General features: G+C 39.5%; 9 protein-coding genes and 1 long non-coding RNA gene across 16 annotated transcripts; 5 read left to right on the top strand and 5 right to left on the bottom strand.

The window, feature by feature from the left end:
* Positions 1-34,644: 34,644 nt before the first annotated feature.
* Positions 34,645-47,635, bottom strand: trmt11 (tRNA methyltransferase 11). Of its 2 annotated transcripts, none has more exons than XM_075466592.1 (13): positions 47,537-47,635; positions 46,939-47,004; positions 46,732-46,805; positions 46,533-46,614; positions 46,308-46,400; positions 46,085-46,219; positions 45,853-46,009; positions 45,669-45,749; positions 45,331-45,495; positions 44,773-44,845; positions 44,369-44,503; positions 37,147-37,267; positions 34,645-34,959 (listed from the first exon to the last, which is right to left on the bottom strand). In XM_075466592.1, the coding sequence occupies exons 1-13, from the start codon at positions 47,612-47,614 to the stop codon at positions 34,819-34,821; spliced, it is 1,401 nt and encodes a 466-aa protein (XP_075322707.1). In that variant the 5' UTR covers positions 47,615-47,635; the 3' UTR covers positions 34,645-34,818. The 2 variants fall into 2 exon arrangements, with proteins under 2 accessions (XP_075322707.1, XP_075322708.1); XM_075466593.1 differs by lacking the exon at positions 47,537-47,635 and adding an exon at positions 47,449-47,519.
* A 904-nt stretch (positions 47,636-48,539) lies between these two features.
* On the top strand, positions 48,540-49,831 carry LOC142379775 (actin-binding Rho-activating protein). The gene has a single exon (XM_075465036.1). It carries the CDS (start codon positions 48,610-48,612, stop codon positions 49,147-49,149), a length of 540 nt encoding a protein of 179 aa, XP_075321151.1. The 5' UTR covers positions 48,540-48,609; the 3' UTR covers positions 49,150-49,831.
* Positions 49,649-53,653, bottom strand: hint3 (histidine triad nucleotide binding protein 3). 3 transcript variants are annotated; one of them, XR_012769794.1, is made up of 5 exons: positions 53,318-53,653; positions 52,840-52,957; positions 52,535-52,604; positions 51,957-52,368; positions 49,649-51,807 (listed from the first exon to the last, which is right to left on the bottom strand). XR_012769794.1 is itself a non-coding variant. In XM_075465038.1 (5 exons), exons 1-5 carry the CDS (start codon positions 53,462-53,464, stop codon positions 51,795-51,797), a joined length of 465 nt encoding a protein of 154 aa, XP_075321153.1. In that variant the 5' UTR covers positions 53,465-53,653; the 3' UTR covers positions 49,650-51,794. The 3 variants fall into 3 exon arrangements, 2 of the variants coding, with proteins under 2 accessions (XP_075321153.1, XP_075321152.1); XM_075465038.1 differs by having other exon boundaries at positions 49,650-51,807; positions 52,252-52,368; XM_075465037.1 differs by having other exon boundaries at positions 49,650-51,807; positions 52,242-52,368; positions 53,318-53,652.
* Positions 53,654-56,237: 2,584 nt separating this feature from the next.
* Positions 56,238-58,721, bottom strand: LOC142380695 (nuclear receptor coactivator 7-like). The gene is made up of 6 exons (XM_075466591.1): positions 58,622-58,721; positions 58,126-58,275; positions 57,888-58,040; positions 57,696-57,791; positions 57,493-57,566; positions 56,238-57,308 (listed from the first exon to the last, which is right to left on the bottom strand). Exons 1-6 carry the CDS (start codon positions 58,688-58,690, stop codon positions 57,170-57,172), a joined length of 681 nt encoding a protein of 226 aa, XP_075322706.1. The 5' UTR covers positions 58,691-58,721; the 3' UTR covers positions 56,238-57,169.
* A 29,430-nt stretch (positions 58,722-88,151) lies between these two features.
* On the top strand, positions 88,152-90,815 carry LOC142380693 (nuclear receptor coactivator 7-like). Its single transcript, XM_075466590.1, has 6 exons — positions 88,152-88,263; positions 88,608-88,757; positions 88,843-88,995; positions 89,092-89,187; positions 89,317-89,390; positions 89,575-90,815. The coding sequence occupies exons 1-6, from the start codon at positions 88,195-88,197 to the stop codon at positions 89,711-89,713; spliced, it is 681 nt and encodes a 226-aa protein (XP_075322705.1). The 5' UTR covers positions 88,152-88,194; the 3' UTR covers positions 89,714-90,815.
* Positions 90,816-98,425: 7,610 nt separating this feature from the next.
* LOC142380568 (zymogen granule membrane protein 16-like) lies at positions 98,426-100,658 on the top strand. The gene is made up of 5 exons (XM_075466479.1): positions 98,426-98,504; positions 98,934-99,060; positions 99,124-99,184; positions 100,331-100,420; positions 100,509-100,658. The coding sequence occupies exons 1-5, from the start codon at positions 98,426-98,428 to the stop codon at positions 100,653-100,655; spliced, it is 504 nt and encodes a 167-aa protein (XP_075322594.1). The 3' UTR covers positions 100,656-100,658.
* Positions 99,976-149,253, bottom strand: cmtm8b (CKLF-like MARVEL transmembrane domain containing 8b). The gene is made up of 5 exons (XM_075465035.1): positions 149,177-149,253; positions 104,832-105,029; positions 103,479-103,652; positions 103,205-103,324; positions 99,976-102,674 (listed from the first exon to the last, which is right to left on the bottom strand). The coding sequence occupies exons 1-5, from the start codon at positions 149,183-149,185 to the stop codon at positions 102,588-102,590; spliced, it is 588 nt and encodes a 195-aa protein (XP_075321150.1). The 5' UTR covers positions 149,186-149,253; the 3' UTR covers positions 99,976-102,587.
* Positions 149,254-149,546: 293 nt separating this feature from the next.
* Positions 149,547-179,956, top strand: LOC142380692 (uncharacterized). Its single transcript, XR_012769862.1, has 6 exons — positions 149,547-149,617; positions 149,977-150,115; positions 155,647-155,706; positions 155,812-155,873; positions 168,528-168,640; positions 178,156-179,956. It is a non-coding gene; the product is annotated as an uncharacterized LOC142380692 (long non-coding RNA).
* A 1,716-nt stretch (positions 179,957-181,672) lies between these two features.
* Positions 181,673-195,315, top strand: ctnnb1 (catenin (cadherin-associated protein), beta 1). Of its 3 annotated transcripts, none has more exons than XM_075465033.1 (17): positions 181,673-181,839; positions 188,439-188,489; positions 188,985-189,212; positions 189,320-189,573; positions 189,684-189,922; positions 190,195-190,396; positions 190,505-190,649; positions 190,757-190,860; positions 191,075-191,209; positions 191,408-191,611; positions 191,873-192,031; positions 192,293-192,412; positions 192,597-192,747; positions 192,929-193,050; positions 193,152-193,212; positions 193,939-194,189; positions 194,490-195,315. In XM_075465033.1, the coding sequence occupies exons 2-16, from the start codon at positions 188,477-188,479 to the stop codon at positions 194,151-194,153; spliced, it is 2,352 nt and encodes a 783-aa protein (XP_075321148.1). In that variant the 5' UTR covers positions 181,673-181,839; positions 188,439-188,476; the 3' UTR covers positions 194,154-194,189; positions 194,490-195,315. The 3 variants fall into 3 exon arrangements, with proteins under 3 accessions (XP_075321148.1, XP_075321147.1, XP_075321149.1); XM_075465032.1 differs by having other exon boundaries at positions 191,048-191,209; XM_075465034.1 differs by lacking the exon at positions 193,939-194,189 and having other exon boundaries at positions 191,048-191,209.
* A 1,091-nt stretch (positions 195,316-196,406) lies between these two features.
* On the bottom strand, positions 196,407-281,709 carry ulk4 (unc-51 like kinase 4). Of its 2 annotated transcripts, none has more exons than XM_075466588.1 (37): positions 281,658-281,709; positions 280,838-280,978; positions 280,568-280,667; positions 280,178-280,317; positions 279,938-280,091; positions 279,305-279,406; positions 278,943-279,026; positions 278,764-278,839; positions 277,165-277,311; positions 276,696-277,033; positions 276,300-276,357; positions 275,928-275,994; positions 275,747-275,839; positions 275,419-275,479; positions 275,107-275,321; positions 273,182-273,228; positions 272,933-273,011; positions 267,836-267,943; positions 259,811-259,894; positions 242,102-242,263; positions 241,557-241,742; positions 239,952-240,079; positions 231,720-231,853; positions 230,969-231,090; positions 230,164-230,220; positions 229,193-229,244; positions 228,607-228,701; positions 226,042-226,093; positions 225,303-225,498; positions 224,960-225,052; positions 220,111-220,159; positions 216,525-216,624; positions 210,459-210,625; positions 208,963-209,064; positions 205,414-205,608; positions 201,114-201,202; positions 196,407-196,665 (listed from the first exon to the last, which is right to left on the bottom strand). In XM_075466588.1, exons 2-37 carry the CDS (start codon positions 280,973-280,975, stop codon positions 196,605-196,607), a joined length of 4,131 nt encoding a protein of 1,376 aa, XP_075322703.1. In that variant the 5' UTR covers positions 280,976-280,978; positions 281,658-281,709; the 3' UTR covers positions 196,407-196,604. The 2 variants fall into 2 exon arrangements, with proteins under 2 accessions (XP_075322703.1, XP_075322704.1); XM_075466589.1 differs by having other exon boundaries at positions 259,811-259,891.
* Positions 281,710-288,358: the final 6,649 nt, after the last annotated feature.

Raw genomic sequence — 288,358 nt, 5'->3', positions numbered from 1 at the left:
TGAAACTGACAGATAAGGCTTCTATTGAAACTAAATCAGTGCAAAAAATTCTTTCTTGTTATCTTTCTTGGAATTAGTCGACAGATTGGGATCCCACAGTCTAATACAATATAATGAGAAGATGTTTTTTTTAGAGGACAAACAGCAGCAACTAAAGTCAGAGGGGGAGCTTTGCGGGTTCAAGTTTGCTGTAGGTGCATTGTGTGTAAAGTCTGACATCACTTCATATAGTGTGAATAAAAAACAACAAGGCATCCCTCTGCTCTGAACATCAGTAGTCATTCTAGATTCAGATGTTAGCATCCAAAGCCGATGACAAAATCTATAACTGCTGGAGTTGTGCTGAGAAAATGATGATGTGAAGTATTATACATAAAACAGTTTATAATTGTTACATAAAACTGGATTGATTTATTTATTACAATATAACTACATACATAGGGTACAAACACCTTTTCAAATTTCCAGAGCTTTCCATTAGTTTTCAGTCCCATAAAACTTCAGTCACCACCTCTTCACAGTCTTGAAAACGCTCTTTAAAAGTGTACAATTTAAAGACATGCTATGCAACTTTTTCATGGTCATAAAATTGCTTGGCAATCATCAGTTTGCTTGGCTGACCCGTTCCGATGAAAACGGTGACATTTCCATCTCCATCTGGTGGCCCTAGCCCGAAACAGCGCTTGCAACTTTGCCTGTGGCGCCGCGTGCTTTGTTTAGCTCTGGAAGTCTCGCGACACACGAAAGCCGAGAACTACTGCTTCGCGGCAGGTCGCAAAGGGCTCTGAGCCGAGCCAGGTAGCCTGATAGACACACCCCCTCTCCATTAGCTGTCGACGGCTAAATTGAATGCGGTTAAGGCTAAAATCGTTACATTTTCCATGTCAAAACTTGTGAAAACGATGTTTGGTTAGCAGCCATTGAGCTAACCACCGTTTTCATCAGTGGATGTAGCTGCTAGTATATAGACAAATGTTGAGCAGTTGCTGTGTGCAGGTTAGCAGTGATGTCGGTGTATAACTTGTCGTTTTCATTACAATAATTTTGAATGCGGCTTGCTGGAGTTGAAGGTATTTGAGTTGTAACTGTAAAGGTGAACATACTGTTATGTATTGTTCATGCCTCACAAACTATATCTAAAATAACAATTCTCTGTTTCTGAAGCGGCACTAGGACTAGACATGTCCGTTCGTGTTTCTTTCAGTGGATGTTGCTATAAGGACTTTTGTAGAAATACATTTGTACAAATACACAGTCTTCCTACGCCAAGTAGTAGGTCTTGGTGTAATGAAATTAGGCTATGTTACGATCGCTTCCAGAATGATCTTTTTAGGACTGTTATTATTACTATTTGGATGTGTGTGTGTGACTGTGTTCACTTTCTCATGCGGACCCAGGACAAATAAACCGTAAATTGCCTCTGGTGGGTTTACGACAGTCTGGCTAGACTGTCGCCTATTTTCTACGGAGCTCCCCCTACAGCTTTGAGGTGTGTATTGCATGGTAAACAAACCCCGTATTACTTAGCCCTGCTTTAAGGACAAGTGGCTTCAGCACATGTCAGACATCCATTTGTGTTAGAATTAGAGTCTGGCTCGGGCCGGATTTTTCTGTCCGAGCCCGGCCCTCAACCAACAGAAAAGTTCTCAAATCCGACCCGAGCCCGAGATTAATTAAAATATTTGTGTCCGAGCCCGCCGGAAGCCCGAGACCAGTGACCAACGCAAGACGGCGCACCCTAATCAGTAAATACACATTGGTGACAGCGCACCATTATCCATCAGTTCTCCAGAAGCTATTTTTCTTTTAATGTCCTCCATAGCGCTTCCAGCCAACTGAGCTCGGCTGCACTGATCGCACGTGTTTAATGTAAAGTTGTTCGAATGTTCGATATGCGTGCGTGCGCACCGAGCATGCACAGACCACAGATGCACACAGATGCATGCTGCACGGCATGAGGCACGAATAGCCTACCAACATTTTCATTTATGCACATTCAATTATTTATGTTTATCACAAAAACTGACGTTTGCAATGAACTGAAACCTGTCCTCTGGCTGTTTATAATTTTCACGATGTCTGCTTGCTTTCGAGCCCGACCCGAGTCCGACAAGACATTCTAATTTTTTGTCCGAGTCCGGCCCGGCCCGTCGGGTTCCGACCGGGCCCGTCGGGCTTCGGTCGGGTTGCCATACTCCAGTTAGAATCCCTCCCTTTAGTTCACTCATTTCTACAAGTAACTTTGAAACTTAAAATTTTAAAGGAAATATATTTTTCTGAATTAATACATTATCTTTGGGAAAATTAGCATATAGTAAGGCTAATGGATTAACACTAATTAAAGTTTTGTTCCTATGCGAGGTGGGTAAAAAAGAAAAAAGATAACAAACTTATCAATTTGCATTTTTTAATGTTATAGGAATTTGTCAGATTGGGATACATCACCTAGTCGTGGCCTAATTTACTTATATGTTGAGCTCAAACCACCAATGTCCTGACAATTCTGAAAGAATTTGGGCGAGCTAGCTTTACAGTTTATTTTGACTTTGAGTTTAGCAGCTTGCTTAATTTCCCAGTTAGTGGAGGAACGCTGCCTCAAATCTTTCATTTCAATTACAGCACAATTTTCTTTGTTTCAGAGAGATACCAGCTTTATAAATCATTCTATAACAGTACGTATTTCCTCCTACTTTTCAATCCTACTGTCACTGAGATGTCTGGCTGTCTGTCTGTCACTCACTGAAGTTACTGAGATTATCAAACTACACAGTGATCGGAGAAATTGATCATATTGAGTTCTGTAGAGGTGTAAAGTTACGCAGTTTATGCTGTGAGCCCTGAAGACACCACAGTTGAACACAAGCTGTCACAGAAAATCAGGATTTTAAACCTGAAAAAAATGTTATTAGTGAAATAAATAGAGGATACGTGAAGTTAAGCATCAAATCATGACAAAATGATGCCAAACCCTGGAAAGCCCCGACCCAATTTATCCCATTTATTTACCTAATTTACCACCCTGAGTGATCTCTCATTAACCTGGATGTGACCGATAACCAGAGTGAGGCAAGACTGAATGTGAGGAACCCTGAAAAGTACAATGACCCTCATTTCTGGAAGCTTGTCCATTTACTACTCAGCACTTCCTTACTGGTTGTCAGCATGGGATTGTTAAGATTAGAGCGTTGAGGTTTAGATGATCATCTATCTGTCCACTACTGTTAGTTTATGCCTTAAGTGCATGGGGGAAGGCAGGCTGACAGTTTCACGGCTTCCTCACAGAATGTGGCTAAATGTTTTCAAGTTCAATCAACCATCAAACGTGGCTAAAGCCATGCCAATGCAGAGGGAAAACAGCAGAATGAGCCCAAAGCCGCTGCAACCGCCCTGAGAGCTCTGCACTTATAAACACAGGACAGGCCTCAGCCCCGACAGAAGCCTTTTTTGTGACATTTGCTCATTTACAATCTTTTTACTTGCACACTTAACACTTATTTTTCTGAGCCCCTCAGACAACTCTTCTAAAACTCAAATTTCATTAAATACATACTGTACCTCTGACAATTACACATAATAAACAGAAATACTGTGACGATAGCACTGAAATGAGCTTAGGAGTGATGGATAAACTACATGGAAAATATTGAAGGTTTTTACAAAATTGTGCAAAATCAAAACCCTTGTCAGGGAAAGGAGTCACGGTAATTTCTCAAAACAAATAAAAAACTTCATACTGCGTTTGCTCAACATCACAATCACGAATAATATTTTGTTTTTTCCTTGTTTTGAAAATTACATACCTTCCAACAGAGCTGCGACTTAAGATGTTGAATGTGCAAAAACCTTTAAAAATAGAGATGCCCTGCTCATGTGGAAAAGCAGATTTTGACCATGCTTTAGTTTATACAGTAATACAAAGTAAATTATGTCTGATTATACTGTGTGTGGGTGAGACTAATGGCCATAAATGTGTCGCATTTGTGAACAGAAGCATGCTCAGTTCCGAACACAAAAGTTTTCAACACTTTTATAAGAAACCCCATGACCCCATATGTGTAAGAACTAGAAGCATATAAATGGCAATTAAATCATGGAAAAAATATCAAACCTAAGGCACATGAGTCCACATCTAGCCAGTGTTAAGGAAAGAGAGTGGGAAAATGTAAAAGAACACACTCTTTCTCTCTTTTCCCCCTCTCCTTTATTGCTGGATTAGACCCCTTTAAAGCTCTCCATCTTGCAGACAAGGTCTCCATTTTACCTGCAACATGGGTCTCTACTTCAAGGCCTATAAAGTCTAGCCAGCTGGCCTTAGACAAATGAATTTAACTCATTACCATACAGAAAGGAAGACGGACAGAGAAAGCGAGGTGGGCAGACCTGCACATGTGGGAAAAAGAGAGAAACGAGCAGAGAGTTAAGAAGGTTTGGTATGCTACAGATAACCAAATGTCCTTGTTTTACCAAGCTGGTCAGTAACAGATAATCTGCCGGTCAGAAACCCTCAACCCTAGAGACTGGGAATTTTGTCACGAGTTAAATCATAGTTTTCTCTCGGTTCGACCCCCTGAGACTATGTTTTAAACAATTGGGACTCCAAAGAGAGACTATTTTATTTCATTTAATTTTTGAGCCAATGTTTTATAGTTTCAAATTGTCCCCACTGTCTGCCCCCGTTCTCTGAAATATAAGGAGCAGTTTCAGCAATGAAGCAATGCAGTGTCCATACACTCTACATCGTCTGTGGTAATGTCAGTCAGCAGACGGTGAAAGTTCTCAGGCCAGTCAGGCCAGAGCTGTTGTTTTAAACGTTTACTTGTCCACGGTGGAAAAAGTATTGAGTGAATTTACGTAAACAACAGTCCAAAAACGCACTCAGCAGTTCTTGAGTGAATACTGTACCCCGCAACTCTTACACTAACATTTATCTGATTATGTTAGCATAAATGATTTACAGAAAAACATGATTTAGCTGTTATAAAATCATTTTTCTCACAATGAAGCTCAACATATCATCACCCATTTCTGTGTATTGATACAAATGAAGTATATACCCATCCCAATGTTTTCTTTGTGCAAACTTGTAACTGAACACTATAATTCACACATTTAAAGAGGTGGAACTGAAATGTCGGTATTGAATAACATGAAAAATTATTTAAACACTTATCATAGTTTGCAAATCGGGTGAAAAAAAACCTTATCACTACATATACATCAACAATGCTTACTCATCAAGAAAGGCTCCATAAATTTGGAGTTCAAAATATTTTTTTGTACGGTATAGAAAACTAAAGCTGCCAGACAAATTATGCAAGGAAAAAATGCAATCATTTCCTCTGAAAAAGAGGACTGGAGGAAAGTATATAGAAACCCTTTGTATAATTTTTTTCTTTCAGTCTTGTCGCTTTGTTTGCCCCAAAAATTTCAATCTAAGGGATCCGTTTGAAGTAATAATTCTGGGGACCATGCTCTCCAGTTACCTCCAGCTTATCTGGGTTCATGATTTTATGCTCCATACTCTGTGTCAATCATCATATTCCACTGCATTACATTCTACCTACAGTAATTAACAACATCACAAAGCTGATAGAGATGTAGAGATATGTTGTTGTCATTCTTTCCCCTCGATTTAAACGGGTCTCTCAAGTCACAGTTGTTGTGCCATGACTGAGTGACCCCTAACCACCAGAGCCAAAGGGTTCCAGGAAGACAGAGGTGTGTACTGCCAGACAACTGGACACACATCCACATATACATGCAGAACAAAACCCACATTTACCACATTAGAAATAAATATAATTGATCTCGTGACCTGAGTCATAGTTGCCCCTGCTTCATACAGACAATATGTACAAAGCACAAAAACGCAAACTAACCAACCTCACTACAGGCCCCTCTTTGGACCAAACTCTCATTCCTTTCCCAACGGGATGATCAAATAGCTGCAGTGGTGTAGGGAAAAGAAAAAAAAACATTTCAGATTCTGTTTTACAAAAAAGAAGAATTAGCAGAGCACCTGTTTATTACTGTCATTATTACTCTCATTAGCCAGCTATCTGATAACAGAGTGTGGGTTAAGTGGACCTGGTGTGTCTTAATATAGCACACAAACTACAGCAATGGCAAATAACCATAAAACCACATATGTATCACTTTAAATCCACCTCACCCTGTACCATTAAAAACTAATTAAAGACTTCAAACAGCCTTCATTACAGAAGTGGTCATCTGCTTTAGTGTAGGAGAAAACAGTAAGGTCTCTATAAACAGTTGTGGTCTGGACTCTTGGGGTCTTACTTGTGTTCTACAGTATTAATGTGGTCAAAGTTAGTCACTATGATTGTATTGTACTCTGGGGCTTTATATGTGTGTGTAGGCACTGTTCTATGTGACTTTAATGTGTTTTTGTTGCTGTAAGCACAGGGATACACAGCCGGATGGATTCAATGATTCAATCCAGTTTTTCCAGAACACTGGACGTCAGTGAGACCAGGACTGTAACACACTGAACATAAGCTGTCCTACAGGGCATCCTCGTAAACCTTTTTTAAATCTTTATGTCAGCTCCCAGGTCTGAAAAACAGTGGAAAAAAGTGGATGAGAAAGAAAAACCGGAGCGATTCATCCTTGTTACAAATTCTAACTCACACAGCCACAGATGTTGCAGGAATCTCAGATAGACGTGCACCTGAAAATAAACTAAAACAGGCCACACCGCTACAGAATTTTTCTGTGCTGCAGCTACGTGAGGGAGGAAAAACACATGTTAGGTACCACTATTATTCCCTCACACCGTTTAAAAAAAAAAGCATGAGGTATGTGAAACATCTGCTAAGCATTTGCAAAATTAAAAATAAATTAATAAATAGTAATGGATGTCTGGTGCTCAGCCAGAATGTTGAGTCCAGTTTAATGGCACATGGCTTCATGGTTTATATTAATTTACCCTGGGTTTTGGTGTTTGGCAGCCGGCTGAAATGAAAGCGACTGGCCCAGGGCAAAATACATGATATTTACTAATAAAAAAATACATATTGAAGCTGGAGATTTTTTCCACCTCACTTTTTCCGTACTGAATTGCAGGGCTTGAACTGCAAATGTGTCCGTGCCTTGCAAGAGGTTAATCTAAGTGTGACTATAATCTTCCGGCTACACATACCTACAGTGGATGATAAGAAGCCTGATAAGGCATTAATGTTCTTGCGGAAAAATAACTGAGGCATTAAAACTCAAACTTGCAACACCGTTGTTTAGAGGCTCTGATATTAAATCTTGGTACCTGTAATGTTTTATTATTAAGATAGTTTATATATTTGTACACTTTAAAAGTAGTATATGAGAGAACATTTAGTAATGTTGATTCCTTTATTCCTTTAAAAAAAATTCCTTTATTTTCCTTTATTGATTTTAAAGCGGTTAAAGGGGAACTCCGGGGCATTTGAAGCGCGTTTCCATTGCTAGAGGTTGTCAAATACTGATAGTAGGACACAGAGAGGTGCAAATCTGCGCTCCCTGTGTGGATATCGCGCTGTTCGCACAGCGTGTCATGCGAGGCTAATACGTGGTGGCTAAGGGGCAACTGCTAACCCTTCCACGTAAAACAACAACTTGCACACAGCAGAAACGTCACACCACTTTATAAACCATCCGACAATAAAGTCACAAGCCTTACCATCAAAACCATATGCATGGTTCTCACATTACTGGCATGGGGCCGTTACAAAACAACTTTATAAACAGCATGTAACTCACCGGCTGGTTGTAGGCTCGCGCATGTGAAAGCCCAAAAGAGTCGATGGACGATAATCCCATATACAAAACAATTATATTCTCTAGAAAAACTTCAAGTATTTAAAACGTTACAACAATATTACTGGGCATGTATTGTTGTAATGTTTTAAATACTTGAACGCAGTTTTTCTAGAGAAAATAATTGTTTTGTATATGGGATTATCGTCCATCGACTCTTTTGGGCTTTCACATGCGCGAGCCTACAACCAGCCGGTGAGTTACATGCTGTTTATAAAGTTGTTTTGTAACGTCCCCATGCCAGTAATGTGAGAACCATGCATATGGTTTTGATGGTAAGGCTTGTGACTTTATTGTCGGATGGTTTATAAAGTGGTGTGACGTTTCTGCAGTGTGCAAGTTGTTGTTTTACGTGGAAGGGTTAGCAGTTGCCCCTTAGCCACCACGTATTAGCCTCGCATGACACGCTGTGCGACCGCGCGATCTCCACACAGGGAGCGCAGATTTGCACCTCTCTGTGTCCTACTATCAGTATTTGACAACCTCTAGCAATGGAAACGCGCTTCAAATGCCCCGGAGTTCCCCTTTAAAGATATCTGATGCTTGAGAATACAGGGATTAAACATATCTCAAATTCACACAACAGTTTCCATATGTCATTGCTTTTGATGCAGATGCCTCTTTTAAGCAGTCAAATAAAGAACCTCAGCTTTAAGGGCATTTATACACCAGAGATAACATCCCATATCTTACTCCTGCTAAAAGGTTACGAAAGTGCAGGAAATGTTTCTCAGTTTGGCAGAGAAAGAAGCAGCTTGGTAACAGCTGCTGTTCGTGTTTTATCAGTAACGTAAATCAAACTGTGCCGCAAAGCTTTAACAGTAGGTTCTGATGCCGAAAAATAAAAAAGAATGAGAAAAGATCAAAAACACTCAGAGAGACTTGTATGTCCTTAATGGATAGTTAAAGTTTAATTCATTTGCAGTGAACGTGCTTGGAAAGACCACAGAGACTATTTTAAACTCATTTTGTAGATAACCACAATAACAAAACGGTATTTTTGATAATTAGCAAGTCATTTGCTGGCCTCAACATATTTTTCTACTTCCTGCTTCGCACTGATGGTGGCTTTAGGCTCTAAAAGGCGATCAAAGCCTCTTCATACACCATTAACCAGGAAGTGCTGCCATAACGACAGGCGGTTGCCAGTTTTGACACCCTTCCTGAATTTTCCTGAATTTTGCACTAACCCAGAATAACTCCTTTCACTTCAGACACACCCAGTCACTTCATAAATATTAAGGCCCGCTTTTCTGAATGAATACCTGAACTACAACTTACAATTTATAAACATTTTATTGTGCCTTTTTTCAATTTGGACTGTATACAGTTTTGCTGATATTAGTTGTTAAATGTTTACAGATTTTTTACAGTTTGACTTGTACATGCTTCCGCTCGGAAATGTCATCATGGTATCAATTTCCACAGCTATGCGGATGACACGCAGCTGTACAAATCCATGTCTCCTGATGACACAGGTCCAATTGATGCCTTTAAAATGTATTTTAGACATCAATTCCTGAATGGCAGAAAACGTTTTACAGCCCAACCAGGACAAGACTGAGGTTTTAATTATCGATCCTAAGGCTCTTAGTGAGAAACTTTTATCAAAACTGCAAACACTGTCTTTAAATCCATCCAGTCAGGTAAAGAATCTGGGCGTTATCTTTGACTCTGACCTCAACTTTATTCCACATATTAAACATGTAACAAAAAGAGGATTTTATCACTTAAAGAACATAGCCAGAGTCCGCCCCTTTCTCTCTCATGCTAACAGAGACACTGATGCATGCTTTTATTTCCAGTCGTATTGACCACTCTAACGCCCTGCTTTCTGGTCTTACAAAAAGAACATCTTAGGTTTACAACTTTTACAGAACTCAGCAGCACGTCTGCTGACAAAACCAGAAAGCGGGCACATATTACACCGGTTTTAAAATCACTGCATTGGTTCCCTGTGTGTTTTAGGATTGATTTTAAGTTCCTTTTGATGTTTTTAAATGTCTTAGGGGTCTTGGACTTTCTTATCTTTCAGAATTGCTTTTACCATATGAACCCTTGCGCACCCTGAGATCATCCGTCACTGGCCTTTTAAGAATACCCAAAGCTATAGAACACGAACTATGCCCCCCATAGTTCAGCACAATGGCCCCCGTCTGTGGAATAGCCAGCTGGAGGACAGTATCGTATAAAGCCTAATGTCGTATTTATACATTCATTTAATTATTTTAGTCAATTTATATTTTTAGCCCTTTTATTATTTTATTTATTTATTTATTTATTTTATGTTCTAATTCCATATTCCCAGTGTTTCCTCGGTGGGGGCCGTCTGCGCTGAGGGCTGTGATCGGCTCTGGCTGGGATGTCTCTGACTCGTGGTAAACATCGGCTTGGCCAGGTGGGGGGTCTGCGGCAGTGCTCCACTGCTGTGGGCCCCTTGCTGGCCTTTAGCTTGCGACTGGGTGGAGGTGTCCTGGTCGTGGGTTGTGAGCAGCACCCAGTGCAGATAGCCTCCTGTGATGGCGTTTCCTGACCTGGCTCCTCTGTATTCAGCCCCACGTTTCTAAGTTTATCTTATTTTTTATTTTTTTTTTTGTGTGTGTGCATGTGTTTATTTTATGTGTCCTTAACCCCTTCTGTAAAGCACTTTGTAAAATGATTTAGAAAAGTGATGCTATCACTGTGATTATTACAATTCTATCTTTATCATTATTATCACTGATATTATCATTATTGCACAAAAAAGCCAATTGTCAAGGAATAAGAGGACATCTATCAACTACTGGACTGCAACCTGCTTCAAAAGACCTGTAGAGTTGATTGCTAAGAAACACAAAACAGGTGTATGCACATACACACACACAAAGAGAAAAAAGGAAATCGTCCCCAGATTTTTACAGAATGTGTTAAGGTTTTTTTTTTTGGTCCTGCTGAATATCAACACAACCCCTTCACACCACAGCACATGTGCAGAGGCGTGTGGGCATTGCTTCAACCACCATTTGCATATGGCATGGTCAACCAGTGTTGATGTACAAAAAACTGAATGATGGTCTAAGCTGGTGGAGAATAACACACAAGACTGACAGGGCTAACCTGTGAAAATGCTCTTTATTTTGTCAAGTGGTCACATTGTATTTGGATTGTATCCGCTTTATTATTCCAATATTCTTTTCCTAACAGGAAGCCAAAATGCTCCACTTGTTTTTTCTATTCATCTTACCGTTAGATTTCCTTGATGGTTTCTCACATATCACTTTGAAACCTACAGTATATTAAATTTAAGACTAAGTTTAAGTTTTGGACAATTTAACGTACTGTATAGCCTTTGATCTTTTTAGGGCTGGTATAATCTATTGATTTTATCACACAGAATTAAGTCAAAGAAATCAAGATGCAGGAATGCATATGCTTTCTTGCTCTAGCTTTCACTAAGTAGGGTGCAAGCACTATACCTTGGAATGTACCTGTATGGAGGCAAGAAATATACCCTTAAATTCACAGACCATGTCAGTTCACATCCATGTTGTCACTGAGTAAAGGGTGGTGTGCACCCTTGACAGATCTTGCATCCATCACAGAGAGTTAACCTTGGGTCTCACCAGTTAACCTAACATGCATAAAGAATGTGGAAGCCAGTGTACCCAGGAAAAAACAATGCAAAGGTGAGGCGTAAATGTGAACTTTACACTAAGAGACAGCAGCTGGGATTAGAATGTGGAACTTTCTGCTGTGAGGCAACAGTGCTGACCACAACACCATTATGCAGCAATTTAACAAATAAAAAACAAATGGCAACTAAAGAACACAAAGATTGCCAAGGTAGATACGCTCAAAATGCTCATAAAAAAATCGGGAAAATTAAAATGGAGAGGAACTATGATAGTAAGTGAAAGCATTTATCTTTTATATTGATTGAATATGATAAAAGTTACCTAAACCTTAGGTTTATTTAAGATATAACAATATATGCCTTGTATTCCCTAAAAGATTATTTATGTACTTTGCCCACATTTATCTGATTACTTTTGACAGATCTCGGTTTACTTTGCCGGTTTACACTGATTTTTCCTATACTCCGAAGATAAGGACAAGTTAAAGTTAAATATATTAGTATGAGTCAAGACAGGCTTTACATTGGTACATAGATAACATAATGTACCTTGTATGTTAAATTACGCCAATAATTAAACCATTTTTCTTTTTTTTCTCTACGTTTTCATCTGTACACTTCAAATTTGGTTTTGTACAGCTTTATGCCCAGAGGCTAAATCCTATCTATCCGAGTTGAAGGAGCTTTGTGTCACTTTTTATTGTTCCTGCTCCTAACAGTCTGTAAGGTTGACAATGAATTAAGAAGCCATCAAAATGAAGTTTTTCAAACTATATCACATTGCAGTTAAGAAATATCTTAGGTCAAAGTTAAACTTGTTTCTCTTTGAATTGAATGGTTGCTCTGGCAGTTTTAATTGTAGATTTTTTCTTTTTTTCCAGAGCCATCTTCTGCTTTGCCTGCACTGTTAATTGATGCTGTTATATTTGCATTATAATATTTTTTGGTCCCCTATTCTGTTTTTAAGTTAATAATTGTTGGCTGCTGATTTCTCATGTCTACATTTTCATCAGTGGACTTGCTGTGCAGTTGATAGCTGGATTTTTTGACTGAAAGTCCCAAAGTGGTGCTGTCAACCACTTAAATAATATATTTGACTTGGCTGCCTCTTGGCCTGGTTATGTTTGGAAAAGCTGTATTCCTGTTTCCAGTCTCCGGTGCCGATGTAAGCTAATCATCGCTTTCCAATCCAGCTTTAATTCAATCGGACACAAAATTGGAATTTGTGTTTTCATCTGTTTCTCACAATTCAGAGTAATAAGGCATAACTCACACAAGCTTCCTAGCCACTCATAAAGGCAACGGAACTGTTTGCTTTCCACATTAGAGTGAATTTTGTAAAAAGCAATAGCAACAGCTATTTTTCTTCAGATGAACAGCATCCATGCAAGAATAAATCCCCCTTTACTACCAGAATGCAACAACAACACAGCTGCAACAGCAAAAAATCCAGCCAATCCATTCCTTTGGTGTCAGGGTCTGGGGGTGTCAAGAGAGCTGACCCCCAACACACAGCAAATAAAACTGATTTACTGCTGCTTCGCTGGCTGCGCCGCACTTTATAAAACTGTCCGAAGCAAAGTTATGACCCCAGGTATCACATGCATAGACACGCTAACAGGCCCATGTAAACACTCACTGGAACACACAAATTCATACATACAGTACCTGAACACATACACTGAAAGATGGAAATTCTCACACAAGAGGACTCCTTTCTATACATGTAAGCAGATACGTTTACTCAGACATAGATTTAGTGAATAACAAACATGCCTTTTAAGGGATGGAATAAGATACTCATACAATAACATCATCATGGACATTTTTAAACACATTTTTTTGTGTTTTACATTACATGTTGTCCTCACTGCTGACAGATGAAGGTTTTCTGCCTTTCAATACGGTCTCCGTATTTCTAAGATGATTTGAAAGTACTTAAACAATGCCAGTGAAAGATAAAGGAAAGCATGGCACGAGAGGGAGCAAAACAGTGAAAGAAGATGTGGAGAAAGACAGAGAATGACAGAACAAAGTTGGGAGGAGAACCATAATCCATTTAATGTTTACATGGAAGTGTGTTAGTTTTGTCTGTGTGCTCCTGTGCCATGATCCAAAGACGTTGAACAACACAGAGGTTCACTTTTCAGACAGGATAAGAGAGCAGCGAGACATAGGTGAGCTTTATGTCGTTTCCATGTTTCTGGGTCACTGACACGGTGAGAAGTGTACGCAAAGGATAAAATTGTTCTTCTTGGTGAGGATAGACAAATTTAAACATGTACATGTAAGAATGAAAGATGATTTATCTCCCCCTTTGTTCGCATGAGCAATGTTAACCGGGGTTTTAGAGCTCAAAAGTGTTGCACATGTTTTGAGTTTGTAAGCCGGTGCTCACAAATGATTCCAGAAATTGAATCTTTGTGTATGAGAGACTATAAGAACACACAGACACAATAAAACAATAAAGTCATTGTTTATGGATGTTCGTTACAAAATAGAACAAAAATAAATAGTGAGTTAATCTTTTTTTTGCACAATCAGGATAGTCCCTGTTGGCTGTAGGTCCTGTGGATAACACTCCCAAGTACACACATACATGCTCTAAATCTAAATACACTGTGGAGGTGTAAATCTTTAGTGTTTTAGGATTTGCCAGTTTTCCAAGAGGAACAGCAGAGCCATAAACTCATGAATTTAAATCACCCACCACTGCCACACACTCCCTTCACCCAGTTCATCCCTCCAAACTGCGGCTGCGTGGATTGCTGACACTAAGCAGATGTGCTATGCTTTATCTTGTCATAACGCAGAGCTACTAAAGGAAAGTCTAAATGTAGAATTCTCTACCACTTGATACCTCATTACTTGCAGGATTGTGAGCACTGAAAATCAAATAATCTGATGACAAAATAGCAGAGGCTTGACACCGAACAGAGGCTTATTGTAGGTGGGTTTAACTATAAGAAATAAAAAACTAAGCTTGCTTTTTTTGTAAACAAAATCCCACTATCAGAACAGACTCATGCAGTAACATGAGCATAGATTCCCCTTCGGTCATATAATTAAACATGTTATGTAAGTGACTTAAGTTAGTAACAGATTAGGCTGTTTAAACACTGAATGGAATTCTTGGACTACTTATGCAAGCACATATCAGTTAAACTAGACCTAGACCTTTCAGCATCTTGAAATAATGATTGATCATGATAAAGTGAGAGTGTTGAGACTAAGCAGATGTGCTTTGTTTTATCTGGTCATGATACACTGTTACACTAAAGTCTGTTTTTTAGGACCTTGTCTGCGGGCCTGATGCCCTCCTTTGTGGCCAGTGATGGCACTAACAGGTCTGTGATTAACAACAGCTGTCAGAGCAACACAGGGGATGACAGGACCCATTAATAACTATTAACTCTTTTTGCTAAAGCTACTTGGATAGAACTGGAATGCTTGATAATGCACAAATAAAAGTATGTATCAAGTTTACAGGGTCTTTTTTGTGTGTAGTTGCAGTTGATTTGATCTTTTCTTTATGCCCCTGCTAAGCCATAGTGGAGCTTACCGAATCCAAAGAAAACTGATCTCGTCACATTAATACACTATGCATAGAAGCAGCACCATAGTGTTTTAGCTTTATAAAGCGTGTGTCTTTTTGATCTGATTGATCTCATTAAGTCTAAATCTGTTTTAGCAGGATGATTTACAGTATTAATGTGCGGCTGTGAAGTGAAGCTCAACATTACAAGCAAGATGAGACGGACAGCATGTCAGCTATGAGGAAAATGTTGACACAAGCCTTGTTCACATTTCCATGTTCCGGACTGACAGTTTCAGTCAACACACACAGGATCAGAGGTGTCAATAAATAGCAACTGCTGCTTTATTTCTAATTACAAAGACATTATATGACATCCCTGCCTCTCGCCCGATGACCGCAGGGATAGGCTCCAGCCCCTCACGACCCGAGTGACGGATTCAGTGGGTATAGAAAATGAATGGATGGATGGATGGATTATATGACATGTGACATTGTCTGTCTGTCATTGTCTCTGTCCTCTGAACCCTAACACCTTCATGTGGTGTGGTCCAGCCACGGGATTTCAACTGTACAGTCTCAAAGGTGGAAGGAGGAGGCCGGATCGAGTTCTGTCACCCAGTGATGAGAGGTGATCCCAGGATTAAAACTCTGTTAGTTCAGCCTGGTAACTTGAGACAGACTGGGGCTGACCAAAATACAGCAACAAGAAATGGAGAGAGGCTGGAAGTAGGACAGGAGGGAGAGGGGTGAAAAGTACAAAAGCAAAGGGAAGAAGAGTGAACTGCATCAATGCCGTAATGTGTATCTTGTTTACAAGGGTACAAGTATTATAGTTGTTATTTCCAAGTCTTTAAAGTTACATCCCGTTGGGCTGCTCTCTTGAGATTGAAATGTAAAATATCAAGCACTCACTCGTTATGCTGCGGTGAAAGAGTCAGCCAGTTGGAACAGCTTTTAAAAGGACCCTCTGAGGACTCTTAAGGCTATTCCCTCAGAAGTCGCATGCAGTCAACAAGGTGTTTGTCTTGTTTTTTTCTGTGTTTCACTTTTTGTAAAATGGTATTCCACATGTTATTCTTATGTTAAGCTAACATGGTCTGTATTTTCTTTTTGATAATTCATGTTCAGTTTTCATGGTGAAAGAAACCAGCAGCAAGAGACCCACTTGAGTCTGTCTCTGCTTCAAGGAAATGACAAACTGGTTGGTTTGATTTTGTCTCAACTTTGGCTGGAGTCAGTTTTTCCAACAGAATATCCAATATTTTCTTAGAGAAACTAATGTATTAGTTAATTAATTCAAACTTTACTCTGAAAGGATTTGTCTGAAATTGCTGCAATTGCCTGTTTTTACCCCTGTATTGATCATTTACCTTTCTTTCAGTGAATTCAGCCTTAGAAAATATCCAAAGTGCAGGTGACATCTGTCAAAAGACAATCGGAAAAGAATATATAGAAAGGGACAGTTATTCATCCATTTTGCCACAGAGTACAGTAAAGTCAGAGAAATATAATTTGCTTTTATGCAATGAGTCTGAAGCTGCATGTAAAGAATCCTCGTCATATATGTATTTGTCAAATGTTGGCATTTGAGTTTCAAGTCAGCGGTAATGATGGTTCCCAGGACAAACAGGCTTTAACTTTGGTTATAGAGTACAAACTGTCCCACACAGACTACAAGTAGAGAGATTACGGTTCAAAGACACCCTCATTACAGAGCAAAGCAAGAAATAAAAACAGAGAATAACCACAAAATCCAATTAGTCTACTGCATTTTTTTTTAGAAAATTAAAGTCTTTTTCCCTACAAGAATGACTTTATGTTTAATCCCTGTCTCTTCATGTCAAAACAAAGCCTTTTATGCAGCTTTCAAGGCAATATATGAGCATGTTACTAAAACCATATGCAAGGTAAGAAACCTGGCAGAGGAGGAACTCTTAATATTCAAACAGCATCTCAAATGGTTCAAAACATCATAGATTCACCTTGCGATCCCATCAAACTTCATCTGGGCTTTGTTGATCCCCATAAGTATGACGTGCTAATCCCCTTGACTATAATAACTTTTTGCTCTTCAGTTTTACTAGACTCAGTTGACATTAACAAACTCTCTGACTGGCCACATATAACCAGACACATAACAAAATTAAACACCAAAGAATCAACATCAAAAACTGCCATGTGAACAAAGACAATGCACTGTTGTGTTTACTGAGGTATGGCACAGTAGTGATGCATTGATCCATTGCTGTACATGCGCCATCACCTTTGAAAAATGATACCTTTGTAATGAAGGGCTTTTTGAGGTGATGCAACTTTTCAGCTCAAGAAAGAAAAAAAGAATAAATAGTAGACAGGCTGAAACTTTTGACCAAGATAAGTGATTTCCCCCCTCAGAATACAATCGAGTCTTGGTGCTGTATGACATTGACAATCAGGCCAAAAGAGGAGAGACAGACAAACTAGCCTGTATAAGACCTCTTCTATCCACAGGTGCAGGACCTATTCTGTTTCAGACAGAAGTCATTGTCACCCCCTCTGAGGGATGGAGGGGTGACGGGTGGGATGAAGCGAGTGGAGGATAGAATCCTTCAATGCCCATTTGGTTTGACAATGGGTTGCTTCTGCCTGGCTGAACGGTTGGTTTGTGTGTGAAAGGGGGAAGGGGTTAGGAGTGTGTGAGAGAGGGAGATAAAAGAGCACAAAGAGGAAGAGTTGTTACCTCTTAGAGGTTGTATCTCACACACACACACACGCACACATACAAATCATCTCTCAGCTGTACTCTGACCTTGTATTGACCTGAGCCAGTATCTGGTTCACCTGTCCACGGGGGATCTCCTCATCCTACTGTCTGCTCATCACTCTCTGTCCAACTATTATGCCTCAGTGGCAGCTGACTGCACTGTGAACTCCTGTTCATTGCTGTTCATAACAAAAGTACAACAGCTTACATTTAGAAGAATAGATGCGTTGGTATTTGCAGATTTAAAACGCAACAAAAATATGTCCCGCTCAAATGTGTGCCTCCGCCCCCATCCTCCCCGTGTGTTTACAACATACAGTACAACGTACAGTATAAACTAGTAAAAAAACCCAATATGTTGAATTCTTGAATGAAAAGCAAGGGCAGAGGCGAATGTTTTTAGGCACTCAAATTCAAACACAAATCCAATGTAAACAGATATTTAATCTTGTGAAAATGTCCAAGTACAAGTGTATAAAACATATAATGCACTAAAAGAGCGATGCTCTCCTCTCCCTTATGACATAAACATGTTTGCACAGGCAATAGCTGCTGTTGCTGTAGGTCATTGTGACCTATGCCAGAAAGTTGAGAGAATCTACAAAGTTCCATGTTATTTTTACATCAATACTACCTTCTTGATTCTAAAACAGCATTCATACAGAACGTGCTTGCCAGGTGCTTACATTGGTAATAACATGTATATGTCAGGACTGACTATCTTTTATGAACAGGATGTAAACGTCCTAATACCACAATTTGTCTGTACTGACAAATTTTGCTTTCTTTTTTACATAAAAAAACCTCTTTAGCTGTGATAAACATCTAATAATTTCCAAAAATATTGATATTATTTCTTTCCTTTTTAAGTGGGTCATTCACATGTGTTGCCTTTTATTCAGTCTATTCCCTTCCATGCCTCCCTTCTAGAGGCCCCCGTGAGAAGGTTTTGCTTTCTGTGGTGATTATGTGACAGGACCTATAAATTTGTGATTCTGGAAATAATTTTAAAAAAAGAAAGAAAGAAAGAAAGAAAGCACAAGGTCCTTGTAGCAGAAACTGTGTACTATATATGAAATACAATCTAAAGAACCATGGTAAAATTACACAAATGAACACAGAGTCTCTTTAATGTGTTAGACGGAACTCTGCAACAATAAAACATCAAGTGTGAAAGGGTTGTGTGTGAATAAGAAAATATAAATAAAAAAATAGAGGCATAAATAGTCTAGTTATGTTATGTGCAGAGAAAAAAAAAAATTGTCTCGAGGCAAATGCATCGTTGAGAGGGCTGAGTAATGGTGAGAAGAGAGCTCTACCTTTACCCCTACATGATGCATGACACCCATCCATCCACCTTCGTAACAAGAGCGCATCAGAGCAACAGCCAACAAAGGCGGTTGGAGTAGTTAGAGCTGTGCTCTCACCACAATAAAAGGTCCTGGAGAGTATGTCCTCATGTGTGCATGATTGTGTGTATTTTGAGACAGAGACATCCATGGTTTGGTCTACTTAGCCTGTATCCTATCATCAAAGAACACAGGTGAGAGCAGCATTGTGGATCCCGAGTTCTCATGTTACCCTTTCAGCTCATGGAGGGCACATCAAAGAGGGGTGCTTGAGGAGTGCAAAACACAGGCACACACACAGAAGCATGAAAAAGGAATGCAAGGACATGATGCATGTGCACACATACATTACATGCCGAACAACATTGGCCAGGAGAATGCATACACCCACGTAAGTATGTCCGTATGTGATATTAGGATGAATTACATTACTCATCCCCTTTTCTCCCAAGCTCCACTTTGAGTATCTTGGTCGAAATGTGTCTATTTGTCAATAATCTCTGAATTGCTGCCTGGTTAGGCTTCTATGGCTTAAGGGTAAGGTATTCCAACCTACCGTATGTCCTCTGATAGAGGTTGAGGCCTTTATTTACTACAACAGCTTAGGGTGCCTGATACTTTATAAGAGGTGGGTCAATTGTCATTGTTATTAGTATGACATGAACATTTTTTTCCACGATGCCTTTTTTAAATGTCTCATGAATTCTAGACCAGTGAACTAAATATTTGTGCCATTTCCACATTCATGTGTTCATATGCTTGTCAGCCAGTAATCTACTCATTCTTATGGAATTCTATACTCAGGACAAGTGTGCAAAGCATCACCGTAATTTTTTTCTCCTTCAAAATTTGTCTCAAATACTTTGAAAATGTTTAAATTTTGTGGTGGATTGTGGAGAAAGACCAAGCTTTCTGATAGAAAGTTGAATAAATAAAGTAGCGAACAGGCTAACAAATTCTCACCTAGCTATGACTACACCCTCAGGATTTCCTGCTCCATATAGCACCTTCTGAATTTAATTCAAACACCCAAATATGTGCATATATATCATTATGTAATAGTTTACCCAGCTGACTTGGTTAGATTTAGAATTAAGGAATGACTAATGCTTAATTTAGTACAACATGTTTTAAAAGTATGATTATTTCATTAAACTGAATATATAAAAATGGTATAGAGTGAATTTTTTCATTTTTTAGGAGGCACTTGGAAAGGAACATTTTCCTTTTACCCTCTCCCTCCCTGGCCAGTGCTGGCCTGAATTAAAAGCCATCCTTTATTTGTTCTTTCCAGCTCCACCCCAGCCATTATAAGAAATACGGCTTTTAATTGAGTCTGAGTTTCCATTATGGTAATAAATAGTTGTTGAGTACATAGTAATAGTAATAGTAAATGAGTACAGTTAGGTATCAAAAAATACTTGGTTAGGATTACGGTAATGGCATGGCTTGTATTAAAACAGGCAATATTAATAACATACTAAATAGAAAGTAAGTTTGAGATGCAAACGTATCCTCCCACTTAAATGTGTTACTTTAAAAGTTGTGTTGAGTGGCTTAAATTATTTTTATATGTGTGTGTGTGTGTGTGTGTGTGTGTGTGTGTGTGTGTGTGTGTGTGTGTGTGTGTGTGTGTGTGTGTGTGTGTGCGCGCGTGCATTCGTGCGTGCGTGTGTGTGTTTTATTATCATCGATACAATTTAATACAAACATACAATGTAAAGTCTTTGCAGATCTACTTGATGTAAGCTTAAGTTTATGACAGGCTCCATAAACCATTGTAAGAAAATTTTATCAGTGAAGTTTACTGCCACTGGTATCAGCTGAAATTAAAGAAAACCCATAAAGGATTGTGTGCCTTACACTTGCGTCCACAATTTATTTTCCTCAGTACTAAAAGTCCAAAAGCCTTTTCATCAAACTTCACTCCGAGTTGCTGCATGCTGCACTTACAGTGTTTGTTACAGACATGAAAGTTTGACATTACTACCTCCACACATGCACAAATGTTAGGGCTAAAAATCATGGTGTTAATGCATTTGCAAATGGTAAACCTGTTTCATTTGATACATTGAATGAATGTTGAATTACTATTTTGCAAATCATAGGGTTTTCGTTGTCAATCAGTGTGCCCTATCAAAATTTCTGCAAATGAGAGTGACAGAAAGAAATGCAGAGCAGTCATGTTGTTTTAATCATCCTGCCATAATGCCTACTTGCCTGAGGTTCCAACTAAAGCAAAAGAAAACTGATGAAAATGAGAAATTATGATAATGATTGATTGCACGTTATTATTTTTATTTTTTTTACTTTAGTTTAAACTAATTTAGTTTTTTATATACTGAAGTCTGTCACGGGTAAACATAAACAGGACTGAAATCTGCTGAGGTGGAATTTTTGCAACTCTTAAAGAGAACCTGATGCTCGCCTGTTTTGAATATCCAAGCTAATAGAGTTAAAGGTCCATGTAGGACAAAAACAGTTCTACATATCTATTTGCCTTAACCTAACACAGTGTAAGCCGCTTTTATTTGAATTACCTGTTTTTCCATACCTCTCGCTATGTCCTATCCTTCACATTTGCCACCTGTTACCCCTTAGTTTTCTCACTAAAATACTTTACACAACTGTGCTATATAGTTTAAGATAAAGCTCAAGCAAAGATTAAATCAAAATCAAATCAAATCAAATTTATTTGTATAGCACATTTCATGTACAAACAATTTAAAGTGCCTTCTGCATAGGCCTATTTGTGATCTGAATAGGCTACTGTGGTAAACATTTCAACATTATAGTTGTTTCCTGGCATGCCTATTGATGCCAGTTATTCTTTCAAAGGTGACAATGAGATTGTTTGAGCTTTTTATTTTTTCATTTTTTACCAGGCAGGCATTGTGAAGGATGAAAAATATTTTAGCAAGCATAGGAAGCATTCCCATTAAACATGATGAGGTCTGTTGACTTGGGTCATCTCACAACTAGAAGTAGAATGCTATGAAAATTTGAAAGGACTTGGCTTTCAGTGTTGTTAGAAAATAGCAGTCTTGGCTCTTGGAATTTGTCAATTCCAGCTTGGTGTGGATATGCTGGCTCATTCAGCACCTAGCTTGGCTAGCTCACCAGATTACAGCTGAGCTAGCATGGCTAGCTTTGGGCTCCTACAACTCTCTAGAGTTCCCAACTTGCTCGGTCAAGAGCGAGCTGGAAGGCTGCTCAGCCAGAAACTCTGGAGGTAATCAAGGAAGCTTTCTGGATCTTTAGAGCCATGGGGATTCCTTGACTGGGAGCCGCTCATTCGACTGAGAGCTGTCTTAGCTGGCTTGGCAGGCTCGCTGCTCCAGAGGACCCTATTGCGCTCTTGAATTCCCAGCCTGATGCTCTGGAAAGCTAGCTTGGCAAGGTCCTGGCTTGTTTGCTTGAGAGCTAGTTTGGTTAACTCTCGAGTTCAAGGCCAAGCAATTTCTTGGCAGGTTTATTCCCGAGCTTGTGGCTCTTGAGCTATCAACTAAGCAAAACTAAGGGGCACTTTACACGGAAACGAAAACGGGTTAAAAACGCCAAACCTTTTTGCGGATGCACTATATTGTTTAGAGATGGTAACGGCGTTTTGGGGGCATGAAAACGCAAAAAAGTGAAACCGCCCTCCAGAGTGGAATTCTTGAAAACGCTCCAGTGTCGCGCCACTATGTAAAGGATGAAAAACGCAAAACTGCGTTTCTCGTCACATAGAAATGACGTGACAAGCATAATAAAGCACCAGAAAACCGTGGGAAACACATCAGTAGGCTATCAACATGTCCGTCCCTGCGGACTTTCAACTCGCCTTAGGCGCGATAATTGACGTTCAAGAGTAATTTCATTATTAAGCATTTCATTACTACTTCGCGCGCTTGGAGTGAACAGGTAGAAGAGAAGTAGAAAGACTTGGTCTTGGTAGTGTTGCCACCTAGCCATCTGGCGTGTTTACTGCATCAATAATATGAAACGTCACACACTTTTGCGTTTCCGTATGCACGCAGATTTTCACCCTAAAACGCTCGTCTAAATGCAGATTTAAAAGTGAAAACGAAACGCCACTTTTGCGTTTTGGTTTCAGATCGTTTCCGTGTAAAGGTAGCCTAAGTCAGCTAGTTTTTGACCAACTCTGAGCTCCCACAGCTCGCTTGGCAAGCTGATCCTTGTCTCCTCGTTTTCCTTGCTTCTTTTCTCCACCTTGCTTGTGCTAACTTGTCCTCATGGCTTAGGCTACTAGTTGTTTCATTGGTTTCTAACCATGCATGCAAATTAACTACACCGCCTCATCCAGGTTAGTTGTCAGAATTGGTTGCTGAAAATAGTCTGTGAAGAACATACCTTTATACATACAGGCATGTTCTTGATACCTGTATGAACCAAAATGAGCTTTCACTGGCACATGTGCTGTTAGACCATGCCTTTCTGAGGATGTAGGAAGATACCATAGCATAGGCTTATTTTGCTCACGGTGTGTCTTGTAAATGCATAGAAAGACACCTTAACAAGTTGAAAAGGTTCAAAACCTAATTTCTAAATGGAGGAAGACTTTAAAACAAGTTGTTCGTAAGGTCTATGTCCTGAGAATTTACCTCAAGCATGATTCTTAGTGTTGTGTTTCTGGAATGTATCAGTTAAGTTTTCCGTTTGTCAAGACACTAAAACACCAGAAAAGGCAAACTGATTCATTATGGACAAAGGTGATGAAACATGTGAATATGCTTAATATTGGTTATCAACTCTTTTATCTCAACATGAGCGTTATTTCCTTTCTGAAGTTACAACACCAGCTTTTTCTGCTTCTCAATGTTCTTTCCACCAGACATCTGCTTTCTGCTGGGAATACAGTCTCAACATTTGTTTGGTGACATCTTAATACTGGAAAAATGTACCTCAGTACATGGAAAATGGCAGTTGGTGCATGGCGATGCCAGTTTTGCAAGGGCATTCAGCTATTAAGAGCCGATCTAACAAAGGTGTGTTTGGTTCTGCTTGCAGACTCATGAAAGCAAAGAGCATCTATGCTCCCTCCTTGCGTCCAAGATTTAATTCATTCCTTATAATGTAACATTTCCCCCCCACCACCACCACCTTGGGGAGTGCTGGCAGCAAATGAGACGTCACCTTCTAGCCTCCAACATGGCATGTCTGTTTTTTATTACAGGTTGAAGGTTTTCTTTTTCTTCATCTTTCCCCTCCAAAGCTTTCATTACACAAATGGTTCTTTTTTGGACATAAGTATATGATGATAAATGACTGTTGGAAGCGCACACTGTGTTATACAGCAGGCACATGTACCCTTTGATGAAAAATAGAAGGAAAGAGGTCTGAGCCTTGTAAGGTGGAGGGGTGATTGAGCCCTTTTTTCTTAGGCAAAAACAAAGGGTCTCTACAGAGAATTTCAATCAGTCCTCTAACGGTAAATTAGTCAGTTTATTTGATTGAAAAAGAGCAGGTTTAAAGAAAAAAAAAGAGAAAAGAAAACATCAATTCTTATGAAGTCAGAGGAATTTCTCACCCAATTCCCTCTTATATGGGAAAACGTTTTGCATGTTGGAGGTCAAAATGTGTCGATGTTTGTAGGTTTAAACTGCAGAGCAGATCTGCTCTGATATAGCTTTGCTTTCCTGGCAAATTGAAATCTGTTATAACTTCAGGCAGCAATGTAGAATGGCTTAATAAACAGCATTCGTTATGCCCTTTAAGTTACGCTAGTATTATTCTACTTCTAAGAAAGCCTTTGTGTTGACCGCTTGGAGCATGGTAGCTGCTTTTTACACAGATGCTGCCTGTTCCCAAATTATTTGAACCATGCTGGGAAATGCCACTGGTGGAAACACCCACAAACACCTGCCAGTCATACTCACCATGGCTGCAGACTGGCAAGCTTCCAAACATCCCTTTTAACTGACAAAGCAATCTGGAAAGTTCTGATGAGGTGTTAAGTGTCTAATAAATGGTGAGATAAAACTCCTTAAGTTAGGACAAGACTGCCTCCATACCCTTTAAAAGAAATCTCTTTATCATTTGCCAAGAAATTTATTAAAATGGTAGCGCAGAGCCAGAAGACCTGTTTCAGTTTCAGTGTTTTTTTAAGTGGCCAAACCAAGTATCAGTAGTCAAGTTTTGCTATTTGCTCGCTCAGGACTTCGGCAAAATACACTTCAGCAAAAAGCGCAGCTGAAAACAAAGCCAATCACCTCCCTTACAAATACAATCTGTACATACCGAGCATTTATTCACATAAAACATTCTCCTAACCTTTCAAAAAGTTGTGTGAGGCAGCAGCTCATTCTTGGTTTGAGATGCGGCAGACTTGCTGATAGGTGGCGATCATACTTATGTGATTTATGATGATGATGTGGACTAGTGAGAGAAGAAAAGGAGCAGTGTTTTTTCTTCCTTTGTTGTGGATTTGCAACACACTGAGGGAAAATGAAACAAAAGGTCATAGTAGGACCCTCTTCCAGCAATGTTTGCACAATAAAGAATAATTAAGGTGCATAGATAATATATAGGAATTAGAGACAATATCAAAACTAAAATTCTTCATTCTTGACATTTATTTTATAGTGTGTGATGTTTTTTATATCTCAAAGATTTGAGATTTATACGTGGAAAATTCTGGGCCAGAAAGAACACGGATGTTCCGCTTTGTTTCAAATCAAATTCAAACAAACCATAACAATGGTTTGAGACTATCGATACTGGCAGTCACTGAATCGCTGCATGATTCTGGCAGGTAGAAAGTACAAAGTATCAGAGAGCAGAGTGCACATTTCATCAGGGTCAGTCAGGAGGGAAAATGCAAGCTAATACTAAATAGTATCATGGGGGCTTTCCAGAACATCTCTCTAACTGTTTGTCAAATCAGTCACACACACATACACACACAGGGGCTTGCATACACTACCTTGGGTGTGCAGACACTAACACACACTAACATGTTCCTGCATGCACACGCTGAAGCTTACACAAACACAAACACCCGTTTTATTTATTTGGATTCATAAAACCTCAAAATGTTCAACAATTCCTATGCAAGAATGAAATATAAAAAAGCAACAACAAACTTTTCATCTAGCAATATCCAAACACACAGTAAACACGCAGTAAGACCAAGTTCCCACCACTTTCGCATGCACATTATAGATTGTAATATGCAACCTACACTAACATCAAAGCTCATCTTTTGTTTTTCACATGAACAAGTAATTTCCACATGTTGTACCAAAGTGTATCGATTCAGAAACAAGAGAGAAGAAAGGAATGGAGGGAAAAAAAGAAAACTTGTGCATTTCACATGTTCTGGATATCCCAACATCCTGGCAGCCGAAAAAGCAAACTTTTGTGCCACCAGCAAGGTCCTGTACAGACTGCACATTGTTTATGGGTTTAAGGGAAAGAATGGTAGCACACCAACATTGTAAGAAAGAACAAAAATAAACAGCCTTTTATGTTGACTCTTAGAGCATGCTGAGCTTTAGTGTTAATCTTCTCATAAAACTTAAAACTATTAAAACTACTTCCTGCGCTACAAAGCCTGTTTTTGCTCATAGAAAATGTAAGAACCTAAACACATTTTATAACGATACATCAATTGGAAATATCAAACTTTAACAGATCATTTAAACTTGAAACACTAATTGCAAAAAGACAAATTAGACACATTTTTGCAGCATTGCTGTCTTTCTCTCTGCATTTCTATATCAAAAAAGTCGTTACAGCTCTGGGCAGCTCTAAATGCAACGTGGACGAGAGTCTGTGTTGGTCCTGGCCAGCGCCAAGCCTGAAAGCTGTAACAACAAGAAAGAGCACTAACTCAAATCTACAGGGTTTATTTGGTTTGAGTTCCACACTGTCAGATACTGGCTTTGGACACACTGCAGAGCAGAGAAAAAAATATTTTATTCACGCTCTTTCAAATGTGGGCCTACTGATTTGTCAAATCAGGATAGCTAAATGGAAAAAAGTATATGTAATTGATGGTTATGAAGATATCGGTTGTGACCATTCTTTAAACAACGATGTACAGAAACTAAACAAACATGAAGAAATGGTGTGTGAATAAACTTAGTACACTCCATGACTCAACAGCATGTAGAACCATCTTTAGCTGCAGTAACTAGAGGTCTCGGTCAGTCTCTTACATCGTTGTGGAGGAATTTTGGACCCTTCTTCTTCTTCTTCTTCTTCTTCTTCTTCTTCTTCTTCTTCTTCTTCTTCTTCTTCTTCTTCTTCTTCTTCTTCTTCTTCTTCTTCTTCTTCTTCTTCTTCTTCTTCTTCTTCTTCTTCTTCTTCTTCTTCTTCTTCTTCTTCTTCTTCTTCTTCTTCTTCAGCTCTCACAAGTCCCACAACAGCATTTCAATCAGGTTGAGGTCTGGACTTTGACTGGACCATTGAAACATCTTGATTCTTTTCTTTTTCAGCCAATCTGTTGTAGATTTGCTGCTGTGCTTTAGATCGTTGTCCTGTTGCATGACCTAATTTTGGCCATGCTTTAGGAGACAGACAGATGGCCTCTGATTTAACTCCAGAATACTTCAGTATATAGAGGAGTTCATGGTTGACTTCAGTGATTATAGAGTCCAGGTCCTGTGGCTGGAAAATAATCCCAAATCATCACCCCTCCACCATCGTGCTTGACACTTGGTATAAGATGTTTGCGCTGATATGCTGTGTTTGTCTCGGCTTTTCTTGCATTTTCTCTTTGCATTGCAGGGACTGACCTTGGCATTGTGTTAACATACACATGAATAATCCAGGCCAGTGAACTGTCAACTTTTACTTTTAGAGAGGTGCCCACACTTGCTGATGATCCGTTAATCAAGTGCATTTGATTAGCAGCACCTGGCTGCTATTAACCCTCTTAATACCTATGGATGCAGTAAGGATGAACTTAGTTTTTCACACAAGTAAAGTGTTAAGCAACATATTGTTTATTTAAGGCTCTGTTTTCTTAATTCTAAGACCTGGTATGTACCAGAATATAGCATCATGTTTTGACCCTTACAACCTCAGATTGGGCACTTTCTTTTTCATATGACTGTAGCATCATAAAGTTTGTCAGTACTATGCTGCATTGTGGAACTGCCACTGGTAAAGTTTTGTTTCAGTCTAGACAGAGAAATTTTCCACTCCATTTTGCAAGAGTTTGACAATAAAACTGAAATTTGCACACTGTAAATGTTCAGTGAATAAAAATCTGTGTCCTTATATTTTCCCTTTATTGTTTTGGCTATCTGCTATTTCCTGTCGTGTTGTCAAAAAAAAAAAAAAAGATAATAATAATATATTTTATTTATAAAGCACTTTACATCAATTTAATGACCTCAGAGTGCTACATTTTAAAACTAGCATTTAAAAAAACTGTAAAATAATTTTAAGATTTTTCAGGCAAACTAAAAAGGTGAGTTTTCAGGCCTTTTTTAAAAGAATCCACAGTCTGTGGTGCCCTTAGATGGTCAGGGAGAGCATTCCACAGACTGGGTGCAGCTGAGCTGAAGGCCCGGTCGCCCATAGTCCTGAGCCTTGTCCTCTGGAGCTGCTTTCTCTTTCAGACTTTCTGTATTACGCTCTTAACTCGACGTTTCACAACTGAGGCTTTCTGTCATTAATCTGTTGGCCCTGTTCAACAATGGAAAACACTTAGCAAGGAATTCTGTCTTATCATCAGACTGTCATTTGTCAAATAGTAACTACTTTTACTTGTACCTTGATAAATATTGTCATCCACTTCCAGTTCATCTCTCCCGACTGAAATAAGGCTCAAGACTGATACAGAACAATGCAAGAGGACAAAGTTAGAGCGAAAGAAAACACAGCTAAAGTAAGACTAAGCAAAACAGTCATAGAGACAAGCAGAGATTTGCTGACTCAAATATAAAGACCCCATGACTGTCAGGCATGCAGTTTGGCTCAGCCTGCCTTAAGTGGGCTCACCTGTGCAGAGAGGACAGGTGTGAGTGTGTTAGCAGCCAGGAGGCACCTCACAAATCCACCCAGCAGTGATAGGGGTGCGATAGTCTCCGCATCTCCCAGAAGAGAAAACATTTGAGCAACATGCGTGTATCCGTGCCCTGACTAGCGCACACCCCCATGGATAACACATTCCACTTAGCTAAACAGCCATGAGAGCTGTGGGTGTGATCAGCAAAGTATCTGTGCAGCTAGGGATGCTAGCAGACACACAACTGCCTGTTTTACACAAACACGCACACATACAGTACCCCTACACCTCAATCAGACCCTCCCAAGAGGCACTGAGGCGCATCGCTGAAATTCAAATCCTGCATAGACAGGACCCTTCACTGCTGAGAAGCAGAGCAGCTCATCCTTAAAGATGTAATTTCTCAGGGAGAGGGGTGATCTAGGGGATGCAGAGACCATGCAAAGTGGGCTCAAGGTGGAAGAGATAAAGATGGGACTTCAGGAAAAAAGAGTGGAGCAATAGACATCTGGTGCTACTTTTCAATGACTGATAGCTATACTGTAATCTTATTGAAACTGCATTTAATACTGCAACTTAATGTGTTCTAGAAAAAGTTAAGAAGTTCAGCCCCTTTCAAAATGGCTACACTTGTATCATGTAAACCAGATCATTTGAAAATGACCTCTCTATCTTTGTTTTCAGCTCATATGCACAGATATTTCTTTTGGCAGCTCCAATTTCCTCTTACTTTTCAAAAGTTCCTCATTAGTGTCAGTTTGAGGGTGTATGTCTTTATTTATTCTATGGCAGATTTGTTTCCTGTCCAGGTTGTTTCCATGCTTTGAGCCCTATGCATTTTGGGATTGGTTCGTGGTACCCCTAGGTTTCAATAGAAAATGTAGAACTGCATAAAAAAGCTCTCATAATATATCCTCATTGATGTCTTACATTAGACTCACTCGGAAACATTAGTGCTTTATGATCCTTGCAAGAATGGAATAGGAAATGTGTCACAACCACCATATGTGCCATCTTGGCAGTGTTTGCGTGTGTACCCACTTGGCAGTTAAGACTCATTAAAAAAGGGCGTGAGGAAGCCATCAAGTGGTTTTTTTACATTAATGAAGAACAGCACTGACAACCACAAGAACCAATTCAAACACACAAACAATATAAACACAAAATGAAGCCCATATGCACACATACAAATACTGGTTGTCTTTGGTTTATTGCTCCTTGTTTCTCTTGGTTACAAACACTCTTTCTGGTCGTATTAAGTGTGATGACCCCATGAACACATTTAAGTGCACATACACACAGACAAACACGTACAAAAACAGCAATGTGTGTGTGAAACTTTGGGGACACATGCTTAAGAAAACAACAAGCTGCATACACAAACTGGTATTTTTGTTGCTTTATTTAAAGGAAAGCCAGAGCAGTTGTAACATACCCTCTGTTACTCTGTGGTATAGCATTGCATGGTCAAAAATAAATAGACAAATGTAGTCACTAAAAGTGGGCTGTGGATAGGTGAAGGAAGGGTGAGGAAGTTGTGTGACAAGAAGTTCAGTCACCCCCTTTACTTCCTGGGCCAACAACCCTTACCACTTCCAGGCGAGTGTCTTAAAGAGGATGTTGTGTGTTCAGAGCTGCTCTGCACTTTCTCAACCACAGCTATATCACTTCAAAAGCTGAGCCTCTGAACTGTTTGTTTACAAGCCGCACAGCACTGATTGTATGGCAAACCGTTGTATGCTGGAATATAGTGCAGCACATGCAGGAACTGCGGCCATTGCTTTAGGGGAGACTTAAAATGATTTCTCTGCTCTAGGCTGTCATCTAGTGGCACTAAATTTAATAAGCCAAAAAAAAAGCGACTGTACTCGACTTGCAGTATCATTCATACAGGTATCTGTGAAACCTTTAAACACAGGATTTTCTACTGTCCACTCTTCATTGGCCGCCTCTTTTTCATGTCTCGTTTTCTTCTTGTACTTCATTTTGAGCATGGTTTGAGTTTCACACAGCTGTGTGAGATGGGGACTCCTGGTGATTTGTAGCACTATAATGGCTCTTCTCTGCTGCACTTTTCCTCCCAGACATTGAGATAACAGTTCTCACCTTACCTAGATTATCAGCTACAGAGGCTGAGCAGGGCTTCCACGGGTGAATAAGGGCACAGAGTTGACCTGAGGGCGGGAAGGTAAGGCAAGAAAGGGTGGAGAACTTGCAGGTGTCCAAACTCCCCTTACTACAGACAGGTGCACAGCATCTGGGTCGCATGTGTCTGTACGGGTGTATGTTCGTCTGCAAACCTTGGATACCACTGACTACCAGCTGTGCTCTGTAAAGTTTCTCCCTCTCACCCTCACACACTTATCACTCCTGCCTCCTGAAGCATCAACCTGCAAAAGCTTCACATAAGATTCAACAGCTGTCCTGAAATGTACACTCATACACATACACTCTAGGCACACCACACCCTTCGGCCAAACTACATGCAAGTGTTAGCTGGTGTTACAGGTTAATAGGTCACTGAATATTTGCCGAGTATCAATGGCAAACAGATGTGTGCAGCATATTTCCATCACATCTAGTAATGACATCAATATAACGACACCTCATCCTTTGACCACAGGGTTAATAAAGACCGGAAAATAAGGGGAAACAGCTAATCCTGACATAAAAAAATCTACCTCCCTGCATCACTTACTCTTTAAAAACTATCTGGGTTAAAAAGAAAGAAAAAAGACACAGTAAGTCACTTTTAAACTGAGTTTATTGTTGAATGAGAAATTGTCTGAGTAAGGTGCACGCATATATTAATTGACCCCCAATTTAATTTGAAACTTATTCACATGTTTATGTAGCCTATTTTATGATTTGTCATACTAAAAAAATGTGTTCCTTTTGTAAGATGAATGTTATGTATGCAGGACATCGCAGGATTTACCAGTAAAATTATGTCTCAATCCATTTTTTTTCAACATAATTTCCTACTGCAACCAAAAAAAACTACAAATAGGCTCCATTTTTTTTTTTTTCAATAAAGCTCCAAATTTTGCAGCAAACATGCATTATCGATCTTGTGAATGATAAAATCCACAGTGTATGACTCGATAAAATAAACATAAAGCTGAATGTTTTGTAATCTGTTTGGTTTAATAACCGAGTTGGACAGGAAGGTTGGATTCTGCTGGGGATCCAAGTTCAACACAACAGCAGCTTCTAAGTTGGCAAATCTTGGCCCCTTCCACAGCAAAAATGTTGGAGCTTTTGGGGATTTATAACTTTTATACTCACACTGTATCCACCATCCAAATAATAATTTCTAATGTGAGGCATACAATTGGAAGTAGAACATCTTAATTCAGTCTTGAGCTGGCAAGCTTTATGCTTCTCTTGCTTAGTTTGCTTTTACACTGTTGCTTTATACAAACGCAATTCATCTCCTCAGGGTAAGTGAGGAGTGTCTTTTTTTTTTTTTTTTTTTAAATGTTCCCCTCTCAATCAGATTTGAACAACTTAAAATAAAAACAGATAAACAGGATAAGGCTGTTCCTATCAAGGTGGCACCCCTGACGCAACATACAACACGGCATGACATACCCCCACATTCTCTTTATTTATGCTCATTATTGGTGCCAGTTGAGTTCTTTTACGGCCCTCTGACAGTGTGTACATGCTGTTTGATTTCCTTCAATTTCAGAGCCACTAGATTGTTTTAACGCGCTACGCATTATGATTGTTTTCATCTACTTCTGGGTACTACTTGAAGCATGGCAGATGATTTAATATAAAGATTTTAATTAGCTTCCGACTTAAGATTTCGGTTGTGTCGGTTTGCTGAGACATATGGGACACCAGCTGACTCTGCAGATTGAGGGTCAATTTCAGAATGATGGGAGTTTAATCAGGAGTCATCGTTCCAAAACAGTGGCTGCCTCCTCCTACATGGAGTTCCCCTTTGAGGAAAAGAGAGGAGGAAAGGATAAAGGTGAATCATATGAAGGGGAGAAGAAGCAAACTGGTGGAGGTAAAGCGTAGAGGGATACAGTATTGGAGACAAAGGGGAAAACTGAGAAACTGAGGAGGAATTGAATCACTGTTATGAATCCCACAAAGCAGGATAGAAGATTACGCATAAAGAAAAAAAGACAGTAAAGAAGGACCGATCTCTGTAATTATCGTGCAAACCGATGGTTGAAGTCTGACTATTATTTACAAGTTATCCCTCAAACCACTTTATTATCACTGAGCGACATCAGGAAACTGCTTTGCTGCAGTTAGCGTCCAAAACAAAACAAAACCAGATCTCAAGTACAAGTACACACAAGTATAAACACATTCACAAGCAGAATTTCCTCAACGTCTGGACAGCATTACGTGGTGTGTAGAGGATCCCCCCTCCCACACACACCCCCCATCTCCCTAATTATAGTCTGCATCATTGGAGACCGAGTGCTCTTGAGAATAGGTTTTGTCACTGTATGGTGGCAACACAAACACACACAGCTCTACTCAAACACAGTAACAGAAAGCAGATGCATTAAAACTACTATCTTCGACATACGGCGCATAGTTTTTCTGCTGTGGCAAACATGGCGCCGAGTCCTCTGAGCAGGAAAATACCAAGTGCAAGAAGTAGTAAGTCAAGGAAAGTGAGGACTTTGTCTCGTGGAATTATTTGATTGTGCATGATGACGATGATGGATAACAAAAGGGTACGGTGGGAACTGTAAACAACACGCACTGCAAACGATGCTGAGCAGGGGTATCATGTGAGGGCGGCCCAACTGATAAACAGCAACGGTACTTTAAGGCCCGCTACGTTTCTCTCTAGAGATGAATAATGAGCCTGGCTGCATGCAAACTATGGTTAGAAAACAACAAAAGCTGCTGACTAACTGTAGTGGTGTGGAGAGGTTGGGGACACCCTTTCATTTGGGCCCTTGTCTACACAGGAAGGTCTGACTCTTTCACCTAAACATGCTCCCTCAATCAGAATAAAGCAGGACCGTGGCTGTAATTTGTACTGTAAAACATTTTGATTATGTTTTTGTTTTTTGTTTTTTAAAGGCTCCCCCACAGATGGGAAGGCTGAAGTCCACTTCTGGCAGATTAATACACCATTCAAGAATCGTGTAAAGGGCGGTGCATTCCGTGACAGAAAAACAATTAAAGAATGCCTGTTAGAAGTTAGATTTTCTAGAAAACTGCCCAAAAATGGCAAATGAAAAAAGAAAGAGCAAGAGTATCAAGTTGCCAAAATGAAGATATAGCTAAGGCAGCATGATTGAACCTGAAGTGGAAATAAAGACTAACTCACTGAATGAGAAATGTTCACATCTAGGCAGCCTCAAACAAAGTGCAGCATTACATTTTATTGTAGTTTTTTTTGCTTGTTTGAATTGACCTTAGACACACAAATATATGCTGTTAAGCGCAAAAAGTGTTTTTACGTTTCCAAAAAAGACAGAAAATCTCAGTATCTGCTATATCAGCTTTCATCATACTTTTGATACTTTTTGTCTTTTGACCCAACGTTAAACAGAGCACTAAATCAATAAAATATCATGTAATAACATTGATCACAAGGTGTAAAAGTCATTTGAGACTAATAATCATGAAGCAGCAAAAGGACAGTTTTAATCCATTTATTGGCAAAGAAATAAAAACACGAGATCTTCGTTAAAAAAAAACTGTCTTCCTTTTGAGTGTACTGACAGTAATTTACAATCTAAGATGTTTCTTCTTTTCTATTTGGAAATGCCAGAGATTTGCTGATCTTCATCTTGGAGGGGGGCGCTGATTCGTTCACTTTCCACTGCTATCAGGTTTTGAGTCCTCTTTGATGCACCTTTTGTTCAGTCCACAGAAATACTTTTCCCTGAAGGCGTTGTGTCCCTGGTAGGGGCTGAAGCGGGCGTCTGATAGATGAGCCAGGCTGTCCAATTCCTACGCAAAATAAAATAAATATAGGTTACTGTACTGTAAATGTTTCACCCAAATTAATGAAAGTGCTACCTTTTTCCTCACAGACAGTCTGACACACTATTAAAAAAAAAAAAATTCCGATACAGATGGCTATTGATATTTTAGAAAGGTGCTCTTTCCTGTAAATGAAGCAATGATTGCCACCTGAAGTATGCAAACGTCACAAGGTTTGCATACTTTTTCCATGTTTACATTATAAGACCATGACTTGCTTTATTAATAATTTATATAAACTGTTATAAATTCTTCATAATAAACTGTTTGTCTTGGCTGTAAAGGAGCCGTTGATCAACAGAGGTATGAAGGGAGGAAGAGAGACGATGAGAAGAGGAATAATGAGGTGAGTTGAGCTGGAAGTGATGACTCCAATGCTGGGCCTGTAAAGTGTCTGCACCACCTCTCTTTTGCTTGCTGATGCTGCCAAGCAACCTGGAAACATTTTCCATGATCATTCTAAGAGAAAAACCTCATCATGACCCTCAATTAAAGAGCACATCTTATCCTCAGTTCATAGATTCACAAAGCTGTTTCGGCAGTCAACAACATTATGATTTAACATGAATTACATAACATTAATCATTTACCCCCATACTTTAGAATGTTTTTACATGTTTCATAGAGGCGTAGTTTATTGGTAACTACAGAATAATGTCAACAACAGGTATGTACACCCTCTGACATGAGATTTTCACCATGAACACCCTTGTGGATTCTTGTATACTCTCAATTTAGAACATGTGTGCTGTAGCTCGCGGAAGCGACTCCAGCCACAAAAATAAAATGGCTCGCAGCAAAGCAGCTGCTCATTCTCTGTTTAGAAGCACGCACAAACAAATCCAACAGTCGAAATTACACATTTGTGTTACTCGTTTTACGAGTAACGTTGAATGTTTGAGCTGCCAACATGGCATTTAGGGCAGAGCAGAAGCGATGTTTCCAGTAGCAGAGAATAACACGTGACTTTGCCAACTTTATGCAAGGACAGCAAATCTATATGACACGCTCAAGGGAAGTGCAAAACCAAAAAGGGATAATAGGTCTACTTGGAAATGGATGAAGGAACGTGGCAACAAAACTGACAAATGAAAACAGCGGCTATTATCACTAATTTCGACGACAGATCATTTGGTTCTTGTTAAAAAGCAAACATTTACAGCAATGAGACCAACTCCATCATGGTCAAAATACAGAAACAGCGTGGACACACACACATCAAAGTCATACCAGCATATTTATAAAAAAAAAAAAAAAAAAAAAACAACATCAAGCTGTGAACCCTCATTAAAGAGTGCAGATAGGTGCACACTTTGGCCTATTTGGAAATAAAAACTGCAACCTTAGATAGATACCAATCAGATAAGATCACACAACTGTGTGTTTGTGTGTGTGTGTGTGTGAGAGAATGTGTGTGAGTTATACAAGGCACTTTATGGGAGCAATTTGGGGTTTTGAAGTGAAATGGATGTCAGATCCAAAGATGGATAGTTTTCCTTATGATGTGTGATTAAGCCATTTACGGTTCCAGTATGAAAGAAATGAGCCAATCACAGCCAGATGGCGAGGACTTAAGCCATACAGACAGACAGATACCAACACTTCCAGTGGGATGACATGTAAAGCCATTCACACATACTACATACATTAATACGCTGTTGCATATACAGAACATTACTGTGAAGTGGAAGATGAATGCATTGAAGAACAGTCAGGCAGGCACAGGCGTGTTTTACCTACATTCATCTGTGATGCTGTTTCAGGCTCACGCACAGAAATACATCTAACGTTCTGTGGCACACGGGTTGGTACTGCGCAGGCATGTGGTGTCTTATAACCGCAATACAATTTAAAACAATAATATAGATGTGTTTCTGCACAGTAACCAGATGAATGACGAGCCCAAAGGAAAAGCTAATCTTCAGGAAAGACGATGCAACGAAACCGTGGAATAACACAACAAAGAAAATAAAGCACATTTGTGTACTAATCTCATCATTCAAAGCATGTCACAGATTATTCTGCAAAAAAAAGTCTTACACTGTGACTGAGAAATTTTTTACATAATAAACGATAGTTTTTCTTCTTTTTCCGCTGTTTTTAGCTGATAAACTTCCTCCCACAAAACAACCAGATAATATAATACAAACACACCTCTGGCTCTTTGATCTTCTCCATGGTGATTAAGCGACGTGAGGTGTGGCTGGACAGTGTCTGCTCGCAGTTGCTGATGAGCTGGAGACATGGATGAAGAGGAACCATCTCCTCACAGTACCTGGGAACAGGACACACACACACACACACACATCCAGTTGTTGATAAGACTCCAAAAGGAAAAGAGCAGAGAGTAGATCAATTCCCCTCATCTCAGCATACAACATTTTGCGTAAAAAACTGAATGAGAACAAATGAGAAAGTTAGTTTGTGACAGCGATACACTCCAGATTTCATCTGGGGGCCATTAAAAGGCTGCCAGGATACAGACACAGACTGATTCTGTCAAAATAACAATCTAACTTTGCCAGCTCTCTTTGCAGCCAACTCTAATGTCTTTCTTTTCTCTGTGAATGTCTCTCTGTGTTTCTTAAATAAACACTAAACATTCTAGCAGTGCAGTCAAACCCTGGCTAGTAAAGCTTAGGTAGCTCCTTTTGTACAAAAAAGAAGGTGGAAAAAGTGAATGTGAGCTGACAGGTTGACTGCTGGCTCTGTTGTCACTAGAGAAGCCAGGTTAAGGCCTATTAACAGCCGGTGATGTATGTTTTTTGCATATTTGTGTCAGTAGCACTTTCTCCAAACCACAGTCAGAGGAGCAACAGTCCAGACTCACAGGCAGATTTGTACATCCCTGTTTGTCTTGTTGCCTAGGCCACATGTGGGCCACAGTGGTGATGGGATATTTGGTCGCTACGGTGACTAGCAGTGATGTAGCCAGACGATAATTCTCTCTTGCCAATCAGAACAAGTTACTGGGGAGCAGAAGGTTGAGTGGAGACAAGGGTTGGTTTTCACTTTTTCCATGTGACCCTTAGCGTTTGTAGACACATTCTTAAAAAAAAAATGGAGCTGCTCACAAGCTCCTCTTCTTTCACACTTATATGGATTTTTTCAACTGTGAGGATTAACATTTCACTCCTGCCTATGCAGAAATTCAAAATTAGGAGGTTAAATCTACAAATATGAGGATCTTTTTCCTTAAATAACCACCATCTGGTTTAACATTGTATACGTACAACGGTCAGTCTCATGATGGACAGCCTGACACAAAGAATGGGTTTTGTTTGGAGTCACTTCAAACTCTTTTATTTTTTTGCCATCATTATCAGAAATAAAATTATTTTAAATATATTTAAAATTAAAAATTAACCCCAACTGTCCTTATGTATATACACAGTCATGGGAATAAGAAAGCACTCCCGCTTTAAATTCTAAGGTTTTACATATCAGGAAATGATTTGAAAAACATTCTTCAGGTCCTCTCCAGGTGCCTGTGTCTCGAGGCAGGTTCAACATATCTGGGATTTTTTTAGGCCAATCTGGCACAACTAACCCCAACAGATCTGAGATCTTAGATCTCTCTAAGCTGTACTACGTCACAGGCTATCAACTCGGTAAGTCAACCCAGGTTATTCTACTCTGAATATCTGCATGTTTGTGTAAAACAGGCAGACTTAGCACCAGACAGCCAATCACAATAATATATTTCTAGCAGGCTGAGAGGCAACACAGCTACAGCAGCCAGAACAGAAAGAAAAGATGACAAAATAGAAAAAGAATTGTGAAAGTGAAAGCCGACGTTTCAGGCTAAGTATTCTCTTTCAGGAGAACAGTTATAGCAAGTTACCAATGGAGTTGAACGGTTATAGCAAGTTACCAATGGAGTTGAACGGTTATAGCAAGTTACCAATGGAGTTGAACGGTTATAGCAAGTTACCAATGGAGTCGAACGGTTATAGTAAGTTACCAATGGAGTCGAACGGTTATAGCAAGTTACCAATGGAGTCGAACGGTTATAGCAAGTTACCAATGGAGTTGAACGGTTATAGCAAGTTACCAATGGAGTCGAACGGTTATAGTAAGTTACCAATGGAGTTGAACGGTTATAGCAAGTTACCAATGGAGTTGAACGGTTATAGCAAGTTACCAATGGAGTTGAACGGTTATAGTAAGTTACCAATGGAGTTGAACGGTTATAGTAAGTTACCAATGCATACGAACAGTTATAGCAAGTTACCAATGCAGTCGAACAGAGATTCTCATTGTACACACACAGGTGGATTTTTCATTTTTTCCTTTTCTAAGAAAATTGATTGGTCAGGAGGCTGTGCTTTTTTATGTGTTTATTGCTTAATTGCTGATAAGTGAACCAGCTTTGTGATCCTGAAATCCGGTGTTGGTCCTTAAGTTACCTTGCTAAGCCACTTGTTATGCTTTGTACTACAGGACCTAGTTCTTAAAAATTAGGTTAATACAACCTCAGATTGTATTCATGAACTCATGACATTTTACACTGTGTCATTATGTATTAAACTAAAACAATGGTAAAACAATACAGAAGCATTGTGTGTAATTGTCCTGTTGCATGACCCGATTTCAGCCAAGTTTTAACTGTGGTACAGCTGGCCTCACATTTGTTTCTAGAATACTTAGATCCACAGAGGAGTTCATGGTCGACTCAATGACTGCAAGGTGTCTTGGTCATGTGGCTGCAGAACAAGCCCAAATCATCAGCGGCACCATGCCTGACATTTGACATTTGCTATGAGGTGTCCTAAAATGTTGTGTTTGGTTTTCACCAAACATGACCAAAACATCTCAGTCCAAAGAACACTGTACCAGAAGTCTTGTGGTCTGTTCTGACGCGACTTTGCAAACCCAAGCTGTGCTGCCGTTTTTTCTCGTTAAAGAGGCTTTTTCCTGAAACCCTTCTAAACAAGCCATGCTTGTTCACTCTTTCTCCAATTTGAACCTTTTTAAAAAAAAAATTATTTACCTTAACTTCAACATGCTACTCAGTTAGCATGTAGTGTCTGAGCTAAAACTCTTTTGGTCTGAATTTGGAGTTGACTTGCACTTGGTTAGCAGCACCTGGCTGCTACTTACCCTCTTGATTCCAGTGATTTGAATTTTCATAAACTGATTCTGCATTTTGGCTTTATTTTTCTATCATTTGATATCATTTAATGGCATGGTAACGGCCCCAGCAGTCTCTTGTAAAAGAAAGTAGCTCGACAGTAACAGAAGATCAGAAAGTTTACCATTTATCCATCTTTTTTTCTTTTTTTTTTTCCTAAAGGGGAGATTTACCACAGAGGCAGTGCAGCGGAATGCCTTAGTTTTTATCTATGCCACCGTCACTAACATTTTGGTAAATCACTGCATATGTCCAGAAACTGTTACTCAAAAAAAAAAATAACCGGAGAAATGATAAATAATTAACTCTACAACAGTATTGCATTACTGCTGACAATGTAACCACTTCATATCGTTGCTTCACTAGTTTATGTTGTAATTAGGAAACTTTATGGCTGTGATGACTGAAATTGCATCGTCTGTCTTGATTCTTTTTCCTTCTTCATTTTCCTTTTGCTGACAGGACTTTATGTTGCCTGTATACTACGACAGTAGTTGCAAGTTTATCACAATTCAACTCAACCAGATTGCTCTTTATACATATATACATTTTATACATATATATATATATATATATATATACATATATACATGTGTGTAGATAGATATATATAAACACATCAGTAGTGTCCTATCCTTATGAAGCTTGCAGACACACACAGTCTCTACTGTTCTATTACAGCCACAGATACACACTCACACAGGTGTGGGGGGGGGGGGGGGGGGGGGCAACAGAAACATGATAGCTCCCCTGTAGAGCCCCAGATTAGGCTCAGGAGACAGGCCACGTCTGGGCTTACAAACACACACACACATACACAGGTCAGCCTGTGGACCATAGAGGCAGATAATTCATATATCTGACCTGCCTGGCGGGCCTCAGATGTTTATTTTGGCACAGCGCTCTGACAGGCACGGTGTCGAGCGCAGATGAGATGAGCAGCAAAGACAAATGTTTGAAAATGATGACACAAACTTATGGTCATTCGCAAGACCACACACATTCTTGCATATGTATTGATATGTACAGAGAAGCAAAGTGAGACACGCATTGTGTTTGTAGACATTATTCTCATCTCTCACACACAAGCACACACTTACACACAAAATCTACAGGATTATCTCATCTCCCTCACAGTCTTGTAATCAGTGATGAGGAAGGCCCTGTGGGGTTTTTCTTGCCCTCACATTGGTTGATGTGGCAGTCTGTTGGTAGCTTTACAGTTGCACACCTGCACTTATTCACTTTCTGCTAGTGCATGAAACACTTAACAATATAAAACACTGTTTCAGAGGAGTCAGCCTAAAAAGCAGCTCAGTAGTGTCAGATGTGGTTTACCTCAGCACACCTGTGTACTGTTCTGTTTGAACACTGACATTCATATAAATGACACAGAGTGGAAAGTGCTTATTGGAGCAGGAATGTAACAGTGCTGAATGGAAATGCTGGGAAGTATAATATCAAAGCATAAAAGAGTGGTGGAAAGTATTTTTGAGACAGTCATATGGCTGAGTGAAGTTTTACATTTTGATTGTTTAATTATAGCCAGTTTTTTCAAATTAAAAAACAAACATATTAACATTATAATAACCCTTTTGCGTCACATTATGGGGTAAATTTATTAGTAAACAATAAATTGAAATGATGTTCGCAGTGCCCAAAAGCAGCAAGCGTGATGCAGCTCTGGTTTATGGTGTGAGCCTGCCCCCTACTGGCATTAAATGCAAAACTGCTCTTTTTCTCAGCTTCTGAAGATTAGTTACGCTCCAATTTTGTTTCAAAATGTGAATGTGTTTGAATCTGCAAACAGTAATTAGTCACAGATGCAGAGTTCACATGATAGTCATAGAAATCAGCACGCTTTACACGAGGTGGCATGTTTCAAACCCAATTCCAAAAAAAGAAAGCCGTGCAAAGTGTAAATAAAATCCAAATACAATGATTTTCAAAACTCTTATAGCACAAAATTTTCATTCACAATAGAACACAGAAAGTGAAAAATTTTACAGTTTCATGAAAAAAGCTGCCTCGTCCTACATTTGGTGGCAGCAACACAGATCAAAAAAGTTGGAAAGGGAGCAAATGTTGAATATTCTATCATCTGCCGTACATAATATCATCAATTGATTCTGAGGATTTGGAGACAAGGGTAAAATTCAGGATGCCCGTGATCTCCGGGCTCTCAGACAACCCTGCAATAAAACAGGCCTGATTCTGTCATGGAAATCACTGCGTGGGCTCAGAAATACTTCCAGGATTACAGGTATCACTGTCTGTGAACACAGTTCACCGTGGCATCCACAAATGCAGTTCTATCAGCTCTATCATGCAAAGAAGAAGCCGTATGTGAACAGGATCCAAATTGTATACACTGTATACACCTCAGACTAAAAGAGAGAAGGAACATCTGGCTTGTTATCTGCGCTCATCTAAAAAAGCCAGCATCTCTCACGATATGGCATGGCTTCACAGAAGAAGAGTCTATGTGCTGAAATGGCCGGCCTGCAGACCAGACCTTTCCCCAATTGAAAACATTTAATCCAGGACTTCTGAGCAGCTAGAATCCCATATCAGGCAGGAATGGGACAACATTCTTCTCCCATAGTTCACAGAATGCTGTAATAGTAAGTAAAACGTGGCCCTGTCCCAACTATTTTGAGCCCTGTAGCTACCAACGAATTCCATATGGGCTCATTTTTTTTCTTACAATAGTAAAAATGTCCCCCTGTTTTGCAATTGATTTTTGTGAATAAAACTCTATATTCTGTTTTTACTTACATTTTGCACGGTATACAAACTTTTTTGGGAATTGGGGTTATACTTTAATAGGCTACTGCATATAACTTTGAAAGCAGTATCATCATACAGCAATGCAACCAAGAGCCCCTTTAAGGAGGCCAACATACTGCCATCAGTCAACATGCATGTATTCTGTATCACTGAGCAAATAAATTAAGAGTTCAACTTTCACTTCCCCCATTAACGTGGGGTGAAATGAAGTATTCGTTGAATCTTTAAGCGTTCACTTGTTTGTTGGATCTTCAAGGACAGGTAGAATTATCCATCTTATCCGCAAAGTAGGCGATGATCGATTATCTTTCCTGAAATTGCCTTCTTTTTCCCCTCACCTAAAAGTTTCTTTTTTTTTTTTTTTTTTAAGGTTGGCTCTTCTTTCTTATTTCCATATTAAACTGCTGAGTTGTCCATTGAAACCTATAGCTGTAACTGATAGCGCTTGTACTGGAAACGCACCATAATTCACACAGCACATGGATGTGACATTCATGCCGCCCAGGCAAAATTTCAGTCGAAACACTCACGTGATACCACTAGTTTCCATTTAATCAGTAGCTTTCTCCAATTGTGGATGTTCCTTACAGAAGTTAAGCAGTGCAATTAATATGGCCCTTGTTTCCCATCATGCTTCTGATAGGCCGAATTGTCAATGCTCAGTCAGCAAGTAAGGTGCGAAGTTTGTCTTTTTATGTTTAACAATATAAGGAGTCAAGTTTCCATGTCGACTTCTGGTTGTTTTAACCATTAATGATGTGGCTATTATACTTCATGTCATCATTTGTACTGAGCAATTCTATTTCAATACATTGCATCCAAAGTAAATACAAGTTTAGAGCTATTTTTAAGTGAGAAAATGTATGCAACATAAAAAAACTGCACTCAGTACCTGACCATCGGACCTGCTCCGTCCAACCATATATCAATATTTCAACTGATCCCATCCTTTGAAATTTGGAAGCATTATCCTTTGATGAAATGTTTCCTACAAGTCGATAGCGGCTGTTACTGTATTGAAATCAAACCTTCACAAGTTTGAACATTCAATAAGCTTGAATATGTAGAAAAGGGATATTTACAGCTGCATCCATCCTCCACTGGCATGTTTCACCCAACTACTTGCGCTTGGCAGGTTAATGAGAATAGTTTTTATCGTCAACATTTTGTTGTGAGTTACCAATGACTCTATAAGGGCCATTTTATTATACATCACATTGTCCAATCCTATGCAATAAGTGAATATTCCGCACACGCACATTCTGTCTCTTTTTTTCACAAGTCGTGAGGAACACTATTGAGAAAATGACCAATATGTAAATGACTGAATGCTGTCACTTTAAAAGGTTAATGAAGCCATTAATGTTACACGTCTCATGTGAAAAGGGCGTTAAAGGCCGCCCTATGGCTGCTTGGCATTATAATCTGATGACACCGAGTGCGTTTACTCACTCTGGCCTGTAGATCGGCAGCCAATAGACAAGTCTCCCGCCCGTGACCAGGTGGTGGGCAGAGAAGTTTAACAGATCGGTGAAGATGTCACTCAGGTGGTACGCCTGTGAGACGGGTACGTGAGAGTCTACATAGCTGGGCAAAAGATGAAAAGAAGGACACAAAGGTTCAGATTAGAGCAATGATAGCAAAACATTCAACGCAAAAGGATTTTCTGAAGTGGTCCATTTTTTTAAAATCAAGCGGGGAACCGTTTCAAGCGACATTAAAGAGAAGTTAGTGATAGATAAATGCTAGGCTTTCCGTGCTTTCTTTACGTTTTATGTCTGTAAAAACTACGGCAGGTTTATTAATGTTAGAGATACAATTCAAGACAATAATGCAGCATTTCCTGGTTAACTTACTTGCCATCAGGGGGTTTAGCAATGTCCTTGTGGGAACCTGTTCTTCTTGTAGACTCTCGGATACCATACGGAGCTACCAACAAAACGCAATATATGAATCAAAAATAAACAAACAAAAATTAGGACACATCTGTGAATTGTGGCAACAGTGTGTCCGTTAAACTCTCCCCAAACGGCCACTGTGCTGGTAAGAAGAATTCAGGCAGCATGAATCATGCTTGCAGCAGCATCTCTGCTGTGTTGGTAAAACCATAAAGAAAAATTCTAACTCCTCCAGAGTTAGTTTGGGGAAATGCTGGACTTGAGTGCGGTTCAAACAAATGACCCAGTAAATAGTAACCAATAGGCAATCATAGGAAACGTGTTGAATGATGTACTTTTTTTCTTTCTTTGTTATTTGACTGAAATTCAAGTTGAACAAAGAACTTAAGGGATGTAAAAAGAATGAAACTTTACCACATCATATCTCTGAAAGTCAGACAAAAGGTTTTATCATCAATTTGAAGCCTGTCAACATGAATCTAGGCAAACAATCCTTTGAATGAACTAAGGACCTACGGTCGGTAATGATAGCGTCAAACATAGGAGCGTTCCTCCACACAGGTTTGGATGCATCAGACAACATCACGTCCACATACATCTTCTCTGTTCCGTACTGCCGAAGGTTAGCTCTGATGTTCTCATCGGGTCCTCGCCACTTTTGGTTTTTACGGCTAGACCGACCTGCAAAACAAAGGTACTGCTGGCAAATTGGGGCAGTGGTAAAATCAACTCATTTCGGCTTTCGTCTGCATAGAAATTGAGCACATGCATCATTTGCACGCTTGGATTCAATTCTGTGTTCAACAGAGTAAAGCACAGCCATACGACAAAGCAGCTGTAGCTGACAAACCTACCTTTGCCGTGAATGGTGTTGTAATCAATATCTGTTCCACATACGTAAGCTCCAAAATGAGAACATGCCACCAACAGGCTCCCTTTAAACAGATTGAGAAAAAGAAGAGGGAGCATTCACTGATACAGTGGGTGACTGTCTACAGCTGCGTTTATGTCTGAGAAGCAGAGGCAACATGGACTTACCCGTGCCAACAAAGGGGTCAAACACGAGGTCGTCTTCTTTGACTTTAGCTTGGTTAGCCATGATAAATGAGAGACCAGCATCCATGCTGGTGTTTCCTATGAAGTGTCTGTTCTTCACGCTGTGAGAGCGAATCAGCTCCCGCTGACCATCTGCTATCTGATGTGTAAGTATAACAAGGGTTTAGCTGCAGATCCCCAGCTCCCTTTATCAGTTTAATCAAAGTTGCCTCACCCATCTGCCAAAGTAGATGTAGTTGGGATGCTCTGGAATGTTGTTGGGGTCTGTGCCATAATCCTCCAACAAGCAGAAGATGTGCTGGGGACTCTTCAGGCTCACCGTGCCCTCAAAGGGAAGATATTCCATATCCTGGAGATAAGAGCACGGTCATTAAGACACCAGCACAAGATACAAGACACTCAATTTAATGTCAATTGAGCCAACATTAAATACTCACATCAATCCTCTTGATTCTGTCTGTAAACAGCAAAGTTTTGTTGAAAGTGTAGACATTAATTCTGTAAGAAGAGTCTCTCTGCACGAATGGCCTCTGGGGAGATGTGGGATGATTGTTCAGAAAGAAATTAAACATATATCAAGATACAGTGTGTGTTCTCTATGCTTCATATGGAACCTTTTATGGGATTGCAAGCATTTGTCTGTCCAACACAACAGCACAAACCATTTTTTCCGGTGGGTAGTTCAAGAGGGATGTTCTGAGTTCACTGTGTGTTTGGCCATGGCCCCACAGCTCAAAAGCGGACCTGGAAGAACAACGTAACACAAGCGGAAGCTACTTCGTATAACCGAGGCTTCAGCATGTTATGTTTACAACAGATGTTGGGCCACTAATTGAATTCTAGCCAAGTTAAAGCACTTACTTTGCACAAACAGATCTGGCCATAACACTGCGCACATCCTCCTCAGACAAACCATCCAGGCGCCAGAAAGGAGACTAAAGGGAAACAAGAAGAGAGGACGAAATTAAGAACATTCTGATCTAGTGGTCTGCTGCTGAACAATGTGTTAGGAAACGAAACATAAAACGAAAAGGACACAACGGTAAATGCAGGTGTTGACTTCCGAACCTGTTCTTTGAAGTTTTCACAAGGACGGAATGATTTCGCTCTGAGAGCCAGCAAAGCCTTAATTTCCTGCAAGAATTAGCACATACGAGATGAAAACTGATAGGCTCTACGTTGTGTTGGGAAACATCACATGGAAAGAGTGTCTAACTTAAGACAGACAGATTGAGTAAAGATTACAGAAGAGGTGCAGTATTGAACGTGTGAAGTTTTAAAGTGCTGTGGAGGAATAGTTAATTGCATGAGAGCACTACATTGACTTCAAAAGCTGAACATAAACATGCATATTGGTCTTTTTCTACACAGTGAGACTTACGGATAAGAACGGGGTTAGAAATCATGCTCGTGTGAAGGAGGAGGTGTGATGGAGAAACGTGTAATCGTGTTATTATCACGTGAAAAAAATATTCTGACCTGAAAACAAAACCTAAATGCAATCATACCCCTCCACAAACAGAAAAAGAAAAGAAAAAAGCTTAGGATTTCTACAGTTTGAATGAAGAAAAAGCTTACACAGCAAACTGAGAGAGGAGGCCGACTCCGAAGAGGTTTAACATTTACACTAAGAGCCAGACAGACATGGAGATAATTTCATCATTACCGGGAACCTGAAATCCAGATTGTCTTGAGCGAGATGTAATAAATATTGGAGGCATGATCTACTGCTGGAAGTGGCCATCTCTGTTGCGCATTCATAACACGTCCGGCTCAAAACCGGGATGTGAAGCAGAGTTCCACCTGGTGACGACGTGCCCATAGATGGCAGAAAAATTTGATATCGCATTCATTTCAGTGTTAAACACCACGTAACATATATTTGTAAAAACATGTCTGTGTTATCCCCACGTTATGATACATTTTTTTCCTTAAATATCATAATTCTCTGTTGTCACGTTATTAATAACATTATTACTGTTGGCTTCTTTTCACCCGAATCAATTTTATATAAAACTTTAGATTAGCCTGTAACTTCTTGTCATCAGTAGTGTTGTATCTTAGACATGCGTGCGTGGATAAACTCTCCTCTCTAAAAGGGAGCATAATCTGCTTTAACTCAGAGACCTTAAATCCCCGCCCCGCTAAGCGCTGATTTGCTGTCCAGGTCGAATCCTTTACGTCATTGGCCAAGACAGATGTCCATCAGAGTGATTTCGCTTGATGACCGATCGGCATCTGCACTCCCTCCTGCTACTGTCAGCAAAGCTGGAGTGTGGCTAAATGATATAAAATAGTTACAGTGTAACCAGGGACTGTTGCGCTTTGACTGCAATGGAGCTTTACTGCTGTTGAGGATCGAATCGGTTGCATGTAAGATGGATGATGTTCTCCGGATCTGTGAATTGTTGTGTGAAGTTCGAGGTTACTTCAGAAAGCAGGATACACACCTTTATATTTTAATATATGGTTTGATGCTTAAATAATGTGGGGGTTTTTTGTCCGTTTTGATGAAATCTCAGTTGCATTTGCTGGTTGGATTGTGACTGTCACTGCTAATCATCATTAAATCTCAGTCATATGTAACCATACATTCATATACTTACTCTGCTGCATCAAACGTTTTAGATATGTTTGTTTAATTATGAATAATTACCAAAAAAAAAAAAAGCTTTAAAATAGTTCTATAATGTATTATATAAAGTATATTCTTGTACACAGAAATGACTTGAGTCAGTGATGGGGACCAACAGCCAGAGCACCACCACCAGTGAAACCGAGGGTGATGTCCACTCTCCTGCTCGGTGTAACGATGACACTGCAGTGTGCATTGTTTCTGTGAAAGGCCTGAAAGACAACTGGCAGAAGTGGTCCAGCGAGCACCAGCAGTACCAGAAAAACAACCCCTTCAGCAACGACACCAGGCCGAGTGTGGCGGCCCCTCAGAGGGGACGGGATGATTACGGACGACCCGCGCAGGGCTCCCTGACAGAGCAGCGTGGGAAGGATGCTCACACACACATCAGCAGAGAAGTTCAGGAGCTGTGCGAGGTGATAAGGAACATTGGAGAGTTGAAAGAGAAAGATCTGGATGGAGGTGGCAGCGATGGGAAAGTGATCACTGTAGAATTTGGGAAGCTGTTTGAGCACTATGTGACTATCTCTAATAAACTGGTGGGAATACTTTTACGGGCCAGGAAGCAGAGGCTGGTCGACTTTGAAGGGGAGATGCTGTGGCAGGGGAAGGATGATCAGGCAGTTATCACTTTGCTGCTGTGACCAGATACTTGGATTAGAGTTGTTGCCTTGATTCAGGTTGCATGCCACATACAAGTGCACGGCCACCTCACAGCAGCATTCTTTGTAATAGACAAATAGCACGAGGACTGCACCAAATGTTTAACTAGATTTGCTTCATGAAAGAATAGCCTTTTCTTTCTTTCTTTCTTTTTCAACCCAAGTAAAAGCTCAGAATTCTCAACAGATGACACTTACATAGATACATCTAGTAGGAAGTCAAAAGAACATCTACAAGACACAGTGGGAAATTGCTGTTACACCAGGTCTAAGGAACAATTACTACAAAGACCGCTAAACTACCTTTGTTGCATTTCCTCCTCCAGCTTTTTTTAATTAGGGGAAAGTGGAGGAGTGAGCAGCTGAAATAAGGTCAGAGGGGGTTAATGAGGCTGAACAAACGAAGAAGAGAACACGAGGCTGCCAGTGACAGACAATATGGTGCTATAGGATGAACTTGATCCGACTCGGCTTGGTGCTTTGGAGCATGTATTTATTACAAGCGTGCTTTGGAATTAGGCATTTGTGACAGTTTGAGTATAGTTGAACCACACTCAGGCAGACACGTAACAAACTAAAAATACTGCTTTAATAGAGTAGCAAAATGGAAGTGGATTAATAAAAAGATGCATACCATAATTCTGGATACTTTTTAAGTGAATGGGCCCCAAAAATTGTAACTGTTTTTCTTAAACATGCTAAGGTATTAAAATGAAGAAAATAAACAATATCCTGGGTGCTTAGAGTGACTTCAGGTGCTGTAAGCACTGCTTGACGTAATGAAGTTAAGAATGTGCGCACCGAGGCTTAGAGCAGATAATACAAAGGCACCGAAAAGCAATGATATGCCCTATTATTTATTTTTAAATTAGACAAAAGCTTAAAGTGCATACCTTTTATATAATACATAGTGTGTTTAGTTTTACAATAAGTTCAGATACAATAATACAGATGGCAATACCATAAACTGTGTATAAAAGATGGACGTACAGAAACAAATGTGTGAGCGCTTTCAGCTGCATTCTATCTCACCGTCAGCAGGGGCTGGTGAGAGAGAAAAAAAAAAAAGTTGGGAAAAACTCAAATGGTAGGAGGAATCCTGCTCAACAATAGTTTGCTGTTACACTAAGCTGTCATGGGGGTCTGGAGTGGTGAAACAACAGAGTTTCCATAAATAAATAACCACATTTCCACAAAAAGCCCATCAGGTACTTCGTCTAACATGTTCTCATTGTACTTTTTCCACAGAGGCTAAATTTGAGATATTATGTCAGCATGTTAAGACAAAAATGGAAAGTATTGCTTCATTATTATGGACTGTAACTCAAAAAGGGTAAAGAAAAAGTTACACCGACTCCTCCCCTCATATTTATTTACATGCATTCCAGTTGGTAAAAAAAATGAAAGATTAAGCATAGTTTTGAATGTTGTGGCCACAAGGAATTGTGGGATGGAATGACCTCCTTTTCCTTCAGAAAGGACACTCCCTCCAGTGACTGAGTGCTAAATGAGAATCCAAAGGAAGCGATTTCCATATAATTTAGAGAATTAGACCAGCTCTTATTATGGCTATAACCGATACTTTTGGTTCATCTCACTCACTCATTTTCTAAATATGGTCCCTATTAGAGTAAAATGGACAATAAAACAATACTGTACAGGTGTGCACAGTGACTATGGGTTCTCAGTCAAATCCTTTGCTTGTGTCTGCTTTAAAAGACAAAAGAACCCTAAAGGTTTCAGAATAGTTGCGCTAGAATCAATGAGTGACATCACAATGTCCAAATCCATCTTTTTATACAGTCTATGAGCACTTTTTAGTAAAAACATATCGCAAATGACATTTACACCGAACAACAAATCAAATATCAGATCCACGCTGATAAAAAGCACCACTCTGCTTTCAGTGCTTGTCGACTTCATATTGATTCATACTGTTCTTTACTTTCAGCTCCAGGGAATTAACCTGAGGAATCCACTTTAAAGGCAAATACAGTAGTTAATGAAGATAGTGCTTCATACTTTGATCAAAGCCAGCCAGGCCGCAAAAATGAACACAGCTAAAACATTCAATATATTCACTGAAAAAAAATAAATCAATTCAAGTTTTAATCATATAAACTAAATCTCTCTGTTTTCAAATGCAGAAAAAAAAGCTCTACAAACCCTATCCTATCCTATTAAGCAGGATGGGAGATCAGACTGCCTATGAGCTGCATCTGTGTCCCTGGGTTTGAAACCACTCTGTTTCAGTGCTCCTTGGTCCGTGAACATCTCTATATAGTTTAACGGCAGGTTCGTGGAGATGCAATTTACTTTATCCGTAAAATTTTGCAAGTCTAAAGAGGTAAAAAAAAATAATAATTTGGCTTCAATTAAACTTTTGCTTGACTTTGAGTTCTAAAGGTGTCCATATAAAAACTAAAAATCAAGTAGCCACTTCTTATAGGTATGCCAACAGTTTGAAATACTGCCACATGCTCAACAAACAGAGAAGTAACTTCTGTATCACCCAAAAAGGCATCTGCAGGATGTGTAGGTACTTCATCATAGTTCAGTGATTTGAGAAATGGATTACTGGCTCCAAAGTGATCAGTTTGAGTCTTCTTTAGAGTTTAGAGTTTCAATCAGCTGGTCTGCCTGTAAAACATTAAGAAATGCAAACAGAAGAGACATCAGATGGACAGTTCTGTAACCTTTTTTTTTTTTACTTTATAAGTCCAGTGTGTAGATAATAGTGAAAGCTAGCAGCATATACAACAGATACCATTCAACTGAACACACCTCACCTCACTCTCCCCTTCCAAAAACACAAAAATGGTTATTTCTATGAGATTCTACACATTCCCACAACATCTTAAACCACAGCTCCTCCAAGAAACATTTTACGAGAGACTTGTATGAGGAAAAAAAATCCCATTTGGTGTGGCAAGTTTCCTGTGAACCTTTGTACGATTCTGCAAACAAGTCAGGTCAAAGGTGAGCGAACATGGCAATGAGAGGTAATAACTTGAACTTTTGGAATCCTAAAATGACATATAGTGACAATTTTAATACTGGAGCAAATAGCTTACAGTGACAAACCAATAGGAGTTAAGTCTGTAGAAGAGGCGGGACATGAGGCCCATTTGACTGGCAGGTGCAAGAACATGAAGGTGTAGGTGTGCGACAGAACAAAATGGGGGCCAATGGAAACCAAACCTGCAGACAAAGAAAGGGGGTTAAGTTTAAGTAACAGATGCTCATCTTTGCATCATCGATCCAAACTCATGTCATCACAGTTCCGGCATTAAAGGTGATTCAGTGAAACTGTTTCAGGGTGTCTGCAGTCACAATGAAGTACAACTGACTGCTAAATGTAGCCCACCTGACATCAGCGAGATCTGTTACATTGTTTCTTTGCAGGATCTCCTTCCCTAAGTCGATCATCCGCTTCACTATCCAAGACAACAAAAAGTATTTGATAAGGTTTAAACATCTGCTATTAAACACATCTCATTTTCCACTGGCCTTTTATCAGTGGCAAACTATTTAATGTAAGACTACATTGGCCAGCAATGCTTTGTCACTGACATTTCGTGAACCGACAGGGATTGAAAACTGCATGCAGATGCTTTATCAAAGTGCAACCACCTCCACAGAAAACATCAGTTAAAAGCTATGTAACCTTACCCAGAGGCACGTGATCTTTCCTGAGTGATTTACAGTTCCCAACATGCTTTGTTGGGACAACCAGGTAATGATGTGGAGCTCCTGGTTTAATATCTCTGAAACATGAGACCTCTTCATCCTGCAACAGCAAAAAAAAAAAAAAAAAAAAAAAAAACAGATTTAAAAAATAAATAAATAAATCTGTTCTTTCTGTGTGTTATAGTTGCCCTAACGTTAGCATGTGTCTGAGTAAATATTTCTCCCTTTTTGTGACCCACCTTACATGACATGCTAAAGCACGAGACTCAAATGTGAGGGTTACTGTTTTGCATGCTACAGTCAAAAGTAAGATGACACTTTAGCTATATCCTCACAAACCAAGTTTTACAGAGCTAATTAGCTACTTTGCTTCTGACATGTTCACAGCAAAGACACAGGCTAACGCTAGCTAGCTAGCTAGCTAGGCTCTCAACATGACTCAACGACCACGTTTCCTTACGCTGTGAAGAAGCTCTGTGCCCAATTCATTGTTCACGATCTTGCAGAAAATACACTTCTTGTCATATCCCTCAGCTGGCACGGGGCTGGTTTTTGAAATATCAACCTGAGGCTCCTGGACTGATTGTGTAGCCTGGACTCCAGCCATCGCAAAGCAGTGAGCTGTCAAAATTCAGACCCTCGCCGTCGATCCCAGACGTTGTCGATCCGCATTGCTAAAGTGCATGGACGGTCATCTGCCGCCAGAGTGCGATTTGGTTTAACATATCATTGATTCTTTCCAAGAGAGTCTGGCTGCAGACCTGCACTGTCAGGACCCACAGACCTGCACTGTGAGGACCGGAAGTGCACTGTAAGGACCGGAAGTTGATTCGAAGCCTTTCAAAATAAAAGCGTGTGTATCGGAAGCACGTATTTTTAAACGATTTTAAACGCTATATTTTTCAAGAGGTCCACACAAATAAATTAATTAGTTAACAGTACGACATAAAATCTATCAATTCCCGGTCTATTGTTTTTATTTGTATTGTAAACTTTTGTTTGGTCACTGCACACATTTTCTCTTAGGCTCATATTCATAAGCCAACATCTCACAAGATGCCATAGGCCTATACTGTACATTGTATTGTGTACTATAGAGTAAGTCACTGCTATTTCATTATCATTTCATTTTGACTTTATCGCACTGGTCTTTATATATATATATGTATATATATATATATTTGTTTCAATTAGTTTTTCTGTTGTATTATTCTGTATTTTTATCCTTAACCACCATAAATTTCATGTTTGGTTCTATGTCTATGCCAATTATGTTCTTTTTTTTTTGTTACTTTGTTTATTAGTAGACTTGTACAACATATACAATTTCATCATCACCATCAAAATATATATATTTATTTATATATATATATATATATATATATATTTTGTTTCCCCCTTTCTTCTTTCTCTTCCTCCAGTTCACAGTGTATGCCCATACACGACTACAGTTATTTTCCATTATATTTCAACATACCACCATATAAACTTTTTTTTTTCACACAAATATACACAAATGACACTAGACAGTTGACGCATAGACAAACACATAAGCATACAAGAAAATGGGGCAGAGAGAGAGAGAGAAAAAGTAAGAGATAGAGAGAGAGAGAGAGAGAGAGAGAGAGAGAGAGAGAGAGAGAGAGAGAGAGAGAGGGCTGCTGGAACACCTTAGTACCACTAAATAGTACCCTAACTCTTGATATTATCTACAGTATAATCTTAGTCAAATTATTAAGTGATCAATGAGAAAACATAAAAAGCACACCAAGTCACAACATGATCAAATGTTCTGTAGTGTTTATTCAGTCAAACATTCACAATATGACAAAAAAAATCTTTGTTTTTGTCGACCTGTTCACAAAATATCAACTTGTCGTTAATATTGTGAAATATCATTTTGAAAGGCTCCAGGATCGCTTCTCTTTCATCCTTGTCCAGTTCTTCGTTCCACAACCTCCCATACTGTAGAGCAGCCTCTGCCTGTTCCTCTTCCCCCATGCCCAGAACGTCAGGCAGGTCCACTCTGGCAGACAACAGTGGTTTGTTGGCCTCAGCCCACTCTGCTGCATGTCTGCAATTTTGAAGAATGCGATCTTCAACCGAGTCCTATGGAAAAGACAGAAAGAAAGATGTCTGTACTATAGCTGCCACACCAACAGTATCTGACCAATAGATACTGTGCAAAAGCTTACGCCTTCCACTGGTGTGTCCACATCAGCAAGTCTGGCTCTCTTGGAGACTTCTGCCTGCTGCTCTTCTTCCTGAGTACTCAACTATTAATATGAATACATGCATTATACATACTTTATACTCTTACCTGAATTTGTAGTCCAGTTTTCTCTGTCCAGTTGCCAGGATTTAGTTACTGGGATAGGTTTCTAAAAGACAGAAAGTGAGGTGTCAGATGTTCTTCACTGCAGCCTACATTCCCTTCATTTTCCTTTTACCCTTTTACAAACCAAACCACAACCTGCCAGAAGTTAGTAGCGTTGGCTAATACTTATGAGTACAAACAAACAGACAAATACATTATGCTTACCTTTAAATAAAATGCCACCTTTTGTATGTGCCTCTAAGTGGCTCTGCAGCTTGGACAATTTTGCTGGTTTAAATTGTAGGCACAGAGGGCAGTGAAACAGTTTGCAACATGACGTGCAGCGTTCGATTTTGGGCGTAGTGCCGGCCGTTGTTATTGAAATATGCATCTGTAAGAGACAAATAATGTCGTAATAAGTAAAACAAAATTATACAAGTACAGTTTTGTTTTTGCTGGAAATTAAACTAGGAATTTGAGATGAATCACACGATTCATAACAGATTTTAAGTCATACTTCTGTCCATAAGTGCCTTATGCTTCCAATTTTAACAAGAAGCTTCTGTTTTCAACATATGCAAACGTCACTGAAATAATCCCAAATATACACCACATTTGAAATAAAATGCCAGCTGAGGATTTCTTCTGGTTTCTATTGCCTTGTTGTTTATTGGTGTAGACAGGGTTCAGAGCTTTAAACATCATTTCCATGTATGATGGTCTGGAAGATTGTGGCACTGAAAACAGCTCCCTGGTTAGATACTTTCTTTCCTATCGTCTGTGGGACTGCTAATTTGTTCCGACAGTGTTTCATGAGTGCTTTCAAAAGCAATTTTTCAAGGTGTTTGTTTTGTCCGCCTGTCATACTATATCACAAATTCTTGAGCCAGTTTTAAATGATTCAAATCTCACTTTGGATTTACACTCTCCTGTTAACTTCTTATGTCTGTCGGGAGAACAAACCATGTAGCAAAGGTGATGTGGTTCAGGTGTGGTGCGGTTTCATTGATGACAAAATAAGACTGCTTTACTCGGTTTTAACAGGAAAGTTTTTTAATGCAGTTTCACAGGTTGAACAGTGGCAGCGCCAGCACTGCCCGTCAGCCTAAGATACACACACAAACACACATAAGCAAACCTAACTGACATACAAGGAGGTTGACTTTGCTTTCCTGCTTCAGTTTTTGTGATGAAAAATATCTGAATATTTAGATAATAGAAAATACGAAAAAGTTTTAAAATTCTCAAAGTACTCCAGCATGTAGGTGTGTCATTTACAAAAGCAGAGGTGACGGTTAACGGTTGAGGTCCCTTCCTCTGTAAACAGCAAACATCAGTTAGCATCAAAACCAAACCTCTTGTAGAAGATCAAATAGGCTGATTTGATCCCTATGATGTTACAGTGTCTTTACTATAAAAGAATGGCTTTAACATGAGAACAAAGGCACACTTAAACATAGATGTTCAACATATAGTTAACAGAAATATTCTAAACACACACCAAAAGAAGAAATATATTGAAAAATATCGCTCTTCAACATTAAATAAAATTAAATAAAAAGTGTTTAGTTTCTGAATGTGCTTACAGTGGCTGCAGACTTTTCATCCAACACATTGGGTGAACTTTGAGTCATAATGCTCTCCATAATCAAAGCAGGGCACGGACGGCTTAAAGCTTGATATGCCAGCTACTTTCTGGGCTTAGCATGGAGGTGCTGATAAATAGGCAGTAGTTCAACAAAAAGCAGGAACCTGATTTACAGGATTCATGCAGCCACTTGTCTCTACCAGATACAGTTCGGCCAAGCAGAAAGACCAGTGTGAGAACTAGTCCGATAGACCTCATGCTGCACGTTGGCTACGGGAGCCGATTGCAGAGATGATGGCAAACGCTCCCTCAGGATAAAGCAGGAGCTAAGCCAAACGTCTTCCTCGAAGTCTTGAAGTTTTCCAGACAGGACAGCTTAGTTTTTTTATTATTTCAAATGTTCCCATTCAGTTCTGCACAGTCCAGACTTCAATGTCTTCAATAATAAAGTCTTCATGTGTGGACAGAGGTGCATTTTGAAAGGTAGGGCAGGAAAAGCTTGAACCACGGTACAGATCAGCATCCAGCCACAGAGCGAAGCCACCCCTAACAAAAAGTAAAACATTGCAATTTATAATATAATATAGAAAAAGTTGTTATCTCTAAACTTAGATAAATCCCAGAATACTATTTACAGTCATTTATGGTCTTATTATTATTACTTTATGACAAATTACATTTTTCTATGTTTCTATGTTTTACAGAAAAGATCAGTGAGCACATAACTTACCGTCCTCCACCAATCTGCAGAGATTCTAAGTTGCCGCTCACAAAGTACGAGTTCTCCCCACTCCACCTGTATTGCTGCAGAAAATTCAAAGATAAAACATAAGAAACTAATATTCAAGTATTGTGGACAACTTGCTCTCAGACCTGATGATGGATTCAGTCTAATAGCCATAGTGTAGGTAACAAAAATGATTCCACTCTTACCTGGAAGTCAGGGTTGAAGCTGAACAGGAAGGTCTCCCCGGTACCATAGCAGTATTTACTGACTCTGAATGGATCAGACGAAAAAGCCCCAAACACCTGAAAATAAATACACAGCAGTTTGTTAATCAAGATTTCAGTTTGACGGCACTTGTACTGAAAAGTCTTTGGGATTTTAGGAACCAAGATGCAAACCTTTTTGTGCATGTCTTTGATGACCAGCAGCACAGGGCTGTCCAGATCAGCCATATTTCTGTAGAGAGTCTTCAGGCTGCTCCCATGGATAGCTGTGCTGTAGACCAGATGCCACGGATAACCTTGGGTCCTTGGTGGCATGTGAGCAGCGAGCTATTGGAAAATAAGTTGTTGATTAAATGATGTCCTTGGAGATCTGATGATGCCCTCTCAAGCTTATATAACTCGTATAACTTACTCTCTGCAGGTGGCCGTCATCTAACAGCTGGCTCTGGCTGCTCAGCTCAGGGAGAGCATCATCAACCTCCTGATACTCTTGCTCCTCCGGCTCAGAGTCTTCTGAACTGCAGAGACTGAGGCGACGCTTGGAGTCCTTCACTGTGATAATCTGCAACAGAGAACAAGATGCAAAAAGGTTGGTGAGAAAACAAATATGATTTAACTTTTTTTTTTCTCATATAGTTCCATTCTTGCTTTTAAGAATGTTCCTCTCCTTTAGGATCATGTGGATTTACAGACAGTGCTCATATAGCTCCAGATTTATATTTAGATTTGATAGTAAGATGCTATTTTAACCCAGTCCCACAAGCAAACTGACAGTTATGTTGCTGGATTATAAGCAGGAAGCATCTATGAATGAATCGTGACAAACAATTTTACAATCAAAGAACAGCAAATTTTGCTTTACAAATGGGAACCTTCTGGTAAATTATCAGCATCTATAGCAATCTCACCTCAACATAGGGCTCCACACAGTTGCTGGCAAAATAAAGCACCTTAATATTTTCTGACATGAACTTCATAGCTCCTGATTTCTCTGTAAAGTTCTGCACTCTGCTGTACCACATGTCTGCTCTCTAAAGGCAGCCTCTCACTTATATACGCTATGGGTTTTTTTCACTTTCATTGGTTGGAAGCTTGAACGGATGTCGGCTCATTGGTTAGCTCTGTTTCTTTCTTCCGTTACAGGAAAGTGAAACTTGGTTCTGGCACACAGAGGGGAGCAGAAAAAGGATGTCCATATATAGGCAGTGGGATTTCCCATAATCTCAGGGATAACTGCCAGCATCTCTGCTTCCGTGATTGCTGTAAGTGAGCAGTGACTGCCTCTTCTCAAAAAAGTGTTTAAACAGCAGAGAGCTCACACACTTGAACACAAAAACCATACAAGGATTTTTGTCCTATATTAGGTAATTTATTTGTGTTTGAGCAAAACTAACCTCCCAGTCTTTAGCTGTTTTGGGGTTGTTCACAGATTTGCTGAGGAGCTTGTTGATCACAGCCATGTCTTTGTCTACAACCAGATAACTGTTCTGATGTTTCTCTCTGATGAGGTAGCGCGACTGGCTGCACTTGTTGTTGCCTTTAGTGTAGATATCTGGTGACCATTGCACAAAGAAGGTGTAGAGGTGTTCAGCCCTGTATGGACAGAGGGAAAATGTACATGTTATTACTAATAAATAAGCATCATATATTCTATTTTTGTTGGTAAAGTTGGGGTGATTATTCATGTGTTGTGCCTCAGCTTAACTCAATAGCATTTTAATATAAAAGCAAAACACTTTAAAACTGCAGAAAAATGATGACATAAAAAGTTCATTGATTACGTCATAAAACCATTCAAGTAGAACTTATTTTCATTTTTCATGGGATTGAAAAAAACAACTGACAGTTGAACAAATCTCCTCTAAAACATATTCAGATATGTCGGGGCATGAATAACTAGAAAGGGAAACATACTTTCAATGTATTTAGCATTAGTCATGCAGTACTGTCGCCATCCATGAACAAAGGTGAGAATTAGAAACTCCTCTTTAGAGTCTTTCATGTTCCAGTGCAGGTTTTAGGCTTTTCCATAAGAAACAGCTCTCTGTTAATTAAGTGCTGTTATCAAATTCCTCTTTTTCTCCTTCCCCTCGTCTCTCTCTCTATATCTGTCACATTAGCATGAGCTCAAACTCTCTGGCCTCCACAGCTCCATTGCAACATTTTGTCCGTGATAAGACAGAAACAACTGCCTTTCCTTCCTTTGCACACATGACAGAATGACAGCACCCAATACTTCTGCATTTAAAATCCTGTCCAAGTTAGTGGAAAATGATCCTGTATGCACAAATTGTTTGCTTGGATTAAGTGAAGCATGCAGATCAAATTGCTGCTTAAACTTCAGAGAACAGCACAATGTTTAGGAAACAGCATCATATTGTTCACAGCTTTGTCAAAAACTTGTTCTTACTCTCCAACACTGTAGACAACTCCCATGACTGGCTGAAGATGAAGGCGTTGATGGTGAACTGTGAAGATGAAACACAAGTTGACAGCTTCAAGGCTCAGTGCTGAAGAAACATTTCCACTCTGAGTCTGCCATCCCTGCGTTTTTATAGGAGCGGATCAATTGCTGAGATAAGCCCCTTTGACCATTGACCCTCCTTTTCTCAGTTTAAAGCTCCACACTGCACTGCGCATATTCTCGCAAAGATTTCACAACGGCGTTTGAAAGCCAAAGCTGGTGATATATTAACTTGACCTCTTCGGGGTCCCTGTCCTAAAGTTGGACAGGAGTTCAGCAGTTACTGTGTCACAGTGAGATTCGGTGGCAGAAAAAAGGTGACTGAACAGAAAGATAAAGGCCCGGATTTATGTCAGTCAGGTTAACTATCTGTGTGTGCCTTGCTGCCTCTTTGGATGTCGCGTCCATTTTATCATCTCATGAGTAGTGTGGAGTATAGAGGTTTGCACTTAATGAGGGTCAAATGGGTATTGACTGGAAAACTGTATTTTGTGACTTTACTTAAAATTCAGTGGAAAATTAAAAGAAAAAAAATTCTAAAAGATCCATACAAAGGAATAGAAATAGATGAAATAGAAAAATATTTCTACATCTTGTATGTTTCTCTCAGGTTTTCATTCAGCCATATAAAATAACAGTTTAAAAGTAAAAGAGTGTCTATCACAGTAGGACAATGCATGCTTAATGGACTGATTGTGGTGTGTGGTAAATAAATTCTAAGAAAAAAATCTGTCTGGTTACACTCCACGAGAACACACAACGACCCAAACTAACTCAGTGATCTACCATCCTGCATCTTTTGAGACGTTATTTGAACAGTCTCTATCCTGTCAGTATTACTGTAATCTCAAGCTTGATATCATGATTTAATCAGAACAGTAAACCTTGATTACAGTGTTGTTTACAGTTGTAAAGAATCAATGTTCAATATTAGCCATTCAGACTTGATCAGTTTCCAGTGTTGGCTGTTATCACCACTGTAATACTCAAACACATTCACAGTGATGTTTGAGTTTTTCTAATTGTGCTCAACAAGTCAGAGTACCGACCGTCAGAGTACCGACAAATAAACAGATTTAGCATTACAATAGCTTCAAATGATCTGAGCACACTGATCTGTTGAATCAGTTATCCTATCTCTGAGAGTTTCGATCTTTCTCCACCTTCTTTCCTTCCACAGATAATAATTTTGAGTCCTTTTGAATGAATCAATAAAAAACTGTAAGGTACAGATAATGTGTTAGAGCCACAGTGCCAGGGCTGTATTCAGACTTATGATAATGGTACCAGTGCACAAGCACACTGTTGTGGATCTTCCTATATCAGGCCAGTGGTCAACAATAAAAACGATCTGGGGTCAACAATCAGGCTTAATGTTCTTACTCAAGAGAAAGAGGACGGAGAGAATCAATTTGAGACAGTGTCTATTCCGTCATAGAGACGCGATCAATGGATACACACACTAACACACATATATGCAAATTTACAGATTATACAGATGTAAATTCATGCAAACATAAGCAGACGTGAGCGCTCTCATATATGCACAAACATGTGAGTCCAAACGTGCACATGAGCATGTTTATTATTATTTTTTGTACTCACTAGGCTCATATTATGACTGCTGATGACATGTTATGATGTTTACAGTTCTGTCCAGCTGCTCAGACAATCTTTGAGCAGTAGCTTGAGTTTGTCCAGTTCATTGTATTAGTGGGAAGAATGCAGACTTCCCCTGAAAATACACATTACTTTTAGAGAAAGTCACTTTCATTCTTGTGAGAATGAACAGCTCATTTACTCTATCCATTTTTCCCCTTGAACTCAGCGATTGTGACTTTGAGAACAAACATTTATGCAAATATAATAAGTCCAGGATTTGGACGCTTAATATAATAAAATCACTAAAATACAGTATTGATGATAGTTTTTAAAACATAGCAGGTGATAGAGGAATTTACCAAAAATCCTTGGGAATAGTTGGTTCGTCATAGCAATACACTTCTTGTTTGCTGCCAAAAGAACCAGTTTCTTCAGCTTTCATATACGAAAGCTAGAATATAATGAGTCATGCGGTCTTTCCAGTGAAATTCTTGCACTGTAATTGAAAACAGATGCTCTGCAGCCGTACGAGCACTGCGGGCCTTCGTCATTTCCTTGGCATTGGGGTAGAGAGACGCTTGTGTTTTAGCTCTCCTCCAATTCCAGTAAACCCTCTCTGCCCCTCGCATGCTCGCTGTGGCAAACGCTGGGAATACTTCTGTCGATGTTTTATTTTTGTTTGTTTTATTTTTAATCGATCTGCAAAAGTTTCAAACAAATTTGTTTCACTTTGTCTTTATAGGGTATTGTGTGTAGAATTTTGGATTAAAAGATGAATTTAATCGATTTGGGAATAAGGCTGTAACATATTGTGGAAAAAGTGGAGCGCTGTGAATACTTTCACTGTATGAGAAAGGTCATTGTGGGGCAGCCTGTCTCTCCCACACACACACGCACAAGACAAAAACCCTCTAAAGGGTGAAATATTTTACTTTTGTCACTCTTGTGATCTCTTGTATTTTTTTGGACTGGTAGATAAATCTAAATATTGATGTCATATTGATGACATTTTTTCTCTAATGGTGAGATAAGATCAGTGATGACTGAAGACAAAAATAGTACGAGCTCTTGAGTTTTACACTGGGGGGGGGGGTCACTTGAACTTGTCGAGCTGTGCTTTGAACAGCCCTCATTAGTTTTTCCACTGTACATCACAATAAGTTAAAGAAATTGACATCAATGGCTGCTGAAGCATCTCTATTGAATTAAGCAAAATACATTCCTGCTTCCCTCTTCGTAATGAAAGCACCCCACCAGTTCATTGGTTCAAAGCATTAGGTGTGAAGCTGCAACAGAAGGAAAAGTTGGGTCAACATGACCCACGACAACATAAAAATCCCAGCTCTGATTCAGCTGAAAGGGTTGAAAAAACATGAAAAACAGACTGTTATGAATGTGCAAATTGGTACACAAAGATTGAACTCCAAGCCCAAAGCTTTCAGGTAGAAGCTATGAAGGGGTTGAGAAAGACATTTTAGCACATTTTAGAGGCAAAGAACACGAGAGAAGACACCTGTTGTACCAAATTCAAATCCAAACCCTTTTCATGTATAAGCACTGCCACAAGTTAAGTTGTAACCCAAACTACTCATGATAAACTTCATGTGAAGGCACCACTTTAGAATGGATTGAAAGCAGTGAACCTGCTACAGAGCAGAAGCAGCAGCTTGGCGCAGCTCTTCCCTGCTCAGAGGCTTGAGACTAAAACTATGTCATCATATATAAGCGCTAATAGAAAAACTGAAGACACTATTTTTTACTTTTTATAATCTTTTGAAAAAAGCTGTTTATTGTAATGTTGGACAAAATACATTCTATGAAAAAAATGTTGTTTAATGCAATGGAATTCCAGTTTGTGTTTTTTAAAATTGAATACTCACATAATTTCAAATCATTGATTGAGGAATTATGTCATGTCAGTATCTCATTCTGAAATATATTATCATGGGGCTTTGCCATTAAGGAACCTTTTTCCAAACCGAGTACAATTTTATTGTAATGAATAAACCCTTTTCACACCAGAGGTTGTCAGACAAATGATACAAAAAACGGACATTTTCAGTTCCAGTTTTAATCAATAAAAATAAAATGAAACAATGACAGATAAAATAACAGGAACAAAAAAGTTGCAGAGAAACAACAAGTCAGCACCTACATTTATCACACCTTACAATCTGTGAAGATTAGAATCAGGGTGTCCAGATTCCATTGCATGCCATTCTATCATATTTAAGAAGTGACAGGTTGAATCTTATTTGAACACATTGACCTCGAGGGTCTGATGCACTTGTTGTCACTGAAGTGTGTGGTCTTTTGGGCTTTCAGCTAAAAGGTTGTGAATGCTTATGACTGAGGTAAAGAACCTAAATATATTTCCGATGCGAAGAAAATCATCACCATTATATGTCCCTCGCATGGTACAAATGTCAAACAAATGCCAGTTTGTGCAGCTGTGGCGGTTCCATCAAATTCAGCCGAGCAGAGTGTTTTACAGAAAAAGAAGCCTGTTTCAGGATTTCACAGGATCTGCAGTAAAACTTTTGTAGCTTCTGGTGTCAAAGGGCATTTGTCTATCTAATCAAACAGATTGCACAAATTTGACATGCGTGAGGAGGCCTGGGTGGAAAAATCCATTGCTCTCCAAACAGATTATTGGAGCACAACTACAGTCTGCAAATAAGTATATCAGCAACAACCAGGCCTTTGAGAGCCAAATACTCTGATCAGATAAATGGAAGACAAAAGTTTGGCAAATGGGAGTTGCTGTGCTGCCTGCAGTTTCATGTCATTGATTAAGTAAATAATTCTGCATCATAGAGTGCTTAAAAAACCATGAGAGCACATGTCTGTAAAAGTTATGATTTTCAACTGTAGGTGGACCTTTCAGCAGGATAATGATGCTTAGAATATGGACATATCTGCAAATGGATGACTCAAAAAACAATATGTATGGGGTGATAGAGTGGACTGGTTGGTACTGTTAAAAGCAAAGGCGCGATGGAGAGAAATATTTACAAGTTGGTCCCAGTATAGCCTGTTCATTCTGGACTGTTTTACAGCGCACATATCAAATCCAAATAACTTTACAATGCTTGAGAATGGCCTCAACTTGAAGTGCACATTACTCATTGCTTGCTATCAAGATAACTGTATTAACCAACAACAGTCTATATGAAAAGGACAAATACAGAGGATTTAAACTTTTGAATTCTTCATTACAAAAGTAAACTTTTCCTAAAATGTGTACGATATCAGCCTCTGCAGAGCAACATCAGGTCACATGAATAGTTTTAAAAGTCCGATTATATATCTTATTACATAAAAATTATATTGATATATAAATTTTAAATATATATATTAATAATGGTCATAATAAAACATAATTTATGGGATTAGCCTCAAGCCTCAACCATTAATTGAATTTTGCTGGGACTTTGATTTTCAGCTATCCAAAGGTCCATCTGGGATTGCTGCTGAAAGTCCCAACATGTGAACGCTGGAGATGTTCTCCTCCCACACAAACAGTTGTGTGTCTTTGTGAGTCGCAGGGAATCTTCTGCTTATATTATTTTCCATTTATTAGTGTGAATGCATCAAGTCCAACTGATTGTGTAAGCATACACAGATGCAAGTCACCGCATTCATATCTAAATGATAACACAAAAGGACTGAAGATTTCACACACAGGTTACAGGTGAAAGTGTGTCAGCATGGGTGTCCTGCTGTTTGAATTTATCCAGTGCACCTGTTTTGGATTGATTAATTCTTTCCCCAATGAAATATTGGTGATTTATGAGTAATCCATAGTGCTTCAATAAGAAGAATCCTCATTATAAGTAAAAAATGTTGATTTCCAAATATTTTTTCTCCTTTTAAGACTATAAAGAGGTTTTAAAGTCCTCCTTAAGAGTGACAATTCATATAACTTACAGATCTAAATATAAACAAATTATGTGCAAATGAGTGCTTCAGTTGTTTCTTCACCGTGTTTGGTCCAAAGCCCTTCCCTTTCTGTTTGTGCAGTTAAAGAGTTTTTCCCACTGGCTTGCTGGAAGATTGTGCACAGGCAGATTAATCCCACTGCTGCAGCAAATGTCAGAGTCCAAAAGCTGGTTTGTGCTGGATCAATCACTGCTGGTCTGGCAGTTAAGGACCAGAAACTGCAATATATCAATACAAGTAGATCTTTTGCATCCAGTACATTCTATAGCTGGGGATTGTAAACCCACATAATATTTTTTGTGACATCAGTATTCTCTCCATGTCTTGCTGTCAATTTCTCCTCTTTTGCCAAGTTGCAGCAGTTTATCCTCCCGTCCTCTCCTCGGGATAGACTGCCAATGCAGCACCTTTAACAAACTAAAATGATCGACTTTAAAAGCCATTTAGTGACACATTGATGTAATGAGTGTACAACAGTAAAAGACACTTTTAGACATCATGACAGCATAAGAGCTCAGTCAGGGTTAATCAGTGATGTCCCAGAGAGAGTAAGCTTTTTGTTGACCCACATATTGAACAGCACACATTTCTGTGCACAGAGTTTAAAAAGATTCGTGAGAGTGATCTTTCAAACAGGGTGACAAGAAACCGAAATGTGGCTTCCTCTGCCACATTGTTGTAGTACCAAGGAGGTAATGGGAGTGGTTGACCTGAGGTTTATGATACTACACTGTAATAGTTATTGAATATAATTCCTTATAAAAATTCCCCCAAACTATGGAAAATGAATTTTAGTTCGACACTAGTCGAACTAAGATACTAAGATATCTTAGTATCTTAGTTCTATCTCGTAATTTTGAGATCTTATCTCGTAATTATGAGATCTTATCTCGTAATTACGAGATCTTATCTCGTAATTATGAGATACTATGGGCTCCGCAACAAAGGAAACTCTCATGAGTGTAAGATAAAAAGAGAGTTTGTTATGTGCGTCATTTCTTTTTAATCAGCTCTTTAAAAAAGTCCTTCCATTGAATTCAACTGAAACTTGTTGCAGTCAATACAATTGAGAAAAAAAGTGACCCACAGCAGATGTCACTTCGTTTAGCTCAAAGTGAATGTTGTCTACACAAAGTCTTTAAGGCAAATCATCTACTTATATATATGCTTATGATCAATAATATAGTTTCTTTTTAATGAACTAAAATCACCCAGAAGCTCCTTAATAACTTTTGCATTTTGTCACCTTTGGTCTTGCAGCCACATGCCAGTTTGTTGGTCCATCCTCCACTTTGTTCCTGACTCTCAACCAAAGAATGATTTTTTTATTAAATTCAGCCACAGTTTAAAGAGTTAGTGGATAAATAAACTGCAGACATGTCCAAAAAAGAAATGTATTTCCTGCTAGTGTGAGCTCAAACTTCAACAAATAGCTACATGCAAATTAAAGCAAAAAGATCAACATGTTTAACATCACTTGTAGATATTAGCACGTTCAGTACATACTGTGGGTGTCTGATTCTAGCCTTTGGTTCAAGGCATCACTACAGTTTCACAGAGCAGCTACTTTCCCTCCAGACTGTTTGTAATATGCTCTCACATTATTTGGTGGCATTGTGTGGTTTATTTTCAGGAGATAAAGGCCTGGATATGTATTATTCACTAAGACCTGAGTTCAGTGAGTTCCACTGAGAGAATAATGTCTGTCTTTTAAATGTTTAACCTTTGTTAAAAATGTCAGCATCTGGTAGTCTGCCAAAATCAAGCTGGCTCTCAGCTGCCTGAACAACTTCTGCACTTTAGACCAGACTGGACTTAACTTAAAACAATCCAAGGTCAGCTTTTTGCCACTACTATGCTTTTTTTATGGACTGCCATTAAACTAGACGTGTCTGTCTATGAGAGAATGACCCTGGACAATGTTGCATCAGATTGGCCCAGCTACAAACATCAATAAGATATTACAGAGAGACAGTGGAATTTTTGAGTTTGATGGGTTTGTTTATTAGTCATTTGCTTTGGAGCAGTGGAAAACTAAAATAACTGAAACCGCTTTATTCTGTGTCGGTAAGTTAGAAAAATAGCCTATAAAATGATATAACATAGTCAGCTTTTAAAAATAATATGACCCTCACATAGATTTAGGTATATAATGTGTGCATATGTCAGAAGAGTCTGTGGTGTTCAGAAGCACCTCTGTGACCCATTTTACTGACTCATAGGTGAACAAGCATTGGAAATTAATCTCACTGTAGGTCGCTTTGTGTGGGAGACACATCCTGTGTGTACATGAAACATTTTAGAGTTGTAGAATTGCATTACTCATTTATCCAGCCACAAATGTGAAATCCTATGCCAAACAAACTTCACCCTTACATGCCTTATTGCTCCACTGTTGGGGTGAAAGCCAGTGCTTTTAAGGTACAGCCAGCTCTGTTGCCCTCACATGTGTTGCACATCCACATGGTTTCAGTTCTATCAGCTGTGAACTTTTTCTCTTCTACACGAAGGTGATGCCTACCTTATAAAATGCTGTCTGGCATGTACTAACGTTATTGTGACTGTAAAATCTATAATGGTGTATGAAGTGATATCTCCACATCTTCATCAGTACAGTCACAGCATTGCTGATTTGAGCAGAATTTTTCACACATTGTAAAGTTTAACTTCAATCAACCACCCTGCAAAAAGAGTTTTCAGCTTTAGTTCATATACAGTACTTTTCCACACGTACCTCATCTAGTTTTTCTGGTCTGGTGATTACAGAGTACTTTTTTGGATATAGATAATGTGAAAATTACTCTTTGTCCTTTTAGTGTCACAAGGAGGTGGGTTTGGATCCAAAAAGCAGACTGTGGACCGAAGATATGAATAACAGATTTATTGGTAAAACTCAGATATTTATAGAGCTTAAAGATATATGTGTAGTTTTCTCCATAGGAACAGGATTCAGAGAGCGAGTGACTTGGTGAGCGACAGACAGTAGTGATTTCCAGATGAGTATCAAGCTTTCTGGTCCTGATGGATTCCCAGGTGAGTAGGATGGGGTTTCCTATCCAGGTAGACAACAGGCATCCAGAGTTCTCAGCAGGCACCTTTTCCAGGAAGTGATTTCACAAACACAAGACAAGACAAGACAAACACGATTAATGCTCAAGTTTAAGCAGCCGATTGTACCACTTAGGAGTTACAACAATCTGGTGTGAAACGAAGGTCTGACCAGAGAATTTAAGCAGCAGTGATGATGAGGCTGATGAGAGAGAGCTGTGCTTGGGAACCTGCTGGAGGAGGGAGCAAACCACACCCACCCCACACAGATACTCATAAACAGGGGAAGTCAAAAACAACACGAGGGAAAATTGGAAAATTAGACAAATAGGAAAAACACACCTTAATCCGGAGACTCGTGAAATTTACGATAAACACCGGTTTCTTTTTAAGTGCACATCAAGTTTCAGATTGGCACTGAATCTTTTCATCAGAAGGTGCATCCGAACCTTCGTTCTATATCCACTCACATTAATTACTGAAACCTTTTAAATCAACAGAATATTTTTGCTTTACATCTATTAATGTCCTGTCAGTAAATTCAGGTTAAAGCAGGAAATCGTCAGTCCGTGGGAACTCATTGGCCTCTGAAATCTGTTGTGTAACATCCTGTCTCTAAAAGTTTTGTTCATTCTGTAATTGACAGTGTATGATATTACTCTAAATGATGTACACTGAAATTGTGTACGACAACACATGAATACCGTACATCTGTTTGAAACAGTTCAAAAGTATGAAAGTTTTCTTTCCTTTTGTTGGCTTTACAGTTACAGAATTGGAACAGATATATCATTCATAACACTTTTAACAAAGTTAAAAACCTTTCCTTGAGTTGTGAAATCCATTCCCACTCTCTAAGAATAGAGCAGACTTACAGCAACTTTGTTGCTAAGTAGGTTAGATTAAGATCAGATTTATTTTGCAAGCATACACATGAAATTTGTCCTCTGCTTTTAACCCATCCAGGTTGGCACCTGTTGACACACACATGCACAGGGTCACACACTCATAGAGACAGATGCCAACCTGGAGCAGTGGGCAGCCATTTGCAGCACCTGGGGAACATGGGGGTACGGTGCCTTGCTCAAGGGCATGTCGGCCGTGACAAGGAGGTGGACTGACACCCCTACAGCTATCAGTTCCACCAATTTTTTGAGTGGCGAGAGTGGGAATCGAACCTGCCAACCTTCCAGATATTGGACGACCGACTCTAACCACTGAGCCACGGCCTCCTAGGTCCTAATTCAGATTCAGTTTGTCCTGGAAGAATGTGTGATTCTATACCGTCTCCCTCGCAGTACTCTACAGTTGTCCAGAGATATGAGCTTTTGAGGTGAGGGTGCTTTCTGAGAGGGTCATGACGTACCTACCTGTTTCCCATAACCTTACAATGTGGTCAGCAACAGCCAAAACGATAGCTGAAAACATTTTGACAGAATGAAAACACAGGAGTTTTTAATCACGTGAATTATTGTTTAATTCCATGTAGCTGGTTACATTTAAGGGTTTTGGTAATGTGCAAACTGACTCCCCCTCAAACTCACTGCGACACCTGAACTGAGCCAAGCCATCATTAATGTTCTTAGTAACACATGTGCTCCTCCTGACATGACAAGTCTAAAGTCAGAAAGTGAAAGCTGGACTAGACAGAGGAGGAGAAACAACTATAAGTGCAAAATATGGGAAATATGTGTTAAATATGGGAAAATGCAGCATAATTTCAAAGCAAAATGTTCAGCCAACCAGTGGGCCTGTCAATGCATCTGCATGCTCTCAACATTTTTCCTAAAATCATACAAACACTCTAAATTTCCAAATATAGGAAATGACTGTGTTCAGTTAGAGAGGTGTGCTGTCCAAAACACATCAGTAATTCTACAAAATGACTGATAATTTTCTCTCAGTAAAAGTCATATAGCTAGTAGGTTTGTTTTCTTTGGTTGGGATTTTTGTTTGTGGGCGTTTGCCTTTTAAAGGGGTAAATGATCTGTGCTGTTGTTTTATGGCCTTAATATGCTGGTGCACTTAGTGAGCAGCCAAGACTCTTTTTTTTTAAACATCTGACTGCCTGTAAAAATACAATATCCGTGATTAGGCATAGATGCACGTGTAGCACAGATCCAGTGTAGTTAGTGGACTGTAAGTGCTCTTAACAGAGGACACAATGGAAAAAAGGTGACAAAATGCTTGATGTCAATCAGCAGAGAGTGTCTACTCCTTTGTGTCAAAATAGAAGTAACCAGCTTTATTGGTAAGTAACTGATCAGGATTCCTCCACAGTACTGTGACCAGGTTGTTTTTACTATGCTTTGACTATGACAGACTATGCTGTATATCGCATCTCTCTGGGGAACACAACAAGATTTCACAGGAGCAGTTGGGGAAAGGCCTTTCTGCAAACTGCTCAGCAGTTACTTTCCACTTTAGCATGTCAGCTAATTTATGGTTGTGTGTCTGAATCCTTTTGGATTGCTGTAACTGAGTTTAAAAACCAATCTATGGTAATGGGCTCTTGTGTAGTATTCCAGTAAGCTAACACGATATCACCTTTGGATGACTGCAAAGTTGTTGAAAGGGGGAATTTAACTCAGGGAGATATTGATATTAGCAGAGCTCCTCGCAAAGAAGGTGAACATAAGAACAAAGAATACACACAAGAAACACAATGTCACTTCTAACACTCATTTACTTTGAGCCACAGATAAGTTGTTTGTTCATTATGCTTAACTTAAAGAAAAGGTTAACTATGATGAAGCTCAAGGACAAGCAACAGCACTAACACAAGCAAGACAAGCTTATGCGTCAGGTTGTTCTACATATTTTGGAGAGTCGGTAAAATGGGAACAGGTTCACAACAGTGTTGTCAGCAGCAGTATAAGTGTACACCCACAGAGGCAGGAAAGTCTGTTAGTAGTTTGCTCAAACCTGGATGGCTAGATTAAATTATTCATCACGCTCGTGCATTCTGTGAAGTTTCATTTCAATTCGACATAACTTTAAACAATAAATAATTATGCTAGTATTAAAAGAGGAGGTTTATGTCATTTGAAAAAAAAAATTCAACATTGTTGTCATTTGTGTTTGTATTCAGATGGTATTTCAAATGTTCTACTCTTTGTCTCATGTAAGATTTTTGGGGTAAAATTCCCGTATTTGACTACGCTCTCACATTCTTTCAGCCTCATAGTGAGTTATCAAAATTAGATGAGCACTAAAATAGCACATAAAGTGTGTGTGTGTGTGTGTGTGTGTGTGTGTGTGTGTGTGTGTGTGTGTGTGTGAGTGTGTGTCTACATGCGAGTTATATAAGTATAATTTTCTTATAAAGTTCAGTACATTTTTATTTCATTTAGGTTTTTGATATAGTTTTTTCACTTGAACTCTTTTCAGTCTGAGTTTAGTGAGAATCTGGTGAAAACCAAACAGATTTCATCGATGACCTTTTATGACGTACTTGGCAGCAAGGAGACGCAGAGCTTTGGCTGAAATTATAGTCATTCTATTTCATTTACACATCTGACCAGCAGACGTCATAATTTAGCTACTTGACGTAAACAGAAGTGCATTTACAGCTTTTAATATGCTTTTGTTGCTGTTGTGGTTGCTGTTGTTGACTAACTTCTGATCTTTTGCAGCAGATTTGTTAGTGTTGCACCTGCTTTAAACTAGCACTAGGTTTAACTAGGTAAATATCTTCTCACTAACAGAAAACAGACAAGTTTCCAACGGGGTGCTTTGTGGTCTAAATCAAGGTCAGAGGAAAATTATACGTTTGTACAACTTCCTTCAAAGACTGTTTGTTGGCTTTTTGAATGTAACTTGAACCGAATACCTGGTGTTCGTCTGACTTTGAGAACTTACTATGAGGCTAGAAGAATGGGAGAGTGTAGTCAAATAGTGTTTTTGAATGGTGCAAACTTTTAATGATCCCAGAAATTAGATATTTTTTTATTAATCATTTGGTCATTTCAGTCATCTTAATATTCAACAATAATAACTTGAACCAATGCCTAAATTGGGAAAGGCTTTATTACACTATTTAACCTCCATAATTATACATGTGATCGAGAATTAATCAGAAAGCAGTGTCTACTGAGAATGGAAAATTTGAAATTCCATCTGAACACAAACACAAAATAGAAGAACGATGCAAAATTTACTTAAAACAAAATACAATATCTTTTTTTAATAAAAGCATGCAGCATATATATTGTTTGGAGTCATGTTGAGTTCAACTGTAACTTCACAGGATGCACAGATACGATGAATGATTTCATCTCTCGCCAGAATATCCTGCCTCTGTGTGCACACAGACTGCTGTTTCTTATTTTTTGTCCTCGTAGTGAATGATTTCCATACATACGCAAATCTGAGCAATTTTCTATCTCAAAATTTTTCATTTTGGATTGCCTTAAGGCGGTAGCATGGTTGCCGCGTCTGTCACGGCGGTGGTGGATCGTGACGTCAAAATGACGTTTCAGGCCTGGCGCTTCCCTTGAAAAGACGGCGCAGCGCGTTGTCGTGCACCAGTCGATTTTTGTAACTTGGCGGCGCCGAGCACAACGAACCGGATGGACCGATGTGAGACCAGGCTCAGTGAGGAGGTGCGTTTGTACAGGCAGCTGTACGAAACTGCAGTGAAACAGCACAGGGAGCACGTAAACTCCCCAAACTGGTGCACAGAGATGGGCAGAACTTTGGGGAAAGAGGGAGAGTTCTGTAAGAATGTGTGGAAGAAGCTACGGGACAGATATGTGAAGGCAAAGAAGAGGGCAGAGACTCTGTTGATGCCGGGGGCTTCAAACCTTTACCTCTATTGACTGAATTAAAAAATTAAAATGATCCGAAAACTGCAGCAGTATCATTAATTACAGTGTTCCTGCTCTTGACAGCGGCATTGTTTTCTTCTCCACTTTTGTGGTTGTAGAGTAGAGGTAACCTTCACGTAGCAGCGCCACCTCTGTGACGGAGAAAATTGCAACTACTGGCGCAACAACTTGCGCCACTATATAGGGTCCTATGGCGGGCACGAACTTGTGACGTCATCAACACCGCTCGCGCGAGCAGACGCGGCAACCATGCTAGAGCCTTTATTCTGTTGTTTGGACTCATCACTTATAAATAAGTAGCATGAGTCCCTCACACAACCTCACCGTTTATTTCAGTTTTTACTCACATTCATAATTTGTGCCTTAATAGCTCAGTGGTACACAAGTCTGCACGACTGAAGTAGAGAGGTACACAGATTTTCGCTCAAAGCATTGAGTACACCCTCTGATAATAAAATATACAATACTGGGACTACAGCAGAACCTCATAGTCGCTGCATGGTGCTGCAGTCACTCTGTGAGAGAATTAGCATGGTTGTGCATCCACTTTGAGTTGGTGCTATAGACACACCTTTGCAAACATATTTCGACGATAGCTTTTTGTGTCCACTTTGGGATAGTCTCAAAGATATGTAGAACAACCTGAGGAGTAGGCTACTCTTTCTTGTGTTGGTGTTGCTTCATCACTGTGCAACAGGAACTCTTTTTCCTTAAAAAAAAAAGAAAAGAAAAAGAAAAAAAGCAACACGACTATGCCGATGCATTTACTACCTGCTGTAACAGTCTGCTGTTACATGGAACACCCCATAAACTGAAAAAACTGAAAATGTGAAAACGAGGTCCTATGGCATGAAATTTTCACTTTTTAAGGTTGTTTAACATTAATATGAGTTCCTCTAGCCTGCCTGCGGTCCCCCAGTGGCTAAAAATGACGATAGACCTAAACCATGCAATGGAAATTATTCTCCGCCTTTGGTAATGCAGATGGCCTGATCGGGAAAGCTGCCTCTTATGACGTGGAGGTTGTTTCCACCCAGAGCCAATAAACTGCCTTTTCCCGCCCACAGCTCTTTGGCCAGCTCATTGTGCTGTAAATGGATGTCAAAAATCTGTTTAGAGCTCCTGCATCAGAACCTCTAAAGAACCAGTGGACAGATTTTGTTTTTTTTCTGGGAAAGTGACGACAGAACCAAAGAGATTTGTGTGTGCGCCAAATATTTCACAGAGGAATGTTTCCAGAACTTGGGCCAATACCGAGCCCAAGGGAGAGCCCAGACACCCTGCGGAGGAAACTCATTTCAGCCACTTGTATTCGCGATCTCATTCTCTCGGTCACTACCCACAGCTCGTGACCATAGGTGAGGGTAGGAACATAGATTGACCGGTAAATCGAGAGCTTCGCCTTCTGGCTCAGCTCCTTTTTCACCACGACGGGCTGGTTCAGAGCCCACATCACTGCAGACGCCGCACCGATCCGCCTGTCAATCTCCTGCCCCATTCCTCTCTCACTTGGGGAAGGATCTCATTCCCGAGAGTAAGTAATTTAACGCTCTATTATTGTGTTGCTTTCCTTTATGTACAGTATAGTTATATAGCTTGTTAATACCACCAGAAAGCTATGCAGCTAATAGCATCTGCAAGCTCTCATCTCTGCCAACTGGGCTGTTGGAGGTGTTTGCATGCCCATGAGATGGTTAGCTCGCTCATTTTAGACCAAAACCCCCTACTTCAAGCTTCCTGAAGGAGAATGAATCCGCAAATTCAGTGCATTTCATCAGGATAATGATTCATTCATGGTTCCAGTCAAAACGGTCAGTCTGTCTGTGTCGTTAGCTCTGCAGCTAATAGCTCGGTCACTGTCGCTAATGTAACGGTACATAGCATGAGGTATGCAAGCGGACACCTCATTTACTGTAACGTGAGTGTTGTGTACTTATTTGTTGTTTTGATAGCCGTCCAGCTGTTGGTGTTATGGCGCGCACGATATCTGCCTTTCCCCTGATTGAAATGACTCGCGCTACGTGCATCTTTGCAATTCACTCAAAATTAAAAAATTCACCACATTATCTTATGAGATAACTATCTCATAATTACAAGATAAGATCTAAAAATTACGAGATAGTATCTCATAATTATGAGATAATTATCTCATAATTACGAGATAAGATCTCAAAATTACGAGATAGTAAATTTATTTGTATAGCATATTTCATGTACAAACAGTTCAAAGTGCTTTACATAAAATAAAAGCATTGCAGCAGGGAGTGCAAGAAGCATTAAAAATACATAAAAGAATATAAAGAAAAACTAATAAAAACAAGCAACAGTCTAGATAAGTTAAAAGATATCGTGCAGATTTCATGCATAGACACACGAGAAAAGAAATGTTTTTAACCTGGATTTAAAAATGTCTTCATTTGGTGAAAGTTTAATATCCACTGGCAGTTTGTTCCACTTGTTGGCAGCATAACAGCTAAATGCTGCTTCTCCATGTTTAGTCTGGACTCTGGACTGGACCAGCTGACCTCAGTCCTTGGATCTAAGAGCTCTGCTGGGTTTATATTCTCTGAACATATCACAGATGTATTTTGGGCCTAAACCGTTCTGGGATTTGTAAACCATCAGCAGGCTTTTAAAATCTATTCTGTGACTGACTGGAAGCCAGTGTAAAGAATTATCAGTATTAAGAATAATCATGTAATAATTTTTTAGAATTACTGATGTGTTTTGGACAGCACACCTCTCCAACTGAACACAGTCATTTCCTATATTTGGAAACTTAGAGTGTTTGTATGATTTTAGGAAAAATGTTGAGAGCATGCAGATGCATTGACAGGCCCACTGGTTGGCTGAACATTTTGCTTTGAAATTATGCTGCATTTTCCCATATTTAACACATATTTCCCATATTTTGCACTTATAGTTATTTCTCCTCCTCTGTCTAGTCCAGCTTTCACTTTCTGACTTTAGACTTGTCATGTCAGGAGGAGCACATGTGTTACTAAGAACATTAATGATGGCTTGGCTCAGTTCAGGTGTCGCAGTGAGTTTGAGGGGGAGTCAGTTTGCACATTACCAAAACCCTTAAATGTAACCAGCTACATGGAATTAAACAATAATTCACGTGATTAATAACTCCTGTGTTTTTTTTTCTATCAAAATGTTTTCAGCTATCGTTTTGGCTGTTGCTGACCACATTGTAAGGTTATGGGAAACAGGTAGGTACGTCATGACCCTCTCAGAAAGCACCCTCACCTCAAAAGCTCATATCTCTGGACAACTGTAGAGTACTGCGAGGGAGACGGTATAGAATCACACATTCTTCCAGGACAAACTGAATCTGAATTAGGACCTACTTAGCAACAAAGATCTTTAGAAACAGCACTGTTACTATCGGCTTCCCAGTTCTTCAAGATTGTTCATTACCAAACATGTTGACATGGCTCAAATGTGCAGCTCTGTTATGAAACAACCCCTCACCTCTTTACAAAGTTGCTGTAATCTCTCTAAGTCTGCTCTATTCTTATAATGTGGGAATGGATTTCACAACTCAAGGGAAGGTTTTTAACTTTGTTAAAAGTGTTATGAATGATATATCTGTTCCAATTCTGTAACTGTAAAGCCAACAAAAGTGAAGAAATCTGTGATACTTTTTAACTGTTTCAGACTGATGTACGGTATTCATGTGTTGTCACACATGATTTCATCCAGCCATTTTCATCAGTTTATCCGAGATCAGGTCGTGAAGGCAATAGGTCCAGGAGAGAAACCCAGATATCCACTCTCCAGCTCCTCCTGGGTGATCCCGAGGTGTTCCCAGGCCAGAAGGGATATATAATCCCTCCAGTGAGTCCTGGGTGTGCCCCTTGGCCTCCTCCTAATGTAACGTGGCTGGAAAACCTCCGTGATTTCAGTGTACACTATTTAGAGTAATTTCATACACTGTCAATTATACAGGATGAACAATAACATCTCAAAAACAAGATGTTCCACAACAGATTTCAGAAGTTGATGAATTCCGACAAACTGAAATTTGTCTCCTTTAACCTGAATTTACTGACAGGAAATTAATAGATGTATAGCAAAAAAACATTCTGTTCATTTAAAAATTTTCAGTAATTAAATTGTGTCGGTAAATAATGAAGTAACCTTCATGCACCTTCTGTTGAAAAGATTCAGTGCCAATCTGTAACATGATGCACAACTGAACAAATAATTAATTGTTTATCCTTAAAGGACAAAATTGTATTTTCACATTATCTATATCCAAAAAAGTACTCACCAGACCAGAAAAACTAGATGAGGTTCGTGTGGAAAAGTACTGTATATGAACTAAAGCTGAAAACTCTTTTTGCAGGGTGGTTGATTGAAGTTAAACTTTACAATGTGTGAAAAATTCTGCTCAAATCAGCAATACTGTGACTGTACTGATGAAGATGTGGAGATATCACTTCATACACCATTATAGATTTTACAGTCACAATAAAGTTAGTACATGCCAGACAGCATTTTATAAGGTAGGCATCACCTTCACGTGTAGAAGAGAAAAAGTTCACAGCTGGTGGACTCTGATAGAACTGAAACCATGTGGACGTGCAACACATGTGAGGGCAACAGAGCTGGCTGTACCTTAAAAGCACTGGCTTTCACCCCAACAGTGGAGCAATAAGGCATGTAAGGGTGAAGTTTGTTTGGCATAGGATTTCACATTTGTGGCTGGATAAATGAGTAATGCAATTCTACAACTCTAAAATGTTTCATGTACACACAGGATGTGTCTCCCACACAAAGCGACCTACAGTGAGATTAATTTCCAATGCTTGTTCACCTATGAGTCAGTAAAATGGGTCACAGAGGTGCTGCTGAACACCACAGACTCTTCTGACATATGCACACATTATATACCTAAATCTATGTGAGGGTCTGTATAATTTTTAAAAGCTGACTATGTTATATCATTTTATTTTCTAACTTACCAACACAGAATAAAGTGGTTTCAGTTATTTTAGTTTTCCACTGCTCCAAAGCAAATGACTAATAAACAAACCCATCAAACTCAAAAATTCCACTGTCTCTCTGTAATATCTTATTGATGTTTGTAGCTGGGCCAATCTGATGCAACATTGTCCAGGGTCATTCTCTCATAGACAGACACGTCTAGTTTAATGGCAGTCCATAAAAAAAGCATAGTAGTGGCAAAAAGCTGACCTTGGATTTTTTTAAGTAAAGTCCAGTCTGGTCTAAAGTGCAGAAGTTGTTCAGGCAGCTGAGAGCCAGGTTGATTTTGGCAGACTACCAGATGCTGACATTTTTAACAAAGGTTAAACATTTAAAAGACAGACATTATTCTCTCAGTGGAACTCACTGAACTCAGGTCTTAGTGAATAATACATATCCAGGCCTTTATCTCCTGAACATAAACCACACAATGCCACCAAATAATGTGAGAGCATATCACAAACAGTCTGGAGGGAAAGTAGCTGCTCTGTGAAACTGTAGTGATGCCTTGAACCAAAGGCTAGAATCAGACACCCACAGTATGTACTGAACGTGCTAATATCTACAAGTGATGTTAAACATGTTGATCTTTTTGCTTTAATTTGCATGTAGCTATTTGTTGAAGTTTGAGCTCACACTAGCAGGAAATTCATTTCTTTTTCGGACATGTCTGCAGTTTATTTATCCACTAACTCTTTAAACTGTGGCTGAATTTAATAAAAAATCATTCTTTGGTTGAGAGTCAGGAACAAAGTGGAGGATGGACCAACAAACTGGCATGTGGCTGCAAGACCAAAGGTGACAAAATGCAAAAGTTATTAAGGAGCTTCTGGGTGATTTTAGTTCATTAAAAAGAAACTATATTATTGATCATAAGCATATATATAAGTAGATGATTTGCCTTAAAGACTTTGTGTAGACAACATTCACTTTGAGCTAAACGAAGTGACATCTGCTGTGGGTCACTTTTTTTCTCAATTATATTGACTGCAACAAGTTTCAGTTGAATTCAATGGAAGGACTTTTTTAAAGAGCTGAATAAAAAGAAATGACGCACATAACAAACTCTCCTTTTATCTTACACTCATGAGAGTTTCCTTTGTTGCGGAGCCCCAGTGGCAGAGGAAGCCACATTTCGGTTTCTTGTCACCCTGTTTGAAAGATCACTCTCAGGATTTTTTTTAAACTCTTTGCACAGAAATGTGTGCGGTTCAATATGTGGGTCAACAAAAAGCTTACTCTCTCTGGGACATCACTGATTAACCCTGACTGAGCTCTTATGCTGTCATGACGTCTAAAAGTGTCTTTTACTGTTGTACACTCATTACATCAATGTGTCACTAAATGGCTTTTAAAGTCGATCATTTTAGTTTGTTAAAGGTGCTGCATTGGCAGTCTATCCCGAGGAGAGGACGGGAGGATAAACTGCTGCAACTTGGCAAAAGAGGAGAAATTGACAGCAAGACATGGAGAGAATACTGATGTCACAAAAAATATTATGTGGGTTTACAATCCCCAGCTATAGAATGTACTGGATGCAAAAGATCTACTTGTATTGATATATTGCAGTTTCTGGTCCTTAACTGCCAGACCAGCAGTGATTGATCCAGCACAAACCAGCTTTTGGACTCTGACATTTGCTGCAGCAGTGGGATTAATCTGCCTGTGCACAATCTTCCAGCAAGCCAGTGGGAAAAACTCTTTAACTGCACAAACAGAAAGGGAAGGGCTTTGGACCAAACACGGTGAAGAAACAACTGAAGCACTCATTTGCACATAATTTGTTTATATTTAGATCTGTAAGTTATATGAATTGTCACTCTTAAGGAGGACTTTAAAACCTCTTTATAGTCTTAAAAGGAGAAAAAATATTTGGAAATCAACATTTTTTACTTATAATGAGGATTCTTTTTATTGAAGCACTATGGATTACTCATAAATCACCAATATTTCATTGGGGAAAGAATGAATTAATCCAAAACAGGTGCACTGGATAAATTCAAACAGCAGGACACCCATGCTGACACACTTTCACCTGTAACCTGTGTGTGAAATCTTTAGTCCTTTTGTGCTATCATTTAGATATGGATGCGGTGACTTGCATCTGTGTATGCTTACACAATCAGTTGGACTTGATGCATTCACACTAATAAATGGAAAATAATATAAGCAGAAGATTCCCTGCGACTCACAAAGACACACAACTGTTTGTGTGGGAGGAGAACATCTCCAGCGTTCACATGTTGGGACTTTCAGCAGCAATCCCAGATGGACCTTTGGATAGCTGAAAATCAAAGTCCCAGCAAAATTCAATTAATGGTTGAGGCTTGAGGCTAATCCCATAAATTGTGCTTTATTATGACCATTATTAATATATATTTTAAATTTATATATCAATATAATTTTTATGTAATAAGATATATAATCGGACTTTTAAAACTATTCATGTGACCTGATGTTGCTCTGCTGAGGCTGATATCGTACACATTTTAGGAAAAGTTTCCTTTTGTAATGAAGAATTCAAAAGTTTAAATCCTCTGTATTTGTCCTTTTCATATAGACTGTTGTTGGTTAATACAGTTATCTTGATAGCAAGCAATGAGTAATGTGCACTTCAAGTTGAGGCCATTCTCAAGCATTGTAAAGTTATTTGGATTTGATATGTGCGCTGTAAAACAGTTCAGAATGAACAGGCTATACTGGGACCAACTTGTAAATATTTCTCTCCATTGCGCCTTTGCTTTTAACAGTACCAACCAGTCCACTCTATCACCCCATATATATTGTTTTTTGAGTAATCCATTTGCAGATATGTCCATATTCTAAGCATCATTATCCTGCTGAAAGGTCCACCTATAGTTGAAAATCATAACTTTTACAGATATGTGCTCTCATGGTTTTTTAAGCACTCTATGATGCAGAATTATTTACTTAATCAATGACATGAAACTGCAGGCAGCACAGCAACTCCCATTTGGTCTGAAGTTCTTCTCTTGAGAAGTTTTCTTTAGTCTTTGCCAAACTTTTGTCTTCCATTTATCTGATCAGAGTATTTGGCTCTCAAAGGCCTGGTTGTTGCTGATATACTTATTTGCAGACTGTAGTTGTGCTCCAATAATCTGTTTGGAGAGCAATGGATTTTTCCACCCGGGCCTCCTCACGCATGTCAAATTTGTGCAATCTATTTGATTAGATAGACACATGCCCTTTGACACCAGAAGCTACAAAAGTTTTACTGCAGATCCTGTGAAATCCTGAAACAGGCTTCTTTTTCTGTAAAACACTCTGCTCGGCTGAATTTGATGGAACCGCCACAGCTGCACAAACTGGCATTTGTTTGACATTTGTACCATGCGAGGGACATATAATGGTGATGATTTTCTTCTCATTTGAAATATATTTAGGTTCTTTGCCTCAGTCATAAGCATTCACAACCTTTTAGCTGAAAGCCCAAAAGACCACACACTTCAGTGACAACAAGTGCATCAGACCCTCGAGGTCAATGTGTTCAAATAAGACAGGTTCAACCTGTCACTTCTTAAATATGATCGAATGGCATGCAATGAATGAATGAATGAATGATGAATTTATTGTCATTACACCTTACAGCATAACGAAATTACAGGTCCAGTACACCCATCCGGACAGACAAACATGGAAAACAGACAGGGGAGACAGGTGACCTTGGCCATGCGCTCCTTGGGGTGCGCTGCCAGGAGAAAGAGGGCACCCTGATTCTAATCTTCACAGATTGTAAGGTGTGATAAATGTAGGTGCTGACTTGTTGTTTCTCTGCAACTTTTTTGTTCCTGTTATTTTATCTGTCATTGTTTCATTTTATTTTTATTGATTAAAACTGGAACTGAAAATGTCAGTTTTTTGTGTCATTTGTCTGACAACCTCTGGTGTGAAAAGGGTTTATTCATTACAATAAAATTGTACTCGGTTTGGAAAAAGGTTCCTTAACGGCAAAGCCCCATGATAATATATTTCAGAATGAGATACTGACATGACATAATTCCTCAATCAATGATTTTAAATTATGTGAGTATTCAATTTTAAAAAACACAAACTGGAATTCCATTGCATTATACAACATTTTTTTCATTGAATGTATTTTGTCCTACATTACAATAAACAGCTTTTTTCAAAAGATTATAAAGAGTAAAAAATAGTGTCTTCAGTTTTTCTATTAGCGCTTATATGTGATGACATAGTTTTAGTCTCAAGCCTCTGAGCAGGGAAGAGCTGCGCCAAGCTGCTGCTTCTGCTCTGTAGCAGGTCCACTGCATTCAATCCATTCTAAAGTGGTGCCTTCACATGAAGTTTATCATGAGTAGTTTGGGTTACAACTTAACTTGTGGCAGTGCTTATACATGAAAAGGGTTTGGATTTGAATTTGGTACAACAGGTGTCTTCTCTCGTGTTCTTTGCCTCTAAAATGTGCTAAAATGTCTTTCTCAACCCCTTCATAGCTTCTACCTGAAAGCTTTGGGCTTGGAGTTCAATCTTTGTGTACCAATTTGCACATTCATTACAATCTGTTTTTAATGTTTTTTCAACCCTTTCAGCTGAATCAGAGCTGGGCTTTTTATGTTGTTGTGGGTCATGTTGACCCAACTTTTCCTTTCTGTTGCAGCTTCACACCTAATGCTTTGAACCAATGAACTGGTGGGGTGCTTTCATTACGAAGAGGGAAGCAGGAATGTATTTTGCTTATTACAATAGAGATGCTTCAGCAGCCATTGATGTCAATTTCTTTAACTTATTGTGATGTACAGTGGAAAAACTAATGAGGGCTGTTCAAAGCACAGCTCGACAAGTTCAAGTGACCCCCCCCCACAGTGTAAAACTCAAGAGCTCGGACTATTTTTGTCTTCAGTCATCATTGATCTTATCTCACCATCAGAGAAAAAATGTCATCAATATGACATCAATATTTAGATTTATCAACCAGTCCAAAAATATACAAGAGATCACAAGAGTGAAAAAAGTAAAATATTTCACCCTTTAGAGGGTTTTTGTCTTGTGCGTGTGTGTGTGGGAGAGACAGGCTGCCCCACAATGACCTTTCTCATACAGTGAAAGTATTCACAGCGCTCCACTTTTTCCACAATATGTTACAGCCTTATTCCCAAATCGATTAAATTCATCTTTTAATCCAAAATTCTACACACAATACCCTATAAAGACAAAGTGAAACAAATTTGTTTGAAACTTTTGCAGATCGATTAAAAATAAAACAAACAAAAATAAAACATCGACAGAAGTATTCCCAGCGTTTGCCACAGCGAGCATGCGAGGGGCAGAGAGGGTTTACTGGAATTGGAGGAGAGCTAAAACACAAGCGTCTCTCTACCCCAATGCCAAGGAAATGACGAAGGCCCGCTGTGCTCGTACGGCTGCAGAGCATCTGTTTTCAATTACAGTGCAAGAATTTCACTGGAAAGACCGCATGACTCATTATATTCTAGCTTTCGTATATGAAAGCTGAAGAAACTGGTTCTTTTGGCAGCAAACAAGAAGTGTATTGCTATGACGAACCAACTATTCCCAACTATTTTTGGTAAATTCCTCTATCACCTGCTATGTTTTAAAAACTATCATCAATACTGTATTTTAGTGATTTTATTATATTAAGCGTCCAAATCCTGGACTTATTATATTTGCATAAATGTTTGTTCTCAAAGTCACGATCGCTGAGTTCAAGGGGAAAATTGGATAGAGTATATGAGCTGTTCATTCTCACAAGAATGAAAGTGACTTTCTCTAAAAGTAATGTGTATTTTCAGGGGAAGTCTGCATTCTTCCCACTAATACAATGAACTGGACAAACTCAAGCTACTGCTAAAAGATTGTCTGAGCAGCTGGACAGAACTGTAAACATCATAACATGTCATCAGCAGTCATAATATGAGCCTAGTGAGTACAAAAAATAATAATAAACATGCTCATGTGCACGTTTGGACTCACATGTTTGTGCATATATGAGAGCGCTCACGTCTGCTTATGTTTGCATGAATTTACATCTGTATAATCTGTAAATTTGCATATGTGGTTGTTAGTGTGTGTATCTATTGATCGCGTCTCTATGACGGAATAGACACTGTCTCAAATTGATCCTCTCCGTCCTCTTTCTCTTGAGTAAGAACATTAAGCCTGATTGTTGACCCCAGATCGTTTTTATTGTTGACCACTGGCCTGATATAGGAAGATCCACAACAGTGTGCTTGTGCACTGGTACCATTATCATAAGTCTGAATACAGCCCTGGCACTGTGGCTCTAACACATTATCTGTACTTTACAGTTTTTTATTGATTCATTCAAAAGGACTCAAAATTATTATCTGTGGAAGGAAAGAAGGTGGTAGAAAGATCCAAACTCTCACAGATAGGATAACTGATTAAACAGATCAGTGTGTGCTCAGATCATTTGAAGCTATTGTAATGCTAAATCTGTTTATTTGTCGGTACTCTGACTTGTTGAGCACAATTAGAAAAACTCAAACATCACTGTGAATGTGTTTGAGTATTACAGTGGCGATAACAGCCAACACTGGAAACTGATCAAGTCTGAATGGCTAATATTGAACATTGATTCTTTACAACTGTAAACAACACTGTAATCAAGGTTTACTGTTCTGATTAAATCATGATATCAAGCTTGAGATTACAGTAATACTGACAGGATAGAGACTGTTCAAATAACGTCTCAAAAGATGCAGGCAGGTAGATCACTGAGTTAGTTTGGGTCGTTGTGTGTTCTCAAAAGGGCAAATGCAATGATTTTGATCTGCCAAAGAATGATCAACCCAAAAATTATTGATGTCGCGTAACCAGATAGTCTTGCTCTTAGAATACATTTACCAGACACCATAATCAGTCCATTAAGCATGCGTCGTCCTGCTGTGATAAACTTTCTTTTACTTTTAAGTTAGGAAAACAAGCTGTTGTGAGATTGTTTACAATGTTCAAGGCAGACTTAAGAGAAAAAGCTTAAAAAAACTTAAAGGTGTCGTCACAGAGAAAAGTGAAAATTCTCAACTTCTAAAAATGATCAGTTAACACGTTACATCTTTTTTGTACAATCAGGACTTAACTTAGGCGTCATGCTGTATGCATGATCCACAGCATGACGCCTAGTATCAGTATCAAAACTGCACAGAATCATTAGTCGGAAAGGTCCCTTTCAATGTCATATTTAGGCATTTTACATGAATAAATTTCACGCAAGCAGCACCAACTACTTTGTCCTACTCTCTCTATGCATTTACATTAACATCCATTATGTTAAAAAAAAAAGTATTTTAAATGCCCAAGACTGATTTTTTTAAATCAATAAGTTTAAGGTCATCAAGGGAGCTAAGAAGTGCAGTATTTATCACTGGATTTTAAGTTGCTGTTGCAAAATACAATACTCCAATCAAGTATCATTTATGTTTATGTTTATGCATTTAGCAGACGCTTTTATCCAAAGCCACTTGCAAATGAGGATATAACATTCCAGCTAACATCAAAGCTAGCAATAAGCTACATAGAAGCTACCACTAGTCAGACTCTGTCAGGGGTGACAGTGTGGAGATAAAGTGCAGGCATAGAGGAAAGTACAGAAAGATAAAGTGCAGTAGAAGGAGTAGTGAAGTACAGGGTAAGTGCTAGACCTTGTAAACCTCTATACTCCACACTACTCATGAGATGATAAAATGGACGAGACATCCAAAGAGGCAGCAAGGCACACACAGATAGTTAACCTGACTGACATAAATCCGGGCCTTTATCTTTCTGTTCAGTCACCTTTTTTCTGCCACCGAATCTCACTGTGACACAGTAACTGCTGAACTCCTGTCCAACTTTAGGACAGGGACCCCGAAGAGGTCAAGTTAATATATCACCAGCTTTGGCTTTCAAACGCCGTTGTGAAATCTTTGCGAGAATATGCGCAGTGCAGTGTGGAGCTTTAAACTGAGAAAAGGAGGGTCAATGGTCAAAGGGGCTTATCTCAGCAATTGATCCGCTCCTATAAAAACGCAGGGATGGCAGACTCAGAGTGGAAATGTTTCTTCAGCACTGAGCCTTGAAGCTGTCAACTTGTGTTTCATCTTCACAGTTCACCATCAACGCCTTCATCTTCAGCCAGTCATGGGAGTTGTCTACAGTGTTGGAGAGTAAGAACAAGTTTTTGACAAAGCTGTGAACAATATGATGCTGTTTCCTAAACATTGTGCTGTTCTCTGAAGTTTAAGCAGCAATTTGATCTGCATGCTTCACTTAATCCAAGCAAACAATTTGTGCATACAGGATCATTTTCCACTAACTTGGACAGGATTTTAAATGCAGAAGTATTGGGTGCTGTCATTCTGTCATGTGTGCAAAGGAAGGAAAGGCAGTTGTTTCTGTCTTATCACGGACAAAATGTTGCAATGGAGCTGTGGAGGCCAGAGAGTTTGAGCTCATGCTAATGTGACAGATATAGAGAGAGAGACGAGGGGAAGGAGAAAAAGAGGAATTTGATAACAGCACTTAATTAACAGAGAGCTGTTTCTTATGGAAAAGCCTAAAACCTGCACTGGAACATGAAAGACTCTAAAGAGGAGTTTCTAATTCTCACCTTTGTTCATGGATGGCGACAGTACTGCATGACTAATGCTAAATACATTGAAAGTATGTTTCCCTTTCTAGTTATTCATGCCCCGACATATCTGAATATGTTTTAGAGGAGATTTGTTCAACTGTCAGTTGTTTTTTTCAATCCCATGAAAAATGAAAATAAGTTCTACTTGAATGGTTTTATGACGTAATCAATGATCTTTTTATGTCATCATTTTTCTGCAGTTTTAAAGTGTTTTGCTTTTATATTAAAATGCTATTGAGTTAAGCTAAGGCAGAACACATGAATAATCACCCCAACTTTACCAACAAAAATAGAATATATGATGCTTATTTATTAGTAATAACATGTACATTTTCCCTCTGTCCATACAGGGCTGAACACCTCTACACCTTCTTTGTGCAATGGTCACCAGATATCTACACTAAAGGCAACAACAAGTGCAGCCAGTCGCGCTACCTCATCAGAGAGAAACATCAGAACAGTTATCTGGTTGTAGACAAAGACATGGCTGTGATCAACAAGCTCCTCAGCAAATCTGTGAACAACCCCAAAACAGCTAAAGACTGGGAGGTTAGTTTTGCTCAAACACAAATAAATTACCTAATATAGGACAAAAATCCTTGTATGGTTTTTGTGTTCAAGTGTGTGAGCTCTCTGCTGTTTAAACACTTTTTTGAGAAGAGGCAGTCACTGCTCACTTACAGCAATCACGGAAGCAGAGATGCTGGCAGTTATCCCTGAGATTATGGGAAATCCCACTGCCTATATATGGACATCCTTTTTCTGCTCCCCTCTGTGTGCCAGAACCAAGTTTCACTTTCCTGTAACGGAAGAAAGAAACAGAGCTAACCAATGAGCCGACATCCGTTCAAGCTTCCAACCAATGAAAGTGAAAAAAACCCATAGCGTATATAAGTGAGAGGCTGCCTTTAGAGAGCAGACATGTGGTACAGCAGAGTGCAGAACTTGACAGAGAAATCAGGAGCTATGAAGTTCATGTCAGAAAATATTAAGGTGCTTTATTTTGCCAGCAACTGTGTGGAGCCCTATGTTGAGGTGAGATTGCTATAGATGCTGATAATTTACCAGAAGGTTCCCATTTGTAAAGCAAAATTTGCTGTTCTTTGATTGTAAAATTGTTTGTCACGATCCATTCATAGATGCTTCCTGCTTATAATCCAGCAACATAACTGTCAGTTTGCTTGTGGGACTGGGTTAAAATAGCATCTTACTATCAAATCTAAATATAAATCTGGAGCTATATGAGCACTGTCTGTAAATCCACATGATCCTAAAGGAGAGGAACATTCTGAAAAGCAAGAATGGAACTATATGAGAAAAAAAAAGTTAAATCATATTTGTTTTCTCACCAACTTGTTTCATCTTGTTCTCTGTTGCAGATTATCACAGTGAAGGACTCCAAGCGTCGCCTCAGTCTCTGCAGTTCAGAAGACTCTGAGCCGGAGGAGCAAGAGTATCAGGAGGTTGATGATGCTCTCCCTGAGCTGAGCAGCCAGAGCCAGCTGTTAGATGACGGCCACCTGCAGAGAGTAAGTTATACGAGTTATATAAGCTTGAGAGGGCATCATCAGATCTCCAAGGACATCATTTAATCAACAACTTCTTTTCCAATAGCTCGCTGCTCACATGCCACCAAGGACCCAAGGTTATCCGTGGCATCTGGTCTACAGCACAGCCATCCATGGGAGCAGCCTGAAGACTCTCTACAGAAATATGGCTGATCTGGACAGCCCTGTGCTGCTGGTCATCAAAGACATGCACAAAAAGGTTTGCATCTTGGTTCCCAAAATCCCAAAGACTTTTCAGTACAAGTGCCGTCAAACTGAAATCTTGATTAACAAAATGCTGTGTATTTATTTTCAGGTGTTTGGGGCTTTTTCGTCTGATCCATTCAGAGTCAGTAAATACTGCTATGGTACCGGGGAGACCTTCCTGTTCAGCTTCAACCCTGACTTCCAGGTAAGAGTGGAATCATTTTTGTTACCTACACTATGGTTATTAGACTGTATCCATCATCGGGTTTGAGAGCAAGTTGTCCACAATGCTTGAATATTAGTTTCTTATGTTTTATCTTTGAATTTTCTGCAGCAATACAGGTGGAGTGGGGAGAACTCATACTTTGTGAGCGGCAACTTAGAATCTCTGCAGATTGGTGGAGGACGGTAAGTTATGTGCTCACTGATCTTTTCTGTAAAACATAGAAACATAGAAAAATGTAATTTGTCATAAAGTAATAATAATAAGACCATAAATGACTGTAAATAGTATTCTGGGATTTATCTGAGTTTAGAGATAACAACTTTTTCTATATTATATTATAAATTGCAATGTTTTACTTTTTGTTAGGGGTGGCTTCGCTCTGTGGCTGGATGCTGATCTGTACCGTGGTTCAAGCTTTTCCTGCCCTACCTTTCAAAATGCACCTCTGTCCACACATGAAGACTTTATTATTGAAGACATTGAAGTCTGGACTGTGCAGAACTGAATGGGAACATTTGAAATAATAAAAAAACTAAGCTGTCCTGTCTGGAAAACTTCAAGACTTCGAGGAAGACGTTTGGCTTAGCTCCTGCTTTATCCTGAGGGAGCGTTTGCCATCATCTCTGCAATCGGCTCCCGTAGCCAACGTGCAGCATGAGGTCTATCGGACTAGTTCTCACACTGGTCTTTCTGCTTGGCCGAACTGTATCTGGTAGAGACAAGTGGCTGCATGAATCCTGTAAATCAGGTTCCTGCTTTATGTTGAACTACTGCCTATTTATCAGCACCTCCATGCTAAGCCCAGAAAGTAGCTGGCATATCAAGCTTTAAGCCGTCCGTGCCCTGCTTTGATTATGGAGAGCATTATGACTCAAAGTTCACCCAATGTGTTGGATGAAAAGTCTGCAGCCACTGTAAGCACATTCAGAAACTAAACACTTTTTATTTAATTTTATATAATGTTGAAGAGCGATATTTTTCAATATATTTCTTCTTTTGGTGTGTGTTTACAATATTTCTGTTAAGTATACGTTGTACATCTATGTTTAAGTGTGCCTTTGTTCTCATGTTAAAGCCATTCTTTTATAGTAAAGACACTGTAACATCATAGGGATCAAATCAGCCTATTTGATCTCCTACAAGAGGTTTGGTTTTGATGCTAACTCCATTTGAAAACTACAGCAGGAAATAAAAGCAGGTTGAAAATAAAAAACCCTCTGAGTTGCACTACAAACAACTTGCTGTTGTTATCTGTGATGTTTGCTGTTTATAGAGGAAGGGACCTCAACCGTTAACGTCACCTCTGCTTTTGTAAATGACACACCTACATGCCTGTTTGGAGTACTCAGTACTACTCCTATTTGGAGAAAAAGTCAAGTTATTATTTTAGATCTTTTTCATGTTTTCTATTATCTAAATATTTAGATATTTTTCTCTACTAAAACTGAAGCAGGAAAGCAAAGTCAATTTTCATTTGCAATATATCTGTTAGGTTTGACTGCGTGTGTGTTTGTGTGTAAATCTGTGCATGACAGGCAGTGCTGGCGCTGCCACTGTTCTTTCTGAAAAACCACATTAAAAAACTTTGTCTTTCTTGTTTAAACTGAGTCAAGCAGTCTTATTTTGTTGTCAATGAAACCTCATCACACCTGAGCCACGCCACCTTTTCCACAAGGTTCGTTTTCCCCATATAGTGTAAAGACTAAGTATGATTTGTGAATTTCAAGTCTTGAGCTTAAAATTGGCTCATGCATTTATAATATAATTTGACAAATAGACCAAATAAACATCTTCAAATAGTTCCATTGAAAATGTGAATGAAGATGTGGGACGACAGGGTATAATTGGGGACTAATCTGAACTACTTCACGTTCAGATTTGTCCCCAATTATACCTAGAATTATATCTGAACTACTTCACAAGGGACCATTAAAATTCATTTTGTTTGCAGTTCCACCAGCTTCCAGTACATCAAACGTGGAAAGGATTTTTTTAGAAGTGTACATCGAATCTAAAGCACCAAATAACCTCAATAACTTCAACAAGTCAAAATAAGAACAAATACATCAGCTGGTGTTTCATTATACATGTGCTCAATATTTGTGTTACATTAGACTTATTGTATATGTCAAAAATAGAAACTAAAAAATAGAAATAGAAAAGTGTCTCTTCAAATATATGATTTATCAAGCATTTATAGTATAAGTTCCAATAAGAACAAACTAGTTTCAAGTAATCTCGAAAATTTGAAGAGTTGAAGAATCATTGAGGTGACATGACGTGACTGAACCACGTGCCCATTCTCTGGGGTCATTGTCACCTTTGAGTTGTTAACTGACTCGTGAAATGCTTTGGTCGCATGAATAAAGGGAATGCTTATGAAACTGCATGAGGAGGACAATCAAGGTGGTGATTCTGTCATGGTCTATAGTTTTATAGATATATAATATCTATATTATATTTACATATATATTGTATTCACTTCGCTTTGGATGTTTGTTAGGTAGGAAGTTCAGGGGGATGTTGTACTGCGAGAAGTTTCTCAAACACCCCTGCCACATTTGGAATAACAATAGATTTGAATCCATTTGCCATTGCCTCCGCAGTTTTTTTTTTTGTTTGTTTGTTTTTTTCAATTTCTCAGCTAACTTGATAAAGGGTCTCCACAGGTCTGAAGTGCTTTCTTTATGCAACAGTGTTTTATTTGATTTCCCTTCGTGGGGACAAACTTAACCTGACTTAACCTGTGCAGTGCTCTGATGACGGACAGTTTGTGTTTCTGTGGGTAGTGTGAGTCAAAAAGCAGAATCTTTTCTGCGTGTGTGCGGTTCTGGTAAACCACAGTGTTGAAACTACTGTCCTCCTTAATGTGCACAGCACAGTTGAAAAAAAGAATCAGATTACTATCTTTCACATCCTTTCACTTATGTTGCAATCCACCAAGTTGATTTGTGCTCGGTGAAGGCCTCTACCTCTTGAGTTTTGATTTAGTGTCATCCACAAGTCTGAACATGCCTGAACTTGGTTTTGTTCCCATGACTGAGTTTAATGTTCGGTTGTCCTTTTTCTCCAGGTAGGGATTGTGCCACAGTGGGTGACATGGGAGAACCCGTGGTTTTTGTTTCTGAGAAAGGTGGAGAAGCACAGGTCCAGGGGGGCATTGCTCTTGTCGGAGATAATGTGGTGCTATCGTTGAAGCCATGTTCACTGCTCCAGATGAAGGCATACAAATGAAAAGTGAGGTGACATCAAATCACAATGGCGCCTGCTGGGGCTAGTTTCAGATGTTGGACACAGTTGACCAAATTAGTGGCATTTAAGAGAGGCTAAGGTGATGGTGAGGTATTTAGTAATAATTATAATAATAATTATATATATAAATATAAAGCATAGTGTTTTGTTATGCTTTATGGCACTTTATAAGTTATAAGTTGAAATGTTGGCTGATGTTGACCTGTCCACCTACTGCTTCCTTTAATTTGAACCCCATTATCAATGAATGGACTTCCTCTGCTTCTTGAGTTGAAACTTTGTGTTTAGTGTCCTTGGTATTAGTAGCTACCTGGACAGGTTGCCCGTCCATCACAGGGACAAACCATCCACATATTACTCCTATGGTCAATTTGGAATCACTACTTAACCAACATACATGTTTAAAATGGACTGTAGGATGAAGGCAGTGAGAAACCACACATGCATGGGGAGAACATATAAACTTACACAGGAAGGCCCCAGCCAGGATTTGAACCAGGAATCGTCTTCCTGTGAGGCAACAGTGCAAACCTCCCAGACTGTCCTACAGTCTGTGACCGAATCTTAAAACACCCACAGAATCTATTTCTATCTAATCGAATCGAATTGTTTTATATCGAGATGACAACTGATGCTTTCATGAAACACAGAATGGTTTCAGGCAACCATTTAACTTGATGAAACAGATTTTTGTTCTGCTCTGTATTAAATCAATAATAAGTCAGACCACATCGCTCTCTGGTGGCAAATGCCCTCACTTACACTTTGGCAAGATATGAATTGTCACTTTCTTTTTGTCACTTCAATTACATTTTGGTTTGAATTTTTAACTATATAGAGTTGAATATAGAGCTGAAATGATTTTCATATCACTGGATTCTATTTTCTATTTACATTTTATGCTGTGTTACACTTAGGGCCGTTGTATTTCCCTCACTCAACTATGGCATGACTTGAACACACATGAACTCTGTGATATGACCAGGAAAAACGTGTGAATAGTTCTATAGTGTGCTTACAACTGGTTCGAAAGGAGGAACCACAAGCAGACACATCTCATGCTCTGCTCCGATATTTCAGCATCAAAACTTACTGCTTTTGGATTCTGACATGAGTAAGTTAAATGAAAAATACAGATATACAATCCATTTATAGTCATTAGAATAGAACAGTGTTTCTCAGTCCTAGTCCTTGAGTCCCACTGCCCTGCTCCAACATTCCTCATTCAAATCAATGGATTATTACCGAACATCTGGAGACCTTGATGACAAGCTGATGAGATGATTCACTTATGTGAATCAGGGACAAACATTCAGGGCAGTGGGTCCTGAGGACCAGGATGAGGAAATACTGAAAAACATAAACAGTGAAAAGGTGTTCACAATAACAAAAATATTTATTTTTTTATAATAGCACAATTATTCAGCTGCACAGAAAGGTTCATAGGTGGGTGTGGGAACCTATTGTTTGACAAGTGCAGCAGCTGGCAGAGTAATAGAAGAAAACATGTGGTTCTGATGTATGAAACGTAGAGAAAAAAAGTTTAAGATTTACACACACACCAATTTCATGTGATAAAGATCCAACTGTGGTCTCTTTATGTGTGCGCTTTGAAACTCAGCTTTACTGAATCATTAGTTTCAAATTACAGAGATGGTGATTCTAATCATGTAATACAGTTGTATATTTATATAATACACAAAATCAAGATACTAGCAATACTTTTAAAATTGAAATACCAGATCATATCTTCCCTTCTTATCATGCACATCAATATCTTGTGTGCTTTCCCTTCAACTTCCTCATGTAAAAAATGCTAACATCAACAAGATATACTAAGCTGCTGCCAAATATGTTGTTAATTGTTCATTTATGTATAAATATACATGTCAGTCTGTCAGTTGTAAATTGAATAAGAGTGTGTACAACAAAGCAAGTTTGAGCTCCAGGACAAACTCTGGATTTTTAGAGTCACGCAGCTTGTTCACTGAGTACGTGACAACTTATGATGGAAACCTAACTTGAGACACAAGACCAACTTGTATGAACGGATTTTATACTAAATGTGGCGAGCGTGAGGTGGGGATAACGCCTCAACGGCTTTTACTGACAGGCATCTCTATGACAGATTTATACATTCTCAGAGGAGGCAACTGCATATCCAAAGTACATCCATCCATCCATCATCTTCCGCTGGTCCGGGGATCGGGTCGCGGGGGCAGCAGCTTAAGCAGAGAAACCCAGACGTCCCTGTCCCCAGCCACTTCCTCCAGCTCTTCTGGGGGGACCCCGAGGCGTTCCCAGGCCAGCCGAGAAACATAGTCTCTCCAACGTGTCCTGGGTCTTCCCCGGGGCCTCCTCCCAGTGGGACGGGCCCGGAACACCTCACCGGGGAGGCGTCCAGGAGGCATCCTAACCAGATGCCCGAGCCACCTCATCTGACTCCTCTCGATGCGGAGGAGCAGCGGTTCTACTCTGAGCCCCTCCCGGATGACCGAGCTTCTCACCCTATCTCTAAGGGAGAGCCCAGACACCCTGCGGAGGAAACTCATTTCGGCCGCTTGTATTCGCGATCTCGTTCTTTCGGTCACTACCCACAGCTCGTGACCATAGGTGAGGGTAGGAACATAGATTGACCGGTAAATCGAGAGCTTCGCCTTCTGGCTCAGCTCCTTCTTCACCACGACGGGCCGGTGCAGAGCCCGCATCACTGCAGACGCCGCACCGATCCCTCTGTCAATCTCCTGTTCCATTCGTCCCTCACTCGTGAACAAGACCCCGAGATACTTGAACTCCTCCACTTGGGGAAGGATCTCATTCCCGACCCGGAGAGGGCATTCCACCATCCAATGATTCATTTAAGCACTAAAGCTCTCTTCATGTTGACTATATAACATTGATAGATCAAATAAAATTTGCTGAGTGAATTCTAAATCACTGTTGTGAAGTTATCTAAAACATCTGAACCAGTTTCATTATATCTTCATTCATATAAATATATATATATATATTTATATATGTCCTAAATATGTTTATTTTCTCATATTCAAGTTGTACAAATGGTTTGAGAGATTGTTTAGGAATAGATTAAAGGTGGTGTAGGGGATCTTTTTCTGGAACATTTTTTTACATATTGCTTGAAATACTCTTCACACCCCCATTGCAACCAATTAATTAAAAGTTTTGACACAAATATGAAAAGTTTTAGTGGCCTCTAGGACGTACAATCTAGGAAAAACACTATCCAATCATCCTGAACGGACCATTCAGGATGATTGGATTCTGATGCCGTCTTTGTGTTTTCTTTTTAGATTTTATTGCCAACATGTCGCAGAATATCAGTTTACTCTTTGATTTAACTGTAAACATAACTGATGGTAAAAATCAGGCTTGATTTTGCCTCATTTGAAAGAATGAGTTGAATTGTCTCACCCACCTCAAAGATCCATCTGCAGCATGCCTTGACCAGGCACTCGGGAGAGCTTATTTTTGGCAGCTCTCCCTTCTGGCTTTGGCAGGGTCAACTGTGCTAGTTTCAGCCTGGCTCATATATTTAGATTTCTCATATTTGTTCAGCGTCATAGTTTGCATGGGTTCAGATCAATGTTTGCTTTTGGTTATAAAGTGCCAGCACCACCCATCTTAACACATTCATCGTCAGGGTTGGAAAAGTCCAGACCCAGACGAGTACAGACCCCTGACTCTACCTCATTTCAGTCATTTGTAACACACAATCTACATTTTTCCAATACATCAGAATTCCTTGTGTGTTTTATTCTTTTGTACTGTCGACCTGTCAAACAACAGCTTACTGACAGTGAGCGGAGGTTAGGAAGATCCCATATACACTTTTACAGGCGACCCTGTCCATAGTTTATAAACCATGATGGTGTCACGGTGCTGCATGCAATAAATACGCTATACCTTACACGACCACAAGGTTGTAAAAGGGCAGCCAAGTCATTTTAAATGAGAGTTCTGCAATGCTGAGGGTCTGGGTCCAGTCTCATCATACAAGAGAAGCCACACAGTACACCTATGATGCTGTTAATCATCATATAAACAAACCAGAATGGTCATGACCTTGTTTTAGACAAACACTTGTGTTTGTAGACACTGCAGTTGAGTGACTGTTTTTGGTGTAGATATATGAACACAGTAACACTGATGCACCTTTTTGTGAAATTAAATGATTGTACTTTAGTCATTTTTACAGCGATTACTGTTATTTTGAACTATTTTTGCTCACCAGTTTTATTCTAGTATTAACATCACATACTGTACTCAGAGTCAAGTTCACAAGCAGGACGTTTTGTTGCTGAAATAGTTTCATACATAAATGTAAAGGAACAATGACACGTGTCTGCATTTTGTTTTTTCCAGAAGAACCAGTTGAAACAATGCAGTGGATTTTTTCTCATGTTGCTTCCTTGTTCCATGATAGAGTTCACATAAGCTGAGGTTATGATTCATTCCCTCAAGGAATGTACAGTTTCCTTATTTTCTAGACAAATGTTGGGACACTGAGGAGAATGTGAATTAAAAAAAAAGAATTGCCATGATATGACAACCATTTTTAACTCCCATATTGAGTTGAATATAGCACAAAGGGAACCTATCAGTTATTTTGTTTGATCCTTTATTTATAGAATCTGAGAAAGTTTATAAAACGTGAGAAAATTTCTCTAAGAGGATCATCACAAAACTAATTCAAGCAGCATGTTTAAATAAGCTGTGAAAGGGCAACAAGTGTTTGATATCCACAGAATTGCAGAAACTAATAACTAGGCCAGCAGGGAGTAAAGAACATGAATGGGTTTACAAAAACTGTCATAAAGAGAGTGATTTAAGTAGAGCGAAAAAAAACAATCTTGAGGTTGAGTAAAAATACCGAATGACCAGTTACCAACTCTCTAATTAATCAACATGGATAAATCCTCTCAGAGTGATGAAGAAAAACTAGTCCATGCATTTGTATATGTAATTCTTTATTATTATTAAACATCCTCTAAAAAAAAACCTCTAGCTGATCCAAAAAGCTGCAGCCAGAGTTCTGATGAGAACTAACAGGAGAGATCATATTTCTCCAGTTTTAGCTTCTCTTCATTGGCTCCCTGTTAAATTCACTACAATTTAGAATTCTAATCCTCACATATAAAGCTCCTAATGACCAAAGTCAATCATATATTAAAGATCTCATTGTTAGATATTTTCCCAACAGAGCACTTTGCTCTCAGACTGCAAGTTTACTTGTGGTTCCAGAGTTTCTAAAAGCAGAATGGGAGGCAGAGCCTTCAGTTAGCAGGCCCCTCTCTGTGGAACCAGTTGCCAGTATATGTCCAGGAAGCAGACACCCTTTCTACCTTTGAGATTAGGTAAAAAACGTTCCTTTTTGACAAAGCTTATTGTTAGAGATGGCTCAGGTGACCCTGAAACATCCCATTGTTAAGCTGCTATATTGCGTTGCATCTTTCCTCACTCTTTCTTTTTTCACCATGAGCATATAACATTTTTGTTGTCATTAATTTGTGTTTCTCTTTCTCAGCAGGTATCCCTAGCCTGGCGTTATGGTGTTTGGTGTCCCCTCTTTTCTGTCCTATCAAACCCCAGCTGGTCGGGGCTGATGAACACCCTTCTTGTGTTCGGTTCCTGCCAGAAGTTTCTTCCTGTTAAAAGGGAGTTTTTTCTCTCTACGGTTTCCTCGTGCAGGCTCAAGGTGGGGATCTGGATAAAAGAGAAGTTTCAGTGCAATCTGTTGTAGCTTGGCTGCTTTTTTTTAATTCACTTTGTATGTAGGGTAAGTGTGATAATCATCTATAACCTGTTTTCTCTTCCTGGTCATATATTAAATTGCCTGAGATGCCAGTCTCTCATTGAGATAAAAACAAGTTTTCTTTTGTTCACCTGTCTGACTCTGGAATGTTGGCGTGTCTGCCTTTGTCTTTAGGAAAGCGTATATGTATAAATGCCATCGCCACAGTGCCACAGTGTTGGCTCATCCTTTGCTCGGAACTCAGTCTACTCTCAGAAGATCACAACTGCTGGTGAGTTTGAGTTTCTGTGTCTCTGAAGACAACTGAGAATAGCAATTACAGCATAAGATTTATCTATCACTACGGGAGCACAATTTTAAATTCTATTCTATCGTTATTAACATTAACTTTAAGACCATAGAGAAATTGCTGGTTGTGCTTTGTAACCTCTGTGTAACTTCTGATTTCAGAGCTGTCTGAGGAGGTTTTTACATCTCAGAATGTTTTCCCTCTTGTTCTTTGCTGCTCTCTGCGCAAGCTGCCTGGCAAAACGTAAGGAAGTAACGCATCTATCTAACACTTTGTACTTCAATATTATACTTTTGAAATGAACATTAATTATCTAATGACTCCTTTATTCATGTTTGTATGGCTGGCAGAAATTGAGTCAAGTGCAGTGGTCTCTCCTTGTAACTGTGTAACTTATTTGAACCTCTCCAGCTGGGTTGGTGCACTACTCTTACTCTCGTGCTGTGGGAGGCGGGTCCGGCGAATCCTTCTCATCAGAGGGGGAAGGAAGGATCACAGCCGTCAGGGTCTGGGAGATTTCCAGCTCTTACATCACAGGGTCAGTCTCTCTTGATTCTTGCCAATGTGTGTTAAAAACTGAAGGTTTAACATTGTTTTTCAGCTGCACAGAGGTGCCACCAGTTCTCACTGGGGTCCCTTCAGTCACTGACAGTTACTGTTTAGTTAGCTGTTAAAAGTGGCCGGCCAGTTTGTTTTTTGGGTAAATGCACTGACCATATTTCCTTTTCGTGTGATTGGAATCTTTTATTCCTTACATTTTTTTATGTTTTACAGAAAGACAAAAGTTTTTTAAGTTATTATTTCAATAGTTTTGGGTTTGGGCAAATATTTAGTTTGTAAAATCAAAGCTATAAAGTTGGTGAACTGCAGCCATATTCAAGTTTGACAAGAGGGTGCAACAGTCATGAAACGTTAGATACTAAATGAAATGTACTGGTATTGTTCGTATTATAGAATATATATGTAATATTAATATATTTTAGATTGTGAAGAAAGTGGTGTAGTTTTCTTTTTTTTTTTTTTAGTGTCATTCATAGCTTTTTATTTATGGCAGTGGCGAACTGCCCTTTTGTCCTTTCCTGAGTCATTACAAGAACCAGCTTCATCATGTCAGGACTTTAACTAATCATCCAGTTTATTTCTTCATATTACATTTGATGCTTAACACTGCATATCCATTCCGTCTTCTTTTCATTTCCAGTATTCAGCTACGCTACGAATAAAACTGGAGTCCAGTGCTTGGTCGCAAAGTTGGAAATGCAAATGAGCTGGACCTGTTTGATGGAGAGTTCATTTTTCAGGTCAGAGATGAAATTGATACTGAAATTATAGATCATTATTATTTCCACCCAAAGAGTTTTCTTTTAGTTTGTCTGCGAAGTCTCAAAACCAAACATCCACATCAATGGGAATTATTCTCGTGCGCAGAAAACGCTGCTAATGAAATGTGTAGTTTGTTGTCCAAATAATTTTTTTAATCCGTTTTTTATTCAAAGGCATCACCATAAAACACATTTGTAATAACCTGACTAAATACATAAAAACACTGTGCATACATTGTTGAGTTTCTCTTCATAAAATGGTGAGATGTTGTCCTCATGTTGTGAGGCTCCCTGACATGATCTGCCTCATGAAGAGTCCACATGCCTTTACCTCAAACTAAACTGAGCTGTCTTACATTGGCACAGTAAAATGAGTTGGATAAAATGTTTTAAATGAGAAATCCTTTGTAACTGCATTGCAATATAAATGGTCTATCATTTTGTGTAGATTGGTATTTTCTTCCTCATGCCACTTGCATGTTTTAGATCTCTGGTAAATACCACACCGACTACATCCACATGCTGATTTTTGTGACATCTCAAGGACGCACCCTGAATGTCGGCCAGCCAGTTCAGGTCTACACCTCATGCCATATCCTCTTGTTTCAGCAAGAAAGACTAAGAAACGCATGATGATGCCTAATTTTTTGCTTCTGTGTTACAGAGTTCCTTTAACTTCTACCCGGTGCACCCAGACGCAGAGCTCAGACTGCTGAGCGGCCGCTACAATGGAAATGGGATAACTTCACTGGGAGCTTACTGGGGGGTGGTCTTCATGGAACAGAGCAACGGTACCAGTGTTGGTAAATAATGAAAAGCTGAAATGTTGATTAGTGATTCAACATTGACATCTAATCAAAAGGGTACTAATGCCAAAATACCTGGGATTACTGCAACAGTAGTACAAGCAATAATTTAATTTGAATAAATACATTGAATAAATGTTTACTGTCTTGGTTACAGTCTTGGTTATTGATTTGTTGTGCTGTTAAGGGTAAAGCATCTTCTAAACGTTTAAATCATAACTTTTCTTTTGTATAAAATGAAGAACCAATTAAAAGTATTGTACAATCTGGAGCTGGGATTAAAAAAAAAACACAGATTTGACTTACTTTTGATCAAAAATATGTAGCGTGTGAAGAACACAAATTTGAAAGAAAAACAGGAATGATTGTGAAATATTCATTTCTGGTGTACTTTGTGATTGTTTCCTCTTGAAACATTCCAGGAATTATGACATTTATATGAAAAATGAATAAATAAAAAAACAAGTTGATTACAATACCGTGCAAACTTCTTGAGTCACCTTTCTTGTCTTTATATTGTGTTTCCAAGGAGTCAGACTTTCTTGTAATCTTTTAAAATGTTCTTGGGCAACAGTTCTCCAGGATCTCTGAAGTTCTTTTGAAATTCTTCTTTGGACATTGACTGCTTTTTCACAAATTTTCAGTCCAGGCCTTGGTCCGGACCATTTTCAGAGACGTGGTTTTTCTCATTTAACACAATGACATATGAATCATTTAAACATAAGAACTAAAAAGATCAACTACTGTTGTGTCTATACATAACAGAAAACTTAGTGGGGAGCCAATGTCAAATTCGATCTTAAGACACTTTGTCCTCGGCAGCTTATCAGTCAACACTTGTTGACATTCCTTCAGTTGCATCTCCGAACAAAATGCCAAATATAACCCAGTTTAACGCTTGACATGCCTTGGTGTACTATGTGTCCATAAAAAAATAATTGAAGTGGAAGGCAGAATTAGAAGTGTCAGGCCTAAAAAAAAACTATCTACAGCAGGTGATCAGTATCTAAAAGTGATGTTATTAAGAAATGGGAAAAATAAAATCCAGCAAAGACCTGACACAAAAACCAAAAGATGCATCTAGCCCTTCAGTTTATCTATCTCCTGTTCACTGAAGCCTCATCAGAAATGGTCTCCATGGAAGGGTGGCTGTCAAGAAACCATTCTTCAGGAAGGGAAACAGGAAGAAAAGGCTGAGGTATGCCAAAGGACACAAGAACTGGAGTGAAAATCTGTGGCTACATCTCTTTTGGAGGAATGAATGCTTCCCAGAGCCCGGACCTCAACATTATTGAAGCAGTGTGGGATCATCCTGACAGAGAACGGAAGAAAAGGCAGCCGACATCCAAAGAAGAGCTTTGGAATGTCCTTCAAGAAGCCTGGAGAACTATTCCTGCCTTTGAGACTACTTAAATCAATTACATGAAGCTTGTCTGAGAGGGTTCAGACTGTGTTGAAGAATAAACGTGGCCATACACTTTAAAGCTAGTTAGAAATGTGCAAACTCTGTTTTTGCTTTATATACCACATTTTCATGTATGTTTACACATGTTACACAAGAAATCGCTGCACCTATTTCCCATTTTCCTGGCAATACATAAAGAAGTGAGGGGTGACTCAAGACTTTTGCAAGAATACACCCTTTGTCCCAATATTTTTGGTGTTCTGTTTCTTATAATTCTGTTTTCCAAATCTGGGGACACGGTGCACTGACAGTTAGTGGGTACAAAGGAGTACACATCTGGCAACTCTTCTTCTTGGTTGAAATCAAGCTCTTGCTCAAATCCCATTGTTTTGTTCAAATGATTAGGATTATCAGCAAACTCAAACTTCAACACTCTTTAGTTACAGGGTCGACAGTGTTTGTTGTTTCTTTATCTGCCGATGACGCACAAGGAAGTCTGACAGATGTTGCAACAAATCAAGAGTCAAAGACGCTACTGCTCCTCCTCTTTGGCTCTCCAGACACAGTAGCTCAGATAACTGCTCCCTGCGTAGCACACTGTGGTCAGACATGCAAAGAACTAAGAGGAGTGAAGGGGAAATAGATGAGAGATGAGAGAAAAATACAAGACAAATATGGGAGAGGAAAAGAAAGAAACGCAGTGATGTTAGATTTTACATAAAACATAACATTACACATGAAACATAAAGATGATGTATTCATGGTACATTTCTAATTACTCTCAATAAGCTCCGTCCATTGCACATTTTGTTTATAAGGTATTGTATATGTGCTGTTAAATCTATAATTAGGGAATCTAGATTTGGTGGAGAAATACAAAGTCCAGTTTTCTTATCAGCCTGTGAGAACAATTACAAAAAGTTTTAAGAGGTGAGTTTTACTAAATCGATCTGATGGTGTCCTAAATGGTTCAAAAATCATCTTATAAAGATGCCTGGCGTCTGTTGTTAAGAGTGTCCCAAATGTATGGGAGGGCAGAGGATAAGAGCAGCCTTTTCTGAAATGTTTTGCCTTTTTTTTCCTTTTGAACACACTTTTTTTTATTTTTAAATCCCTTTAAGGAGATCTGATTCACCACAGTGTGCTTACCGCTGATGCAGCCCAACAGTTGTAGTTGTGTCGCCCTCTAATGGCCTGGTTGACAGTGAGTGCCTCCACCACTGCTGTCACCAGATACAAAGCAGCAGCGCTGCAGTTAAAACACAGCAACTAGAAAAAAACAAAATACATGCGATGAATCTTATGGGAAAATATAGACCAAACAGTTTAAAATTAGTTAGGACACATACTTAAAATTTAAAGTCAGGAAAACAGATTTTAGCAAATGAATTGAACCAAACTGTACACCATTTGTGTGTGTTACCAGTGTAGTCCAGGGGATTCGAGGTATCCAGTTTTGGGCTCTTGTAAGGTCAATTATGAACAGGCATATAGTCAAAATCCAGAAGGAGATGGTAACAAACATCACCCAGCAGAGAGCAGGCAGATGGAAATAATCTGTACCCCCAACAAGAATCCACACCAACATACCACACACCTGCAGAGAGGAAAGGCGACACAACATTTCACTTTTTTTTTTCACTACATTTATTCCTTATCCATGAGTAATGTCCAAATTTCAAATACACAACATGCTCCATCTCTGCTGAATCCCAGTGTTGTTGTGGTGAGTGGCTAAATCTCGTTCCCAGCATTTCTAAACCCCACCCTTCCCTTTTCACAACAAAAGATTCCTTCTGGGTGTTTCATATCACAGGAAAAAAACTTGACTGGGTTGAAGCATGACTGTGAGGTGGATTGGTTTCTTTTAAATCAAAATTGCAAATGAGGTTTTAGATTTAGCCTAACTATCCTCCAAATGTAAAATATTCAAGAACAGGTGTCAAATTTATTTAAGACTAAATTCATGGGTTTAAGACACAGCATTTTTGGGGTGTAATATTCCTTGTTTTAATAATCATCTAGTACAGTATCAGTGACTCCAAGGTGTAATCTTCCTTTATTTCTAGACATAGTCCCAAAGTGACATCTTTCTTGTCAAATCAAATTATAGGAAGTTTGACTGCTGGAAGCAAAATACAAAGAAAAGAGGGGTGTCTCAAAATGTTTTCACATTCTGAATATCAAATGTGGCCTGCCCAGCCCGTGCATGGCAGCCAGCCAGGCTGTATTTAGGGAAAGGCTGTCCAGACTTTTTTCCTTCAGCTGATTTGAAAAGGAAGAGAGACAATGAGGGAAAGAGAAGAGGAAGAGTTGATTTGCTTGGTGTTTTTGGTAAACTTCCTATTTTCATAGAAACATATCTTACAGTGTTTCTTTAACTTTGTTCAAATCCGAGTGAAGGACAAATCCATTTCAGTTCATTTTTTTCTTTCGAAAAAGCTTAAGTGCATTTTTTTTTTTTTTTGTTAGTTTTGTTTTGTTTTTGTTGTTTCCAGCTCAAAATCTTTTTGCGTCCACGGGGCTTTTTGTTGACTGAAACCAGCTTAAACTCTGACCGAGCTGTCTATTTCTGTCTTTTCTGTTGTTAAAGCAGCATTAGAGCACTTTTAAGGTAACTGGTAAGTGCTATACTTGTACATATCAAAATTATCCAATTTCCTATCGAGTTTTGAAAGTTCTAAATGTAACTTCTTGCCTACGGCTTAATGTGAGAATCAATGAGCATTATAATGATACAGTCTTCAAACACATTAAACTCTGAGATCACACTTACTATCTCAGCCAGGTGTAGTATTCCTCTAGCAGTCGTGGTGAAATGCTGGTCAAAGGCCAAAGTGGAGGTTGAAGTGTTGTATGGTGGTAATGAGGGTCCCCTGCGGGTTGTACCCACAGCCAATCTCTCCATGATGCCGGGACAGAGAGCCAGCGTGCTTTCCCTGAGGTTGTCGCTGCTGCAGAGGAAGTTGTGTTCCTGTACCGGAATCCAGCAAGGACACCCGTCAGTGAAACAATACCATAAATGAACATTTGAGCTGTGGCTGTCAGATCTCAGTACAAGCTACTTGGGTTTTTTTTTTAAAGTTTACATTAATACAGAATAAAAACAAATAGGTTCATTATTATGTCTGTGGGGTTTTGATTAAATTTTTCTCCTCCTTTATTGTTTTGCAAAGTAAAATAAGCTCTCGGATGCTACATCATATACAAAGATGACAATAAGTAGACAGAAATAGGGGATGACTGTCCCTTAGGGGGATTCATAACCTAAGGAGCGTCAAGGAGAACTGTGTTTAACAGCACACAGCTCAGGCTGATGATGATAAATGGAAGTAATGGGCATAAAGAAGATGTCTTTCAGGTTGATATGCTACATTTAAGGCCCACATAAATCATGTATTTTTTTGCTGTATTTATAAATACTTTGATATTTGAAAATTAATAAAAAGATGCTAAAAAAAATAGGTAATAATAATTATTTTTTTTAAATGTCATGAAGAATAACAAAAACAACAAACAACAAAAAACACAACAAAGACAAGGTTATGTTGTAATGTGAATTAGTTCTTTATTCCAGAAAATGAAAAAAACAACAGTTTATTGCCTCAAAAAAATGTCAGGGCAGACCAAGCTCGATATTTTAGATGCAAACCAGATCATTTCCACATATCTTTGGCTCTTGGGTGGTTGGGTTGTCTTATAACGTCACATTTATGATGTTGACCCCACAGTTTGTTGTAAGTACACATAAATTTAAGTACCAGAGAGAAAATATCCAGCTCCAGCAGATTATTGTGAAGAAAAGAAAACCCTCTAGTGTCAAACTCTGTACTTATATGGGTCTGCTCAGTGGAGGTTTGACATACAAGTGAAATAGCAATAAGCAAATGACAGCTTTGAGTCAAAGGAGGCATCACTGCAGTGCAGTGATGGGAACAATAAATGGCTTTGACCACAGGGGTGCAGTATTTACACGTGGACAGCGAATAAACCTCACCTCAGAGGAAACAGCAGAGCACAGGACAAAAGGCACGAGTTTGAGGCCAAACAAGACTCACTGAGCTGCCTAATTGTCTGCGCGGTGGGTGTGTAAATTTCTTCTTTTGTTGTCATCACTGTATAGACAAACCAACACTAACTTGTTTCATGACTGGTTACCTCCTCGGGGCGTTGTGTGTCTGTCTGAGGCCTGTCTTGATAACTACATGTCTTGTGCTGCTGTGACCATTGAAATTGCAAGTAGAACCATGCACGGCTGCACTGATGGAGGCTTTTTTAGGGTTCAGAATAGATGAGGGAGTAAATGCAGACAAAAGCATATCGTAACTAATGGAAGTGTGTGTTTTTGGGCGCTGCCAGCAGTTTTCCCATGTGAGCACTTTTAGTTTTACTGTGATTGGACAGAAGTGATCAGCATTATCAGGTGATTGTAATAGGCTAACACTAACTTGAAATAAAATAGATTCTTGATTAAAATCAAGCCAGAGAGATTCCCCAGGCTCTCCTTCCCCACATTCAGACAGATAGACCAATAACCTTCACATTAAGATGCTTTCTGGTGTTCTGCTGCACTCAATATCCTGGGCCATGCATTATCTGACTGGATATTTTACATGCTTTATCTTGTGCTTCTTGATAGACTAATTCTGCCCTGCTGGGCACATTCTGCTCCGAACAGCAATATATCCACTGCAGCAATCCATACTCTGCTTCACTTTGTTTGTCTCTCTCGTTATGCTTAAGCATTAGGCCAGCTTTTCTTGTCTTTCTTAGTCAGTGATTACATGGAGCCAGTACAATGACAATGACAAAACTAATGGCCAACCAAAGCATTTCTGTATATAATGTACAGCAGGCAGCAGGCGGCGGCAGGCATTAGTGTTTCTTTGAGACTAAAAGCGACTTATCACAGCAGGACTAGAATAGTTTCACAATCAGTCTGTTACTTAAAAAAGGAAATGCAATCCCAGTTGCATTTATAGATATCGGTGTGAATTCTTAATAATTTCTTCATTGACTAACAGTATGAAATACTGTGGTATATATGGTCAAAAGCTTTTACTATTGGTTTTATTTTTCTATTATGACTATGTGAAGTGTGTTGGTCTGAAATGAGTACTTACAAATTGTTTGTAATTTGCTGTGAAGATTTGTTACGGCTGCATACATAGACAAGACACGTGTTCTTTATATGTATGGTGAGCTTTAGAAAAAGCGCAGACAACACTGTTTGTACTGAATGTATGGACAACAGAGGCCTCATTACAGTGGACTCGTGTCATCAGACACATGAACTAAATCGTGATTTATGGCTGCTCGATAGTTTGTTTACCATAGATCACTTGCTCAGCTATTCGTTGATATAAACTGCAACTCCAAACACATGACTGGCATATTTTTTTTTCTTTTGTCTGCAGTTAAATGTTTAATGATTAGGGTGGTGAAATGTTGCAAAACATTTAAAACCTTTCACTATTTCATCAGTAGCATGTGCAACAGAGAAAAAACATCTGTGGGTTAAAGAGAAAAAAAAGCTTGTAATACCAGAGAATCCAGCACATGCTGGTATTATTTCTGGATTGAGTAAATGGATATCTTATAAGAAGCCAGGATGATCTTACAGGCCTATAATCATAATTAATAGCAAAGGAGCTGGTTATTCTGCTCATCAATAACCTTGCACCTCCTGCAGTAGCCTCTGTCTTAGATTCTCTAAAGTAATTAAAACAAAGCTCTGTCAATTATCTCAGGCGTCCAATTAAAACTGGGTTTCTCGTTTAATGCCCTGAAATACCATGAAGGCTGAGAGGCAAGCGGGTGATTAATGGTTAGTTCCCTGCTTTTATAGTGCTTTTGTGTGGATGACTGCACATTCACTCTTGCCGCCTAGGCCTTACTTGAGACTTTACATCATTCAAAACATGGTTAGGAGAAGAATGGAGATGGAGAAAAGAAAAGCCTGTCTGTATTATTGTCAGTCATAGAATTGAGTTATTATCCCGCAAGGATGTAAAACAGCTGCCAAAATAAACGTCAACTTTGTGAAATAGTGGAACATAATGAAATTAAACACTTCGGCCACACTTTGGCTTACGAGGGAATCACAATCATGAGGACAATTAGTCAAATAATCACGATGTCAGATTCATTTAACTGAATGAGGGGTTATACAATAAACAAAATTTTGTTGCTGGGGTCACACTTAAAATTAGCATTCTATTACATCTTTTCTGGAAATGATGGAGCCTTTATTTAGCTTATTCTCCCCTACCCTCCCTTCCTTCCACTTCCTTTCCATTCTCACTATTGTCTTCACTGCCTCTCCATATTTACCCAATCTTTCATTCCCTCTAATTCTCCCCAGTCCGGTCCTCGTCCTCGTGCTGTGTTTAGCTTCTGCTGCTGTGACACAAAGCCTCATCATTGTTAAACACACCCTGAACCATCTACTGAAACTCTCCGTGCAAAGATGTGAATAACCTGAACTCCGCCTGAACCTCTCTGCATGTATACACACACACACACACACACACACACGCGCATGCACGCACACACACTAATAAATGTGTGTGAGCCCAGATGCTGCACTGTAATTGGCCGCTGTGGCTTCCCGCTGTGGCAAAGATATTTTTAACACACACGCTTAAAGACACACACACATACACACACTAATCCTTGCTTCTGCAACATCTGCTTCAACCCCAAACACATGTGCTGGTTAAATGCAGCCACACACAAACACACACATATACATCGACGTGCACACACGTAACCATAGGGATGGCCCCTCCCTGTTTAACTACCACATCTGACATCAGTTCTAAACAGAATGATGTGGTTATTCACTGAAAAGCACAACCTCGTCCTCTGAAACCAAACCTGCTGCTTTTTTCATCTTCAGCAGTGTTTCCCTTGGACTGTTTTCTTGCTACTGTGGTGAGGCCTCTGGAACAGTGTTTGGATCATGTGATGACACACATTTCTACTAAAACTTGTTGTGAGTGAATTAGATTCCTTCAAAAAGTCTGCTTGCCTCGAAACTCTGTTCTGTGCTGTTTTTTTCTCTCTTCGTATATATATATTTTTCTGTTACACCAGAGCACTCAGGTTTCTCTTTTACACCTCCACTGCCAATATTATCTGGCTGTTTACAAAAATATGTGATTTCCCCGGTGGCCATGCCCTGAGTTTTCATATTCTGTTTACCATGAGTATTGCTGTCTGTATTTGTTTGGCCAACATGCACTGACAGTAATTCTTCAATAAATAATTGTGAAGTGATGTTTAAACTTGCCAGTAGCTATTTGAAGTGGGAGCTCAGCACAAAATAATAAATGCATGGCCCTAATTAGAAAATCCCTGAGAGGAAGCCATGGCTGCTTTTCACCTTTTCGACTCTAAGTTAATTGCTTATGAGAGTGAACAGGGCGATATTGTTTAAAAAGGCAAGGATTTCACTTTTGCTTCTTGTAACATTGGTCTAAAATAGCCTTCTTATTCTAGTAATGCTACTCTGAAATTTGATCTGAACTGAAAAGGGATCACATTAAATTGGCATTTAATACTTCTCCCTTCATCATTTAACAGCAAATAATTAGAAATCTCAAATAGGTATTTTAATCTACAAATGTCTCAAGCCATCCTTCAGTTGGCGAAACATTACCTGGAAAATAGCAAAAAGGTGCAGCAATTTACTGCAGTGTGAGAAATCATAAATAAAGATTCATTATAGAAATACACAGTTTGGACAATTCTAATGAGCTTGGAAGTTAATATTTGGTACGAGCACGTTTATTCTTCAACACAGTCTGAACACTCTTAGACAATCTTGTCACTTCTTTAAGGAGTCTTCAGGAATAGTTCTCCAGGCTCCTTGAAGGACATTCCAAATCTCTTCTTTGGATGTCGGCTGCCTTTTGTTCCATTCTCTGTCAAGATGATTCCACACTGCTTCAATAATGTTGAGGTCCGGGCTCTGGGGAGGATTCATCCCTCCATAAGACCTGTTAGCACTGATATTCTGTTCAATTCTTGTGTAATTTGTATTACCTCAGTCTTTTCTCCCTGTTTCCCTTCCTTAAGAATGGCTTCTTGACAGCCACCCTTCCATTGAGACCATTTCTGATGAGGCTTGGGCCAACAGTAGAAGGATCAGCTGAAGGTCCAGATGCACTTCTCAGGTCCTGTGTCAGGTCTTTGCTGGATTTTCTTCCTATTTCTTATGGACATTAATTTCAGGGACTTTAGAGCTGCTGTGATCGTTTTTCAGGCATGGCACTTCCTCTATCCTCCATTATTTTTCCTTAAAGAATATGTGGAGCCATGCTGAGATATGCCAAGTTTTGGTCATCTTTGAGGCAAGCTGCTAGTAACAAAGTGACTGACGATACCATTCAGAATTGGTTCTTTGCTGAGATGTTATGTGTAGACACAACACTGGCTAATCAGTTAAGTTAAATGCCTTTTTTATGTTTGAGTGATTAATGGGCCAGTGTGAAGTGGCTTGACGAACAAATAAATCCCGTTTCTCTCAAAAGTGTTAGGTACAAGGACTGAAGGGAATCTGAGTGAAAAAGCAGCCAGTGTTTAAAGGAAAACTTCATGACCTTCAAAAAGTCTGGAGAACTATTGCTCAAGACCGCTTCAAAATATTACAAGAAAGTCTGACAGCTTGGAAACAAAATATAAAGAAATGATGGCGGGCTTGAGACCTTTACACAATACTGAAAGTAAGTTTGTATATAAAATAAGTAGATAAGATTGTCTGTCTCCGTCTCATCAAATAAATTAATTGGCTGCAAAATGAAAAACCTTAATCAATTTGATGGATAAAAGCTGTCATATTGAAAAGATTTTTACAGTCAGCATGGCTAACATGTAAGTGTTATACTCATCAGAGCTCACAATAGCAAATACATTGTGGAGTGGCTTCTTATAAAAGAATGACACCACAGGTCATTTGTGCAAACTGATGTTACAGACTATAGTTAAGTTTCAGACACAGATGATCCCTTTCAGCTGTGGATCTCCCATAGACTATAAAACATAGCAAACATTAAAAAAAAGTCTTAATCTAAGCTTGATCTTCACTCTTAACCTTAACCATGTTTGTTGGTATCTAAATCTAACTACAAAGCAAGATTTGATGAAAGTAACCTGTGGCAGAAAACACAATTGCAGTTAAAAAATTTAAATAAAGGGACCAAAGAGGCCCTTCGATGGTTTCAAATTCTGGTCTCCTCCGCTTACAATTATCAGTGTCCCTTCAGAAATACTAAGCAAGCAAACTATATGATCATTACAAATAATTTGTTGGAATGGTGGTCATTTGGTTATATGTTTCACATGGTGTTCGGGTCATGTTAGTTGGACTTATACAGCCCAGTTTCACGAATCAAAAAGTTTTTTTTTGTTTTGATAACGTTTTCTAGCATGATTATGGTAATCATCCGAAACTTATGAAAGCCTTGCTTTTAATGGTAGAAGTTGTTTTATCATTGTGGATTTGTTAATGTCCGAGGGGCAGGGATGTGTTGTCCAGGTTGGCGCAGAGAGAGACAGACCTTCCATCTCTTGAAGAGCGTTTACTATCTACCAGCCTCACTAGTTAAGAGAGACTGAGGGTGGAGGATGAGCAGAGGGGTAGGGGAGCATAGAGGGAGAGAGCGATGGATGTATCAAACAGCAGCCCCCTGCTGAGTGGGGAATGGAAAAGCTGCTGGCATCAACATGAATATTTCAGCAGATAGCTACTGCTCTCTGTACCACCCCTCCCGCACCCCCGTCTCTCTGTCTGTCAGTCTCGCGCTCTCTGTCTCTCATCTTTTCCTTCTTTCCACTTCCCTCCCTCTTAACCCTCCCAAACCCCCACCCTCTGCTTCTCTCCCTTTTCTCATGGAGTGGACTGTGATAATGAAGGGAGTGATGGAGATGGAAAGAGTGAGACAGAGGAGAGACCTCTTCGGACAGAATTCTGGGTAGCTCAGAAAATGGCTCCTGAATGTAAATCTGGGAAGGCGGCAGCAGACTGCTGCCTCAACTTGGCTGCTTTTCCAACCCCCCTGCTAGACACTGGTGATGGTTTGGCCCGGGGTAGTTATACAATAAAAAGAGAACAAATGGAGCAAAACAAATGTCAGCAAGCAGGGAGTTTCTCTGGAGACCCACATAGATTTTAAACTGTTTGCTTCTGCTTCTTTATTTCAATAATTTAATAGCAAGCTTCCTTATCTGCTACTTATTTTTAGAAGTCTTCTTATCTTTTGAACTTAGTGCGTTTACAATTTCATGTGGGTCTTTGGAGTTGGTCTGTGCATTGCGTTAATGATAAACACTAATGACGCATTGCTATAAATCCCTTGGTAAGTCGTATGGGCTGAGAACTGCATACAGCCACAATACAAAATTTAGATAAGGTGATGCCGTTGATGCTGTTGCCTGAAGGTGCAGTCTGTGTGATCTGAACTTGTTTTCTAAACAAAAAACTACATGAATAAAAATAAAGTACTGTGGGAAATTTGTCTAGAAAGTGTATGCTTTAAGCTTGAGTAAAGCAAGTCACTTGAGACTGGGAAATTAATTTGAATAATATTCAGACCTGAGATGCATAGCAGCTTCTCGTTCATATTTTTGTCATCATACCCAAAATAAAAAAAAAAAACAGGGTTTATGAGGAGTAGAAGATTCAGTGTGTCTCATTCATCCCATGTAAGAGGCTCCTTTTACTGAATCTTTTACTTTTTTTGTATCAACCCCAAATAACTGAACTGTTAAATATTTAAGATTTATAATATTCAAGTTAATTTGGAAAACAAAATTATATTTTAGATCTTAGAAAGGCTGACGTAAGAAGAGGGATTATTGTAATTTACAATCTATATTTCATTTTCAAGTCTCATGTTAAAGATATGTGGCATTGACAGTGTCTTAAACCTGCGGTATGTGGAGTGGCCCATAAAGTCTATCTAAGTTATGAAGATAACAAAGGCATCGCTGACATTGAATGTATAAATAACCTGCAAGACCTCCAACCTTAGTAAACAGAATGGATATGGCCACATTTATTGTGTTCATGTCATTTTTTCAATATACTGCTGACAGTAAAGATGATATAATCTGTTATTTACCTAAACCAAATATGTTCCATTGCATGAAGAGGTGAAAAAAATCTCACTTGAACCAGGACAACCTAGTACAGCCAGACTTTCCCTTAACAATCCTACATCTTTGATGAATGATATTCTTTTTTAAACTTTATGACTTTGGGGAGAATTGTATACGTTCCACTTATTGGTCCACATGTGGAAAAAAGCAATGTAAAGAAAACTTTTAGCATTTTTTTGTATTTCATGGGTCAATATTAGTAAGTAAGAAGTAATTTTCAATGTAAATGGCTGAGACTTTCCTTCATAGTAAGGTTAGATATCAAAGTTAGACAAAAGTCATGAGATGTCATAAATAACATACATAATTCAAAAGGCTTAGTCTAGTTTATTGTTTAAGATTAGGGAGCAGCAGTATGTGTTTTACTGAGACAGAGCCTCAGGAACATATTCCCGACTCAAAAGACTCTCCACGGTTATCAAACTGTACGAGCAGACAGAGACTGCAGACTGAACGGTAACGTTAAAGGAGGAGGGATTGCAGTGATTGTTAACAACAAACGGTCTGACTCATGACATGCTGCTGTGATTGAGCATCTACGCAGGTCCGATTTTAAAATATTGAGAGTTCACCTATGTTACCTGCCGACACTGCACATGACTTCATCAGCTATAGCTAGGTCCATATTTTATAATATTCATAGAGGCGTCTCTAGGGATTGAGTATAACTTTTGAATATGATAAAATTATTAAACTGTGGAAGGAACTCCTTTGCATCATAAGATATCTGTGGATAAGAAAAGAAAGCACAGTGCAACTATATGCTGATTTGAATGAGAGCTCTGCCAGTAAAGAGACAATGCTTAAAAAACAACACCATCTTCAGAAAAAGTTATGTTGCAAAGCTCTTTCAAAAACAAATTGACTCAGAGCTGTTTCATCAATGAACTAAAACCATAAAAACCTTTAAGAACAAATAGTCTATGTGATCCAATCACACAGCAGAACTTTCTGCTTAAACTGAATGTTGTCAGTTTTATGCAAATCTGATCCAGAAACCAATTAAAACCATTTATTTTGGCCTGCATTGGATAATTGTCATCCAAGTCTAAGATTAGTAAGGTCATGTGAGAATAACGGAGCCAAATAGTTGTGTTATGTTATGTCAGCAAAACAGTTTTTCATCGATGAAAAAGGAATTCAAACAATGTGCTTTTCCAACATAATTCTTGATTGCTTCGAGAAGATTTAACATGCTTTTGAACGCCTTTTCCCTGATTGCACCGGCGATTGGCTCCAGCACCCCCCAGTCTCTTATATAGCGCTTTTCTATTCTAGTTGACCACTCAAAGCGCTTTTACAGTATAAGCAACATTACCCCGTTCACACACACTTTCATTCAGCACTTATTCTACACAGTGTTACAGGCTACTATCACACATATCCACACACCAGTAGATGCATTAGAGTCAACGCAGGGTTCAGTGTCTTGTCCAAGGTCACTTGTCTGGACATGTGGTCAGGGGAAGCCAGGAATTGAACTGATTGGCAGAAGCCTGCTCTTGCTCCTGAATTACAGGTGCCTAATAATTAAGCTGGTATGGATGGATGTTTTTCAGGTATTGGCTAGATTAAGTGTAGACCACGCAAAGTAAATACATTTCCCCAACACTCTCTAACTGCAGCAGCATGAAGGCAAAAGTGCTTGAAACTTCAGCAGCGCAGTAGTCTGTTTGTGTCAATGTTTGGCCTTGATTTTGTTTGAATCATGTGCCAGCTTTTATGAATACCATTCAAACATTTCTTGCCTGTGTTCCCAGCGCAGTTTTCTGATGCATAGTTAATAACAAGTTGCATCATGCAGTATGAAAAGGCTCACACTGCGTCTCAACTTATTATTGAACAAAAACATCCAGAGGAATCTGCAGATGTGCTGTACAACTCAAACAGTATCAATACGTATTACAAAGGCAGTTATTGAGTTGTTTGAAGCCGCTCCAAAATTGAAAAGAAATGGAACAAGATACAAGAAATGATACAAGAAACGATGAAGCTGGTGACCGTGCTGGTAAAACCTGATAAACAAATGAACATTTAGCTCCTTGTGTTTCACAATATCAGTTGCTGTACAACCTTATTCTAGCTAAACACTGACTGCACTTCCTGAGTACTTTCTGCTGCTGACCTTGACCTGCATGTTGAAAGGTCTGAGCTAAGAAAGTGGTACTTCACAGAGATCCTTCATTGGAACCTAAACCAGTATTAGCAGGTGCCGTATGTGAGTGTGTGCTGTGTGAAGTTGAGTGGTTGGCCACTGCTTGGTTAGTTTTCCATCTACAGATATGCCTGTCATCATACAGGTCCAAGTACTTGCCCCCTAGCCAAGATATGGACCAATAGTGAACTCTGATAGCTCCACAGCATAGCGCCAAATGAGTTTGCGTGTGTGTATGCTGAGTGTGTGGTAGAACAGATAAGAGTAAAAGTGTGTGCATGTGGCTGGATGTGGCTGTCTCTGAATCTGTGTGTGTGTGTGTGTGTGTGTGTTTAATAGTCTGCTTAGTGTTTCATGGTGGCAAATCGCTCGTTCTGTCTCATCTCACACACCGCTGGACAGCAGAGTCTGCACTGGCCTGATAACACACACAAGCACTCACACAACATACACACACACGCACAATCTCTCACACAACATACACACACACACACACACTGAAGCTGCTGCTTCCCACCTTGACTTTGTAGACCAGTTAATTCTCCAGCCTGTTGAGTATGAGCTAGTCTGTCTTCACGGCTGTGCAGATGTATCCCCTGCTGTCACTCAGTCAGTCAGTTTTGTTAGTAAAAGGTTTTACATGCGTGCTGCTGCAGTGATGACAATAGAAACATAAAAAGACACTGAAAAAGGAGAAAATTTACTGTAATGAATAAGATCTCCAGCATAAGGTCAAATGATAAAATCATGTCATCATTAATAAGTGACACAGCGAGGGCAGAGCCCAAATTCAGTCAGATGATATTCTATTCATTGAATCAGTTTCAGGAGGAGCGAGGTGAATGAGTGTGTGAGTGTGTCTATGTGTGAGAGAGATGTAAGTGATATAAGTTATTCGTTCACACGCCTCAATGCTGCTCATGACGGTGTCCTGTAAAGTACCTCCCCAACAAACAGCAGGACGGAATTACTCATATGAGCATTTCCACATCAAGGAAGACATAATTCTTAGTATATTCATAAGTCTTTGCTTTAACTAGCCACAAATTCCTCTTAAGCAGGAAGGAGGGGAAGTAGATGAGGCAGTTAAACGCTGCGTTTCCAACCATGGGCCTCTGTGTGACAGGAGATCGAGACTAACATACACTGGTCAACCATACAAGGACAATTTACTGAAACACTTTTGTTACTTCATTAATAGTAGGCAATAATATTACTTGGTTAGAATTTGAAAAGTATGGGTTAAATTCTTTTTACATTGCGACAGTCACTATAATACAGTAGATTTTGCTGGTTGCTTTGTCGGTTTCATGTAAACAGAACATGCTATGATATAACATCACTTTCTGGATGGCTTTAGAAAATAATAACACTTGGTTATGGTTATGGTTAGAAATCAAAACTACTTGGGTTGGTGAACAATCATGTTAAAGACTAAAAAAAACAAAACATTCTTTTTACAACCATTCCATCACCTATGTCAACGTGGTGGATACCCACAAGAGGGAAATGGAGATAGTTCTTCAGGAATGACTTTAATCTCTTGGAACAACTAGGATATTCTACCATATACTTTTCAGTCACATTCATTGTTTGTTGGCTGAGACCAAAAAACAGCAGAAATATCACATTATCTTATTCTTCGCATTCAGGTCAGATGTGATCCACAAAAAGATGCACTTCTTAGAATCCCATAAAAATTCCATCAAACTAATGTTTTCCACATTTTTGAGCATTACTGAAGAAACCTTTTTAAATTATTGTTCTCTTATTCATATGTGCCTCAAGAATGGCTATGAAAAACCGAGCTATCCGGTGCCATACTCCCTCAAGAGACAAAAATTCTCACACACCTCCAGGCTTTGATTCTAATAGGAATATCTATCTTACACCTTATCTTACTTTATCTCAGTTTTTAAGTGTGTTTAATGGAAGAAGCTCTCTCTAACTAAAAAGTGCTGACTGGATATCACTTGCTGTGTAAGGTATAAGTATGTTTGATTTGCCTAAATCGCATGCAAATCAGCAGTCCATGTCACATGAAAAAAGGTTGAGGCTTGCAGTAAAATTTAGGCAGAAAATGTATTAATGCAGATAGTTTTGCCCTTATCTAACAACATTTGTGTACAAGTAATTCTGCAAAACAAGATAACTGATAAGTAGATAGAAGCAGAAAAGCCAGAAAGAAACTAAGAAAGAAGGAAAGAATTTGAGGTGATGGGATAGAAAATTAGATAAGGTAGGGAGAGTTGGGGGGAACTGATAGGAGTGGAGGAGATAGAGGTGGTGGAGGGGTGTCCAGATGCTTGGAGCAGAAAATGGAGGCAAGGCAAGATGAGAGAGGGATAGATAGGTGAGCTGAGATGAAGAGAACAATCAAATCTTTCCAGCACAGAGGTTATGAAGCTATTGAAGTCACGCAGAGCTGTAATAGAAGGCATGAACTATGTGTGTGAGGGAGTGTGTGCTGTGTATGTAAAATGGAGAGTTAATACTGCTGGCTCTTAATGGTAATTTTGGCCTGTCACTCTTCTAAAGGCCATCTCGGTGGGCCATCAGCCAGCCGTACACAGACTTCGGCACACCGAAAATGTCACCATTATCACAGTGGGCTGTGCACATGCATGTCTCGGTGTGTCTCTCTTTTAGTCTTTCTCACGGCTCTTAACATTCACACATCCTCCGTTCTCTGTATTGACAAGACAGGCTGTAAATATCTCTGTGTCTTGAAACTGCATGGATTGATCTTAGATCAATTACAACCCCAGCTCTTTCTGTAAAAGGTTCTTTATCCATTTGTTTTTTTATTATTTATATTTATACATTGATAATGCAAAGCAACATGCTAGTCAAGAGACCATTCAGTTTTTCTCTTTGAAAAATAAAGCTCTTTATGGCATTTCTTGGAAATAAATGGTTTCTGATTAAGAAATACACTACATATACTAAATAAACCTACCTGCTCACCATCCATGTGGGCAATCACTCTTCAAACTTGGGTTGTCTCCCAGAGGCCTGGGAGCCAGATGGATCTACACAATATTCTAACTGCACACTTCTGGAGAGAGATATTGGATATTGTTCATGGATTCTGCTGAAGCCACTCTCCCAGTTTGGGGCTCACAGCCAAGAGTGCTCCAATTACCCATGGCACTACTTTTGTCCTCACTTTCCACATCAGTTCTACGTCATCTTTCAGTCCTTGGTATTTTGAGTTTCTCGTGTTCCTTCTTGATGTTGCTGTTGTTGCATCGTTTGGAATTGCGATAACTATCGTTACTGCAGCTCTGGTTGTTAAGCCATTTCCAATCTATTGGTCTGAATCTGGAAGTCCCACAATACATTTTTTCATTCATTCACCACCTTTAGAGGTATCTCCCATTTAGAGTTTAGGACTTCCAGCCCATAGTATGCACAGAAATGTGTGAACACTATTTCTTCCACTTGATGATGATAAAGTTGTTCAGTGAAGGCAGCACCTGGCTGCATTCCTGCATGTATGTGCCGGACAGTCTCTGGAGCTTTTTTACACAACCTACATCAGGGGTCTATCCATCTATCTATTAACATTTTACCGTTTTAAAAGATCTTTAGATTTTTCTCTGGAACTAGATAATAAAGATAACAAAAAACAGACTGCACGCTGTAGACTTTAGCCTGAGAGTTGTGTTTTTCTTTGCCCTCTCGATTTTGATCTTCATTCTTGGTCTTGATTTCCCGTACCTTTAGTACAGAGAAAGTTCCTCCATAAAACCTCACCATGTGTCACAATCCTTGAAAATACATATCAAACATTTAAATAATGTCTGTGGATCTTGGATTGAAACTGCAGGGCAAGGTCTGTGAGTCCTCTTTAAGAAAAGGTGAACTTTGAGGGTTTCTCTTCAGTAAAATATTTCCATTTTAACTTCTGTTAGAATCACACGCCGCAACAGTGTCAAAATAAATCCCTGAACCATCACTTGTAAAGTACTTACAAAGCTTTCAATCAGACAAGTTGGAAAAGAATAAGTAAAGAAAACTCTATCACATGCAGTATGTTCCTGCTGTTTTCTTTATAAGTGAACATATCGCAAAGATTTGTGTTGTCCATGAAATTACTTTGATTTGGATTTTAAAATTTCTTTTAGTGAATCAGTGAATTTGGCCCATTGTACTGTTTCAGGTTTTTGGTGAAACAACATTTTCTTGCAGTTTTGAGACAACGATTCAGATTGATGCTTAAAATGTATGAACATATAAAACATAATCATTCTGATCACATTGTCATGTCTTTTTCTTGAATAAGAAATATTTCTTTCAAAAGCTCTGTATCTAAATGTGTTGCAGTGTTGAGTAAATAAAAATGTATTTTGGCTCCCATCCCATTTTAGAAAAAATAAAGACATGTAATTAAGGTTCTTCAGTTTATTTCCATTCTGATATTTTTGCTTTGATGCGATATTTGATTAGTGCAGTTTCAGAGGTTTTCATCTTTCTCTTTTAATCATTTTGTTTTTTGAAAAGACAATGGTTGATGTGTAATTATGTCCTCTGTGTTCTTCAGTGAAACCATTGAACTAGGGGAGCTGAAAAGTAGCATACCAAATTGAGTAAAACAAGAAGAATTGAAAGATAGAGAACACTTATGTCACATTACACATCAGAAATGCTACTTGTGCTGTGTGATTGCTTCAACTTTGCTTGCTTGTTAAGATGAAGATCTGGATACAACAAAAAAAAATGTATCTTGTATGTTACCTTATAACCATCTTTATGGTTGAGATTAAATTTGAGAGTTGCAGCATGGTGGTTTTGTATAATATGATGTGGTGTGTGGCATATTCTTTCATTTTTCCTGACAATAACTTCCTATAGACTCTGACTGCTTCCAGCCGACTGAATAGGAATTGGATTCTATTCTCACCCCAACCAAAAGGTCTAACCTCTGTGTGCGTGTGTGTGCATGTGTGAGAGGCTTGGTGGCAACATTGAACACAGGGCTGTGTATTGCATTGTCCTCTGGGAGATGAATGACATTCCCTTCCTTTGAGTCCACAGATTATCTGACTGCCTGCTTGTTTGAAAATCTGTCTGTCTCGCTGCCTGAGCTTTCTGTGTTCTGCTCTGTGCTCCTCTCTCCTTCAGTCTGCTGTTAACATTTTTTTTTTTTTTGTTAGCATTAGTAATTTTTCAGACCTGTTGCTTGTTTAATCAGAAGTGAAATGTTAAAGGAGGAGTTACAACGTTAAAAATGATGAACAAGACTGTCTTTAATAGTTTTGAGTACCCCAAAAAGAAGGTGTCTCTGAAAGCTGAAGCTGGTATTGTATATAAAGTCCAAACACCGGGGATCTGACACAGCTCTGGTTCATTTTCACTGTGTGAATTAACTGAGTGTTTGACTTTAGCAAAATTGCAAACAAGCAGAAGCACCCCCTTGTGACTTGACTAAATAAAAATGGCTCTACTTCCATGGAACAAATATCAAAATACGACCCCAAAATATTACAGACCTCAAGTCAGACCCAGAGCTTCACGTATCTGCCATTTTAAGGGCAAAGAATAATGGGTGATGGAGATCTAACATGCTCTTGTTCTGGGGGGAAATTGTGTTGCATCTGTACTGGCACCAGCTCAGAGAGTGATTGTAAAAGTTACTGACATGGAAGCTAAGATACAGATGAGGGGTTCTGACTCCTACTTCTACAACCATATGTGTTCCATTTCTGCCTCGAGGATTAAATCCCTCTTGTCTGCTTTCCTCCACTCTCCCTCTGCTTCAATAAGAAATTCCCTCCCAAGATGTCCCTGTTTTAAAAACCTTGTAGACAACAAGGTCCTGAGATATGCTGTTTACATTATTAACATTCTGAACTGCACTGAAGCTGAAATGTCATAATATTTTACATAATGTTGCATGCAGTGACTGTATGAATCACGTTATGCAGACATGGCTGAACACATGGTAGATAGAACCTGAACATGTACATATAAATCAGACATTAACGACTCAAGTCATAAGGCCAAGACACACATATATTTTCCTGATACACTCAATGCCATGAGCTATCTTTATTGTGTCATTGCACATCTTTGTTGTATATGTGAAAGCATGTTTGTGTTTGCAGGTGCAAATTGACTTTCAATACACTAACCGGTTCAAGCACTTGTTATGCAGGTTAAATGGTCCATGTATCAATGATGTTTTATGAAACTCACTGAAAGGAAAATATCATGTGTGAAAATGTATCTTTTGACTGATCATCTCATCACTGTCTGGACTGGAAGAAATATGAAGACTAAAATAATAAAATCCATCGCAGCAGTTTGAATGCTCAACATGTACAAATGCAACTGAGAATTGGACAGTTTTTTTACACAGAAGGTAGAACTAAAGCATTATTTCAGGACTCTAGTTGTTTCTAGACTTGGTGATGTACCAGTACTGGGACATTATGAAAAATGCCTTTTTAAGCTTAAGCATGAACTTTTCCTAACCTTAACCCATCTATCCATTTATTTTCTATACCTGCCAGGGTCAACAGGGGGCTGGAGCCTATTTCACCTGCATTTGGGTGAGAAGTGGGGTACACCCTGGACATGTCGCCAGTCCATCACTGGGCCACACAGAGGCAAACGAGACAAACAACCATGCACACTCACGCTTTCTCCAAGGGTCTATTTAGACCCACCAGTTAACCTAACATGAATGTTTTTGGACGTTGGGAGGAAGCCAGAGTTCCTGGAGAAAACCCACTCATGCAAGCGGAGAATATGCAAATTCCAAACAGAAAGGCCTCAGCCTGGATTCCAACAAGGAATCCTCTTGTTGTGAGGCAACAGGGCTAACCACCATGCGGCCCCAAACCTTAACCAAGTACTTTACATATGTAATGAAAGAGTACAATAGTAGACTGGAAGTCAGAGTAAGAAATAACTGCCAACAGCTGTAGATCAGTTCTCCCTGGGTGAGAAAGTACTGATAAAGGGATCCTTTTTCACTGAAAACTGACGTCAAGGGCTCTTGACCAAGCATCAGTGTGTTATGAGTTGGGAATGACAGTGTGTTGACACATGCGCGACAAAGTTAAAGAAAACCTGGAATCCTTACCTTCTCAAGGGATCTGATGACTCCGTTAAGGTGTTAGAGACATGGTTCAGGTTTAATTGTCCCGTTAAAGAGAGGGGAAGCTGGTCTGAGTGATTGCCTTTTTCCAGGGATGCAACATGTCTTTCCTAATGGGAGTGACCTATTCAAGGATTATGTTGCTTCTATCCTGGGCATCTCAAGATGATTTATTGAGAATTGAAAATGATGTGAATCATTTGTTATGGTCTTCAAACACACCAGAGGTCCGTTTCACGAAGCAGGTTTAGTGAAAACTCTGAGTTGATTAACCCTGAAATGAGGGAAACCCTGAGTTTTCCGTTTCACAAAGGGAGGTAACTCAACCCCGAGAAAGAGGGGTAACTCTAGCCTGTTTCACAAAGAGAGGTAACTTAACCTCTCGGTCAGTTACCGTAGTAACAGACTCTATGAACCTAACCTGGTCGGGACCAGGTTTTATTCAAGAAACCTCGAGTTTCTCTCTGTCTCCGCCCTCTTTCAGCCACACACGCCATTTGATTTCCTCATTCATTCAGTCAGCAGAGCGAGTTCTTCTACTTCTAGAAGTCCATTAAGCAGAAGGAGACAACTTTTTTCACGAACATGGCGTGTCCTTTTGACAACGATCCCGTGGATGAAGGTGCAGCATTATTGCGCAGATAATTAAATATTCGTCGGGAGATGGTTATCAGACCGCATTTTTGAGCGGCACCATCAGAATTTTGTTGGGACAAAAGAAAAAAAAGACATAAAAGACAAATACATATTTGTATGAATAGGCTTAAAAAAGATATATATAGGCCTATTATATTTTATAAAGACACTTGTGTCTTGGGGGTGGACTCCCTCAGCCACTGGCCTTCCGTTAGAGGTGGCGGTGCTGGGCACCACCCATTTTACAGGCATCTGCCTTCTTTCTGTTGGCTCAGTAGAAGTCTGTGTTAGTTTAAATAGGCTTAATTATTTAAAGGGGCACTAGGTAGCATTTTCACCTAAAATTATAGCCTTCAGGAGTTTAACAAAGGTTAAACAAGTCAATAGTAAGCGAATGAAGCCTGTCTCGCTCCCAGCAGGGGTCTGTATGCTGAAAATCCCATATGTAACTTCGGCAGGAGCGACCCGCTTCTGAAGTGTCGTGATGCGCGAGAAGAGTCGTTTGTGTTTACGGCACTTAGCTAGGTACTGTATGCTAGCTGTAGTTGTAGCTATGTGTTCGCTTGCGTTGAAGAGCCAACACCAAGCGTTTCCTATTCTGCCTTTCACTGACTGAATATGAAACGTTCGATGTTGGCACTTCCCATCTTTGTGAAATTTCTCCAAGCGTGATCTTGTTCATCTACCATAGTGACCTGCGTTTTAGATCGTAAAGAGACAGGTGATGACGGTGCTCTAATTCCCCCTGAGTTTGAGACGTAGCCTAGCTTCAGAAATACACGGACTGACCTGATTAGAATAAGAATAGCGTTTTGATCCGAACAAGAATTGTTATCTACAAATGAAAATTGATTAATTTGTGATTGTAATCGGAATAGTGTAGAGCTAGTCTGCGTTTATTGCGGCGTGTATGTTGGTAGTGCCTGCGCGCATCTGTCTAAGATGTAACTTTTGTAAGTGTCTGCTAATACAAAGGAATCACTCCACGAATACACCATGATGAGGGAAGAATCCCATTCAAGATCAGCAACAGTCCATCCATACATCCATACATCCATTATCTGCCGCTTGTCCGGGGATCGGGTCGCGGGGGCAGCAGCCTGAGCAGAGAAACCCAGACGTCCCTGTCCCCGGCCACTTCCTCCAGCAACAGTATTATAGCATATTATCTTGAGTTCTCTCTTCAGAAAATCTCTGATTATAGTATCTTACGTGGGCAGTCTACACTTGTGAATCAGATGACCTAACTGCACTGACTAAATAACACAATGGCAGCATTCGCCACGATGGTTAGTTAGTGGGTGTGTACAGGTGGGCATTTTTACGACAGTGTAGAATTTCAGTTTGACCAATAGAGATCGCTATACTGCCGCTAAACTACCTTGTATCCCTTTAACTGAACATGATATAGATGAGAAGACATAGTTTATGTGTGTGAAAACAGCATTATTTGGGGATAAAATAACTGCACAGTCAAATAGCCACTTAATATTTATTTTACAGTGTAAAACATGATCAAAATGAGGTACCTCCATGCCGAGGTCTCACCTGTTTGAACAATGGGCCTCATGCAACAACCGTTCGTACGCACAGATTTGTTCTTAAGTCGTGCGTACGAGTGATTTAAGAGAATGTGCGCATTCACCAATCTTTTCGTATTTTACGTTTTCTTTCGGGTACGAACAGAATTTACGAGTGATCCAGACCTGTCGTGGGAGTTTCGTAAAATAGTCCGCTGTTATTCAAATCAAGTTTGCTTGACTAATGGATTGTATATTTAATTACTTTGAAGAAAACATAAATATACATTATACCCCATAATTATGCTGACATTATTCTGTTTGACTTAAATTGTGCACTAATTGAAGGTTCATTTGAATCTGTATATAACAATGTCAATGGGAAGCTACTTTTGGATGCCTTAGTGCGTCAGGCTCTTGGAAGAGACCGTGTGGAGACAGACGAATGGCTGAAATCGCGATTAAGATTCCCAAGGACTGTGCTGCTACAAATATGCAGCTTGCTAGAGCCACAACTCCAGAGAAAAACACACCAATTCCACCACACGTCCAGGTCCTCACCACCCTTGGATTTTTGGCCACTGGAACCTTTCAGAGCGAGATTGGAGACAGATCGGGGGTGTCCCAGTCCTCTGTGAGTCGTGCGCTCCCCTTGGTCATCAAAACTCTCATCAGTTTATCACCCATGGTACATCAAATTCCCATACGCCGCTGTCCAAGAAGTGCAAATTAAGAGGGACTTTCATCCCGTGGCTGGACTGCCAAACATAATTGGAGCACGAGACACATATACGCATCAAAACACCCATGCCTCTGTCGTGGAGCGCACTGAGCTGAAGGCCAGGTGGGTGTGTCTCGATACCTTGTTCATGGCGCAATATTGCCATGAACGAGGGTCTCCACCTGAACCAGCCCAGGCAGACCAGAAGGTGTGGTGCCAGAAGACCCCCCTCATGGACCACCCCATCAAAGTGCCATCATGATGAGGCAACAACTGATTGCACGGCTTTAGTTGCAGTCATCGATCGCCTGCCCATGGCGAGACGTTTTTTTTAAGCCATTTTCATATCAAACCATTTATTTTTTTTATTTCGGTGACATGGTATTAACAGCACTCCTAATTGCTTCCCATTTCTTGGCTTTAACAGGTCCCGTAATTCCACTGCTGACACTGCTAAAAATGACAGATTTTCCTTTTTGGATCTCTGAAAGCAGAACTTCAATCTTAGAGCCCCTAAAGTTGTTCTTTTTGTGCCTTGATGCCATTGTCATGACTCAACACTCAACACTTCCTGGCACAGAAGCGAGGAAGCACAGCTTTATATGGTATAATTTAGGGCGTGGAGTATGCAAATCTACTATCCTCGTACACGTGAATTTGGATACGCACGAGTGGGATTCATCATTTACGCAGGTCGTTAACTCACTTTTTCCGAAGTTTAGAGAGCTTGTTGAATTTGACGTGGTGTGTTCGTACGAGACCTTCTTACCAAAAAAGTAAAAAAAAATTAAAATTAAAAATACGAAAATGTTCTTGCATGAGGCCCAATGTTTTTATATTTCATCTTAAGCTGCTGCCAAGTGCGCTTCTCCCCCGCGAGATTGCACCTAAATGAAATAAAGGAATGGGTTACCATTCAAGCACTTTTCCCCTGTAATATTATTGTGATTGAGAAGAACTATATTTAAAGTTACGCTTTTGCTGCAGCAGCGGTGTTGCACTTATTTCTAAAAACGTATTGAAACTCGCCGTATGAGCGCATTAAGATTTCCAATTCGAGGTTGGTGAAAAACGTAGCCCTTCCTCTTCCCCATTGCCATGGTGACTCGTCGAATCGGGACTCCATTGATGCTGGCTTTTTAAAGTTGTGGCGCACACGCAAAACTCAAGGTGAACCTACTCAGAGTTGATTAAACTCACTCAAATCAGCGTTTCTGGAACCGAAAACTCAGAGTTTTCTTTCTCAGAGTAGATCAACTCAGAGGTCAGGAATAGACTCAGAGTATGTTCAACCTGCTTTGTGAAACGGACCCCAAATCTCTACTAAATTGAATGTATGTTAGACAGTGATGACCATCATCAACAAACACCAATTCCAAAAAAGAAAACTTTTGGAAGAGGTGTGCTCCAACCCTGCAGCTGTTCTGGAAGCATGAACTGGCCCAATACCAACAATTTGTTGTTTTTTTCCTTTATGTCCATCTGTATCTTCTATTGGAAAACTCTCAGCATGTCAGTATGTTGGGTGATGGTTGTAATTCTGACCAACAAAATCGTCCCAGTATTTGTGGTGGATATGAACTTATCCACTTAACTTATGAATTACATCATGGATTTCTTGTTGAAATTGTCTTTAAAATGTATCAGCCAGTTGGTAAGTCAGTAGAGGCTTATATTATAAACTTTCGCTTACTGGCTACTTTTGATTGAATTTTAAATGTTGGTTTTGGTAATGGTACATCAGTGACAAAAGGGAAATCAAAATTCCAACTTCTGACTTATAAATAAATCAAAGATTAGCCTTGCTGGGAAATAAAAAAAAATGGCTTGCTGATGTTAAGGTAAGTGAACAGTATAACTACTGATGAGAATTTGTTAATAGCCAGAAACAAAAAACTAGAACACAAGAGCTTTGACCTTCCACTCCTGAGGTACTGTGAATGTGGCAAGATTTAAAGCTGGGTGGAGATACTTAATTCAGCTCCGAGCCCGAGTCTGATGCAGAAATCCATTGTAAATCTGAAAGTGGCATTGATATATCTTGTCTTTCACCTTGAATGACTAATCACCACATGTCAAGAAAACCAAAAATTCTCTTAATGTTATGAAATATAAATGTGAGCCTCAAAGAAGGCTGCAGGGGTGAGGGCTAAGAGGGAGAGGTGAGCTGGGAAGGAAAAAAAGGAGAAAGACAGCAGAAGAATCTCCATCGCTGATGCTGCTCTCAGCCAGAAGCTTCCAGAAAAACACAACATGGCCTTCACTACGCAAATGTGCACAAACACACACATTCACTCAGAAACACATTAACATTGGTTTGCTCTTCACACAGGCACATATTCACACAAACACACGCAGGTGGGACTAAGAAGTGTAGTTTGCCAATTTGTTGTGCCCCTGGTCTCCTCTCAGGAGGCCCACAGACAGGCATCCAGCCATGCCAAGACTGGCACTGGTCCCACAAACACACACTCACACACCCACACCTCTACCGTTTCTACACTTTAGCCTCGGGCACTGCAATATCAGGGTTTCATATGTGTGTTTGTATATGTGTGTGAGCCTCCACTTTTCTCCATTTTCATAGATCACAAGAGACAAATGCTAAAGGGAACATGTGAAAGACATGGCAGCCCCTCTCACAAATGGAGAATGGAGCATCACTTGTTTCAGATACATGAGGTTGTGGTTCACATATCTTCCATAGACAGCTATAGCATTCATGGAAGATAAAGAAGTTGTCTTTTTTTCCTCCTGTCCATAGCAACAAACTGTAGACCAGTGAGGAGTTGGAAATTGATGAAAAGAAAAAATGAGTGTCTCCATTCTGTCACATGCTGCCACAAAAACAATGTTTGCAAATTATTTAGCCACTGAGCAATTATTTATCTCAATGAAAGCATCAGTACGGAGAAGACACTCATTGTCACGTCAGAGCAGTCCCGCATGAGGAAATGAGGTAAGGGCAGGATATTACAAGTAAATATGAGATGTCAATGTCAAACCTTCAGCCTCTGCCAAGGACTGGATGCCCCTAAGTGAAGCTGATGCAAGTACTCTTAAACTGCAGCTTGTTCTATAGTAAGGTCATCTCATCTTAGCGTTTTTCTTGATCGCCAAAAAGTTCAGTTTTAGTCTAATCTGACCAGCTTCCATGTGTTTGAGGAGTTTCGCACATGCCTTTTGGTGAACTATAAATGTGCTTTCTTATTTTTTTCTGTAAGCAGTGGCCTATTTTCTGGCCACTTCTCTGTAATATCCAGCTCTGTGCAGTGTACATCTTATAGTGATCCTATGGATAGGTGCGCAGCTCTCTTCTACAGAGCTTCCCAGCTCCTTCTAAGTGTTACTTTTGGTCTCTTTGTTGCCTCTCTGATTAATGCCCTTCTTGCCAGATCTCATGGGAGGTACAGAGATTTAGAGATATCATGGACAGCCTTCTCTTGGCAGGTTTGTTGTGGTGCCATAATATTTCTATTTTGTGATGATGGATTTAGTGGTGCTCAATGGAAATATGAAAGTTTCGGCTATGTTTTTAACAGCTCAACCATACAGTGGTGTTACAGACTTTCGGAACTTTCAGAACAGACGTATATATATATATACAGAGATCATGTGACAGTTAGATTGCACACAGATGGACCCTTTTTTTGTTTGTTTTCAGTTCACCAATTTGGATTATTTTCTGTAACCCTTTGTGCTTGGCTTTCTCCATCCTCCAGATCCAAATTCCTGTACCAGTCTAACCAGTTAACCAGTTCCTCCATTTCCTCTTTTGTTCCTGCTCTGTAGAATGTTCGCCTTATTTAAAACAAGCTCACCCACTTTAAGCAACAGTAAAAGGCTTATCAGATGTCGCTCTCGGGCCTTAGTAGTACATACATATACTTATACAATTTCTTGCTTCATCAATGCCCCATGATGTCATAGAGGGTTAAACTAAAATGCAGTTTCGAAAAACACGATCAGCAGCTCCATTCACAAAGATTAAAATGATCCAATTCAGATTTACAAATAATATGTTGCTTTCAACCAGCAGACAACCCAACAAGTAAAGTATTTCATGTTAACTTCTCGCTTTTGTGTTTTTTTTCTGAATGTCCAGCGGATCTGTTTTTCAGTGGAAGCCCTCCTATCCATCCAACTCAGAATCATGATGATAGAACAGACAGTTGGGGGTTTCTTGATTAGATACGAGCAGAACTCCAAGAGGTTTGCTGAAGGAACTCTGGTGCCATTTTCTTGTCAGTATTGCTGTCTTGTAAAAATCTTCAATTCATCCTGAGACTGGGAAACTTCTGCAAGGTTTTCTTGTATTGTTCTAAATTTTCTTCATCCATCTTTACCTCTGACCCTGAGAGGATCCACGGTAAATAATTTTATTTCTCCATGTTTTATTATTGCCAGCCGACAGTGCTTTCCTGCTGTCGTGAGCAATAAAAGCGGAAACTAGTTTTTTAGCTGCATACCTTGAAATACATTTGAATAATTCCTCCTTCAGGGACACTTCGGCCTCTGAGGATGTAGTTTGCTGATACAACAAGACACATTTTTGCTGCTCTAATTTCTAAACCAAATCAGTCAAACCAGTCTTTGCTTTTCTGTGCTTTCTCCCTTTGCTGTATGCTGCTAATGTCATTGTTAATGTCCTCTGGGCCAATTATGCATTGGCTATTGTCTGATTGGACTACATATTGTTTCAGCAAGCAGTACCCCTGTGTTACTACACATTATCCCATACACATACGCTTATGGGATAATGCGTATGTGTATAATTTAGTATCAGGTGTGATTAGAATCTGTGGAGGGTGGGGAGAATATGAGATTAAAAGATACAACAGAAAGAAAGAAAGACCTGACTCCTGCCTTTCTTTCACTCATTTCACTCATTTAGTCAGCAAACAGGAGAGGCCATTGAAAGTGTCTCTATCTCTCTAGTCTTCATCAGGCTGTCACTGTTTAGAGTTGTATTTGTTCTTGAATACTATGCCTTTTTCAGTTGAGTTTCAGCTTCATCTCAGGAATCTCTGTGACTTTAAATGTCAAAAGGGTCATGGACATTTTATTACTCAGCCAGCTGAAAACACAGTCTGATGGCTCTAAAAAAAATGTTCCCCTCTGGACACAGGACTGGAAGACAGCCAGAAAATCAAGTCCTATTTTTCTGTTTATTTTTCTCAGTCGTTTTAGTTGACACCATCAGAGCAATCTAAGGGAATTTAGCAGGACAGTATTGGCCTCAGCAGAAACTGGATTGGCAACTCAGACAAAATGTATGTCTATTACACAGTGAGATACGAGTGTGTCATGGAAAAATACTGTTGGTCATTATTCCCATCTGTTACAGCTTCTAATGGGTTCCATAGTGTTGACTTAACATCTGTGGAAATAGTTGTGATTAAGCTGGCACCAAATTTGAGGCCACAACTCATTTCATTGGCACAGTTTACTGAACTTTGCAGAATTCAGTATAGATGATGCACACTGCATCATATTATTATTAATATAATTGTTGTCTTGAGTGTACATGATATATTTTTACTCTTCATCTGCATGATAATCTGTCATCCCCTGCTTTAAATGATATCATGAGTAATTCTTATCTGTCTAGGTTTCTCTTGGCTTTTCGGTAACCATGCAGCATCTGGTCTGCTCAGCATTCACAACATAGCCGTCAGAAAGGTGTGTTTGTGTGCTTCTCTTGGTTTGGACATAAATGTGTTTACATAGTTATATTGTTGAAAGACACCTGGCTTTTGGGCACAAAATAACCTGCAAGCTGTAATAATATTAATCAATAACTTTAGACAAGGGCTTGGTTAGACTGTTACCAGGTAGGATGGAGAACACATTGTACACATATGCGTGTAAGGATAGACACTGAGATAGCAACTTCACGGCCCCTCTGCAAACCAGACATGACAAACATGAAATATACATTTTCAGCAGTTGCTGAAGCTTTTCAAAACAGGAACATTTAGAGACTATCTGCTGAGGATGTGCTGCTGCATGTTTTTCTCAATGCATCATTAGAAGTTTGGCTATATACAGGTCAGGTGATTGCATTTAATGTTTGAGTTCTCCTTATTGATTCATACTTGCTATCATTACACTGAAGCAAAAAAGGGGAAAAAAAGATGAAAGTCTGCCAACTTTCTTTAGTCGAATAGAAAAATATATGAAGAGATGTGAAAAAGAGAGTGAATACTTTTTTTTCAGAATAAGGACATAATACATTTTCATCATAATACATAATACATGGTCATTATCAGATCTTAAGATTAAGTAAATACAACCTCAGATGAGTGACAACACATGACATTAGATGGTGTTATTATCTACTGAGCAAAAACTAACTCCAAATGAAAAAGCAGAGTTTGAAAGTAAACCACATGACTGTACAGTGTGTAGAACCGTCTTTAAAAGCAACAATTTGAAGTAATTTACCAATATTTCACAACTTAGTGGAGATATGTTTGCCCTCTCCAGTTGCTTCAATAAACTGAGGCTTGTGGGCATTCTTTAATGAACACTTCTCCTAAGGTCCCGCCACAGTATTTCCATCAGGTTTGGGTCTCGAGTGCTTAGGATCATTGACCTCTTGTACCAATTTCAACCAAGCTTCAGCTTGTCAGACAGATGGCCTCACATTTGACTCTAGAACAATCATCACCCCTCAAACACTGTGCTTGGTATGAGGTGTTGTGTTGATAAATGTTTGATCTTTGGTTTTAAGGGCATAGTATCTGAGCTTCTCTAAATGCTTTATTGTCAGATGTGTTCATGTTTTCTTCACAATCTATCGATAGCTATCGATACAATTGCACAAAAAAAAGAGGCAAACAAAATCCATCTTGTAGGGAAGTAAACAGTTCAGCTATTTGAGCTAAATGCAAGGATTTGATGGTCTACCACTTAGTTTTTGTGTCTAACTACCCTCATGCAGTCTCTCTGTCTGTGTAATAAATGCCATCACCTAAGTCTACAGATCTCCGCAGGGACAGAAAGCAAGAGCAGCTGGCATCTAGCAGACAGCACAGTAAAGCCCCATACACACACGTCGCTGCTATTTACTCGCTACTCGCCACTCGCTTGGGTGCTTTTGCTGACTTGGTGTGTAGAAGTTGGGTGGCCACTGTTTGGAGAACACTGGGGGAACGTCACCTGTCAATAATCTGTATTCTGCATTTTAATTGGCTACTCGCTTTTACTCGCTTTACTCGCGTTGCTCGAAGTTGAAATATGTTCATCTCGGAATCCGCCCACATCGCATCGCTTGTACTCGCTTGTACTCTCCTCGCCTACTCGCCTCGCGTGAACACATAGACATTCTATTGACTTCACTCGCTGAGCGAATAAATAGCAGCGACGTGTGTGTATGGGGCTTAAAGGCAGACAGAGAGCAGCACCTGAAACCTTCCACATCAAGCACTGCTACGGGAGGTGAAAAGAGGAAGACTATTAGAAAAGGCTACAAAGAAATGCTTAGATAAAGAGGTCAAGTATGAGTCAGCATAGGGATAGCTTTACCACAATAACTAAAACTCTGGGAATCACAGGGCCTAAGAGCTGACTCCGTGGTTTCTGTTTTCCTGCCAGATAGAAAATGCTCTGGTATGATTTATAGGAAATGTGCTGTTTTCATTACCATGCAGCAAGTTATGCTATATAACTACAGTGTGTGTTTATCGGTGACCAAATTTGCCACAGTTTTCAGAGTTAGCCCAAGGCTAACTTGCTGCTTTTTCAGCTGACTGGGATGGTGCGTGTGCACACGTTGTAGAGGTGTGGTTTGGAGGGAACTGCAAGGGGAGGGATAGGGAGTTGTTTAGCTGTGTGGTTTCAGAATCTACCTTTGTCTTGCTTTGGAAATACATTACCCAATACAGCTAGAATGAAACGTGACACTGAATTAAGGCCAAGCATCCCCACTTTCATCTTGTCTGTCCATTGGACATTGTTCCAGAAGTGTTAAAGGTGGGGTATGAGATCTTGGAAAAACGGTTCCTGCAAGCTATATTTTTGAAAATACACAACCTTGCCTCTCCCTTCAGCCCACCCCTCGAAACCACGCCTTCAAAACACATGAACGAGTCACGAGTCTGTGAACGCGCAGGGGGGGGGGGGCTGGCGGTTGATTGGCATGTCAGAATCCAATAGAAGTAACTCTCATCATTACTTCTATTGGTCGGACATTTCCTCTTGCTACACCCTCTACAATGGACTAAAATATAAAAAAAAATTTCCAAACATTCTAGTGGGTGCAATGGGGTCGTGAGGAGGTTTTCAGACAATATGATAAAAAATGCTCCAGAAAACATCTCATACCCCACCTTTAAGGGTTTCTTCAGGTGCTAATTTGCAAACTAAGCTGTTCTTTGGTAATGATAAAGGCAGTAATATGTCAGGTGGTGTTGTTCATCTGAGATTATACAGTATTTACATAATTTTAAAATCTGTGAACTAAAAACCAGGTGTTCTTGAAGTACAATGTGAGACGTACAACCTATAAATCAACTGAGACTGTACTTTCCTTTTCACGTGCCTGTACGTGTATGTGTAACCATGATCACATGAAAGAACTCCATCTGAAACCCGTATCCACGGGACACTGCGCACTTTGCTGGTGCTGCTGAAACTGTAAGTTAGAGCTTGAAACTTTCAAGACCCACACCTGACAGATGCCAGAATGAATCTTACTGTAGCAGTTAGTTTGAATTTGACAGCAGGTTTTCACTGACACTGCACTTTCTACCTGAGTCTGACACATGCCAAATGACACGAACTGTTCGTTTCAGTCGCTCCACTTTACTCATGGAGTGTTTGTGTGTGTGTTTGTTTGATTGACAGTATGCACATGATTAAAACCTAAATAATTTTGTAGAGAATGTGATTTATTTTAAATGGTGAGAATTTATCATAGCATTTTGTCATAAGACACGTTCTGTGCGTTTTACGTAGATTTAAATGTATGATTTACATCTAATAAATTCACGATGAGTTACTTAAATTTATTTCACAATAAATCTCATCAGTCATAAATATTCCATCTTTTTATCATAACACAAAGACATGCCTTTTGCCCTCAGCAACGCACTGTCAAACACCTGTGTGTTTTTGTGTCAATGTATGTGTGTGTGTTTGGAGGCAATACGGAGGTCATGTCTGGCCCCACGGCAGTTCATTAAAATGCATGTGTTTTGGGGCATGTATGTGAGTGTGTCTGCATATGTGTTCCTACTATGTTCACATAACTGTTTACATAATTGATGAATATGATAATGACACAAGCTGGCACTGTACTCGTCTGCATTTGTGTGCACGCTCAGATGCAGGTCTGTGTGTGCTTGTGTATGGGTGTTTATGTGGGATGTTCAGTGCTAAGGCAGATGAACCCCCAATAGCATCACGCGCCCATCATCTTGGCTCTGACATTTTGACCATTGACAGCACTTTGTTCACTTGGCAGGGAGGCAAGGAGACAGACAGACAGACAGACAGGTAGACAGACATGCTGACAGCATATGGTGCAAGACAGGAGACCTGTGGACCCATGTGGTAGTTATAAAAACACTTTTTCCCCCTTCTCACTCTTTCTCTTCCCCCTTGGCATATGTTGTGTGTGGTTGGCTGTGCGCCACATGCCGATCCGATGCCCTCGGCACTGCTGTGGCTCCGTGCCACCTGTGCCACTCACTCCCACAGAAGCCCCCAGTTCCCCATACACACATCCAAACACTAGTTTCCAGTTTGCACCTGTGTCTGCTGTGGGAGAGACTCTCAGACAGGATACTATAGGCATATTGTCCTCGTAATGAGTTCAATGACCCATCTAATGGATTTTTTGACACAAACTTACCTTTTAAGATCCCAGATGAGACAGTTATTTTTTTTCTTTTCTTTTCATTCTTAAAAAAATCAAGTATGGCAAGAATTTGAATATTAGCGATTTAAACAAATGTGTGAAATCATATATGGGAATGGTATGCAGAAGATTTCATAAGTGTTTATACATTAGTGAAGTGTTTGCAGAAGAAGTAAAGGAAAATATCAAAAGGAAATATTAATCCAAAGTGTTTACAAAGCAATAAGAAACAAAGCAGTATTATTCTTTGTCCACTCTGATACTAGCACTGAGACAACTGGAGCAGAAGAAAGAAGTTTAGCTGATGTCATACTTGGAATTACCATGCACCTAGAGCTGATCAGAAGTGTGTCAGTTCACATTTGGCATCAGAATGCATCTGTGTCTCAAACAGCCACTTGTGACTGGTTCTCATTTACCCACACTATATGTAAATATATGTGTACAGCTGTACTGTCTACAAAAGACCAAAGGCCAGAGTCCTGCATTAGGGTTTTTTTTCTCATTAGTGCTGGAAAGAAAAAGTATATGTTCAAGTGGCCAGAAATCCATTATGTTCCATTTTCATGTTCCAGAAGTGAAAGGGATCTGGAGCGCTCAGAAATACAGTGTCAAGTGATCCAAGACATGGCTGAAGAAAACTGAAACATGAGCACTTCTGACTTAAAATTCACAAATATAAGGGTCAAGAGTCCCTGAGAGTAAGTCTTGATGGAACAGATGAAAGACCCGTTGCTTCCTGTCCTCACTAATGGACACGGGGCAGCACTTCAAATCAGGCCTATGCAGAGTGAAGGGTGGGGTTATGGGCTGGTGGCAAAAAGGATGAGCAAATATAATCCTTTCAGTTTGAAGATGAACTGAAAATCATCGACCAAATCAGATTCTCTCTTAAAATAAATGGTAGAGGAAGAAGTGTGCAGCTTTTTAGAAGACCATAATATATGCAAGGCAAAGCTCCTTCACATGTATTCAAGAACTCCACCTCTTCGCTTTTCAGTGAAGGAATAGAGGACAACAGAATAATGACCTGACCCACTCCCTCTCTTGCCCTAAACAAGCCAAATAACTTGTGGGCCGTATTTAAACTTGTGATCAACAATGAGTGAAGACGCTACAGTGTTTTGAGACGTAGGAGAGAGATGTTGGTGTTTCAGAAAGCTCCCAATGAACAGAGCCATGCTTGGAATGCATCCACGAAAGGTTTTGAAAAGAAAAGCGTATTGATTATATTGATCACTAAACATTTTGGAAAAGCCAAAATTTTAGTTCATATTTGCTTTACTTATTCAATAACTTGGAAAATAGAGATAAAAAAAATCCTTTGCATTAAAAAAGTGCGTCTAATGTGCAGTAGTTCCTTGATAATTCATAAACACTAACAGCAGTTAATTTTTTGAGCTACTTTTAGAAGGTTATACATATCAAACGGCTGCAGTTCCAAAATTCTCCCTTGGATGTGAGTTGTGGACTGAATTGCAATGCAAGCTCTCAACAAGCCGGGAGTTTCCACTCAAACGATGTAGAATGTTGCATAAAAAATATGTGTATTCTTTTAAGTCCTATTCTTGCAGAATAAACATGGAGCTTGGGAGTACAGTTTGTTTTGGAGCAAGGTCAGCACAAGAGAGATTTAAACAGATTTGAGCGTGTATGTGTGTCAGAGTGAAAAAAAACGTATAAAGAGATAGAAAGAGATAAAGCAACAAGGCTGCAGGTTGCGTGCAAACTGGGCAGGTAAACAGAAAAAAGGAAGAAAAAGACTGTTATCTACAGGCGCTGCACAGACCAACTGCAGGCTACACTTTAGTTCAATCATTGTGTCGCTGAACAAACTGTAAGTCCACACACAGTCATGCAGTGGTCATGTTTTCGATGTTCAGTGGAAACATGATTCATCTGGTCTGCCTTAAGCGTCCTCACGTGTACATTCATCAAAAAAGGCAGACTAACTATGATTATTAACATCTTTGCCACATCTTTATTATGAGGGAGGAATTGTATTAGCTGTCATTTTGCCATCATCTGTCTCTGCCTTGCTGTAAATGGCAAATGATCCACATAAATCCAAGCTAATCCCCAAATTCTCATGTTATCTGCCACAGCTGACCCACAGACACACACATATCCCTGGCTAGGTTAGCTAGCTAGACAGGAGATAATGCACCTGACCCCTGTCTGCTGTTTCCCAGGTTGTCAGATGCCAAGAGTAAATGCTACCTTTTTACATGTGCTTGACCACACACACACAAACAAGTTTTTTCACTCTCTGATTTAGTTTGAATCTAACAAAGCAGGCTGGGCTAACACGACCACACCTGACGCACGCACACACTCAGGTGTCCTTGCTAAAGTCTCAGTTGGCTGAGGGAATCTTTGGAGACTTAATTGGTTCAGCTGTTAGGTGGGGAGACTGAATGCGAGATGGATGTGAGCCAGACCAAATGAGGGCCAAGAGAAAAATGATGTTAGTGAGAGAAAGACAACTTTTAAAATGGCCATCATTTTTATGTCCAAACCCTTACATTACATTGGCACTGTTGCTAACTTTACTAATTTACTGCAATGCTGATGGATGTGATATAGTGAAAACAAAATTTTACTGGAAAATGTAGTGTACATTTCCCTTGACTAAAGATTTACTCTGACTCATGATTCAAATGACTATTTGCTTGTCATTAAATGGAGGAAAATTTTAACGCTCAAATGGGGTAAATTCCGTTTATTTCTTCAGCTATACACACAATTGGTTTCCAAAAAAACATGAAAGTTAACAGAAAATTAATGTATGCCTTGTTTCACAAATTAACTTGTGGACTGGGACATGTTCTGTTCTCCCTATAAATGTATACATTTGGGCAAAATCAAGCTTGTCTCATAGAAAAGGAAGGCCTGGATGATTTGTCATTGTTTTATGTTAAATCCAGGCAAGACAAAGGTAAATAGTTTGAGAGTAATTTTTTATCAGGATCTGTCTTTTAGTTCTTATATCAAACAGGTCTCTACACCAGCTTTCTTTCATTCACGTAAACAAACCAAAACATGGAACATCCTGCCCCAAAATGATGCTGAAAAACAGTTCCATGCATTCCACACAGATAGGCTGAACTGAAACGTTGCTGCCAGAGTTGCAACTGACATCCCCAATTTCCTGTTTCAGCCTGTCTACACTGACTCCCTGTAAAATTTCCAATAGGTTTTAAAATCCTTCTGATGAAAGCCTTCAAAGCAAAGGTCCAGATTATCTGAAAGGTCTAATTGTTCCCTGATTCCCCACATAAGAAGAGATTTTTTTCCCCAGAATGTGGTATCAATCACTTCTAAAACAAGAAGAGGAGACAGAGCTTTTAGTTTTCAGGCCCCTCTCCTGTCAAACCAGCTCCCTGTATGGAATGATGACATTTTCAAAATTCAAGTAATTTTCGGGCAAAGCTTAAGACTGAGGTCATGTATTAAAACGGATTGATCTGTTTGTGCATTACCTGTTTTAGTATGTTCTTTTTTAATATTTTCAACCCTTTTGTTTTATTGTTGTTAGTTTATTTTGATGTTATTAGAAAGTTGATTTTTATTTGTTTTAGTTTTTATATAATGTTTGTACATTTAAACCTTTGTTTGATGTAAATTCCATGTAAAGCACATGGGGTTGCACTTGTGTTTGTGTTTGCTATAAAAAAAAAAAAGTTGAGTTTAGTTCAACTAAACTTCCTGTCTTATACCTACATAATATACAGCAGATAAACAACTTTTATTTGCCAGACATCCAAAATTCATCTCAGTCTCGGTGTCTGAACAGTCCTCACGAGCTAGAATTCCATGGACCCACTCTTTGTTTGTTCACTTCCCTGTAATTACATTGTTTAAAAAGGACTCCATTTTTTTCAATTGATATTTAATTTCCCAGCTCCTGGTTCATATTTCTCCTGCCCTCAGGCTGGGTAGCTTTTCTTTTTACAATTCAAGCAATAGTTGGTCAAATTGGTGTGTTTAACAGTGGTGTGTGTGTGTGTGTGTGTGTGTGTGTGTGTACATGCACTATGATTAACATTTTTTTTACTGTAGTATTGTGTGTTTGATTTTACAATGAGACCAAATGTACAATAGCTGAGGCCAAAAAATGAAGCTGCTGATTAAAATTCAGCCATTATCAATTTTTTAAGCACTGCCTTTTCCTACAAATCAAAAATGTATGCAACAAATGAATGTAGCAGGGTTTCTCCTCTCGTCTCGCTACACTGTCTGCCATTTAGTTTTTCTCTATTTTTCCTATGCTGTTTTTCTCTGTGCATCTTTAAAGTACAGTGAAAGAAAAAATCCTCCTACGAACACATGGATTTACGTGCACACAAACAAGTGTGTACATGAACTGAGCTGCGTCACAAATTATAGGTACGGTAAGGCTCCTGTGAGCCGCCATCCGATTGAATCCCCCGATCTTTGCAGCTGTGATTTATCAGCCAATTACACAGGTGGACAGGAAAAGGATTACACTCATAAATAAAAATAACGGAAAGTCTATTGTAACCAATCGATACAAAAAAAACACAACAAACTGTATGATGAAAAGAAACTGCGGATGACATAAATATGTAACATAAGCAGGGAAAGAGGAAACAGACAGAACAGTGCTGCCAAAAGCCCCGCATGAACAACAATATGATCCATATATCTAAGCACTGGAAGAAATAAAATTCACTTTTTATGCTCATAATATGAATTAATGAAGATGAGAGCACTTTCTCAATGAAAATTGGAGCAATGCAGCTGTGAAGTAACAAACAAATCTTCAAAAAGAAAAAGGTAAAAAAAAAAAACAGACAGAAATCATATGAAATAAGTATGTGTAGAAACTATGTGTGTGACTGAGCAGGTTGATATGAATGGCAATGAAATAGTCATTTAATGTTTGAAGCTCTTGAAATGTATTTTCTGCTGGATATGTCAGTTTAGCTTGTGATGTCAGATGCATAGAAAATAATGTGATTCGACTTTTTACAAATCAGGAGAAGCATTGCTGATTTGCTGGATTAATAACATGGCTCGGTTCACTTTAGTGTCCCAGTAAACTATGACAAACAATCAGCATTTACAACAGCAAAGACTTTCCTCAAGTGAAATACAGATATCGTCACTATTGTGGTGCATTTGCACTTTCAAAACAAACAATTTCCCTATTTGTCAGTGTTGTTATGATAGTTGCTGTTATGTGACAGACTGTTAAACTGTCAGACATCCCTCTCTAACAGTGAACTGTCATTACCATTTACTCTCTCCCTGCATAAAAGCACAACCCACAGTTAAAGAATGTAATTCTTCATTTGTTTCATAGTGACATTTTTATGTTTTGACACGTTAGTTTGGATCCGACATCCAACATGGCGTCGAGGCAGAAGCGCTCCAAAGTTTGGTTACTTTTCACCAAAAAGGACAATACTAGGGCCAGTTGCAACACGTGCAGAGCTTTGATCACATCAAAGGGGGGAAATACCTCCAACATGCTGAAACATTTGACCACACAGCATGTAATTACTTTGAACGAATGTAAAGTCTTTGACACACTGCTAAGCGATGGCGGCGTCTCTCGGGGGAGCTTGTGGCACAGCGTCTTCCGTCTCAAAAGTCCCAGGTAACGCAGGGCTCTCAAGTCTCACGCATTGAGCGTGACAGTCACGCTGTTTGGTCTTTTGTCACGCACTCCCGCCACACATAGTATTTCTTACGCTGGAAAAAAATGACTATATAAATTTCTCGTCCCGCTATCGCTATGGTAACGGCAGGAAACAAGCACATCTCCCAAGATTCTGAGCAGAGCAGTTATTAATCACAACAACCCTAATGATAATACTATTAATGAATTGATTCCTGCGACCCGTAAATGTTGGTGCATACTTGGAAATTAAAGTGTTACTGCAACCAAAGCCATTTGTACTATATTTGTACTATATAACTGGATGAGAATCGTTAAGCAACCGAATTGATAAGCGATATCGATAATGGAACCAGAATTGCTGAATTATTAACAATTCCCCTCCCTACACAAAACCACAATCCACATTTTATGTGAGGAATTAAATGATTCATAAGCAATCTCATGGGACAAACTTTCAGTCCACATTGTTTTTTTACTTTTGGTTAACTTGCAGGTGATGTAATCAGATGATATTCTAACCAAAAAGGAAGAACAGGATCTTCATTATTTGCACAGAATATTACAATAAAGTGCTGTTGTTTGCTAGCCTGGGTGCCAGCCGAACTTTGCCCCGCCCATAAAAGTTTTGGTCGGGAAGTTCGGTCTGGCTCTGCTCAGTTGGGAAATCTCTATGCCCGACATGGAATCAGTCGACCCAATCTGATTGCCAGGGCGGGCTTTATACGATGATGGGCAGATGATCAACAGGGACATTATCGACTACGTCACTAAAGAGCGCTTGGTTTGAATTCTGATTGGTTGTAGGTCTATCCAATTGAGCGAAGAGGCATTTTTTCTCCTGGTTCGGTTGAAACACGCCCCATACCCAAAACTCTATTGAGCGGTATCAGACTCAAATTCTGACTAGAATCGTGAGTATGACGTAGTCAGGCTAGTTGTTTGCATCCCTACCAACAAGGTGGATATACCTGTGTAACACTGTTAGCGTGGTATGATATCATTTATATACAGTAGTTTGCTTTCAAGGCAAATTTGATAATAATGTTCCACTAGAGTTTTGTCTAATGTTTTATTTTCCCACCAGAAAATCTAACTTCTCATTAGGGTTTTGAGTTTTTCAGTGTAAGAAGTTGGAAAAGTTAACTTTCTTTTTGTAATATAATTCAATACTACACTGGAACCAACCACTGCAAAAATAAACTCCAACGAACATCTTTTAAACTTTGCCCATGTAAGCAGTAGTTCTTTACATTAGTTTCCAAAAACAAGACAGAGAAAATGCTTCATCGAGGTTCATTGAGCCATGAAACATATCGTGATTTTGAACTGCTGCCTGGGGCAGGCTGTCCCAGTTCCAGAGGGATACCTAAAAGAAGGGCTCACTCTACCCTGTCAACCAGTATGTGGCAGCTGAGGAACCCCTGCCTGGAGGATCTGGAAGGAAGCAGCTGGATTCTCATGAGATAAACTAGATTGCAATGACCACAAAAAGTCTCTTGTCAGACTATCCGTTTGCCGAAACATAAAAGTTAGGACAAATCAGAGCTCCATGCTCGTAGCTTCGGATGGGTTGAAAACAGTTCTATTTTAGCTGTAAAATTAATTTTAGGAAGCTCACATCAAGTAGTCCAATAGTCATGAAGCTGTTAACCATGGACGAAAACTGCTAACATCTTGCTTTTTAAAGCAATGGAGAAGCATCTAAACAGCATTCAGTCCTCTGCATGACTCTGACACGAGTTTATGGTCCCCATGAGAATACAACACAAGCTAACTTTCAACCAAGGTTCTGTGGTTGGGGCTACAACAGTGGGCTCAGATCTGTAACATGATCAAACTGCAGAAATAATCTAATTGTGTAAAATGACAGAAAATATGTCAATATAAATGTAATATATATTAATATGACAATATAAACGTAAAAGTTTATCTATGATTTAGTTCTAGAAGTAAGCCATCCAACCCCCCATCTTACCCCTGTTTAGTGCACTAAGCCTCCTAATAGTACATAGTTGTTTTCTACATATCTTATCTTTAAAGCTTATTTGATAGCATAGTCATTTCAGAAAGACTGAAAAAATAAATACTACAGTCTTACAGTGTCGAAAGAGAGAGGCAGCGACTGCAGGAAAGAATACATTAAAGACCAAAAGCATGAAATGGAAGGAAAGCGTTAGGGCAGAACTTTATGTTGTTCCATTTTTCTAGAAAGTGAAAGCATGTGAAATAACTATGGTAGTAACACCGATTTAAACACAGAAATAGTGCTCAAACATCAAAATACAATTATCTGGTAAACTTCCACGGAAACAAACAAAACCAAAAGTTTGTGTCTAGAATAAATCAGGACAGGTATAACAGAACTCTTCCACCTCTTCCCAGTGTCTGCCTCTGATTCAGTTTTTGTGATTATTTTCTGTTTTTGCCAGTGTCAGCAAAGGCTTATGCATTACATCTAACCTTTACAATACAAGAGATATAAATTTCCAGTTGTGAGCAGAACACTTTTAATTAACTGGAATTAATTGTCTCAATATAAATGCCTACCAAAGTACCACACAAAAAATATGAGATCTTCAACACGTTTACATGCCACTAATTATCTATAAAACATATTTTTAAAATGCATGTATACACATTAATCTGACTTAAAAAAAAAAAAATAGAGCTTCTCCAAACCAGTCGAACATACACGGATAATGTGGTTGTACCTTGATTTACCTCTGGATGTAAATGCTCCAAAGGGGCTTAGACTATTGTCTTTATATAAAAAAGAAAAAACATTAAGCATAAATGGATGTCAATGCAGCCAAATTGTCCACAAAGGTGCTCTCATTCACGTGTTTTTCTATGGCTTTTGTCAGATGGCTAAATGTGTCAAAAACTGTGACAGAAAATCACCCCATTAAGAAATTATGTCAACTTGAGGTCACTGAAAGCATTTCCAGATTGTCACTCTGCTCTAATAACATCCTGATTTTAAAACCCCAGCATCATCTGGTAAAGATCTTCATGTCCTTAGCCACACTGCTTTCATTACTATTTTTGTTTGTGATGCAGTGTCACTTGAGAAGTCTGAGGAGAAAATCTCTGTATGGACTTGGGGAGAAAACTTTCGAAAACTGTATTGTCACTAAACTGATGTCATTTAAGAGAACAACAACAAGCAGCCCCCCTCAGCTGAGAGAGGAGTGGGGAGATGCAACATCACGGTAAACATGCCCCTGTATTAACTTTTTTTTTTAGATGTGCTGGGGCAAAATATCTGCATCCTGTTTTATTTACATCTCACATAGATTTTTTTTTGGGAGAAAAAGAGATCGTAAATAGGTAAAAATATATTTTAAACACATATTGTTAATGAAGCCTTCAATAGAGCCAATATATATATATAGTAGTATTGTAAATTAAGTGTATGAAAACACTGATTACTGTACCATTTCATCTACCCTCACTTTCACACATGTTTGTGTGAAATGTTTGGATGAAATTGGCCACACTGTAGCTGCACCTTTAAGTTGGCAGCTGTCGTAGTAACTGAGCCAAAATAACAACTGTGGGAAAGGAAGAGCCGGCAAAGCAGGACACGCCACTTTCAACACTGATGCTGTTGTGATGCTGTGATAATAAAAAAAAGACCAAAGACTGCATAATGAGTCATAATGGCAAAGTCTCCATACGAAAGGGGCTAAAGTTTCACACACCGACCCTCCCACCTCACAAACAACATACCAGTAGAGTCAAAGTATCAAACGAACACCTCAGCTCAGCCACACTTAACTAAAACACATGGCAAAGCACACGCACATGCAACATGTCTTTTTCCAGGATGGTAGTATCTCTCTTGTCTGAACGGCCAACCACTTCACTTTAAATAGCTGCACCACTCAGAGCGTACCAGCTGATACACAGCCAAGCTGACATTGAGCAGTTGTTCACCATCTGAATCTTGACTCCCGCGACCCTGAGATGGATTAAGTGGGTATAGAAAATTGATGGGTGGATGGATGAATCTTGACTCTGTGTTTCTAGGTCATCCTGTAAAATCCAAAAGAAAAAGTAGAAATACTTGTCATTTAGTAAGAAATAAGTAAGAACCCCCGCTTGCTAGTCTGAAATCTAGCACACTGTGGAGATACTTGCACTTGCATCAGATGTTTAACTTTATGTATCAGTTAGGCTTAATTATTGATCACGAGGGTTTATTATGAGGGAAAAGTACATTCACAATAATACATTACTATGAGGCAGATAAGCTTTTGTTCTCCTCTTATCCCAACTCTGTTGTACATCTGAATTATAATGATTTGTTGTTCATGAATATATTAAACGCTTTGTTTGAATTAATTTGTTGCTAATGCTACACTTGGTGGTGTATTTACTAGGTCACAGTATTTATCTGTATTAATGCTTTTCCCATTTCCTTAGCATTTCCTCAGCAACACCCACTACAAAGAGGAATTAACAGTATCTTTTTTTTTTCTTCATTCTTTCCAAATTATGTGAATAAATTAAATGGAGAGCCTTCTTTTAGAAAACACCCACTGAATTCCGCAGTTTTTGAAAAGAAATGCATTTCAGTTCTTATTATAGAATAACTTTATTGTCAAAGATATTTCTGGAGTCCGGTTTGTCTCTTTGTGGTGCTGCTGTGGGAAAGTGTTGAGGAAAAAGTACTATTGAGGGAACTTGTTTCATACTGTGATTTATAATATATTAAATGATGAAATATGTAGAGCATTTGTCAGGCATAAAAGTGATTTTAATCCTCACCACACAGAAATCCAATCACTCTAATCTTGTGTTTCAAGCTCTGAATGCTGAATTGAGAGCAAATTTGTTAGATTACAATAAACTGAATCTGTGGAACTCCTACAACATTAACCCAAGACAATGAACGGCTTCAGGAAACCTAATTGTTGTTGATGCATTTCAGCCACTACTTTTTTTTTTTCGGGGGGGTTGGGGCAGAGAATTATTGCTGCGATCAAATGTCGATCAGGCTCTCAGTACAAATGAAGCTTTTGCTTTAACAGGAGAAACAACACAAAAAGTGCAAATAACTGAAACCAGAGGTCCGTTTCACGTAGCAGGTTTAGTGAAAACTCTGAGTTGATTAACCCTGAAATGAGGGAAACCCTGAGTTTTCCATTTCACAAAGGGAGGTAACTCAACCCCGAGAAAGAGGGGTAACTCTAGCCTGTTTCACAAAAAGAGGTAACTTAACCTCTCGGTCAGTTACCGTAGTAACAGACTCTCTGAACCTAACCTGGTCGGGACCAGGTTTTATTCAAGAAACCTCGAGTTTCTTTCTGTCTCCGCCCTCTTTCAGCCACACACGCCATTTGATTTCCTCATTCATTCAGTCAGCAGAGCGAGTTCTTCTACTTCTATAAGTCCATTAGGCACAGTAGGAGGCGACTTTTTTCACGAACATGTCCTTTTGACAACGATCCCGTGGATAAAGGTGCAGCATTATTGCGCAGAGAAATAAATATTCGTCGGAGATGGTTATCAGACCGCGCATAGATTTTTGCATTCACAGACAATTATCTTTTTGAGCGGCACCATCAGAATGTGTTGGGACAAAAGAAAAAAAAAGACATAAAAGACAAATAAATATTTTTATGAATAGGCTTAAAAAAGACATATATAGGCCTATTATATTTTATAAAGGCACTCGTGTCTTGGGGGTGGATTCCCTCCGGGGATTCCCTCAGCCACTGCCCTCCCGTTAGAGGTGGTGGCCACCACCCGTTTTACGGGCATCTGCCTTCTTTCTGTTGGCTCAGTAGAAGTCTGTGTTAGTTTAAATAGGCTTAATTATTTAACAGAACATGATATAGATGATGACTCTAAATTGTCCTGGAATGACTGTGAGTGTGTATGGTTGTTTGTCTCGTTTGTCTCTATGTGGCCCTGTGATGGACTGGCGGCCTGTCCAGGGTGTACCCCGCCTCTTGCCCATTGACCGCTGGGATAGGCTCCAGCCCCCCCGCGACCCGACTGACGGATTCAGCGGTGTATAGATAATGGATGGATGGATGGTATAGATGAGAAGACATAGGTTATGTGTGTGAAAACAGCATTATGTTGGGAATAAAATAACTGCACAGTCAAATAGCCACTTAATATTTATTTTACAGTGTAAAACATGATCAAAATGAGGTACCTCCATGCCGAGGTCTCACCTGTTTGAACAATGTTTTTATATTTCATCTTAAACTGCTGCCAACTGCGCTTCTCCCCTGCGGGATTGCACCTAAATGAAATAAATGAATGGGCTACCATTCAAGCAGTTTCCCTGTAATATTATTGTGATTGCAAAGGACTACATTTAAACTTACACTTTTGCTGCTGCAGCGGTGTTGCACTTATTTATAAAAACGTATTGAAACTCGCCGTATGAGCGCATTAAGATTTCCAATTCGAGGTTGGTGAAAAACGTAGCCCCTCCTCTTCCCCGTTGCCAAGGTGACTCGTTGAATCGGGGCTCCATTGATGCTGGCTTTTTAAAGTTGTGGTGCACGCGCTAAACTCAAGGTGAACCTACTCAGAGTTGATTAACCTCACTCAAATCAGCGTTTCTGGAACCGAAAACTCAGGGTTTTCTATCTCAGAGTAGATCAACTCAGAGATCAGGAATAGACTCAGAGTTGGTTGAACCTGCTACGTGAAACGGACCCCTGAACTTAGCTACTCCCGTTTTGTTTTCTTCATCATAATAGCACATATTGACCATTTGACCATCCTATTTGAGCTCGATCTCCATGTGTAGGAAAACATTATACAGTTTATAGATTTATTAGCTTTTGAGTATAGGCTGCAAAGTGCACTGCAAAGAGTCAAGTACAAACATAGACCTTTGTTAAAGGTAGAAGAATTGATATATTAGGCCCTGAAATAAGATTTAGGTACAAAAGTAAAGAGTAACCCAAAGGGCACTTCCACCAGCTCTTTCAATGCAAAGCTAACTGATCCTCACATCATGATATGATTTTACAAATGTCAAAGCTTTCTGACTTGAGATATAATTAAGTACAACATACAGTAATGAAAATAATAAGCACTTGCAAAATGCATAAGTCTGCCAATAACTTATTGAATGAACTTATTAAATAAGAACATGGATGAGGAATGACTTGCTTCTCTGAATCTGCTCTGTGCTTTACTGTCATCCATATCACCAATAACTCCTTCTTCTTGTTGCAGACTTTACATTGTAGTCTCCGTTTTGTCTGTTGAGTTATCGTACACCGTTGCCTCTTTCATCACCTGTTGTGTGCCAATGTATACCAAGAGACTGTCATTCCTAAATGTTACTGTCCCATTCATGAGGGCTGAAATCCATCTGGATATTGGAAAGGTGCATAATGATGGAAAACAAAAATATATAATCAATCATTTCCATCAAATACATTAAGAATAAAGTTTGAAAAAAATAAGCACAAAAGTACCCAATATAAATAGTTCCTAAAGATTCAAGATGCATGGAACCACACAACACACTAAATAAGATTCCCCATAGCCAGATTTCTTCCATGTTGCCTCTGATGGCAAAAGTTATGTTCAGCCCCAAACTAAAGCCTCCTTCTCTGAAAAGCTGCCAGGGTTTAACTGAAGGGACATTATTCTAATTTAACAAATCCGAGGAAACCTGTCGTGCAGTTTTACAGAGCAGTGAAGGTTACAAAACCAAGAACACGGTAGAACTTAACTAAATTTGACATGAGGAGTTTGTTACACAGCTGAAATTAAATAAAAGGAACAAAGGTCACCACAGAGTTTTAATACTGAGGGAGCGGATGACAAATTAAATGGCAGGTGTGCTAATCAGCGAACTGAATCCAGGTGCTCTCTGAGAGCAGAAAACAGGACTGAGTCAACCCAAGAAACAGCCTGAGGAAATGAAACAAGAAAACAGAACAGGAGCCTAAACAGAAAGCTTGATCAAGCCAAACACAGAGAACAAGGAAATTAGAACGACAAAGTAGGACTAAAACAGAACCAAAAACATAACAAAAGCCCACAGACCATGGCAGAAATCCAACTGGAATGTGCACACACACACATATTGTCACTGGCCAGTGAAGTGTGTTGGTGGAAGAAAAGCAGTGTGAAGCTGCTAAGGCTGAATCGATTGAAGTTCTGTCAGAACCCAGAGCGGCACCTCTGCTGCAGGTCTCACAGCTCCGGGTGAGGAGGCTGCATTTTGAGACTCGTCGCTGCTGTCTCTCAGAACGCGTCCTGTATAAGGACAGAGCTGATGGTTTGTATTTGACCTTGGTCTCAATGTCACTCACCAGCCTCATGTTTCTCCACAGCCAACAGCTTTCCTTTATTCTCGCCCCTCTCTTCCTCCTCCTGCTCCCCACCACACCACATCCACCACACCTCCCCACCCTCAGCTGGTGTGTTTGAGCTTCTCAGCAGGGGGCCTGCAGTTCCAGAGATATGTGGGGGCGGTGTGTTTGTGCGTGTGTTTGTGCACGTGCGCATTTATGTGTGTGCTTGTGCTCAGCCGGTTGTGTGCAGACTTTCGGCTTCTCTCTCGATGTGTTAATGTGATAATTGAGTATTCCAAGTTCTGCCTGCAACTGTGTCACCATGCAGCCCAACGCGAATGCACACTAACACACACACGTGCATTCATTCACACTGACGCAAACATCACACAGCTAGTTTGTCTCAGAATAGCTATCTCACTTCTTGACAACGTTCTTCAGCCTGAGTCGTGTTGAATAGTAAGTGTGAACTCATGCAGAGATTAATCAGTTCTTTATTTTTGCTTTGGGTAGGTTACATATGTTACATCATTTCGCATATGTTGCAGAGTAAAAGACTTCTTGAGGCACTAATGAAAACCCTACAGCCAGCAACAAGCAGGATAAGGATTACAGACAGATTATTTATGACATTTTGGTCATTTTACTTTGAATTTAACTCTACAAATATGTTAATAAAACTTTGAAAATGTCAATTTACTATGTAGTTTCTTTATACTGCTAAATGTAATTTTCAAATCTAAAGAGAAAAGAGGAGTTTTGAGACATGGTGTCCCCACAAATAGAACATAATATGCTTTTTCATCCTGTCACTGCAGGATGATGACGCATGTCTCCAGAGCAGTTTTGTAGGAGCCACCAGTGCGACCAGTGAGCAGCAGCCAGAGACCAGCCCCCCGTCCCCCTGTTCAGAGTCTGAGGAGCGGTGAACTGAAGACTTGATGCGCTCAGAAGCCAGTAGGTCGTAGCTTCACTCTGAAGCTCCAGGCGAACACATCACAGACGAACCAGAAAGGCACTCTGGCTTTCAATATTGATCACTTCTCACACATTCACCAGCACAAACAGATACACATCACATGTAAGAGAAATCAATGGACAGACAAATTTACTCTGGCTGTGAGCCAACTAATTCTGGTAGCATTTATTTTAGTTTGTGCGAGCTCTGGTGGATATTCATGACTGAGAAACAGAGGAGAGTGGTGAAGAATTGGAGCCAGAAAGTTTCCGTGAAGATTTTTAACAAACGATTGAGGTGGTGGTGGTGGTGGTGGTGGTGGTGGGGGGGGGGGGGGGGGGGGGGCTACAAAGGGAGGAGGAGAGGGGGCGTTGACGAGGCGTTGTCGCAGGGAGAAGAGAGGAGGGGATTAGGGTTGACGGTTCACTGTCAAACCAGCATCGATACAACGGCAGCATTTGCCTAATCCCTTGGTAATGGGAGCTTAGCAGTCTCCTCGGACACACAAACACTCCCACCGCCTCCTCCTCCGCTCTGCTCCTCTCTTCTCCTTCCCTGCCCTCTTCTCTTCTCATTTACATAACATTAGAAACATTAGGGCGACTCCAACAAGGCCCCATTATGTGCATGTTGGTTTTGGGTCCCATTGCGTCGGCCCCGCAGCTTTGGAGAGGCGAGGAGCAGAATGAGTCAGGACATCACAGAGGCTTGTCCACTGTTTTGTCTGCTGGAGATGGTTTGTGTCTTTCTAAAGGACTTATTGAAAGGAGAGAGAAAGAGAAAGGGAGAGGGAGAAAGTGATAAATGGTTTTCTGAGAGTCCAGAGCGAGCGATCTGATTGCAGATGTGTGTCCAAAGAGCATCCTGAACATCCTGAGAAGGCACAGGCTTCAGTTTGGATAAGGATTGTTTGTTTTCCCTGATAATTAATTAGAAAGAGGAACATAAAAAGCACCGTGGCAATAATGTGTCATGGTTGACTCTTGGCACCAGAATTGTTTGCCAGAGCTGCACTTCAAACATCAAGGTGACAGAACTGAAAAACAGAAGTAAGCTTCTCACCTCATAAGCATCTGTTTACTCAGTCTGCCACACAAGACAGCTTTAATACCATGAAACTATTCAGTTTTTTATCTAAGACAGCAGCTTTTTAACCATAATAATCTGGCTGCAAGATTGATATTGATAAACGTGATCATATGATGTGCAATAGGGCTGAAAAAGAGCTGCCTTTGAACTAAAAGAACGGAGAAAAACAAAGCTGAGAATTGATGCAAAAACAGAGAAAGAGCCATATAATTGGTATTTATCATTGGAGAAACAGAAATCCCATAACTGGAGTTCTAAGTAGGCATTTGATGTGTGTTACTTAACAACAACAACAAAAAAAAAGATTTCTAAATGACAAACAATTTAGCAATACATGTGCATGTAAATAATTCATTAATTCAATATTATGACTGAATAACTCAATGATGCTATTTTTTGTATTCTGTTGTATTTTGTAGCAGATGACTGAGGCCTTGTGTTGAATTTGCAGCCTTTTGCGGTGGAACTTTTCAGTATAGTTCATACGTCATGTTTCTCCTAATTTGTGTTAAAGGGAAATTTTATATATATATAACACACACCAGCATTTTCCAGCCATCTTTTACGCCCTTGTTCATCAACTGAACAATTTTTGATGGGCATGAATAAGATGTGGAGTTTTATCAATAGATATCAAGTGTCTTGCAGACAATCACGGTCGTAATTGCATGAGAAAATGCGGCACACATTTGCTGATCGTGTTTTGCCTGAAAACATCAAATATCTTACAATTAGGCTTGAACGGGAAATTTCTAAATGTTTGCAAATGAACGCTGAAATCGAAGATATTGTGTAAACAGACTTCAGTGTTTTCTGCTGATGGATTTTTTTTATTTTTAAATCATAGAATCTCCACTGTCTAGTAATTGCACCATAATAATCAATTGTGCTTGTGTTAGAACTGTGATTTAACAGAGACAGTGTTTTACTGACAGATATGATACCACTGACTTCACATCTACTGTATTTACAGAAGTGAAGCCAACTGTGCAATTAAACATCATACAAGGCGCGAGCTCACAGGCATGAACCAGCAGAAAGAAAAAAAAATACAGCAACAGTGCTCAGTGTTTTTCTAACTTTCCCCTTTTCCTCGCTTTCATTTAGTCCCATAAAACGGAGTTTTCAGTTGGCTTCAAAGCTCCGTGCCGAGCTCAGTTGGGGGCCTTCAAAGCCCCCTGTCTGTCGGCAGGTTTAGGCACAGAGAAAGCTTCTTGTTCTTTAAGGATTTGGCTCACAAATAACGCCCAGCCAGGGCCAAGGCAACTAGCTTGCACCCTGACAGGATAGTAGGCAGATTCTGCATTTTAGTGATGTGTTTTTTGGGCTATTCCTCCATCTGTCTTGCGTGAGTACCGGCTATGTTTGCTTACATTTTGCTCTTCCTTTTGATGTTTTCTGTGCTGTCCTCTTCTTAGAAATGATGCCCGCTTACGCTTATATCGTGTGAATGCTCTCTTGAAACAAAAGCAATTCCTCAAAAAGTAGTTTCTAACTCTTATCTCTGGTTGTCTTGTTGAATTATAATTTCAGATTAGCAATAAAAAGTTAACTTAAAATAAAAAGTGCAGTGAGCTGGCTGTTTGTGCATTTTGAATAACAACTGTTCTTGAGGTTGTCTTTAGATATACCCTTAATAAATATCAATTAGAATTTTTTTTGCCCTGTGGCTTTGTTTCTAGCATTGAGAAAATAGTTTGGCTTCAAAGGTTGTTACATATGCCGTTTCAGAATAAGTCTTAAAGTTATTATAATCGATCTGATGTATTTCATCCTAAGGAGTTGATATCAGGGTTTAAATATTACTTTTTAATGCATGTGAAGCACTCTGATGGTGGGTGTTATTAGATTTTATTCAAATAGATAACTGAAATGATATATTAAAATTTGATTACGCCTTGGATGGTAGTGCTCAGGAAATCATGTCTTACGTTTTCCTTTCATGTCTCAGGTCCCAACTCTTAAATGAAAACTTACATGAAAAGAAGACAACAGGTTTCACAGGTATATACAATAAAAAGGGAGGAGACACAAACCTCCTCCGGCCAATCAATGCATGATTCAAGTGTAACGGGATGTTTTTCTGACAAGTAAATCTTATTGTAACATTTAAACAAAAATGAAATCGGGAGAAATGTATCTAAGGACGAGTTAAGAGGAAAATGAATTGGAAACTAATGTTAGAATATCATACAGTCGCAATGATATCTATATATGCTCTGTTTTTAGGTAATTTTATGTAGTTTTGCAAGAACACTCCAAGAATGTGTTATATATTTGTTATTTCTTATATGACCAAGAGATCATTTTGTATATTTATTTGAAGATCACCAGTGATACTGGCAGATTATTTCTATATCTGGGTTGAGTTTTAGAGGTGTAGTGGTATTGTTGCTGTGTTAGGTGTCTAATATGTCTGTTAGAGTGCTGTATTGCAGAGGTTAGCATGCTCAGGCCGTGTATAATGGCACACAATCATTTAGAGCAGAACAAACTTTAACACTGATGTCTCTCTTTTTTTTTCTTTTTTTTTTGTCATGGGAGAAGATTCGTGCTATATTATCACTATGTTTCTAAGCAATAGGCAGAGTTATATAATGGACTAGCAGGAGCCGTGCCGCTGTGAAGAGTTTGTTCTGTCAGACTGCAGTGAAGAATGTTAGCAAAGGAGATGGGATTTTTAGGGATTGTCAGCCTAAACTGAAAGGCTCTACTGTTGTGCCTGTTATGTTTGTTAAAAAGCCATAAACATGCCTGCTGGTATAAAGAACTACTGCTAATGCTACATCATTTTTAAGACATAGGAAATCTAGCATATTTCGAAATATACAAAGCAAGAAATGGTTTGTCCCACTGGAATCCAGAATAACCCCTGTATCAATCAGAACTGCTGGATCACTGCAGCTGATTTCAGTGAATTTGGAATTCAAATAAGCTTGCTGTGTTGTCACTGCGTGCAAACACCATAACCCTTTTAATCTTCTTTTCGTGGAAATTGTTCACATCTCTTCAGAGTGCCTCTGTTTACCTCTCCAATCTACTTATTTGCCACTGCACCTGTTCAAGTTCCTCCCATTGTGTCATTGTCTGTCATTCTTGCCCTTCACCACAGTGCTGAGGATCACAGGAATCACAGACAACACTGTCTTTTTTTTTCCCACCCCTACTTTTATTGTCCTTCAGTTTGGACAAGGGCCGCAGCTAAACGCCTAAATTGTAATTGTAAATTGTAGGCCTGCCCACATGTTAGCTCGCCAGTCACAGCACGCTTAAGAAAGCAGCACTGAGAGACTGATGGGACGAGATCGAACCAGGCAGCCATTAAAATCAGTCATTCAGCCCTTTGGAGGAGACATTCAGCGTTTGTGGTTTGTTCTAGATTTAAAGGGGAACCTCTGTGACCTGCTGGCTTTCACTGGTTTAAAGCCACTCTGCTCCGCTCCCATCAACCCTCCCTCCCCTTCAAGCCTTCTCCTGCATTCACTTATTCTCTCAAAGTTTATCTCCCTCACTCCCCGCCGTTCTGTCTGTTCTTTTTTTGTTTGTTTGTTTTCATTCATACATGATTGAAAAGAAACTTTTCAAAAGTCACTTGGAGGTATTTCGAGTAGTGACTGACTGTTGCATCATCACACGCTAACATCAACTCGAGGTGTTACGAGCAGGTTTGACGATAACCATGGTATCAAACAAAGTTTAATATTGATACTGAGGTGGTAATAAGCATGATGATGGCGAATGTAAGATTTGTTTTCTTGTCTGTTTCCATTTTCTCTTTTATTTTGTGAAAAGGATTTGCAAAAAAAAAGGAAATAAAAACAAAATGAACAAAGTGATTATGCAAACTGACAGCATTCATATTTTTGTTATCATTCTCTCAAAATCTCAATAGTTAATACGATGAAATCTGATTACTTTTGTCCACAACACTAATGTGGGGAAAATCTGATATCTTGACAAGTTGAAGTCATTACATAGAAATTTAATTTAGTCAGCATTAATCTATAGTCACTTTTGCTATGTGGCACAGATGCTATAGTTTTAATGTTCATTTAACATCATTCTCAGGACATTTAACCATTAATCAGATTCCCATTTTTTTCTTCCAGTCATCTATTATCAGGTTTTAAATTTCTACTGCAGCCTGTTGCTGTTAAACCAAAGTTCAGATGAGTGTTTCTTTTGCTTGAATCTGAATATGGAAAAAGGTTGAAATAAAATTCTAATTGAAAATGATTGCAGCACTTATGCAGTATTCTGCATCAGTTTTCCTATCGTCCTGGACGAGCTGCAAACAAAGTTTTTTGGTCTAATGATGACATTTTCCCCACCCTCGTTATCACTGTTTTGTTTTTTTTGATAATTTGCAGCTCAACATATTGAAATATACATCAATAATGGTTGTTTTCTGTTATCTTTTAATCTCTGATCTCATTGGAAGAAGGCAAGCACAGGAGCCTTCCCCTGCATTCAGTCAGTGGAGAGCAGCCATCCTCCCTGGGTGAGTCACCAGTGCATCTTGAGCAGACTACGACAAACTAGCAGTCACATTCAGGGGCAGTTTTGACTTTCCGATCCCCCTGACCTGTGTGTGTTTTGGTTTCAGGAGGAAACCCTGCAAAGCAGAAGGGGCCGTTGTGCAAACTACACATAAACCTACTAAATTAGGTAACCAGTGGACTGCTGTGCCGCCTTGTTGTTATTATCAGTCACACCCTATCTCCTTGCTTCACCCCCCACCCCCATTTCTGTCTGTCAAACCACAGTTGGGGATATTGCCTGCGTGCGTGTGTGTGTGTGTGTGTCACTTCTCCAGCAAATGGTGGATCTCTGCTGTGCTAATCACATTTCTTCTGGCAAGTTGTTAACCCATAGCAGGAGCATGGTAGGTAAGAGGAGACAGAGATGTGGTGGTTAAACTAATACAAGCATGCACATGGAAAATGGAGAAACGAAGAAAAAGAAAAGGGGTAGAGAGCATAATTAGTTAAGTTATGCACTAGTTTCTAATAGAGAGAGTTGTTAAAGGATACCTTGTTCTCTCCGCTCGTGTCTCCGTCTCCACCTTTAAATAATGCAATGTGCGAGATGGTTCTTACATACTGAGGAGGTGTCAGCAGGCAGTAAAGCAGAGTGTCAGCAACGTTACAGCTACCCAAATGACACCATACACATGAGCACACCCACACCTGCACACGCTGCTGTCATCTCTGTTTAGTGTGCAGCTAAAGCCTGCCACACCATGCAGATAATTAGACAGGCTCGTGCCATTAACATATAACATTAAGGCCTACAACATCAAATAAGCGGTAATGCTGCGTATTTCCACACAAACAAAAAGCTGAAACCATTGTGGAAATCTCAAAATAATTTAAAGGCTTTACATTAAAAACTGGGCCAATAAGATAAGATGTGCATTATCTGACAATTACAAAAGATTTACTGTAAAAATACATTTTTCCTCGTGATAAAGCTCTGTGATGTTCATGTATTAGAACAAGGATTATACGTATTTCACCATGGAAAACATACTAAAAGCTCACAGCTTAAAAGAGAGTATTCATGAATATAGCAAACAGGTTTACATCTTAAATACTTTATACTGAATTTATTTTAAAAATAAAATAAAATAGATATATATTTTAATCTAGCTGGATTTGCTATATTTTACTCTTAATTTACAGTGGTAGGCTCTTAATAGTTAAAAGATGATTCGAAGTTTACTACGAACAGGCCAGTGGCCTTGTATACCATGAAATGACGTTCCTCTGAAACTGATTTTTCAGTTTCAATACTGAGACTTTGCATCATATCAGACCAAAGGAATGAGTACAATGTTTTTTAAACCCTGCTTTCTTTAAATTGTTATCTATTTTCAAGATAAATTTCAATCATATGATGACATCTATGATTAGAAACAGTTTTTACTTTTTAGTTTTAACTTTAGGTAAAATTAAAAAAAAAAAAAAAAAAAAGCTCTTTGAAAGTATATCAAGCAAAGACGTTCCACAAATTTCCACAACTGCAAGAATGTTGAACGCAATAACAAAATCATGTAGCAGTGTGAATATTATGTGAGATGAGATGGATCAAAAAAAGCAGAGCCGAAAGAGGAGATTATTCGCTCTATTCAGTAAAACCTATGGTCATTTCATTTTGCGTGGAGACTGCCTGGAATGAAAACATTACCAGCAGCTAAATTTTAATGCCATGTTTTTTTAGTTCCATCTTAACATTGCTTGATGCTGCCAAATGTATTAAAAACAAATTATCTCTGTTCATCATATGTTCCAGCGGGTTCCAGCCATTTATTTATACTGACGTTTCTCACAGACTGCTCGTTGTCTTGGCCAATTCCAGCAGCGTTACATAGAAGCTGCATGGTGCTGCATGTCAACATCCCATTTAGCCACGTTTACCTGAGGTTCTTGTACAGTACAGATTTCCCACACTTCAGAGCCTCTGCAGGCCTCTGCTGTCTTCCTCTCACTTCCAGGAGCAGCTTCTTTTTTTTTTCTTGGTAAAAATAGCCACTATAGACTCTTTTTTTTGTCTGCCTGTCAACACCGGATCTGCTGCTACTTCAGTAATCTCAGTGTCAGTTTAGTATTAGACAAATATCTAATAATAGCCAGCCTGTTAGATAGGTGGTCCTCGCAAGAACTCAGTCACAATAAGCTTTTTCATACTGTCACACTCTGAAGAAGCTTTGAATGCAGAGTTAATGAAATAGTTGCCCATAATGCAATTTCAACTCCAATCAACAAACAATAAACAACATGTTGACATTGTTTTTCATTCTTGCCTGCCTGTTATCAATTCTCCCTGAAGAGATGTTTAACTGTAGTGTAACCTTGAACATTTGGAAACGCAGTATCAGCAAAGTATAATCACATTCACCCTGTGCGCTGTAACAGTCTAATATATGGCGCTGAAATTCTTGTTCTGTGTTTCTGTGATTAGGTTAGGAGTATGAATGCAATGTTTCATCGTCAAAGCTTATTCTAATGTTCTCCAACCAAGGCTTTACTATTTTCTGAATTAGATTAGCTAATGTTTCCTTGTTCCTCGTGTACAAACACTGTAAATAAGTGCAACACCTAAGTAATCACAAAGCTGAGATAGAAGCAAACCAGAGACTAATGTGGTAGAATAGATTATTATATTATTTATACTAAGGGGACATTTCCCTTATCATTTGAAAGGAGAATATCACCCACACGGCTTTGTACCCACAGGCGAGGCGAGGCTGTATTTATACATAATTCATATTTCCATATCATCATGGTGATCATGTGCGATGAGTGTTTGCTCTCACAGCAGGGGAGCTGAATGGTGTGTGTGTGAGATTGTGAGGTGGGCTGCAGGGAGAGTGTGTTAGCGTGTGGGCGCATTCTAGGTATTACTCATGTTGCGGGGACCTAACTTGGCTCGCAGAGTAACATTATGGGGGCAAACAGCAAATATCATAAATCATTCAACTTTACAGTGAAAAAAAAGGTAGTCGGTGCAAGTCTTCGCAACGTCCTCTGTAGTGACAGAAACACCTGTGTGTGTGTGTGTGTGTGTGTGTGTGTGTGTGTGTGTGTGTGTGTGTGTGTGTGTGTGTGTGTGTGTGTGTGTTTGTGCGTGTGTGTGTGTGTTTGTAGGCTGAAAACAGAGAGAAGGGTTTGGGGGAAGGTGTCGTGTGGGAGAGAGAACTCTGAAAGAGAAACAGATGAGAAAGAAGGTGAAAAGTGTGACAGGTGAAAACATTAACTCCATATTTGCTTTAGTTATTCACCTTCTGAAAAGAGTTACATTTTCACACGTTCTTATTAGAGATTTTTTTCGGTCGAAGACAGACAGCCTGTATGAAATGGGGGGAATTGTAAACAGCTTGGGAGTAAATAGCTCATAAGCCAGATTTATTCTTGCAAATGACAAACACCCCAACCCTGATTTCCAGGAAATATAATAACACGCTGCAATCTCCTGCTTTTTTATTATAATAAATGGAATATACTGCTATATTATTTTAAGAATAGTGAGACATGTGACAATGTCTCCAAGAAAACACACCTATTATGAAACACCAACACTTTTAAATTTAGAACGAAGAGAAGACCTTACCTCTGGATATAAATATGTTAAAAAATACCCTGCATGCACAGTGATTAGGTAAAGTTGTTCCCCAGGATTAGTCTTATTCGTACACAAAAACACAGCTCTTAGACAATCCAAAATGTTACTGAGCTATAATGCTAAGAGAAGGCACATTTAGTATATATAGAATATGGTGCAGAACAATTAGAGGTGCACAAAAAATTAGTAAAAAAATTAGTTTCTGAAAATCATCTTTCTCAAACTGACATAATTCCGACTTGATTTTACAGTCCATTTTAGGCAAAAAAAAAAGGCTCCAACCGGCTCATCATTGATATAGCAGCCCATCACAGAGTCGGATCCAGCCTGCTGGGAGCTGGCTCTAAATAGTGTCCATGAGTGATGCAGCAGCATCACACTCCATCTGCTCCATCGGGTGACTTTCTAGTTTCATCTGTCCATAGAATCTTTGAAAATGATTATGAACCACGGGTAAAAGCTAAGGGTTCAAAAAATTCATTTGAAGAGTTTAAAAAGAAAAAGTTTGTTTTTCTGGTGAGATAATTTTTTTTTTAGTCATTTCCACAGTGTTGCTTCTACCTAGAATATATTTCCACTTTTTATGGCTTTGCATTTTACTATTTTGATATTTCTAGAGCTGCCTTATTATGCACACCTTAATATAAGCACACCTTTCCTCTTTCCACGCAAATACGTCTCAGTGCAGAATGATGAAATCCAATAACGTTGTTTTTTATGAGTTAGTTGGGAAATGTGCTTAGAAATAATGATAAGTTTAGGTGGCTCACTATCCTAAATGTTGTGGGCGCAGGGTGTGAGAAGAACTAGAGAGATTTAGAAGTGACGCTTGACTTCCTGTTTTGGTTTCGGGTGATTTCCATCTGCTAGCACATGACCTTTGTTGCACAACAGACACCTACTTACATGTGATTTTCCACCTGACGCTGTAGAAAAATTCTGAAACACACATGATGCAAATGATTGATTTGAATAACTTAAATATGTCCAACTTTTATGCCCAACATACTGAACTGCAGGAAAGGGACCTTATTCATCCTTTTTTTTTTCTGAGAATAGAATTGTTTTGTAATGTGTGATAAAGTTTTTTGTTTGTCAGTTGAAAAGCCTCTTTGGACTTGAGTTTACCAGTTTTGAAGGCAGCAGGGTGAAGTCGGCTGATCCCAATATTTCCTTTAGCCTTTTCCCAAGAAACAGACACTGATGAATAAATGTTTTGAGAAAATCCTACTACTAACAAGATTATATTAAACAACTGCATAGGAAGTGTGTTTTGGTTGTTTTTACCATAATTTAGGAGGCAAGTTTTTCTCAACGTCTCTCATCTTTGTTATCCAGCCCGTCTTCTCTTGACCCTCGGTGAACACGGTTCGATCCAATTGCTCCTCTGAATCTTCTTGAGAAGCTTTACCAACACATCCAAACACACACAGGTGTGCAAACACAAAGACACACACACATCTCTCATAAAGGCTTGATATTTCACTTTCCCAGTGGACAAGACAGACTAGAATTAATTATCCCTGCTTGGGTTGGACACACACATATCACACATCCACAAAGAAGCACATTTCAACACACATTCATCCTTTGTGTGTGTGTGTGTGTGTGTGTGTGTGTGTGTGTGTGTGTGTGTGTGTGTGTGTGTGTGTGTGTGTGTGTGTGTGCAGTGTTTATACTCTGAGAAGAAGTGTGAAGTTGCTCGTGCTTAGTATTCCCTTGGTGTTTCACAGAAAGATATAGCAAAGTGTATGTGCGTGTGTGTGTTTGAGCGAGTGCACAAATGTGAAGGCTGGAATTCAGAATGGTATTGATTAAACACAGCAGGGGGTGAGTGTGTGAGCACTGCAGATAGCTCGCTCACCTGCCACTCTGCAGACACACAGTCATACAAAAACATCAAACTGTCCGCTGGCTTCATTAGAAAGAGCCTGTCTGGCTTTCAGTATGCTAAATGAAATAAATCAAGGAAATTTAATTCAGCTTTGAGGGGATGAAATATCAAATTTGTGTTGAAAATATGTTGGGCAGCCATTTCTTGTTTCCCTGTTGGACAGGTTAACACTGACAAACAATTTATTTTCACTCAGCTGTTACCCAAAAATCTGACCTTGAAGACATTTCTAACTTAAACTCTGTTTCAACTTTGTACTTTAGTGATTACAAGGTCCATGCCCAGCCTGAGGTACACTTATGGTAGGAGTAGAACGAGAGTTAAGTGGAGGTTGCTTGCACCCTAACAATGAAGATGTTGGAGATAACATGTTTCTAACCAAACACCAAGGGGGCACTAACCTGTGACGCAGTTGAATTTGGGTGCAGAATGCAGAGTCAAGGTGTCATGTAATATGTAACCATCATGGGACACTAATGTCCATTTAATGAGCTGACAACATCTGAATGTTTGGTCATAGTGTTCAGTTTTGTGTTAATTCTTATCAACTGATGTGTCAAAATCAACATCTGAAGCGTCTAAATTCATAACTTGTGTTTATTGGTACACAGATTACAGTCACAAACAGTATTATTGTCACAGTTTGAATTATATTGAAATTTTATTTCATCTTGTCATTTGTTGTTCTCTGTAAACAAGAGGGAATATTTAATCACATGTTTTCCCTTATTGTAACTGGGAGTATACATTAGTACATTTAATGCTTGTAAGTTTATACAGCTGCGTGAGAGGCTCATCTCCGAGGGGGAGCTTATATTTATGGTAAATCAGACATGACACAAAAGCAGCTCATGAATTCATGACTAATGAAAATGTAGTAGTTATATGTATGCAAGCGTGAACATAGCAAACTGATTTCTGCTACTCCCCAGTCTGTGTAATACTACTAGGACTACATCATACAAAGGTTGGGTTGGTTTTAGGAATAAGACACCCAAAACAGCCAAAAGTCTAAGTTTTATATATTCTTCTTCCCAGGATCAAGACTTTCTTGCAATCTAATAAAGTGGTCTTGAGCTCCAGGCCTTCGTAGGTTATTTATTTTGGAAATTTGTGGCTTTTTCAAAAATTTCCAGTCAAGGCCTCATACCAGACCTTTTTTTTATTTTTTATTACTATTTGATTTTTTAAGCCTCTTATCACTGACCTACAAATCATTCAAGCATTAAAAAAGGCACCTAACTCAACAGATGAGCCAGTGTTCTGTCTACACGCAACAGACAACTTACTAGAGAATTAATCAAAGATTTTGACACAGTTTATCACAGAAACAGTTTCACGGGCACAGAACAGACATTTTTGCACCAACAAGGTGATTCCAGAAAAGCTATTAAGAAAAAACTTAGCATTTCTTGCCATGGTGTGCAGTGTGTCTTTGTGAAATGAATGGAAACTGGAAGATGGAAGGAGCAGGCCTAAAAAAAACTCCATACAGTAAATAAAGAAAATCTGAAAGTTATGTTCTTAAGAAATTAGATTACAAGAGAGCTTGCCTAAGAGAGTTCAGACTGTGTTGAAAAATGAAAGTGGTCGTGACAATGATAGACTGTCAGACTAGTTAGGACTAGTTTTTGTGATATATACTGTGTTTCAATTACACTTGCACACACTTCCCATTTTCCTGGCAATACATACAAAAATGGTGGGTAACTTTTGCACAGTCCTATGTAAAGGACTAAGAGGTGAAAATGCAGTTTATTCAAGTGCCATGACTTTTAACTGGAAGCCAACAGATGTGTCACTCAGCATACTTAGAATAGAATAGAAAAATACTTTATTCATCCCCCGTGGGGGAAAATTCACTTCAATTCAGAAATGAAAATGAAAAATGAATGTATTAAATGACAGTAGAAAAAACAATAATAAGTCACTTCTGCTCCTGTGCATGTATGCTGGGACACAGGCAGTACTGCACTTAACTGGCCAACTGGAGCTGTGACCACAGCTCAACTCATATTTTTCATGTAACTGCGCTGATTGAGAAAATGCTCTGACTAATAAGGTGCCATCATGGTGTGTCTTTAAAATAGTTATGAATCAACAGCGCTGATACCGAGAATGAAAAGCTTGCCTAAGACCAATCATCTTATAAAGAGGCCAACCAAGGGTGTAGCAATCTCTTTTTAAATAAATGTAATGTAATTTACTTTTTTTTTTCTACCATTATTAACCTGATGTTAACACCTGTAATGACTAAGTGCTTCTCTTGAGGCACTTAACCGGACAATTTTTGTCTCCTTTGCTCTTGTATTTCACACATTCTTTTTCTCTCTCCTGCCCTTTACATTGTGTGGGCCTCCACACATATAATCTTGTCTCACACATTTCTCCTCTACATTAAAACCTTTCCTCTCTTGTCCTTCCAAGTACTCATGCAAGGAGGGCATAAAAAGATGGCAAGATGAACTTCTTGGTCTAATCTCTTTTTGACCCTCTTCCCTGTCCTTAATTTTCAGCCCAGTCTCACAAGAAAAACGTGGTTCATTTGTCTACATGTCCAAAATGTTGTACTTTCACAATAAATAAGCATGTGTTTTTTTTATGCCTAATCCTAACCACAACTAATAAATAAGTTAAAAAAAAACATTGGAAAATGTTGGGGCTTTGTGGGATGGAACTCAAACTTGGTAATGAGTGACAATCAATGGTGTAACACCACCATCCACCCCATTTTGGGACACTTTCATAAATGTAAGCATGTAACAGTTTGCTAAGAAAAATCTAGACACGTAACATTTTTGGAGCCTTGAAAATGTAATGGCAACTTTTAAGTCCTTATTGTGAAACGGCTACACTTTGTGGTGTGGACATCACATCCTGGAGTGAGACTGTGTTGTTATTTCCATTCATGATTCCTGAACATTTCTCAGCAGGGATTTTTCATTTTTTGAACCATTGGAATTACTTCCCTCACTCTCCACACCAATTTCTCTCCATTTTATTTGTGATGCATGAGGCATATGATACTGGCTACACATGGTTTTACACGTAGTTAAAGGTGGAGAGGGTTGAATTTACAAATTTTCCATTCATCCTGTGGACTATTTCAGGAGCATAGGAAATATATTTGTATAACTCTTTAATTCTAAGGAGTCAACTCTTTACCAGCTTTTAGATATCTAAATGTATTACGTTGCGAGTGCGACACAACCTAGTCTGCAGGCTTAGCAAGACTGATGTCTGGTTCAGTCACAGTGGCCTTCAATGGACAGTTTTCAGAGGGAATGCACTTTGGCTATGATTATCTGCTATTATTCTGCTCATAATAATGCTGTTGCTTATTTCGACACAAATGCACTCATGTTTACAGAGACTCTTCTTGAGCTGCACACAGAAAATTGCAGAAGCCCATTTCCTGAAATTTTGACTCGGGCTCTCCATAAATATCACAACGACAATTCAGTAGCATTTATGGGAAAAGGCCATATGTGGCCATATGAGGCACATTAGTGTTGTTGTTCATTATATCTCTGACTGTCTCTCCGTCCTTACAGATCTGTCTTTCCTATTCTTCCCTCATCCCTCTCATTGCCTCTTTTCCTCCTGCTCTCTCTTTCCACACCACTAGCTTTTAATCACTGCTGTAATTGGCAACTCCCTGCTGTGCTTGTGCTCACATACCCACACACATATACACATGCTCTGTCTTGCTGCTGCAAATCCCTCTGGCAATGTATGTGTGAGCATGTGTGTGTGTTTGGGGAGGGCAGGAGGAAGAGATATGGAGAGATAAGGATAATGAAAGAAGGAGAGTTTCAGAACTGCAGGCCAACTCCACAATCTGTCTGCTATGAAGCACTGTGTGGAAGTGAAGCAGTGCAGCCAAACTGTAATTATCCAGGAGAAAAAAGGCCCCATTTGAGATTCATTACAGAACACAACATTATGTTGGAGTTACCGGAAAAGCTAATGCAACCCTGACTTAGTCAAATTAATAAATACCAACTCTAAAAGAATACCACATTATATATATATAATGAACAGTTGATTGCAAGAAATCATGATGACAACAATCTAGCAATCTGAGCCCAGGCTCAGTTCCAGTCTGTTTATCTCGGGCATTTGTATCTCAACGATTTGATTGAGTAAAATGCTCAACCAGCTGTTTCTTTACTGGAGCATATTAGAATTGGTATTTTGCTCTGTACACCTGAACATGTATGGACAATAACTTGATCTTGCTTCAGACACATTTTGCAATACAATCAGGCAATCTCTTGAAATTAATACAAATCACTGGTATGAGAGCTGATTTGTTTCTCATGGTTTGTATAATCATCTCAATAAAACATTTTTGAATCAGGATTTTTCTGGCCCAAAAGTAGCATGTGGTGTAAGGTAGTATTAGGGTGGTTGGCCCACTTACTCTGCAACACTCTGCAACACTTGCCTCAGCTTAGCTAGCACAGTATTGATTGTTTTTTTCCAGTGATAACAAAATTTAGTCCATACTTATTAAGGTCACTTTTAAATCTTTGACTGTTTGAGACCTCTCGGATACACACTACGGACTGAAACAGTCTGAAATTAATTACGACTATGAGAGCTAACAGAGCTCCCCCAGTTTTAACCTTTTGGATGCATTCTTCATATCAGCACCACGATGTATACTGATTGCTCATGCTGTTTTCACAGCTCCCTGTTTGTACAAAATCTGTTACACTATTTATAAAGTGAGTTTCTCAGCTACTAAGGCCGTGCACATCTGAAGTCATATATGTGTAACAGCTTTAATAAAAGTTAAAGATCACTGAGGAGATGGTGTAATGACAAACTGATGTAACTTTTTTAATTAAATGTTATCATGAATTTACAAATCCCATTTCCAGAAAAGTTGAAAATGTTTTCTAAACTGCAAAAAAAACTAAATTTATTGATTTGTTTGAACCTTTATTCAACAAAACACAAGCACAGAGGAAATTATTTTAACGTGTTGACCTACTTTACCTACATTAACAAAAATGTAAAACAGATCTGGAAATTGAAGCCCTGAAAATATCAAAAAATATTTAAAAATGTCAAATAAAGCTGCATTAAAGAGAAGATAGAGGAGTTTATATGATAAAAGTTTTACAGCGTTTAAAGGATTCTACAATCAGCAGATTATTGGTGACAGGTGAGGGTGTCAGGATTGGGTATAAAAGGTCAATGGCTTCATCTTTGCAAGTAAAGATTGGTCTGGCTCATCATCTTGTGCCAAACTCTGTGCAAGAATGATCACTGAGTTCATCTATCTATCCATTTTCTTAATGCACTTCATCCTGTTCTGGGTCACTCTGGGCTGGAGTCTGGCCCAGCTGTCGCAGGGCAAGATGCGGGTTAACACCCTGGACAGGTCACCAGTCTATAACAGGGATAACACAGGAACAAATGAGTCACACATACACACAAAACATGCATGCTCCAGCTCAAGTAAATCAGAGTACCCAGAAAACTCCCATGTAGGAACATGCAAAAATGCAGAGAGGTTTGGTCTTTCAACATTTCCAGCTGACAACGCTGCGCGAAGATTCAGGAGGTCTGGGGGAATCACAGTGCATGATGGCCAATAATGAAAACCTGTTGGATTTGCATGACTTTCGAGCCCAGAAGTGACACTGCATGAGCAACCTTCATACCACCATGATCAATATAGCCACATGAACTCCGGAGTACTTTGGAAAATATTGCCATATATCATTTTTGAGAAGAGACACCACTGGACACAAACTTATCTGAGATGGACAGAAAGACATTGGGCACATGTTCTGTGGTCAGATGAGTCCATCCGTTTCAGCTACTTTTGAGAAGAAGGGGTGTTTGGTTCTACACACCAAAGAAGAGAAAGACCAAGCAGGCTGTAATAAACGAAAGGTGACAATATTTGGGTCCATCAGTGTCCATGGCAATGATGTGTGAAGGTACCATTTATACAGGGGTGTACAATGGAAGAAGAGAATCCAACTATGACAAGAGCAGACTGTTCAGCAACTGAAATCTTGCATTCAGCAAGAATGGACACAGATTCCTTTGAAAAACTCCAACAATTAGAATCTGCAAATCTCAATTTATTCCAAAGTTCAATCACAAGGAAGGGTGATGTAACACATTGGTAAACATGGCTCCATTGCGGCTTCTTTTCATTGTGTTGCCGGCATCAAACTGTAGATTTGTTTATATTTCTTGCGCTGTCAACTTAAATCTACATGGTCAGTGAAGACAATAAAAATCCTTTCCATACTTTTCTCTGTTTTAAAAATTAACAAATGACTGATTTAAGTTTTTGTCACTTTTAAGAAAATTTTCTGACTGTTTCTGACCTAAAAAAAAAAGGTCTGTAAATGGCCCCTTGACAACCATACTTATTGTTCAGGAATGAACCTGCACAGCCGCAAAGAACCCTCTTTAGATTTTCACTTCACATCAGGGTCGATACATTCGTAGCTGCAAAATCCTAAAGAAAGTATTTTGAGAACAATTCTTCACTTAAATTATGTCGTAGAGGCCTCAATTAGTTGTGTTGGGTTGGAATGATGTTCATATTTCCAGCACTGACTGCACACATCGTTGCTGGTAGATTTATGTGAATTAACCCTTTATGGCCTAAATACAAGCAGTGTGGGTCAAAAACATAACACCACATACACTTTGACAACTTTCATTCAGAAAACGTAGCAGGGAGAATGTGCTGGAGAGTGTCGGGGTATGCTGAGGCTTACTTGACCAGTGGTCGCCCACCAAATCCCACAGTGTGAGAACCACATGACAATGGCTGTGCTAAACCCAATGCTTAAGAATCCCAGCTTTATGGTTATCATGCCACATTGGCTGTAGAAAGGAAAGTTTCATGGTTGTGTGTGTGTTTGTATCTTTTATGTTGGTCACCCCACCATGTCTAATGGCCCCTTGCTGCGTGCAGCGTCCTATGTTGAGCTGCTCCCTGCTGTCACACTCACACACACAAACAAATGCATAGGCACAGTGGGGGAGATTTTGGGGTGTCCCTTACCCTAATACCCTCCACAATACACCACCACTGCATCTGTTGCTCCACTTCTCAAAGTTGAAAGGTGGTCACTGAAGTGCCACCATGTCTCTGCTCTCTGTTTGGTAGATTTCGTCCTCTTTCTGCATTACATCTCCCCCAGCTCTCCCTCCTTTCCGTTACTTTTTCGTTTTCATCACACTCCAAAGATGGGCTATTATTTTTGCCATTTCTCCCTGTGATTGTTTCGTTTCGTTTTTTTTGTTTTTTTTACCCTTAGATGAAGGACTGGATTCTTCAGGCCAGCTGCTGCTTGTGAGAGATAGATGGACGAACTTGGCCCTCTGTAGGCCTTCATTATGCAGACAGCTAGCAACTGCCTCAAATGCACAGGTGAGCATTCGCACTGAACAAACTTAGAACTCTGTTGTGATTTGTGTCACCATGGATACAGTATCAACTGATAAAGGTGTTTGGCTTATGTGTCTTCTCCATGTTAAATACATGCAGGATGGAAGAAAGTTACTTAATCATGAAACAGGTTGTTAGTGTTGTGAGTTAAGAAGACAAACTAATAAACGAAATCATGGTGTCCAAATCCAGTCAAATTATGCTTCAAAATGCATCCATAGTATCATTTCTACTCGTGTGCTGAGTGTGTTATATGTGTATGTGCTAACTTGTGTGTGAAAGCAGGTTGTTTCCCAACAAAGACGCCGGCGTTTGTCTATCTAGGCATTAAGCAGACAGTAGAGAAGAAAAGGGCTGTCATTAAAATTCTAGCACTGCAGTTTTATTTACATCCTGCGTTGTGGAATAGTCTGAAGAGTGGAGAGGAGAGGAGAGGAGAGGAGAGGGGGATGGGTGAGGTACAGACAGAGAGAAGAGAAAGGAAAGAAGAGCGAACAGTGAGATGCTGATAATTCGGTTTACCACAGCCAGACCCAGCCCATCCCCAATGAGCTGCTTAAACACACAAAAAACACACGCAAGTATATCAACTGAAAGCATGAGGAAGGCATACATGTGGTGAAATAGGTTCATCTAATGCTAATAGGGACAAAGTTGCTGTACACTCGCACACACAATTAACTTGAAGCAGTTGTTCTCAATCAGTTTAGTTTTTGTTCTTTTTTCTTAAATATGTGAAACAGTACGCACATTTACTTCAACCCGCAAAGTGTGAAACGCACTCAAACACACGCAGACTAAATCTGAGCCACAGAGAAGCCAGTTACGTCAGTATATTTTCACACTGCGGTAGTGTCTCTTTGTCTGCTTGTCGGGCAGCCAGCTGTAAGATGGAGGGCGAGAAATATGCTTTTAGCGGACGATTTCGTGAGACATAATACACGGTTTTCTCGTTTTTGTTTCAACGCAGCATTGTTCTGGTATTGAGTTGTGTCACGATGATTAGTTTGTTGTTTCATCTTTTACAGTGTGTGCACGACTGAGTATTTGGACAGACAAGCGGTTGTGTATGGGTGTGCACAGCGCACAGTTTGATGATTACAAGACCTAGTTATGCGCTTCAAAAGAAGCTTAGCCGGAAAAGGCAGAGTTTCGTGTTAGCATTCACGTGAAGATCCTAACAGGAACCTGGTGTGCGTTAACAATGTTTGTGAGGGGGATGGTAACCTATTTGTCCACCTGTCCACAGCATCAGCTGTTTGTGTTGCCACAGACAAACAAACACACAAACAGAGGAGCAGAAGTAATTTGTTCATGTTGAATCCTGTCCTCATTGTAGAGTTTGCCACAGGGAGAAAACACACACACATACGTATGGAGTTGCTCAAATCAGAAATCGGTTTTGCCTAAATATGCCTCGATACCATGTTATCTCACATGCCTCCTTTTGTTAAGTGTGTAATATCGAGTTTTATGACAGTATTTTATTTAAGTCTTTTCCAACCAAATTAGCTAGCTAAGCACGTTTTTGTATGTACAAGGATTTGTGCCCCCCCCCCGCCGAGCTACTTCACTTTACGTGAGCATATAAGAGACAATGAAGCATGGTTATTCATTCAAGTCAGTTGTGTTCTGTTCTTCTGTTATTGCCACGCCTCACACTGAAAGCATCATCGACTTGTCCCACCCGAACAAACCTACATGAACGTCACTGTTGGGTACAGATTTATCCACAATTTATCCAGAGAGCAAAGCATCAGTATGTACGAGAGAGGGGCACAAAATAGCCCAGAAATGATTTCTAAAAAAGCCCCAGAAATTTTTATCAGCTCAGAGAAAGACACTGAGCAGTCGAGAATGATGGAGGGCCTCTGTGAGATAGTTCACTGTTGTCTGATAAACAAAAACAGATGAATTCACGATTTGATTGCCGCTTGATTTTTACTCTTTGCAGTGGGAGTTGTCTTTTAGAAACAACCCTAAAACACACGCACACACACCGTGGACTAGATTGATAGGATTAGAGACTGGTGCTATAGTCAATCTCTCTGTCTTTCTTTTCTCTCGCCCGTCTGCCAAAGCCTTGATTATTCACGAGGTTAGCTCCTGATTGTGATAGCACAGGTTCATTGTCACTCCACCTCTTCTTATGCATCACGGTCGATTGTGTGTGAAATAATCTCATCGTTTATTTATTCATTTATACGTAAATCATATCTATCTATCTATCTATCTATCTATCTATCTATCTATCTATCTATCTATCTATCTATCTATCTATCTATCTATCTATCTATTTTATATTTGAATATATCTTATCAATGCCTTGCATTTGAGGATGATGTCAGCTGTTGATTATATCAATAAGAATGCATCCAGGCTGCAGACAGGCAGATTTCGCAGAATACTGATGAAACTCTAAATGTGCTTGTGTGAGGATATCAGTGCTGCAGCGGAAGGCTTGAAAAGGTAGCCGTCGGTCAGCCCTCTGCTGTAACAGTGCAGCCGATGTTATAAAACCTCCACCAGCAGCTCGTGTAACGAAAAAAAATATTCGAAAAACCAGCATACGCGCACTGACTTCTGTTTAAAATACCAGAAAGAAAATTTTAGGCCTTTGATGATTCCCTCAAAAAAGGGCAAATACGTCCTTCTTAGGGTAATTGTCTTGATATTTTCCTCACTGATATTTCGCTAATGACTGAAGCTTTATTTATTTACTACTCATTCGTTGTCATGCTATCGAGTGTTAGTTTTTCTCTCTGTCTGAGGGACAATGTCCCCATTCTGAGGAGAATGCGAGTGCAGTGTTGACACATGTTAGTGCTGGCTGATTAGTCGACACATAAAGGAACACGCAGCCCCTCCATCACTATTCAGCCATTTTGTCTCCCTGTCTGTGCATACTGGTGGAGTGGATGTTTGTGCGTGTGAGAGAGGCTTTTGTTAAGGTAATGCTTCGGTGGGAGAATGGACGAGGGAGAAGACACCATGAAAAATTGCCCAGACTACAGCCAAGTCCCATGAAACCAAGGATGCTTTTTTCCCCCTTAATCTCGGCAGATCAGAGCCACACCGTTTCAGCCTTTTCTTTTACCCCGAAAGGCCCAATTTTATATTTGCTGGGAAACACATAAAAATTAGATATATTTAACAAGAAATTGGGACAAAGGTGTTGTGTAAGGTGGTGTGTCAGATCAGTGGTTCTGTGTCTTTTGTGTCTTAAGTGGATTAACAGAGCGGTCAGTGGGACAGACCGTCACAGTGGCAGCCATAACCATTGTTTACAAGCCTGTGTTGCCTCTGTCACTTCACATTTTCGTACGATGTAGATTTGTTTCCCCCAGATTTTCTCACAACAGCAGGGAGGAGTTTGTGCAGATTCGTTGTGTAATCTTTTTGGAAAAAAGAATGAAAGTTGGTGCTGTCACATCTCATCAATTTCTAGACTTTTTCTTTTAAACATTTAAAGCTCTGTCAATGTTGCTTCACTTGGTCAGGTGGGAATCTATATATTATATTGTAATTTACCTTTATCAAACGGTTTTTATGATGAACAACACCATTTCATTATTCAAATGCTCATTGAGGGCTCTGAAGCTCATGTAGCAGAAGAAAAAGAAATGCAATTTGCTGGACTTTTATGAAAAGGAATAATTTCAGATTAATACATTTTTCAATCATTTTCAAAATCTTCTTATTTCTAATGTTAAAAAAACCATTTCAAGTGTTATAATCTTCCGAATAATCAAAACTCAAAAAAATTGAAGCTTCATAATCTTTATTTTTGTCTGGTAGAATCTGCCGTTTAGCCGTTTGTGTCAGCTTAACGTAAAAACGTGCAAATATGTCCCGTCTTTGACAGTGTAATATTAAAAGTCAAATAAAAAGAGCAGCGTGATTTCAATAAATGTTAAATAAACCTAAAAAAATAAATTACAATACTGTTTTCTCACATTATGAACCCATTTATTTCACCATTAGACCATCATGCCACCGCTATACATGAACTTTATTATACCGTAACTGTATATATATGTATCTGAATTATTACTATTATCATTCCTATTTGGCTATTACAGTTGAGAGTATTTTTGTGTATTTCTTAGATAATGTAAACTATGTGTTTGATGGATTAGTATATTTAATTGCCTCTTTTTGAAAATATTTTTTTCTCTTATTCTTTTCACGGAAAGGGTAAAAACAATGTATGCAATGAATTATTTTACTCTGTTTGAACAGCATAGCTCCCCCTCTGGCTTTCAGGTGGCTCAACATCTTTCATGCTCCTCATCTGATGGATTCGGTTTGTTGTTTTGACAGTTAAGTGAGTGTTTAAGTCAGATTCACTGTACAGAAAGAGAGTTTTGTCTCAGCTCCACAGCATGAAATTAGCATAAAATAAAACATGTAATAATATTTAAGAGCATTAGAAATCCACATGGTGAATTGATTTGAATTACTCCGTTCACAAAATGAAATTAATACAATGAGAATCCATCTGAAACATCTGTTAGTTTCTCCTCCTGCACATTTTTATTCATATCAGAAACCTATAGACAGAATTGAATTAATGACTGACAAGGACTAACGTACAAAAAAAAAAGTAAATATACACTGGAGCTTTTCATTAGTTTTCTTAAAGCGATCAAAATGGTGAATTCAAGTGAAAACCTTTCATATCTGTTATCATACTACATATTTCTCATCTCTACAGATAATAACTACTTGCATCTTTCAGATTTTCTTATCACTCTCTCCTAATGTCTTATCTCTGCAGTTAATATGTATATCTATATGTATACACTTAACCTTGCCTATGATAGAATCTAATGATAAGATTTCAATAATCTTTTAAGTGCTGTGAATAAGATGTTGGTGTGATTATACCTTCAAGGACTCAAAGTCATATCGAGTCAAAAAGCGTCTTTTTTTTTTTTTCACACTTCACCTCTTTTTTTCAGTTTTTTTCTGCACTGTGAATGATTTCAGTAGACATGTGACAAGCACAAGGTTTCCTGTTTTTTCTTATAGTGTGTGTGTGTTATAGAGATTTTTAGCAGTTTTTTTTTTTCTTTTTGTATTTTTTTCCAATAATGTTTTACTGTTTTTCTGCCACAGTGCCACGATAATCAAAGCAAAGGTTTAAAGGAGTCACTATCATTGTTTCCTTTTGTACAACTTTGTGTTCACGCTCATTACGTTTTTATCATGAGTTAAAATTTAAGACGTATTTCAGTAAGACAAAAGATAAACCGTTCAACTTTATTTGGTACATTTGGTAACAATAGTGATAAAAAAAATAAATAAAATTCTGCAGGGATTTTGAATGACTTAGTAAGAATTAGTGCATTGCATGAGGGAGCACACAGTCAGTGATAGCTTTTTGATGACTGTGACCTATTAACATTTTAAAATTGTGAATCCTACTTACCATTAACTCACTCACCTTCTACTTGACCATCCAGTCCTGTTAGCTTGCGCTGAGGCCTGTGCTGAAGTCTGCAAATCATCTCCAACTGTCTGTGTAAATGGAAATATGTAGTCGTCAAAATGTGTGCGTGTGTATGTTTGCTTTGCACCGTTTTTAAAGTGAGATTTTGCATCCACAATACTCTCTGTTGTCGATTTTTCACCCTTTCTTTTTCTGTCTGGATCACAGATTCTCCCTATCACGAACACACACTCTCTCTCACACAAACACACACAGACCTACGGAGGATCAGTCATGCTGGAAGTTGTTGAGGTGCCAGTTTGACATTGTTGTCTATAAGCTGCTTTGGAGCAAAAGGAAATATTCTGAGGACAATTCCAAATGGTTCGTACCAGTGGAGGCTTTCTCGCTGCTCCAATAGCTCCTTGTCGGTGAATCATTGAGGGGGAGGGTGGCAATTCACCCCAGTTCATTCTCAGTAGAACCCATTCCAAATGTGAATAGAAACAGCAATTGATTTGCTAATGATAGAGTCCACAGTCTTTATAAAATGGATAAAACAAGCTTGTCCTTGTCGGTATTGAAATGTTTGGGAGGCTTCCTAAATTGATTAACTGAAGGTGAACTGGAGACAGCCGTGCAGGATGTTGTTTTATACTGTGAAGAGATGATTTGATATAAATGTGTTACAGCTGTTTATGTCAGCTATATTGCTTGAATTTTCCTCAGAATAACCAAATTATAGTTATCGAATTATCGTGTGACAAAATGAGGGGAAATATTTGCTCACTCGTGATTTATTAAATTAATTTGAACATATTCGATGCTCTCAATTATACAATCCCCTCAGCTCGCCGAGGACTCCTGGTTCATCACTGTCACTTCCTCATACGCAGTTTTTTACTTGCAGTCTTTTACATGATTCACTTTTGCAAATTTGACGAAGATGAATATGTTGTCTGCACACGTGTTTCAGTATTTCGATACATTTTAGTTTGACATTGTGTTATCAAATGAAAATGTTCGAATAATGTTAATCAGAGATTGCCTTCTTCAATGCAATAGACAACTCAGTTAATGGCTTTTGCAAATTTTCATTTTTTGAATTTCCTTCGGAGGGTAGCAGTGCTCACTGGCATCAGAAGTTATGTTAGATACAAAAGTAAACCACAGCTTGACAAAAAAAAATCACAGCATCTCCCTCACTATCTCCCATCAAACTAACATTTACACTCTCTCTGGGCTTGTTGAAATAATTTCTTAGTTCATAATGATATGAGAATAATGATGATAGTCATTATCCCCCGCTGTGAATGTGACACAAATGGCATATAAATCCAGATGTGATAGGCTCTAATATGCAGCTGCTGATAATAATCCAGCTGATAAATGACGTTGAGGAGCTTTAAAGCTCTTAGCTCCAGTTTAGCTCTCCATGAGGAGTTTCATTTTAACATGACATCATGGGTTATAATGAAATAGGGGGCACCCTGGTAGTTTAGTGCATCAAGCGGTGTTGGCTGACCTCTCTCTGTGTGTGTGGCCCGTTTTTCAGAGACGTTCCATGGAAATTATGTGTATTAGCAGAAACGTACTGTAGCTGCAAAACTGAGCAGTGAACACAATCCCTGGCCCTCATTGCACGTAGGCTTGCTGTGCCAGTAAGTGTTCTGTAGAGGTGTGATGGATAAAGAGCAAGACATCCCAGCATGGTTTTACAGGAACATCTCAGTGCTAGTACATCACACAGCTGTGAATAGCTGTCACTGGGTTTCAGCTGTCTCGGTCTCTCAGACCCTAAATTTCCTCTTGCAGAAATCAGTGTGAGTGTTGCCTCTCTGTGCAGGATGAATGCAGGATTGAGGACCTTTACCATGGCAACCACTAATGCAGTATAGATGCAGGGACTGAGTCTCGGCTGCCGTTGTAACAACACAGGACTCACGGAAGGCAGGTGAAATGTCATCCGGGTTGTTTAAATGAGTGCCTTTGATGTTGAGAGCGGTGAACTCTAAATCCCACTCGGCTATGCTGTGGAAATCAGGTTATTGTTTCCTGTATTAGTTCAGCACCACAGTATTCTCTCCATTCAGGTTCCATTCAGTGGCTTGCAGCCAACAAAAGAGTCTCTCCTCAACATGGCTTCCTGCACTGCAATACAGCCCCACTTCATTTTTATGTCAGCCTCTCCTTCACATTGTTTCCTATATCGGCTTATACTGCCCAATCCTAATAATCCTCCTGTAGTCTGGATCGAGCAGCTTCCTCTTACTTTCTTCAAAGATTTGATTCTTGTATCCTCCCATACTTCCACTTTACACTCTGGATTACATTTCTTTTTCCTTTTTGCACACAGAGAGTAGAAGTTTAACCTTAAAACATTGCATGTCCCTTTAGGTAAAAAAAAACAACTAAAAAAAATCCCATTGGAATGCACCAAAATAAAACATTTGGCAAACTAAATAAAACTACACATAATAAATACATATATGTTTACACGAACACTCTTTTTTTTACCTACTCATATTATTTAGAGATCAAATTGTATTTGGAGCCACAGTGGATGCATACCAATAAACGTTTCTCACACTCTCTTAAAAAGAAAGAATAAGTTTGGTTTGTCGTGCTGAAAGATATTTTCCACCAGACAGAAGGCCATAAGCCACAGCCTTCCTGACTAGACTGTCCAAAACTAACATTCTTTCTATGTGGCCTTGTCAATCATGCTTTCCTGACCTGCTGCTGCTACCGTCGCTATATGTGTGTGTGTGTGTCCCTGTGTGTGAGGGCGTATTTGTTTTGTCTGCCCCTATCTGTAGCTTTGAGCTGCCCCTTTCTTTCACAGCGAGAGAAAGAAACCACACCCCTCAGGCCTGAGCTAGTCTATGCGTATGTGGCGGTTTGCTCTCCAGGGATTTGAGGATTTCTCTTGGAGTCTTTGCTCCACACTAAAAACTACTGCACACCAAATACTTATAGTCATACATTGTGTACACAGGTGGTTCTCCAAAAGATATGATAAAAACATAGAGACATGTGTGGACACGGAGACCCATTTGGGCTCATGTAGTGTTATATTTGTTCGAGACTTTTCTACTCCCAGCACAATCAAACCACTAAGAATCTTATAGGAAACATATCAAATATATAAACACACAGCAGATATTTCCGTATAATCACTGACACAGATACAAGCGTGTCCACACGCACATGTAAACACAGCGTAGGCTTTGGCCAATAAGAACGGAGCTTGAATGTGACCTGCTTTTCTCTTGTGAATAGAGACCCCAGAGAGACCAAAACCCACCTGTTTTCATGAGTGTGTGCGTTATTTGTGTTAAAAAATACTCCATCATGTCCTCTGCTTATTGAGAGCTAAGGACACATGTCCCACATATGTACATGCAGTTTCCTCACCATCATGTTTTACACCTGATGACTGCACTGCTGGTTGTGTTAGCAGTTAATGGTGCGCACAGTATGGTTTGATAGCATTTTCAGGTATTTCTTAAAAATGTTTGCCATGCTTTTGTACGCTAAAATTCTGTTTTGAAAACTGTCAGACACACGTGGAATGCTGTGTTAGGGACTGTTTTTTTTTTTTACTCACCACAGATGGCGACTTTTTAAAGTATTTAACACTGACGATGTTCTGATTGGACGATGTTGTCAGACTGGTTCAGTAGAGAATTATAAAAGCTGAAATCTTTTTCTCCATCCTCTGAACACATTTATGCCATCAACTGATTATTTTCTAAGTGAATGGACCAGAGATTATCAGTAAAGATGCACAATATCTCAGTCAGTAAATACCATACAATACTGCACTGTAACAATAATAATAATACAAATAGTACTACTACTAATACTAACAATAATAATATTAATAATGATTATGATAATAATAATAGGCTTGGTAAAAAAGGAAGCATTTTATTCTATAAAGACTGATTTACATCTAGACAGTTGCATTTATTTTTATGTGTGTGTGTATGTGTGTTTGTGCTTTAGAAAAACTGTCTCTTGATGTCCATACCAATGAGCATGTATTGATGAATTTCAGGTGTACATGTTTCTCATGCTGCCTGGGTGGAATGTGAAATGGCTTCTCCACCTTGAAGAGCAAGTGCTGTGGGGGCTTCCTGAAGTGGTGCAGCAGCGCAGGGTCATTGGAGAGCCACAGCCTGTTTGGGAACAGAGAAATCTGTGTTATTTCAACACAGCCAGCTGGATGAAGGGCCCTTCCACAGGCATTACGGATTAATCTGTGGCAGAATCTCACCAGGATCAACCAAAATGGGATATTTAACCTCACGTGTCCTAGCCCTCTTGTGATAAGCCAGGACTGAATATGACCCACATTGGGACTACATTCTAAATGTATTACCTGACTCCTAATAAAAATATCTTTATAATGATACTAAATACAATGTACAAATCCATGATGTTAAATTCTAAGGAAGGTATCACTAAATCCAGATGTTGATGGGCTTCTGTCCAGCTTCTTCAGGGCTTCTTTATTAATCATTTTAATCTTATGTGTTTCTCTCCCTCAACGACTCAGTGTCTTATTCAGCTGGTTTTAAAAAGTGACCTTTGGCACTATGCAGAAATGTTTATTCCACACTTTCCTACTAGCTTTACACACAAACACAGATTCCCAACTGAAAGCTCCCACATCTGCCTTCACTTATTAGAAATGGTTTGTTAGCAGGCTGTGTAGAACTATCTTCCTGCTCAGTTTAGCAGAAGAAAGCATGATTGACAAGTCTAAATTTAACAAGCAGAAAGGACCAGTATAAAGTCTATACACTATGATGTGGATTAAATACATTCTTTGTCAACTCAGTAATTCAGTAAAAAAAATTAGATTTTTTTGTTTGTTTGTTTGTTTGTTTGTTTGTTTTGTATCAGGCACAAATTAAGCATAAAAAATGACGCTACGATACAGGACTTCAACAGAAATTGAATGCAAAGACAGTGTGCTTGATTCAGACTGTCGTAGACATCACAGATTAGACTTCAGAAGGATTTCATAGAAAGTAAATAAGATTTTTTTACTCTGACCTTTTAATCCAGACTCACAGCAGGATGAACTGTGACAATCTGGTTGTGATTAAAACGTGATGGTAGCTAAAGCCTGACTGTGCAGTGTCACACTCTCTCCTAAATCACTATCAGCTTTTCAACATTATATATTCCCTGGAATCCTTTTGTAAATACAGACATTTGTGTGACAGAAGTAGCTAAATAAAGTTGAGTTGACATAGTTTCATAAGACAAAAGTGTACAAAAAGGCTCATGGAAAGACACTGAAAAATAAATCATGCTCTCCACTCACACGTGCTTCTTTGACTTTAGTGTTACACCTCCAAATTTGACTTCAACTTGTTTAGTTGAGACATAATCACAATATCCAGCAATAACAACTATGCATCCTTTGAAAAGCTCTGTTTACTGTAGATTGGGTAAACTATATTTCACCACTACAAAGGCAGGTGTGTCTTTTTATGAAGGAGTTCCTTTACAACAGCGTATCTGTATGCAGATGAAGGCTTTAATATGCGTTTGCCATCTAACACAAACATGATTATGTCAGACACTGCATGTACCACTCTCTGTGTTCAAAGAGCTTTAGTGATAATATGTTTTAATGTAATTTATCAAAGATTCCTATTTCTAACATCTGCACCCACAAACACGTTCTTTACTGTTTGATACTATGAATATATAATGATGAAGTTGGAGGTTAACCTTGGAAGAGGACATGCAGATCAACAAGCGTCTGATCACCATCCTGTCACCTTACAAACGATTACAAAATCTCTTTACTGATATATGTTTTTGGACTATAATTAAAAATATCTACCACACTGAATGCTATGCCTTCCTGTTTTCCTAAAGTTACTCACTGTGAGTTGATTTCGTACCTGTTTGGTTGCATGAGCACGCTCTTGTGAAATCACGTGTCTCCTGAGAACTCGAGCCATTTGATTTCAAACTTCGTGGCTCTATGTTTATCTGATTGACAGCAGTAATTCTCACTGTGGTTTGAAAGCCATTCAAAAAAATATGAATCACTCTCAGTTACTGTAATCGTTGCAATCTCGTGACACGGGGTGGAGTCATTTTAGGTGATGTGCTCACGAAATATGTAGCTGTGATGATTTGATTCCCGTCTAACTTGAAACTCCTGCAGCTGCTGGAGCTTGGTCATTCCACCTATAGACTCAAAGGTTAAGAAAGTAGCCTGTAGGCAAATGAGAAGAAATGATGTTTGTTTACTAATGACATCACCACTAGTTGAATTAATCTAAATTGTAAAGACACATTATCTGCTCTACACCTTTTAGTACACAAAAAATAAGGGATCAAAAACTGGCTAGAGGCTCCTTCATCGTAGTTAATACTGAGCCAATAGAAAAATATCTGAAAATGAAAAGCTGTGATCTCAGAAAAAAGAGGAGATCACACTATTGACTTAAAGAGCCTCGGCTTTGCTCATAGATCATTTATAATTTTAATGGTTGAATCTGCTTTATGATGAAGACAGCAAAATACGTCTTATCCAAGTCTTCAATATTTTGAAGATATAATCCTGTTAGCAATAGAAACCTCTTTTGATTAGGTAAGTCTGCAGAAATACTAATTTCTTAACTCGGATTTCCCCACACAATGAAATGGTGGTAATTAATCAAAGTTTTTATCTGATTCCTTCACAAGTGAGATTGTACAATTCAGAGACACAACCATGTCTATCTCAGTTATCATCAACTCTCAGGAATGACTGACAATCACTCACAAGGTGAGAACTGATGCAGAAGTAATCAAGAGAGGTGATCCGACCTGCTGAATAACTTGCTGTGTTGCTTGCAGGCATAAAAACACAGCATCACAGTTTTATATGTCCAAAGGAGCAAGTGTTTGTGAGTAAAACAAAAAGACCAACTCCTGAGTGCCACTGACATTTGACAATTAATTAACTACTTGTGACTGAAACAGAAAAATATACCAGTTTTATCTATTGAAATGTTTATACCAACTCTACTGGCTATGATCTCACTATTAATAGAGGAGTAGAAAAAGGTTATATAGGAACTCACGTAGTGCTCACACTGAGCCACTGAAGTGATTTTCAGTCACTGTTCCTTTCCAACTCTGACTAATTTGTGAGGTTATTTTTGTGTTCCATTTCTCACAAGTGTGAAGAAGCCTTAGTGTAGAGTTAGAGGTGTAATTTTGCATAGGTGAGAGAAGTAATCCATGTTTTCCAGTCCAAGATAACTCTGTGGAAAGGAGTCGGGTTTCCTTTTTTTTAGTGTCGGAACTTCATTCCATTGTATATTCATACGCCAGTCGTACCCACAGATTACGCTTTACTTTACTTTGTTAGATTAACAGTTTCTCACAAAAAATTGATTGCCATTGTATTGAGAGATAAATATTTATTAAAACACATCGTATTGGCACTAATTAAAAAAAGATATGTGATTTTAGTTTCTATTTGATTAAAGTGCACGACAGGATATAGAACGGCATAGGGTGTTGTCCGGTCTATATAAATGCGCCGCCATCTTACATTTCATACTTTCTGCGGTTCCGGCTGCCTCTGTACCGACTCTCCGTGGAGGGAGTGGATGAGGGTTCCCCGCTGACGCTCGTCTACGCATTTTCCTTGAGTTTTTCCATTTCCAGGTGGCTTTTACTCTCAAGGACCCAAGTGGACGGACTTGCTGTGTTGACAAGGGTAGGCTTAAACATTCAAACTATCGGCTTTAGTCCATTTCTTCATCTTTACTTGCCCCGCTCTGTCTGAATGCCAGCGGGAATGGAGACGATTGTTGTGTGCGGGCTGGCCGGGGATGCTGCTGCCGCAGCTAGCGAGTCAGCTGCTTTCACGGCAGATATTTGGGATATGCCAGCCACCGCCTAATGGAAACCTAGCCTTTTACAGAAGATTCTCTCTGACATGTTAACAGAGGGTTTGGTATTGTCCATTATGAACTATTTTCCATAATATTTAGATTAATCCTGTGGATTCCGTTGCCTCACAGTTTATTCGGAAACGGATAACTGGATTTGCAGCAGACGCCGATGTTATGTCCAAGTTCGTTTTTAATTGTTGCCGTCGGCAAATGTTAGCCCAGCTATTAGCCAACTTATTGTTGGCCGCATTCCTTATTTCTGACTCATGTTTGGGCGACTTGGCTTTCGCCTTTTTGGTCGTCTGCTTTTACAGCTGTTTAAGCTTAACAAACGCCACACGAGGGGGGCGGGGATGTGCGCAGGTGAAGCTCATTGCAGTTCACCTTCAAGTTATATGTTAATTTTTTTTCTGGCAAGCGCCAGTAAACATTGGTCGGGTAGCTAAATTGGTTAAATTGACGCCACCGTTTCGTCGGAAGCTCCGTTGGAACTTTATGTGGCCGTGGCCGGTTAGAAACGTAAACGTTCAATCGTGACATAATGGCACCAAACTTTAATGGTTTACATTTGAGTTGACTCCAACTCGTAGGCCCGTGAGTGTTTTCCACTCGTCCTTTTAAACAAAGACCGACAAATTCCTCCCTGCCGAAGTGCTTTGGGAGGAAGACGAGGAGGAGCCAGAGTGTGAAATTCGAGTCGGTGGTGTTGGGGCAAGAAAGTCAGGGGCAGCCAGCAGCTGTGGAGAAGAGGCGGGGCAGCACGCTTTTTGTTTGGGTGAGCGTTTGGTCCGTTTTTATTAAGTCTTACATTAAGTATACAATTCTTCCTATGGTCCCTTTGCACAGCCATAAATTCATTGGTTGGACTGTTGGAGAGGCACATGCGACACGCGACTCAAAGTTGGATACCTCGTGGCTTTTTGGCTTCTTCCCAATACACACAAGTGGTACGGCGACAGCGTCCGTGCTCCCTTCGTTTCACGGGGGTCCGTGACTTTTTCTTGTGCCTTTTTTTTTCAATTGTTTTCGCGGAAGCCTCATCACAAAAACTGGATCATTTTGAACTGTGCCCGGACAAATGGGTCCAGTTTCCTAACCACGCGACTGGTTTCGCATGTCCCGTTTTTCCACATTCCAGAGATCGCTGGGAAAAAAGCGTTTCGCATCCCGTGTTTTGAACTTGGTCCAAATAATTTCGCTAATTCGTCCTCCGTCAGTCCTCCAGTGAAATCCCCGACCAAACTGCACAGCGCAACAAAAAACTACAGAAAAAAACAACAAGCAGCGCTATCTCGTCAGCGTATTTCTTTTTTTCTGACGATGCAGACAAAAAATTTTGAGACGGAAACGTGGGTGTTGGTTGCATCCGAGGCAGTAAGTGGTATGCTGAGACGATCCACTTATAGGAAAACTGCTACCGTGAACCTTTGCATTAGTCCAACCCAACACCGTCGTTTTTCTCCCCTTTAAAATAAATCAATAAATGAATAAAATAAAAAAATCTTAGTGAACTCCACATTAAAGATGTAATGACTGTTACTGTTGTGAGGCAGACTTGGATTCCCAAGCATGAGTCGCAGTGAGATATTAATTCGGGTATTTGTTCTGATTTGGAGAGAAAAAAAATCTGGTTTTCTTACTCCCAGCCCTTTAAAGTCTTAGTATATGGGCTGGACTTTTATTATATGTTATAAAACGGGAGAAAAGTCACCTTCGCGCGAGCCCCGTGAGTGCTTTACCTGTCCCTCCACAGGAATCCCGACGTTCTGCTGTGGAGGAACAGAGCAAAGCCCTGCAGGCTGCAGGCATCGGGTTCATTGTGTTGTTGGCAGCAGGCAGCGAGTGCTGCTGACCCTGCACATTATGCGGCTAAGCCTGTGGCAGCCTCTGTCTCTGCTTGTGCGGATAATACAGCTTGTTTGGGTCATTTACTCATCTGGACGTATTGACTCCTTGTGTTTTTCACAAGAGAGTAAATGGACTGTGCTCCAGTTTAAATGGATTCTGCTCATTTGTAGTCCTGTGCTCAAAACGCATCTCTTTAACTCAAACGGTGCATAATTTCCCCCTCGAAAGTAATTGTCTGTACCTTCTTTTTAAAGGATGCTGTAGTGTCTGCAGGCCAAGGCCAGAAATGCAATTTGAAGGAGGGAGTGCGTGTCAGATGGACAAAAATTTTTACTCTAATCTGAACACGAGGCTCACCTGAACTCAGCCCGGGGGTGTTGAGTTCCAGTGAGGAATAGATGGCTGTGATGGGTTTGTTAAAATGAGGAATGACACAGAAAAGTTGAGTTTAGTTAATGAATTATTATTTTATTTTGTGTGTTAGTGTTTTGCTTAAAGTAATCTGAGAGACCTATCTTTTTCACTCCTGCTTTTTTTTTTTTTTGACATTTATTTGACATGTTAAACATTAAAGGTATCACAGTTGATGTATACTAACCAACTGGATGATACACCCTTTTGTCATTGGCCACAGGCAAAGCCTTTCTTTATCCCCATTTAATGGTTTCATGCTGTGTAACAAAAAAAACAAAACAGCAGAACTACATCCAACTTTGAAACACAAACAGTTGAGCTGTAATGCCTTAAAAGTGAGCTGTTTTATGTGCCAGTAATGTACCGTTTCTCTGTTTGAACAATACGTTGCACATACTGCATTCAGGACAGTGCCAGAGGGACACTGTTCCCAGTTATCCACCTCTGCACTGGAGCTGTATGCCCTGTTATTTGAGTGCTGATCTGTAGTTAAACTTCAGTGAGCTTTGAAGTGAGGCTATGTGCATGCACGCATATCCTCTCTATCTACATTCAAATGTCTGATATGCTTGATAGTTTTATCCAAGCATACCTAAAGATGATTATTATTTTTTTTTTTCCTTTGTTTTTCTGCACAGGACAGACATCTTACTCCGGGGGCTTGTGTGTTAGTCAGTAGGCATCTGGTTTCAATTACATGGCTTTTAACTGCATACGGCACAACTCTTATTGGATTTTGCATTTGGCTTCAAAGTAACCTATCGTTCAGATTTTTGTGGCTGGGCTGCTGGCTCCGTCTTAGAACTCTTACAGTAACAACTTTGCATTTTAAGCTGCCGTTATTCTATCTCAGTTGGAGGCCAGACTTTGCTTGCTCGCTCATAAAAAGGAGTTTTTCCAGGTCAGATGTAAAGAACCACTTTACCACCAGTGTGAATCATAAATGGCTCCACTGTGTTCTTTGATTGTATGTTTGATTTGTATCCAGGCCTGTGCGGGACATGTGGCTTCCATTAAGACTGGGCTAGGTTATATGAGGCTAAGAGCCTGCAGTGCTGGGAGGATGGCGTGTGAACAGCAAATTTAAGTTGGTACATTTGTGGTTAGAAGCGACTGTCTCTGAAAAATGATTCAGAATTGTGTTTGAATCACACAGCTGAGGTAAGGTGGTGTGGGTGTTGCAGTAAGGAAGTCATTCAGAGCTGTGGTTTAGCTGTCCTTGGATGTATTTGCATACTGGCAGTGATTTAACAGAAACTCCTTCCATCCACAAGCACTCACACTATCCTGATTTTTACCATTCAGCCCCTAACTGCTTTGTCTGTGTATGGAGGCCTTTGTCTTTGTGCTCTCCAGCTTGCAGTAGAGGGTTTTAGAAGCAGGGTGATTTATATCCATTTCCCATAAGAAAATAAATTAGAACAAAGTGACCAAATTACACATTGAGCCTTTGAAGTGGTTTTATTAAATCAAGGTGTTAACATAAGGTCCTCAGTGTATAGTACCATCTCCAGACATTTAAACACGGATGCATTTGATCTTAAGCAGAGACCTCATGATGACTAAGAGGGACCCTCTAATCAGCCCACATTCAGCACACCAAAAGACATATTCCTGAAGCAGAACATAATAACAGCTCTGGTAGCGAGTTCTGTTTTGGTTGGATTGCTTTAGGACTTTGGTCTAACATCAGGGTGACTACAGGCTCAGTAAACTCATGCCAAACTTCCCCAGCCACACCTTTTTGTCAGAAGAGAAAAGAACACAGTAATGGTGAACAAACTCCAGTATTTTATTCTATGAAAGGACAGAGCAAGATGCTGTGTTTTTGGTTCACTTTAGTATTCAGAGGCAAACTGCAAGATTCACCTCTCACTGGATTTCCGAGATTCAGAATATGGAAATGCATTGTTTGTTCAGTGTGTGAAACAAAAGCTAGCTCTAACTAATGTTCACCTTGGACATTGCTGTGTCACTGGACATGAATTAATCTGAGTTGCTCCATGGTTCCTCTATTCGTTCTGTATTATCACTGAAATCTTCAGTAATTTCTGATCACTTGGAAAGTCTTTGCCCATGCAAAGTGACCTGAACCGTTTTGACTTTCTTCCTCGAACACAAACTTTAATATTGCTCGAGCACCTATTGTGTTGAATCAAAATTCACTGCAGGAAGTGGCAGCTGGTTTATTTGTTGTTTGATTCTGGTAATGATGAAATTATTAACATTGAAATACAATAAGACCACAAAACAAAAAAGTAGTAAATTGAAGCCTGGAGCTCCCTTTGAGAGGGAGTTCTATTTTTCTCTTTGATGGCTGTGAAAGATCTCCTTGCCATCTGAGTTGAGTCCTTTTGATCACTTGACCTCTGACACCAAACCACCTGCACTTCCACTGGCAGAAGTAGGACAAGTGGGTACCCAGAGGTGTGCAACAGGCAGCTGGGGGAAAATGCTGCATTAAGGTCAAGGTTCTGAAGAGGGGGGGTCCTGCACTTTGCCTACATGCCTGCCTTATGCAAGCTGTATGGCTGGCCGATTGATCTTGCGGTGTTACAGATTTAGCATTTTTGCAGCACTACTGGTACTAGACCATGTTTTTAAAAATGTGCTCTTTGATATAATAAACATCTGGCCTTGTGGTCATGCCTTGATCTCTTGGTTTTCCTTGCTACAGCTTTCAAACAAAGTCAGCATATTGGCTCGTGTGTTAGTTTATTAATCTGTTCTCTTCCCGTACCCTAGCTGTGAAGTTCATATTTGAAACTAAATCCATTTGGACCCATTCTTCCACATTTTCAGGCTGGAGATGAGCAGTTGTTGGGGAGTTAAACACTTATTAACTGTGGTTTAAGTGATATTTAATCTTCACTTGGTTCACTATTGGTGTGTTTCTTTGAGACTTCCCAACAGTAATCTCAGCACCTCCAGTGGTGCAAATTCCTCTTATTCACAAGTTTACATCTTGTCTTTTTTTCAGTTTTTGGACACATCGGAGCAGTGAAGCCTCTCCCAGCTGTTAACTTACTCTTGTGCAATTTGGCCAGCAAGGAAAACCCAGCACGCTGTGCATTAGTGTAATGTTGTAAATGCACAAATGTTTAGGCTTCAGTGTTTTTTTGCATGATGTTTGACAGTTGGGTTATTTTCAGGATCCTCTTTGTTGAGCAGTATTATTCAGTTCAGATCAGGCGTGCATTGGTTTTGATTGTATTGAAGATTTATTTAAAACCGAAAGGATATTAAAAAAAAAAAAAAAATCCCTGTTCAATATTAAGAACATTACCTTGGTGAATTCACATTTCTTGCCAGTGTTGGAGCAGATGCTTGATGAGAAATGTAACACAAGGTGGAAACTTAAGTCATGGCTACCGTCTATAATCTTAATCACTATGATTCCTTTTTTTGGTCTCCCTTATGGTTCAGCATGTCCTAACTTGTGTATTGTGACTGAATGAGATTTTGCTTCCATTTTCTTCCAGTTAATTTTCGCAATAACCGCAGATGCACTTTTTAAAAGCTCTCACTGAAGGATTTCTCCCTCCACAAATGCACAGCCTCCTTTTTTCTCAGTTCGGCAAAGATCTTTGAAGGGGTTCTTCCCATTTCCCCTTTTTTGTGTCATAACATTTATCTTTCAGTATAAATTGAAAATGCTGCTTTTTCACTCTGGCTTGTTTTTCTAAATTAATCGCGTCTTGCTTGCTCTACCTCTCCTGCCATTTGCCAGTGTTTACTCTCCTGCAGTGTGGTTTCAGCTTCAAAGCCAGTGCAAGAATGTGTTGCCCTCCTTCCTCCCCCTGCCTCCTCTCTCCACCCAGTGCTCCACTTCCCCTGTCCTTCCTCACTTAAATAGTTGGTAGCTGCTAGACTTAATGGTGGCTTTTGTGTGAGAGCTGCGACTGTTTGCATATCTGTCTGAAACGGGAAGAGGAAACCAAAGTATGGGAGGAGGCAGTAAGGGAAAGAAAACACTGGAAAATCACTTGTCTTGCTAATACCTCCATTAATTTATCCTTTTTCCCTGCATTTCATTTGATCTTTATGTGTGTTGAGTATGAAATGACCTATGTTTCACTGGTAGTGAGCAGGGTAGATGGAGTGATACATGAAATGCTACTGACATGGTTTGACTTTATTTTTGTCTTTGTTTCCCCAGATCAGGAAGCTGTGTTGGCTGTGGTTTGAGAAAGGAACATGGCTTCCCAAGGTGAGCTAATGAGCTTCAGACATGCACTCACTTGTGCATTTTACTCAATTTGTGCACAGATTGAGTAGTTTGCAGTGTATTAAACTTATGAGCAGTCCAAACTTATCTTCTCTTGCTGTAGATTTGTGTTCTTATAAAAACACGGTAAATTACTTATTGATTTCAATTTGAAACTTTTCATTGGTGAATCCCAGCTTACTGAGGTATGAAAGCCCTGGAAAATAATAGCACAGGAGGCAGGTCAGAAATCCATTTAGATCTGTGGATTCAAACCACTGCTTATGCAGCTGGTACCGTCTGGTGTCAACTTACATTGTTGCCACACATGATGTTGTAGTCGTTGTTTTTCATTGTTACAATCTTATAGTATCGTTTGAAATTAATTCTGCGCAGTGCTTTTGACATTTCATAGCCAACTTTTAAACACGTCTGAAGTTGGCTTTATTGAGCACGCCCCCACCCACCCATATTCATGAATATTACTTCTATTTTCAGCTGATCTGATGGAACTCGACATGGCTATGGAGCCAGACCGTAAGGCAGCAGTCAGTCACTGGCAGCAACAGTCCTACCTTGATTCTGGCATCCATTCAGGGGCCACCACAACTGCTCCTTCTCTCAGTGGTAAGGGCAACCCTGAGGAAGAGGATGTCGATAACAACCAGGTCTTGTACGAGTGGGAGCAGGGCTTCAACCAGAACTTCTCCCAGGACCAAGTACAGGGTAAGTTTGATCACTCTTCACCCCTTTTTTCCCTCCTCTTTTAAGCAAGATTGCAAGGTGAATGTTGCACAGTAGACATAAAAAAGTTTTTCTCTTGTCTTTTGTAGACCTGGATGGTCAGTATGCCATGACTCGTGCTCAGCGGGTGCGTGCAGCAATGTTCCCAGAGACTCTAGAGGAGGGCATGCAGATCCCCTCCACACAATATGATGCTGCAAACCCAACTAATGTCCAGAGACTGGCAGAACCATCACAGATGCTCAAACATGCTGTGGTCAATCTGATCAACTATCAAGACGATGCAGAGCTCGCAACCAGAGCCATACCAGAACTCACCAAACTACTCAATGACGAGGACCAGGTCATTTTCTATACTAATTATGAATCAGAATTCTCACTCGGATCATTTTGTTTTCTTCTGCTTTGTAACATATTTCCCCCCCCCCCCCCCCCCCCCACCTGCCTACTCAGGTCGTAGTTAACAAAGCATCAGTGATGGTTCACCAGCTATCAAAGAAAGAAGCCTCTCGCCACGCCATCATGCGCTCCCCCCAGATGGTGTCTGCAATCGTCAGGACCATGCAGAACACAAATGATGTGGAGACGGCTCGCTGCACTGCGGGAACACTGCACAACCTCTCCCATCACAGGGAGGGACTGCTGGCTATTTTCAAGTCTGGAGGAATACCAGCTTTAGTTAAAATGCTTGGGTATGTACGGGGAGGGTTCTCTGGGGATCACAATTACTTGGTGTACTGTAGCTCATCAGCAAAGCTAGACAGCAGGCAGTGCAGTGTTTTTATGGACAAAAATCTCCACACCAGGTTTTTTTTATTTATTTTTTTTGGCCAAAGCCTGATGTGTTCACTATCAGGATTTTTAAGCAAACAGATCCCATCATTCATGAAAGGGGAATAATTGTAATTAGCGTTTTAGGCACCAAAGGCAGATGTTTTTGATCAACCAGTCCTGTCCTCTGCAGTTCACCAGTGGACTCTGTCCTGTTCTACGCCATCACCACCCTCCACAACCTACTCTTGCACCAGGAAGGAGCCAAGATGGCTGTTCGTTTAGCAGGCGGTCTGCAGAAAATGGTGGCTCTGCTCAACAAAACCAATGTCAAGTTCCTGGCAATCACCACTGACTGTCTCCAGATACTGGCTTATGGAAACCAGGAAAGCAAGGTGAGCGGTCAGAGGGTAATACTTTGTTGATAACATTTAGGTTGTTGTACGGGCCCCTTATATATTTGGACAAAACCATCTATCCTTGTGTGTTTTCTGTTTGTATAGTTGATTATTCTGGCCAGTGGTGGCCCCCAAGCTCTGGTCAACATTATGAGGACATACACCTACGAGAAGCTGTTGTGGACCACAAGCCGTGTTCTTAAAGTTCTGTCAGTGTGCTCCAGTAACAAACCTGCCATTGTTGAAGCAGGTACGTTTCCTCAACATTGTCAGTAGTACGAGTCAATACATAATTGTTCCATGTTTTTACTTCAATGCGTGTTAAACACAAACCATCACAATCAACACTGTGTCCAGGAGGTATGCAGGCCCTGGGACTGCACCTGACAGACCCCAGCCAGAGACTGGTCCAGAACTGTCTTTGGACTCTCAGGAACTTATCAGATGCTGCCACCAAACAGGTGATGATAACTGCACTTTGAGGTTTTGTTTTTCAAAGACTGAAGGAATTATTGAAACTTTCTGAATTCCACATTCAATAGTTAGTTTCCAACAGTCATTTTTCAGCAGAGGCAGAAGATGAAGAAGTTTCTATTTTTGAGTTGATCTTCATCTTTGTATCTTGCATTCATGGGGCTGTTGGTGCAGCATACAAACCTTCTAACTTCTCTCCAGGAGGGAATGGAAGGTCTGCTAGGAACTCTGGTGCAGCTGCTCGGTAGTGACGACATTAATGTGGTGACCTGTGCTGCTGGGATCCTGTCCAATCTGACCTGTAACAACTACAAGAATAAAATGATGGTCTGCCAGGTGAGAGCACACACCCACAGTTGGTGCATAATCCCAGGTGAAATTTGATTGCCATCATTTATGTAATCCTAACTTTTATGCAAAGGTTTGTTGTTGTTTTCAATCTGATATGTCTCCTTTTTAGATCTAGAGTGAATGCTATCCATCCGAGAGCTCTGATGGATGTATTTATCTGTCATGCCATTTGTTCCAATCCAGGTTGGAGGTATTGAGGCATTAGTTCGCACGGTGCTTCGGGCTGGAGACAGAGAAGACATCACCGAACCAGCTATTTGTGCCCTGCGTCACCTCACGTCTCGACACCAGGATGCTGAGATGGCACAGAACGCTGTCAGACTGCACTATGGCCTGCCTGTGGTTGTCAAATTACTGCATCCGCCTTCACACTGGCCGCTCATCAAGGTACACACCCACATATCTGTGCAGTTCATTTCTACAGAAATGAGCTTTAGTACATCTTATTCCTGTCCCGAGAAACAAAACAGTCCCGAATAACAAACTGTCAAATGAAAAACATTACTTGAAACATGGCTTTTTACTGCCTTTTTAAATACTAATATGTTGAAAAATGTAATATTTAAATGTGATTCTTGAATAGCTGGGATTTTATGTTGGTCAGTTGAAAACGTGTTCTATTGACACATTGCTGTGCTCCACTGTCAGGCTACAGTTGGTCTGATCCGCAACCTGGCTCTGTGCCCTGCAAACCACGCCCCTCTGAGGGAGCAGGGAGCCATCCCCAGACTGGTCCAGCTGCTGGTCAGAGCACACCAAGACACACAGAGACGCACCAGCATGGGAGGCACGCAGCAGCAGTTTGTGGTAAGAGCACTCACACATTCCAAGGACTTAAGTGATTTCACACCACTGTAGTAAACTGTCTGTGCTGCAGTGTAGCTGCAGTCCCCACACAGCAGACTTCAGTTCCAAATTAAGGTTCGCCTACAACACCTTCCATAGTTAATGAAGAGATCAAAAGCATTACCCACTCTGCTCAGTTTTAGAGGACTATAGCAGACCAATATAATATGTGGAGAAGTAGAAAGGTGAGTAGATCCACTGTAACCGATGAAATGTTTACAGGAGGGAGTTCGTATGGAGGAGATTGTGGAGGGCTGCACAGGAGCGCTTCATATCCTGGCCAGAGATGTCCACAACAGAATAGTCATCAGAGGACTCAACACTATTCCACTCTTTGTGCAGGTAAGTGTTGAGCAGTGTCACTCTGCTCAATTTCCATGCACTGGATTACAAGGCATTTAAATATGTCCAAAAATTCAACTTGTTTTTATTATAAAATGTCTGCTTTGACAGTACTCGAGGTAGTGTCACTTTTATGTAAAAGCTGTTTATTTTACCATGAGGTGCTGGGTGTTTTTGTGTGCAGCTGTTGTATTCACCCATTGAGAACATCCAGCGTGTAGCAGCAGGTGTCCTGTGTGAGCTGGCTCAGGATAAAGAGGCTGCTGAGGCCATCGAGGCCGAGGGAGCCACTGCCCCACTTACAGAACTATTGCACAGCCGCAATGAAGGAGTTGGTACGTACACAAAGTTCCAGCAATTCACATAATGACTTTTTTAGTTTGCAGATGTTGACCAGATTCAGTCCAGCTGTACAAAGTGGTTATGATGGATAAAACTGTGCTACTTACAAATGAGTTTTTGTAGAAGTTCCTACATTGATTGTCAAAAATGTTGTCAATCCTTCCTCTTCTTTAGCAACGTATGCAGCAGCAGTTTTGTTCCGTATGTCCGAGGACAAACCCCAAGACTACAAGAAACGCCTCTCTGTAGAACTCACCAGTTCACTCTTCAGGACCGAACCAATGGCTTGGAACGAGGTATGAAGCATTCAAGATCAGTCGTTAAAGTAAATGTCAGTTATCAACGACGTGCAGAAGTGTCGCCACCCTCCTCACCCTATGTGTGTTTCGCTCTGCAGACTGGAGACTTGGGTTTGGACATCGGAGCACAGGGAGAGCCTCTGGGATACAGACAGGAAGGTAAATCACCTCCTCAGCTTTGTGTGGATGGAACATTTCCTTCTAAACAAGGCACAGAGTAGTTCCGCCAACAAACATTTCAGCCCAGTTGTCCGAGTCAGTCTGTTTTCCACTGACAAATTTCTAACCTCTGTGGCACCCTTGAAATGAGCAAAATATTGCTAGTCTGAGCCCCCGTCTCTGTATCATTACTGCTGTAGGATTAACAGTTAAAAAAGAGGATAAACAAGCAACTGGAGAGGGTGAAGGTCAGTAAAGAAGACAACAGGGCAACCCCAGCAGCTCCAAGAAGTAAAATGCTGCCGCTGTCAGTTGTCACACAGTCCCAAGTGTAACAACATTATGGTCTGCGTGTACTGATCAGTAAGTCAGGGGCAAGCTGGCTGTTATTTTGCTCTGCTCTCATTCCTCCAGCACTAACAGCTTGAACTGGCTCTGTCCCACACGAACGAAAACTGACCTGATGTTAGTGAATGTATTGAACACCCTGATTACTCAAACCCAACACAGTGAACAGAATCATGAATTTAGCTGAATCCCAACTCCCAACAGCAGTAGTGTGGGCGGAGCCCTTTCTGCTGTAGGACGGTGTGCTGATGGTGTGTTGCTGTGCAGTTTTACATCTGAATGATCGTACTACTGTGTGCCGGTGTGGTTTGTTAACATGCTTCTAACAACTGCTCTGCTTCCCCTGCCTCTCCTCCATCCACTCCCTGCTTCCCCCAGACCCAAGTTACCGTTCCTTCCATTCGGGGGGTTACGGAGCCGACTCTATGGGTCTGGAGCCCATGATGGACCATGATCTGGGTGGAGGCCACCACCCTGGCCAGGACTATCCCCCTGTAGAAGGGCTGCCTGACCTGGGACATGCCCAGGAACTGATAGAGGGCCTGCCTCCTGGAGACTCAAACCAACTGGCCTGGTTTGATACCGACCTGTAAATACCAAGACCAACATTACACTACACTTTCTACTAGGTAAGATTGACATCTCATGTCACCCTGTAGCTTTCTATCAGCTGCAGTCAATGGTAGCAACTTCATAGCAAAGATTTAACATGGACGCACAGATGAGAGGATTCTGCATAAGGTGGCTAAGGAGGGAGAAGAGAGGGTTTGCTCACTATGGCTGTTGCATGTTCAGACTGCTCTCAAAGCTGTGTGATGTGGTGTGTGTTAAGTTACTTGGTGTTTGATCTCTGTGTGTGGTCCTTTTAGCAACATCAGTGCTGTCTCCTTCCTTTTTCTCCCCCACTCATTTCTCTCCTCCCTTTGCAGCTGTATCATGTGATCTGGATGAACCTGCATTGTGATTCGCCCATATGGAGGAGGTGGGGTTTCAGAAAGTGCCTGAAGATGACTCAACAACAGCAAGCAGAGTTTCCTGTCTGTGGGAACTCCATTGGGACAAAGTAGATATTAGTGCGGTTCGGTTCTGGTCTGTCAGCCTGATGGGGGGCTGACTTCAAAAACCTGACATGAAACACACAGATTTTGATCTAAATGATCGATTTTTCAAATACCCTTTTATGCATTTTGTTCATTTTTACTCAGTTTGTTTTACTTTTTTATTCTGTTTTCTTCAAGTCTGTAATGGTACAAACTGAATCTAGCTTGCTTTTTTTTTTTTTCCATTTTTCTGCATTATGATACTCATCTCTTGTTTTTTGCAGTCCCTTGTATTTTAAGTCTCTGATAGTGTTGAGTTTTTTTTTCTTTTTTTCTTTTTTCTTTTTTTTTTTTAGTGGTGATGCTCCATCCAAGTAAAGAATCAGATCACATTTTAAATGGTGTCCAAACACTAAAGTTAATCAGTTGAACTGTATTCTGATGATCAAGTGTAACATTGTGTAGCTTTTGTATAAAACATGAATTGGAAATCATGGTCCAAATATCGAGCTATTTTCTTGCTTTAATGGAGGACACTGATGTGTCTCTGCTGTTCCAAAGGGGGTTTAGCTGACCAAGCTGGGTGGGAGTGTCTGAAAGGACAGGGGTGGAGAAGTGCTCCTATTGGTCTGCTGTTACTAAGGGGTGAGGTAGTGAGAGGCGCTGGTTGCTGTAGCCTGCTGTGTTCTGAAACAATAAAATGGACTGTCATTTCTCCTGGACTTCTGTCTCATTTCAAATTTACACAGCATTAAAATAAAAAAACTCATGGGGGAAATGTTCCGGTTTGTGATGGTGGTTTACAATTGGAACAAAGTTAAAATGGCCAGTGTCATAGCTGCAGTTTAAATTGTTTGTGTGTATATGTATATTTATTAGGATAAGGAGCAGTCCTGAATTACAACTAAAGCTCGGTGTAGGCATTCACACTGCGTATGGTGGGGGGGGTTACTGCTTGGAACATGTAACACAGGTAAGACTGTCAGTTAATGACAGCTGTATAGCAAGGTGAGAATAAAGGATCTGCCAAGTGTGAAATTGAGTGTCGACGTGTACTTTTGCAGGATTCCAGCACTACGCTTTTCCTTGTGAGAAATTGAGTCGAACAGTTTCAACGTGGACACTGACGGCTGTGTTTGCAGCAGCTTTTGTCCGATGAGTAGGACGGGCTTAAACTGGGATATTGAGTGCAGAACTAAATGCTTCCCATCGGAGGACATTGCATTGGGGACTTCTCCAAATTTAAATGCTTTTACCTAATGCAGAATGCTACAATCCAGACAGTACTGTTTTTTTTTTTTTTTTTTTTTTTTGTACCCTGCAGATAGTTTTGACATGTTGCAGGAAATGCACATGTGTATCAATGGCTCTTTACCACTCAGGGCCAGGCGCTCGGCTTTAGGTTTACTGGGGCCCAAAAACAAACTTTGGTGAAGTCGTTCGTTACATTTCTGCTTTTCATGTTCAAACAAGTGACTGCTGTGAAGTCATGAACTAATATTAAACCTGGCCGGAGCACTTACAGACTCAGAGGTCAACTCTGTGACAGTTTGAATTGATGCTCATGTAATCCTGGATGGACTTGTGCTGTCAAATTATTGAGGTGACACAACAATATTCTTAGATTCTGTAAAAGTATGATTTACTATCATCTCAAAGCGTTATAGGAGAACTTCAGTGTTGCTGAAACTTTTTGAATAATCAAATTTATTCTATGAATGAAAATGAACACAAACTACACACTTAATTTACTTCATATCCACTTCATTTTCAAATAAAGTGTTTATTGAACAATAGGCCTGCAAAATAAATACCTTGTTTCCACTTTTTGATGAAAACAACTGAAGGCACAAAATGTAGCATTAAGATTCTTTAAAGAGGAAAAAGAAAAAAGATTCCATTTGAAACGTAAGCAATATTATCAAACAAATCTGTTTTTTTTCAGTTTCTGTAGTAAAAAGTTATAAAACGTTAGACCGTCAGGTTGAGTGAAGGTTTGAGCTTTTAGGATCTAGAGATCTCTTGAAGGATTTCTGCAGTCAGTGCAATCACGTCGATGTTACACCTGGATGAAGGAAAGAAACAAGTTATTTATTATATGATCACAATGTTGAGTTTTATTTAAAGTTACATCCATGAATCTCTAAATATTTCAATTTAGCACTGAGGCTTGCACATGAGCAACTCTAAATGCTGTGGATGTTTGGGTATCAAGTCTCCACCCTGAGCTCTTTTTGATGCCCCTCAAACGATTCCTGAGCAGAGTAAAAGCAGGATGCATTCTCCTGCTGACTGAAGTCGCTGCCATCAGCGAACACAGTTAATACGAAGTGTTCTTTTTCTATGCTTAAATGGCTGCTCGTATCTAAGTGCATGCCAGGGCTTGGGGGTTTCCCACTGCAACATAGGTCACAGCATCACACACGTTCTCCGCTGCCCTGCCTTCTTCTTCTTCCTCACCCGACTGCCATCTTTTCCCTGGGTACAATACACACACACCTGGTCACCCACAAACTTAATTAAATTAACTAAAGCTTCCGTCTTTCATTACTCAGCTCAGTCCCATACACAGCACGCTGTGATGCACCCTTCACTTCTTTCTGCTTCAAGTGGCTTTCAGGAGCTCCTCCGCAGTTTGTGTGATGGCAGCTCCGATTAGGTTTCGGACCACACACACCAGACTTGGCCTGCATCGATGAGCCTTAGTGCCCATTACCCTTTTGTTGGGAGACACTAATCACTGTGCACACCCCTCAAGAGCTGACATTGAGGCAATCTTCTAACGCTCTTGTCTAAACATCAAAATCTGACCTTAGTTCTAATCACTTGCCCATTTTCCTGGCCTCAAACACATCAACCTGAAAAATGGAATTGCTTTTTGTCTTGTTTGCTTGCTGCATCCTATAACATATCCCACCATTTGAAAACTGGAATTTTACCACATCTACCTTAGCTGTTGGAGGTTTCAATGTTATGGCTTTCTGAAATAATTTGTTCAGACTATCCATACTCTTCCTCTCGTCTCCCTCCTTACTCCTACTCTTCCTCCCAGGTGTCTCAAGGGCAGACCGACAGCCAGGCCCAAAGAGGCTCATCCACACCTCTTGGTTAGTTAACACCCACGTACTTAACCAAATTAAGACAGCTCCCAGAGGCCTCAGAAACCCTTGAAAGTGTTTGGATTCAGAAAACATAAATTGGGTCCATAAAGTGTTCGGTTAATCATCAAATCTGCACTGTCACAGCACCAAACTGACACTCGCAGCTGCATAGAAGACAGCAGAGAATAGCATGCAGCACCCACATTTCTTTTAAAGTTACTAAAGCCCATCAGATACTCAGCAGATCTTCTGTTTTTTATCCTTATTTTTTTACATTCTACAGAAAAGGGAAATTTGAAATTTGGATTTATTTAGAAATGATATAAAGTCACGTTAAAAAAGAAATTACAACTTGTTTCGGTTCTAAATTTGTACGTTTCAGGACATCAAAAAATAATAATCTGGTTCTTACCAGTTCTTAAAATGAGGTAACTACAACCAACAAATGACATACAGTGTTACACAGTGTCATCCTTTATTCAACCAAAACTAAGCCAATCCAAAAGTTTTGTGTTAACAGAACAACATTTGGTCTTTTGAACTGCTTTTGATGTTGGTGCAGATATTTGAGGCCCGTATTACTGATGGCTCTCACTGATTGAACACAGCAGTAAACCAGTATCATGTTCAGGGGCCTCAAGGCTTTTCTTCAGGAACTGGGACTATGAGTGAGGCCCCTCCCTCCACCCTCAGTCAGGCTTGAGGTTTTGAAAAGGCATTCCTCAGGTTGCCATGGTAAAGGATCAATGACATCATTTGGGTTAGGTTCTCTGCCCAGACCTCCACCCTCCCTCCCGGCACTTCTTCCCTCTCCTGCCTCTGCCCAAACTCCTCTCATCTTCTCAATTAAAACCTCACCCACCTCTTTCCGTCCCTTCTCCTTCTCTTCTGTCCTCATAACTCCTCTCATCTCCTGCCCTTTCTCCCTAAACCTCTGCTCCCCTCTTCCTACTGCTAAACCAGTGGGAGGGTGCCAGTCTCGGCCACTTCAAAAGCAAGAGCTGATCTGTGCTTTCATCTGTCGGGAGAGGGAAAGGGAGGGGGGAGTGAGGAGATGAGGGGAGTGAGGAAGAGAAGTGGGAGAGCAGTGGAGGGGAAGTCAGAAAATAAGGAAAAAGGACAGAAAATGGAGAAGAGGGGGGAGAAAGAGAAAGAAAAATGGGTGTAGAAGTGACAAAGGGGAAAAGAAATTAGGTGACCAAGGGAGAAAAGAGGGGAGAATAAGAGAGGCCTCTATAGCAGGGCAACAATACACCTTTATTATTGATCTGACAGGGTGTGTGTGTGTGTGTGTGATTGAGAGATTGTATGTAGAAGAGACTGAAAGCACCTATTTGTGTGTATTCACCTCGTGCCTGAGCCTGTGTGTCGGTGTTTGTGTTTGTTTGTGAGAGGTCGCTGGTCTCATGCATCAAAGGATCAAAGGAAGCGTGGTCGCTATAGTGAGAAAACCCTTCGGCTCAAAGAGGGAACAAACCTTCGGCCCACATACTAATAAAAGGCAGCCAGAAGCAGGGATACAGGTGTTCACATGGGAACACACACACACATCACATGTCACAGTTACTGACATGTAATATTCAGAATAGAGGTCTTGTTACGGTCCCTTTTATGACTCTGACGTCTGTCTTTTTACTCAGTTAAAAAAGCTGCAAATGGAATCCGTGAGCTCCAGTCCTCTTTTATTCTTTACAACTAATCACTATTTGTTTTGATAATCAAATTATATTTGATGCTTTCCCTTAATATACTCAAAACAATCAAACTTTGAGTTCTTGGAGGGAAGCTTTGTTCTTAGAGCAAAGTGCACATCACATTTGTTGCCCGTGAAATCAGATGTCAAGAGATCCCCAAATATGTTTAGTTGTTAAAGATGAAAATACCGTCTCTCTGCTTTTTGTGAGTATTTAAGCTGACAGCTTGCCCCAGCATGGATCCTCTGAATTAACAAACACGTGCGAGATGCACAGACGTGTGCAGACATGCACGGAAATAATCAGATGAGACAAAGGGCTGGAGAAAACCTATTCAAATATGGAGAGGTTTATGACTGGCATCCTTTGAGGTGTGGTTTCACCACTGATATGGGCCTTACATGGTTTAACATATTGCATGCGCAAACATACAAACTAAAAACAGAGGAGACTTTACATCTGGAAATGCTAAAATAGTTTGCCACACCTTCGTAATTCTTTTTGCGGTTCATGTGTCCCAGTACACCTGAAGGAAGCGTGGCTTGGAGCAGAAGCTCCTGGCAGTGTGTGTAATGACACACTGATCTCAGGTGAGAGGCCAGACAAAGAGCATTTCACTAAAGTCAGTCACAGAGCTAACCCTCATAGGACGCATCCCACCAGAAGTTGGAAACTGGGGCAGGTTCTGATCCTGGGAGAGGAGCTGTTAGACTTGCTAGCAAGAACTTGTGCAAGAAATTGTCGAGAAACATGATAAAGTCAGGCTCCTCTCTATATGGATCACTGATTATGACATCGAATTACTGAAAGGTGCTGGTGTTTCTCTGGGTAAAAAGCACCAGATGGTACGGAGGTACCTCTGTGTTAAACTTTCCCCAGCAGTGCAACAATGTCACCTTCCAGTTGATGTGCTGAAAAGAGCTGGAAAACACCAATAGTGCAGCGGGAGCGAAATTATAAATCTTACGAAGGTTGTAGAAAGCCCCAAAGTCAGATTGACACTATAAGACTACGAGTGTCAGATTGTTATTCTGTGGACAAAAGGCAACAAGATTGTTTATTTTCTTCATGAATTTTGAAACCCTAGAGGGGTTCACACTATAACTGATTAGCATTAGGGGGTCAAATACTACAAAATTTCCCATTTAACCCCCAACTCGTTTGACAGTTCTTTATCTGTCATCTAATTGTTGTATTCCTCCTCTGGGTTTCCTGTTCTTGTGCCACGGTCAAAAACCCAAGATATTTGGTTGGATTCTTGGACGTATCCACGAGCCAAAGAAATAACAGCAAATTAATGTGGATTTTAAGCAGATTTGGGCCATTTCTCTGCAACCTCCTAAATGTACCTTACTCATATAGGATCTGTGGTTTCTGTGGATTCAAACAGACCCGAGTCCCGAGTTGGGCTCAAACAGAAGGATGAAGCTAAAAGTGGAGCTGCTGTGTTGAAAGGAGCCAACGTGGTTTAGGCATCTCACCAGGATGCAATCTGGCTGCACCCAATGAGGTATCCCAGTCACAGCTGACTGGGGAGATACAATGAAGCTGACAAAGACTGGGATGGATTTATACTGTATATCCCTGCGAATGCCTTGGCATCAACCAGGATTGACTGTGGAAGTGAAAGTGGCAATGAATGGTACATCTGAGCTACTTTGCTCATACAGCTGGCTTCACTAACCAAACATAAACATGCATCATCAGAAAAGGTGTACCTCTTGGATGTAGTCATATCCTGCAGTAGACTCATTAGCTCCGCCCCTTCAGGACATTCTAACCAATCAGATCTGTCTGTAGTGTTTATCTGAAAAAAGAGAAAGAGGAACACTGAGTGAGAAAGAGTGAACTTACATTGACAACAGATAACTGTTATTATCATCAAACTTAATTAAGAGATGTTGACAAGGGTCTGGCACAGGTGGGGAATCCTAAACAGTGTGTCAGGGTAGTTTTGTAGTCTGGTGGTAAACTATGGTACAAAACGTGGAGATGGCACCCTATTAAAGGAAAAAAAAACTTCTGTGTCCCAATACCACAAAATGACTGTTTGCCAGCTAAATGTGCAAGTTTGCACTGTCAAACTTCAATAGATCAGATCACTTTGAAACTAGCAGTTGCTCTGGTACAGTTCAAAACTGCTAAAATACACAATACACACTCCCCCTGTTACTGACATCAGTACTTTTTTTTCTCATATTTCTGCACGGAAAATAGTCAGAACTGTGCTGCTCTGTGAACTTATTCTATGATTCTGCTGCTCAACATGCAGGCTTGTCTGAATATCAGTATCCCCTTCAATCCTTCACTGACTTCCCTGCCCACATCTTTTGTTTCCTCTCTGTCATCCCTTCTTTTTTTAAAGCCATCTTGACACGTCTCTCCACACTGTGACATCTCGGCTTCTCACCCACACAGGAACACCTGGTCCACAGATGTGTGTGTGTTTTGGTTCACAATAAAGTTTATGGCAGAACAAACACAGTTCAGTAAATAATAAAGAAAACATGTTTACACGTCTTTTTAAGCGGTGTACATGTGTGTGTGTGTGTTTGAGTGGATTTGTGAGCACATATGCATGTGCAGGTGTGCCTTTGTGCTCGAGTCCATGGTGAACGTGTTTTGTCTGATCTCTGGTGACATCATCACCTCCGTCTCTGTGGCGACATGGTATGGTTGTTGCTAAGAAACGGGGTTAGGACAAGACAAAGATGCTCCCCTCACTCCCTTACCTTTCTCACAAGCACGCACACACATTTTTGCCTTCCCCAGCAGGATTGGGGGACAGCTGTGCACGCCTGCCAACCAAACAAACACAGACACACACCTACTTATCATCCCCTCTCCACCTCGTCTTCACCCTCTCCTACAAGCATGTGAATCAATATTCTGAACTCAAAGTCATACGTGAAGCACACAGTCAGACTGCAGAAGGCAGACAGACGTGCTGCCTCTCAGGGCTGTCATAACAGACACCGAGTTCAAACAAGTGACAATGTACCTGACAGCAGAGAAACAGAGATTTGTCAGAATAACATGTTGCATGAAAAACAGAACATTTGATCATGGCTGTCTACGTCAGAGATATTTCATTTGTTTTTATTGAAAACACTTCTAATAAAAAGAGAGTTCTGGTTGGTGTAAAGCTTCCAACCTGCATTAACTGTATGAGCACCATGTGAGGTCTACTCTCCCATGCTCTGTTTGCCTCACAGTCTATGAATGCAGCTTGGTTAGCTCATTTGATGTGAAGATAATCAGTAAACTTGGCACCAACAATGGTGCACAATGAGACAACATTACTCAATACTCTTTGACTCTTTCTTGACCACAAAAACACTCAAAACGACAGCAGCTGTGATACTTGGTTATATATGAATAAAATGTATTGATGAGATAATAAAATAAAACAAAACAATTGTCAAGCTGGATGCATTTAGGAACTAAAAGAAAAACTAAATACATAAATGTCTGAGCACGTAAAAGGTTACAATAATGGTACAAAACGTGCTGTGATATTTTGGAGTCTCTGTGCCTCCAGGGAAGAGGGAGAAGGAAGCTTCTGGACACAAATGGACAGGCCAGCATTAACATCAACACCATGCTGTAAAGCACATTTGCAGCCCTCATGTAGCAAGTGAAGGCAAGTTGCCCAAAATACTACAGACTATTAAACATAAAAAACTTTCTTTCTCCAACAGCTTATCACAAATCTTTTTCCATTTGTTGAGCATTCTAATTTGAGTCTTTTCATGTTAAATTTGACTAATTTAGACATGACCCCCCCCTCTCCTCCTCTCCTTTGCAGTGTCCAAGCTATTAGCGGGATCTTTGATTGAGATTAACAGAGCCCTGAAATCAATGAAAGATAATTAAAAAGCTTTCTTTGAAGAGCAGACATTTGTCTGAGTGTGTAGGTGTGTTTGAGAGAGAACGTGCAACTCATCGTGTTCCTGTGTATTTGTGTTGTGATTGTTCATCTGACTAATATACATTATATAGACAGTCCAGTCTTGTGAAAAAGAAAGTACACAGTCATGCAATTTAAAGGTTTTATGGATGAGGATACAAACACAGATGAATGGCAACTTAAGAAAAAGAGAATCCATGCAGATACAGAGTCACAGGTGCACTGAATGGTACAATGGACAGACTTGGATCTGATGCCTCTTCTAAACATACAGCATGTTATTCCAAAATGCTTCTTAAGGCCCTAACAGGTTAAGAAATTAAAACATGTCTGAAACATGTTTGGTGTATATAAATTGCTTAAAAGGCCCAACTGTATCAAGATGGCATGAGGGAGACCTTCCTGGCAGAGGAACAAAACCACTGCAAATTAATACTATTGCAAAGTTGTTCTGAGTGATAACTTTTATGATGAATGATGAAACTTTCCTCTTCTGACAGGAGTGGTTTTCTTACAGTTGAACAATATCCCCATCAATACTGCATTAGGGTTACTATGAAAATCATGTAAACTATAAGATATGGCCTTCCTAATTATCACATTTCAAATCTATGGGAGGTGTGCAAATCAATGTGCAGAAAGGAAAATGGTTACTTTTCTGGGCAAATAAATGAGTTCTGCTTCCAGCACAGAGATGCTGCTTGGTGAATCATCCTCTAGCTACAAGGGAAACGCTGAAACACTGCTGTGTGTTACTCAGGATCGAGGGCATGATAAAAAAGACACACTCTGGGGTTACTGAATCTAGTTGCACTGGGGTAATGAGGGAGTTTGCACACAAATTTGTCACAAACAGGAGGAGAGAAAAACAAGTGTATGTGACAGAGTTTGAGTGGGTGGTTCAGGTGGCTAGAAGTAATTAGTGAGAGGAATCAAAACCACATCTGTACATGCAAATGCTCCACCCTTCCCTCTCACACACAACTACAAAGTACAGTAGCTCCCAGGCACAGCCTTCGGTCAGATCATATGATCTAAGGGTGCCAGCTGACCTTGTGTCCCACGTGCAGAAACTATTTCATGACCCTCCGGCCAAGTCAAAACATTAGGAATGCATCTTGCATAATTCATAGAAGACTGCAGAAAAATTAGCCCAATTTTTTAAACTTCATCTTCGGGTGTAATTTAATTGAACTGCTTTATCAGCCCAACTCTCCTTTTAACGAAATGTTCAAATTAAAACATTGCAATTATTTACACCTAAATTAAATTAGATAACGACATTCAATTTCACATATTACAAATAACTTATTTCACGCAGACCTGCCGAGCTCACGCCAGACAAAAGCTGAAATCACAATGTAACAATGAAGCTTTATCTGTTTGACTTAGAAAGGGTTCTAACCCAGGTCTTTAGTGTCAGTGCAGTGTCTCCTTGTTTCTTTGTCATATAAACCGCATCCCTCTTCCCGCATTGCTACTTAGTGTGTGGAAATGGGGAAAACCATCCAATATCGATTTACTTCAAAGGAAAGTTAGGCTGCAGAAAGAATACTGAGAATGTTTTTGACAGCTTCGTGGCTAGTTTAATCTAATATGGTGCCAATCAATATTATATTGGCTCTAAGTCACCTCTGAAACAGGTGAATTAGAGGGTCAGCACAACCATGCACTGTTGCATGTGTGTCATAGGGCAATAAATTGTAGCCTTGTTAAAAACAAACTCGGCTGCTAAATTTTCTCATTTTCACACTAAATCAATTTACTGTAGTACGATCTCTCACATGTTGTCATCAATTTCACTGTGAACCATTTTTACTTTTACACATAACTGCACAGACACTTGACCAGGACCTGACAGGAAGATACAATCCCGGATATTTTCTTCTGTGTATTGTGCTCCCTCTGTCAGTCTACTTCTGGAAGTTACACATTATTTCAGAATAGCAGGCCAGCAGAAATCTGTGTGTGTGAGAATGTGTGCATATGTGTTTCTTGTTATTACTCCAATATTTTCATCCTGCAGTGCCTCCAGGATTCTACAGTGGCAGAGTACAAATTTAAGTTTGATGCCTTTGTGTGAATGCTTATGTGTGCACTGTACTCACCAGTCGTTTGATGATCCTTAGTGTCGTACGTTGAATTCGGGGAGTCTCAGTGTGCATGTGAGTGCGCAGCACGTGTGAGAAGCTTTGCAAACAGGAAAGTGACAAGCAGTCACGACACTCTCCACCATACAGCTGGACCAGTAAGGACAAACACTGAAGAGATTCCTCCCACACCTCCTGGTTTTCAGTGGACAGCTGTACAGAATCAGAATCAGAATCAGAGGCCACAAAAATACTAAATTATAAAAAGGACAATGTTTTTATTCATGTTATCAAGTTTACTTGGGCCATGAGCTAAAATAAAGTGAATTGACAGACAGAACTGTCTTCAATAAAGTGTTTTTACAAACTTCACTGCTTGAAAATGTTTTCTGCTGCGTGTACTGTATATGTCTGTAGGATTAATAATGGGCAGCTGCTTTAGGAGTATGATAAATTTACACAGTCATAATATTCAAAGCTTCCTCTTCCTACCAGTCCCAGATTCTACAGACAGAAGATATTGAGACAACCAAATTCTTAAGATAAAACAACTCTTCACGTAAAAGCATACATAAGCATATTAAGAGGACTCGTTTCGACGTTGATATTTTCTCTTTGCTCCACCTTATATAAAGTTAAGGGAAAATTCACCATCTATTCGTTGTACTGTTTGATATGTTGGTCAACATTTGAATCCCAACTCAGTTTAGAAAAGATGGCAGAAGATAGGTAATCAGAGGTCTTTAAACTTTAAAGACTTTAAAGAATACAAAACCCTCTGCGTTCTACCACCAATGGCATGCTTACAGTCACTGCAATGCAATGACATTACTGTCTGACACTGAATGTTACAGTGTGAAAATAATGGCCATAAAATAAAACATTTCATATGTCAATAAGAGGCCCACGTCTATCCAAAACTGCATGTTACAACAGAAGTGACTTTTGCAGTTTTCGTGATAGATTGTTATAAACACCACTGCTCTGTCACACTAATCTCTCATGGGGCTAAGAGGCTGTGCAGAGGTCGAGAGTGTGTCGACTGCTCCATCAACCCTCTAATTCGTCCATTGTATCCCAGGAGACCTCTTCTCTCTTTCTTTCTCCTCCTATGTCATCGACTTCCCAGGATACCTCACAGCATCTTTTCTTTTTCGCTTGGACTCTCTCATCTATTTTCCTTGAATTTCATTCCACCCCCTCATCAGTCCTCCATTTCTTTTAATAGCCTCTGCTACCACATTTTCATTTATCAGGTTCTGGCCTCCAGTCAACCAATAAATCAAGTAACATTCTCTTTTAATATACAGGATGTTTCAGGGAGCATCACTGCCATTTACACTCCCTAATGATTATTTGAAATTTCAAACACTGAATATCTATAATGACATTTAATCGTGATAATTCAGAATCAGCGAATAGCATTGCTGGATTGTGGAGTAGTTAGAAACAACCTTTTTTAAACTATTGAAGAATATTTTACAGAATTATATATAAAGGGTACATTTATATACTCAATATTGACCACTCAAATAAAAATTGCAAACAGTACCGATACAAGACAAAGTAAACACTTTGCAATGACTGGGATTTATTATCGGGCTCAGAGTTGACTCTAAACTTTCTTTCTTTTTTAACCAGTCTGTTGTTGATTTACTTCTCAACTTCATTTCATTTTTAACCTTACCTAAACCTCTACTAAAGCTGCAAAAATCTTTTCAAAAAGTGGTGTAGAACATTCACGAGGGAAACTTGAGATCTGCCGCTGTCTTTTATGGGAGCGTAGTTGCTTTGTTCCTGGATGCCCTTCCATTAACACCACTGTAATACTTTGATTTTCCTATAAATGACACAAATTCAACATGTTGTATACATTGCTGTCGACTTGGCTTGTTTCGCAGCTCTCAGTCTTAAATGTTGTATTCTTTCTCTGCAACGCCCCCTTTCCGGAAAAACAGGAGCAACAGTTCTGGATTTCCTACATTTATAGACAGTTTCTCTGACTGTAAGCTGATGAATACTTTAGTATTTTTCCCATTTTGAGCATCTCTATAATACCTACAGCACTTCTTCTAAGGTTCTGTGGAAGTTGTTGTGATTTAAGCATGGCTCACGTCAATAAAACTTTTATGAAATGAGCAGACTTAGTCAGAAACCAGACATTAAAATATTTTGTTATTCAAAGGGAGAGACATGTCTACGACCCACAATTCTATCTCTTTAATAAAATCATCTGACTCCCAGTAGCTTTTTGAGAGGTCATGAGCACACAAGTTAACATACTTTCATAGTGCTGTCTGAATCATTACTTACTGACTTCAATGCAGGTAAGTCAGAGTTATTCTCTAATAGTGACTTAGATAAAGAGCAGACGATATTATCCACATTTATTGTTAATAAATTTGGAAATTTAGTGGTGTGCCAGTTTTTTTAACTACTGTAAAAGTAGTACATTATATAATCAGGGATTTCAGGCAACTAAACTCAATTTAGTTAAACTAATAGCACTTCCTTATTCTGAGTGCAGATAGAATAAAGTTTTCAATCACATATTTAATCATCAGTAGTTGATAGTACCAGAAGATGTGGATGCTTGAATATGTGCAGCCATAACATTTCGTATCCACTTCTATCAACCTATGTGGCAAATTGTATCAGATTATGCATAGGCAATTTCACACACTGCACGATTTAAATGGTAACTAGAGACTAGTTACTTAAGTAAACTGGGATAATCAACTGTGGTTCAATAGACAGAATTTTTAAGGTTAATACTTCATTTACATCCTAATCCTAAAGTCAAATTACATGCAAATTTGTAATTATAAAGGTGAAAGGAATGTAAAACATGCATCTTTGAAAGATGGCTAATTAATTACTGTAGTTTCAACTAAACTTGATGGGTAGAGTTGCTGTTTACAGAGCAGTGAGACAAAGGAGTATGTTTGATATATTTAGTCAGAGGAAGAAGCTGCAGCTTTTGTTGGCATAACTGATGGTTTACCAGTCTTAATGGATTCAGAAAATGTTATGCTTTTATTCTGATTCTCTCCCTCTGATTAATCAGAGCTCTAACAGGGCCAACTAAAAGCATTTTAGCCCATGTGGTATGAGCAGTGACTGCTTGGCCATAGAGTAGTCCCACATCATCTGATCATTTTAAAAACTATTTGTAAAATGAACCCTGAAATGATAAAGTCAAAATTTCAAAGTCTTATTCTTTCTCTATTTTCTTCCATGTCATGTTTTTCTTTGTGCGGTCAGAGTTCCGTTCAGCTCATTTGGTCTTGATCTTCACTATTGAGGCTTGTTTTGGTTTTCACATAACAACGCCGGTGTCATGTGTATCAACACTTAACTCAATTTAACTTTGCTGCTGGTTATCTTTGGTCACAAGACCATGATAATAGTGGTCTTTAAACCTCTCTCACAGGGCGTGGTTTAGTCACGACTGTCCTTGTACACAAACCCAGTTTGTGTCACTGAATAAGTTTTGTATTCAAACATGCTCGCTAAAAAAAAACAGCACATACACAGACACACACAGTGTTTGAGTGTTGGTCTCACCATGTGAATGAGGTGTGTGCTAAGCTGGCTCAGGGGTCTGTTGGCCACGAGCAGCTTCTCTGCTGCCTCCGTCTCTGCTGCTGGACAAGATAGCCTCTGGCTCTATACACACACATATCCGCACACACACACACACACACACACACACCCATGCCGATTGACACATAAACACACACAAACCTTAAATCATTCATAGAGATTTGACAGTCAATAATGATGGATCCAGAGACCTGTCAAGACTTTTTCTGACAGACTGACAAAGACGGAAAGACACTGTGATAGACTAAGACAGGAAACAGTTTTTCTGTGTGTTGTGTTATTGTCATCTCTCTTTACCAAGATGTTCAGGACAACACAGCCTGAACATTTCACACCGAGCTATTTTTGCATCTTCTGATGACTTTCGTCTTCTCAAGTTCTCCTTTATTCCCCTCATCATTAGCACCTCTGTGCCACACTTTGCCTTATTTTAGCACAGTTCATGTCTACAGTGAAACTTCAGGCCAATTAGTGGTGGAATAATGTGATTAATACTGGCACACATTTTCTGTCTCTCCCAAAGTCACTCCTCTGCTATGCTTTCTGTTTTTTCTTTTTCCTCTGTACTGTAATCTCTTCCGCACTCTCTCTTGACCAACCAAGTAATAGTTTGGGGAGAGCGGTCGAGTCACGTCCTCTCTCTTATCAGACCTTATTACCCAAATGAATTTGGTTTGGGCAGAAGTTTTCTTTTTAATGAGCTTTGCATTTCTGGCAGAATTGATTTCTGCTTCACATTCTCCTTGCTTCCTTTCCGTCTCTCCTTCAATCTCTCCACCATTCCTTCTCCTCTTCTGTCCTTCTTCTCTTTCAGTTTTTTACCCTTCTTTCACTTTAGTCCCCCCACCCCCTGTCCAGGCATTAATATGTATGCTTTGGGCTGGGGTGCACAGTATGGGGAGATGGGGGCTCCTTTGTGTGCGTGTGTGTGCGTATGTGAGTGTGTGTGAGTCCGTCTATATAGAGTGGCAAGCTGAGGACAAAGCCAGCGGTGATAATGAGGCCGCAGGGACATAGCCAGACAGGCCCCTCGGTGTATGCCTCTGAGTGTGTGTGTGTGTGTGTGTGTGTATATATATGTGTGTCCCAGGGACTCAGGACCTCATCCGCTTTCTCCTGAGTCCACAACTTCAATATTGCAGTTCCTTAAACCTGCTCACTTCCACTGCAAACATCAATGGACACACACATACACATGCCTTCGGGGACACGATACAAGGACAACAGTTTGAGGAAGTTGACTTTGTGATTCTATTGGTGACTCTGGATTCACCAGAGATGAAAATAATGGGGAAAACAATGTTGGAAAGATACTGGCGTATAAGGGCTGATGCATTGCTAACAACAATTAACAAAACCATTAATAATAAAACAGTTGACTTCTCTTAGAAGACCTTTGTCTATCTTTAAAGTGACATTTTTAGAAATAAACATAAGTTGTGTTTGAGTGTTTGTACCTGCAGTGCAGCTCGAACAACAACTGACGTTTGCTTTAGGACATTGTGAAGAAGTTCCAAAAGAGCTTGTAACACAACATGGCTGACTTTCCTCCCAGCAGGCCCCTCTCCATCCAGGTAGACTCGTGCAGCTTCTGAGAGAGTATTCACCAGCACCTCTATCAGCCCTGTGCAGCAGAGAGACATGGAGACCTTATGTGAGTGTCGGATCTTGACTGAATCTTTGCTGGGCCTGGAGATTTCAAAGATTTTAAACTTGTATCATGTTACACTCAAACCCTACAATGTACTATTTGATGTGTAATGGTCTAATGTGACTCTCACTGTCCACAATTCCTAGCGAGACATAAGTGAATCTAATTTAGAGAGGCTCACTGCTATCTGGTTCCATCTACAATGTCTCTCAATGTTTAATATAAGTTTAAGTGCAACCTTTTGTCAAATAATGAAGGTAGACATATTTTGGACTGGTAAATTCTATCAGTTTACAGCATATTCTTGATCAAGATGTCAAAAAGTAACTTTTGGAAGCGTTTTGTATGAGAGTGTAAATGTAAGAGTATGCCTAAGCCTTGATCTGTAGGAGAAGACTGGTTCAACTTGATAATGGATGGTTGGCTCCTGTACAAGATGAGGGACACTCTTCTTTTTTGGTCAACTGACATTTCACTGCCACTAATTTGCCCCAAAGAGAAAGGTAGGTGAGTATGACATTTAGTTCAACTGAATACCAACTGTACAGCTTTAAATTCCATCATCATCATCTTCCGCTTGTCCGGGGATTGGGTCGCGGGGGCAGCAGCTTAAGCAGAGAAACCCAGACGTCCCTGTCCCCGGCCACTTCCTCCAGCTCTTCTGGGGGGACCCCGAGGCGTTCCCAGGCCAGCCGAGAGACATAGTCTCTCCAACGTGTCCTGGGTCTTCCCCGGGGCCTCCTCCCAGTGGGACGGGCCCGGAACACCTCACCAGGGAGGCGTCGAGGAGGCATCCTAACCAGATGCCCGAGCCACCTCATCTGACTCCTCTCGATGCGGAGGAGCAGCGGTTCTACTCCGAGCCCCTCCCGGATGACCGAGCTTCTCACCCTATCTCTAAGGGAGAGCCCAGACACCCTGCGGAGGAAACTCATTTCGGCCGCTTGTATTCGCGATCTCGTTCTTTCGGTCACTACCCACAGCTCGTGACCATAGGTGAGGATAGGAACATAGATTGACCGGTAAATCGAGAGCTTCGCCTTCTGGCTCAGCTCCTTCTTCACCAAAGAAGCTTTAAATTCTCACATGAAAAACTGACAGTATCAGGGCACCTATTGACATACAGGACTCTCATCCCAAAACACATCATGTTGTCATTCTTGTCTTCATATTTCTTTGCCTTTAACCTCCCTCCATCCCACCACAGAAAACTGTACAAGGCTAAACATAAGGCCAAAGCTGTTATGAGCATGCTGAGCTGAGGTAAAGTAGAACTACACTCATCTCTAATACTCAGTACTGCACAGATTCTGCCAGAGTCAGGTGGACATGACACGTGTATTTTAATGTGTCGAAAAACCTGTCCTTTATTTCCATTTCTGTGTTAAATAACAAATCATCGTCCACACCAGGGAAAATGCACCCAGTTTTATTTCCCATTCCAACAGATCTTTATTTAGAATGCAGATGTGTGTTTATTTCTGTAAGTGCAACACTGCAGACACAAGAAAGCTGTTTGACTTCCTGCTGTCAGTGGGATGTACTGTTACTCTGTCAAACGGCCTCATAATTAATTAGACGAGCTGCTCTACTTTGGACTGTTCAATCAAACAAAGACCTCCTCTGCTTAATGTAATCTGACAATAGTCTCACTTACATGCAAACCATTTTCTACATAGTTTCTTTGTATTTGTTAATATTATACTGTTCTAAACTGCTCAGAAAATGTGATGATACTAAAAACAATGACTTTCTCCTGAAATTTTAACCATTTATCAACCAGAAATTATACACACATAGAAAATAGGGCTCTCATTTCGATACCTAAATGTACATGTTGTGAAGTGGTCCTTCTGGTAATTACAGTGGTCCTTCGTTTAGTTTTTAAGAAACAAACTAAGGGAACATTACTTTACTTTAACTAACCTTAACGATAACAAATATTCTAACCTAACCTCAAACCAGTGTTTCCCGCAGCGCATTATAGTTAAGGCGGCCGCCTTAGTAAACTCGCACTGCTGCCTTGCCAACGTTCCCAAAAAAAAAAAAAAAAAAAAAAAAAAAAATTATTATTATTATTATTTTTTTTTTAAACCGAAGTAATAATGCTTTGCCAGGCTCAGACATTAAAAGACAGCATTGATAACATTGAATTGCGACACCTACTGGTTGTTAATGTAAATAGTTAATAATGTAAATAAAAAAGTGTTACAGCTCTTAAACAGCTTCGTTATTGCTCTAACAGCCCCCGTCCCATTCCAAGTACACCCCCCCCCGCCATTTTCAAATGGGATATTTGATTGTGTATGTAAAAAGTGCTGATATTAAAAAACAGTGCAGAGTCCGCTTTTAATGGAAGCAGTCTCACCTAGTTTGCGAGGTCTTTTTATTTTCATGCCCTTCAGGAAAAGATACTACCATCAGATACTATTTCCAAATACATTTAGTGCCTGTTCTTATCAGATTGTCAATAATCTGACTGAATTTACCCGCCAACCGTGAACAAAACTCTGCTTCAAATTAAATTTCAGAAGTAAGGAAAAACTACCTTCCCATTTAGATCTCCATCATCACAAGAAATGCACAGCGTACTCAGTTTCAGATGGATGCACTGTTTATACAGCCATCAGGCCTCCTAATCTGCCTGCAGGCTGCATAAAAAGCATTCCTCTCAGCTGACTGAGTCCCTAGAGTGATCTGAAAGTCACAGGGCATGTATGGGCTCTCCATTTGCAGTCTCCAATTTATTTATTTATTTTTTAACTTTTCTTTTCTCTGATGAAAATATTCAGCTGGTTGCTTTTATCTCCATATTCTAACTGCTGCCCACAGTAAACAGCCCAAACCATCGAGGATCTAAAGACAGAGACATGTTGGCGATAAGTGAAGTACAAAAAGTTTCATGTAAGCTAAAGTTTAATGTCAACAGCTAAGATAATAACTTCTACTCATAAAACAGATTGAAAATAGAAAGTGCGGTTTACACATACATACTTAGTATCTTGGCACACATGACACAACCTCTGGCTCTACTCATTATAATTACATGGTTAAAAAGCATGCCCTCCATAGCTACTCTATGTGCCTCAATAAACATACTTCATGTTTGTTTGGTGTCATCCCATCTTGCTTTGGTTTGGCTCCTGTCTGCCAGTAAGTGAAACGCTGTACCTACACACACATTTACTGTGGGTAACTTCTAACAGTACATACAGTATAAAATGTTTATGTTGTCATAACAGAAAATCCAATATCAGCTCTGAATGTGTGTTTGTGTTTGCTAAGGAGTATCGCTTCGACTGACAGGTACAGATGTACACTTTTTATGGTGGTGGTGGTTAATGTGTAATTAATTTATGTGAGAAAATCACTGTGCTATTTCTTTCTTTTAAGAAAAAGCAAATGTTAAAAATAGCCACTCAGCTTGGATGCTTTGCAGAGGTATCTATTTATAAACCACTGTAAAATGAGTTCTGTTGGGATTCAACAGAATGGAGGGCTTGAAGCAGAAATTCAGGTAAAGATTATAAAAGGTTAATGAAACATAATGTAGCACTACATACTACGGTCAGCTTGTTTGTTTGCTCCGTGTACTTGTTAAAGATGCACACGCAAGGTCAAACTCAGCTACCCGTCACTGCTCTCAATGTATACACACATCCTATGGATAAAGCAGGTATCACTACCACTGTACTACGTGGTGTTCTGTCATTTTTCTATAAATATAAATCTTTAACATGCTATGACAGAATGTTCACACTGGGATACACTTTGTCTAAGAAAATAGCCATTATCACCAATGTTTAGAAATCAATATCCAAGGGATGCAATGCAAACTTAAAACAAACTCCGAAACATCACACACTTAGTTTCATGAGTGGTCGAATGAGTTTCACAACAAAAAACTGTCAATTCAGTGATCTCTTGGGGGCTTACTAATACAAAACATTAATATGGAAGACAGATCTTGGTAGTATAAATTATGCTGGGAGGCATCATTATTGATCGGACACATATGGCCGTGTGGATGAACCATTATAGATTGCGTTGAGACACCATTTGGGAAATAACCAGAAACTAATTTCAAATCGCACATTATTGATGCAAATTCCACAGAAACTGGAAGCAATTAGCTAAATATGTTCCAGTGAGTTTGGTACAGATGGTCAAGAGAAATAACATGAATTAGTGACAGTTTAAACTCAGACAGGAACCTTAAGGACCCTCAAGAATGGCCAATGACTTCTTTGATCAATTAAAAACAGACCCCCTTTAATTAATTTCCCCCTTGTCAGCATGTCAGTCTTAGACCAAACCCGAGGAGAGCTTAGGGTGATTACTAGCTCTGAAATGTTCGGCTGAATTTTGCTCTACATGTTCTTGAAATGTTCCCATTTTCTTATTATATCACTCAGTCTGCTTTTCAATGTGCCCACAAAATTGGTTTCACATTCACTCTCAGTGGAGACGCCCAAGGCATCATATCCTTATATAATCAGATTACAGCCTAGACTTTCTGTATTAGTGTGCTACATACCCTCGAATTAAAAGTGAGCAATACACCATTATACAGAATCAAAAGAACTTTGTTTAGGAATCGTCTCTTACTCTGAAATCAAGTTATCCTTCCCCTGCTGCTTCCCTTTATCTGTCACTCATTTTAACCTTCAATTTTCTCCCTCTATAATCTTGTTCCTCCCATGTGTCTCCAACCCAAATGTACTCGATTTTCTCTCTGTGTATCCCATTCTTCCTCCTTTCACCTTTCTGCAACCCTCTTACCTCGTCTTTTGCTTTTTTTTGGCAACCTTGTCTTCCCTCTCTTCTCTCATCCTTTTTTAGCCAACGTCTTTCTCTTTTTGTTGATCCCTTCTTCTGCCCTATCTCTGCCTTCATTCCCCAGGGAGTATTATCTCAGTCAGAGTCAAATCTGCCCAATTATAAACCTCATCTCCCCCCTCTCCCTCTTAGAAACACTTGGTTTCACTACATCCACTGCTCCAAACACACACACATCATCGTCTCTATCTTATACATATACGGAAGAATAAGCACAAATACATTCACACAAGCACACAAAAGCCACCTCCCCATTTTGCTCCTCTTCACTGTCTATTTCACTGCTTAATAACAAACACACACACATATAGATTCACATGCCACCCTTTCCCTCCCCTCTGTCACACCTTAAAAAGCCAATTATACACGCATCCTCCCTTTCTCTCTTCTTCTGCCTCCCATCACAACACCGATATGGAATGAACCACTACAAAAACAAGGGAGAGGAGAAGAAGAGCCTAAAATAGAGGCTAGGGGCAAGGGTAAAATTGGGAAAAAAGAGGAGGAAGGAGAGGAGATGATGGTGCAAAATGTGAGCTGAATAGACTGGAAAAGTGGAGCACAGCAAAAGACAAACGGGAGGGATATGAGGAGAATAACAAAATAGTCGAAAACAGAGCAGAGGTGGAGAGAGGAGAGGAGATAGCGCTAATTGCCAGGCCGGTATCAGTGCTGGCTTGACAATTTCTTGTTGCGAGGATTGGATGATAATGATGCTGACTAGTGAACTGCTGCACTGCTGACCCAATGGAAATAGTGGGAGAAGAATGGTTGATAGTAGATATAAGTTTACATCGGAAAAGATAGAAAGAATGATACTAAAGGAGTAAAAGGGAGAGAAAGAGAGAAATTAGTCCTGCAAAAATCTGAGAAAATGACTATTGTAATGTTGTGTTTCATTACCATGAAGAGTTACAATTACACAGCTGAACTGTAGACCCTGTAAGAAATTAAACCAAACAAGAAAGCATGGAAGCATGGATACAAGTTACATCTACCTTTTCTTGTGTGCAGATTGTAGAAATAACTGTACCTTGCTGACGTAGTAGCTGTTGATCCATGACCGTGTCTCCACTGAGATTACACAGCAAGACGACTGCATTTTGGACAATTCCACTTGTGACACTGTTAGCCTTGAAAGAATAAGACAGTTCCAGGTTAAGGGTTCTCTTATAAAACCCTGTTCTCTTCTATTCAAACAAAACTGAAGGTTTTCTTCTACATCTAAAGTCCAACATCAAACTAAATGTTAAAACTTAGACAGAGATAGAAAATGAAAACAGAGATGAGGCGATGCAATGAACTTCCAAATTTGACGAGTTCTTCTCGTCAGTCATTTTAAATGCATCTATGCCAATCCAAACCACTCCAAATTTATGTATAAAGTACATTTAAAAATAACAAGGGTTGACCAAAGTGCTAGTAAATTAAGAGAATAAAATAAAAATAATAAATACGTGAAACGGACATAAAACACTGGTAAAAATCACAACAACTGACACACAAAAAAGGGAGAAAAGATTAGTCTTTCAATAGGATTTAAAAGAAGACAGTGAAGAAGCCTGCCTAACATGTAGAGGCAACCCATTCCACAATTTTGGGCCTGCCCCCTTAAATGCCCGATGCCCTTTGAGCCTCAGCTTCATCTTTGGAACAGCGAAGAGCAGCTGATCAGCTGACCTCAGAGACCGTGAAGGGGAGTACGGGTGAAGCAAGTCGGAGAGATAGGGTGGAGTGAGGCCATTAAGACATTTAAAAACAGATAAAAGAATTTTAAAATCAATTCTGTAGCACAAAGGGAGCCAATGAAGGGCAGCCAGAACAGGAGTAATATGTTCTCGCCTGTGTGATTGGATTAAAAGACGAGCAGCTGCATTTTGGCATGCATTACAATAATGGAGATGAGTGGTAATGAAGGCGTGTCTGATCTTTTCAAAGTCCTGCCCAGACAAAATGGATTTTATTTTCTCAATTTGTCGCAGTCGGAAGAAGCTGTTTTTTTTCTTTCCATCGAGCTGATCTGTGGATCAAGCTTAAGGTCGCCATCTATTTTCACCCCCAGATTGGTGGCAGTGGGTTTCAAATATGGAGTCAAGGCGCCAAGGTCCACATGCTGGCTGTCACAAGAACCACTTGTGCGGAATAATATGACCTCAGTCTTTCTATCACTGAAACTGAAAAAGTTTGATGTCATTGAAGCATTCCAACAAAGGCTGTGAACAGAGTTTCAATCATATTTTCTCTATGCCACCAAACATTATTTATTAATGAAAGTTACTCTTACCTATGAAAACCAAAAAATATATCTTTACTGATGACAGTCAACCTGGTATATTGCATATTGAAAGCCAATGTAAATCCAAAACTTTAGTTCCAAATATAACACTGTTTATGTTTTTCTTGTGTTTGTGAATCCTTTGCTGATATGCGTATATGCATTTTTTTCTATATAAAGTCCCTCAGTCCAGTACTGCCCAGTTATAGGACACTTTCCCAACATAAATATTAAGAGCTGGTGTGAGTCAGAGCAGCCGTTATACTGCAATCAAGACAGCAGTATTTCCAACATGCTGCTCGCAGCAAGACACCCCACATGGCAGGTGAGATCAATTATTACTAGTGTGTCATGGGCCACACGACACAACATTCTGCCAAGTGGCAGAACATACTGTCTGGTGTATCCACAGCATGGATATTTTGGCATCATTTTGTCTGTAAGAATTGCCACTTTAGCAGTTCAGCATGTCTCCAGTATATTGGATGCAGGTTCACAACACATCTACTTGTCACTACTAAATATTTGTGACGCTAACGTTTGACATGATGAGCTGCCTTGTATGGACCGAGCTGTCAATGCTATTAGCTAAAAACAGTAGTATTAAATCTTCTTTTTGTTATCATTAAAGGCCGTGCTGTTTTGCTGCAGGTTTTCATGCGTTTCTCTTGATAGAAGCACAGCAGTACAGTTAATAAATATATGCTGATATGTTTTTCTAAGAAGATTATGAGGGTCTATTTACTGGACAAGCTAATGGATTGTAACTTTGAGGAAAAGATCAAATAGGCTTTTTATACAAAAGGAATTAGAGTACGATAGAGGTGCGAACTATGACAATGATCAATTTGATTGATTTTAAGAAGAAAAATGGTCCAGCTTGTTGTTCCCACCTCTCCCTTCTCTTCTTTTCCCCTCTTCTTTTCTCTGCTTCATCTTTCTCCACCTAACAAAACCATCAGCCATTCCACCTACAGTAATTCACTTCTCCTTCCTCCTCTTGGCCCCATTTCACTTTTTGATCCTCTCTCAGATACGCCAGCTTTGCCTCCAGGGTCTGCGCACATCAGTGGGATCTGTGTATGGGCTGATAAGTCTGGCTGGTACTCATCGTGTACACTTGCCTGAGGCTGAACACAATGACATCAATTCGTGCCTCGGACAAAATGCCTCTCCGTAATGACAAATGACAGGGCTAATCTATTTTGATCTTTATGGACTAAAAAAAAGACTTTAGTGTACATCACAAAAGGCATAAAGCTGACAAAGAACAATGAGGAACGGTAAAGTTAAATCCAACCTGTAGCCTCCACCTCAGCTCATTTGTCATTTGTACTGTGTCAGCGTATTTACTGTGTATCCATAATATGTTCGTATAGTATCAACCAGGTAGGATTTGCTAAAGTATTTGACAGTGAGCTAAACACTTGGAACACTCTTTTGCCTTCTTAGTCAAGGCAGCCAAACAGTTAACAGTCCTGTACAAGCCAGCATCCTGAGGTCCTTAAATGTCTGAAACAGAACTACTTCATCATCTCGACAAATACAATTAGGTGAATTTCTCCATGACAGGTGTGATCACCAGTGACAGGTGTACTCAGTTGAGATCAGAGGATTTCAGGCAGCATAAATCAATCCAAAGGTGAGCAATATGGACGGCACTAATGTATCTAGACATAAATAGTTCAGACAGGAGTAAACAATCAAGGGACAAATTAATCAGGCTGCTGAATAACAGTGTTTAAAAATTCTGTATCAGCTATTTGGGGTTGAACAGGCAGCCATGCAGAACACTGATTATTAAGTATTTCAGAGTGCGTGCGTTTGTGTGTATGTGTGGAAAGTTGTTTCCTGCAGCACAAGGATTTAGGTTTGCTCGAGACAGATTGTACTATGTTGGCGGGTGCGCTAAATTGTGTGTTAGCAAAAAAGGGTCAGGTGAAATAAATTGTTTACTGGGGATGTTGTTATGCCTCACTGATAACAGACAAGTGCTGTGTGTTTGTGTGTAAGGTCTCGTGTTACATCTTAATAGTGGAGTCCATTTTCACACTCTATTAACCCTTCCTCCTCTAAGTTGCTTTCTTGCCTGCCAGTCAATTACACCAACCCTCTAATAGGTCAACGCCACTCAGGCTAATTTACATAGGAACGTCTATAAAAGGTCAGATGGAGTGAGTGAGTGAAGAGTAAGAAGGATACAAACAGAATACAACTGAGCCGTCATAAAACACAGCTGAAATGCCATAAAATAAAATAAATGAAATGAGGATTTTATCAGCTGATTGTGAAGCTGTTTGATATTTGACTGACTGACATTTTTTACCTGAGTTTGGTTTCTTACCATTATGAGCTGAAAGATTACTGGTAGGATCCTGCTTTGTTTGATCAACCTGAAAAGGACAGAGAAAAGACATTTAGAGGTAGCTGTAGACAAACTGGTGAGGAATAATTTAACATATTTGCTGCACTGTTCAAACATGCATTGGTGAAGAAGGAATGGAGAAGAAATGAAAAGAGCAAATGAAGTGATGGAAGGTGAAAGAGGAAGGGAATGGAAAAAAGGGTTGAGAGTAAAGATGAGGGATGAGGATATAACATTTGGCAATGGGGAGAAAGACGAGTGGGGATATAGAAGAAAAGAGAAGAGAGATGGGTGTCCATATTGACAATGACATTCTGTCTACTGAATGATTCAGGTTATTTAATTCACCAGCATTTACTGTGTGGTTGCAGTAAGTGAACAGCATGAACACACATCTTGTGTGTGTGTTTTTGTCTGCGTGCATGAGAAAGCATGAAAGCATTTAGGCTGTAATTGGAACAAAGCTAACTAAAATCAGACGGGGGTTAATATGTTGAAAGTAACAAAGCCAGCCCACTCGTTTAAAAATCTGTCTTCACTCTAACTATGATTTATAGCTCGTCTTGTAGCCATCAGACAACCTTTGGAAACTATACTGTCATTGGTGAGGGATTGTATGTATGATTGAGTAAAAGCACTGCTTCGCCTACAAAACTGTAGAGACTGTGCTGTACGAGTATGTAGCCTGAAGTGTAAAAGCCTTTCGAGTAGTCAACAAGACAGCCATAGAAATGCAGTCATAAAATAACAGGTTGTACTTAAACTTGTGCTATTTAAACAGTAATTAGTTGTCCACTATATACTGTGTGCTCATCCTATTTGTTTTTTTTTTATATTGCTGAATTTGATCACTTTTACTACAGTTCTGGGGCCTTTTGATTGATACAGTTTTTATGTTTGTTGAGAATAGTAGTATATAGTCTCATATCATTACTCTTAATTTCTCGGCTGTCTGCCAAAAAAATCTATGAAAACCAAATATTTCCAGCTTCGTGGTATCTTCATACTGGAACCCCTTATGGTTAAAGTAAATAAACTCAGACAATTTTTTCATACTTTGGTTAGTATGTTGCCTTAAAAACAGTTTTGCTATTCCTATCTGGCTGCTGATAGGACATATTCTGACCCAGAATGTAACTGTAATGATTGATAGGAGGGCAGATGCGGTAATTAGCACCACTGAGGAAAAACATTGAAAGAGAGCGTAATTATGCCTTTTTTATCCTCTATTCTGAAAACACTAACGGCGTAAAGGCTGCCTGCAGAAACATTAAGTTATAGAAAGTGTTTACATTTTGATAAAAGTGTTTTTTACTTGATGAGGTATTTCATAGTCAGCTGTGTATCCATTGTTAAGTAAATATGTGTTTCTGTGGGACTGTATTTGTCTATAGAACTGATGGATGCCCTTCCATTATAGAGGTGACAGGCTGAAAGATGAGAGGACAGGCCGGGCCAGCACAACATGATAAAGTGGAGCCCCTTTAAACTACCAGCCATACATCAATAGACACAGTGCACAACAACAGACATTGAACAAAGAAGACCACAACAGATGACCAAAACACTGATTAGGAAACCCTCACAGCATCAGGCATACGTTGAATGTGGATAAATCAAACAGAATAACATTATTATCACATGGAATACAAAGCATTTCAATGACCTCAAGAATATTTTAAAATGTTTTTTTATGGATTCGCTCACATCAGGAAGCCCATTCCATCTTTTTGGTATGTGACATCCATTTTTGTGTCACCAGTCTTTCCGCTTTTCTCCATATTACAGAGATGTAGGTGTGTATGATTTCATGATGTAACTGGGTTTTCACAACTGATTTTCTCAGGGATGCAACATAGATTCATATATAAGCAACGTAGCTAAAGCTCAGTTGAACTAAGATAAGATACGGTCTCATTCTTGTTTGATAAGCGTTAGGACACATTGACACACATATAGACATACGTATAAGGACATTAAACATTCACAGGAAAGCACACATGTAACCACGCAGCAAGAGGTTCTTTGGGTAAAGGTCACAGAAAATGTAGCTGTTTGAAGGTGTGTCTGGACTGTGATAATGCAGAGAGAGACAGCAGGCTGCCTTCCCAACGTTAATGTCCCCAATTTACCATCTAATTACCGCTCGGCTGGCTTCATAGCCACACTTATCTAACCAAGACCCAGGCAATTTAATTTCTGATTGTATAACCGCAGTGATGGAGGAAAACTTGTGGAGAGAGGGCACTGAGAAGGAGAGAAATGTGGACTAATGTTAATAAATTAGCAATGGTGAGAGAACAGGAGCCAGAGAGATGGAAAAAAAAGTGAAATGTTGTTAATAATGTCAGAGGAAAAAGAGAATGAGAAAAACAGATGTAGAGAAGAGTGCTGACACCAATTTGAAAAGTTCACGTCACTCCACTTGGTTTGAGGAAAGAGGGGGAAGGCGAGGAGAGGGGGTAGTATTACAGATAAGAGAAGTAGGGGCATATTTAGTGATGTAAATGAACTTTAAACTCTAAGAGCAGAAGAGGGAGGGAGGGACTGAGATGGATGGAGTGTGGGATATTAGAGAGATTTATTAACTTATTATCGCTGAAGTAGATAAAATAAGTGAACAGAAGCAGAGAAAGAAACGAGGGAAGGACAAAACACAAGGTTAATTATAGTTGTTACAAATTAATACTTACTGTATTAAACGATGAGATAAAATATAAAACTATAGCCGAACTACAACTATAACAGACTTAGCCATGCCATTTGCCTCGACACTTTAGTATTGATAATGACTGTATTTTAAGTTAAGGCATTAAAGACTAGCTCATCCTAAACACTGCCAAATAAGTTTGAAAATAATGTCAGTATCACAGCTGAAGTGAAAACTGTGTTTTACTATAATAGGCCTCTCTATTCGTCTCTGTTACCCTTGTCCCTGTCTATGATTATACAAATAAAGTCTCCACCTTTCTATCCTTCCACATGCTCACTGTGTTCTCTTTGTTACCCACACTTTATACCTCTGTCCTCTCCTAAAACAGGGAGACTGGTGATCAGTGAATCAAGGCCTACTGACATCTGCTGAAAGAACACAATCTCAAACACACATTCATGAACACTTACGAGTGAATGTATATGTGTAAATGCACACAAAGACAGACATACACTCGTTCTTTTGCTATCCTTGTGCAGTTCATAATGCTTTCTGTAACTCGCCCAACCTTAAACCTTAATCTACATCTTAAAACATGTTGTGTTATTTTTTTCTACCCAACCACTGAGTTATGCCTGTAAGGCTACTTTTGTGTAACCCTGCTACAGGTTAAATTATTGGGTCAATTTTAGTATTGGCTTATACATCCAAGACAAAAAAGCTTCTATTCCACACTCATGTCTCTATCCAGCTGCCTTGTAAAATGTGTGGTCTTTTCTTTACTATTTAAGAAGCTTTGCATCCTCCTTGTGCACTTAAGGCAGGAAACTCAAAGTTTTGATGACTGATTTAGGAATCCAGACTTTGACTGAAGACTGCATTGGAAAATACATCAATCAAATAACCTTTCCATCACAAAAGGGTTACTGCATTTAGCAGTTTTGTGAGCCACCAAATAGCTTGCCTGTGTTACAGCTGCAACACTTTTCAGATGACTTACCGTCAGGCAGGCTAAGTCTGTTAAAGTAACTCTACTTGGAGTCTTATTCTGACTACAGAGTGATTTGAATTGTGGGTGATTTTAATATTGTGGAGTGTGCTCATTACATGCCAAGTTTGTGAGACATTACATGGAAGAAAGGGCTGCTATTGACCAATTGGCCACACAGAGAATCTATTCTATGTGCTAGAACCAAGCCCAGATTGGAGTTAATAAAACCCAATGCAGTTTCTACCCAAGGGGACACAAATCCAATGGTATGCAGTCAGGTTAAAGTCCCAATGTACATAACAAACATGAGCTCAAACACACGTGAATCTTCTCCTAGTTAGACAAGGAATCAGTAGATTTTCTGTAAAACAGCAGCGCATCATTACCCCTTGTTATTTTGGAGTCAGATTACTGCCCTCTAAAGAGCTGTTTTGAAATTCCAGAATAGTGAATTACTTTAATTTTGTCTTAGTGTTGTATATTTAACAGCATGCATTACATTTTCAAGCAATGCTCCTCAGGAGTAGCTAGTTTGGCCAGATATTTCACAACAACATGCCAAGTTTGTGCGCATCTCAGCTTATGTAGCACCTTCTGCTTGTCAGTAAACTGATTACCCGTGCAGGAAAAGCTGGCTCTGAGAGGAGAGAAGAGTCTTGTTGAATGCAGATCACCAGCAGCGGTGCAGCTAGAATGCTGTTGTTGCTATTAGCCCTAAATGTGTATCAGCTGTATCTACAAACAAATGATCATTTGTTTATTCCTGTAGATTGTAGAGAGCAAATAAATCATTGCTCATAAAACGGGTGAGCGTGTCTGTAAATGCATTTATTCAGTTGGGTGTTTGAAAGTGCAAACGCATACATGTATGTATTTGTGTGCGTGGCTGTGAATGATTCACAGAGCTGAACTGGGAATCCCTGGCCTTGAAATTAAAACATTCCAAACAGTGGTTAAAATGTGCTTGTGTGTATTTGTATGTGCACCTGACAGGACTGCTAAGTATTTCAATAAGACTGAGTATGTACCATTGGTATGTAGATGGACTTGTTCCACAAAACAAAGACGTTGTCTACATAGAATTTTTGTTATCTCAGAACAATGATTGTTAGTAGTTTTCTGTACTCTTCAGTGAATGACTCACACTGGGTCACATCTCGGTATCATGATACCTTGTGTATTACCTGCAGATGTGAGGGCTGTGTTCAGTCATCGATACCAGCAATTTGAAACCGTAGAGTGGGATGGGCTCTGCTGCAGAAAGAAGAGACTCATACCTAGACATAAACATGTGTTATTACAACATCTGGCTTGCTTAGTATTAATACACTGATCTGATTATTCATTAGTAGTACAGGATAAAGTAAAACATATCTTTTGGGGGGGGGGGGGGGGGGGGGGGGGTGCAATGACATTAACAATGTTTTTTAACAAGCCAATCACATTTGTCTTCCTACAGAAAGTAAATAAAGAATAAGGGAGAAATCCAGAGACACTGTCAGACTTAGAACTGTGAGACAGACGAACCTTGGAAGCAGACATTTAGTGAAGAGTGACAAGACTTGGCTGCAGGTTTCTCCATTCTCTTTTCCTTCTGCTTCCCCTCTCGGTCTTGTCTCATTTGTCTTTTCCTCATTTTCCTCAGTATCGTCATTATCATACTGGACCAGAAGGACCGGGCTTAATTCAGACAGTACCTTCAAAACAAACACCGACCACTCCACTGTAACACAGACAGACAGAGGGTTAGTGTGTAGTAAGTGCATGTTTAAAATAATGCCTGCATGCTTGCATTGTATGTAGGAGCCTTTGGACCTGCACATGTTTGCTGAGCCACCATACATTCTCTGTCACTTCCATTTCTTTTAATAGCTTTTTGGTTTTGCTAGGACATTAACATTCATCAACAATTCTGCTTAATTTACTGGCATCTGAATAAATACTGTCTCGATAATTGTTTTGAAATCACAAGTAAACTTATGATTTTAGAGTCAGCAGTGATGGCGAATTCTAAAATTCAACTAACTCTTTTGTGGGTAACAGGCACCTGGAGAGAAAAAAACCTGATCACTATTTTCTAACGCTAAAACGAACGGTCCCTTGGTATTTGTTGTCAGAATGGTCCCATCCCCCTAAAATTGCTGCTCCATTTGTTCACTTTGTCCTTCCACTCTAACATCACTCACTCACAACATAAACATTTCTTCCTAAATCTTTCCTGTCTTTTCCTCTCTTCCCCCTTTTGAAAACGACCAACAATTCATACCATTTCTGCTGAAAGCCAGAGCTGTCAGAGGAGGCAGGACAGCATCCACAACCTTTAAGACATGAAAGGCAGAAAGAAACAAAAGGAAAGAAAGAATGAATGTATATGATACTGTATCATACTGTAAGGCAGTTACGACAAAGTTGTCACCGAATCTGAAGGTTCAGCTTTAAATAATGTCATGACATGAAACAAACTTCAGTCAAAACAGTAACAGCTGAAAATTAGCATGTACAAAAAAATAAGTAATTAACCTGCCAACGTGCTGAGAGGTTTTCATCAACAGAGTATATCAGCCCAACTTTCATTAAGCATTCATATAAATCCTCATTTATATCAAACTGGTTAATAAACATCATGACCAAAAACAGAATTTAAGAAAAAGATTAGACTGGAGACCCTGCAGGCATCAACCAAATAACACGGTTGAATGTGTGTGTATGTTGTTTTTCTTTTGATCAAACAAGCACACACAATCATATTTCCGCAACTGTCAAAGCTCTTATCGCGGCATGAAGCTGTATTGCATGAATTTGCATGATTATTTATATTACCATAGAAACAACACTAAAGCTGAGAGTGTGTGTGAGGTCATTACATTGAAAACCAGAGAAAGAAAACAACAAAGGATGTTGTCCACCACTTAATGGTCTGTGTATTAATAGCTCAGCCATCAAAAGACTGGATTGAGAATGTGTGTGTGTATACTGGTGTGTATGTGTGTGTATACAGGTGTGTATGTGTGTGTATACAGGTGTGAACATGTGTATATACAGGTGTGTATGCGTGTGTATACAGGTGTGTACGTGTGTGTACGAGTGTGTACGAGTGTGTATACTGGTGTATACTGATGTGTATGTGTGTGTATACTAGTGTGTATATTGGCGTGTACGTGTGTGTATACTGGCGTGTACGTGTGTGTAAACTGGTTTTGACTCTTTTACATCGTTAAAAGATATGTGTCTATCGCCCCGTGATGAAAAACAAAACAAATAAATAATGCATCTTTTCAGCATTAGTAAGATGCAGGACTCTGCATAATGTAATAATATAAATCATTATGCTTTAGGAGAGAACTACTCTTGTTATTGTAAGTGTTGCCTTTTCTATCTTTTTAAAAAATGTAACTTGTGGCTCTTTGTTTGAATTTAAAGGCACTCAGACCTAAACCAAAAATTGAAATGCTCTTGTTTCATTGTAGCTCAATGCATATTTCCTGTGCAATGCTCAATGATAAACAATTTGACATTATACCGTTACTGTACACCTGCATCTGCTGAGATGTTTAAATGTCTTCATCGTCAGTTCTTATCCCAACTCGATAACACTAAACTAAAAAAAGGGGAGAGAGTTATACATTTTGTGTACATAGGTAATGTATACAACAATGTTTTTGCCCAAGTATGAAAGAAAAATAAAAAGCCAAACTTAATGGTAACTTTACTCTTGACTCAAAGAGTGAGTGGGTGAAAGAGATGAAAACAAAAAGTCCAACATGAGTGTGTGTCCTTGCCCAGCAGCAGTAAAAGCTAATTTGAGCTGGCTGGGGGTAATTAAAAAGTCTTCCTGTGTTATTGACAGTCAGTAGCTACAAGTCTCCTGCTTGCCCCTTTCTTTTGGTCCTCATCTTTTTTCTTTTCTCTCCATTCATCTTGTCTGCTTCCTGCTGCTCTTCACTTCCAGATGTCAATAGTCATTAAACACAATCTCACGATTCCATCCCATGCACATCGACGCATACAAACTTAAACAAAAACACCCACAGATCTGATGAAGTTCAGTTGGTTCAATACTTGATTAGTGTCTTGCCTAATAGCTCACTAGTTGACCCTCTGTCCTCTGATCTCCAGCAGACCGGTTCAGTGGACTGGATGACACACGTTGAATACAAAATCAGGTGCGACTATGTGACATTGACAACGAAGGCAGATTATATTACATTATTAAATTTAATCATTTAGCAGATTTCTTTATCCCAAGTGAAGGTAAAGAACGAAGCTCCTGCTCGGATAGCATTTGGGAGCTCAATCCACCATAATGGAACCACAAAATAAAAATGTCTGGACTTGTGTAGTAATACCAGACCCTGTTCCTGAGAAGGGAACAGTGGAAAGGAAGGAATTTAGATTGCCAAGTGCAGACCCTGAAGTCACTTTGTAGGCAGCATTATTGACTTGAATTTGATTCAGCCACGGTTAGCTAGTGCAGTGGTATGTGCTCTTTTTGCCCGATCAAACGACTGTGCATGACTGCGCATGTCAGGGTAACTTCTATAAGAGCACTACGGTAGTCAAGCCAAGAGGTAACCATAGTCTGTAGACTCAGGTGGCATACTGAGATTGTTTGGGATTAGTTAATGAAGAAAGTGAAAAATGGCTGCCATCAAATGCTAAACAGGAAATGAAAACTCCTTGAAGATTGTTGGATAAGCATCATCAGGTGATTACCTAATAAAGCTGGTTTAGCTCACCAGTCAGACTCTAAATCAAACAGACACACACTCACTCAAACATACAATCAGTGCATTCAAAGGTCAACAAGACAGGAAGTGAGGCACATACTTACAGTGCAATGATATGGCGTGATGAGAGTATGATGCTGACTCAGGACCTCCACAAGGGACAGAGTTGTTCTAATCAGCTCTTCACATACTGCTGCACCTAACGGAGAACCAAATTTGATCAGCACTTCTGAGCCATGACTGAGGCACTGGTTTCTCTAACTTGGTTTATATGGGTAACAAGTAGATGACTCTGCACGTAATGGTGATTCAATGGCACATATGTGTCTTCAGATCGCACAAATTCATATTTTTGTTTATGATATAATGATAAGTGGTGAGAAAAAGCATAGATTCCACAGTTAAACCGTATATGCTAAATATAAATGAGATTATGCAATTTTTTCTACCACATATTCAATCTCAATGTGAACAAAAAAGTCAAGGAAACAAACTGTTAAGCTGTATTGATCACATGGGACAACATTCAAACTCAAACAAAAGGATGAGATAGTATGGGATGGATAATGATGAGCATGAATAAAGCTCTGTACAGTAGTAAAGCCCAAAGCTTCAAAAATAAAAATGAAACAAAGTCAAGTTTGATAAATTAAATTGAAAAAGTGTATAAGTCACTGAAAAATAACTCACCCACAGCACTGGCCAAATTAGTTTCTTTGGACTCTACAGAGGTAACGTAGTTCTGAGTAGAAAGACATGATAGAAAAAACACAAAGCTCAATAACAAACTGGAGCTGAGATGATTTCTTTGTTGTTGTTTTTTCCTTAGATGCAATATCAATATGTTCTGGTACAGCCCAGACAAGTATTTAATTATTAATATTGTGCATTTGCATTTTGACAGTGGATTAAAATATCAAACAATACATTAATTACATAATTGAATACATTAAGGGGGGATATGATAGAATAAATCTCTTTTCTGTGCTAAGAGCTAAATTTGGGTGTCTGAAGTCACTACTAACAGGTTGAGAATAAACCCAACCCTGATATTTTGTTTTAGGCCCCATTTATCTGACAAAGTGTCATTGAGTGAGATGTTCAGATTTGTAGGCTCACTTTACAAAGTTATTCAGCTTCCTTTCTTGTTATCTTTGCCTAACTTCAACTTCAGACGACTCTGCATTCGCTGGAAGAGCGAAGTTGAATCTCAGCATAAGTTATGGAGTTCACTTAACTAAAGATATTATGCTTCACCAGTCCTTTGTTTATTATTCTACATCATACAGATGACTTCATCTATAATAAATAATAAGAAATCTGACTTTTAATTGATGTTCATAAATTTTTTACAGGTCCGAAGTAAAAAAAGTTCTGATTACTCATTTGTCTTTGAATGCTACTTCATTACAGCATCGGTAGCAGTTGTTTAAAAAACAAACAGGTAACACTGCCAGCTTATGAAAAAAGGGGATTATACGTGTCCTTTAATTTACAGACAAACTTGAGATACAGGAATGTCAATGCAAATTATGACTTGTGCATCTTACTTTTTATATTTGTTAATTTTTGCCTACGATTTGAGATAGAACAACTATTGCGGAGACAGATTAAAAAGTCCAGACATGTCAGTGGGCAGAGCTGGATAACCAAACACTTACAAGCAGCAATCCAATCTGATTCAGAAACTCTTCGGTTACAATTCGAGATCTGAAGACCTGAGCGGAGACCAAGAGTCAAGCAGACAGACAAAATGAGATTGGTTAAAGAGTAAATGAAAAGAGAGCTGTGCTGCACAGAAAAACACATCCACAAAGTGTACAAAGACGGATAAATCCGACTGATGCCTGTCTACTCCGAGCTCAACAGGCAGAGAAATATTCATCCGATTTAGATTTGAGTCTTTCAAGTCAACTGATGCACTGATGTCCTTTTTGAAAATAACCTGTACTTATAGTGACTAAGACTTTATTAAAAAGTACTGTATATTTAAATATTTGACTTGCAAATTATATGGGAAAAGATGACACAGGGAGTATATTATTGACTTCAGTTAAGCATGTGGCCTTTTGATTAAAGACACTCCCTGCATATGTGCAAAAACGTTCTGCTCAAGCTTAAAACTGTTTGTTTGCAAATTGTTTATTCGTACAAACATCTTGTGCTTCAGATTCAGCCTTTCCCCTTGCACAAGCTTCTTCAGTATAAAGGTTTTCTCTTGGATTTTGGCTTTTTTCCCTTATTGTTGTAAAGTGACAATGGCAAAATTCCCCCAACCAAAACAAATCTAGATATGAATAACAAGATATCCTGCTCTCAAATCAAAAGGCCACACTTGGTAAAAGATAGTAATATCTCCTCGTGTGTTCAACAGTAAGGATGAAAAATCGGTATGTAGAACCTTGCTCGCAATAATGCCGGAACAATAAATCAAACAATGAGAGAAATCACCGCGGCCCAATTTACCTGAGAAGAGAGAAGCTCCAACACGACAGACATCGTTGGTAAAGTCTGTTTAAGCTGTCTAGTCTGAGTTGTAGATGGGTGTCTCCTCCCAATCACACCTCTCAGTGCACATAAGACATCCTCTGAAGGTGAGAGGAGTCAAGTCGAGGAGACAAATGGACGAGGTAAGAGGGAATGAATAGAGAGGGTCAATCAGGATGCTTACTACAACACAAGTAAACGTTTTATTTACATGTTCACAGTATTTATTTTTAGGTACCTTTTAAATATCTGCATTTGAAGATTTTGTAAGGCAAGGCAAGTTTATTTGTATAGCACAATTCAACTACAAGGTGATTCAAAGTGCTTTACAGAGACATTAAAACAGTAGAAATAAAAAGCATGATTTAAATTTTAAACAAAAAGAAAGAAATAAGAACAATATAAAATCAGTAGTTAAAATGTGATTAAGTTTTGAGCTTTATTCAAATGCAGCTGAAAATAGGTGTGTCTTCAACCTAGACTTAAATACACTGAGTGTTTCAGCTGATCTGAGGCTTTCTGGGAGTTTGTTCCAGACATGTGGAGCATAGAAGCTGAATGCAGCTTCTCCATGTCTGGTTCTGACTCTGGGAACTGATAGAAGACCTGATCCAGATGACCAGAGGGGTCTGGAAGGTTCATACGTAGATCAAATTTTACACAGTCACAAGTGTTTGTGTGTGTGTGCGTGTGTGTGTGTGTGTGTGTGTGTGTGTGTGCGTGTGTGTACCCATTATTGCTGGTGCAGTGGTACCGAGATGTACAATCAGTAAATCCAGACACTGAGATAGGTATCCTGACTGGCTGGAGTTCTCTCTAAGAGGAGTGGCTTTGCGCATTTCTCTCTCCAGGTACATCACAAGTCTAGAAAAATTAGAGACATCCGTAATTTCTTTGTTAGACCGTAAAAGAAACTGCTTATTTTCACTTTTGGATGTAGCGCTTCTGAAACATTCATTTCAAGGAAGAAGCATCTTTACTACCACCCAACATTAGACAACCTAATTACTAAAATGTAAAAGAAGCTATCAAATTTGACAAAGATGCATGAAAATGAGAGGCAAGAAGATTCTATGGGAGCGGGACTGCCGGTTTCACAACAATTTTAATCTTCAGACTGTGCTTACTGAAAAGTAATCAATAATATTCTAATCACATATACAGAGCAGGAGGAAAGGTTACCACCACTAACTATCAATCAGTACAGTCACACAAACATCTGCGTGTGCATATCAGCACAAACACAAGCCAAGCACGAATGTATGCAGAAGAATGCAGAAATTCAATGAGGTCATATTAGTGAATAAATATTGATTCCAAGCTTTAGATTAGCACTGGTGCGAGGAATTATAAATTCAGTACTCTTCCTCAAAAATGTTGCATAAAGTATTATTATTATTACTATTATAACATAGTTATATGGAACAATTACTACAGTGTCCCTATTTCTATGAGTTTTTCTCATAGTATTTACATGTACAACTTCTAACTCAAGGTCATATTACATTCCACACAGAAAGAACTGTGAGTTATCGGTTAAGGTTATCTATTTATACACTGTTTAAACACATGCCTGCCTCAGAAGATAGGAATAAACTTGGCATGATCCACGTCCTTGTAATCGATAATTACAATCAATTGACTTAAGTGTGGTTGGCAACACCAAATTTACAGATCAATAGAGCTGTTTTTCTTTTTTGTTTTGCTTTTAACCAACACTTGAGATAACGACTAATAAGATAGAGGGTTGCTACACATATAGACGCATACTCTAGTCAATTCAATTTATTTGTATTAACCAGTAACTATGACGTGTGCAAATGTGTGTGGGCACTGAATCAGCACAGATTTCAACATTTCAGAGCACTTTTTAATCTATCTTATTTCATTCTTTCCTCTATCCCTGCTGAGTGTCTTGTCTCAGGGGCTGTCATGGTTCCAAAGCACAACATTAAAATTCACGATTCAGTTGTTTTCATCAAATCTCAGTCCTTTTTTTGTCTCCAAACCTGATGATGACAGTGAACAAAGACTTTAGTTTCAACCTTGTCGTTGTTGCCAAAATCCAGATGTTGCTTTTTAATTCCTTCATATAGATATGTGCAGCAGAGATGAGACCTCACTGGTCTTGCAGATATGGTCTTGACTTTTAATTTCCATTTGTTAATGACGTTTTGCACAGTGAAAGCTCCATGTCGGAGCACTTTCAGATCTTTTTTTAGATCTTGTAGCCTTTACATCTCTTCGTGTGTTGACATTTTAGATAGTTGTTTAGAGGAGCCCCTAGTTGAGTGTTACAATCCATAAAGTTTTAGGGAGTGGAGGTTTTTTTTAAGCTGCAGAGTTTTTGCCAACTCTTAATGACCTCTATAATGAGCTGCACATCAACTGAGGCCTAGGGTAACCACATTTGTGTATGTAACTGTTTACCCTCAGGCATGAAAATATTAACAACCAAGAATGTCTTAACAGCATGTTATAGATTTTACGGTACTAAAATCTCAGCTGGAGCTGTTCTTCCTGTTCATGTGAAGGTTCTCTGCGGTTACTCTGGCTTACTCCAACAATCCAAAAACATAATTGACTCTAAATTAACCATGAGAGTCAGTGTGAGCATGCATGGTTGTTTGCCTCCGTGTTGGCCCTGTGATGGACCTTCTTCATAGAGTTGTATGTATAGAGTTGCTTCTACTGATAACTCTCTTGTTGTGGCCATGATCCCTCATTAAGTCCTGCGAGCACACTCATTTGCACATTTAGACTTGTTAGACTAAAATTACAAGGAAATTCCATCATTTTCGCCTCAAATTTGAGTGGTTTCAAATGTTTTCCTTCAATTGACCAGAAAAAAAAGAGTGTTGTTTTGTGTCAGATTTTAGTTTTGTTTATCTTTTTACACAATAAAAAAGCTGAATGAACATCCTCCAAGTGTGCTGATTCTGCAATTTTTGCCAGGGGTTGTATGAAGGGAGACAAACTTAGCAACTCTCTGTAAGTCACTGCGGGAGACTTTCAGAGTACCCACACACAGCTGACATACAAGGGGCCCACTGAGTCAGAGCTTGTGTGTGACTGCATGTGTTGAAAGCTGTCACATTCCACTCTCAATGCCAATCTCGACAGTTCCTCAGTGAGATCATGCCAACTTTATCTCATGGAAACAAGAACACACAGATCTTTTCCTGTTATTGAGGAGCTAATTAAACACAACATGGCTGTGTGAGAGCGAGACTGAGGGAAAGATGTGTGTCTGTGAGTGGCTGAGTCATGCAAAGTGCTCAGAGGGAGAGAAACAGGCGGGTCATCTCTCACAACTCTAACTCAGAGAGAGCAACTGAGAGGAATTTTGTGTGTTTGTGTCTGAAAAACAGAGAGAGACAGATGGAGACCGGCTGAAGAGAGAATGACAACAATGAAAAAACGTCAACTCTATTATTCTGCCCTCTTGTGTTCAGACCTATGGTAAACAATCCACCTGATGATAGTAAAATACTGCGTGTCAGATAGAATGGTCTAATTGAAAAGATTAATTAGGTAATTAAGGTAGTATAGTTACATTTACCGTGACAGATTATTTGTGCAACCCCGTTTCTGTGGACATCATATTGCTGTCAAAACTACATTTTTCATGAAACAGGGACTTAAGGTACATGTTATAGTAACAAAAATAGCAGAACACAATGCACCACAACATCTTATTACTAAAAAAGACAAAAAAAAAAGACTGCTCCTTGCAATGCAACTGACAATCTAAAATCTGAAACATGTTTTCCCCAAAGATAATCTATTTTAGTATGCAACTTTATCCACGAAAGAGAAAAAATGAGCATTTTCTTTTCCAAGCCAATATCGCACTAATTCCAATCTTCAGAATTTGTTTGAATTACCTTCAGCTGAGACCAGCCTGTTCATTTTCTATGCTAGTTGCATTATGGGCCATGGTTGGGCGTGAATAATACACTCACAAAGCAAGTCAGAGTGGTGTATGTGAGTGTATTAACAGCAATGGTCAAATCTATTGAGTATAATGACATATGAGAGGATACTATAGATTGTCAAAATAAGCCAACAAAATACTTAAAACCCAAGTAATATTGTTCAGAACTCAAACTTTAAATATAATATGAATATAATGCTGAAATAATTTTTTTGGCAAAATGAGTTTATTCTTAAATGAGAGAGGACCTCACTGGATGCCTGAGAAGCTTTGAGGTTATTTGAGTCAAAGATAATAAAGCCTTTCCATTTAAAAAAGGGGTCTTTTAAAAGTGAGCACGTCCTCTAAAACAACCTGATGAAATCCTATCCCACTGCGATGCATTCAGAACCAATCCACAAGCTGCCTCCATCTTCAAGGAAACAAGCAGGTAAGTATGACCAGAGTGGTGTAGCTCTGAGCATGACAACATGAAGGGATTGCATTACACTCTACCCTACAGGCTGGCCCATCCCAAGCAGGTTATGAGCTCCGTGTTCATACTCATGCACAAAGATCATAACACATTTACTTATTTATAAAAGATGAAGTGCATGAAATACTGCTATTACACATAGGTGTGATCCATGAACAAATGATTGAAAAGGCAATCTACAACTGTGCGAACAGCTAAGTGATTGCATGAGACCAATAAGCTGATGCAGGGTCCTGAATCAAACATCTTGCAGTCCAAAAGCTTTCTTTTCACACAAACTGAAGTACAGAATTGAAAAAATGTCAAACAGGGGCATGAAACCATTCCTGCTGCAGATGCACCTAATTGGCACGGATTTGGACATTGATATATAGCATTCTGAGCATACTTCGGCTGGAAATTAAGCACTGTTTTACAGATGTTGTTGCGTACTTGTCAAAGAAACTATGTGTGATGGACCTTTAAATTTCCAGTATCAAAGACCACATATACCTCGGGCATCTGGTCCTGTGCTGTACCATATTTGAACACCCTATTCGACAACCTATAACCTGTGTTAGACAACAATTTCTGATAAGCATGGCTTCTTCCGATAATTAGGCCAGTTTATCATTTCTGACTGGAGCTGCCAGGTGTCTTGCAGGTCCATCAATCTCATCTCTTTTTGTTATTGCTCTGAGTTTAAGAGAGTCCATGGGAAATATGATGGTCAGTAAATGTGTGTTTCTGTATGAAAAAAGCGAGCAGTGAACCACTCCTTTAGCCCCAACTCTGCACCCATCCATCCATCCATCCATTATCTATACCGCTGAATCCGTCGATCGGGTCGCGGGTGGGCTGGAGCCTATCCCAGCAGTCAATGGGCGAGAGGCGGGGTACACCCTGGACAGGCCGCCAGTCCATCGCAGCCAACTCTGCACCCTTAAAGTAAATTAGCATTTACAATTGAATGTTCTGTTCCAATTAGTGCAATGCTGTGCCGGAGCCGATAAAGAACGGTGACTAGAGCAGAGTCATTTGAAGTGGGAGTGAATACCAACTAAAGACTTTCACAAAACAATGCAGACAAACAAGTCTATTGGCTGTAGTATGATACCCTGCTTATTTTAACAATGTGTCTTTTTCATGGAATAGCTCATTTGAGCGTTCATATAAGGGCAGTGGTTCCCAAACTTGTGTCCCCGTCCCACTTAGGGGGGCACCAAAGATCACAAGGGGTGCGAAAGGTTTTCAGTACATAGAGATCATCAGAATTATATTTGCACATATACAAATGCAAGACACATCTACAGAATTATCAGAAGTGTGCGTGAGAAGGAGTCGCACAAATGCAAATATTACATGTTTGTGCTTTTCTAGAATTGCAGGAAATAAAAAGTTGACTTCAAAGAGCACATTTACAACTGTGTAAAATCGGCTAACTAATGCACTTTCAATTAAAACAGATGCCCCACGGAGACATTCACTCAAGTGAATGTAGGGTGCTCATTCAAAAATCATGGTGCACAAAGGTGATCCTAATGCACCAAGTGGAGTACAGAGCTTGGAAAAATGACAGAAAAAATGTCAGAATGTTGGAAAAACATCTAAAGATGCAACAGTCTGGTGACATTGAGGGTGCATATCGATTTACACTAATGTGAATATTGATTTACTTCCTATGTTGCTTCAGGAAGAATAAGGAAGAATTAAGCCTTGTTTTACCAATGGAAAATCATCGTTTGCAAAGATGATCTCTCTCACTACTACAGATTCAATGGCAAGAAATTTGACAAAGAACAGCAAAGAACACAGTTTTGGATTGTGAAAGCACATGGAGTTGAGTTGCATGTCTTATTTTCCCATTCAGGTATCCATCAAAGAAAGCCGTCAAAGTCAGTAGCATCACATTTTAAATCTCTTCCTTTAACCTCAATGCTGGAGTCGACAAAATAATTTGGAAATAAGAAGATTAAAGCAGGACTTCATATTATAAAAGCAAGGCTTTCATGTGAATGCTCCGAATGTGCGGGAGTGAGCGGTTATGGTCAGAAAATTAGTGGGAGGGAGCAGAATATGTATTAGAACTCTAGTTCAGACATATAACATGTCTTAGAGCCATAGCAGGAAAAAAAAAAGAAATAGGGTATAAAATAAAAGTGGGATGTGTCATTAAAAATTGAGCAAATTTGTTGAAAGGGAAAGGGAGGAAGACAGGAATGAAATAGCAATTACAGTTTCAAGGATCAACATGTCAGTGATTTATAGTGATTATTTTCCAAACTAAAATGCAACCTGGTAATACACTAGCAGGGGAACTGACTGTATATATAAATCATGCATGTGCATCTGACCATAAGGTTCTGTCACAGTGTATAGAGTGGGGTGAAACACAGGACAAGCAGTTAATGAACCATTTGAAGTCCGGTAAAGCTACAACATAAAGAAGCATGAATTAAAAGTCCTGGGAACACACATTTATATTATCATTCCCATTGCTGCTGTACTAGTTTAATACAAGGGTTACGCAGAGTACAACTGCACTGCCAACAACCCCAGGCAGCACTTTCATGGAGGAAGTCTCTTTTTTCAAAGCTATCTGCTTGATATAAGATATAAGTGTGCTTAACAGCGTTTGAGGAGCGTTTCGATCATATCTGATTTTCTGACTCCAAATAAATCACTCCTCAAAAGCATGCATGAAAAAATTGTTGGTTTATATGACGTAAGCCTCCCTCCTCTTTTGATTTAGCTTGGTAATTTTCAACCATTAAAGGAGCACTAGGTAGCATTTTCACCTAAAATTATAGCCTTCAGGAGTTTAACAAAGGCTAAACAAGTCAATAGTAAGCGAATGAAGCCTGTCTCGCTCCCAACAGGGGTCTGTATGCTGAAAATCCCATATGTAACTTCGGCAGGAGCGACCCGCTTCTGAAGTGTCGTGATGAGCGAGAAGAGTCGTTTGTGTTTACGGCACTTAGCTAGGTACTGTATGCTAGCTGTAGCTGTAGCTATGTGTTCGCTTGCATTGAAGAGCCAACACCAAGCGTTTCATATTAGAGATATTATACAGACTGAATATGAAACGTTCGATGTTGGCACTTCCCATCTTTGTGAAATTTCTCCAAGCGTGATCTTGTTCATCTACCTTAGTGATCTGCGTTTTAGATCGCAAAGAGTCAGGTGATGACGGTGCTCTAATTCCTCCTGAGTTCGAGACGTAGCCTAGCTTCAGAAATACACGGACTGACCTGATTAGAATAAGAATAGCGTTTTGATCCGAACAAGAATTGTTGTCTACTCTGCGTTTATTGCGGCGTGTGTTGGTAGTGCCTGCGCACATCTGTCTAAGATGTAACTTTTGTAAGTGTCTGCTAATACAAAGGAATCACTCCACGAATACACCATGATGAGGGAAGAATCCCATTCAAGATCAGCAACAGTCCATCCATACATCCATACATCCATTATCTTCTGCTTGTCCGGGGGTCGGGTCGCGGGGACAGCAGCCTGAGCAGAGAAACCCAGACGAGCTGTCCCCGGTGGCCACCTCCTCCAGCAACAGGATTATAGCATATTATCTTGAGTTCACTCTACAGAAAATCTCTGATTATAGTATCTTACGTGGGCAGTCTACACTTGTGAATCAGATGACCTAACTGCACTGACTAAATAACACAACGGCAGCATTCGCCACGATGGTTAGTTAGTGGGTGTGTACAGGTGGGCATTTTTACGACAGTGTAGAATTTCAGTTTGACCAATAGAGATCGCTATACTGCCGCTAAACTACCTTGTATCCCTTTAAACACAAAGTTTTTCTAAATAAGTTTTAAGATCTTATTTTCTTCCGAACAAAAAAAAGGGCAAATTTTTGGACGTGTCCAACCGCAACGTAAATATAGAAGAGTTTATTTAGCTGTATTGTAGCAGTCGTGTTGCTGGGTAAGAGAACACACTCGTACCGAAAGCCACCGCTAAATAATTAAAGAGAAATCCCACTCTAAAATGGAGTTCACAAATGCTATTTGTTTGTTCTCTGACAGTTCAGTCTGTGTGAACATGTTCAACTATATTCCAGAGAAACTAATTAGCCAGTAGTCTGACAGACTGACTGGAGTTAAGAGTAAGCTTCACTAGTCTCAGTGCAGTTAGACAGCAGGAGGGTGCAGAGGGAAAAATGTGGTAAGTTACGAAGAGCTCATGAAATCTGATACAGTGCAATTAAAGAGTGCAACTCTTTAATCAGCCAAAAGAAATTATAATTCCACCTTGCAGTATCTCTGCATTTGGTTGTCTCTTTTTGTAGCACAACTGCCAAACGGGCAGAGCTCACAGTTACACCAAAACCCTAATTTCACCCATAGCTTCACACTTTGTGAATGACTGTGAAATGATATTCAAACAAATTTCAGACAATTAAAAATATTATCTACTTTCTAGTTTCTTAAAGAATTGGTCATATAAAATTAATTTGCCAGTTTAAAACATTATCTTGCATTACTGAGAGGCTCGCTTTGTCTGTTTATGACTGCGCAGCATTCAGTAATCTGTGATTGTGCGTCATTTACCTGTGCTGACAGCAGTAAAGCAGCGTGTGTGTGCTGTCCTGTATTAGCAGCAGGAGCAGCAGTAATGCTTTAGCTCGTGTTACTGTGGATGCGCTCTCAAGACAGCGCAGCACCTTCAACACCAAATCCTACAAGACACAAACACACAAATGAATCAAGTGAAAATACTGCTGAGACACTTTGTCAATGCTTTGCAGCTCAGTCTAATTTAATAACATCAACCAATGGCAGCAATCTCTTCAAATTTAAAATGTTCACTTCGTAAAATCCCACTTAAGCCAGATGACTGTTTCTATTATCAGAATTTAAACAATACTGTAAGTTTGTCAAACGAAAAGAAACAGACAGAAGAAAACTGTGTCCTCCAGTTGTTTAAATTCATACAGAATTTGAAATAAATAAATGAATGAATAAATTAATAATACATTACTCATCAGGCAAAAAATGTAATCAGCTCAGGCTTCATTTTACCACACAACACAAACACATACACACAACTATTCACTCAGCAGTAGTAAATGGGTGGAAAAATTTTCCAAAAACTGTCCAACATTCATTACCATTATCATCCCCACCAACACTGTGCACAACAGAGTGTGTGTGTGTGCGTGTGTGGTTTTGTGTGTGAGAGAGCAAATGTGAAAGCATGTTCATGCCTGTGTGTTTATGGAACGAGACACCAAGTTAATTAATTTCAAAGCCCAGCAGTGTGTGCTTAGCTGATAAGTCCCTCCCCACTACCCATAATGCCTTGCTGAAGTAGAAGACTGCAGTGTGTTCATTCAGCCAATTAGCCCAGATACTGACACACTAAACAAATTAGAGTTTGTGCTTTTGTGCACACACACACAGTCACTCTCTTATATGCATGTGCACAAACACACATGAGGAGGCAGAGTTCTGTGTAAACAAACTCTTGGACTGTTTGTCTTTGTGCCAGGGGAGAGAAAGCAGGGGGGGGGCAAGGGGGAAAGGGTGAATGCATATCAGTTTATAATTAGAGCAGAGTTGAAGTACCAAGTTTGTGTTCTAGTGTTAAATTGCAAATGCTCAATGCAAATAAATTCAGTTCAGAGTCAATTATCAAATCCAGACTCCAAGTTGAAAAGCTTCAAATCAATTTCAGCCCCTCTGCCTCAGCAAGATTAGCACATCACATACATACGAGATGGGATGTCTTATGAAAAATTAAATAAGTAAATCCTGACAAATTAGTTCATTCACAGTTCAGCTTTAGTTCATGAACTGTGTGGAAGAGAGGAAAGGATGCACTCTGACGAAGACAGAAAGGAAGAACAACGTGAAATGTTGAGAATGTGAGGCCATTTTTGTTCTTCATGCTGTTGTGTAATTATCTAGCCCTGTTTTCATCCCTCAGCCATTGTGTAAAAATCTCCTCATTTGAAACATTCCTCACAAAAACTAAAAGTCCAACTGTACTCATCAGTAATGCTGACAGCTAAATTTCCTGTTAAGTGTTGCTATAACAATATCAGCAATAAACATTAAAAGGTATAGTGTTTGCAGCTGATATGTATCCTGAATGAAATTAATATTTGTGTATCTCATACTGTCTTCTAAATGTGCTTTGGAGTGTGAACGCACCTGGCTTTGAGCGATGCGATGCATTTGGATGTGTGAAGTGAGCAAGGCTGTGGCCACAGCAGTGAGCAGGTGCTGCTGCACTCTGGCCCCTGATCCACCTACTTCCTCAAAGATGGCTGCAGGGCCACAGGTGTCAATCACTGCCAAGAAGACCGCTGGGTCCACCCGGGTTAACCTGGAAAGAGACTGAAGAAACAGACAGACACACACTGAGATAATGTCCAGTATGTCATTTATGAGCTGTGATCTAATCCCTTTGTCAGGTTGCAGTATCTGTTGTATTTTCATTTCTTGTGAGTTGGTCAAATGATGGAGAATGTATCATTATCAGAAGTATTTAGTTTCACCTTAATGTTCCACTAAGAATTGAATGCATGTCTTCCAAAACATGTTTTTCTATTTGTAAAGCTGCTTTTTCAATGCCAGCATATTAACTTGACCACTATGTTCTGGCTGAGTACGTGTGTGTCTATGTGTGCTTGTGTTTCCTTTGAGGAGATACCTGACATGACCGTGTTTATGTGCATGTTATAATGTAAACTTACAGAGATGGCAGTGACTCGGACAGCCTCTACAGTAGAGTGAGTGAACAGGTACCACAGGGCAGAGCCTATCTCTGTGGTAACCAGATGATGAGAGGGTTCAGACACAACCGTGGAGATGTTCTCTATGGCTTTAGCAGCCATATGGTGAACTATAGCATCATCCTGTAAAACAGATAAATCAACTTGGCTGTAATGACCAGCTAAGAACAATAAGTGTGTTTAGCTTAAGGTCAGATCATATTTTTGTAAGGTGAACATTTAAGATGGTAATGACAAATTTAGATCTAGCAGTAGCCAATCATCATTTCTCAATAAGAGTATAACGGCCATCTCTTACATTCTCTGACATTTATCTGCTTAACACAGTCATTAAATGGACAAGGACGCATAATAACAAGAAGACACCAAAGGACAAGCAAACAGAGGAAAAGAAGATCATGTTTAGCTACAGGGTGGCCTGAAAAGCCTCTGGGGTTCCTAATGTTTGAACACCCAGGTGAAGGACATCTTCTATATTTACCATTAAATATGCAAAAAGTGCTTTAAACCGTGGGTAGGAATTTGTCCAAGCATCCCAATACCGAAGCATATTTGTTAGTGTCCAAACACTTTTTCCATCTTTAAAATCAGTCATTATGACGGTGCATTTGGTGCTTTTATTGTCACGTTACCAACTCAAAACTCGATTACTGAAAAACGTGATGAAGCAAAAGACAGCAATTTACAAAGAACTAATGTACTCACAAACAGACAATTAGATTAGCAGTCATCTCAATGAAGGGAAGAAGGTGTGTGTGAGTTCACTAAAGTGAGAACGAATTTGTGTGCTTTGTATGTGTGGATGCTTTGTGTACACTGCATGTGTGCCCACACACCTTTGCCTCAGTAGAGAATAGCTGTTTGTGTTCAGACAATGGGGCCAGACTAATGAAATCTCTGTGACTGAGGAAATTAGTTTTTCAAGGAAAGTCATTGTGGGAAAAGACAGGAAGTAGAACAGAAGTGATTGCCTGTCAGGTTATTATTGTGTTTCACTGTGTTACATCACTTATACACTATTCTCCCTAGATATGAGATACAATGGAGCCTATTCCAAAACAAAGTTAACTATATTCTGTGGAAGAGGTGTATATAAAAGCTGAAACATTAATTTCCCCATGCTAATTTCTTATGGTAATATGGAAATTGAAAGCAGGTGATAGTGATGAAACTGGTTGATAATTGTTGCATATTTCACATTGCACTGACAGTCCACACAGTTGAGTGGGAATGAAAAAATAAATAAAAATCTGGACTGAGAAAAGTAAATGATGATGGATTGAAAATATATTGTACTCGATATATAACCATAATAAATATTAAAGTTCATAATATCAAACTCTCCTATCATGTTGAATACTATAGTGAGAAATTTTCACATTGTGCTGATCTTTTGTTATATCTCTTAACTATGTATTAGGCTGTGTCTTTCTCGACATATTGAGATTTGTTACTGAACTTTCTACTGGTAAAACATTGAGATTTGAAAGATTTTTCTGTGCTGGTTTGGATTCTGTCCAGCTTAATATATTTCTGTCGGCAATTCTGGCACTTTTCAACATCTGTTATGAGGAGATACCATGCTAATGGGAGAGTTGTTCACACCCGGGAGCAGCTGAATAAGACCCCAAAGCTAGAAGATAGACAAGTTGATGAGGAGGCATCAAGAATGTAGGGCAGGACAGAGAGAAATAAGGAAGTTTAAATCATCTCTTCTCTTGCAGGTCATGGGGAATGAGAGCTCAATGGCGAATAAAGTGGACAAGCTTGGGGTGTTGATTTGGACACAAAGGAAATATGAATATAGTAGTGTTTTTTCCCCAATACATGGTGGAGGAACATGCTCCAACGCTTCTCTATACAGCTGTCAGACAGCTCTACAAAGAAGCAAGAGACCGCACACATAACAATAGAGTAAAGGAAGACGATTTGCGGTGCTTGTTGATGGTGTAATCCAGCACATGTTACAGAGAGTTCACCTGCGTTACAGTGCTTGCCAATGCCTCTTGTGACATCATCAGTTCAGTTGTTGCCAGGCTAATAACACCCAAATGTATACACATCTCTGGATGTTTTGCCATACCTCTCTCTCCAAATCTTTCAACAGATTGTCAACTGATTTTTTATTTTATTCTTTCCATAGTTATTTTCATTCAATAATTCATATTATTATAATATACATTATAAAACTCCTCTTTTTTTTTGTCACTTTTGGCCTTTATTGAAAAGTTGCTCAACAGGAGAGGGAGGTAGAGAGAGAGGGGGAAGGACATGGAGCAGAGGGCCCGAGACAGGACTCCAACCAGGGATGTTTGCTTCTAAGACCTTCAGCCTCAGTTTATGGGACGCCTGCTCAACCAGTTGCGCTACCAAGCATCCCGTGTCATTCATTTTAATTAAATTCAATATGGATGGACGAATGAATGTTTATGTGAATTTGGCTGCAGGAATGCTTTGAATTTTTTGTAAACATCTGGATCAACTTTGTAAATCCATTACAACATAGATTAATTCAACAGACTGAGGCGGTTGGTCCTTCAGAAATAAGGAGGTGAAGGGTCCAGTTAAGAAGCACATCAGCTGTAACATAGCCACTGAGAAGTGACAAATGGTAACTGGACAGTGCTTTTCTAGTTTAGCTGAGAATCTGCCCACACCTACATCAACCAAAACGCGTTTACACAACAAGCTATTTTATGTAAAGCACTTTGAATTATTTTGTACATGAAATGTGCTATACAAATAAACTTGACTACAAGCCACATTCACACACACACACTCACAAAGCACCTCTTAGTCTATACAAGGGTGAAGGCTCCACAGTGCTTATTTCTCTATCACACATATTCACATACTGATGGATGCATCGGGAGGCAATCTGGGGTTTGGCATCTTGCCCAATGACACTTCAAACAGGTGGTCCGGAGAGGGCTGGGAATTGAACCACAGACCTTCCGATTGACAGATGACTGCTCTTCCTCCTGAGCTGCAGCCTCAAAAATAATCCTTCAACAAAAAATAAGCATTCTGTCCAGTCGAAGCTGTATGAAAAAGTTAACCTAAAGGACTGTGAAAATTGGTTTTCTCTTGGAAATATGCATGTACCTCTGACATTTTATAATGCCGAGGCTTTGATGCCTGGTCACTTCATATTATCTATTATATAGACACATCATTGTCAACCACATGGGAACTTATCATACTCATACTTCATTACTTACACATCAGTCACTGTCAACCCAAATAACCAACCTATGAATCCAATATAGAACATCACAGTATGTTTACAGCACCAGGGGACTATGTCGAACGACAGTATTATGAATCTTCTGGCACCCCTTCGGGAAGCAGCAGAATGGTCTGTTCCGGCGTTCCCCAGGCTGTGCGGGCCGGCTCACTAATGAGCTCACGGGGGATCACCCACTGTCTGCCAGTTTAATAGACAGCAGCTTTGCCAGAAACTACACAGAGAAGAGCGGAGGTGGTGGAGGGTTATTAAAGAGAGACAGAATGAGAAAGATAATCTTACATGGGGTGAAAAACAAGAAACTCATGTGAGAAATTCCATCATTATGATGCAAAGAGGAGAATAAAGGACACAGATGAAAAGAGGAAGTTGTTCTCATTAGGTCACCCGCTATGAGAAACAATTCAAGCAGCACATTTATTACACAGTATTATACTTAAAATAATACCTGAACTTTTTATCTCCATGAGGTAAAGTAAGTTTGAAGCAATTCATTTTGCTCAAAGAGCTTTAACCAAGTCAAAGGGTCCTGTTGAATTGTCAAAAAAATAAAATAAAAATTACCTTGGATTTTTTTCCTGAGCTAATCTGTTTTGTTTTTTTTACCTCATCAGCAAACTTCATGATGTTAAGGGGAGATGGAAGGAGAAATTCTTAAGGACTTAGGAAAAGACGACCATGTTGCAATGAGAATCCAACCATACCTACATCAAGGCACAAAAGGGAAATATATTGGAACTGCAGGCTGCTCACGCTCACCCTGTTGTCCTCATATTTATTTACATCAGTCACAGTTAGTAGAACTGGGTGAACACATTGAAGTGTTGCAGCTATAGGGAATTGTGTTGCTTAGTTGTCTCCTTTCTTTTGGAAAGGATGATCCAGAGGTTCCTTTGTTAAAGAGGATAAATAAAGGAGCCAGTGAAGCTCCTCCCCCTGGCATTTAGAAAATTCAAATGGCTCGTCACAGCTCTTGGAAACATTACTCAGCAGAAAAAAAATATTTTACCAGACCTGAATTCTAAATGTTGCACATTTGTCATTTTACATGAAACACTGAGTGCTTGAAAACCCGACAGACCACATTTTGAACATGTTGGAAAACTTCTTTAAAAGTCTGTAATGGAGGAAGCATTGACATAACTAAAGCAATTAGTAGAAGTAGAAGCACCAATACAGCAATGCAAAAACAAGCAGAATGAATAATGCCTGACTAAGTGTAGAAAAAGGCATATTATTAAGAAACAGTGTGTAAACCTCTGGTTACTGTAGCAGCTGCTAAAGGTGAAACTAGATGGTAGAAGACTGAAGGAAAAAATTAAGTTTTTATTCACCACACCTTTTTTGTTTTTGGAGATTTTCCTTTTATACTTTCATACTGGATCTGTTAATGGCTTTCGTCAAAGTTCTGATGAGCCTCCTTATTTTCAGTCCAAGTTTACTTGTTCTGTTGCTTTTGTAAAGCTCCTGTTTTCTGTTTAGTTTGTATTCGATTTATTTCCTGCTTTACTTTGAAAGTGTATTTCTCTTTTAGATGCATGTAATGTCTGGTTTGATTTCCATAGCTCGCTGACTCCTTTTCCCAAGTACACCAACCTTTGTTTTGTATATTCCCAAGCATGAAACTGCCCTGGTGCACCACAGGGCTAATATACCAAAATTTATAACTTTGGTTTCGAGCCCAGCACAGCACAGCTTTGCTTCACTGAATCATGTAACGCACGGGCAACTAGATAACAACACATTTCTGACATAACAAATACATTCTAAAATAAAAAAGAAATACATAGTCACCGTTACAATTTTACTACTGGAGAGAACTTGGATATAAAACAACACACAGAAGCAGAGCCATCTGTTGCTATTGGTGAATAATAACGGGTTACCTCCCTTGCTCTGTCGTGTTTGATTTGCTTGGCTTTGTTGGCACGGTTACCTATGTGCAGGTTTAAATCCATTCAGTTGTTGTATGTATACTTTGTTTTCATGTCCATCTTGGGTCCATACATTTCACAGCACTTTGGCTATTAGCCACAACTAAGAATTAAGAACTTTCAACATCAAACTAACTGATTAATTCTAAAACAGTTTTCACAAAAAGTTATAAACTGAGCAACTGAATTTGATGCCAATTTCTATTCATACTTAAATTGGGTGACTATGTGGATCTTATACGTATATCTACCAAACAGCCACAGCTTTGTGTCTGGTTCGGCATTTTTACCTAAATATCTATAAGAACTAGCTTCTGTGAGTTCCCCCATATAATTTAGAATTCTGCAGCACCTGGTTGCTCGAAAATGTATGAATAGGCTAATTCAAGTTTGATAAAGATGAGGACTGTCATTTCACCTGAACACCCTGTCAAACATATAGTAGGCCGACTTCTGGAGGCTGGATCACTGTCATAGCACTAACATGGACGCAAGAACACTTCATCTGAAATATTATATTTTCATCTTAATAGCTGGTAAAAAGTTGAAGTTTTGGCACAGCAGGAATTAGATATTCTGTTAGTAAGGAAATTTAATACAAAAAAAAAAGTAACCGGTATCAAGGTTCTATAAAGCTACATTACCCCAGAGTGCTTGCACGTGTGTGTATCACATCAGACAGTGAATAATATTGGATAGTCTGCAGTTAAAACTATTTCAGGGTGTTCCTTTTCCAGCTGTGGCCAATCATTAGCTCGTCCACTCCTCATTTTGTGGCATGATATTTTGTTTTTAATCATCTTGGTGTACTCACATTTGCCACATTGTTGCTATCTTTTGGCAGGCAGGACACCATGGACATCTTGGGTCTGTTCTTTGTGGGCAACGTGTGAGATGGGAGCTTTGGCTTGAATTTACACACTGTTCCTACCATCATCAGCTTCCTCTTAAGAACCTAACGCTCCAACTTCTGCACAGTAATAAAGTTATGATATGTCCACTGCGTCCCTGTGTCATTACTAGAACAAGATCCTCCATCTGGCTTCCCTACACCTGCAACTTCCATGCATGTGACAAAGAATTGTTGTGTCCCTCTATTTATCAGATGAGATCATTTGTGAGAAAATATACAAAAGTTCTTGGAAAAAATAAGGTAAAATGTGCAGGAATGTGGGAACAAGTGTACGTGAAGAGCTGTGTGCAACACACAGCAACCGTGGCCCCTCCCCCGTTTATGCACAGAATCAATATGCGAGGAAGCGAGGCTTGCTGAGTTACACTGTTGCTACTTCAACTCTTTTGTTGCAATATTGGAGCCTTTAAAATAACTTTTTCAAAAAGAAGGCACCCCCTGAAAAACATAGCAACTTAAGGCTGCCCGTTCCTGCTGCAGGCAGAGAGAAGGATGAGCTTGCGGGCACCCTCCGAATATGGAAATGAAGAAATATGGAGCCAATTTTACCAAGAACAACAGGCTGAACTGCAGTCTCTGAAGTGTGTGCAGCAGCTTGCCAGCGAATAAAGACGTAAATGTGAGGGAAACAAATATACACTGACAGTATGATCGTTTTCTACATTGTGGTCAAGATCAAGATCGATCACGAAAGAAAATGATATCATAATATTTTTTGTCCCGTCACCAAGCCCCAACTGCATCCTTGTCGTGGAATAGCAGGAGCAGAAAGATAAAACTCAGAAATTTATGCACACATATACAAACAAAACACACACACACACATACACAGAGTAAGCACGGGTACGCTTACACACACTTAGATATTACTCTCGGGTTCAGTGGACCCGAACACCATATACATGATAAATGTTTTGAGGAGTGTGTAGCTTTGAGTCATTGTAAAAGTCTTCATTTGTATGTTCTTTATAGAAAATAGCAAAAGTTGAAAAATAACGAAACAATGTTTCTAAACAATGTTATTTTGTACCAACTTATGTTATTCATTGTGTGGAATCATCATATCAAAAGTAACCAGTACCGTAATTACCTTCAAATATATGAATGAAGTAGAATAGAAGGTATTAAATTTAGCTCTGAAGTACAAAGGCCATAAAACTGTAACAGAAGTACAGAAGCTGAGTCAATGTACCAAATAACTTTAAACCACCGCACACATAAACAAACAAAGTAAACATCTATGAGGCATAATATTAAATATGATTACAATTGTAGTTTAAATTAAAGCTTTGTTTGCTTTTTTTCTTTTTTAAAAAACGAGCAGGCGTGACGGACGGGAGTTGTTAAAATCACTGACTTTTACAATTGATTTCAGTGAGCCTGCTTAGGATCATGTTATTTTGTATGTTTGTATTGTGTATGTACTGCTGGGAAGAAGTTGAACAGATGTGATGATTTACTAGAAATTTATCATAGAAATCATATTTCTAACAATGCGTTACCAGTAATTATACTAAGTAAAAAAGAAAATTATATACAAATGAAAAAAAGTTTATTGTAGGTAGACTGGATAAAATGACAAAAAACCTACCACATACATTCAGATATGATATATTAGCAGGTATTGGAATAAAGGTAAGGTTATTATAGACAGATATAATACTCAGGAAAAACCTATGAAGTCTGCTTGGTTAAAATCTCACAATTACAGGAAAAATTAATCCTTTTTTTCCCCACCTGTATTCTGTTTAAACAAGATTTCTATCCTCATCGTGTTTCCACGGGACTAACTGGATTAGGCTGAAAATCTGTCTCATTCTGCACCTCAGGACTGACAAAGATTTACACACTTTGAACCCTTGGCTAAGTTCTTTTTAAGTGAAAGACTTAAAAGGGAGGCCTACATGGAACAAGAAGACCATGTCCTCCAGGGTTGATCAGTGCACTAGTTTTATATCCAACATGTTTGTACCTGTTCTGAGTCTCAAAGACATCCCCATTACAAAAACTACCCAAGCGTCTGTGCTTGCACAGTTCACGTCTGATGTGGTTTCCCTCTGTCATTAAGGGCCGTTAGAATGTAGAGCACCTGGTTTCAATGACCCCCTTTGACAGAGATGTAGAAACTGTCTACACAACAAACTCATATATCACACATCTAACAGTACTGATAGCTACGACACTTAGAAAAGGACACTCAAGCAGACAAGAAATGATATAAACCAATAGAGAAAAGTAGGTAAAGTGAGACAGACATATTCAGACAAAACAAATTAATAATGAAGAGGAAATAAGAGAAAACAGAGGAGATACAGTCAAATGGATGGACGGGACAGGAAGGAAGTGAACACACAGTGTGTAATTTCACAGCTCACCTGTCAATGATCATATAATATATGGAGATTCATACAGTTGACAAGTAATCTTTCCTTTTAAGAGCATTCAAACAAATACAAAGTCTTTGTAAGAAAGTCTTTAGTAAAACAGTAATTTTTCTTCGGATAACACACACACACACACACACACACACACACACACGTTTGGAAGCCTGAACACTAACACATACCTGAGTACAGGGATTTCTACTTAGACAAACTGCATGAGCATGATTATAATATCACTTCTGAAAGTATACTTTCTTTGTTTTAAAGCTTTGAGTTGTCTATGTGCCCTTCTGCATGACGGGCCATCCTGAGGCGGAGGAAGGCTTGGTGTGCTGCCAATTCTGCATTTTTGTTGCAATATTTACCAACATTTCTCTGGAAGGAATCAAGTGAAAAATCGAGTAAAAAAAATCTTGTGAACACCTTGCTCCAAGCGCAGAGAAGCAAAAGAGCTCGCACTGACCGTATCGCTGTAACGACGAGAATAGGGGCACGCAGCCAATTTTACAAAGTCACAATGGATTCATCTACGGTGTTTTACCAGAGAAGTACGGCAGCTGATAAGGATGTAAATGTGAGTGAAACACTGATTGGCAATTTGTTTCAGCTCCAAAAAGGAAACCTCCTGTTGAGTTGCATACATGCATACTTCATACAGCAACTGAACTGAAAACTAGTTTTAGTTGCAAATTTGATTTGACCGTAATGTTCTTGACCTGTCAATTTATCAAAATTATTAGGGTTATAAACTAATGTACCAGACATTGGAAATGACTCATTGTTATCCAGTGAAATGTGTTATTTAGCAGGAAGGGTGAACAGTTTTGCAGGTCACTGTTAGGAAGTCACCTTCTCTGTACAAGCCGATCCTAGAATCACCCCCAGTTCCAACAATCAAGCCACAAAGGTCAGAGTGTGATGATATAGAGCTACTTGAGCACATAAGGTGTTGGGGAAGCAACATTTATAAATCGCACCATGAGATCCTGTGGATATGCAAAAACTAATGGCTAAAATTATGACTCCCAGTCCCCAAAACTTGAAAAAAGTCCAATATTCCAGCATGATCATGATCAAATAGACACCGCATAAAAAAAATAAAAAAAAGAGGTCACATGCTTTTGAATCATTGACATTTCGGTGATATCAGGCGGGGTGTGTTTTACAGATCGACTTACTTTCATTCCATATGTGTGAATGCTTTTGATTGTGCACGAACATGAAGTGGTCATTCCATGTTAGAGACACAAGGCTCGGGCCCAGGACTGTCTTTTAAGAGTCACCCTCTGTTCTCATCTCCTTTGTGAAAGATAGTGATAAATCATTAATAGGTTTACCACTGTCGTGTGTATGTGTGCGAGAATCCGTTTGTGTGTAAGAGGGGTTTCTGCCGGGTGCCCTCTGGCTTCTATCACTGCAATACTGTTCACAAACCATTTCTTTTGCAGACACACACACACACACACACGCACACACACACACACACACACACACACACACATTATTCATCATAGGCAGCTGAAGCATCATCTTGTTCAGGCTCATAAATAATTTCCTGCAGCTCAAGTCTGGCCTGGAAACCTGCCTTTCACTCCATGCCATCCACTCCCCCTCTCCAAGTACAACTCTCTCCTTTCCTCACTGTCTGCCTGCCATATCCTCCCCCTCTCCAACTACACTGATTCGGTTTCTTTTTTTTCTTACTCTCCGTCACTCTGTGCTACTCTTCACTAGCCTCTCTCCATTGGTAAAACCACCATGATCCCTTTGGGCTGTGTGCTCCCCACCACTTCTTTCCCAGTCAAACCCCTCCCCTAGCACAGAGATCTGTATCCCTCTCTGCAGTGCTTTACTTGTAAATCAGGAAAACTCTCAACGGCAGCAGAAGGGGCTAGGGTGATCCAGCGGGTCAGAAAATGCATCAAAAACACGCTGCCTGGAGCACATTTGACAGGGTCTTGGCACTATGTCTTAATGCTGTCATGCAATTAACAGTGTAGGGCACTGGATTTGCATGTAAAACATCGGTCGAAAATGTTCTTCTCTCGCCAAAATGACATAAGAAATGCATAAAAATACCTTAGTCTCAAGCTAATCAATGAACAAATAATGAAGAAAAACAGTTAATCTGGTAAGGTTGTAAAAAGTTGATCGGGAAAGGGTAATAAATACTGTTTATTTCAAGGGATTTTTGCTCTCCTCTTAAAATGTTCTGAGCTTTACTGGAATACCTAAAATCATACCAACAGGTATGAATACAGCATTTTCTATTCTGAAAGACTTAATTTTGAATAATGAAAAATATTTGTACTAAATAAATACTAATTAATATGTCAGATGCATCATATCAATGCTGTGAAAAATGGTTTGCTGAGTAAAAACTGTCCTCTGGTTTATGCAACACTTAGTTTACTTTTAGTAAATCCTTGTGAATCCAATCGCATTACGCTCATTTTGAGCAATAGAAAGCCAAACATTTTTCTCAATAACTGGTGAAGAGACTAAATCGCTTTATGTTAGATCTGTTTGTGAAAGATCCTGCATCGATTCATAAACGTTAAGAATCAATTCTTTAAATGTTGATCGATAAAGTATTGCTGAAGGAACTCAAAAAGTGGAACTTAAGTGAAACAGCCAGACAGTTCACAGCAGAAGAGCAAGATGGCTGAGCGAGAACTCGGACTGGCACCTTCTGGATTAAAAACTAACACTAACTAACTAAACTTAACTAACTTTGGCCTTGATGAAGTTTAACTTTAATATATTTGAAAAGTTATGAACATAAGAAACTATACAACACATTTGCACCCAGGAAAAGATGTAAAATGCACTTGATCATAGAGGCTGCAAACCTGAGGACTCAAAGAATAAAAAAAAAAAAGACCAATACGGTCATTACTTTAATTACCAAGGATCTGCATCCATCTTCAGTCTTACAATCTAGACTTTTGATCAATGTTGTGCACTTTGGAGTTTAGATACAACGTCCCATCCTAAAAAGATTATTCTGACAGAGAATTCAGTCATCAGAAATTCAGAAATCAGGTAGGATAGCTCTAACATGTGGACATTCATTGCCCCAGAGCCTTGTCAGCATAACTATGCATCTGCCAATAATATGTGAAAAAATGTCTTGTGTGCTCCAAACAAGTGCAGTTAATAAGTTATTGTATTGCACATAACAGGGGGATGTTGTTTAGAAGTCTGTTTCTTCTGATACAGAATGTTGATGTCTGTGTTAAAATACCACAAGTATGCTGTTAGAGGCCCACTTTTCCTGTCAGTTCTTCTTCAAGGCTGGCAAATATAATGAAAATGTAAACTTTTAGTTGACCTGTCACATTACTTTTATTTGTTCCATCAATAAAATATACTGGAAGTTAGTTCTTCATGGATCATTACAAATACTTTGCAGGTAGAAAGTAGTCCAAAAGTGAGGAAAAAGAAGTCCTGTGTAGAAGAAAAGATGCATCAAAAATCATTTTATAAATCACATCTCAGCTCTTTTTTCCTTCACAAAACAGAGGCAATCACTCACTGTTCAGATAAAGATTTGCTTGAATTTTAAAAAGTAAACAAAAAAACTATTACAATAGGGCAGCAGAATCTCCTCGAAGGACAAACAGCCAAAACCTAACTTTCAAACTTAGGCAATGAGCCCAACGCGTATTCTTGGTCTCAAACATGTATTTGTCGTAGGCTTTGTAACAGAAGTCAAGTTTCTTTCAAGGGGAGAATTCCAAGAAGTTTGTAGGTGCATGTAATCAAGCTGGTTGTTACAATATGTGTTTTACATATTACATAGGACGGAGTGTCTGCGCTGTCTGGTAAATCATTGCACAACTATGTCTCACATAGCAAAGAGTTGTTTGCTGCTGTATTAAGGTTTAAATTATTCCAAGCTGCACCTTTAACTTTGATATCAACCTTGATACACTGCCCATAGGCGAGGGATAAATTTTCTGGAAAAAAAACAACATCTTTGTTCCAAGGCCAATTCAGCAATAAATTATTCACTAACTCATACTAAAATCATATCAGTCGACTATTGTGGCAAATAGCTGAGTCACAGCATTGTTTCCTTTGTAGAAACAATAGAAAACCCATCATGAATTCATTCATTTATCTATTCTCCAATCTGTTTAGTCCATTTCAGGGTAACGATCAATCTCATGAATTATCCATCTGTATATCTCGAGGTCCTATTTTAGAAAGAAATGCATATTTCATTAGGGACAAAACAACGTAACAACAGTGTGTATCAACAGAGAACACAAAAAATACGTCTCTGGCGTAACAATTCATTAAGTCACTGGATAATTCAAATATATTACCTAACTTTCATTCATCCATATACAAAACTATAAACTGTGATAAAATGTCCTTCTCCCATTCTCTCCTTCTGCAATCTGATGTCGAGGACAGAACAAGCTGTTGTTTTCACAGCTTAGTGGGTCAACACTTTACCCAAAGTCAGATCAACAGAGATTTAATGGTAAAGCGCTTTGAGTGGTCAACGAAATCCTCGTCACACTCCTTAATCTATACAGCGTTACAGGTATGGACTGGACCACTAGCCTTCAAACTGGGAGAGGAGTGCTTTTCTCCCTGAGCTACAATCCCTTAATACAACTATCCATTAAGTCTACTACACCCTCATGCAGCTGGGATCAGATTAGAAGCTGGACATGATCTGTAACACCAGTTTATGACTCACATTCATGTCTACTGGTAATGCTCACTCACCTGGGAAGGAGTCAGATTACCTGGAGAAGACACTTGTAGGAGAAAACGTGGGAAAAGCTCTGCATGGATTCAGTGCAGACGCTCCACATAAATGCCACCATCTCTGTCACACTTCCGACTATCCAGCAATTTTTTCACTGATCATTCACAATCTTATTTAGTTAGATATTCCATAAATGTGGGGATGCTGCGTAAAGTGTAAGTAAAAGCAGAACGTATTCATCTGCAAATCTCATTAACTGATATTTTATCATGAATAGAGCATAGGAAACATATCAAATGTTGAAAGTAAGACATTTTGCTAAAAATATTTGCTCATCTTGAATTTGAAAGCAGCTGCATGTCTCACAAAAGTTGGGACGCAGGCAACAAAAAGATGTGAAAATAACTAGTACAAATAAACAGCAGCTGAAGGAACATATTGCAAATAATTAGGTTAACTGGCAACAGGACATGACTGGTTCTAAAAAAAGCACCGTAGAGTGGCAGAATCTCTCAGGAGTAAGAAGGGCAGAGGCTCAGTAATTTACAAAAAACTGTGGCCACAAATTATGGAGCAATTTTAAAATAATGTGCTTCAATGTGGAAATTTTGAAGATTCTGAATAATCCATTACCTACTGTACACAATACCATCAAACGATACTGAGAATCTGGAGACATCTCTTTGCACAAGGGACATGGACAAAAATCAGTTTCGGATGGCCATGATTATCAGGAAATCCCTACACTGACTTCTACAAGTACACTTCCAGAAGTCAGTGTGTGAACACAGTTCACTGTGCCATCCACAAATGCATGTTAAAGTTCTGTCATGGAAGAAGAAGTCAAATGTGTTCATGATTCACAAACACCACCTTGTACTCTGGGCCAAAGCTAATTAAAAATGGACTGAAACAAAGTGAAAAACTGTTTTGTGTTTTAGTGAATTAGTGCCTATGGAACTGGCAACTTAAATATCTGTCACCATCAATGATGTATTATATTTACATGTTTCAAAGCAACATCTACTCTTTGTTTCTTTTTGCATATTTCAGCAAGACAATGCTAAACCACATTCATCTATTACAACAGCATGGCTTTATATTAGGAAAGTCCAGGTGTTGGACTGGCCTGCCTGTAGTCCAAACCTTTTACCAGCAGAAAACATCCAGTTAATCATGAAATACAAAATACAACAAAGACTGGAATACTATATCAACCAAGAACCAAATCCTCACCTAAAGGTCCTGCAAAACAGCTCTCCTCAGCTCCCAGACATTTAAAAACTGTTGTAAAAAGAACACAGTCGTAAACATGTGTCCCAACTTTTGTGAGACATGTTGCTGCTATCAAATTCAAGATGAGCTGATACTTTACATGAAATAGTAAAATGTCTCACTGTCAACACTTTCTGTTTTCTATTGTGGATTAAATATTCACTTATAAGATTTGGAAAACATTGCATTTATTATTTTGTTATTTACATTTTACATATGCTCAAATAATCTGAATTGAAGTTATAAATATATAATTTCATTTTAAAAAATTAGATGACAAACTGTTGGAAAGGTAGAACTGTAGCAGAGACAGAGGCATGGGATCTCCAGAGAAAGACATGCCTGCACTGAGGTGTTGTGTTTGTAGCATGGCAACAACTGAGCTCATGACATCACATGTAGTCATGTGTCAGCTGGCAACACAGGTAAACTGTCATAGCAGACAACATGAATGGAAAGTTTCAGTTAAAAGTTTAACATCTGTGTGCAAAGACACTCACCCTCAGTAACATATCCAGAATACCTCCTTTACTCTGGTTGCTGTGTTTGCTCGTATAGTCTGAGAGCTCTTTAAAGGAATGCTGGAATATGTTCCTAAATGCAGCTGCACAGCGGGAGATGAATGCTTCAAAAGTTAGCATTTGCACAGAAAAAAAGCTCAGAAGAAAATCGCAAGAAGATGCTAAGAAAGATGCAACATGACTGCAGCTGCTGCAACCAACTGCCACTAGTGGAGTACGTTTACAGAATTTGTGGTACACAAACAGCAGATTTAGCTGTCTACATGTCAGGTGCATACCTGGATGTCAGAGTTAGCAAGTTAATTATCTAGTATCCACAACATTAGAATTTCAGAGGTAAAGTCTTCTTCAATACAAGTTGTCTCGTGTGTTTCTTGATGGGCTTTGAATTTGACAGAAAAAATGTTAAATGGCCACGTTCATATATTCAATCTGAATATTTCAGCTCACAACTTTCTAAACAGAGAATTTACTCATAAAATATTAATTATGGCCATATATAGGCTATATAAAACTTAAAAGTTTCACCTTGGATAGATGTTACATAGTACACAGTGATATAACCTAAGCCTCATTTTCAGGCAAAATACTTCATTCAGGACATCTTCATTGTCTTTATATTCACTGCACTGATGATGGTTGGACTCGTTATCTGTGGGTTTGGCGGATTGAGCTTAAGAGTTAAACAGCGAAAGTTAGCAGTAACAAACAGAAATGGTGTAATTCATAGTACACCTTCCATTCTCCTTTGTCTTGGTTGCATACTTACACACAGACACAAAGGCTGCAGAGCACTGTCCTGCCTGCTGTCAAACAATCTTCATTGGAGAAATAAGGTTACCCTACACCAAGTACCCAGGGAGGGGGAAGAACAAAAGGAACTAAAATTGAATCGTAGAGTATTGTAGAGCTGTCATGGTTACTATTAACTATTAAGGTGGTGGAATAACAGATATTTTGTGTGTTGACTCATAATGGGGCTATCACTACTGTGTGATAGCCCCATTATTGGTTTTACTTCAGAAAAAGCTTTTGCATATTTCTGCCAATAGCAATAATCAGGTAGGAAAAAAGGAAGACAAAAACAAACTTCTGTGCATCACTGTGGCATTTATGTACTGTAGCTCATTATCTCTCATTGACAAACTGCTGGTAAAAAGTATATATATATATATATATATATATATATATATATATATATATATATATATATATATATATATATATAAAAAAAAACTACAATTTAATTCTTACAACATGAATTAATTCTTGAATTAAGTCCATAAACAGTCAACTGCACCAGTTTATATCAGTTAGTCTTAGGGTGACATCAGAGGGGAACTGTTAGACGAGGGGGCTACCAAAGTAAACTTGGTTGATGCCGAAAATTTGGTTCAAATACGTACAATATTCTCAGTTTTTGTAAGCTTTATTTTCAGTGTTTGTATTAACAATAAATCACATTTCCTTGTGAGCAGTTTGAATCCTGCGTGAGGTGACTGATTAAGAGTGTGTGTTTGGTAGCTGAAGCATGTTGTGATATATGATTAGGGGTCAATGAATGGCCTGTGTGAAAGTTACATACTGGTCCAATACTGTTAGATTTTATTTTGTCATTTGTTTTATTCAACTGAAAGAGAATAGTTTATAGTCACTGATATAAACTGCTTGAATAGAATTACAAGTTTACTGAAGTTTCACCATGAAACTTAACCCTCCATGTGCATGCCTTTTCTCCCCGAGGTCAAAGGGTCTTCTGTCCCCCAGCCTCCCACTATACCAACTCATTCAACCCTTCCGTGTGTTCAGTTCTTTCAAAATGTTTCTTCTCATTCATAAAATATGCTTTTCCTCATTTTTTCCCTTGCTTGTCATGCAGGCACCCACCCATGCCACTCAACCTCCAGAGGACTCAATAGTTTCTTCTGGGCCAGGCTCAGATGCCCACTTTAAGAGCACTCTACCAGCATTTTCTCATAGCATCCATGGAGCAAAATAAGATTGAACGAATATAAGTTTGTTCTTAAAAATACTAAAAATAGACAAGCAAAATCCGAACTTTGCATTACCTATTTGATGAGAACACACTTGCGTCACTTGTTCAGATTTCAGGAGTTAAGTGGTCTAAGGTTCAAACAAAATACGACTCATTTATTTGTTAAATATTAAATTATACGTTTCATTCACTGGGGAACTATATGTACAATCATTTTACTGTTTCACCAAACAGCAGGATCATTCCAAATTTTTTGTGACAAACTGATATGAGATAAGACACAAAAGAGCAAGAAGAAATAAAACGAAAATATATCCACATTTCCGTTTGTGTATCCGCTCCATCTACTATGTCCTAATTGATGCCGAGGTCAGGCTGCTGAGCAGTACAGGGCTGTGTTTGATGCAGGTAAGAGTGTGTGCACGCATGTGTGTGACTGCTCTGCATGCCCTTGACTTGCAGCTGGCAAACAACGCTTTAGGCCTCCACAGCTGCCTCATCATTACTGTTCACAGGGATCCCCTGGCGCACACACACACACACACACACACACACACACACACACACACACACACACAGGCATAGGTACACACACAGTGTGAGAGACTTAGTCACAGCTACACAGGCACAGACACAAACAGACACACGCAGACATACACAGAGACACTCACCCCTTCCCGCAGGCTCCTCATTAAGCCAGTGTAGGCGGCAGCGGGAACGAACCATAGTCCCTCTGGGGAGCCTCTCTTCTCCTGCTGATAGAGAGGCATAGAAAAGACAGGGAGGAAGGGTGAGAGGGGAGGGGAGGAGGGGGGGTACAGTGAAGGGGTAGGGGCAGTGGAGGAGTAGAGTGGGAATGAGAGGAAGGCAGACAGATAAAGTGGAGGAGATGCAAGTAGAGTAAAGTGAGGAAAAGGGCAAGAAAAGGCCAAGTAAGGGAGGGGAATAGGAAGCATGAGTGGTCAAGACATCTTGATTACATGGTTATCATGAATGTGCAGCAACATGCTTTTACAGACATCTGAATAAGATAAAATACATCTAATTTAGATGGCTTTATATTGACATTTTAGTTTTATTCCAAATGTGTTAACTTTTTTCAACTTTTAAAAAATATTGTGCATATTATTTTCTTTAATTATTTAACCAACAATCTGTTCACCTCTCTGTTTATAAAATATCAATAGTTTCAAATAAAGAAATAAAGGGCTGTGACAGTTATCAGGAGACCAGTGTTTCTCATTGTTTTTATAGGGTCCAACATTTCTAATTAAGTCAGATATAGATGTAAATTAGAAAAAGAAAACCATATAACAGATAAACTAGATTTTTTTTGTTTACATTTATATATACACACACTATGATATAGACGATGAACAAACATAATCTCAAAATGACAAGGTCAATGCCTCTCAATTTCTTTAGGTTAGATCGTAACATTGGCACGGTGCCTTGTTGCTCGACATTTGAAGGCATCTCTGTTAGCCTCTTGACAAGATTCACGTGTACGGCTGTGCATGTACAGGGCTGAGATGGAATTATTGTTCTTTTGTTCAGTTTTGAACAGTGGTTTTACAAAAGTCCAGGAGCATAAGATTTACAATTTTTTAGTATGAAGATGCATGTGGCAAATCTTTTTTTAGACATATTTCATAAAAGGGTTATATTACACCTAAGGTCTCACTAAACTGTGGAGGAGTCGAACAAGAACAATTTGTACAATCAGTGGAAACAGAACTTGCAGGAGTCAACATGTGAATATATTTAGAGCTTCTACAGGAGATATTTTCTTCAGCTTCACAACAGTGTGAAGTGTAATAAGGTGAGCCGATTGATTTTTGAAGGTTATTCATCAGTCAAGTAAATAAAAATCTTATGCTTAATTGACTTGCCTGGTTAGATTGAGGTTAATCAGAAATAAATTGGCATCACCCCTTTAATTAAGGACACCTCCTCCACTCTCTCTTGTCATTTTCAGGACAGGAGTCAATTTCTTTTCAATTCAGTTTAGTCAGCATGTAAAATGAAACACCATTATGTAATGATAGAGTGCTCAGTTTCATTCGTTTCGCTCAAGATTACTTTTTCTCACTGAGGTAATGAGAAAATGTCATTTGAACTCTCTTGCATGTGGCATAAATGCTGTGTATAATTGATTTCAGAAAATCCATCCCAATCTTTATCGAAATTTAGAAATCTTGGGATCTTGATGGCCAAAAAAAAAAAAAAAACTGCAAGAGCAAATAATATAAATACAATATGATATTTGTTTTCAGATAAGTCTGTGCATTATATCAAATCAAATCAAATTTATTTGTATAGCACATTTCATGTACAAACAGTTCAAAGTGCTTTACATAAAATAAAAGCATTGCAGCAGGGAGTGCAAGAAGCATTAAAAATACATAAAAGAATATAGAGAGAAACAAATGAAATCATTTAAATGAATTTAAAAACAGGCAACAGTCTAGATAAGTTAAAAGATATTTCATGCATAGACACATGAGAAAAGAAATGTCTTTAACCTGGATTTAAAAATGTCTCCATTTGGTGAAAGTTTAATCTCCACTGGCAGTTTGTTCCACTTGTTTGCAGCATAACAGCTAAATGCTGCTTCTCCATGTTTAGTCTGGACTCTGGACTGGACCAGCTGACCTGAGTCCTTGGATCTAAGAGCTCTGCTGGGTTTATATTCTCTGAACATATCACAGATGTATTTTGGGCCTAAACCGTTCTGGGATTTGTAAACCATCTGCAGGCTTTTAAAATCTATTCTGTGACTGACTGGAAGCCAGAGTAAAGATTTTAAAACTGGTGTGATGTGTTCAGATCTCTTAGTCCCGGTTAAAACTCTAGCAGCAGCGTTCTGGAGGAGCTGCAGACGTTTAATGCTCTTTGGGAACTCCAGTTAAAAGAGCATTACAGTAATCGAGTCTACTGGAGATGAATGCATGGATGAGTTTCTCCTGGTCTTTTTGGGAGAGGAAACCTTTAATTCTGTTGATGTTTCTGAGATGGTAAAAAGCTGCCTTGGTGACAGCTTTGATGTGGCTGCTGAAAGTCAGATCTGACTCTATCAACACTCCGAGGTTACGAACTTGGTCAGTGATTATAAGGTCCCGAGTCTCAAGATATTTACCAATGCTGACCCTCTTCTCTTTGCTACCAAACAGAATGATCTCAGTTTTGTCTTCATTTAATTGTAGAAAATTCTCTCTCATCCAGGTGTTTACTTCCTCCAGACACTGACACAGTACGTCTGCTGGGCTGCAGTCGTCTGGTGACAGAGACACATAAAGTTGTGTATCGTCTGCATAACTGTGATAATAACTGAGATGTTAAAATTCTGCAATATCTGACCCAAAGGGAGCATATACAAGTTAAACAGAAGAGGTCCAAGATTTGACCCCTGGGGGACTCCACAAGTCATGGCCACTCGCTCAGATTCATAGCTGCCAATTGTAACAAAATAACTCCGGCCTTCTAAGTAGGACCTGAACCAGTTAAGGACCGCTCCAGAAAGTCCAACCCAGTTTTCCAGCCTGTGCAACAGGATTCTGTGATCTACAGTATCAAACGCAGCGCTGAGGTCCAACAGAACCAGGACTGAAACATTACCAGAATCAGTATTCAACCTAATGTCGTTTAACACTTTTACCAGAGCTGTTTCAGTGCTGTGATGACGTCTGAAGCCGGATTGAAAGTTATCAAGACTTCCACTTTCATTCAGAAAGTCGTTGAGCTGGTTAAATACAACTTTCTCAATAATCTTGGATATAAAAGAGAGGTTAGAGACAGGTCTGTAGTTGTTCATCATAGAAGTGTCTAGAGTTCTCTTCTTTAGGAGTGGCTTAATGGCAGCTGTCTTTAGTGACTTGGGAAAAATGCCTGATGCCAGTGAGCTGTTAACTATTCGTAGGAAAACACTTTCTACTGAGGTAAAAACAGTTTTTAAAAAGTCGGATGGTATTATGTCCAGAGAACAAGTTGTTGATTTCAGCTGCCGAACTGTTTCCTCTAGGATTTTTAAATTAACAATATTAAATTGTGACATAACGTCAGAGTTACTTCTAGGTTTTAGACACAGAATAGTTTTCTTGTTTGTCTGTGTTGCGTTAATGTTTTGTCTAATTGTTTTGATTTTTTTGGCTAAAAAAGTTGGCAAATTCGTTGCATTTCTCAGTGGAGAGGAGGTCTGGGTTTGACTGTTTAGGAGGATTTGTGAGTTTTTCAACCATAGCAAACTATGGTTTGCTAATAAATGTTCTAGAATGCGCTGCTGAGGGTGGCAGCATGTTGGAGTAGCTCTGTACCTCACATTGAGATTTTTCTTTTTTCTAAATTTCATTCCTGTTATTTCTTGGAAGAAATTGCATTTTTTGGACAACTGTTCCTTCCTGCCTTGGATGCTGTGCAGCTGGATTAATTTTTCCCAATACTTTTGTATATTTTACTCTTTTGTTATTATGCATAACCATAGCAACAAGGTGGTTTACAACAGGGAGCAGCTGATTAACATTGGAAAAGCAGAAATAATTCGACAACTGAAGCCAGAAATCCCACTGGAATTGAAAAGGAGGCGTCGTGGATGCAGAGCAGGAGCAAAGAGGAGAGAAAGAAAGAAGAAGTTCAAACCATCTCTGCCATCCGTCATCATGGGCAATGTAAGATCATTAGCTAACAAGTTGGATGAACTTCTAGCCTTGACAAGGACTCAGCAAGAATATCGGGAATGTAGCATTATGTGTTTTACTGAGACATGGCTACAGGATCATATCCCCGACTCCAGCGTCTCTCTGCCGGGCTTCCTGACTGTACAAGCAGATCGAGATTTAAAGAGTAGCAGGAAAAGGAAAGGGGGTGGATTGGCAGTGCTTGTCAACAACAGATGGTGTCACCCAGGACATGTTACTGTGAAGAGTCGTCTCTGCAGTCCTGACATTGAACTATTGGCAGTAAGTTTTCGTCCATATTATTTGCCAAGAGAGTTCACAAGTGTTGTTTTGGTGGCTGTTTACATTCCACCCTCAGCTGTTGCCGACACTGCATGTGATGTCATCAGTTCCGTTGTTGCTAAGATACAGACACAACACCCCAATTCTTTTGTGGCAATATCTGGTGATTTTAATCATGCCTCACTCTCTGCTACACTGCCAACTTTTCAACAGTTTGTCAGCTGCTCTACCAGAGAAAACAAGACATTGGATTTGTTTTACACAAATGTCAAGGATTCATACATTTCGAAATCAAGACCTCCCCTGGGTAAATCAGATCACAACCTTGTTTTTCTCTGTTCAGCATATAAATCCCTTGTCCAGAGACTACCTGTCACAAAAAGGACTGTTAGAAAGTGGTCACATGAAGCTGAAGAAGCCTTACAGGGTTGTTTTGATGCAACCGATTGGATTTCTCTTTGTAAGCCACATGGAGAGGACATTAATGCCATGACTGAGTGTGTGACTGACTATATAAACTTCTGTGTGGACAACACCATCCCCACCAGAACAGTGAGATGCTTCCCTAATAACAAACCCTGGATCACCAGTGAGCTAAAGGAACTATTGAACAAGAAAAAAAGAGCCTTTAGGGAGCGAGACAGGGAGTTACTGAGGAGTATACAGAAGCAGCTCAAAGTCAAGATCAGAGAGAGCAAGGAGGTGTATAGAAAGAAGCTTGAGAGTAAACTGCAGAGGAACAATATCAGAGATGTGTGGTCAGGAATGAAGAAGATCACAGGCCTCAAGCAGAGGGAGGATCGGATGGATGGAAGTCTGGACAGAGCAAATGAGCTGAACACATTCTTCAACAGGTTCAGTTCAGGAACAAGCTCACCATCCTCCCCTCCTGTTCCCAGCCAAAGAGACATCCCACCCTCCTCTGACTCACAGCTTTCCTGTAACATCTCCACCTCCACCTCAGTCATGGATTCTTCTGCTTCCACTAGTTTGTCTTCAACCCAATCAGGAGATGCTGCTGTCCCCTTTGCCCCCCCCTCCCACTTTTCTGTTTCTAGAAGTCAGGTGAAGAGGCAGTTGGAGAGACTGAACCGGAACAAGGCTGCAGGTCCAGATGGTGTCAGCCCCCGAGTCCTGAAGGCCTGTGCAGAGCAGCTCTGTGGGATTCTGCAACACCTTTTCAACCTTAGCTTGACCCAAGAGAAGGTACCACTGTTGTGGAAGACATCCTGTCTGGTTCCGGTACCAAAGAAAACTCACCCTTCAGACATCAATGACTACAGACCTGTTGCCCTGACATCTCACATCATGAAGGTCCTGGAGAGACTCCTGTTGACCCACCTGTGTAAGCAAACCAGCACATATCAGGACCCCCTGCAGTTTGCTTATCGCCATGGAGTTGGAGTTGAAGACGCTATCATACACCTGCTTCAACAAACCCACTGTCATCTGGACAAAGCAGGCAGCACTGTGAGGATCATGTTCTTTGATTTCTCCAGTGCATTTAACACAATCCAGCCTGATCTGCTTCGTCTGAAACTCCAGAAGACTCAGGTGGAAGCCTCAACAATCACCTGGATTAATGACTACCAGACAAACAGACCACAGTTAGTCAGACTGAAGAATTGTGTGTCTAACCAGGTGATCAGCAGCACAGGAGCACCACAGGGGACTGTACTCTCACCATTCCTTTTCACTCTGTACACTTCAGACTTCCAGTACAAGACAGATTCCTGTCATCTACAGAAATATTCAGATGACTCTGCAGTTGTCGGGTGTATCAGAGATGGACAAGAAGCTGAGTACAGAGAGCTGGTGGACCGCTTTGTGGCATGGTGTGGGAACAATCATCTCATCTTGAATGTTAACAAAACAAAGGAGATGATTGTAGATTTCAGGAGAAACAGGGTCAGATCAAACCCTGTTTCCATCATGGGAGAAGAAGTGGAGGTGGTTGAGGAATATAAATACCTTGGTGTTCATGTGGACAACAGACTGGACTGGAGACACAACAGTGAAGCAATCTACAAGAAAGGACAGAGCAGACTGTACTTCTTGAGGAAGCTAAGGTCCTTCAAGGTTTGCAACAAGATGTTGCAGATCTTCTACAAGTCTGTTGTTGAGAGCGTCATTTCCTCTTGCGTCATCTGTTGGGGCAGCAGCATCAGAACCAGGGACCTAAAAAGACTCAACAACCTGATAAAGAAGGCTGGTTCTGTTCTGGGGACGACTGTGGAACCTCTGGAGACAATAATGCAAAGAAGGATTTTGCATAAAATCAAGAGAATTATGGACAACCCTGAACATCCTCTCCATGAGACTGTTATCGGAAAACAGAGTCTCTTCAGTCAAAGGCTTCTTCAGTTTGGATGCAAAACGGACCGCTACAGGAAATCTTTCCTGCCCACAGCCATCAGCATCTATAATAACTCCTTGATTTAATTGAGCTACATCAACATTTAATTTCCCTCTGGGATAAATAAAGTATTTTTGAATTTTGAATTGAATTGAAACAGAGTTCGAGAATTGTTGACATTCTTATTAATGATTTCAGATAAATGCAGCTGTCTGGCCTTGCACAGCTCATTGTTATAACTACGCAGGCTTTCTTTGTGTAGCTCATAGTGAATCTGAAGCTTTGTTTTCCTCCACTTACGTTCAGCTTTCCTGCATTCTCTTTTCAGGTTTTTGACCGTAGTGGTGTTTCTCCATGGGGTTTTCTGTTTGATCAAGGTGCTCTTGATTCTTATCGGTGCAACAGCTTCCATTACATTAAAAATCTTCAAGTTAAAATGATCCAGCATTCCTTCAACCGACTTTGCGCTCATTGTTGGTAACATAGCTATGGCCTCCCTAAACTGAGCACTTGTTTTCTCATTGATGTACCTCTTCTTAACTGAGAAGCTGGTTGTTTGAACATTCTGAGTAATATGTAAATCAAATAAAATACAAAAATGGTCAGACAAGGCCAAATCAATAACCACAACAGAAGAAATATCAACACCTTTAGAAATGACCAGGTCCAGAATGTGACCTCGAAGGTGGGTTGGTTCTGTTACATGTTGCCACAAACCAAACATGTCCAGAACAGAAGAAAATTCTTTGGCAGTACCATCCGTCATATTATCCATGTGAATGTTAAAATCCCCGGTCAAGATAAAATGGTTAAAATCAGTCGAAATAACAGACAATAATTCAGGCAGAACATATTAAGTTTCAGTATCCCAACTACAATGACAACACATCAAACATAATAAAACACTTACTAAGAGAAATTATGCAATTTGTGCGTTAAAATAGTTTACAAGTTCAGAAAAATATTCACATTCTCTCCATATGAAAATTAATCTTGTTTTTTGTCAATGCTTCTATCAGCTGTTTATAATCCAGTATTAGTTGTTTAAAAGTGTGGACATAACATGCAGTAATACTGAATAAGCTATTAAGGAGTGAAGCATGTTTCCACTGAGCATGGAAGCCCAATTAACATTTCTGATGAGAAATCCCATCCCAGCCCCCTGAACTAACAGCATGGAGATCCCCTTAAAAAGATGATTAAAAAAAAAAAAAGATGAAACCTTCTTGTCACTTGTGTTTCTGTAAGCAAGTACACATGCGCACTAATTTTTCACTTGTATAAATGTCTTTGAATTAAGCATCGTTTCCTTAAGATTAATTAACAACATAATCCTTATTTTGTAGCATGTTTTAACATGTTACCCTTTGACATGCAGATAGTACCTGAGAGGAGACGAGGTAGAGGAACTCCCCGAGTGGCGGCAACAGCAACTGCTTCAGCTTATTATTCCTGAGATTATCCCTCAGCAGGTCTGTTAGCGTCGACACAGCCTGGAATGAGTGAGATTCAGTTTAGATAAATACAACAATTTCCCTGATACAAAAACAAATGATAAAAACAAAAATGGAGATTTAATGCCATAAAAAAAAACTGACATTTACAAGAAATGTTCAATCAAGTTCTTTATTATTGGTATACACCATGTTTTAGCATTTCAAAGTGTAGTCACATAATATAACAGCCCTTAAAACAAACTGGATTTGTAATACATGACTGTGGTTAATTATATGACCCATAGATATAGGCGGATAATAGCATGATCCATAAGCCTGTACTGCAGACACATGAACTTTAAACTTGCTTTGAGGGCCTTCACCTCCGCTGTTTACTTAGTCATTTCAGCCAGAGCCAGAAAAGAAGCAGCTACTGCCCCAAAGGAAACATGGTCAACATGCTTATGTTTAGGATCAATGTCCAGTGGAATTGTCCTAAACAGGGACAACATTCAGTTACGCCCCATCACGGAGGAATGAAAGTATTAGAACCAACCCACACATTAATCAAGTGCATTTGGTTAGCAGCACCTGATTGCTACTTGTTCATTCCTATGGAAGCACCAAGAATGAACTTCATTTTTCACATAGCTTTTGCATTGTGGTTTAATTTTTGTTAAAGGTGATAGAGAATGGTTGAATGGGGCATTAATCTTTGTTCTGTGATGTGATATGTAGCCCAAAAAAAATTGGTTTGGTCTGTAATGGCTCAGAACCTCCCTAAAAGGCTCTCTGAAACAGCTGTTACTATGCTGGGTTTAGAATGCGTCTTTTTCCCTTATTGGCGTCGTTTCAGAGCTTATCTGGCAACCTCATTATGAAATGCAGGTAGGTGTTGGCGCTATTCGGTTGCCGTTGCTTGATTGGCTGCCCTTGCTCTCACATACACTGACTGAAAAGAAAGCTCATCAGAATCAGAATTCGTTTTATTGCCATTGTTAGTGAACAGTGTTCACTAACTAGGAATTTGCTGCGGCGTAAGGTGCAAACATGTAACATAGGATATAATAATAAAAAATAAAGAATAAAAATATATGAATATAAAATGTACAAGGTGTGTACAACAATACACAGTATCCAATATACAGAGCAACAACAGTGCAACTTCATTAGTGCAATTTTAATGATGGTAAAGTGACTGGGGCAGGTTATGAGGTGATTATGAAGTGTTCATAAGTCCAACTGCAAGGGGGAAAAAACTGTTTTTGTGACGGGAGGTTCTGGTCCGAATGGACCGAAGCTTCCTGCCCGAGGGGAGTGGTGCAAATAGAGAAGGGTCTGCTGTGATCCGACCTGCTCGCCCCATAGTCCTGGAGACGTGCAGCCGATCACCTTCTCAGCGGAGCCACAGCTCGCTGCAGTCTGTGTCTGTCCCTGTCGGCACTGACCATCTACTGAGCTGCTCGGAATCGTGCAAGGTTTGTGAAACTGTACTCCGTGAAATGCGCAGAGCAAAGAAAAAGTCGGCGGTTGTATGTACAGGGGATGCTGTTGAAAATAAATAAAAGCCATTGATCGCGAACATTAGCTTTCCGGGGGAATAATATATAGCGATCGTAGTCCGCTTTCACAGCCTTGGAAGGCTCACCTGTTCCTGTTTCTCGCCGAAGGGGCGTGTCTGAAACGGGGTGGCTGTGGATTTGGGTGTGGGGGGGGCGATTGCTGAAAAAGTGACATCACTTTTTCACAAAAACGGATTGGGGGATATTCTGGGGGATATTCAAAAAAAGGGGAGTACTTGAAACAGAGGTTCTGACACTTGCTGGCACTTCGTGTGTACTCCCCACAGCGGGGAGACTCAGAACTAACACCAAAAACGTGAAAAAGACGATTTTGATTCTTTATCCCCTTTAAATAAGAAACAATTACACACTGTAATGTCATCTGTTGTTTTTTTATATCTGAGGCTGCGTTTACCCAGTTTTAACACCTTTCTTTTTCACGCGACTTTAAATGATGATAAGTGAGTAAGAAATCACAGGTAGTTGGTTTCGAATGTAATTTTTTCTAGATTACATGAAAAGTTTTTGTTAGTAAAATTAACCCAGACATTTCTTTATATCCATACACCTCTACTGATGGGATGGAGGGACAAAAACAGTCAGAGAGTAAATAGAAATGGACCACAACTAAAAGAAAGAAGATAATGGGAAAAGAAGACAGGTATTCCCTGGTTGTGTACATAGGCGTGTTTGGATGTGTATGTTGGTGGGTAACTGAAGCTTATAGCAGTTACCATGGTAACTAAACCCAGCCCTAACACCAATCAGCAGGATTGCAGTAGGAGAACCCCCCACTGTGACAATTCACACACACAGAAAAATGCAAGTGTGTGCTGTTTTATTGGTCATCTATTAGAATCACAGCAATATAAAGATACACACAACAACAGGGTGTTTATCGAGCATGTGTGTGTGTGCACAAACAGACACACACAAATATAACAACACAGACACAGATAAAACTACATACACAGGACCCCTGCTGGGAGCTCACACAAACAAAGTTTTTTTTAAAAGCCCCCACACACACACAAGCGCGCACGCGCACACACACACAGAAAGAGAGAGAGAACCCCTGCTGAGTCCATAGATGGTCACACATGATGTCCATAGTCACAAACACGCACACAAATATACACAAGCGCAATTGTGCAGCGTTGTTCTTTTCTTAATGTACCATCATTTGGTAGCTAAGGGGAGGTAGAGAGTAGCAGAGAAACTGTTCTGCCATTTGTCTTTAACTAAAACATTCAACACTGAAACAACACAGCTATGCCAAAGTCAGCCATTTTGTAAATGACTGAAGACTCAGAAGCAGTAATAGTAATGTGCAAAGAGAGGAAAAAAAAGAAACAAACCAAAACAGATGTAGGATATTTATTTTTCTTTAATCAAGTGAAGATAAAAAAAATTTAAAAAAAAGAATGAAATAATGAAGAGGTCAAAGTCCAACACTTTGTTAGAACATGAATGTATATTTAGGGGAGTTGAGTTGAGTTACTGAATTGCCTGTGTGTGTCCATCAAGAAGATGTGGAGTATAGGCATATGTGGGTGACCTGGGTTCAAATCCCCTGCTTGAAAGGTACTACCTCCTTAGGCAAGACCCCCGTTACCCTACCTGCCTGTAAATCGCTTTGGATAAAAGCGTCTGCCAAATGCATCAACATAAACAACATAAACATATGGGCAAGTGTATTCTAATACTGTGCTACACTTTCTTGATTATGGGTATTACAATGAGTTAGTTATATAAACTCAAGAGCTAGTTTATTAGAATAAAACTAATGCTGCCTTTAAGACAAATGCATTGATAAATCTCTTCATGATGGCTATAATGTTTAGTTTTTGTTAAAGCTGTTCTGAAGAGTTTCTCATTCAGCTGCATGATAATTCTGCAGTGCTCACAGCTGTGTGCGACAGGTTAGTTTAAAATTTTGATCATTTCATTACAAGCAATGTTATTGTGGGAAACCCGGGGTTTTGGCATTCACGTTCATTGTTGATGACTAAGCACATCTCATCATGAAAACAACTCATCAACCTTACCAGCCTGTCTCAGCAACATAATGCTCCTCACCCAATGCAGCCCAAAAGACCCGAGGGACCCCCCGCAAAAATCCCAGTACCAGACTACCATAGGCCTCCATCAGAGATCCTGCGTCCATGCCCCAACATGTCAGTGTTGTTTGGGCGGCATGAAGGGGACTTACAAGATATTTATTAGACAGGATGTTTTAATCTAATGACCTTTTGATTTTAATTATACGCTGTTCAACTGGCCTTATTATTACCATTACAAAGACTGTAATGCAATTCACTGTACAGATAATCCATACAAATCATTAGCTAAAATGATACAGAATTTACAAAAGCAATAACCTGTACAAAGTCATCACAATAGTTACAGTTAAGACATACCAACTCTTTCATAATTCAGAAGTGTACATTTAAGTTTTGTGTGAGAAAAAAAAACATTCATATTACAAAATCTAGCAAGCTATGAAATAAAATAAATATGTTATAATGATACGACTGTGTAAGCAAAGCCTAATAAACAAACGTGTGTAGATCAACATAAGAATGAACCGAGCAAAAGCCAGCAAGATCTTTCTCTGTGCGATTGTGTGTGCGAGTGTGTTTCTGACAGAGAGAAGTTGGGTTTTCATCATTCACTCAGAGGATGTTGTCTCGTGGGTTTTTAATGCCACCAGCTGGTACAAACTGGTACTAAGAATAAAAATGGATTGAGCCACATCCATCCACACCTTAAATCAGGGCAGAATTTCTCCTTAAAGCTAGGCTAAAGGTTTTCTGTACTGCTAATATGCTCCTAAACCGAACAAAAGAAGGGATAATGTAAACAAACAAAAAACAGGCACATCTTTATGTTTTATGAGTGTCCTTCTTGGTATTTTTACTTTTTTATGTTGTGCATGTACTGGTTTCTTTTGGTGATTACTGCCACACCGTGGTCTAAACTGGTACTGCATGTATTATGTCCATGACATAAGGTTTTTTGCTTAGTTGTTCGGCTGTTCAACTATCAAATATAATTTGTAGTAAAACAGAATACTTTTTTTTTTTTTTTAAGAATGATTTATTTTAAGCTGATCATGAAATATCAATGTTACTGATTCAAGCCCCTTTTTACCTTTGTGTGATAATGCGAGAGCTTGCTTTAATTACGTTGCAGATACATACATCTTACACAGACTCTGAGGACTTACCACTCTTGGCAACAAATGTCAAGTTTCCATAAAAGTACAATCAATAAGTTTGACTATGACAACTTTGTTGAGGAACGATAAGACAAAGTAAGGTTTTGGTTAAAGCTAAGATAACAGTACTTTTTAGTAAATTGTAAAAAGCTGTTTAGGAAATTATTGAAAAAAAAAAACAAAAAAAAAAACAGTTTAATACCCACAACTTAAAACATGACTGTGTGTGTGTGTGTGTGTGTGTGTGTGTGTTTTCCACCAAACCTCAGAAACAGGACTGTCCTCTTCAAGGTGACTGCAGTGTAGAGCCAGGAGACCCATCACCCTGAGAATCTTGCTCCGTCTGCAAAACATTTTTTCTTATTATTGAATGAAAACAGGTGTGTCTAATAACCCTATTTTTCAATTACTAAAAAAGAAACAAAGAAAATTATTCCTACAACTTTTCAAAAGTCAAAAGTCTTGCAATTACAATGTCTCTTTATGTAGGAATAACGTGTGTGATGTACTTACACGTCCCAGTTTGGGGCTTGTCGTAACTGCTGAGTCAATACTAGCAGCTGAATGAGGGAGGGAGAAGATTTGAGAGGAAGAGGGAAAAAAGATTGACAAATAGGATTAAGAAGCTAATTTATAAGAAAATTATGATAAAAGTCAAATGGGACATATTTAAAGTCACTCATTTTCTGTGCTTGACAGCATATATGTGTGTGTGTCTGAAATCACAACCAACTCGAAAATTCAGAAAAAAAAAAACAGAACTTTGGTATGTATTTGTAGGTCCCCAGTATCAAAAAAAAATCTGTCATTCAGAGATCTGTTCAAATCTGCTGGGAAATTTTATGTCACTTCACAAGGTTATCAGTTCCCTTTCTCGTTATCTCTGCCGAGCTTCAACTTCAGATGTGGCTGCATTTACTGTAGATCAGAAGTGGGAAGTTAAAACTTTTTTGCTTTTAACATCAAAGCACTTCATTAGTTGTATAGTTAATCTAAATGAAGATATAAATGGAGATTAGAATGTTCGATCTGTAATTTGTTTAATGTTTTATAACCCAAAAAAAAAAAAAAAAAAAAAAAAAAGGCTTGTAGTTTGGATTCTCTAGCTTTCTTTTTTGTCAGAAGTAAAAAAAAAAAATTCTAATTTCCCATTTCTCAGTGAATCCACCATCAATACAGCACTGATAACAGCCATCATAAAAACAAGAATCTGTGTAATATTGCCCATATAAGCAAAAGTTCTTCAAGCTAGTTACTAAAAACTTAAATAAAACACAGAGGAATTGAGCAGAAGTGAAATCCAGAGTTTATAGAGCCAATGTGTGAGGAGGAATTAAAACGCAAGCTCTTATTGGGTTATTATTAGGTTCTGAGGTGTGTTTTAACAACTCAGGCCAGATTATGCCTTAAAATAGCAATCAGTAGTCTGCTAGCTGTTCAAGGTGCAACGGCAGATGAAATGCAAGTATTTAAGAGAAAAATTGAGAATCAAGTCTTTTTTAGACTTGATTTTAGCAATCTATTCAACATATGCTCTTTCACACAATAAAAAAATGCTCCAAGGGTTATTAAGTACTGCAGATCTCAAAAGCAGACCCTGAAGAAGAGAGGGGCAGAGTGGAGTAGAGTAGCTCACTCCATGCCCCTAAAATGACTAAACAGAGGTGTAAATAAATGGCTGTTGTGTCTTGCTCTCCTATTTTGACAAAGCATGCCACAGACATGTCGTTAGGACCTGGGGAAATTGTGTCAGCTTGTGAAAAAAGATTGATGCCTTTTTTAAAAACACATTACATTTTCTGACATTTTGAAAGTCATAAAAAAAAACACAGGTCCTTCTAAAACACAAAATAATTACATATAACACTTTAACTTGCACTGTGCTAATGACTGAATTTTTTTGGGGTGGTGTGGTGGGAGTGTATATTGGACAGGACAGTAGAGAGAGATTAGAACCAGGTCTTTCTTTTTTGACGACCAAACACTAGCTCAAGGCCTGTAAATCCCGTGCTACAGCCAGTGATTCCCGCAGCGCATTATAGTCAACGCGGCCGCCTTAGCAAACTCGCACTGCCGCCTTGCCAACGTTCCCCAAAAAAAATAAATAAATAAATTTTTTTTTTTTTTTTTTTTTTTTTTAAACCGAAGTAAAAATGCTTTGCCAGGCTCAGACATTAAAAGACAGCATTTATAACAATGAATTGCGACACCTACTGGTTGTTAATGTAAATAGTTAATAATGTAAATAAAAAGTGTTACAGCTCTTAAACAGCTTCGTTATTGCTCTAACAGCCCCCCCCCAATCCAAGTACACCCCCCCCCATTCCAAGAACCCCACCACTGTCGTTCCAAATATTCATCCAAATTTCCAAAATGTGCTCATAAAACCCAGTAAAGAAATATTCCAAAAGGGATCCAAAGTAAACATGTTTTCTTACCAGTGATGAGTTAATCAGCCTGTTAGCAACAGTTGTATGTCCAACTACACAGCAGAGGTAGCACAGTAAGTTCAGTTTAGATCGAATGGCTGCTGATGGAGGAGGAGCACTAGAGGAGGGGGGGCAATTGGACGTGCTCTGTTGTTCAAGGGACAAACAGAGTTGTGATAGGAAGACAGTCCACTCCTCATCACTCAGAGCCTCTAGCTTCTCAGCTGGAAGAGGAAAAATGACAAATCTATCTTCAATATAACCTGGAGCTGATAAACACACAAATACTGGGATCTCCTTTACTAAACCAGAAATATATACCTGAATATGCTGGTACACAAAGGGTTTTGGGATCAAATCGCATATAAGTCGTCTTAACAATCTGTTAAAACAATGAGACAGCACCACAAAGTCAACTTTAGACTGAGCCGTCTCAGTTTGCTCGTAACCATGTTCTCCCTTTACATGTTACCCTGTCTGGTTAATCACAGTGAAACTTTAAAACTCTGTTAGCTGGTGTCACGGATTTCAGTGTTCAGTCATAGATCCTCACACACATTTATTGTGTGATGAGGTTAAAACGCAACATAAAGACAATACCTAAAGATTACCAATATAGTCTGTGTACATTATTACTGTATGCCTGTACCTTTGGGTTATCAATGATAGGGGTGACAGTCAGATCAGAGTCAGTGTGGAGAAGACGCTTCACACAGTTTGTGATATCGATACCAGTGCTAGCCTAGGAAGACAGAAAATGAAAGAGAGATGATCAGATGGGTCCACGTGTGCAGAAGAGAACATATAAAGATATATTAAGTAAAAGTAACCTTAAGTGCAGGGCTCTGGTTTGAAGAGTCGGCGGTTTTACAACTTCTTTTTGAGTTGGTACAGAAGCTAAAAGAACAGGAGGAAAATGTAAGAGACTGATGCCTTATAATGTGGCTTGGGAGAGCACTTTCTGGCATAGATATGCAAGTTCCATTGGGGTCACTCCTTGTAAAATACATTTCAGTTATTTATCATACTCACAGCCTTTGTGGATGTTTTTCCAAGATAAAGAGTTTCAATTAAGTACTGTATAACTTTATAACAATTATACATAACATTCCCATTAGTTCCCTCCAAAAAAGTTGATTAAGTTTATCAATTTGTCACAAGAGAGAAGTCTCATTCACCCAGAAAGCAGAAAAACTGATTACCTAAGCAGGAAAATAGCCTCGGTGTTGTCCTCATCCACGCCACTTTTTGGCCTGAGCTCTAAAACATTATCAGACGAAGTAAACGCATAAGATTTTCTAGCTTAAATCTAACATATACATTTGAAATGCATGCTGCAGATGGAGTAGGTACATTAACTAAGTTATAAAATCTTTGTACATCAGCTGAGTAAAAAAACATTGCTAGGGCACTGGTGACAAGGGGTCATTTTCCAAAATAAAGCTTATATGTCCAATCACACAGAGAGAACATAAAAAATAATTTACTAACCTTGTTTATATTTCAGGATTACATAGCTTGTTGTGCCAAAGTTTAAAACTGCAAAGCCTAACTTAAAACCATATAAAACTTAAGACAAACATCAGGGAATCCATTACCTGTGGTAAATGATTTTTTGGGCAGCAATGTGTGGCACATTTGCTGTAACCCACTGTGCTCAGGGTCATCTCCAGACTTTACCATCCCCTCTCCTCTTCTGTCCTTTCCCATTTCCATATGTAGACCCTGGCTGTTCTTTAAGGTCTCAGAAGACAGTTGTTCGACAGATCGTTGGTAATCAGTCTCTGTGTCACATGGTCTGCAAGTTTCTGCACTTGTTGCATTTGGAGAGATTAGTTTCTTTGACACCCTACAGCCTGGCTGGGTGATGTCTAAATGGCTACCGGGTAGACGGTCTGTCTGTCCTGAAGGGAAGAGGTCGCATGGCCTTGTGTGTCTGTGGAAGTATCAAAAACAAACAAACAAACAAACAAAAAAATAATTAAATCTGCCTGCAATAAAACTGCTGTTACAAAGAGTCTGTGCAAAACTAAAGGACCACAATAGAAAAATAATACATTAACACACCTCAAGTTAACTGAGCAAACTCCCTCACAGACATAATTTTCTTCCTTATCACCGTCTTCATCCTCTTCTTCAACAGCTTCGACATCTCGTTGCTCTTTTATTAGTTGTGTCCAGAAAGGATGATCCAACAACTCAGGCCACTTCATCCTAAAGAAGAAAAATAACAACTAAATATTTATCTATATGTATCTACTTTGTTTGCTAAAAAATGTTTTTTAACTTCTACAGGATTTTAGAGTATGGTCAGATGAAAACATCAAATAACTTTTTGGTAGTTACACCTTTTGAAGACCAGATAAAATGCAACCAATGGAGTATGAAACTCAACACAACAACTCTAACTAAAGCATCTGCAGCACTTCAATGTTAAGATACACTCACTGAACACTTTAGTAGGAACAACAACAACACTTTGTTAAATACCAGCCAATCATGTGGTTTTAGTGAAATGCAAAAAAACATGTAGATACAACTCTAGGCCTTGAGACAATGTTCACATCAAACCGATGAAAGAAAAATCAAGAGATCTCAGTGACATGACCATGACAAGTACAAACAAGTGAGGAGCTGTTCTGTAGAAGAAAACGGCAGCATAATGAAAAAGATTGGAAAACTTACATACTAATTTGAACTTATAAGGGCTCGGCTGCACATCCCATTTACAGTGGAGTGAGCGGAAAAGCCTTTCAGGAAGCACAACAAGGTTGCTGGTGGTGTGATGGTGTGGATTCATTTTCTGAGCATACTTTTGGAACCATGACACTTTATTCCTTATTTGAATACCACTGTCTGTCTGGGGGGCTGTGTGTTGGTGTGGTAGTTTGCTATATTGCCTTGCACTAAGAGTTCCTAGTTCGAAACCTGGCTAGGGCCTTTCTGTGTGGTTTGCATGCCTCGGCTCTCTGTGTATTCTGGCTTCCTCGCACCATCCAAAAACATTCATGTTATCTTGTTTGGTGATTTTGGTGAAATTGGCCCAAAGAGTGAACGAGAGCATGCATAGTTGTTGTCTTTGTGTTGACCCTGTGATGGACTTACATTCCAGGGTGCCACCCCCAGTTTCACCCAATTGCAGCTGAGATAGGCTCCAGCCCCCTCTAACCCTGAACTGGATTAACAGGGTATAAAAATGGATAGTCTGATTATTGCTGCTGACCCTGTGCATCTCTTAACACTGACAACTGAGCAAAAGAGATTGAAATTGACACAGCAATGTTGTATAGTAGTCACGTCAACCCTGATCAATTTAATAATGGTAAACAAAAACAGTATTAGAACAGTGTGTACTGGGTAGGCCTGCACAATCGATCAAAGTATTCATCGTTTTGATATATCAACATACTCACAATCAATATTGCAAAGACAATCTCTACATCATGAAGACATGTCGACTTCAAATAGGAGAAGAACAATATCCTCTAAGAGAAAACTCAGCTTTTGTGCATGTTCTACAACTTAGTAGCATGCTCCAGTGCAGAGGTGAATGCAGCCATTATAAACACACCTGAGATTAGCACAATATACTGAAGATGTTTTAATATATCATAAGTCATTGCAATATTCAACAATAATACTGCATGTTTTGTCTTTGAAACTGACCTCTTGTCTGGCTTTTTGTTCAGCAAGCCTTTAAGAAGACTCTGGAAGTCCTGACTGGGGAGACCTGCAGAAGAAACTGTAGCAATTGACACACAAGATTATCTATTAAATGAAAAACAAAAACAAAAAGCAACAGATAAAACTGCCTTTGATTATGTATATAAGGAAGTGTGCATCACCCGTCTGTCTTGGAGGTGGTGCTTCCTGACACAAAATCATCTCTGTCAGTTTAGTGTAGCTATCAGAGTAAAATGGAGGTTTACCTGAGAAACCAAAATAGAATAGTATAGTATTAGCAAATTATTATTAATCTAATCTTTTCTATAATTCAGTTTTCAGCACAATTTATCATTTAACCATAAAGATTTGTATTCAGTCCTGTGTTTATTAGGAGTTTCAACATTATAATCCCCTCACACAACAGATATTCAAAAGAGCAAAAGAGGAAAATAAACATGAAATCAATCAATATTCAGGCATTCTTAATGATTTCCTACATATGCATGTGTTATTGTGTTTGAGTGTGTGTTCAAATTGTTACCGATGTACATATAGTAGAGGATACAACCAAGAGCCCAGAGATCAGAGCTTATGCTGGTTTCTGATCCCTGCAAAACCTCTGGAGCCCTGTAAGTTGGAGAACCTAGAAATAAACATACACACAGTAATTACAAAAGACAAACACTGCACAAGAAGTCAATCATCTAGCTAGTATCATACAAATCACAGACAAAAAATTGACTTATTTAGATCACGTAGTTCTCGCACAATACATAAGCTCCACAGTGCATCAATTGCTTTCATATTTTAGGTTCTGGTGTGATAATCGTGTCCAAACATGAGCTATTCTGCATCCCTCTTCTCCCTGACCTACCGCTTTGCCGTTACCAAAAAAACTCATCTCTTGTTGCACACACAGGCATTCTCACCTGGCTCATTAGGCTTCCTCTGCATGCTTTGGCATCCTGGCTAACACATGTAATGGTTAGGTGATCCCAAGCAGCCAATTATATTAAGCCAGCATGTTACATAAACTGCATGCCAATTAAACTCGAGCCACGAGAAAAAAAAGGTATTGTGTTGAATGTTCGCTGTAGGTAATCCACTGTTTAGTATCTCTATTAATTAACAAACATATGTAGACAACCATTATGATTCAAAATGGTCATCAGACCTTGTAATCCCTTCTTCATATTGTCCTTGCTTTCTGCTTCCCCTGCCACCTCAGATGTAGAGAGCAATGCAAACGTGTCCTCCAGTGTCTCCCCCTCAGCCTTAGACAGACAGAAGTTGCCAAACTTCAGAATGCCACTACCATCCAGAAGGATCTAAAAACAAATAATAATGATAACAATAATATTGATAATGCTGTTTTGATCTTCAGTCTCTGAATCAGATGAATGCAGATTCTAACCTTAGCAGGGGCCAGGTCAGACAGAATGATTCCAAATTCATGAATGTGTTTCAGTCCTTTGACCAAGTCCCATCCGAACCTCCTCACGACCTCTTCTGACAGACTTCCATCATGAGCAATTACAGATTCCAAGGAACCACCTAACAGAGGGACAGAAAAGATTGATATTTAAGAAGAAAAAAAAAGATATACGATGATTTTTCTAAAAAACTCAAATTTTCAATATACAATATAATTCAAAGTTACAAAGTCAGTAATAAAAATAGAGGAGATGTATTTGCTACTTTTAAAATCCTTTCAAATTGAAGTTACTAAAGCATAAACTGTGTATTCTATTCCATAGTGTTTGTTGGTGGAAAATCTGCAGAAATGAGAAAAATAATTACTGACCAGTACAGAGCTCCACGACCAACCAGAGGTGGTTACTTGTCTCATACCATTCGTAGAAGCGTACTATATTTGGATGATCCAGATCATGGCTGAGTCGTACCTAATAGAGGAGAGAAAAAAATGTATCACAGTAGGTATTAATTATAACTAGGCTCAATAGAACAATATCCACCTTAAAATAATGTCCATGCAGCGTCACTACAATACTGATACAAAAGAAGGGGGAAATTGATTGAAAGATTATGGTTTACAGTTCAAATAGCATCCTACATGATTAGTAATCTCCGGTCTCTTTGTTTTGTCAGTGCAAATGATGGCCACATAGTTGAGATTGCCTTTCCTTCTTCCTTTATATACAACAGAGCTGCAGCCTGCCCCGAGCTCCTCATACAGGATGAAGTTCTCCATCTTCTGTGGGAGACAAAACAAAAAGAAAGGGAGGAATCATAAAACCTGTGTGAATCAACTCTAACAAAAGGCAAGGCATTAATTTAAACGTTCCGTTTATTCCCATTGTCAACACTATTCTAAAATTAACGACAGCATCATGCTGTATGGTTTTGACACTAGCTGACGCCAGAATTTAAAGAGAAAAAAAAACAGGCACACAATTACAACGAAAACTACAGTTTGACAGCTAGGTATAAAATGGCCTTCTGTGTAATACAGCAGCTGATATTATGCTTAATTAGCGACAGAACACCTGTTCACAGCAGCGGTTTAATTAGTGCGGGAAAAACATTTACAACAGGGTTCTAGCTAGCAAGAAATGATGCCAAAGTGTAAATAAAATGAGTACTTTTAAAGTAGACACTTAACTTTTGGGTGTCCAGTAGCATACTGTGTTAAGCGTTAACTTTAACAGTCAAGTTAGACACTAACGGTTAGGCTGTTTGACTTTTATTAGTCCTCTTACCACTTACGTTGGGGTCTATTCGGAGGCGCAGGCGATTTGTTTGCTTACAACACATCAGTTAATTACAACATTTAAAAACGAACATTAATGCATAAACAATGACTGTAACAATCCGCTCTCTATACTATTTTGGGCATTTCTATCCTCACCATTATCAAGCACTTTAAGACTTACTTCTTCAGCGACCCGCTGTTTGTAAGCGGAAGCGTGATGGGCCACGTAGTTCCAGCTGGAAGAGGGAAGTCTGGAATTCTTCACTTGAAATGGAGGGCTTTTCTGCTCACCTTAGTCATTAATAGTGAATACTTACGCCTATTTATTTGCAAGAAAAAGACTTTGTTGTCACATATGACTGAAATAAAACACTGTTTTTATTTATTAGATTTTAATCATTTTCACGAACATACCTGCAAATGGCACATTCCTTCGTTGCTCGGATACCAGACCGAACACAACAGACAGCGCGTGGAGAAGTGTATCTATGAAATCAATATCACTATTTATTCTAAGAGGGCTGTGTTACACTTGTGTAATAAGTCATACAGTTTCGTGTGTTTACCGTCGTGTGACGGTAAGCAAACAAAACGGAGGAAAGGCGTTTCTTTTGAAAATCATTCAAGTGGAAAAATAATTTCCAAATTAAGTTAATAAACTGTGGCTTGCGTTGCTTTACTAGTAGTTGTTTTGGTCCATTTTTATCCCGGTCAGAGTCAATGGCTTTACTGCTTTTCACATTGTTTTAGTTCACACATACACACCTTTTTCTCTATCCCTTTCTCTCTCTATCACATCTACCATCTGAGTGAGCAGAGTGACATAATTTATTCAGTAAGACGTTTGACGTGATTGTGAGGCTTGCTCAAACTTTTCAACCGAGCGAGCAACAACAAGTTTGTTTGTTTTTTCCTCCAGGAAAAGTTTTTTTTTTAACATGATGAAAAGAGGGAGAACAGATTAACTTGTGCCCTTGAGAAGCCACCCGTCTCCCACAAAGAAAACACAAGCCTAAATCTACACAGCAAAAATGAGCAACCTAACAAAAGTTTGAGAACAACTCCGGACAAGTCGAAGCTCGGTCACCGCATGTGTTGAGAATGAACAACAGGGGACACTGAAAATCCTCCCAAAACATAATAGAATTTAAAACCCACCCACTATTGTGTAAAGTTAAAGAAAGTTACCCATGAGTGTAATTTCCTTTCTAGCCCTTTTTATTCAACAAAGTAAAAGCGAGCAAAGGATTAGCCTACTTTTTCTTTGTGTACAATTGCAAAACTTTGCCCTTCTCAGTTGTAACAACCTTGTTGTTTCGCTGCTCAACAGTCTTAAGTCTTCTCTTTGTAATTTTATATTTCATGATACAGTGAAGGTGTCAGGCCAGTCCAGCACCCACACTCTTTTTCCAAAAAGGCATGCCATAGTAATAGTAAATAGTTTAGTTTTATGCTGATGAACTATGGCCGTCGTTGAAAAGACTTTGTTTGGATAGAATCAAATGTCTTTTGTATAATATCTTTTAGTTTTGTCCTCATTTTTACTTCTAAGAGACTCTGTCTCTCTAAGGTGCTCTTTTTTTAGTAACTTTTTACCAATTAATCTGCTTAGTTACTTTGAACACTTCTCTCCAGCTGTTTCTTTTCAGTATCGCTTCTTTTTCCCCAGCCTTTTGTTGTCCCCATCCAACTTTATTAAGATGTGTTGCTGCTACCCTGTCGTGAAATGTCTCACTTCCAATATTTTCTATAATGTTTTCTGTATTCACGTTTTACACAGCATCAAAACTTTTTTTGGAACTGAGATTGTATTTTTGTAAAATATAAATTATGAATTGAAAATAGAGCCTTTTGTCTGTGTGGTATGATTCATGTCATTAGAGTATGTACCTCTTTTGTCAAACTATATTTTACGTGGATGGAAATGAAAACGGATGCATTTTGCTTTGAAATTCGTCAGACCGGATGTTGCCCCACTGTTCTTTTCTACTTTGATGAACTCATTTTGGTAGAATGTCCAACAAGCAACTCACTCACTTCTGCAAAGGAAGCACTTTTTTTATTTTAAATTAAAAAAAAGCACGTCAAATTCAGCGACCACGCGCGGAATTTACATTGGATTACAATCTCCGCACCCAGTAAAAACCAACCGTTGACTCTGTGGTACACAGGTCTGACCGCGGCTCATATAAAGCAGAGTCGCTGACTGTGAGTGAATGAGTTGCTGAGTTTTCTTTTTCCAAGTCGCCGTTGGGAGATTTTTATTTTTTTTTACCCTTCTGGGAAGTTCGCACAACTGAAGGGGTAAGAACCTTTTAGTGAGTTTGTAAAACTTCTGGGATTGAAATGTTTGTGATCGTGCGTTGGTGTTGAAGCAGGTGCACTTTGCCCCACGGTTTCAAAAGTGGTAACGGTTACGCTATGTTTCGTTGCATTTCCCTTTAACCACATCTGCCTGTGAAAATCACCTCGAATCGGCCGTTTTTTACTTGTCCATCGGGAGATCGACGAGGTGTTGATGCGTGGGATGTGTTCGTCAAATGTATATCATCGTTTTCCGGCCACAGTTTGGGTTTAGGGCGACTTGCTGGCGGCTGTAATCAGATTCATTTCACACTTTAATTGGTTTAATCCAACTACTGTAAACCTTAACTCGTTAAAACGGATTTACGTCTCCTAGGTCTTCACAGGGTTTATGACAGATTATTTTAACTACAGCTTTTGCAGTTAATGCCAAGTGAAATGAGGTTAATAGTGCACCTTTGTTAAGACGAGACTCGTCCGCTGCACAAACCAGACCAGAATCTGTAGTCACAGTAAACAAAGTGGAACCAACTGAAGATTTAGTCAAATTTGAATTTGCAAACCGATCATAAAGCTGCCATGCAAGTACTGAGACACAGAAGGCTTGAAAGGTGAATACTGTGTAATAATAGTGACTCAGTTTAATAATCTGTGTCCATCATTCACAACAATGATCACACAGACACCACAGAAGGCAGTTGAATAGTAGTCATGCAAATTCAAACTCTCATTGCTTTCATTCCACTTCGATTTGGAGGCCTGCAACTACAGGTGTCCTTATCTGAGAGACTGCAAAATGTTTCCAACTTCTTTTTAAATATAAATTGTATTGAGTTGTCAGTTGAGCTTTCATCAGCACTGGAGCTGAGGAGGAGGAGGAGGGTTTATCGGCCACTTCTAAAACTCTAAATAAGGTTCCAGTTGGTTTGCCAGCAAACGGCACATGATCCGTGGAAGGCCTGCGTACTGTCCCACTGCCCGGACACTCAGCAGACTTCACAGTCTCCACAGTGTCTGCTGAGGCAGTTCACGCGACCAGCGATGGGATTTAAACACAGCTTGAATGTCTGATAGCCAAAATGAGCACTGAAACATTGTTCTTTCTGACCTTTCTGTATCATTACAAAACAACAACATACACATGTAGACTAAATTCATCCAGAGAGCAGTGGCTCAGTGATTTTGCTAACACGTGATTATGTGATATCAATAATTTGACTCTAACCCTACCCTGCCTCACTTAGCCAGACTGAATGTTCCTTCCAAGGACTGTAAAACATACATTTTTGAACCATTTTTAAGCCAATCAACAGGCAGGTACGTCTGGGTGGCACAGTCTTGTTGCTGTGCAAGCATGAACAGTTAAAGTGTCAAACACATGATGGTGCCCCTTGTGCCAATCAAACTATCATGCTACCAACCGACCCCAGTGGATGTGGACTCTCTGCCTTTTTTGTTTTATCCATCCCATCATCTTTCTTCTCAGCCATTTGTCTAATACGACATCCAGGAAGTGTTCAGCTGTGACACTGCACGAGGGGCCAGGAGTTTGAAAAGGGTGTCTCAACTTCCCTCAACCGATCATGTGACTTGATAGATGTTAAAATCAGTCGGCGGCTTCTTCTTCTTCCTGAACTCCCCTCGTCTTCCTGTTAGTGCCTTTTCCCCGTGACGACCGCGTATGTCTTTGTGAGTAATGGTATCAGATCTACAGCAAGTCTGGTAGATCTGAGTCTGTAGGAAAACAATGGGTGTGTTGCCCGTGCCGTGAGCCTTTCAGGGGCCTCAGGGTGGAAAGCTGGAGGAAGCACATCAGAGACAGATGCAGTGAATGAACTTGAAGGGGCTGCGGGGATTTTCTCTTTTTTTTTTTTTTTTTTTTTTTTTTTATTCACGCTTCTCTTATCTCAAGGCGTACTCTGTCAACAAACGACGTCACCGAGGGCACAAGGTTTCAAACATGCTTTTGTGATGCAATCATCTCAGTGACACAGTGCAGGTCTATTCTGTAACTTTATTCAAGCTAGTCTTCTGAAAGTGAACTGAGCAAGCAGACCTTTGTGTAGTTTACTTTGTATCAGATACAGTAAAAGTGGTTTGCAAAGGTCTCGTTTTTCAATATTTAAGTCCTTGAATATAACAAAAGACACCATAGTGTTAGTAGGTTAGTATATTTCTAGCATAATTCTGTATTAAACTGGATGTGTTGTACTTTCCTTTCATTTGCAACCTATTCTGTACCATTACTTTAGAAAGAAATAGTGTGTTTGCGTGTGCGTCACATCAAGGGGGCCCTCTGAAGCGTTCGTATATCTTTTAGTTTGGAGTAACGTGAATGTACTGTTGGAGGCTGTCAATGGAAGCTGAATGTTAATGAGTAAATGGGGACCCCATGAATGTATGAAGCCAGGCGCTGTGCTGGTGATACATTACACTGCCAAATAACTGTTGAGACACAAAGTCTCTGCCGGAACGTTTATGTTTATGTGGGATAAACCCGTCTCAGATGTCTATTACTTGCTTCTGCCTTGTAGGTGGTAGGTCTGTTATTGAAATCAGAAAAACTAGTGAGTCTCACTGATTGTTACTTAATTTTTTCTGACACTTGTAAATGCAAACACAGTGCAAATAGACTTGTTTTGGATCTCGAACATGTTTTACTCCTCACAGAGAAGCCAGCTCCTCGGGACGAGTCTCAGCAGTGAAACTGCATCTGCCATCTGTGTAAAACTGGAATGACTTTCGCAGAAGATGAAAGGGTGGCCAGCTTGCTTTACCAATGTCTCTCATTGCTTCCTTTACTTGTGTCTTTTTCTTGCATCCCATCGAGGATTTTAGACAGTATTCTGAGGAAAGATACAGTTGCTCCAAAAGCCCCTTTTTCTTCTCGATACTTTTCTCTTCAAGTTGAATTTGAGTGATCCAAAGAAAATATATTAGTAATTAGTCATTGTGGAAAAGATCATAATGAAGAATGAATATTTTGGGCTAAAGTGGAGCTAAAGAAGCTTCTTACTGAACACACACTTTTTGTTTAATCACTGTGTTGTGAAGAGGATGTGCAGCATTGTCCATTATTTTTAGTAACTCGTTGAGCATTTTTCTTTGCACAATCGGCTCCAAGGGCTCCAGAGTGGTCCCCAGCTCAGAGTCGGCTTTATTTATCAGTTTGCTCATTTTTTTTAAACTTTAAAAATTTTATTTATTTTTTTTACACTGGCTCTGATGCTGTTACTTCAACAGATGGCTGCCAATCAGATTACACTCTCCACTGATGTGCAACATCTTGCTGCAAACATGTATCTTGCGCATGAAGGTGAAAAAATACTTCCTTGTTAACCCACCACTGTTCCTCCTTGTAATTGACACATGTCAAAGAGACATCATCACACATCAAGCCGACATTGCGGAATCATTTGTACTTTCAACGTGGAGCGCATCGGTGGAGTTGAGGCCTGGCTTGAAAAGGCATATGTGGAAAAGGGTGCTCTGTCCCTTACAGACATGTTGAGCAGTTCAGTCTGTTTTCCAAGTGAACACCTAGGTATATGTAGTCCTCCACCACCTCCACCTCTTCTCCCAGGATAGAAATAGCATTTGGCTTATTCCTGATCCTCCTAAAATCTACAGTCATCTCTTTTGCCTTGTTTACATTCAAGATGAGGTGATTGTTTTCACACCATGCCTCAGAGTTCCCTGTACTCAGCCTCTTTTCCATCACTGATACACCCAACAGCTACAGTCATCTGAGTATTTCTGGTTATGACAGGACTGAGTTGTACTGGAGTCTGAGGTGTGCAGTAGTTCCTTGTGCTGCTAACATCATTTAGGCGATTGTAGAGGCATCCAACTCTGAAGTTTCTCACATAACTTTGGGGGCTGAATTGTATTTAAAGCACAGGAGAAATCAAAGTCTTTGTCCAGATGACAGTGGGCTTGTTGAAGCAGGTAGATGATGGCATCTTCAACCCCATTCCCAGGACGATAAACATTCTGTGGTGATGACATCATCCCTCGCGTCAGTAAGCGGTAACCCACTGCAAGAGTAATTTAGGTGAACTCTCTGAGTAGATAATATGGACAGAAACTCCCCGTTTGATGTCCTGTGAACAGATGCTCTCCTTCACAGTAATATGTTCAGGATCACACTATCTGTTGTTAACAAGCACTGCAACGCCTCCACCTTTGCTGCTCTTTTTGACGTCTGCGGGGTCTTTTTTTTCCAGGTATTAGTTGGCTTTTAGAAAACTCAATCAGCTGTTCTGTTGACATCCATCCATCCATTTTCTATACCGCTGAATCCATCAGTCGGGTCGCGGGGGGGCTGGAGCCTATCCCAGCGGTCAATGGGCGAGAGGCAGGGTACACCCTGGACAGGCTGCCAGTCCATCACAGGGCCACACAGAGACAAATGAGACAAACAACCATACACACTCACACTCACAGACAATTTTAGAGTCACCAATTAACCTAACATGCATGTTTTTGGACAGTGGGAGGAAGCACGCATACACAGGGAGAACATGCAAACTCCACATAGAAAGGCCCCAGCCGGGAGTTGAACCTGGAACCTACTTG

The sequence above is a fragment of the Odontesthes bonariensis genome, chromosome 5 (genome assembly GCF_027942865.1).
Source record: "Odontesthes bonariensis isolate fOdoBon6 chromosome 5, fOdoBon6.hap1, whole genome shotgun sequence".
In the NCBI taxonomy this organism is placed as follows: Eukaryota; Metazoa; Chordata; class Actinopteri; order Atheriniformes; family Atherinopsidae; genus Odontesthes; species Odontesthes bonariensis.
This window is presented reverse-complemented; position numbering and strand designations above follow the sequence as displayed.

What these genes read in the sequence shown, in the direction of transcription:
- trmt11 (XM_075466592.1), bottom strand. Translation starts at nt 47,614, where the DNA reads ATGGCCACTTCCAGCAGTAGATCATGCCTCCAATATTTATTACATCTC. An exon ending in ACTACCCACCGGAAAAAATG is followed by an intron (nt 46,401 to 46,532) that starts GTTTGTGCTGTT and finishes ACATCTCCCCAG; the next exon opens with AGGCCATTCGTGCAGAGAGA. An exon ending in ACAGAATCAAGAGGATTGAT is followed by an intron (nt 46,220 to 46,307) that starts GTGAGTATTTAA and finishes TCTTATCTCCAG; the next exon opens with GATATGGAATATCTTCCCTT.
- LOC142379775 (XM_075465036.1), top strand. Translation starts at nt 48,610, where the DNA reads ATGGGGACCAACAGCCAGAGCACCACCACCAGTGAAACCGAGGGTGAT.
- hint3 (XM_075465037.1), bottom strand. Translation starts at nt 53,464, where the DNA reads ATGGCTGGAGTCCAGGCTACACAATCAGTCCAGGAGCCTCAGGTTGAT. An exon ending in ACAGATCTCGCTGATGTCAG is followed by an intron (nt 52,369 to 52,534) that starts GTGGGCTACATT and finishes CTTTGTCTGCAG; the next exon opens with GTTTGGTTTCCATTGGCCCC. An exon ending in ACTCCTATTGGTTTGTCACT is followed by an intron (nt 51,808 to 52,241) that starts GTAAGCTATTTG and finishes AATGTTTTACAG; the next exon opens with GCAGACCAGCTGATTGAAAC.
- LOC142380695 (XM_075466591.1), bottom strand. Translation starts at nt 58,690, where the DNA reads ATGAAGTTCATGTCAGAAAATATTAAGGTGCTTTATTTTGCCAGCAAC. An exon ending in TCAAAGACATGCACAAAAAG is followed by an intron (nt 57,792 to 57,887) that starts GTTTGCATCTTG and finishes ATTTATTTTCAG; the next exon opens with GTGTTTGGGGCTTTTTCGTC. An exon ending in CTGCAGATTGGTGGAGGACG is followed by an intron (nt 57,309 to 57,492) that starts GTAAGTTATGTG and finishes ACTTTTTGTTAG; the next exon opens with GGGTGGCTTCGCTCTGTGGC.
- LOC142380693 (XM_075466590.1), top strand. Translation starts at nt 88,195, where the DNA reads ATGAAGTTCATGTCAGAAAATATTAAGGTGCTTTATTTTGCCAGCAAC. An exon ending in GTGTGGAGCCCTATGTTGAG is followed by an intron (nt 88,264 to 88,607) that starts GTGAGATTGCTA and finishes TCTCTGTTGCAG; the next exon opens with ATTATCACAGTGAAGGACTC. An exon ending in CTGCAGATTGGTGGAGGACG is followed by an intron (nt 89,391 to 89,574) that starts GTAAGTTATGTG and finishes ACTTTTTGTTAG; the next exon opens with GGGTGGCTTCGCTCTGTGGC.
- LOC142380568 (XM_075466479.1), top strand. Translation starts at nt 98,426, where the DNA reads ATGCCATCGCCACAGTGCCACAGTGTTGGCTCATCCTTTGCTCGGAAC. An exon ending in TCAGAAGATCACAACTGCTG is followed by an intron (nt 98,505 to 98,933) that starts GTGAGTTTGAGT and finishes GAACCTCTCCAG; the next exon opens with CTGGGTTGGTGCACTACTCT. An exon ending in TCACTGACAGTTACTGTTTA is followed by an intron (nt 99,185 to 100,330) that starts GTTAGCTGTTAA and finishes TGCATGTTTTAG; the next exon opens with ATCTCTGGTAAATACCACAC.
- cmtm8b (XM_075465035.1), bottom strand. An exon ending in TACTACACCTGGCTGAGATA is followed by an intron (nt 103,653 to 104,831) that starts GTAAGTGTGATC and finishes TCCTCTCTGCAG; the next exon opens with GTGTGTGGTATGTTGGTGTG. An exon ending in ACTGTTGGGCTGCATCAGCG is followed by an intron (nt 102,675 to 103,204) that starts GTAAGCACACTG and finishes CACTCCTCTTAG; the next exon opens with TTCTTTGCATGTCTGACCAC.
- ctnnb1 (XM_075465032.1), top strand. An exon ending in ATGGAAACCAGGAAAGCAAG is followed by an intron (nt 190,397 to 190,504) that starts GTGAGCGGTCAG and finishes CTGTTTGTATAG; the next exon opens with TTGATTATTCTGGCCAGTGG. An exon ending in CTATTCCACTCTTTGTGCAG is followed by an intron (nt 192,413 to 192,596) that starts GTAAGTGTTGAG and finishes TTTTGTGTGCAG; the next exon opens with CTGTTGTATTCACCCATTGA.
- ulk4 (XM_075466588.1), bottom strand. Translation starts at nt 280,975, where the DNA reads ATGGAGAACTTCATCCTGTATGAGGAGCTCGGGGCAGGCTGCAGCTCT. An exon ending in GAGGCTATTTTCCTGCTTAG is followed by an intron (nt 275,995 to 276,299) that starts GTAATCAGTTTT and finishes CTGTTCTTTTAG; the next exon opens with CTTCTGTACCAACTCAAAAA. An exon ending in AGGACAGTCCTGTTTCTGAG is followed by an intron (nt 267,944 to 272,932) that starts GTTTGGTGGAAA and finishes CACTCATTCCAG; the next exon opens with GCTGTGTCGACGCTAACAGA.